The 288358-nt window shown below is 40.5% G+C and overlaps 6 protein-coding genes, 1 long non-coding RNA gene and 1 pseudogene across 22 annotated transcripts; 3 read left to right on the top strand and 5 right to left on the bottom strand.

Annotated features, from left to right (window-relative positions):
* Positions 1 to 10060: 10060 nt before the first annotated feature.
* Positions 10061 to 12031, bottom strand: Arl11 (ADP ribosylation factor like GTPase 11). Of its 2 annotated transcripts, none has more exons than XM_048340818.1 (2): positions 11958 to 12031; positions 10061 to 11245 (listed from the first exon to the last, which is right to left on the bottom strand). In XM_048340818.1, the coding sequence occupies exon 2, from the start codon at positions 11001 to 11003 to the stop codon at positions 10473 to 10475; it is 531 nt and encodes a 176-aa protein (XP_048196775.1). In that variant the 5' UTR covers positions 11004 to 11245; positions 11958 to 12031; the 3' UTR covers positions 10061 to 10472. The 2 variants fall into 2 exon arrangements, with proteins under 2 accessions (XP_048196775.1, XP_048196776.1); XM_048340819.1 differs by having other exon boundaries at positions 10061 to 11021; positions 11958 to 12023.
* A 32064-nt stretch (positions 12032 to 44095) lies between these two features.
* On the top strand, positions 44096 to 44525 carry LOC125348297 (annotated as a pseudogene).
* Positions 44526 to 47399: 2874 nt separating this feature from the next.
* Rcbtb1 (RCC1 and BTB domain containing protein 1) lies at positions 47400 to 96990 on the top strand. 6 transcript variants are annotated; one of them, XM_048341397.1, is made up of 13 exons: positions 47400 to 47673; positions 61893 to 61964; positions 62063 to 62230; positions 62559 to 62709; positions 71146 to 71312; positions 73752 to 73910; positions 77095 to 77202; positions 77587 to 77729; positions 79929 to 80119; positions 83972 to 84098; positions 84597 to 84748; positions 85881 to 86011; positions 96375 to 96990. In XM_048341397.1, the coding sequence occupies exons 3-13, from the start codon at positions 62105 to 62107 to the stop codon at positions 96513 to 96515; spliced, it is 1596 nt and encodes a 531-aa protein (XP_048197354.1). In that variant the 5' UTR covers positions 47400 to 47673; positions 61893 to 61964; positions 62063 to 62104; the 3' UTR covers positions 96516 to 96990. The 6 variants fall into 6 exon arrangements, with proteins under 6 accessions (XP_048197354.1, XP_048197355.1, XP_048197356.1 ...); XM_048341398.1 differs by lacking the exon at positions 47400 to 47673 and adding an exon at positions 47705 to 47946 and having other exon boundaries at positions 61894 to 61964; XM_048341399.1 differs by lacking the exon at positions 47400 to 47673 and having other exon boundaries at positions 61053 to 61964; positions 62066 to 62230.
* Positions 56619 to 126524, bottom strand: Phf11 (PHD finger protein 11). 7 transcript variants are annotated; one of them, XM_048341406.1, is made up of 10 exons: positions 126384 to 126524; positions 120827 to 120948; positions 116771 to 116878; positions 110201 to 110334; positions 105339 to 105388; positions 104861 to 104928; positions 104130 to 104190; positions 103210 to 103341; positions 102253 to 102324; positions 100400 to 100830 (listed from the first exon to the last, which is right to left on the bottom strand). In XM_048341406.1, exons 1-10 carry the CDS (start codon positions 126475 to 126477, stop codon positions 100676 to 100678), a joined length of 996 nt encoding a protein of 331 aa, XP_048197363.1. In that variant the 5' UTR covers positions 126478 to 126524; the 3' UTR covers positions 100400 to 100675. The 7 variants fall into 7 exon arrangements, with proteins under 7 accessions (XP_048197362.1, XP_048197361.1, XP_048197364.1 ...); XM_048341409.1 differs by having other exon boundaries at positions 120827 to 120937; positions 126384 to 126486; XM_048341408.1 differs by lacking the exon at positions 126384 to 126524 and adding an exon at positions 125175 to 125479.
* Positions 126525 to 130616: 4092 nt separating this feature from the next.
* Setdb2 (SET domain bifurcated histone lysine methyltransferase 2) lies at positions 130617 to 169567 on the bottom strand. 2 transcript variants are annotated; one of them, XM_048341394.1, is made up of 14 exons: positions 169034 to 169567; positions 166067 to 166434; positions 160090 to 160215; positions 157966 to 158031; positions 154618 to 154714; positions 149342 to 149911; positions 146440 to 146556; positions 144809 to 144978; positions 141873 to 142104; positions 141256 to 141349; positions 139062 to 139155; positions 135244 to 135578; positions 132090 to 132178; positions 130617 to 131169 (listed from the first exon to the last, which is right to left on the bottom strand). In XM_048341394.1, the coding sequence occupies exons 2-14, from the start codon at positions 166080 to 166082 to the stop codon at positions 131052 to 131054; spliced, it is 2124 nt and encodes a 707-aa protein (XP_048197351.1). In that variant the 5' UTR covers positions 166083 to 166434; positions 169034 to 169567; the 3' UTR covers positions 130617 to 131051. The 2 variants fall into 2 exon arrangements, with proteins under 2 accessions (XP_048197351.1, XP_048197352.1); XM_048341395.1 differs by having other exon boundaries at positions 154618 to 154711.
* A 110-nt stretch (positions 169568 to 169677) lies between these two features.
* Cab39l (calcium binding protein 39 like) lies at positions 169678 to 265562 on the top strand. Of its 3 annotated transcripts, none has more exons than XM_048341412.1 (12): positions 169678 to 169806; positions 185327 to 185470; positions 186137 to 186212; positions 204230 to 204415; positions 218170 to 218309; positions 220543 to 220707; positions 229686 to 229804; positions 237034 to 237202; positions 243211 to 243270; positions 246305 to 246370; positions 254198 to 254341; positions 263791 to 265562. In XM_048341412.1, exons 5-12 carry the CDS (start codon positions 218208 to 218210, stop codon positions 263968 to 263970), a joined length of 1005 nt encoding a protein of 334 aa, XP_048197369.1. In that variant the 5' UTR covers positions 169678 to 169806; positions 185327 to 185470; positions 186137 to 186212; positions 204230 to 204415; positions 218170 to 218207; the 3' UTR covers positions 263971 to 265562. The 3 variants fall into 3 exon arrangements, with proteins under 3 accessions (XP_048197369.1, XP_048197368.1, XP_048197367.1); XM_048341411.1 differs by having other exon boundaries at positions 204226 to 204415; XM_048341410.1 differs by lacking the exon at positions 204230 to 204415.
* LOC125348296 lies at positions 191323 to 202064 on the bottom strand. Its single transcript, XR_007210343.1, has 3 exons — positions 201407 to 202064; positions 192995 to 192998; positions 191323 to 191334 (listed from the first exon to the last, which is right to left on the bottom strand). It is a non-coding gene; the product is annotated as an uncharacterized LOC125348296 (long non-coding RNA).
* LOC125348295 (40S ribosomal protein S12-like) lies at positions 217385 to 217895 on the bottom strand. The gene has a single exon (XM_048341413.1). It carries the CDS (start codon positions 217817 to 217819, stop codon positions 217421 to 217423), a length of 399 nt encoding a protein of 132 aa, XP_048197370.1. The 5' UTR covers positions 217820 to 217895; the 3' UTR covers positions 217385 to 217420.
* Positions 265563 to 288358: the final 22796 nt, after the last annotated feature.

The raw sequence follows: 288358 nt of genomic DNA, 5'->3' as shown, positions 1-288358 counted from the left end.
TAAGGGGGGCAGTTAGGGTTCATTAGAAGTTAACTATTGGGGACAATCAGGGGAAGAGATTTACTGGAATCCAACAATCTTCACAACCAGAGGTAAAGGATAGGGATTTCCTGGAGTCTAAGAATCAGTGACATCTCTGCAGTTGTGGGAATGACCTATGTATGCTCCGTCTATAGTTCTCAGAATTACATGAAATGTCATAGTTACCTAGTAAGGTATGAAGATGGTGGTGGGGACAAGATGGCATTGCTTAGGCCCAGTATTCATATTTCAGTAATATTCACACTACAAGGTGAATGCCTGCCAGTCTTGGTTGTCCTTTATCTAGGGATATTTTTCTTTTAGAAACTGAAGTTCAAGAAGTGGATCTGTAGTTGTAGAATTTCAAAAAGGAGCTAAGGGATTCTATTCCCATCATCGGAAATCCTTGCTTTTTCACCCTTGGACTTTGCAAGAGGAAAGTGCCAATGTGAGCTTCCAGTTACTCAGATCAAAAGTGCTTTAATCTCGGGCCAGGGAAAGAGGTACTAGATTTAGAGGAGTAACTGGTTGTGGGAGGCTGGAGGCTGTTTCCACATGCTTCTTAGATTCTCCCCCTACCTCTTTTTTTTTTTTTTTTTTTTTTTTTTTAACCAGCATTATCCTCTTTCTTCCAAAACAAGTCAAGTTCTACAGAGTTCTAAAAGTGGGAGAAGGAATCTTTAAGAAAACCCTGAACTTCCAGAACTCTGTTTCATTTTCATTTTTTTTTTTTTTTGGCCAGTCCTGGGCCTTGGACTTAGAGCCTGAGCACTGTCCCTGGCTTCTTCCCGCTCAAGGCTAGCACTCTGCCACTTGAGCCACAGCGCCGCTTCTGGCCATTTTCTGTATATGTGGTGCTGGGGAATCGAACCTAGGGCCTCATGTATCCGAGGCAGGCACTCTTGCCACTAGGCTATATCCCCAGCCCCCATTTTCATTTTTAACATGTTTTTAATAGGACTTAATATTGTGGTCTCTGATTGAATGCTAGAAGTTCAAGGGCAAGGAATGTGTTTGCATCTCTTTCATCCCTGTGTCTCTTATATATAGCTGTGTTATTTATACATTGTAAGTGCCCAGGGCTGGGGATATGGCCTAGTGGCAAGAGTGCTTGCCCCGTATACATAAGGCCCTGGGTTCAATTCCCCAGCACCACATATACAGAAAACGGCCAGAAGTGGCACTGTGGCTCAAGTGGCAGAGTGCTAGCCTTGAGCAAAAACAAGCCAGGAACAGTGCTCAGGCCCTGAGTTCAAGGCCCAGAACTGGCCAAAAAAAAAAAAAAAAAAAAAAAAACATTGTAAGTGCCCAAGAACTACAGGTTGGAGGCAAGATATTTTAGATCCCAGCTACTTGGCAGAGAGCAAGAGGATGGCAGTTCAAGGCTAGCTTGGGAAAAAAAAAAAATATTCCTGAGAACTATCTCAAGAAATAAGCCAGACATGCGGCTCACATCTGCAATTTCAGCTACGTGGGAGGGATAAGTAAGAGATCACAGTCTAGGTTCCATTGGGCATAAAGATGAGACAATTTGAAAAATAACCCAAAGCAAAAAGGTCTGGTTCATATCTCAAGTGGTAAATGATCTTAAAAAGCACTAGGGCCTGAGTTTAAACCCCAGTATCACAAAAATAAAACCCCACAAAACCCCTACATATGTGTGTGTTTGTGTGTATATGTACGTGTGTGTGTATGCAAAATGAAAGTTAATTCAGTTCTCACAAGAACTGAACTGTCTGAACTGAACTTGTCAGTTATCTCCTATCATACCCTTCAGCTTACTAGGTATTCTGGCCTTAGATGGGTTAAATAGTTGCCCAAGGACATCCAGTTGGGTAAGAGTTGGTGTTCTAGTCAATTCTGACAGACTTCAGGCCAAACAAAACTCTGAGCTAGCACAGAGGCATTTAGACAGCACCTATGTGGGCAAGGGTCAGGTCAGGTTGTATCAGGTAGTAATGCAGGGAGGAATTTTCATAGCCAAGGACAGCTTTACACATCTTTATATCCTTTATACTTTTCCTTCAGGTTTGTCTCATGCAACTGAAGTTTGTGGGGTTCAAAAAAAGATAAAAATTGTAAAATGAGATAGTGTCATGTTAAGTAGGAAAACAAGAGACTGGGGCTGGGAATGTGGCTTAGTGGTAGAGTGCATGCATGAAGCCCTGGGTCCATTCCTCAGTACCACAAAAACAGAAAAAGCTGGAAGTGACTCTATGGCTCAAGTGGTAGATGGTTAACCTTGAGCAAAAGAAGTTCAGGAACAGTGTCCAGGCCTTGAATTCAAACCCCAGGACTGGCCAAAACAAAAGCAAAAAAAACACATAAGAAAAAAAAAGAGATCATTTATGATCATGCTACTTCCTTCCATTTGACTTGGAGTTATGTTTATGAGAATTGATCTGTCTAGGTGTGCAAGTGGCCTGCAAAAATATCTATGTGCCTTTTTTTTTTTTTTTTTTTTGCTGGTCCTGTGGTTTCAACTCAGGTCCTGGGTACTGGTTCCTGAGCTTTATCCGCTCAAGGCTAGTGATCTATAGCTTGAGCCACAGCTCTACTTCCAGCTTTTTGGATGGTTAACTGGAGATAGAGTCTCACAGATTTTCCTGCCCTGGCTGGCTTCAAACTGTGATCCTCAGATCTCAGCCTTCTGCGTAGCTAGGATTATTGGCGTAAGCCGCTGGTACCTGGCTCCATGTGCCTTTTGAGGGGAGAGCAGAGGAAGGGGACATTCGTTATCAGGATTTTGCTTGGAGCTAAGGCTGAACAATGACAGACTGAGGGAGAATTTTCAACACGCATATCTATAGATATGTCCTTAGGAGTGAGTTTATCAGAAAAGTGGCAGTCAAGACCATGAGGTGGAAATAAATATCCCCTTCCTTTTTTTCTTTTCTAAAATTATTTTGCTTTTCCTGAGCAGCTGCTTTTCTGAGGCTTGGATGAGCTGCAAAGTCTTTACATAGGTGAGGTCCAGGTCTTACCTTAGCTCCCGATCTTGTTGCTGTGCTGAGGACTGTGCCCTACAAAAGCCACCGGAGTCTTTTGTTGTAATTGTACCAAGTTCTTCTTTTTCCCCAGGCTTTCCTAATCTTGGGTGTAACTACAAACTTGTACAGCCAGGCCCTGGGCCCTGGAAGGGAAATGTAATGAAAACAAATCTCCTGTCAAGCCAGAAGATTTCTCCATGAAGGTAGTAGAGTAAAACATTTATTATTGAATTAATGTTCAACTACAATGTGGTATACACCTCAGGCTGTTCCCCTGGGAGAGTACAGTGACAGCCTTTCCACACAGGCAAGTAATAACATCAAGCCAGAGGGCCTGATGAAACCATTTGCCACCCACTTCTCCCCAGCCTCACCTGGAAAATGAGGTCACCATCTGTGCCAGCTAATTGGCTTTATCCTGTCTTTAGGACATGGTGGTTTTGCAGCTCAAATCTTTGACCTTCTCACAGAAGCTGAGAGACCCCAACCTGCCTACCCTCAGGATTACATTTTGGTCCTTGAAAAAGGTATCTTGAGTTCTTGTGCTGCCAAGAAGCTTGATTAGCTTATACATGCACCCATGAGTGCGCGCGCGTGCACACACCCCCCCCCCCCATCTGTTTTTTGCAGTGCTGGGGCTTAGCCCCAGGATTTTGTGCATGCTAAGCAAGGTCCACTGAGACACACCTTTATCTTTTAAAGTACTTTTGTCTTAATTTGTATTTGCTTTTACAGACTTCTGTGAAGGTCAGCATCTCTACCTCCTACTCAGGACTTGCCCATCTTGGTCTGTCTTGAGACCAGAGGTATGCACTGAGCAATTGTATCGTTCCTGGTAAACTTCTGGTGTGGTTATGGGTTTCACTGCCCCTATCCTGCATATAGATGAAGTCAAGTTGATCTGAGAAGGACAGGGCCTTGAAAAAGTGTATGTATGCAAAGGATGTCTGAGGTAGAGATTGGTGCTACCATTTTGGTTCTCAAGCCAATGAGTCTCTTGGTATTCTTTTTTGGCTCTCTCTCTCTCTCTCTCTCTCTCCCCCTCCCTCTCTCCCTCCCTCCCCCCTCCCTCTCTGCCAGTCCTGGGGCTTGAACTCTGTGCCTGGGCAATGTCCTTAGGCTCCTTTTGCCCAAGGCTAGCACTCTGCCACTTGAGCTATAGCACCACTTAAAAAAAATTATTTATTGTCAAGGTGATGTACAGAGGGGTTACAATTTCATATATAAGGCCATGGTGCATTTCTTGTACCCATTTCTCCTCCCTCATTCCCCTCTCCCCCCTCCCCCTTTCCCTCTCCCCCCTCCCCCTTTCCCTCTCCCCCCCCCCGCCCCCCCCCCGCCCGTGAGTTGTTCAGTTGGTTTACACCAAATGGTTTTTTGCAAGTATTGCTTTTGGAGTCCTTTGTCTTTTTATTCGTTGTCTCTCGATTTTGATATTCCTTTTCACTTCCCTAGTTCTAATACCAGTATATACAGTATCCAGGGTACTCAGATGAGATACAGTGATAGCACGGGGACAACCACAGGAAGGGGATACAAGAGGATCATCAACAAAAAAAAAGCTACAGTTTCACATGGCATGTTGAAAGTAATTACAACAATGATATAACACTCGTTTCCATAACATGGAGTTCATTTCACTTAGCATCATTTTATATGCTCATAGGGCATAGCTGTTGGGCTCTTGTGATCCTCTGCTGTGACTGCCTAAACCTGTGCTAATTATTCCCTATGAGGGAAACCATAGAGTCCATGTTTCTTTGGGTCTGGCTCACTTCACTTAGTATAATTTTTTCCAAGTCCTTCCATTTCCTTACAAATGGGGCAATGTCATTCTTTCTGATAGAGGCATAAAATTCCATTGTGTATATGTACCACATTTTCCTAATCCATTCGTCTGCTGAGGGGCATCTGGGTTGGCTCCATGTTTTAACAATGACAAGTTAGTGCCACTTTTTTCTTTCTGAGATTAATTGCAGATAAGAGTTCCTGTAGGGGCTGGCCTCACACAGCAATCCTCCGATCTCAACCTCCTGAGTAGCTAGGATTATAGGTGTGAGTCACTAGCATTGTCTATATTCTCATTTTATTAATTTTGATTTTGGACAGCTTGAAAGACCCAGGAACTTCTTACCATGACAGTTCCCTGGCTTTAATTAAATAGTCATTATTCACCTAGGTATTTAGTGAGGAGCTCTCAGGACTCATTGTGTTGCAGACCTGAAAGAGGATCAGAGGGATATAAGACTCTAATCTCTAGGAATTGACACTATCCCAGGGAGACACATGACACCATGTTAAGGCAGCGTAACACTGGGCACTGGGCTGCCTAGACAGTCAGCTCCACAGGGGTTCAGAGGGACAATGAGGTGGGCTGGCCTGTGTGGACCAAGCTTCCTGGAGAAGTAGGAGCTAAAGGTTCTGACATAGCAGGAAGAGCAGATAGGGTGCAAAGCAAGCTAAGCTTCCAGAAGAGCAGGGGGTATGAAGCTTCCTTAAAGTTATGTGCCCCATAGAGGCTGGTACCCTAATGGCCACAATGAGGACTGCCTGCCTGATATGGAAGCTCGATGAGCCAGAACACACAGAGGGCACATCCGAAATCCTAGGACTCACATGTATACACACACACACACACACACACACACACACACACACACACACACACACACCATGAATATTAGTCAGCCATAAAGAAGAAAGAAATCATATCATCTGTAGGAAAATGGATGAAAATGGAGGTCACCATGTTAAATGAAATAAGCCAAACTCAAAAAGCCAAAGATCACATGTCTAAGTAATATGGGATATCTAGACCTAAAATAATGATGTTGATGATGATGGAATCTTGGGAGCACCATCCAGCAGCAGAGTCAAAGAAGGGTACTGAGGGGTGAAGAGGCTCAACGTATGTTATATAAATGTATATTATACATATTTACATGTGTGATACACACATGTATAAAGATAACATAATGCTGGGTACCGGTGGCTCACACCTGTAATCCTAACTATTCAGGAGGCTGAGATCTGAGGATCAAGGTTCAAAACTAGCCTAGATAGAAAAGTCCCCAAGAGACTCTTCTCTCTAATTAACCACTCAAAAACCAGAAGTGGTGCTGTGGCTCAAATGGTAGAGCACTAGCCTGGAGCATAAAGAGGCTCAAGGACAGTGCCCAGACCCTGAGTTCAAGCCCACAACCAGAAAAAAAAAAAAAAAGAAAGCATAATGAAACCGTGGACTCTGAAAAAACTAGGAGATGTGGGAGGGTTTAGGAATATATTGGGAGGGGCAAGCTTGTTCTAAGTGCACTGTACACTTGGATGGAGTTATACTACCAACCCCCCTTGCACTGTTAATGCTAGTTGTAACAACCCCAATAATAACAACATTAGAAATCCTAGGAAGGTGCACAGGTGGGCACACATGCTATGAATCCCTGTGCTCTGTCTAAGCTAATGTTTGGGAAGCCATGGAGTGGAAGGCAGTCAGAGCTGTCCTTGAACTCTGAAGCTCTTAGGCTAGATAATGACATAGTTAGCTTCCTAGAACCCACCACTGGGTGCTTGTATGTGAATGATTTAGTGCTTAGGCCTCCAAGAAGTAGGCAGATTAGGCTGGGAACATGGCCTAGTGGCAAGAGTGCTTGCCTTGCATACATGAAGCCTTGGGTTCAAATCCTCAGCACCATGTATATAGAAAAAGCCAGAAGTGGTGCTGTGGCTCAAGCGGTAGAGTGCTAGCCTTGAGCAAAAAGAAGCCAGGGACAGTGCTCAGGCCCTGAGTCCAAACCCCAGACTTGGAAGAAGGAGGGGAGGGGGAGGGGGAGGGAGAGGGGGAGGGGGAGGAGGAGGAGGAGGAGGAGGAGGAAGAGGAGGAGGAGGAGGAGGAGGAGGAGGGCCGCAAATCAGCAGGGAGTTCAGGTTAAAATAACTGGACATTGTTATCAAGATAGATTGCTCTTGCCATCAACACCTACAATCCTAGCTACTCAGGAGATTGAGATCTGAGGATCAGTGTTAGAAACCAGCCTGATCAGCAAAGTGCTTGAGTGTATCTCTAATTAGCCACCAAAAATCTGGAAGTGGAGCTGTTGGCTCAAGTGGTCCAGTGTTAACCTTGAGCAAAAAGGTAAGGGACTGTGGCCAAGCTTTAAGTTCAAGCCCCAGGACTGGCACAAAAATAAATGAATAAATGAATGGATGAATGAGTGGAGATATTGCCCTTGTTGCTTTTCAGAAATCTTGTCTGAGAGAATGATAAAAGGAAACATCCTGGGCTTATGAAGACTAGCTGTATCCATCTTCAAGGACTGTGGCTTCAGGAAAGACTTGTCCACTCCATCTCATTCATTAAGAAGCACACTTTGGGAGCAAGTTGGTACACCCTGAGGTCTTAGATGAAGCAATGAGATTGTCAAGAGGACAGGGGAAAGAATGTCAGGCATAGGACAGGAAGACAACAATGATTGTCTGTACAACCCAGGGTGCAGTCTTCCATCTGACTAGAATGTTCTCCTGAGCACCTTCCCTAGTTAAACCTTCTAGAGCATGATGTCCTAGTAGAATGTGGGTATTAGGGCTAGACATTCTTGGTTCCAAATTCTGGTGATAGCATTTCATAGTGCCATACATAGATTATATAAAGTGGGAGTCATACATCTTTGCAGAGTTATGAGCATTTGGTGTGATGAACATGAAATGCCCAGCATAAAGTTCAGCCCCAGTTCTTGGCTCCTACAAGGGCCTGAGGCCCTAGTGCATCACCTTTGCATCTTTTGTGTAGAACGCTGGTAGTTTTGAAGCACAGAGATTGATGAAGGGCAGAGAGGCACAGAACTACCAACAAAGGGTGTAAAAGGCTAATTTTTTTTTTTTTTTGCCAGTCCTGGAGCTTGGACTCAGGGCCTGAGCATTGTCCCTGGTTTCTTTTGGCTCAAGGCTAGCTACTCTGCCACTTGAGCCATCGTGCCACTTCTGGCCTTTTCTATATATGTGGTGCTGAAGATTCGAACCCAGGGCTTCATGTATACAAGGTAAGCACTCTTGCCACTAGGCTATATTCCCAGCCTGTAAAAGGCTAATTTTAATGCAGGATAGGAAGGAAGGTCTGTCCAACATTTAATGCTGTTTCATAGGAGAACAGGTGCTAAACATAAACACCTTGCTGATGAAAACCTCAGATGCCGGAATGTCCTAAGTGATAGAGAATCTGCCTAGCAAGTACAAAGCCCAGAGTTCAAACTCCTGTACCAAAGAAACGACCCGCACACTCAGAATGTAGAATTTTCTTCAGATGGAATAAGGGCAAGGCCAGATTAGTGATTTTTAACATTGGGGAAGGTGACTCATTCCTAGAATCCTAGCTCCTCAGGAAGCTGAGATCTTAGGATGGAGTTGGAAGCAAGCCTGAGCACAAAAAAGTCCTGTAGATTCGCTCTCCAGTTAACCAGAAAAATGCCAGACTGGAGCATGGCTTAAATGACACAGTGCCTGCTGTGATCAAGAAAGCTGAGTGAGAATATGAATCCAAGAAGTTTAAGCCCCAGTACCAGCTCCCCAACAAAAAGGGTAATAACTGTGTGACTCATAGATGCCACTGAAAATTTGATCAAAGTTATAGATCCTCTTTCCTAGAAAAATGACCCAAAGGATTACATTTTCTTTAATCTAGTAATAGAATTTTTATTTGTATTTTGTTCTCCTTTTGTAACTTCCATTTTCTTGTATTTGATTTTTTTCACATGGTTTTGCAATAAATTTGGAATTTAAAAATCCAGTGTCTCGGGGCTGGGGATATAGCCTAGTGGCAAGAGTGCCTGCCTCGGATACACGAGGCCCTAGGTTCGATTCCCCAGCACCACATATACAGAAAACGGCCAGAAGCGGCGCTGTGGCTCAAGTGGCAGAGTGCTAGCCTTGAGCGGGAAGAAGCCAGGGACAGTGCTCAGGCCCTGAGTCCAAGCCCCAGGACTGGCCAAAAAAAAAAAAAAAAAAAAATCCAGTGTCTCATCACCAATAGTTTAAGGATAAAACTTTTGCCAACCACATAGAAAATAGGAAAAATTTAACTTTCGTTGTATTAACATTAGATTTGTTTATTTAAGACCATTTCCAGAAAGAAAAAAATAATTGCTATATTTGGGAAAACATTCAAAAAGATTTAAAGTTGTGAATATGATTAAACTGTAAAAAATAAGACTAATTGCTACGATATAAATCTATTCAAAGTATAACATTTTGCAAGTAAGTTTAGGAACTTCATGGATCCTGGGTAACAATCATCTGAAAAGCCTTCTAGAATCTTTTAACATGCTGTGTTCAGCTTTCCATTTTAGTACTGTTGGCAGTGAGGGAGCCAGCATTGCTGCCCTCTGAGCTGTAGAGTATATATCTCATCTGAATACCTGGTTACATCCAAAAGCATGATGTCTTTTTTGCCACATATTAAGTGTTCTACATAGCTTTGATTAAGTCCAAGAAATAATTAATCTGATTTTTTTTTGTTAGTCCTGGGGCTTAAACTTAAACTCAGGGCCTGGTGACTGTCTCTGAACATCTTTTGTTCAAGGCTAGTACTCTACCACTTGAGCCACAGGGCCACTTCTGGCTTTTTCTGTTTATGTGGTACTGAGGAATCAAACCCAGGGCTTCATGTATGCTAGGCAAGCACGCTACCGCTAAGCCACATTCCCAGTCCTGATGGGTTTTTTTTGTTTGTTTGTTTTGTTTTTTTTTATCCTCCCACCTCAGCCTCCTGAGTGCTAGGGTTTCAACTTTTGCCACCAGGCTCTTGATCTGGACCTTAAGGCAAAGCATATGCATGCTATAAGAAGGAGAAAGGGGCAAGGAAAAAGAAAGTAAATGAAGGTTTAAAAAATAAAGCCCAAGATAGGATGACAAAGAGTAGAGAAGGGTGAATCAAGGCTTGAGAAAAGGGTGAACTTTGGGAGCCTGCACTCGTAGCCCCTTGTCCAGGGCTAAGGGGCCTAGTGAGCTTCTAGAAAGAAGCTTGTATGGGAGCCCTCACCCCACCCGGATCCCCACCCTGGTTTCTTGGGCCAGAAGAAAAATCACTGATAATCATGGTAGTCACAGCCATGGCCAGAGGATCCTCTTATTTGACTGAAAGCTCTTTTCCTTGTGAACTTTTATCTCAGTTTCTTAGGTAACTCATTGTTCCATTTACCCTCAGTAATGAGCTATTAAATGAATTATATTAACAGCTTTTTTCCCTTAGAGTATCCAAAGAAAAGTTGATTGCCATCACAATGTCTAGAAGAAAATATCCTGACCAAGAATAGAAGGATTTCTTGGTTAGTAAACTGAGGTGACATCTCTCAAGGGTGACCTGGTCCTACCAGTTTGTAGAGCAGGAATAATTGGCTTTGATATGTTGCAGAATCCATTCTCTCCCTTACCCATCCACTTTCATCTGGCCACACGGGTGGCCCTGGGACTTCAGCGGGACTTGAGCAGGCTCTGCAGGCTCTGCAGGACCTCGGGCAGGCCCTGGCCGGTGAGGGCACTGCAGCCCCGGAGCTCCCAGCTATGATCCAAGAACCTCTCCAGGCCGAGCCTGTTTCTGATCTCAAGCAGTGGAAGGGCATCAGGTGACTCCTGTTTGTTGGCCAGCACCAAGAAAGGAACGTAGACCATATTGGGGTCCTCCAGGACTTCTGTGAGCTCAGCCATCGCCTCAGGCAAGCGGGCTTCATCAGTACTGTCCAGCACGTACACAAGGATATCTGCATTTTCCAGGTAGTCCTTCCAGGTGGCCCTAAGCTGGATCTGTCCCCCAATATCCCACAGAATCAATGGCATGTGACCAGGAGTTTCAAGAGGCTCCACATTGAAACCAATAGTGGGCAGGGTCTCTACCAGCTGATGGCCTTTCAGCTTGTACAGGATTGTGGTCTTGCCTGCTGAGTCAAGGCCCATCATCACCACCTGGGCTTCTGTCTTGTGCCCTCTGGAATTCACAGAGCCCATGGTGGCCACAGCTCAATGCTAAGGAGAGAAAGGCCAGAGCACACATCAACAGGGCTAATCGTTTCTGAAAGAACACAAAATCCTGTGCAGGCACATGGAAGAGCTTCTGTTCCAAAACAGTGCAAGTCTTTACAGTTGCAAACCCAGGCCTGACAGGTCCAGGAAGTGAAGGAGTGTGAGTCACCACCAGCTGACTGATGTTGATCTTGGGGATCTGCCTCAAAGAAGACTGCCCCGATCTCCTGAAACACACAAAATGGGGGCCTGTCCCTCAGTAGTTAAAGCAAAGAGGAAAATAAAGCTTCAGTTACAGACTTTGCTCATGGAAATGGCACAAAGGTATCTTCAACGTTTGCTCGTTTGTGGCTCTGATCTCTGCCTTCTAGAAAGCTAAACCCAGAAGTAGCAGCTACATGGAGTTCCAAGCAGAGTAATAAGTTGGGTTAGCTGGGTGCTGGTGGTTCATGCCTACAATCCTAGCTAATCAGGAGACTGAGATCTGAGGATCACAGTTTGAAGCCAACCTGGGCAGAAAAATTCATGAGACTCTTTATCTCCAATAACCTACCCTGCCCCACATAAAAGGACAGAAGTAAAGCTGTGCCTCAAATTGTAGAGTACTAGCCTTGAGCAAAAGACACTCAGAGGTAGCACCCATGCTATCAGTTCAAGCCCCAGAACCTGCAAACACACACACACACACACACACACACACACACACACACACACAAAAGCAGCCAAGAAACCAGGATGGTTCATGCTGACTTCTTGACTTCTCCTTATAACACCCTCAGGACCAGCATGCCCTGCTGTCCATAGTGTCTGATTGGGGGAAATGTGTGAGTCACAGCCAAGGACTTGCGCCCATTTCTTACTGAGGCCAGTTTTTAAAGAACTTCAAGCTTAAAACATAATACCCACCCCCAATTTAGGACAGGAAAAAGGACATCTTACCTCCTGGAGTGTGTATCAGCTGGACCTGGAGCAAAAGACCAAGCTCATGTAGGGTAGAAGAGGAAAATATTAACATTACTAGAAAGAGAGAGAAAGAGAGAGAGAGAGAGAGAGTGCAAGACAGTCCTCCAGTGGAACTCTCTGCCATCTGGCTTTCTGCTTGTTGGGCACATTCTAGAGACAGAGGTGAAGGAAGTACTGTGGCTGTTGCAATATCTGTTTTTTTCTGCTTCCTTTTTCCAGGTGGTTGTGGGGGTGGGAAATCCTCCTACTGGGGAATGCCAGAGAGATGTCCCCATCAGCTCTTGGTGAAGCCAGGCCCAGCACCCCTTCCTGTTCCTCAGAAACTCAGCCTATATGCCTGAAAAGGAGTGTGTGAGCTGTGCCAGCTCATCTGCCCTCTTTTGTTCTTCCTCATGCTATCCTGTGACATCCCTCCCTGGGCAATTCAGGAAGTCAGACCTCCTGCTAGCACATGCATCAGTACATTATTTCCGTGGAACTAAAGCAACTCACCAGAAGTACATACATACATACATACATACATACTTACATACAATAATTAATAAGGGGATGCATATAGGTCTGTAAAGAATTATTCACAAAAGATTCTACTGGAATCACACTGAACTGTCTGTTTAATATTGTTTCAAAACATCTTTATGTAATCTTCATTTTTGTCTTTAGACATTTCCTCTTGGCCTGAGGGTGTGGCTCAAATGGTACGGCTCTTGTCTAAAGTGTAAGGCCCTGAGTTAAAACTGCCAGCATCACTACACCACAAAAAAACCCAAATACACCAAACCACAAAAACTTCTTGAGCCATCCATGGTGGTCATTGACTGTTGTCTCAGCATTTAGGAGGCAGAGGCAGGAGGATTGCAAACTTGAGGCCAGCCTGGTATGCCTAGAAAGACCCTGGCCACATATGATCTCCACTGCTTATTTGCTGGGTCAAACCAAGCATGACTCTGAATGTCTTGAAACTTCACTTTATATCATAGAGCTGGTGACTGTAATAATGAAGAGTTATTAGGTGATCCCTCATTTCCTTAACTTGGAATACTCAATGTTCCTCAAAGACTGACTTTCATGATTAACATTTTATTTACCTTTTCAGGTTGTCCCTACAAAATTCAAACTAGGTAGCAAAGGCCCTACATGGGGAGCCCTCACTTTGGGCTCTAGTGTTGTGGTCATCAAGCACTGAGGCTAGATCTTAGGTGTTTTCCTACAGAGATCTGTGTACAGAGAAGCAGGCCATTCATGGTTTTCCACCTTAAGGGAAACTATCTCTGCAGAAAGTCTTTTCTCAGTCAGATGTTCTCAGCCATGGTCTATGATAAGATTGAGTGGGTGGGGGTGGGTAAGTTACAGTTAGCAACCCTAGGAACCCCCAAACTTTCCTAGCCCCTACCTAGCTCTCTGGTGAGTGAATAAGGGATGTAACATGGCAAAGTGAGTCCAAGTCATCTTTGGGTATTGTGGTGCAAATCAATACTCCAATTGGGCTAAATGTGGAAATTCTCCAGGAAATGTAACTCCAGCCAGGTGCCAGTGGGTCATGCCTGTAACCTAGCTATTCTGGAGGTTGTGATCTGAAGATCATGGTTTCCAAGCCAGGAAGGCATAGGAAAGCCATCAGCAAAAGTATCCCTGGGCCGAGCAATGTCATTAGCAGCTCCTTAACGTTAGTTAAGGAAGGGACATACTGTTGAAGTTGTTCAAACAGTTCTTTTGCTGTTTCTGCCACTTTAGAGTCCAGAGGCGGAGCTTGTTCTAGTCTGGCTATTTGTCTATGGAGTTGAAAGAGATCTAAGGACAAGTTATTATGGTGCCAAATACCATTTAGATGTGCTACAACTTTTTCCCAAGGATAGCTCGACCCATTATACTTATGGAGGGTTACACAAATAAAGTCAAACCCAGCATGACAGCGCACCCGTTGCAAAGTTTGTAAGGCACGAATTTGTTCTCCCAGTGACAACACAGATTCATACAATGCTTCTAATTTTTGTTCTACCTTATCACCAATCCTTCCTTGAAAGTGCAGGGCTTGTGTGGTATTATGAGCAAGCTGATTAACATAGTGAGTTGTCTGCACATTTTGTATTAAAGCCACAGTAGCTGAGAACAAAAGGAGTAGAGTTTACCTGTAAGTTCCTAAGAATTGACCAACAAGTAGTTGCCAGAGTTTTGCTGTAACACTTAAAGAACAGCAGACTGAAAGGGATCCATGTGCCAATAAATCAAATCATATTATTTAACCTTACCTTACTGGCACATGAAAGAGAAAACAAATGAATAACAATAAAAGTCTCAGCTTCAGTGGATCTGAAGTGGCTGTGTCTTCCATCCCAAATTAGCAGGCCAGCAGGAGAGATGGCTTGCATCTGGATAAGGCTATAGTAGAGTTTCCTGGATAGGCTGTCACATTTCCTGCTTGTTGCCTATAAATTCTACACAGACTGGTTAAGGGCATTTTTAAACAGATTTTTAGAAGGCGTGGCCTTCAACCATCGTTCTAGTCACAAAATCCACACAGATTGAAGGCCAACCAAGTCTGCTCCCTATAGCAGCCAGGACAGTTTGTGAGTCATGGAGGGAGAAGACATCAATGCTACCCCAATGCAACCCTGTGGTCGCCAAATACAACTCTGATGCTTTTAACTTTGGAGTAAGTCTCGGTTGCAACTCTGTCATGATAGGCCTGTTATAAACCCAACTCTAATCTTGGGGCAGGCAGAGCCAGGGTAGTAGCCTTTGACAGCCTGGGCCTGTCAAAATCCTCACAGGACTCCTAGGTTGCCTGAGCAAACCAGGCAGTTTGGGAGCCGGCTGTAGAGGCAGCTTTCTGTGGCCACAGACTGCCACGGTCCACTCAGCTAGCACACATGTCAACCTGTATCCTATAAAGCAAAATGTTAATTTTGGGTTAGGAAAATTTAGGTTAATAGTCATATTTGTGCAGTTATTTTAAAATGACTCTGGTCCCTTGATCTAAAAGAGTTTATGAGAGCACAGAAAAAATGGAGAAGCAAAATCTTAGTCTATACCAAAGAATTGTCAGGATTAGATGTACACTTGACTCTTAGCATAGATAGACATAAAGAATAACACACTGGTTTTACATCATTGTACTTATATCATGTGCTGTATATTAGAACCTTTTGGAGTTTTTCTTAGACACATTTGTTTGTACCCAAACATATCAGTTTGGGTTTAAAACCTGTTTTTGTTTTGTTTTTAAGTTTTACCAACACATAGACATAGACAGACAGACATACACATAGAGACAATGTGCACACGTTTTGGGGCATGCTTAGAATTGTTCTTTAATTGGCCATGTACGTTTTGCTGGAATTCCAGTGGCAAATGATATTATTTTGCCTATATTCTAGAACCACGTGGTTAGATAGTAAACAAAAAAAAAACCTTTTCAGCAAACCAAAATTTTTAGATCATCCGAGAAGCCACATTTTGAGAAACCAGTTTAGCTTCCAAGGGGAGCTTATGGGAGACAGGACATGAACACAGACAGTGAGCTCACAGTAAGATACCTTCATCTTCCAGCATTTGAATTGTAAGGCACCTTTGAAATGCAAGGCCACAGGACTCCAAGTCCCTGCCCAGCCTCCAGGAATTTGGCATGCTTGTCACCTGGGGGATGGGCAGGCTTCCACCCCAACCAATCCTATTGTCGACCATGTGCTCAATGCTAGAGAAAGCTTACGATTTTGCCAAACAAGCAGAATTTAACTGAGTTTCCAAACTTAACATCAATAACAAGAATAGAAAACCTTTCTTTGCGTCTTTTAAAGCAGATGTTAAACAAATATCGATACCCATCCTATGTCACAGGCAGGCAGGCAGAGTTTAGAGGGAGGCAGAAAAAGAGATGGAGGGAACTTCATCTGCCTGAGCGCTCATAGAAGTTAGGTAAGTCCTGCAAAATATTCCAAATATATAAGATTGGGCTCAAACTTGAGCAGCTTTCCTGAAGCAATTTAGACTTGATGAGCAACTGGCTGAGCTGAACTAGAGATCAGTTGTCTCCAAACACCCACAATTGCTGATCTCCTTGACCTAGCCCAGTGGATTTATGGAAAATGTAAGCTCCAGGCTAATGGTCACTCACCCTGGTTGGGGTTTCAAATCTGTCGTTGTCGTGGTGGAAGGAAGTAAAGCGCTCAGTCAGGAGAAGTTACCTGGGTGGTGTTAGCATTTCCCTAGCCTCAGGTCCTCCCCCCTGCGAGTAGCCTGCACCTAGGAGAGCTGTAAGTCTGCCCAGACTGTCCATGGGGGCTCACCAGTATCTCCCTATAAAGGAGTTTGTTGTTCTGGATGAAGCTGTGACAATAGAGCTATACTGATTTCAACATATTCTCAACATGGGTCAATCTATCTTTAGTAGGCTCATTGCATAATTTCTCCTCAGTGTCTGAGCCATCTGAGTCTTCCTTAATATCTAGCCCAGTGGGTTCAGGTCTTGCTAATTTTCTCAGCTCTTCCCGGGCAGCAGCGTAGGCTCCCGGGCTGGGCAACACTCATCAGGTCCCTGTTCAGTTTCTCCAATCGACTGATCGAATATAATCTGTTCGTGTCTAGGATCTAAGCAATCTCGGACCAGATACCAAAGAATAATAGCATCCACTGGGGTTCTCTCAGGGCCACTTGCATCATAATGTTCCTTTTCTTTTCTTTTTTTCTTTTTTTTTTTTTTTTTTTGCCAAGTTTCTAAGTTATTGGTTCCTTCAATAAAGTAAAATAAACATTCTAAGTGACTTTGGCCAACTTTCACTGCCCGGGCATTAAGCATGCCTTTGGGGGCCTGCACGTATAGCATGCAGCCTATACTTTATCCCATAATTTCTTACTCCCGACAATACTCTCTCTCTCTCCCGCTCTCCTTCCCAAGTGATCGGATGTCCTTACCTGAGCGGGGGTCCTCTGCCATCGTCCCAGGAGTTCAGGTCCCTGTTCTGGGCGCCACACCTGCCGAGCCAGCTGGCAGCGAAAAGGAATCCTGAATGAGGGGGGGGCGAGGATTAAAGAAAAGGAAAAATACAAGACAAGAGAAAAAAGACAAGAGGCAAAGATGGGGTACGGGAGGTCTGCTTCTCGAGATTGAAACTCAAGACTGCAGCCAAGTTTATTCTTAACTTCCAGCTTATATGCAGTTTTGGAACCAGGGAATAGCATAGGGTTGTTAAAATTCAAGAACACAAAGAGGCTTTGAAGTTTGCAATATTTGATTACAGTAAACACAGGATAAGGTTGATTAACATAGGAACCTACTCCAGCAGACATAGCAAGGTGCGGACATCGTAAAGCAATTCTGGATAGTGGCTGTGAACAAATGTCCTTGCATCTAGCATATTCTGGCAGTGACAGCACAGCCAGAGGTGAGAATGAGTTTAGCTGCTAGCTCGGCTCCTGACACCCCCATCCCTTCAAACAGTCCCACAATTACAAACACATGCACACACATATTATCCTATGTTTACATAAATATTTTTTATATTTTAGCATTCACATATGAGTGAAAACATGTGATCATTGTCTTTCTGAACCTGGTTTACTTCACTTAACAAGATGACCTCCAGTTCCATCCACTTCCTTGCAAATAACATAATTTCGTTCTTTATGGCTGAATAATACTCCATTGTGTGTGTGTGTGTGTGTGTGTGTGTGCATGCATATGTGTGTGATAACACATATTTCTTGATCTATTCGTTGCTTGCAGGGCATCTGTGCTGTTTCCATTGCTTTGCTGTTATAGTTTTGCAACCAACATGGATATGCAGTGCTTCTGTTGTATCCTGACTTAAATTCCTTTGGATGTATGCCCAAGAATGGTATTGGTGGCATATAGGGTTCTTCTATTTCTAGGAGGAATCATCATGATTTCCATAATGGTCACACTAGTTTACATTCCTTCCAACATCCTTTGCCCTGAATCCTTACCAATATTTCTTGTTCTTTGTATTATTTACCATAGCTATTCTAACTGGAATGAGATAAATATCTCAAAGTTGGTGTGTGTGTGTGTGTGTGTATGTATGTGTTTTGAGCCTGAGCCCTGTTCTCAGAGCCCTGGCACACTTTTCCCGAGCTCTTGAGATCGAGGTTAGTACTCTACCATGTGAGCAGCAGCTGCTGGCGAATTGGAGATAAGAGTCTCACAGACATTTTTACCCTGGTTGGTTTCACACCAGGATTCTCAGATCTTAGATCTTCAACTGTCTTGAGTAACTAGGATTATAGCATGAGCCACTGGCACCCAGCTTCAGTGTCATTTTGATCTGCATATCCTTTATGGCCAAGGATAACTACTTCTTCATTAGCTACTTCTTCATCTATTTATTGGCCATTGGTACTTCTTTAAAAAAATTATCTGTTCAATGCATTTGCCCATTTGTTAACTGGGTCATTTAGTTTTTGAGATCCCTGTATATTCTGCTTTTTAATAAGATCTTCTATTCTGAAGGCCATCTCTTCAGTCTAGTGAAGAAACTGTGCTGCATAGAAACTGTTTGTTTTGATACAATTTCATTTGTCAATACTTGTTTTATTTGGTGAACAATTAGGTTCTATCCAGGAAGTTACTATCAATGTCTATGTATTCCAGTGTTTTCTCTATTCTTCCTGTGTCTTGGGGGGAAGGGGGAGGGTGGTTATTGGGGATTAATCTCATTTGGGTTTTTTGCTCAAGGCTGCCACTTTACCACTTGAGCCATACTTCCACTTCTGACATTTTGCTGGTTATTTGGATATAAGGGCCTCAGAAAAGTCTCAGACTTTGCTTCACAGATTGGTTTTGAGCTACAGCCCTCAGATCTCTGCTTTGGGAAGCAGCTAGGATTACAAGCATGAGCCACAAGTGCCAAGCCCTCTTCATGTATCTTTTAAGAATCTATTTGTGATGGCTAGTACATTGTTCCACGCAACTCCTAAGGATGGAAATCTGGCTGCTCCTGTGTTTCTAGTACTCTGATCACAGATTGGCTTTCATTGAAGAGGGTGAATTCATAGGAAGCATTCTACAAGAAATATACAGAAAATGGCACGTGGAGCTGCCCTTTACTCCCTCACTCCCAAGTTTCTTGCCCTTTGTCACTTCACAGTATCTGAAGTGCTGGGCCATCTTCCAGGCACATCTATCTGGCTGCCCAGGTCTTCTGTCCCAAAGTGGGGAATCCTGCCAGAAATGCCAATTCACTGGGGACAGCTTTGGGGGTGCATCACCTGTACCTTTGCTGTACCCAGGCATTTGATGCCTGCACCACTTTGATATATAAAAGCCATAGTGGAGAGGAATCACTGTCCTATTAGCACACCCATCTTTTCTCCTTTTTTCTCTGTTTCCTGGTCATAGTGTCCTTAACAATTTGCAGTCCCCTCAATTCCTTTACTCTGTTGCATTTATTTAACAATCTGCCTGCCAGTGGCAGCTCAGCTGTGTTCCATGGAATGGTAATCAATGTAACACACTCACATGTTCTGGTTTTTCATGTAAATTTATGTAAAAAAATTACATTACAGCAGTTCTACTTATTCTCTAGTGAAAATTACTGTGTTGACTTCATAATTAGACTACATCAAGAGGAAATATTATGCTTTTCTCCTTAAGTCTGCAAAAAAAAAAATTAGTGCTGAATGAAGAATTCTGAGAATAAAGAGTTTTCCTCTTCTTTTGAATTATTTCTGTTGCTAGATTGCCAGGGTTGAGATTTCCTGAGACAATTTATAGCTTGATAGAACTTGCAATATGTTAGCATGTTGCACTACCCATGATGCTTTGATTTTACATGTTGCTTTTGTTTTTATTTTTTCCTATATAGATCAGACCTTTTAGCTCTCAGACTCAGTTCCCTCCTACTTCCTCAAGACCCAGACAGGAGATGGTGGTTAAGGGTATTGTCCTAGATCAGTGCTGTGGGGAGAAGATGTCTGGTGTCATCAGATTAACAGACTGAGGAAAACTTTCACAGTGTTGAGGATTTTGACATCATGTTTATGGTGGTTAGGATGCTAAGAGCTACCATTTATTGAGTTCCTTTTTGTTAGGTATGTGTGTGTGTGCATGTGTGCTCCTGAATTTGAATTTAGGGTCATGCACTTACTAGGCAGGCACACACCACCTCCAGCCTTATTTATTCCAACCTTATTATTTCATTTCTTCATCATAACAGAGAGGGTAAGTAATTACTTTTGGTTGGAAGTTATAGGATGCTCAGCTGCAGGTGTGGACAAAAGGTTGTCTCTCATGTGATGGTAAGTCTGGAGGGAGATTGTACAGGTTGGTCTGTAGCCCAAGGGTCATAAAAAAGCTCATCTCTCTGGGCTAGGGATGTGGCTTAAGTGGTAGAGCACTTATCTGATAAGCGGGAAGCCCTGAGTTCAAACCATGATAGCACAGAAAGAAAACCAAAGGGTTAGCCAGCTGCTGGTGGCTCACACTCATAATCCTAGCTAATCAGTAAGCTGAGATCTAAGGATCATGGTTCAAAGCCAGTGGGGGCAGGAAAGTTTGTGAGACTCTTACCTCCACTTAACCAGAAAACTGGAAGTGAGGCTCTGGCTCAAAGTGGTAGAGCACTAAAACCTCAGGGACAATGTCCAGGCCTGAGTTCAAACGCCACAACAGGCAAAAAAAAAAAAAAAAGAAAAGAAAAAGAAAACCAAAGGAGTCATGTCATCCCATGTTTTTGTCTTTGCATTGTCAACTTATTGGTGGTTCCCTTGCATGACATAGCAGCACTAAGCCTCTCATCCAAGGAGGGAAAGCTGCTGGTCATCTTAGGTGTTTGTGTGCACGTGTGTATGCTTATTGAATCAGAAAGGAAATACTTCCCAGAAACTTCCCAGCCAATTCCCCTTGATATCTCATTGGCCAAGAGAATTCAGTCCTTTGTCTTGTCCAGGCTGGGTTTGCTTTCTCTTGGGAACCATGCCTTCATTTGCCAGTGTCAGAATGAAAGAGAGCTACTTCCCTGCAAAAAAGAAGTAGGATGGTAGCAGGTGGGCAACCCTTGTCTGCTACATTTTCCCCCTGATGACAATTGGTAGAGCATTGTCTTGTACAAGGCAATGCTGTTTTCTGAAAGCATTGTCTTTCAGCATGTTTTCTCTGTGTTTATGTGTTCATTTTTGTCTGTGAGTAGGTGCATGCACATGCACTCACAGATACGTCTCAGGTGCTCACAGTCTCTTTTGTTACTGGTGTGGCATGATCAAGCCCCAAGTGAAGTCAGAGGGAATGTTTCAGTAATTCTTGCAAATGAGACAGAACAGGTGGCTTATCAGAGAAGCCTCATTAGAAAAGAGGAGCAACATGGGTTGAAGAATTAGATCTGGATTCTGGTCCCTTCTAGAATCTACTCCTGTCCTGTTATACTTGTTATACTCCTCAGCTTGTTATAATGGAGTAATTTACAAAAAAAAAAAAAAAAAAAAAAAGGTGTATTTGGGTCATAGTTCTGGAGGCTGGGAAGACCAAGGCATAATAATAATGTCTGGAGAGGGCATTTGTGTGCCTCTTCCTGTGGCAGAAACAAGGACGAGAGAATAAAAAAGGACAAACTTGTTCTTCTTGTGCTAACTAACGCACCCCTACCACAATAGCATTAATCCATTCACAGGGCTCTGCGCATTGCCTACCTCACTTCTCAATACACTGAGGATTAAGTTTCAACACTTAAGTTTTGGGGACACATGCAAATGATTGCCCCTAGGATAAGTTATTTAGTCTTTCTGAGCCTCTGTGTTCTAGTCTGTAAGGCAAGAAGGCTGGCAAAAACAATTTTTAGCAGGAAAAACAGTGCTGGAGGAATATCAATACCAAACAAACTTCAAACTCTATTATAAAGCTGTCGTTATAAAAAAACAGCTTGGTACTGTCACATGAACAGGCCTGAGGACCCATGGAATAGAACTGAAGACCCAGACATGATCCCATAGACCTATGGCCACCTAATCTTTGACAAAGCCAAAATCATCAGATGGAAGAAAGATATCCTCTTCAACAAATGGTGCTGGCAGAATTGGCTATACATGTGTGTAGAAAATTGAAGTAGATTCTTACATATTACCCTTCACCAGAATCAACTTCAAATGGATCAAAGACCTCAAGGTAAGAGCAGATACCTTGAAAATATTACTGGAAGGGATACACTAGGGCTCCTTGGAAACTTAAAGAAAGGCTGGATAAATGGGATCACATTAAACTGCAGAGCTTCTGCATGACAAAGAACACAGCTAACAAGATAAATAGAAAGCCTACAGAAATCTTCACTTGCTATACAACAGATAAGGGCCTCATATAAAAAATATACCTAGAGCTCAAAAAATTAAACATCACTCCATTTGTAAGGAAATGGAAAGACTTGGGAAAAAATCATATTAAACAAAGTGCACCAGACCCAAAGAAACATAGGCTCCATGGTTTCCTCATTTGTAATAATTAGTATATGTCTAGGATAGTCCTAGCAGAGGATCACAGTCGCTCAATAGCTATGTGCCTATGGCCATATAAAATGATGCTAATCAAAATGAATTCCAAAATACGGAAACAATAGGGTTGTTTTTTTTTTTAATGTACTGTGTGAAATTATTTCTTTTCTTTTTCTTTCATTGTTTCCCTTCTGGTTTATCCCATTGTCACTGGTTTGTTTTTCTTTTTGTGCCCTGTGTCTTGTATATATGTTTATCTGATTTGGAGAAGGGATGAGGAATAATAAAATGGTGAGACAAAGGACAAATGGTGAACCAATGCAACAGCGATACTAACAAGACACTGTTGGAAATGAACTTTACAACTTGGGTTGGGGAGGAGAGTCAGAGGGAAGGGAAAGTGGGAGAAAATGAGGGAGAGGGTAACACTGGTCGACGAGAGATGTACTCTTTACCTTAAGTAAATGTAACCCCTCCGTATATCACCTTTACAATAAAAGAAAAAAAGTTTGACTTCATCTAAAGCTCTAACGGACTATGGGTATAATGCATATGTTACCTATAATAATACATAGATTGCCTATTATGCATATATACATGTGGCATAGACATACAAACAGACACCTAAAACCCAGCCATGAGGAACACTTAGCACAGTATATCACATTATTCCTTGAAAAAGGAGCAACATGTCCAGTGCCAGTGGCTCATGCCTGTAATCCTAGCTACTCAGGAGCTGATGGAGGCTTGCAGTTTGAAGCCAGCTGGGGCAGGAAAATCTGTTAGGCATTTATCACCACTAAACTACCAAAAAAGTGTGAAGTGGTGCTGTGGCTCAAGTGGTAGAGTGCTAGCCTTGAGCAAAAAGGTCAAGGACAGCACTTAGGCCCTGAGTTCAAGCCCCAGGAGTGACAAAAAAATAAAGAGAAAGAAATGAAGGGAGGGAGGGAGGGGAGGAGAGAGAGAGAGAGAGAGAGAGAGAGAGAGAGAGAGAGAGAGAGACAATCAGCATTCATCTTCATGTTATAGGAGTGTGGAAGGGTCAGCTTTATTCTTGTGAATACTATGTCAGCATACAACCCAAGCAAATTAGGCTCTTTTTAAAGTCTCTGCTTTCATTAATGAATTGTACTTTGGAGCTAGGCAGGCACTGGTGGTTCATGTTTGTAATACTAGCTACTCAGGAGGCTGACATCTGAGGATTCCCATTTGGAGCGAGCCTACTCAGGAAAGTCCATGAGATTCTTACTTCCAATTAATCACCAAAAAGCCAGAAGTGGATCTCTGGCTCAAGTGGTAAAGTGCTAGCCTTGAGCTTTGAAAAAAGCTAAGGCACAGCACTTAGGCCCTGAGTTCAAGTTCCAGTACAAGTACACATACGCACGCACCCACAGATGAATGTACAAATTGGACTTTGGGTTATTATCAAGCTAAGAAGCTTGTTAGTGTTTTACATTTTCAGTACCCTTTCCTGCTATTTCTGTCTCCAACTTTACAGGTGATGATGTTCCTTTGTAACTGAGTGAAGAAAGTGGCAAAGTGGGGTGGGTGGGCAGAGATTTTTGGCTTGTCTCTTTGTTCTCTCTTTCCTCTGAACAGAAATATTATCTGGGCCATAGATCTTTCTCTCATAAACAAGCAAGCAAATAAAGGGGAAGGAAATGCAGCACACTGTGTCTAGTAGGAGACAGATGAGAATGATGTTAGCTTTTCACTAAAGTAGCTTTTGCAGTATTTGCAGGAAATGTCCTCACAGTAAGGGAGAAAAGAAACAGAGACCAGGCAGACAGGATAGCCTGGAGGCCCAGCGGGACAGCTTGTGTGCTAAGCTCCAGGCCTTCCTCAAAATTGGAGTCACTGGCAATGATTTGGGTATGTGTTACTTCTAAGGTTATTTCAATATGCAAGGCAGGTCCTCACAACAGCTGCTATTCAATCAGTTCCATTTGCAAGCCAGATAGTGTATTTTTAGTTGGCAGGAAAGAGAAAAACAACTCCCTAAACCCCAACTTGATTAGGTTGGAGGTCCAAAGCTTTGTAGGTTAAAAATCAAGATGAGCACTTGAGATTGACCCAGGTTTCCAAGCCAAGTTACCTTTGCCCTGTGCAACCATGAGCAAAGTGTTTTACTTCACTTCTTTTCTTTTTACATAAATAATGATGAACACTAAAGTTTGGTTTCCTAAAAACTTCCTGTCAAGAATAAAATGGCACTTGATTAAAAAAAATAATAATGATGAACGTATTTTTCTAAATGTGTCAAGCCATAGGAAAGTCTATGGGGAGACATTCCTAAGTTCTCCCTCTCCACAACTCCTCTCCTCACAGGTAACCAGAATTGATAGTTTGAGGAACATTTTCTTTCTTTTTTTTGATGGTTATAGGGCTTGAACTCAGGGACTGGGCACTGTCTCTGAGCTACTCTTGTTTACGGCTAGCAACTACTTCTTGAGCCATTTTGGCTTTTTCTGAGTAGCTTATTGGAGATAAGAGTCTCACAGACTTTCTTGCCAGCACTGGCTTCTAACTGTGAGCCTCAGATCTCAGCCACCTAAGTAGCCAGGTAGACATGAGCCACTGGTGCCTGGCTTGATGAACTTTTTTCTTTTTGGCCAGTCCTGGGGCTTGGACTCAGGGCCTCAGCACTGTCCCTGGCTTCTTTTTGATCAAGGCTAGCACTCTGCCACTTAAGCCACAGCGACACTTCTGGCCACTTTCTGTATATGTGGTGCTGGGGAATTGAACCCAGGGCCTCATGTATACGAGGCAAGCACTCTTGCCACTAGGCCATATCCCCAGCCTTGATGAACATCTTAAAAGTTATATCATTCTAGCCAGAAATAGTGGTTCACGACTGTAATCCTAGCTACTTGGGAAGCTGAGATCAGAACTACTGTGGTTCAAGACTAGATGTTACAAAAAGATTGTGGGACCACATCTCAAGTAATAAAAATGGAGGTGTGGTAGCATGTCCCTGTCACCTCTATGTGAAATCTAAATAGGAGGCTCATAATGTAGGCCAGCCCAGGCAAAAAGTGAGACCGTATTTGAAAATTAACAAAGGTATTGCTCAAGTGATAGAACATCTGTCTAGCAAGCACAAAACTGAGTTTAAACCCTAGAACTGCCACAAAAAAGTTATCTTTCTGTAATATACTTACATGTTTTAGAGAATACAGTGTTTTTAAGTATAACTGTGATGTCTGAATTTTTTTTTTTTTTTTTGGCCAGTCCTGGGCCTTGGACTCAGGGCCTGAGCACTGTCCCTGGCTTCCTTTTGCTCAAGGCTAGCACTCTGCCACTTGAGCCACAGTGCCACTTCTGGCCGTTTTCTGTATATGTGGTGCTGGGGAATCGAACCCAGGGCCTCATGTATACGAGGCAAGCTCTCTTGCCACTAGGCCATATCCCCAGCCCGTGATGTCTGAACTTTTAAATTTTCATTTAACAATGTGGCATGGGAGCTTTCCTTACTAGTATATAGGTCCATTTAGTATTATGCTGCTGCTTCTGTTGTTGTTGTTGTTATTATTATTATTATATTATTAATAATAAATAGAACTGATTAGCAAGGTGCTGGTGGCTCACCTCTGTAATCCTAGCTACTTAGGAGGCTGAGATCTGAGGATCACAGTTCAAAGCTAGCCTAGGCAAAAAAGACTCATCTCCAATTGACCACCTGAAAAAAACAAAAGTGGAGCTATGGCTTAAAGTGGTAGAGCACTAACTTTGAGCAAAGAAGCCCAAGGTCAACACCCAGGGGCCCAGAGTTCAAGCCCCACAACCAACAAAAACCACACATACAAAAAAAAAAACCAAATGGAACTCATTAAATATTGAGAAGAACATAAGAAAATATAAGTAGAAAGCTAAAATAGTTACAAATAAAATTATATGACTTAAGATAAGATTTGCTTACAAATAATCTAGTAAGAGAAAGATTTGAAATATGTCAAGGACAGCCCTTATTGAGGACTGTATTGGTTCCTTCATTTTGTGTACATTTGCAATCTTCCATAATAAAATAAAATAAACATGTGAAAGGCATAAGTGATTCTGGTTTCACTAAATCTCTGATCCTGCTGTAGCTCTCAGGATCCTGGGATTTCTTATCAGTCTGTTGCCTTCTACATTGCTTCTGCAGGAACTTACTCTGAAACCTTCCATACCTCAGGGGAAATAGGATCCTGATTTACCTCACTGTACTTCGTGTACATGCTCTGAATACACACTATATGATACACACTCTACACACACACACACACACACACACACACACACACACACACACACACACTATAAAAAATACTCTTACTCCAAAAAATTTTTTTTGTGCCAATCCTTGAGCCTGGGGACTGTTTCTGAGTTTTTGTGTGGAAGGCTAATGCTTTCCCACTTGAGCCACAGCTTCATTTTCAGCGCTTTGGTAGTTTATTGGACATAGGAATTTCATAGACTTTCCTGCCTGGGTTAGCTTTTTTTTTTTTTTTTTCAAATTTTTATTATCAAACTGATGTACAGAGAAGTAACAGTTTCATACGTTAGGCATTGGATACATTACTTGTATGCTTGGGTTAGCTTTGAAACATGATCCTCAGATCTCACTTAGCCTCCTGAGTAGTTAGGATTACAGGCCTGAGATACTGGTGCTTGGCTGAAAATTTTAACAATATAGTTACACTAGCAAAGCTGATAATCTGTATCATTAGTTTGCTTACCCTTCCAACAGCTCTGAGAAAGATTTTTCTTGTTATAGTGCTGAGATTGAACTTAGAGCCTCACATGTGGTAGTCATGTTACCATTAGCACAGAACTAGACCTCACACCAGCCCAAGAGAATAAGATTTTTTTTTGTCCCAATTGAACAAAGGAGATTAAGTAACTTGTTACAGCTTTGTTTGTTTATCAGTATTGGGAATAAACACATTTCCAGCTGTAGTTTATTCTTTTTTATTCTCAGATATGATATCATTGGATAAACAATGATTTTCATATAAATCATAAAAGTGATCCACACCAACTATGAGTAGCAAGGACAGATGTCACTAAAGAATGACTCTTGGATAAAGACTTCCAGGAAAAGCTGGAGCTGAAGAGAGTCTCTGGGGGCTCAGTCTGAGTTTGGGTTTTGGGTTTTTTTTTTTTTGCCAGTCCTGGGGCTTGAACTCAGGGCCTGAGCACTGTCCCTGGCTTCTTTTTGCTCAAGGCTAGCACTCTACCACTTGAGCCACAGTGCCACTTCTAGCTTTTTCTGTATATGTGGTGCTGGGGAATTGAACCCAGGGCTTCATGTATACAAGGCGAGCACTCTTGCTACTAGGCTATACTCCCAGCCCGAGTTTGGTTTTCTTGGGAGTGTTACTAGAACCCCTGTGGGAAGTTCCTGGACACAGCTGTGCCAGTGTCTTTGGAAGCACAGAGCTCATGGTAGTCAGGGCAACAGGCAGCCTACTAGTGCTCAGGCAGCAGGAGCAGTGCCAGTGGGAAGGTGCAGCTCTGCCTGCTCCACTTCAAAGCTTAGTAGTCAGAATTCTTGTTGGGTGAAGGAAGGATCCTCAACAGATCCTGGCTGCAGATATGCAGTGGGGATGAAGAAACCATCAGCACATCATGAAGGCAGGCAGAGCACAAGGGAGTCCGAGTCAGGCTTAGCTCATGGTAAAGAGTGTGGGAGCTGCAGGTACCTTGGTGCTTGCAGCTCTCACTATGCCTGCCTATCCTTAGTTTGAGCCATTACAGTACTCATCAAGAAGTCCTCTGGAAAGAAATTCCTCACACTCAGCCCTTTAGATTCTTGTCTCTAAACACAGAATCAGAATTTCAGGCAGAGACACATGATCAGGGACAAGCAGAGATCGATTTAGCAAGTAAAGCAAAAAGAGAGATGTTCCTCACCGCCAAGACATGAACACATAGAAGGACACAAAGGGCAAGCTTGGCAGAGATAAAATGCTAGGAACAATGGACAGAGAATTCCTATTGTACATTAATCAGGTAAGTAACCCTTATTGTTCTAGTCATTTCACATCTCAACCATACCTGCTATTATTATAGTGTTCAAGTGGGCGTTCAGGGATATTAAGTCTGAGATAATGAATTCCAGGTCCTTGTAGCATCGATGTCTGTCTTTTGTGACTTCTCCCTACCCATCCCACGGACCTAAGGATTGAACTCAGGTCTTTGTACTTGCAAGGCAAGTCCTCTGCCACTTGAGCCACATCCCTAGTCCTTTTTTGCTTTAGTTATTTTTCAGATAATGTCTTTCATTTTGCCTTGGTCAAGGATCAGACTACAGTCCTTCTATCTAAGGCCTCTAGTGTAGCAGAGATCACAGGCCTTCACTCCACTCTGTGTGTCTGCTGAGATGAGTCCCATTATCTTTTTGCCCTTGTTGGCCTTGAACTGTGATCCTCCTGCTGCTCTCTGCCTCCTGAGTAACTGGATTGCAAGAGCGAGCAACAGTACATGTGTGACTTTTTCATGACTGCCTGTTATGTCTGCTTAATCCTGAAGGTATAATAGTCATCTGAAGCCAGCTTAAAGGAGGTAAAGAGAAGTGATCATTTTATTGTTCAGCGAGGGAGAGTGAAGTTTACAGAAAAGAAAATGGTGTTTACACACTTTAGACCAGGCTATTCATTAACACAATGTTTATTGCTAAAGTGCTTTCTCCTTCTTATATCCCCTGTCCCTGGTTTATGGTATTTCATATCTTGAGATTCTCTTGGCCATTCTCCTGCCCTATGTCCTCTGCTTCTCTCATACATTTTCTCCTTTCATGGTCCATGCTGTTTTTTGGGTGGGACACATCTTCACAGCTTCTTAGATGGATGGGAATGGAGCCTTAGGACCTTGAACCTCAGAAAATGTCCATACTTTACACTCAACATAGATTAATAACTTGGCCAGTTAGGAAATTCTGGGCTGGAAATAATTTTCCTCAGAACATCAATAGTATTGCTTCACTGTTTTCTGATGTCCCTTCTTGTGGAGAATCTGAAACTAGACTGATACTTGATCCACTGATTATGATGTTTTCTCTCTGGAAGTATAAAAAATTTTCTTCCAAAGATCCCAGATTTTCACAGCCATATGTCTTGAGTGGGTCTGTTTCCATCTATTGTGTTGGACAGTTAGTGGTCTTTTACTCTGCCACTTACTGCTTCACACAAGGTCCCATCAATTCTAGTGCACACTCTTACATTCTCTCTCTATTTGATGTTCTTTCTCTGAAAGTCCTATTTTTTTTTGTTGCTGCAGTCTGATTTATTTTCAATTTTTTAAAAATATTTTCTTTCCTTTCTTACGTTTTCCTCTTCACTCTACTTTCTGGAGGCTTTATTCAACATAATCTCCCAATTTTTCCATTAAGGTATTCATTACTGTTATTATATTTTTTAATTCTCAAGGATTATTTGTTGCTCTCTGAATTAAAAAATCAACACAGCATGCTTGGGCTATGGATGTAGCCTATGATGGAATGCTTTCCCAGAATGTTCAATGCCCTGGGTTTAGTCCTGGAATTGCAACTACAATAAAATCCTCCATAGGGTCTCCTATGTAGCTCAGGATATTGTTGAACTTATGATCCACTACCTCAGCCTTCCCAGTACTGGGATTACCGGCTCTCATTCTTTATTCCATTCTACTGTTCTATTGGTAGAGTTTTCCCATTATTACACTAATTTAATGGGTATCTTTAATGTTACTATATGTGGAAGGGTGAATCTCCTGTCCTATTCATTTACTCCCCAGACACTACTATACTTTCTCTTTCATATGAATATTAGGACCATGTTTTCAAATTTCATTAGTTTGGTGAGAAAATGGTATTAGAGTTCTGATTGGAGTGGCTTTTAGTAAATTTGTAGAGCATTGATGTCATTGCAAAATTAAGACACTCATCTAGAAATAAATGAGTGTTTCCTCTTTAGGTCTTCTTTTGTATTCTGCACTGAAGTTTTAGCTATTGTACTTTTCAGCAAATAGTTTTTGGCTTTTTATTGAGATTTTGTACCTGTCCACTCAGTAATAATAAAGCTCTTTGAACATATCTTATTCCTACATGGATTTGTAATAGTTGCTTTGATATCTTTGTCTATAAAACTCAACATTTGGAGCTACTCTGATTCAGTAGCTATTGGCTGATTTCCTTTGATCCCAATGTCCTTACACTTCCTTGGTGTTTTGCATATGTAGTAAATTTGTGTTTGAAAACTGGACACTATCACAATATGTTATACCCAAGCCAGATTGTTTTGTTGTTTCTGAGGGCTGTTGCCCTTTTCATCTAATAAGCAGTCAACTTGCTTACATCTGAAAAGCACAACAGTTAGCATGAGGTGATGGATAGTTCTGTACAGTTTACTCAGATTTCAGTTGCTTTTCTTTTAGCCTAGTGCCTAAGAGTCTCTTTGAGACTCTGTGTTGTTTAGTGCCAAGTCACAAATTTGGGAAGAATTTATACTCAACTTTTCAGGCTTACCCACTGCTGGAAGAAATTGCCCAATGTCTTCCAAATGACTATTGCTAGAAGTCTGTCCTTTAGTGATCTTTAACAGTTTTCTCTGTTTAGAATTTATATGTTTCTTAACATTATTTTAGATTTTATTGCTATTGAAAATTGCATCTTTTTCTGTCTATTTTCTAATTATTCTTTTGTATGTCTCTCACATGTTTGCATTATGCTGACCTATTTTCTCCAATTTTTTTATGTAGTTCTCTTAAATTGTTAATGGGGACAATCATACTGTTTGTATTCATATTCCTAGAGTCTACCTCTGTCTGGGTGGAAAGGGAGAAATATGTATGTATCTATATGTGTATCTATAAATATTTGGATATATGGATACATGAAAATATATGATATACATGGAAATATATATGTATGGTATGCATGGATACATAATATATATTTATGATGTGTTCAGTTGTAGTGCTTCTGAAATTTTACTATTAAGTGTAACATTATCTTACCGATACCTTTTGGAAGTTTGAGAAGTATTCAGATTAAATTGTGGGTAAATAGGAAGAAGCAGCCGTCATTTGTCTTACAGACAGGAGAATAGTTGGAAAATTTTGCATTACCTTTTAAAAAAGTTGGATACATAGAAATTCACTACACTGGAGTATATAGATTATCAACCCTGACTTTCCTTCAGGGATGGTATTCCATCCATTTTTGAGCAGTCCTCAAAATACCTATTTGTGGGGCTGGGAATTCTGCCTTTACCATGGCTCTTTGATTAATTCCTGACTGGACTGAGATAAATCCTATTAATTGTTGTGTTCCTCTTGTTTGGGAAGCACTGCAGTAATAACTGTGACCTTGGTCACATTTTAAATGTTAGCTCCTCCTACTGTAGCTTTGAGAATATTGCAGTGACTTCACAGTTGGATGGGAAAAATGTATCTTACAATTTCAGTTTATTTCTGCTTATAGAAAACACCACTGGTGTATGTGTGCGCACATGTGTGTGCACATGCACATGTAACTGTACACATGAATACTAGGATCTGAACTCAGGCCTCTCACTCAGGGGAATTTTATTGGTTAGTTAGAGAGGGAATCTTACAGAACTTGTCCAGGATAACATCAAGCTATGATCCTCAGATCTCAGCCTCCTGAGTAGCTAGGTAAGCCATAGATATCAGATGAGTCTTTTTTTTTTTTGTTTTTTTGTTTTTTTAGATTTACACATTAGCTTCTTTATTGGAGAGGCAGCTTAAGGCTCATTTATATCTGCCAGACCCATTTACTTACACAAGAGTGTGGGATGACAAAATATGTCATCCCACAAGAAACACAAATTTCTTATTTAATAGACTAGAATACAGGTTGACCGGCAACAGTGTTAAAGATAACAAAGTAAATATAAGTAAGACATTTACTGTTGTTAGATTTGGGTTCTTACCACATGAGGGCAGGCTTTATTTTATTTACTTCCTCTACATGACCAAAAAAAAAAAAAAAGAAAAGAAAAGAAAGATGAAGAAACTTGGATTAAACTATGTAGATTAGGAAATTAGTTTTGGAAGGATGATAAAAGTAACCAACTTTTCAATATTATATCTTGTTTAACAAATGTTACTTTCAACTGGTACTTCAATAACAATGCTTTGATCTTCAGTAAAAAAAAATTCTATTTTCTATTTTTTGGGTTCCAATTTCTCCATCTCTATAAATGATAGGACTGGGCTACTTAAAGTTCTAAGATCACCTCTTGGGGCTGGGGATATGGCCTAGTGGCAAGAGAGCTTGCCTCATATACATGAGGCCCTGGGTTCGATTCCCCAGCACCACATATACAGAAAACAGCCAGAAGTGTCGCTGTGGCTCAAGTGGCAGAGTGCTAGCCTTGAGCAAAAGGAAGCCAGGGACAGTGTTCAGGCCCTGAGTCCAAGGCCCAGGACTGGCAAAAAAAAAAAAAATCACCTCTTTTGTATTATTGAGTTCTGTGTTATTGTTACTGTGTTATTATATACTGTGTTATTATTGTTGTATTATTTGTAGTGTGAGGGTTTTTTTTCTGTGTGTGTGATATTCCCATCCATGCACTCAGTGCATTTTGAATAAATTTACCTCATCCATCATATTCTTGTTCTCCCTACTCCCCCAACACTTTTCAAACAATATCTTATGGGTTTCATTATATATATTATACATTATTATATATTACAAATACAGTATATATAAATCACTTTATTTATAAGAAAATAGCTAAGTATTCCTTTTTCAGCTAAAGATCTGTCATATTGAATTTAGCTTTTCTTTCTCTCTCTCATTCTCGCTCTCTCGCTCTCTCCTTTCTCTTTCTCTCTTTCTTTTTTGTGCCAGTACTGGGGCTTGGATTCTTTTTTTTTGTTTTTGTTTTTTGGCCAGTCGTGGGCCTTGGACTCAGGGCTTGAGCACTGTCCCTGGCTTCTTCCCGCTCAAGGCTAGCACTCTGCCACTTGAGCCACAGCGCCGCTTCTGGCAGTTTTCTGTATATGTGGTGCTGGGGAATCGAACCTAGGGCCTCGTGTATCCGAGGCAGGCACTCTTGCCACTAGGCTATATCCCCAGCCCGGGGCTTGGATTCTTGAGCCACAGCTCTACTTCCAGCTTTTTGGTGGTTAATAGGAGTTAAGAGTCTCACAAACTTTTACTGCTTGGGCTGGCTTAAAATTATGATATTCAGATCTCAGCCTCCCAAGAAGCTAAGATAAGAGGTGTGAGCCACCAGTACCCAGCCAGTGTAACTTTTCTAAAGAATGTAGTTTCTGGGATTTAGTCTACCTAACATTGAGTCTGAGTTCTGCCATTGTTTTAATCTGTGAAATATTAGATATAGTATTCAAGTTTATCAACATTTCTTCATCCATAAAATGGTACTGATTATATCTTTCTGTGTAACTAGTATTAAATGAGGGAAACATGTTTGTGGCAAAGACTAAACATTCACCAAACCATTCCTTTTTTCTTGGGCAAACAGCCCAGCCATTATTGCATCTCTACCTGCTTATCTGTTCCTGGGCTTGTGTTCTGGCCAGTGGAACATGAAAGAATGCATGCTACTTCTAGGTTTAGCTCATAAACACCTCGTTGTGATCCTCTACAAAGACCCTGGAAACTAGTTGTTAAAGATGGTGAGACCACAAAATGGAAGGAGCGTTGGTTTGGAGGAGATCTTTGTGTATATTAGGAATGCTATAATCTAAAAATCTGAACTTAAAACAAGCAACAGAATAACAATTTGGTCTGTAGGCTGCATGGTTTAGAATTTTTGGCCAGTAGCAGTACTTGAACTCAAGTTCTTGAACTTGCTTGCTCTGCTAGAACTTTACCATTTGAACCATAATGCTTATTTTGGAAATGGAGTCTCATGGGCTTTTCTACCTGGGCTGGCTTCAAACTGCAATCCTCCTGGCCTTAGCCTCCTGATAGCTAGGATTATAGGCATGAGCAACTAGTACTATAAAGTATATGTATATAATTGTATATAGTAGTTAAACTCTGAACTATTCATAAATATAACTTGGAAGAAAGTTAATGTTTTGTATTTAAATGGCTACATTTAAAAACTAATGGATAAACAAGGGAAATCAAATAAAATTGAAGTTAGAGTCAATTTTTATTGAAATTGACTTGGATATTATATTTAAGACCACTTTTTCCTTGCAATTTACTCCATCCAAGCTGTGATTCATTCAATGGATTCTTTCAGTATTTCTCACCATGCATATCTTTTTATCCTCTTTTTTGGCTATGACAAGTACAGTGTTAGCACTTTTGCTCAAGTTAATCTTGTTTTCTCTGGTTAATGAAATTCTCTTAAAGCTCAAATTAAATTTCCTGTATTCAGTCAAAGCCTTCTAAAATGTCCCTATTGGAAGCGTTCCCACCTCCAAGGAACCCTGGCATTTATATCAGTCTCTGACATATACTATTTTCTGCCCTAGCTTTTTTAGTGTCAGGTAGGTTTACAGAGCTTACTTCTCCCTATTCAGAGTGTAATTTCCCTGGTGAACAGGTCTGTGCTATATTTTCTTTGTATTGCTCACAGAAATAGTAGAGTTCTTTTCAAATAGCTGTTGTAAGTTGACTGATTCATTCATTGGAAGGTTCCTAAGATGTTATTCCCCTAACACCCAAGTGTCTCTTGTAGCACTTTATAAGAATGAAGAAAAACAGCCCTCTCATTTTCCTTCATCAATGAGTAGTAATATATTGTTGAGGAACAGTAGTGGCAGTTGGTATTTTGTGGTTTTGGTTAGAGGAATTTTTTGTTTGTTTCTTGGTGGTACTATGGTTTGAACTCAGCATCTACATTCCTCATAAGTTCTCTCAGTAAAGGTCTGTAAGAAATTCTTAGTCTTAGTCTGAAAATGTCTTTGTATTTTCATATTTCAATTTCTTTCTTTTTTTTTTACTTTATTGTGTAAGTGAAGTACAGAGGTGTTACAGTTTCATATGTAAGGCAGTAAGTACATTTCTTGTCCAACTTGTTACCTCCTCCCTCATTTTTCCCCTGCCCCTCTCCCCCCTCCCGCCCCATGAGTTGTGTTGTTGTTCACACCAAATGGTTTTGCAAGTATTGCTTTTGGAGTCCTTTGTCTCTCAATTTGGGCATTCCTTTCCCTTCCCTAGTTCTAATACATGTATATACAGTGTCAGGGTTCTAAGGTCAGATACAGTGATAGCAGGGGTAAAAACACGGGAAGGGAATATGAGAGAGAAAAAAAGGGAAAAAGGGGGGTATTTTTTCACATGACATGTTGAAAATAATTACAACAATGATATACTACTTGTTTCTGTAACATGGAGTTCATTTTACTTAGCATCATCTTATGTGTTCATACGGGCATAGCTATTGGGCTATTGTGGTCTTCTGCTATGACTAACCTAAACATGTATTAATTATTCCCTATGAGGGAAACCATAGCATCCATGTTTCTTTGGGTCTGGCTCACTTCACTTAGTATAATTTTTTTCTAAGTCCTTCCATTTCCTTAAGAATGAGGCAGTGTTGTTATTTCTGGTAGAGGCATAGAATTCATTTGATAGAGAATTATACATTAACAGGTACTTTCTTTTTGAAGCTATTCCATTATCCCTTGGCATCTAGTAGTCTGTGGATTGTTTCTTTGTGAAATGTTCTTTCAGCCTATTTTACTGTTCATAAGACTCACACAAAAATTTCAAGTAGTGTCTCTATAATAAATGCCTAAAATTTTGTAAGTTAAAAATCAAGCTAAGGGGCTGGGAATATGGCCTAGTGGAAAAGTGTTCACCTCGTATACACGAAGCCCTGGGTTCAATTCCTCAGCAACACATACGTGGTGCCAGAAGTGGCACTGTGGCTCAAGAGGTAGAGTGCTAGCCTTGAGCAAAAAGAAGCCAGGGACAGTGCTCAGGCCCTGAGTCCACGCCCTAGGGCTCATGCCTGTAATCCTAGCTAAGCAGGAGGCTGAGATCTGAGGATCACAGTTCAATGACACCCCAGGCAGAAAAGTCCATGAGACTCTTATCCCCAATTAACTATCAGAAAACTGGAAGTGGCACTGTGGCTCAAGTGGTAGAGTGCTGGCCTTGAGCAAAAAAGCTCAGGGACATGGGGCTGGGGATATGGCCTAGTGGCAAGAGTGCTTGCCTTGTATACATGAGGCCCTGGGTTCTATTCCCTAGCACCACATATGCAGAAAATGGCCAGAAGTGGCGCTGTGGCGCAAGTGGCAGAGTGCTAGCCTTGAGCTGGAAGAAGCCAGGGACAGTGCTCAGGCCCTGAATTCAAGCCCCATGGCATAAAAAAATTAAGTTAACAACTTGTTCAATAAAATGTTTTTACTGGAAAATGTATGTTTTTAATTCTTAGAATCCCAGGTGCTCCACACTGGAACTTGGCCAGGTAGGAGTGATTGTTACTTGGTCTCTATTTCTCTGCTCTTCCTCCTTTTCAATTCTGGTCTGTAACAGGTTTCACCCATGTGCATGCAGAAACTTTACTGCTGAACTCTGTCCATATTCACAGATAAATCCTTGAGTACTTAATGGTTCTTCAGATGTTTAGTCTAGACACTGGTGTGGAGCAGAGTGAAACATAGAGAAGAGGCCCAGGCAGGTCCTGGAAGTGGCTATACCTGTCAGGGCATGGAATTGCAGGATCTTGGGTGTCTGGAACAAGACTTGGAGAAAAGGGGCTAAATTGGATGGAGGGCAGGGAATCTTTCCTGATTCTGCATAACCCTCTTAATTATTTTCTCCTACTCTGCTCTGGATCCAGAAAAGGTCTTCCAAGATCATTCCTAGCATTTTATTCTTTTTAAAATCCTTTAAAGGGCTGAGAGTATGGCCTAGTGGTAGAGTGCTTGCCTCATATACATGAAGCCTTGGGTTCGATTCCTCAGCATCACGTATGTATAGAAAAAGCCCAGAAGTGGGGCTGTGGCTCAAGTGGTAGAGTGCTAGTCTTGAGCAAAAAGAAGCCAGGGACAGTGCTCAGGCCCTGAGTCCAAGCCCCAGGACTGGCAAAAAAAATCCTTTAAAGGTGTCCTATTACATTGGAAATAAAGTCTGTCACAAGGCTAAGAGTGGTACTCAAATAGTCTGTGCTCCTAGGGGAAGAGCTTTGATTCCAGATGCTTCTCTTTCTGGAACACACACTCCTTCCTGTTCTTTACCTGGCAGACTTCAGTCTAGTCTATTATTCTTGGTTTAAAGTCACCTCCTCTCCAAGTACACCTCTCCTATTGTTATCACTGCCATCTGGTTCACTTCCTTCTGAGTATGAATCACAAATGTGCTTTTCTTGTCGGTTGCCTTCTCCTCCTGCCTGTAAATAAAGGAGAGAGACAGTCACAGACAAGATGCTGGGAAGCCATCTATGATATGGAGGATGTATATTCGAAAGTGTTCTCATACCTGTGAAATGAAAGGTTACAGGACTGGGTTTAATCAGTGGCTCCTTGCTGCCCAGAACAGGCTTGACTTTGACCAGGCAGTTCTCCTTAGCTCTCCATTGCTCCTCTTTTTGTCTCCAAGAAGCGGAATGTCTGACCTGGGTAGCTCAGTGTAGCACCCAGTACAGTTCACAGCTTGTGCTAACAGTTGGGTTTTTACTGCAGTTGGGTTTGGGCAGCAGCTAGTTTAGGACACAGCAGCTAGTTTAAGCTTCTTCTGTGGATGGAACGTTAGTAGGATGAACTATGACCCCTGCTGCAATGGATCCTCATCTTTCTTCTTACTATTGATAACACCCCCAGAGGTCTACATAACTTATCTTAGTGAAGTGCCTCAGACCATGGAAACTCCTGGGAACCAAGACTTTTGAGTCTGTTGCCCACAGTCGTGAGGATGAAGACACAAATTCTCCAAGTGGTCACTGGGAATAATGGCTAGATGATTGCTGCTTCCACATCTGGGATCCCACTCTCTGGCATTCTCCTCTTTTTATTTTATTTTATTAAATTTTATTGACAAGGTGATGCACAGAGGGGGTACAGTTACAAAATAAGGTAGTGAGTACATTTCTTATCATATTTATTACACCCTCCCTCATTTTTCTTTCCCTTCCCTAGTTCAGATTAGCATATATACAATAGCCAGTGTACCAAAATCATATACAGTAACCACCTGGGGTATGCCACAGGAAATTCACCTAGTAGGTAAAACCCAACAACAATGATAAAATTCTCCTGTTTCCCTCTCTTGGAGTTCATCTTGCTTAGCCTCATCTTATATAATCATATGTACGTAGCTGTTGAGCTCTTGTGAACCTCTGATAGGTCTATCCTAGACCTTTTTATGCTTATTCAGTAATGGTTTGGTTTTAGAGACAAAATGTAAAGTCACTGACAAAAACATGTGGAAATACCATTTGAAAAGAAGTTTGTTGTTTTACAGACTCAATCTCTACTGTTCTCCCCCTACCCTGCAACAACCACATATCAGGGAGACCATGCACCTTTGTTCTCTGTGGCATTCTCCTCTTGGGGATATACCATACTGGCTTAGGGCATTACTGCATCCTATAGTGCTTTATATGTACAGGGTATCATCTTCAAGCTGCCACTGCAGCCACACTTTCAGCAGGCTGTTCCACTGCTTATGAGGCCAATAACTTTGGATGGAGTGTCATGTGGAAGGTCAGGTCATCTGCCCTCTGCTACACCTCCTTTCCTATTGAGTGAGTCTCATGCAGTCACATGTGGAGTGCTGTGTGGGTGGATCAAATACAACAAAAAACCTTGGACAGTCACATTGACTGAGACACTTGAGGCAGGAAAGACAGACCTGTTTAAGTGAATGGCTGCCCCTTCAAATGCAGGGAAAATACAATATGGTTAAACTTGCCACTACATGGCTTAGTTAGTATTTTTACGGGAGAGTGCAGTGTTGGAGTTTGGCAATGGTTTCTGTGGGTGGCAGGATGCTTATTTGACCATGGCAGTATCAGATTAACATTGGTGTATGGGAGGTCATGTGGTTAGGCTCATGAGTAAACTCTCTCTTTGCCATACTATCTTCACGGTCCATAAATCTATTCTTAATGTGTTTGTGGCTGAGGAAAAGGCTGGCTGGTATGAAGGGGCTGGAATCATTCTGCCTACTTAATACTCTTCAAGCTTGGGTTTTGTGGAAGAATAGAAATGGAATAGAAGAATAGAAATGGAAGAAAGTTTGGGAAGGAAGAAAAAGGGACTACTTTAGGAACACCAGACCCCAGCCAATTCCAAGGGGAATTCTCAAATTGGGATGATTGCAGAGTTATTCCTTGTTGAAGCAAGGAATCAGGTTCTAACAATGTCAGGTTGACTGGTCATTTGTTGCAGGCTGTCCTGCAGGGGGCATAATTATGGGTAGAGAGCAACTTTCCTTAGCCAAGACAATCACTGGAAAAGGCTGTCAACATACAGACTTTCTAGAAACTGAGAGAACAAATCATTTAGTCTTAAAGAAGAGATTGAGGAATGCAGCATAGTACTCAAAAAGGAGATAAATACTATTTAATTCACCAATGTGTACCAAGAGTTTTATATATTGGCTCACATGTCATAGGAATTCAAACGGTCTTTTGGAATAATTGAATCACTACAATATCCTTCTTGGTGTTGAGTATAAGGTCACATCTCATCCTACTTTCATCATACTAGCATTTAAAGAAGAACATGCCATGTATATCTAACAGTTATCAACATGTAGCTATATGTGCTCTCTTTCTGGAATGGATGTATACTGTATTATATGCCACGGGCAAACCTCTTTGGATTCTGTTCTTGTATACTCTGGTATGGATTCCTTCCAACTAATGACAGTCTCAATAGTAGTAATTCCAAAATATCAGCTAATATTCAGCCTATGTTAAATTATTATGATTCTCCACAAATTATTTTTTATGGTCAATTTTATGTGTGAGTGCTTAAGACGTGAACTTGTTATGTGGCCCAAGCTGGCCTCAAACTCTAAGTACTTCTACTTTGGCCTCTTGAATTCTGAGTTCATAAGTGTACTCTACCATTACCCAGCCATGTATTACATTTGACTATCACTTTCTCCTCCTCCTTTTCCTCCTCCTCCTCCTATTCCTCCCTTTTTGCTTCTATGTATTTCATAGTGTCAACATTTACTTTTGTTTTTCAGAAATATGAAAACTTATACATAGAAATATGAGAGCCTCACACATACCATGGAACCATGGTTTTGCTTACAACAAAGTAAAACCTCAATCTTAAAATCTCTAGCACTAATAAGAGTTTAATTGGGTGTTTTAGATCCCTGACAAATTGCAGAATGTACTTTCGTGACTATATAACCATGAAGGCAACAGCCTCTGTGTTATATTTCAGTTTCATTTCTGAGAAATAAGAAAAGGAGAAACTTTCAGTCATAATCTAGTAAGACCTTACAATGATGTATACATATTGGACATGCTAAAAGGAAACTCTTGTACAAATAATTGATGTTTATAATAAAACAATAAGCAAGTAAACTAAAAAAAGTGTTTTTCAAAGGTCTCTGAGTCAGTCTAGCAAATAACCAACCTATAAAGAGGGTCAAGGGAACCCCCAATTTATAGCTGTCAGAGTTTCTGGAAGCTTCACTGTGGCATCAGTAGGTTGTGTCTCATGTGGGGGCCAGCTCTTCCTCTGTGGAAACTAACTCTTACTCCAGGTTGAGGGTGTCTGATGGGAACTGAAGTGTGTCCTTTGGAGAATTGTGTAATATGTGTGAAAAGTTCTCATATTTTGGCAAGCTAAAGTGTTTTGTGTATTAAGAGTCTAAGGAAACACTGAGTTTATTTTTCTTATTATTACACTGTAGCCTGTCAGTCCAGCAAAGACTTTGTTTCAACTACACTACAAAGTGAGGCTCTGCCATTATCATGGCTTTCCTTCTTTCCACAGGTGTGAAAACCACATCTTGACCTAAAATTCCTTACTGTTGACTATCACATTTCTTTAGTCTTGTTTGACCTCTCCTTCTTTTTCATTTTCATAAACTTAAATTTTTAAAGGAACCAAGACTATGAAGGTTCTTGATCTCCATTCTGTGTTTGTCTCATAGGGTCATCTAATCTGTCTCACATGATTTCACCTGTAAGATCCACACTGGTAAGTCACTCCCCATCAAAAATAGTCTTGCTGCCTCCATTACCTGCTCTGGGACTACACCAAGGAATCTTTAGGATACAAATTGAGGGGCTGGGGATATGGCCTAGTGGCAAGAGTGCTTGCCTCCTATCCATAAAACCCTGGGTTCAATTCCCCAGCACCACCAGAAGTGGCGCTGTGGCTCAAGTGGCAGAGTGCTAGCCTTGAGCAAAAAGAAGCCAGGGACAGTGCTCAGGCCCTGAGTTCAAGCCCCAGGACTGGCAAAAAAACAAAAAACAAAAACCATAGGGCTGGGGATATAGCCTAGTGGCAAGAGTGCCTGCCTCAGATACACGAGGCTCTAGGATCGATTCCCCAGCACCACATATACAGAAAACGGCCAGAAGCGGCGCTGTGGCTCAAGTGGCAGAGTGCTAGCCTTGAGCGGGAAGAAGCCAGGGACAGTGCTCAGGCCCTGAGTCCAAGGCCCAGGACTGGCCAAAAAAAAAAACCATAAAAAAAAGATATAAATTGACTTCCAGATGATCATCCATGATTCAAAGTCATCTTCAGTCAGAGTCCTTGCTTCTCAGAGGACTGGAGACCTCCTATCTCCTCCTGGAAGCTGGTGGCCTCCTATCAAGTTACAGTGCTGCTGTAGCTACAGGCAGGTGGAACAGAGCCTTGGAGAATGAAAAGAAAAGCATGACACTAATTTGGCACAGAGAGTTCAGGAATTCCATATGTAAGCTTTTTGACCTGACTACGGAAAGACAGGAAGTAGCTCTACACAGAGGGCATCTCTTTTAGGCATAAAGGTGTTCTAAGTAGTGATACAGTCACAAAAAAGATGTATTTTTAGGAAGGTTTTAAGCCCAGAGTAGGACACAGTGTAGGCTGATGTATTTATGCTATATCTTCCACATAGGACCTGCCTCAGTACAGGTGGTTATGAGTCAACTGATTATCTACCTTGGCCAGGGCTGAGATCTTACTTAATGTATTTGTATAGTGAGCAAAGAGAGTTCATATGCTTCTTGAGGTGAGGAAATTTTTGTTGTTGTTGTTGGTCACAAGGCTTCAACTCAGGGCCAGGTCACTGTCCCTGAGCTTTTTCTCTGAAGACTAGAGCTCTTATCACTTTGAGCCACTGCTCCACTTCCAGTTTTCTGGTGGTTAACTGGAGATAAGAGCCTCATGGACTTTCTTGCCCATGCTGACTTTGAACTGTGATCCTCAGATCTCAGCTTCCTGAGTCTCTTGGTTTATAGGTGTGAGCCACCAGCACCTGGTAAGGAAAAAATTTTAATGACAATTTCCCCCAAATTCTCTACTATGTCTTCTCTCATCATGCCCCCCCAGTTTATTTATCCCATCTATTAGAGCAGAAGTTGTCAAAGTCATTTAAAGGATGATTGAGAGAATAACTGTAAGATGTTTACTCTGGTATGCTAAGAGAAAATCAAGATGGAATCATTACAGACTATAGTTTATTACATTTGAAAAAAAATCCCCAAACAGCCATGTCAAATTTTCAAATTAATTACATTGTTTTTGAGACTGTCAGGCAGATTCCTGACTGTGCATTACATTACCAGGTAAACAATCTTATAGTGACTTGAATTTTCCCTTTTCAGCCAATACAAAATTTGGCTGGAGGTGCCCTGGCTTGTTTTTCTCTTACTCTTCTTTCTTTTTTTTCGTTGTCACACCTGGTCCTTGAACCCTGAGTTCAAGCACTGTCCCTGGCTTCCTTTTGCTCAAGGCTAGCACTCTGCCACTTGAGCCACAGCACCACTTCTGGCCATTTTCTATATATGTGGTGCTGGGGACTGAACCCAGGGCTTCATGTATATGAGGCAAGCTCTCTTGCCACTAGGCCATATTCCCAGCCCCTTTCTCTTGCTCTTAACCAATTGAACGGAGAAGAAAAGGTGGGTGTTTTCATTCTCTGAGAGGAATCATGTCCTGAAACCCATTTTAAGTTGGTTTACCCAACATCAAGAACTTATATTGGTGGCTTGTAAAACTCCAGTTCTCCTAAAGAGTTTTGCGAGAACTGCTGGAGCCAGCTGGCAAGGAAAGGAAATCCTGATTGAGGGGGAGAGGATAAAAGAAAAAGAAAGATACAAGACAAGAGAAAAAGACAAGAGACAAAAGATGGAGTTGGGGAGGTCTGCAGCTCAAGACTGTAACTCAAGACTGCAGCCATGTTTATTCTTAACTTCCAGCTTATATGCAGTTTGAAAACCAGGAAATAGCATAGGTTTACTAAAATTCAAGAACACAAAAAGGCTTGGGGTTGGCAATATCCGATGGCAGCTAAGACCGGATGAGGTTGGTTAACATAAGAATGGACTCCTGTGGACAGAGTAAAGCATTTCCGATTAGTTCTGTCTTTCCAGTAAGCCATGCCCTTGCACATCCTAGAGAACAAAGCCAGAGGTCAGGAAGAACTTTACTGCCGGCTTGGCTCCCAACAAGAATTAATTGGCAAAGATGATTCAGCTGAAAGGAATTGGGACCTAATTGTGGTTCGCAGCCGGCCGCCGCACCATCGCCGTTCCCCGACTCCAGCTCCGCCTCTCGTTCGCCGAAGGAGAAGGGGTGTAGGTGAGTAAGGCCTCTCTATACCATGGCTCCTACCAAGCCGACTGCCTGCAAATCCACCGGTGGTAAAGCACCCAGGAAACAACTGGCAACAAAAGCCGCTCGCAAGAGTGCGCCCTCCACTGGAGGGGTGAAGAAACCGCATCGTTACAGGCCAGTACTGTGGCGCTTCATGAAATTAGACGGTACCAGAAGTCCACTGAACTTCTGATTCACAAGCTCCCTTTCCAGCGTCTGGTGCGAGAAATTGCTCAGGACTTCAAAACAGATCTGCGCTTCCAGAGCAGAGCTGTTGGTGCTTTGCAGGAGGCAAGTGAGGCCTATCTGGTTGGCCTTTTTGAAGATACCAATCTGTGCGCTATCCATGCCAAACGTGTAACAATTATGCCAAAAGATATCCAGCTAGCACGCCCCATACCTGGAGAATGTGCTTAAGAATCCACTTAAGGCTGGGGATATGGCCTAGTGGCAAGAGTGCCTGCCTCATATACATGAGGCCCTGGGTTCGATTCCCCAGCACCACATATACAGAAAATGGCCAGTAGTGGCGCTGTGGCTCAAGTGGCAGAGTGCTAGCCTTGAGCAAAAAGAAGCCAGGGACAGTGCTCAGGCCCTGAGTCCAATCCAAGCCCCAGGACTGGCCAAAAAAAAAAAAGAATCCACTTAAAATGGGAAGCATTTCATTCTCAAAGTTTCCCCCCTTCCCCCTTTCTTGTTATCAGTAGTTGTGAATTAGATTTTTTTCCCCCCACGGGGTCAAAAGGTACCTAAGTATATGATTGCCAGTGGAAAAATAGGGGACAGAAATCAGGTTATTAGCAGTTTTTTCCATTTTCATTTGTGTGTGAACTTTTAATATAACTGCGGGGATATAAAGCATTAATGCAAGTCAAAATGTTCCAGTGAGGGGTTGGGAATATGACCTAGTGGCAAGAGTGCTTGACTTCTATACATGAAGCCCTGGGTTCAATTCCCCAGCACCACATATATAGAAAATGCCAGAAGTGGCGCTGTGGCTCAAGTGGCAGAGTGCTTGAGCAAAGAGAAGCCAGGGGCAGTGCTCAGGCCCTGAGTCCAAGGCCCAGGACTGGCAAAAAAAAAAAAAAAAATATATATATATATATATATATATGTGTGTGTGTGTGTGTGTGTGTGTGTGTGTGTTTCAGTGAACAAGTTTCAGCAATTCAACTTTATAACAATTATAAATAAACCTGTTAAATTTTTTTCTGGACAATGCCAGCATTTGGATTTTTTTTTTTTTTTTTTTTGCCAGTGCTGGGGCTGGAATCAGGGCCTGAACACTGTCCCTGGCTTCTTTTTGCTCAAGGCTAGCACTCTACCACTTGAGCCACAGCACCGTTTCTGGTCATTTTCTATATATGTGGTGCTGGGGAATCGAACCCAGGGCTTCATGTATATGAGGCAAGCACTCTTGCCACTAGGCCATATTCCCAGCCCGGCATTTGGGTTTTAAAAAAAATAATTTCTTATTGATGGCAAAAAAAAAAAAAGGAATTGGGACCTGATTGGCTAACCCAAATTGACACTCAAAAGGGAGAAGCACAGGGGACTAGGAGAGAGAACAAAAGAATGTTGTAATTTCCATTCTACCTGACTTTTGAAATTAAATTCTAACCTCCCTGGAGTGACTAAAGTCATTATATGTTCCACTCCATCTTAAACCTTACATTATTTCTTTAGGTTCTTGACATTAAAATAAATCAGAATTAGCATTAAAAAGCTACTCAGGAGGGATGAGATGTGAGGATAAAGGTTCAAAGCCAGCCCAGGCAAGAAAGTCCATGAGATTATTATCTTCAATTAGCCACTAAAAATCCAGAAGTGGATCGGTGGCTCAAGTGGTTGAGAGCCATCTTTGAGTGAAAAAGCCGAGGGACAGCACTCAGGAGTTCAAGCATCCAGTACTGGTGTGTGCACGTGTACATATAAACACACACACACACACACACACACACACACGAAGAGTGGCTCTGGGCTAGGGTTGTAGCTCTGTGGCAAAGTATTTGCTTAGCATACATGAAGCCCTGGGCTCCATTCCTAGAATCTGCAAACTAACAGAAATGTGGCATCTTCCTCTCCCAAGTTGCTCCAAGAATGGTGTCTAACAAATAAGCAGTGAGCACTCAGAACATATTTGATAACTCAAACTTTGAGATTCCTTTTTTACTCCCCTCAAACATGTTTCACTGAAGTTTCTGTCAACTAAAAGAAACTTATTTCAGTTGCTCAGAATTGTAGGCCTCTGTATTCACTAAACTGCTACTACTCTGGTCAAGACAATTCACACAAATGGGCACTGAACGTCTAACCATGTCTGATGAATCCAGAGACTACTGTTTCAAAGAGTTTATATTAGTGAGAAGAAAGATGGTAGACAGAAGATGGACATTTCCAGGTAATGTGCTTTCTGTGTCAGACTATGCAGTGAGCTGGAAGTCAAGGAAGAAACTGCAGCTGAAGTTCTTAACAAACTTCAAGGGCCAATGCTGCAGAATTGGGTAGGAGGATGCAGAGAAGACAAGAGTAGGTGGTATTTGACCTGGATTTTGAAAGATGAGTACTGATGTGTACTTTGGGAGTTGTTTAAGCCAGAGTCCAACAGTAATGGATTTTACTCAGGAGTAAAATAGATTTTATTTAGGAACTATTGCCAATGGGGGAAAGAGACATCAGAAACATAGAACTACACTCATTTCCCCATAGTTCAGTAGTTTCTGAATAAAACATTTTTTTCCCCTTTAAGGATAGAAGCAATTTAGGAACTTTCAGAAGCAAAAGAATGAACAAATGCAAAGTGGAGAAAGGCAAATTTAGGACAAAGTAGCTAGTCTGATGAAAGTTAAAATATTCAAGGGAAACAGGTATGCAGCCAGCTACTGGAGCAACCTGGGGAATTGGCAGAGGAAGACAACATTTCTTCTAGTAGTAACTCAGTGATGTCGTTTAGTGATCCTTAGAAAACAATGTTTTGTACAAATTTATTTGGGGAAAATAAGTATAAAATGGGAAAAGTGAGTTTGAACGAGATTGCTTGGAATCCTATGCCAAGAAATTTGGCTTTGGAGCCAACCGGGAATAGGATTTTACAGCTGATTGTGTTCTCCCTAAGCAACGGACCTGCACAGCTAAGGCCCGACAGCCGACCTTCCCGTCATTACTAGGGCCCAGGGCCTCCCGCCTCCAGGTCCAGGTGCCACCTTTCCCAGCTCCTGGCCTTCTCCAGGTGCTGTCAATCCAGGACAGGGAGGAGGCGGAAGAAACACGTGCGAAGGGAACCGAACCAATCCCCTTCACAGTCCCGAGTCGAGGCAGCACCACTCGGTGCCAGGCAGCGCCAAGACCAGACCCGCCCTGAAGTGGGCGGGGAGCAGGGCTTCCCGGTCGCTTTCCGTTCCGGTTCCCTGCGGGTGGGAAGCCGGCCCTTGCCCCGCGGAGCCCTCCCGGGAGGAGGGCAGCAGCCCGCCCCTCGCGCGTCCCGGGGTCTCCAGAAAGATGGTAGCGTAAGTCCCGGCAGCAGCCACCCGTGCGCCCGAGGCCGGCCTCGGGAGGCCAATGGGCGCCTAGAGAAGTCCCAGCTGTGCGGGCAGGGGTCCCGTAAACCGGGCCTAGGGGTCTGGCCCCGAGGGTGGCGGCGGCTGGGCGCACGCGCGTGTCGGCTACCCACGTGACGCGGCCACGACCACGTGACCGGCGGGCCCGGCGCGCCGCCTCTTGGCTTTCCGCGTCCGCTAGCGCTTCAGTGGCTGGCGAAGCGGGCCACTTGGCGCGGCGCTCCTGGGATCTGGGACTTGCCGGAAGGCGCGGCGGCAGCGGCGGCCGGCCTGCCTCCCAGGTAGCGGCGGGCGCAGGATCGAGCTCGCGCGTGGAGGGAGGAGGGTGGCCGGCCGCGCCAGGGCCCCGTTATTCCTGCACGCTCCCGCCTCCCTCCGGCTCCGGGGCCCTCGCGGCGCCGGTCCCTCCGCTCCACTCCTGAGAGGGGCAGCAGGGGCGGACGAGGCGGTCGGCCGCAGGTGTGTCACTACCGCTTTCCCCATCCTCGCGGTCCCCGCACCTAGGGCGTCTCCTCCGCAGCCTCCCGAGGGCGGTGGGTTCACTGCTCTCGTCTTCCATGGGGTCCCTTCCTTCCTGTCCCCACCCCCGGGTCATAGACCCCGTAAAGGGTGAGGCCCTTATGGGGGACCTTGAGCCCGAAGTGCGATAAGCCGAATAGATGACCTTGTTTTACCTTTGGCCAGAACGGACCTGTTTTAAGATGACCATCGAGGCAGTGTTTATTCTGCTCTCATCAGTGACTTTTTAATAATTACTTGCAGGTGAGACATTGTAAACCATCTGCTGCAGGACTTTGCAGCTGAGGATTGTAATTCTATAAAACAATCTTGTCATCACGCCTTTACAAGAGACAGGGTATTGCTTTTTGTGTGCATTCGAAGGATTAAAGCCTGTGGGAGGGCAGAAATTGATGAAATGTTAAAGGGCATGAGAAGATGGTTGAACTCTGACCCAAGACTAATGTGTTTTAAACTGTAGATAGAACATCCCTTTGAAGCAAGCACTGGGTGACTTTTGCCCCCTTTGAGTGCCTTTTTTATGGTTAATTGGAGATAAGCGACTCATGGACTTTTTCCCCTGGGCAGGTTTTGAACCATGTTCTCATATATCAGCCTCCTGAGTAGCAAGGATTATAGGTGTGAGCCACAGGTGCCACGCATGGCTAGGATACTTTTATATTTTTGAATATGAGGTACACTGTTAGAAGTGAGATTATACCTATTCATGCCTAATATCAGTTGTTAGGTGAGAGATGGCTTCTGGAATGGGTGGAACACATCTAGGGAAACCTAGTCTGACTGCTCTTGAAGAATAGATTTATTCTTCCTGTCACCTCCCAAAAGAAGATTCTTTGGCTTTTCTGAGATTAGTATCCCAAATGTTCTTTTTCTTGCTGGAATATTCTTGATGCTCTAGAAAAAGTTACAGTTTTGTAAATAGGAGTCTGCCCCTTTTCCCATGCTTCAGTCCTGAACTCAGTTGGTATGATGGAGACATCCAGTGATATTGTTTACATTCATCAGTAGCTGGGAAGTTACTTCATGCAAATATAGGCTGGCCTGGTGACATATTTTGATAAGTGGAAGGTGGCGTCTTAGATAATACTGTTTATATGTTTATAGTCCATAATAGGCAGCTCCAACTTTTCCCTCTCTTGGAAGCCAGTTACTATATATAAAAACTTGGGTGAGGCTAGACAGAGAGAATAGTTGGACCCTCTTAGGTAAGTATGAGGCTCACTTTAGTCCTGGTCAAATTTCCATTGTCTGTGATCAGCTAAGTACTCCCAGCTGAATGCACTAAAGTCACAGAATCAAGAGAAATTACAAACTGCTGGTTTTAAGCCACTGAGTTTGTAGTAGTATATTATTCAGCAATAACTGAAGAAAAAAAAAAAGACGAACAACCCAGATGTGTTGGTGCATGCCTGTAGTTCCAGCACTCAGGTGCATAAGGAAGGAGGCTGGAAAATTGGAGGTCAATTTGGGCTATGTAGTAAGAAATGTACCTAAGGCCTAACGTATAAAACTGTAACCTCTCTGTACATCACTTTGACAATAAGTATTAAAAAAAAAAAAGACCCTATCTAAAAAAGAAAAAAAAACACAAAAATATATTGTGCCATACCATTAGTATCAACCCATGTTCCAAGATATGAAGAAAATTGTGGTCAACATAAACAATAGTTTGCTTTAGTGAAACATCTCATTTTGTTTGTTTTGTTTTTTGCCAGTCCTGCGGCTTGGGACTCAGGGCCTGAGCACTGTCCCTGGCTTCTTTTTGCTCCAGGCTAGCACTCTACCACTTGAGCCACAGTGCCACTTCGGGCTTTTTCTATATATGTGGTGCTGAGGAATTGAACCCAGGGCTTCATGTATGCGAGGTGAGCACTTTGCCACTAGGCCATATTCCCAGTCCTGATATATCTCTTAATTAAAGTTTTATTTCATATCATATAACAATATACTTACTGAATTAAATGGAAGACTATGGCTATAGTTAATATTCCTTAAAAATGTAACTGTAGCATGTAAAATGCAGGAGGGAATATGAACGTGTTTGCTTAGAGAAAAAATGAGTTTGCTTCAAATTGCTTTCCCCCCTCTGGCCTTTACACTCATCCCTTTGTGTCCTTCCTCCTTTGGTGATGGGGTGGAAAACTCCCCTTTTTGCAGTTTCTCTCACATTTCTGCTGCTTTGTCAAGAACCTGCTTGGCTGATAGCTCCTCTCACTGACCTTTTTACTGGCTAGCTCCTATTTATCTTTTAAGCACATTTGAGTTTCTAATATGCTTAAAATGCCCTCCCCCCATGTCAACTCCATCTTATTCCAAACTAAAACCATATTTCTCTATTTTCTTTCACAAATTGTTAGAACAGTTGTTTATAGGAACAAGTTGTTTTTATATACTCATTGTTGCCTTGTCTTCACCTTTCACACACTCTTCATCTTGGGGCCATCTGGCAGTGTCTACTCACAGCCTGATTCATTCCCCAACAATGCCCTTTGTTAGAGCTAAGAGATGTTTTTTGGCCTTACATTGTTTGATGTCTGGGTAGAGTTTGACACTGGCACCTTTCCTACTTAAGCTCAAGACATTGTTTTATGCTAGTTTTCCTTCTGTGGGATATTCTTTGTTAGTTTCCTGTTAGCATTTCTTAGATCTCTGCCTAATATCCGCTCTTCTCACTGTATACACTCAGGTCAAATCTTTCATCTTCCATCCCAGATTTACCTTTTGTTTTCTTTTTATTCTCCCCCTCCTTTTTTCCTTTTCCTTCCCTTCCTCCTCTTTAGTACCCCTCCCTCTTTTATTTTATTTTATTTTTTGTGGAGACAGAGTCACACTGTGCACTTTAGGCTGTCTTGTCACTCATGATCCTCCTGCCTCTGCCTCTCAAGTGCTAGGATTACAGGTGTGTACCACCACCACACCTTCAACCCAGATCTCATTCTTGAGCTCAGATTATAAATTTGCATGTTAGAACGTGTCCACTTGGACATCCCACAAGTGCTTCAGTTAAATTATACAGAACGGAACTCCTTACCCTGTGGAAGCCACTGTGCTCTCTGTTCAGTGAGTGGCAGTGCTGTTTGCTCACTCAGGCTGAGGGTCTTGGGGGAAATCCTTGGCTCTGCCATTGCCTTTATCCAACATTTGCCTCCCATTTAGCCAGTCATTGAATCCCTGTAGTTCAGTGTTCTGTCCCTCCCCTTCCTGGCATACTGTAACCCCCTAAGGCTTCCTCTAATCACTCCTGCTCACTCACCCCTGTCTAATCTTCCTGTTCATCCATACAACCTGTGCCTGATCATACCACTTCCCCTTCTACACCCCTTAGGAATTAATGTGGCTCTCAGGATGAAGCCAGAGCTGCTTGGGTACAGCCTCTTTGTGTTCAGGCCTTCTACCTGGTGTGTGTGCTCACTGTTCCAGGTGCTGCCTCTTTTAAGGCAGTTGAAGCATACTTGCCAATTTTGGGACTTCAGAGTCTTCTGGATTTCACCATCAAAGTATTGACCACATTGTTAACAGAGCATCATTATGTATCTAGATTATCTGCTCCATGTAAAGCTCTGCTGAGGGGAGGGAGCTGTAGATTGGGTCTGTGTCCTGTTTACCTAACAGTATTCAGTAAATATTGAGTGAACAATGATTCTTCCTGCCCATTGTTGGAATTTTAGTTTGGTTTTAGGTTACTGCAGGGTTCAGTTGATACTTTTATATAATTGGGAGACTAGTAGAGGAAATCACTTTCAGTTCAGGTTTGAACTTGACCCTTCCACCTCACCCTTAAACTCATTAGGAAAATAAAATGAAATATTATGTTCTATCCATATCCCTCTAGCTTTTAAGCCATCTGTTATTATTGGTTTATTTCATGATAACCTGTGTGTTTGGGACAGAGAAAAATGTAGAAAAAGATTTCTAATCATTAACATTTTGAAAATATCCTGTAAAAGCAATACTTTTTTATAAGCGCGCAGCAGCTTTACAACCCTGAAATAATTACAACCTATTTTATTTTATCACTGACATTGATGGGTCTCTTTTTCAACCTGAGCACATGATTTCAGTAGTATTATTTCTTCCGTTATCATGAGCTGTTAGATACTCTGTGTCCTTATATTGCTTAGAGCTTCTGGGCAGTGAAACTAAAGCAACCTGTTGTGCTGAAAAAAGTGCTTCAGAGACCATTATTGCAAGTTGTACTCCCAGTCAAATTGGGTAATGGCTATTGGGAATTGATCTTGTTTTCCTGTAAAGAGTGATGAAGTTTAACAAAACTAGTAAGGAAAAGGGCAGTCACAGTGCTAGGAAATTCTAGGGCAATAGCAATGTTGCCTGCAAATGAAGGTAGGAGAGTATAGTCACCTGCACAAGTGGCTTTATGAAGAATGGCAAACTTGTCAGTTGTGGCCCTTGAACTTGGGGCCTGGGGACTATCCCTCAGCCTCTTTGTGCTCAAGGATAGTGCTCTACCACTTGAGCCACAGTGGTGCTTTTGGATTTTGAGTGGTTAATTGAAGATAAGAGTCTCATGGACTTACCTGCCTGGGCTAGCTTTGAACCCCTATCCTCAGATCGCAGCCTCCTGAGTAGCTAGGATTACAAGTGTGAGTCCCTGGCACTTGGCTAAGAATGGCAAACTTATGGGAGAAGGTTACATTCCCTGGCTGCTTACTCTGGTGGAGTTTGTTGAGGTCAGGACATTCTTTTTCATCTTTAAGTTCTGTGAGCTTACAGAAGACTGAAATGGATGACAGCTGTTTTAGCAGCTGGGATAGTAACAGAATTATGTTTTAGCTGATCTCTGAAATTACAATTTATTTTAATCTCTTAAATTATAACTTATTTTCAGCCCTTATACCATAGAATGGGTAAAATAGTTCTAAGGTTTTTTTTTGTTTGTTTGTTTTTATTTTTTCTGGTCCTGGGGCTTGAACTCAGAGCCTAGGTACTGTCCCTGAGCTTCTTTTGCCCACCACTTGAGCCACAGCACCATTTCTGGCTTTTTCTGTGTATGTGGTACTGAGGAATCAAACCCAGGGCTTCATGCATGCTAGGCAAGCACTCTACCACTAAGCCACATTCCCAGCCTGTATTTTTGTTTTAAAATCTTTGAGGCTGAATCAGTCTTAAAAGGCTTTTCTGGGGTTAGGCATGTGGCTTAGTGATTTATACATTAGTATAAAAGGAAGCAGGTTATGAAGAATGATTGTTGTTGCAAGAAACTAAATGGTCTTCACTGAGGAAATGCTTCACAGAGGAAATGCAGAATATTGGGTTTTATTCTAGATCCCATACAACTGTCTGGAAGGTAATTATCATAATGTTGCCATTATTTAGCACATAATTTCCCCCATTTTAGACATGAACATGTATCTCATGGACAGTATACTTTTGTGTGATAGCCAATTATTTGCTTCATCCAGTATTTTCATTTAAGGTTTCCACTCAGAAGCTGACTTTGTTAGGCTTTTATCCCATCACAGGTGAGGACCTTGTGTTGTTCTATACAATGTCCCTAGCATTCTTGGTATTAAGACAGTTACAGTATTAGTAATATATACTGTGACTAATAGATGCTGATGTTTTGTTTACAATATCATACCGTAATGGTTTTTGTGTGGAAACTTGGGCTCATTAACTAAATGAATTCTTCTTGTGAGGCAGCTTAGCAACTTAAACTTGATAGCCTATCCAGTTTGTAAAAGCAGAAACTTCCATTAGGAATCTCTGGCATATAGCAGATGCTTTAATTAAAAGCTTTTGACAGGGCTGGGGATATAGCCTAGTGGCAAGAGTGCCTGCCTCGGTATACCCGAGGCCCTAGGTTCGATTCCCCAGCACCACATATACAGAAAACGGCCAGAAGCGGCGCTGTGGCTCAAGTGGCAGAGTGCTAGCCTTGAGCGGGAAGAAGCCAGGGACAGTGCTTAGGCCCTGAGTCCAAGGCCCAGGACTGGCCAAAAAAAAATAAATAAATAAAAAAAAAAAAAAAAAAAAGCTTTTGACAATTAAAAGGGAAGTCATTTTACATATTTGACATTACTGTTTCCAGTAGTCTAAATCTAGCTATGGAATGTCGAAGAATGTTTAGTCCATTTTATTATTACTAAGTTTTTGGAGAACTTAGGGCTAGGCAAGTGCTCTACCACTTGAGTCACTCATCACTCCTGCTTTCTCTCCCCCCTTGGTCATTTTGAATGAATTTTTCCACATTTAAAGTCCTGTGGTTTCAGTGAAGATCAGTTCCATAATGAAGAACAATGGAAACTCACTCCACCCACACATGGCACTAGCAGAGTGAGAATCTTGGTACTAACCATTTCTGAAAAGTTGTATCTGTTCCAAATTGTTTTCCTGAGAAAGATTGCAGGTCAGCAGAACACAGGCCCATAGGGAGAAAGTCTTATTGTTGGCATTAGTTTTCTTGGGCTAAATACATTCTGGTTAGAATGAGAGAGGGGGCTTGGGGTCTGTCTGAAAACTGTGTGCCTGTAGGTCAGTCCTAATTTCCCAGTTTTAATATGGAGGCCATTATTTCATGAAAAGCAGTTTCCTGTACTATTTATCTTTTTATTTCCTGGTTTCCAAATTTTGTCATATTCAGATTTATTTTTGCTAGGTCAGTAAAGTAAAACCTTCTCTAAATCTTGGTTTCTAGGGGAAAGTAAAATAAATGTGCTCTTGGCAGGATCTGCTCCTTCAGCCCTCCTAAATGTATAGTTCTAAAATCGGAAAAAAAAAAAAATCGGAAGGTCTTTGTTCTGCTGAATTTGCATTTCAGAGTATAAAGTAACCTTTTTTCTTCATGCCACAAGCTTTCAGAGGTCCAGCTCAATAACTACAAAAAGACATCTCAGAGAGCAGGTTATTGATCTGTGTACTAATAGACTTAGAGCAAGTCCAGTGAGGATACAGGATGTGTTTTCAAGTGCCCAAGAAAATATGGAAATCTAAGTGTGAGTGGGTGGAGAGGAGTATTAAGCTCTTACCCTGTCTCTGTTGGCGTTCATCTTCTGTTCTGCTTTTGCTTTATTTACTTCTAGTAAGTGAATTCCCTGTTAACTATGCATGAGTGTGGAATGAACACATCAGTATTACTTATGAGAAACTGTATCCTAAATAAAGTATTACTAACAAGGTACCAAAAAATTATCACCTTAGTAAAGTATTTCAGACGTAATCCTTTAAAATGACTGACATATTAATTACACACCATAATTTTTTACGGTTATGAGTCAAGTCCTGGGACACTTAACAGTTTCATTGGATCTAGTTTGAATTGGTATGTGTATTGGAAAATTCTAAAACTATTTCTCTTAGAAATACTCCATTCACAATATCCTTAATCTAAGTTTATATTCCCATCACAAAATTAATGAAATATGATTGTATTTTTCCAAAAGTATTTTTTAGACAAATGTATTTTTGAGTTTATTAATGTAACCTTGATATAAACTCTTTGGGATTGTTAATTTGATTAAAGAATTTAATATATTTGGTTAATGATATAAAACATGAAATTTATCATTTTAAACATCTTTTTGGTGGCACTGAGATTTGAACCCAGGAACTTCTTGCTAAGCTGACACTCTATCACTTGAGCCACATCTGCAGTCCTGTTTTTGCCCTTTATTTTTGAGATAGGGTCTCCATTTTCTCCTAGGTGGCCTCTTAGCTGCCATCATCTCATCTTGCTGCTGGGATCACACACTTCTCAGCCTCCCATATAGCTTGGGATAATGTGTGCCGCTCTGCCCATCTATGAGTTGAAAAGGGGCCTCATACTTTTCTGTCACATTTACCTCAAACTGGGAACCTTCTGTTTTAGCCTTAAGCCATCAGTACCTGTCTAAAACTCCCCATTTCTAGAACTGTCTCATCTCAGAATAAAGCTCTTGTTGAACAGTAACTCCCATTTTCCACCTTCTTTCAACTATTAATCTAGTTTCTGTCTGTATTTTTCCTTTCCTTTTTTTTTTTTTGTACTGCTGGGATTTTAACTTCATCTCATACTTGTTAGGTTGGTGCTAACCTTGAGTGACTCCTCCAGCCTGGCTTTTTGCTGCTTATTTTGGAGATATTTAATAAATTCATTTTTTTCTTTTTTTGCTGGTCCTGGGGCTGGAACCCTGGGCTTGGACGCTGTCCCTGAGCTCCTTATTACTCAAGGCTAGCGCTCTACCACTTGAGCCACAGTGTTACTTCCAGCTTTTTCTGGGACTAATTGGAAATAAGAGTCTTTGTTGTTTTGTTTTTGGTTTTTTTTTTTTGCCAGTCCTGGTGCTTGAACTCAGGGCCTGAGCACTGTCCCTGGCTTCTTTTTGCTCAAGGCTTGCACTCTGCCACTTGAGCCACGGTGCTACTTCTGGCTTTTTTCTATATATGTGGTGCTGAGGAATCGAACCCAGGGCTTAAATAAGAGTCTTATGGACTTTGCTGCCCAGGCTAGCTTCAAACTATGATCTTAGATCTCAGCTTCCTGTGTAGCTTGGATTACAGGCATGAACCACTGGCGCCTGGCCTAAATTCAATATTTTTATTGGTCAAAGTATTCTAGAATTCTGAGAATATATTTTTAAAATGTATAGCCATAAAACGTTCAATTTCCACAATGCAGACCACAGTGGAAGCCATAGGTAGCATCTGTAGCCAGAGGATGTATGTCATATTGTCCACAGGCTTCCTGAGGACAGAGGTCACGTGGTTTCCTGGGCCTGCCTCCCACTGGTGATTAGAAGAGTGAAGGAATAAGTGATTTTGGGAGGTTTAACCAGGCACATCAAGTAGAAGCATTTTAGGGATTGTGCTTCCAGCACATTGGAAGCACATTTTATATTTGAAGCACTTCAAAAAAATTGCTGGTGTGTTTTTATGAGACAAGATAGTCAAACGAAAGTAGTCATTGATGGCTAGAACTTATGTTCTCTGCAAGAATCATAGCTGCAATATGAATCCTGACTATGCCACTTGTTACAGTATGACCATGGCCATTCATTTCACCTCTGGGCCATGTTCCTCATCTGCTGAGAATGGAATATTGTTTCCTTATAAGATTACTGTGAGGAGTGAATGAAACAAAGTGAGGCTGAGGCTACGTAATTCCTTGCAACAAGTCAGGTCCCTGGCACTGTTAATATCTTCTTTCCTGTTTATGAGATTGCCCGATTACATTGCTGCAAGAAATCACTTGGTGAACATTACTGGCATGATTTCCTATAGGATGAGATGATAAAGTTTTAGAACTAGAACTAATTTTGGACAAATTCAGTTTCAAAAAGGGCATGTCACTATACACAATGGAATTCTATGCCTCTATCAGAAAGAACAACACTGCCCCATTTGTAAGGAAATAGAAGGACTTGGAAAAACTCATACTAAGTAAAGTGAGCCAGGACCAAAAAAACATGGACTCTCTGGTTTCCCTCATAGGAAATAATTAATACATGTTTAGGTTAGTCATAGCAGAAGATCACAATAGCCCAATAGTTATGCCCATATGAAAACATAAGGTGATGCTAAGTGAAATGAATTTCATGTTACAGAAACAAGTGGTATATCATTGTTTTAATTATTTTCAGCATGCCATGTGAAACAGTACCCCCCTTTTTTTTCTCTCATATTCCCTTACCACGGTTTCACCCCTGTTATCACTGCATTTGATCTTGGTACCCTTAGTACATGTATTAGAACTAGGGAAGGGAAAGGGAATGCCAAAATCAAGAGACAAAGGATAAAAAGACAAACCATTCCAAAAGCAATACTTATAAAACCATTTGGTGTAAATCAACTGTACAACTCATGGGGGGAGGGGGGAGAGGGGAAGAAGGAGGGGGGAAAGGGAGGAGGTAACAAGTTGGATAAGAAATGTACTCACTGCCTTCCATATGAAACTATAACCCCTCTGTACTTCACTTTGACAATAAAGAAAAGATAGTAATTAATTAATGAAATCCAATAACCATTTAAAAAGTCACATTGACTGGTTAAAAGTAAAGCTAAAAGCTAAAAGTAAATGTGCTATAAAATACAAGTCTTAGGATGCTGGGTCCCTTCTGCCATACCAGACTGTTGGTAGTTCTTTGTTCTTTTATGATGGATGTACACATGTAAGATAGATGAGCTGGCTTTTTATTGACTATAAAATATGTGTCTTTGGAGAAACACCTTGTAAAAATGAAGCTTTAAATAATTTAGCCTTGGTTAAACAAAGCTCATGTAGTAAACCATTATGAAAATTACCCCAATCTTTTGGTAGATTGCTGAGCCCTTAGGGAAGATTTACCTGCTCCAAGGAGTGGTTTTGGAATAACTGTAATGTCAGGAATTTATAGTTTCGAATGGTAATGTACCTTTGTGTTGTACATTTGAAAGTGATGTGATTCTTCTATTTGGTTAATTATGCAGAGTTTTAAATGTTAAAGACTAATTTGATGTTTATGTTCTAGGAAAATATGCCTCTAGGTTTTCTTGAACCTTACCTACCTGCTTATAGGCAATTTTATTGTTGGTGTCTCCTTTCCTTATCTGTTCTTGAGAGGCACAAGACAAGCCATTTGAAGAGAATCTTTTTGTTTTTCTGATTTGTAAAAAGGAGTTGCCATTCATTGAAGCTGTTTTTGAATACTGTACATTTTGACCAATGTCACTCTTCTTTTTTTTATTTTTTACTGCTCCTGGATCTTGAACTCAGGGCCTGAGCACTGTCCCTGGCCTCTTTTTGCTCAAGGCTAGCACTCTGCCACTTGAGCCACAGTGCCACTTCTGGCCTTTTCTATATATGTGGTGCTGAGGAATCGAACCCAGGGCTTCATGGATATGAGGCAAGCACTCTTGCCACTAGGCCATATTCCCAGCCCCCAATGTCACCCCTTTCAACATTTTCACCCACCTCTCCCAACCCATCCTTTTCCCCTATCTTAATTTTAGGTTATGTATTTTTTTGCCACTTAACAAATCAGTTGGTATACAATGCTTCTTTATCTGTGTCACCACTTCAATATCTTCACCCCCCTTTGACCGTTCCTTCCCTTATATTTCTCAATTCTGTGGTATTTACAGTGAATTCTTGCCTGCATTTTCCCCCTTCCCTTTTCATTCTTCTACCTCACTCCCCTTAGCCCACCTTCCCTTCTTGCAAGTATCCTTTTCCTGTACTGTTGGGCTTTGATTTAGTCTTTTTAAAGACTTATACTATTTGTGCCCCTCTATAGTCTATTACACTTCAGTTAATTCATTTGTAACCCCTTGCTTACCATCCAGTGTGTTTACTTGTAAATTTATGGGCACATTTTAGGAAAACCATACGACCTGTGTTTCTCTGGGTCTGGCTTACTTCACTTTCCAAGTCTTCCCATTTCCTTGTGAAGGGTACAATACCAGCCTTTTTGATGGATGAGTAGAATTTTGTTGTGTGTATACCACATTTTGTTGATCTAGTCCTCCATTGAGGTGTATGACTTTTTTCTTTTTTGGTGCTTGTACTGGATCTTGTACTCAGGGCCTAGGCTCTGTCTTTTAGCCTTTTCCCTTATGGCTGGCCCTATTACTTGATAAACAGCTCCTCGTCTGGTTTTCTGGTGATTAATTGGAGTTTAGTCTCATGGAATTTCCTACCTGACATGGCTTTGAACTGCTGTCTTTGCCTCTTGAGTAGTTAGAATTACAGGAGTGAGCCATAGTTAGGATTACAGGTATAAGCTGTAAGCCACTAGCACCCAGCAAGAGATGGAGTCTTGAAGCTGGCCTGGGCTGGTATTGAGCTTTGATTCTTCAGTTCTCAGCCTCCTGAGTAGCTGTGATTATAAATGTGAGCCACCAGGATCTGGCTATAAAGAATACTTTAAATCAAGGATAAACAAGTGCTGTTCTACATTGATATGTATGTGTGTGTGTATATATATATATTAGCAAATAGTTTGACATAGCTACCAATGCTAAAATAGCTATTAGGTTTTAATCCAGCAATTATGTTTTTATAAATTTATAAATTTATTTATAGAATAGGAATTTATATAATATTTGAGCCTTGAGCCATAAACAGTCCAGAAGTAAAATGCCTCTTAATAGCATACAAGGAAATGGTTAAATTGATAAAGTGAAATTCTGTCGTACTGTTGGAAAGAAAGGAAGTTAGTTTTACATGTGCTAAACTGGAATGATTTCCATGATCTATTAAGCAAGGGGAAGAAATTCTACTTGCGTTTATGTGTCCACATGTGTGCACACATACAATGGTTATGTGAGTATATACTAGCTCTGAAAGGAATTACACAATTGATCACAATTACTAACAGGGTTTTTGCAATAGTAGGGATTGAACTCACGGCCTCCCACAGGCTAAGCAAGTACTCTCCCAGAGTTAGAGAGGAAATTACTTTCATATACCCTTTGAAACAATTTTTTTTTTTTTTTTTTTGGCCAGTCCTGGGCCTTGGACTCAGGGCCCGAGCACTGTCCCTGGCTTCTTCCCACTCAAGGTTAGCACTCTGCCACTTGAGCCACAGCGCCGCCTCTGGCCGCTTTCTGTATATGTGGTGCTGGGGAATCGAACCTAGGGCCTCGTGCATCTGAGGCAGGCACTCTTGCCACTAGGCTATATCCCCAGCCCCGCTTTGAAACAATTTTTAAAACACACACATTTTTGTTAGTCTTGGGGCTTGAACTCTGGGCCTGGCTGCGTCTTCAGTTCAAGGTTAGCGCTCCACTTGAGCCACAGTGCCACTTCTGGTTTTCTGGTGTTTTAATTGGAGCTAAGAATATCACGGACTTTCCTGCCTGGGCTGGCTTTGAACTGTAATCCTCAAATCTTGGCCTCCTGAGTAGATAGGATTACAGACGTGAGCTACCAGAACCTGTGTGTGTGTGTGTGTGTGTGTGTGTGTGTGTGTGTGTGTGTGTGTTCCCCCTTTCATAATCCTTTTCCTTTTTCAGTCATTGCTACACAAACACAAGACATATGGGTTGTGTGTACCCATGGACATACCAATGCATGCACAGAGCACTCAAATATTGCTTGAAATGTCTGTCTGTAGCGACAGGAAAGAGCCTTATTTGATGGTGTTTAGTCCACATTGAATATGTGGTATGATGTGTGGGGCTGGTGAGCACCAAACTTCCTTGTCCAGTAGGTGCTGATGGGGAATGTCTCTGGATGATAGGAACTGAGGTGTAGGCTCAGTATGACTTAGCCCCCAGGGCTCTTTGAACATGTGCTCAAGATTGGGGTAAATTGCATTGTCTTTGTTCTAATGATAAACTTTTCTTGATGTGAATTGAAATACAGTATACAATGTGGTCAGAGAAATTAGAACCAGAATAAATACTTTCATAATAGCCTATAAATCTTAGGTGAGTGTTTTTTAGAACTTTGCCTTCTCTAGGCTTTCTGAGGAATATCATATCTCTGTTATTTCAGTAATGGAGTGTTTCACTGACTTGGGAATGGGGATAGACAAGTGGGAGGGTACAAATAGTGCTTCTGCTTTTTATGCACACATTAACACATACATACTCCTAGATGAGAGCTGACTATCTTAGGCAATAGTTTTTTGACTATCTGGATACCCTAGGTAAATGTCCCTGAGGAGGTCCCAGCTCCATCTAGGTAACCTGTTTTCTCTTTATGAACTGCTAATATGTGTACAACAGGTAAGGCAAACTAGTAGGTGGGCAAGTCAAAGACTTGGTTCTAGTATATTGTGCTTTTGTTTCAGGAAAAGCCAGGGTCTGAAGATAGAAAGTATTAGACACATTACTGGGGAAAGAGTGGCTCATTTAACCAAAGGTAGGTAATTTAATCTAGAGTTAATTTTTGTTAGCACTTATTTATTTAGAAGCTAGCTTTGTGGACACTAATTTTTTCTTGGCATCTATTTGATATAGCAGAGATGGCTTGTTTATAAGGAATAAACTGAAGCCAGAGTCATGGTGGATGTAGGAAAGTGGCCAATCTTCAGTCTGCTTTCACCTCAGGAAATCTCATCTATTCGGAAAGCATGCGTCTTTGGCACTTCAGCCAATGAAGCACTGTATGTCACTGATGATGATGAGGTAAGAATCTGGAAATTGGAACTTAAGTTTTGTGGCTTATTTTGGAGATGGATTTCATATCATAGCATTCAAAGGAGAGAAAAGGTAGCACATAAAGAGAAGCTGAAATTTGGGAAGATTGTGCCTTTGATACACTTCTTTTCTTGGCATCTTGATTTGATACTATTTTTTCATAGTATAGATTGGTATTATGAAAGCTAAGTAATATCAGCAGTTACCCTACTATGCTATCAAATTGAACTTGAGTGTGTTATTTTCAGAGTGGACAACTCATTGGAGCTTTTAATGTAATTCGAGTCAGGATGTACCAGAATGATTTGTTTTCTAGGTGTTCGTGTTTGGACTCAACTATAGTAACTGTCTAGGAACTGGAGATAACCAGAGCACACTTGTACCCAAGAAGCTGGAAGCCTTATGTGGCAAGAAAATTAAAAGCCTTAGTTACGGGAGTGGCCCCCATGTTCTCCTTAGCACTGAAGGTAAAAGGAACAATCTATCTATCTTTCCGTTTGTGGGAAATGGAGCAATTCCAAGCTAAGGGAGAAAAAAACCCAAGGCTTTTTCAAGTAAATAATTTCTGATTACTGGTTTCTTAATTTCTGAGCGAAGTACACAAAGCAGCCAGAAGCTAACCACATAGGCAACTGTGGAATAGCCACAGGATGTTGTGCACATTAGATAAAACTTTTGGAGGTTTTTAGACTACATGTGCAAACTTGCAAAAGATTGGCTTACAGCAAAGGAAGTGATCTTTTCCAGTCTGTTGTTTCAGTGGATTTGTGATCACAAGGCAACTTTGGTATATTCTTATAAAGAAGTAATACTGGTTTTCTTTCCTCTGTGTAGTTTCTGAATCTTGAGTCAAGAAATCTTAGTTTATTCTTGGGCATTCATGTGCTACAGGAGATACAGGTGGATAGATTCTTGTCCTTTTTCTCCATCTCCTTAAGGTCTTTGAGGGAGAATAAACTTGTTTTCTTTGGTAATGTTTCTGCACTATGAACCACTGGCATTCCGAAAGTTCCTTAGGTGTTAACTTCTTTTGAGTTTTCAGCCCATTAGCTTTTGTTCTCTTTTGCAAGGTTCTAGGGATTTTGTTTGATGATCTAGGAGATCAGCCTTTTGGAGACTGACTGCACCCTAGCTCTGCCTGGACTAGGGATCAAGCTTCATTGGGTGATGCTTTGCTAATTAATATTCAGAGTACTGGTAACTGATGTATAGATCCACTCTAGGTTACCTTTCTTCAATTGTAAAAAGCAGGTCTGAGCTGGTCCTTGAGCAGGAGTCTTAACTGGTATTAATTATAATGTAGTGGTTACCTCACTTCTGCTTGAATTAATTCTTCAAATTTTGGACTTCTTTCTTTTTCGGTAATTTTTTTTCAATTTTGTGTTATATATTATACAAAGAGGTTTCATTATGATGGTCCCATATATTTATGTAATATTCTTTGACCAAATTCACCCCCTCTATTACTCTCTTTAAAATCTCCCCTCTCTACTTGTTTATTTTGATATATTTACCCACTTCACTCTCTCCATTTGCCCTTTCCCTTCCCACTGATTTCCTGAACAGTTACTACTTTCTTCAAAGTCTGATTATCCTTGGCTCTCAGTTCACAGGTAAAAAATCAAGATGCACTGATCTGAATATTGGGAGTTGTGTTTGTGGAGGAGGCTCACAAGTTCTGAGTTTCTTTGTAGGGAGACAGTACTGATTTTGTGAGGGACACTCCCACTGTCATTATGTGGTCTTCTGTATAGACTTTTCCAGTTTCCCCAGCCTGGGGATGGAAGGATCTATCTGTCTCCTAGATGCTAAACAAGGGCAAGGCAGGATACTTTAAATTCTCCTCTTGGAACAACACTACTTCATTACTGCCTCAGGGTCTCTCCCAATTGGCCCAGAAGACATGCTTTTTTTGTAGTGTAGTTTGAAATGAGGAAGAGAGAGGGGAGTTTGAACAAAGGGAAATTTAGGAATATAGTACAGTTACAGGAAGTACTATAGGTCTTTGATCAGCCAGTGTTGGGAGGGATTGTCTAGCTCCATAAGGAAATGATTAGGACTTGCTTCTGTTTTTATTTGCAGCCTGCATTTGGGTCTCCTGTAGTCTCTGGGTTTTCTTGGGATCCTGGGGTTGGAATTGGCTTCCTGGAAGCTTCTCCCTTTGCAGATGTAATGGTGCTTATTAAAGTATTAAATTATCACATCTATCTTTTTCATCCTCCAAAGTTTTGTTGATTTCACTCATGTTCTGTTTTCTCCTCTGTTCGTTGTCCTGAGTATTCATGTCTTTTTTTCCCCCCTTTTACTGTCATTTCTGTTGGATTTTAGATTTTTACACACACACACGCGCGCGCGCGTGCGTGCACACACGTTATTTTTTGAGGTACTAAGATTTTTTATTTGCTGGTTGTGGGCTAGAACTCTGGGCCTAGGTGCTGTCCCTGGGCTTCTTTTGCTCAAGGCTGCTTTTAGTTTTTTTCTGTGATTAATTGGAGATAAGTGTCTCATGGACTTTATTGTCCAGGCTGTCTTCAAACTAAGATGTGATCCTCACATCTTAGCCTCCTGAGTAGCTAGGATTGCAGGCTTGAACCATCTGTACCCGGCCGTACCCGGTTTAACTCTGGGCCTTGTGATTAGTAGGCAGGTGTTCTGGAGCCATAGCCTAAGTCCTTGTTGCTTTATTGTTCAGATAGGGCTCACATTTTTATGGAAGGCTGAGATGGTAACAAAACTACTCTTGCAAAGTAGGTGAAAAAGTGGGTATAAATGTGTACCATCATATCCAGCTTATTGACTGGCATAGAGTCTCAACTTTTTCCCTCAAACTACAATTATAATAATCTCTGTCTTCTGGGTTGCTTGTTATATAGCATTTCTAAAGGCTGTTTGGGGAATATTTTGATCAAATTGAACATCTAGTTCTACCTTGAAGTTCAATGTCGGTATGATACTATGTTTTATATACATATCTTCTGCTTCTAGATTCTTGTCTTTTGAAGCAATATTAGATTACTTATAAAATTAACAGTTTGGCCACCTTTCCTACGTAGTATCCAGTCCATGAAGACTAGACGAAAAGAATAGACCCTGGATATACTTAAAGGTCAGAAGCTGATGGATTAAAAAAAATCCCTCCACACTTCCTTAGTTTGTTGTCACATCTTTGGGTAATTTTGCACATCTCTTAAGCCTCAAATAATCCTGAGATATAGTTCCTGATCTGCTGTGAATAGTACAGACAGAAAAGGGCTGGGGAAGTGAATGCTGTATCTAGCTGGGATGTATTGAATATGAGGGCTTCTGCAGGATTTTGTGCCTGAAAGCCATCTTGTGATGGGGTTACCTTTCTGATGCTTCATCAAGAAAAAGGAGAGGGTGAATAGATTACTTTTCAAGAGTGGCTTTTGTAATTAGGTGATCCAGAATGTCATCCCTGAGGGCTCTGAGCCTTTGCCCAGGCTACACTCTGGCCATGGTATTGCTCAGTTTTAGTCACCATCATTACTGAGCAGGAATGCTTGAAAAGACTTCCCAGCCAGTTGTCACCTCTGCCTTTGTTTTATGACCACAGTCTTGCCTCTTCCTGCCAGGATTGGAACTCCCTTTTTTCTTCTAGGCTAGAGTCACACAGTATTCATGGCAGCCACAGTTCAGGTTCTTTGGATGGATCTTGTCACCTGGTCTTTTGTGATCAGAATGCTTTTTATTTTAACTGTAGAAAAGAGAGATCATATATTTGGGGGAGCCTACTTGATATGCAGTCAGGCAAAATACATGAAATGACAATACTTCAAAAAGGACATGAAACAAGGGCTGGGAATATGATGTGGTAGAATGCTTGTCTCATATACATGAAGCTCTGGTTTCGATTCCTCAGCACCATGTATATAGAAAAAGCCAGAAGTAGCGCTGTGGCTCAAGTGGTAGAGTGCTTAGCCTTGAGCAAAAAGAAGCCAGGGACAGTGCTCAGGCCCTGAGTCCAAGCCCCAAGACTGGCAAAACAAAACAAAAGGACATGAAATAAAAGATACTGCTTATAAGAGTCCCCAAAAGGGGCTGGGGATATGGCCTAGTGGCAAGAGCGCTTGCCTCGTATACTTGAAGCCCTGGGTTCGATTCCCCAGCACCACATATACAGAAAATGGCCAGAAGTGGCGCTGTGACTCAAGTGGCAGAGTGCTAGCCTTGAGCAAAAAGAAGCCAGGGACAGTGCTCAGGCCCTGAGTCTAAGCCCCAGGACTGGCAAAAAAAAAAAAAAAAAAAAATGTCCATAAGAGTCCCCAAAGACAAGGTCCATTAAAAAGAAAGATCCAGGCAGAAGAACTTCAGAGGTTGGTGAACACACAGTGGGGGTTGGCAAACACACAGTGGGGGTTGGCATGAAAGCTCTATGTGCTCCCTACCTTCTGACTTTTCCATTTAGCTGTTCCCAAGTTCATCTCTTATAAGAACTAATGATGCTTTTCAGTGTTAGTGATGATGCTTCCTGATTATGCCAGTCCCCAGCCATCGAAATATTCCCAGTCTTAGAGTCCTCCTGATATCACAGTACTATAAATCATTATTATTGCCTCCCATCCAGATTTTATTTCATGTGTGTACATGTGCTTGTGTGCATGCCAGCCAGTCCTGGGGCTTGAACTCAGGCCTGGGCACTGTCTCTGAGCTCCTTTTTTTTTTTCCCCTCAAGGCTAGTGCTCTACCACTTGGGCCACAAACTCTACTTCTAGCCTCTTGGTGGGTAATTGGAGACCAGAATCTCACAGACTTTTCTTCCTAGGCTAGCTTCAAACCTCCATTTTCAGATCTCAGCCTCCTGAGTAGCTAAGATTATAGGTATGAGCCACCGGTGCTTGGCTTTGTCCAGATTCTTTTACACACATTAAAAAGCCAGTCTCTCTCTTTTTTTTTCTATTGTCAAGATGGTGTACAGAAGGGTTACAGTTACATACTTAAGGTAGTGAATACATATATATTTCTTGTCATACTTGTTAGCCCCTTCCTGGTTTTTCTCCTACCTTCCCTCCCCCAACCCTCCCCCCTTGCTTTCATCATTAAAAAAAAAAATCTTCCCAGGGCTGGGCAGCCTTGGGTTTGATTCCCTAGCACCACAAATATAGAAAATGGCTAGAAGTGGCGCTGTGGCTCAAGTGGCAGAGTACTAGCCTTGAGCCAAAAGAAGCCAGGGAGAGTGCTCAGGCCCTGAGTCCAAGCCCCAGGACTAGCCAAAAAAAAAAAAAAAAAAAAAAAAAAAATTTCCCCTTGATGGACATTGTCATTCTAGTCTACAATGCTTATGAACTCTTATGATTATTAACAATAAAACAATTCCTTCCAGGTCTGGTGATATGTACATTTCTTTCCTTTTGCTTAGTGTAATCTGTTCCTTCTTTTTCTCTCATTTCTTCCCTCCTCCCCGCTGCCTTTGAGTTGCTTAGTTTGCTCTCATCAGTGCCCATTGCAGCTGTTGGGCCCCCTCTACTCTATTTTTTCCCCATTTTCCATTCATTCTGTGCCCTCCTCCCAGCTTCCCTCAGATGTGCACATGTATACTATACCATATGTGAGGTAAAGAGTATAGGTCCTCTAAATTCTGTAAGACTTTGCTTCCTTATCTTTGGAGTTCTTTTCAGTCTGGATATTAATTTATATACATATGAATTAGTGTTTGGGTTTTACTTTTTGGTGCCTTTCTCCCAAGACTGACCTTTTTTGATCTCACTGTGAATTGGTATCTTGGGTCCTGTTTTCTTTGTCATTTATTTCTAACATTCATGTATTAGGGAGACTATGCACTGTTTTTTTCTATGTTCTAGGCTTGTTTCGCTCAACAAGATTTGTTCTGGACCTTTCCATTTCCCTGCGAATGCCATTATCAGTTCTTTCTTTTTTTTTTTTTTGGCCAGTCCTGGGCCTTGGACTCAGGGCCTGAGCACCGTCCCTGGCTTCTTCATGCTCAAGGCTAGCACTCTGCCACCTGAGCCACAGTGCCCCTTCTGGCCGTTTTCCATATATGTGGCACTGGGGAATCGAACCGAGAGCTTCATGAGTAGGAGGCAAGCACTCTTGCCACTAGGCCATATTCCCAGCCCTTATCATTTCTAATAGCTGTGTAGAATTCCATTGTGTCCAGACACCACAGTTTTTTAATCCATTCATCTGTAGTGGGGCATCTGGGTTGTTTCCATATCTTGGTTATTGTGAACAGTGCAGCCATGAACATGGAGGTGCAGGTGTCCTTGTCATATCCTGGATCCTGTTGCTAGGTATGCCTAGGAGCGGTATGGCTGGATCATAGGGTATGTCTATACTGAGTTTTTTGAGGAACCTCCAGACTGCTTTCCAGAGTGGTTGTACTAGTTTACAATCCCACCAGCATTGCAGTAGGGTTTCTCTTTCTCCACATCCCCTCCAGCATTTGTTGTTGCCTGAATTCAGAGCGTAGGACGTTCTGACTGGGGTAAGGTAGTATCTCAGGATTGTTTTTATTTGCATTTCCTGTACTGCCAGGGATACTGAAGATTTCCTCATGTGTTTCCTTGCCATTTTTATTTCTTCTGTGAAGTGTCTCTTTAGCTCCGTTGCCCATTTAGTGATTGGCTTATTAGATTTGGAAGGGATTAGTTTCTTGAGCTCTCTGTAGATGATGGATATTAGGCCTTTGTCTGTTCCATTGCTGGTGAAGGTCTTTTCCTAATTGGTTGGCTGTCTTTCTAGTTTAGTAGCTATGTCTTTAACTGTGCAGAAACTTTTTATTTTGATGTAATCCCATTTGTCTAGTTTCCAATCTGTTGTGTCCCTGGAACTTTGTTCAGAAAGTTCCTGCAGATGCCTATAAGTTCTAGTGTCTCCTCCTACTGTGTCCTGCAGTAGTTTGAGTTTCAGGTCTGATGCTGAGGTCTTCAATCCATTTTGAGTTGATATTAGTGCATGGTGACAGGCTAGGGCCCACTTTGAGTTTTCTGTATGTGGCTGCCCTGTTTTCCCAGCACAGGATTTGAAACAAGGCTATGTTTTTTTTCCATTGTATGTTTTTGGCTCCTTTGTCAAATATCAGCTGACTGTAAGTATGTGGTTTTATTTCTGGGTCTTCTATCCTATTCCGTTTGCCTGTGGGTCTGTTTTTTGTGCCAGTATCAGGCTGTTTTTGTTACTATGGCTCTGTAATAAAGCTTGAAATCTGACATTGTGATACCTCCTGGGCTGCTTCTTTTGTCTATAATTGCTTTGGGTATTCCAGGTCTTTTGTTGTTCATATGAATTTTTGGATTGTTTTCTCTATCTCAGCAATCAATGTTGTTGGGATTTTGATGGGGATTGCGTTGAAATTGTATATTATCTTTGGTAAAATGACCATTTTCACAATATTGATTCTCCCTATCCACCAGCATGGAAGGTCTTTCCATTTCCTGGTGTCCTCTTTGATTTCTCTCTTTAGATTTTTATAGTTTTCACTAAATAGATCTTTTACATCTTTGGTTAGGTTAATTCCTACATATTTTATTCTTTTTTAAGCTATTGCAAATGGTGTTGTTTCCATGATTTCCTTTTCTGCTTGTATATTATTGGTGTACAGGAAGACTACTGATGTTTGTGGATTAATTTTGTATTCTGTTACTTTGCCAAAATGGTTTATTAGTTCTAGGAGTTTTGGAGTGGAGTTTTTTTGGGTCCTTCAGGTATAAGATCATGTCATCTGCAAATAGGGATAGTTTGAATTCTTCTTTCCCTATGTGGATCCCTTTAATGTCATTTTCTTGTCTTATTGCTCTGGCGAGGGATTCCAAAACTAAACTGAATAGGAGTGGAGAAAGTGGGGGGTGGGGTGGGGTGGGGTGGGGTGTGTGTGTGTGTGTGTGTTTGTGTTCGTGTTCGTGTTCCTTGGCTTCTTTTTGCTCAAGGCTAGCACTCTACCTCCTGAGCCACAGCAACACTTCCAGCTTTTTCTGTATATGTGGTGATATGGAGTTGAACCCAGGGCTTCATGTATGCTAGGCCACACCACTAGGCCAGATTCCCAGCCCTCTTTTCTCTTTTTGTTAGTCTTGCAAGAGGTCTGTCAATTTTATTAATTTTCTCAGAAACTTTTTTTTTTTTTTTTTTTTTTGCCAGTCCTAGAGCTTGGACTCAGGGCCTGAGCACTGTCCCTGGCTTCTTTTTGCTCAAGACTAGCACTCTGCCACTTGAGCCATAGCGCCACTTCTGGCTATTTTCTATATATGTGGTGCTTGGGAATTGAACCCAGGGCTTCATGTATACGAGGCAAGCACTCTTGCCACTAGGCCATATTCCTAGCCCAAAAACCAACTTTTTGTTTTATTTGTTGTATAGTTGTTTTTAGTTTCTATTTCATTTCTACCTTAATCTTTGTCACCTCTCTTCTAGTAGCTTTGGATTTAAATTTTTCTTGGTGTTCTAGAAATTTTAATTGCATCATGAGGTTGTTTACTTGAGCTGCTTCTGTTTTCTTGATGTGTGAGCTAAGGGCAATGAACTTGCCCCTCAGCACTGCTTTTGCTGTGTCACAGAGGTTCCTTTGTGATGTATTTTCATTTTCATTGAATTGTAGGCACTCTCTAACAGTCTCTTTTAATAGGCATTAAAAATAGTTGCTTTTGCCTTCTTGAAAAAAATTTCAGTGTAGAAAGTAAAATGTTGATACATGTATACTTTGACTTCTGACTGCAAAACTGATTCTGTATGAGTTCCAAGTTCTTTGATTAAAGATTTCATTCCTATTTGTTCTCTCTCATATTTCCTTCTGTCCCTGGAATCCTATTAGTAGTTATTTTATAGAGAAGAGAGGTCATTGTGAGAGAAAGTTGTGGAATGAGTTGCACTAAGTCTGCAGAAGACAATTTTCTCTTGGAGCTGATTTCTCTGTGTGCTCATGTCTATAGAGGGAGTGGTCTACGCCTGGGGCCACAATGGATACAGCCAGCTGGGGAATGGGACCACCAATCAAGGCATTGCTCCCATACAAGTTTGTACCAATCTCTTGATCAAGCAGGTGATTGAAGTAGCTTGTGGCTCACATCATTCAATGGCTTTGGCAGCTGATGGAGAGGTAAGTACACTGCTTTTATTTTTAATTGTAAAAAAATACCATCTTACTCTTATTAAGTAAAATTTTAGTTCATTTAGGTTGTACACAACTAGGTTATACATTTAGGTTATACCCAACTTTTACCACCATCTACTGAGAAAACTCATTTCATCTTGTAAAGTTGACTGTCAAACAGCTCCTGGTAACCACGTTCTACCTTCTGTTTATTTCTCTTAGCTAGTGTCTTCAGGCTGAATAGTCCACTGTATGTGTATGTATATATAATGCCACATTTTTTTATGCACTCATCTTCAGATGAACCCATAGTTGCTCCTGTTTTTCAGCTGTTGTGAAGTCCACTGCTTTCAAATAAGAAATTGGGCTGAGAGTATGGCTCAAATGGAAGAGAAATTGTCTAGAAAGCATGAAGCCCTAAGTTCAAACTCTAGTACCACAAAAAAAAAGATTGAAAATAAGAAAAACAGTGATCATATTTGTATTTGGCATCATTTGTAACTGAAAGCATTGTGGGAACATGCAATGAGTTTCTCAAGCATTACATGTGTTATGTAGTCAAAATTAACCATAGCCAGTGTATACCCTTGGCACACATTCCTATAATATCAGTCCCCAGGTGGTGGAGACAGGAGACAGTGAGCTATATAGTGAGTTCCAAGCAAGTTTGGCTACAGAGTGAGGTCCTGTCTGAAAAAACTAAAACCATAGTGTGTTAGTGGCTCACACCTGCACTCCTATCTCCTTAGGAGACTGAAATCTGAGGATTGCAGTTCAAAGCCAGGAAAGTCCTTGAGATTCTTTTTTTTTAATATATATATATTTTTTATTATCAAACTGAATTACAGAGAGGTTACAGTTTCATACATTAGGCATTGGATACATTTCTTGTACTGTTTGTTACCTCGTCCCTCATTCCCCTTCCCCCTCCCCCTTTCCCTTTCCCTTTCCCCCCTCCCCCATGAGTTGTTCAGTTCATTTACACCAAACAGTTTTGCAAGTATTGCTTTTGTAGTTGTTTGTCTTTTTTTACCCTGTGTCTCTCAATTTTGGTATTCCCTTCCAAGTTCCTAGTTCTAATACCAGTATACTCGGTTTCCAATATACTCAGATAAGATACAGAGATAGTATAGGTACAACCACAGGAAAGTGATACAAGAAGATCATCAATAATAGAGGTTACAGTTACATATGGTACGTTGAAAGTAATTACAACTGTGGTATAACACTCGTTTCCATAACATGGAGTTCATTTGACTTAGCATTATCTTATGTGTTCATAAGGGTATAGCTATTGGGCTCCCGTGATCCTCTGCTGTGACTTGCCTAAACCTGTGCTAATTATTATCTATAAGGGAGACCATAGTCCTTGAGATTCTTATCTCCAGTAAAACCAGTAAAAGCTGGAAGTGGAGTTTTGGTTCAAGTGGTAGAGCCCATCCTTTTGTGAAAAAGCTTACAGATAGTGCCTAGCCCCTGAGTTCAGGACCAGCACATGTACAGTGCGTGCCCCCTTCCCCCCCCAAAAAAAAAGGCTACTCTTTAGCTAACACTGGCATATGTGTAACACACACAACACACCCAGACACACACATGAGGAGTGCTTGTTGCAGGCATGTAGAGGGAAATGGGGTGTTAGAAGTTCTCTTAGTGTTGGAGGAAATTTTATTTTCTTCCAATACTCCCTTCTTAGTTCTTTTCTTTGGCCATACTAGTTTAATAGAACTTGGAGTTTTGTTTTTTTTTTTGTCTCTCTGTATTAAAAATCTGGTTTCCAGAATGTGGCACATAAGGGGAGAAAAGTAGGCTTGGGATGCACTGGAGAAAGATTGCTGTCTGAAGCTGACAGAGAGTAAATGAGAACTCAGAACAAGTATCACCAGGAAAAGTCCAATAATTAGGGTCTTTTCTGTAGGGACAGATGTCTCCTTAACACTTGCAAGCCTTACTACATTATGATGAGGAACTACTTCAGGGAAAGCTCTGTCATACCCAGTATTGTTGATTGCTAAGGCAAGAAAATGCAGTTTGGTATACAAAGATTTTCATGAAAAATGTATTTGTGCTCAAAGAATTGAGCAGATTATTTTGCATCTATACCTGTGTGGCATATACTTCTGTGCTATTAATGCTTGAAGAAAGTGTCTATATAGTTGCCCTAATTATCAAGGTACCATGTGGTCAGGTAAGTATGAGTTAAGTATATAGTGAGATGTCTGGACTCCAGTTTCACTTGTCCTACTAATTAGCTCTGAAACCACAAGTAAGATTCTAAACTGTTTCAGTTCCTAGAACTGTTTTGGTTTCATCTATCCATCTATAGAGAGGATGCCACTTTGACCTATCCCAGTGTCATTTTATAGAATATAACAAAGATTGAATAGTATAAATCATTCAGCACTAGCACATCAGAAGCACTCAATTTCTCTTTCCTTTTTCTTGTAGGTATTTGCTTGGGGCTATAACAACTGTGGCCAGGTGGGATCAGGATCTACAGCAAATCAACCAACTCCTAGAAAAGTTACAAATTGTTTACATATTAAGAGGGTGGTTGGCATTGCCTGTGGTCAGACTTCCTCCATGGCTGTTTTGGATAATGGTGAGGTGAGTTCTCTCCATTCCTGTCACTCTTCTACTCCCCTTTTTCTTGGCTGCTTTATTGACAACTAACTGATTTTTTTTTTTTTGGCCAGTCCTGGGCCTTGGACGCAGGGCCTGAGCACCGTCCCTGGCTTCTTCCCGCTCAAGGCTAGCACTCCGCCACTTGAGCCACAGCGCCGCTTCTGGCCGTTTTCCGTATATGTGGTGCTGGGGAATCGAACCTAGGGCCTCGTGTATCCGAGGCAGGCACTCTTGCCACTAGGCTATATCCCCAGCCCAACTAACTGATTTTTGATTGAGGGTTAGAGTAAAATGAAATCTAGACTTTAGATTTCTCCTTTAGAATGACTCCTTGAAATTCCAAGCTTTATCTGCAAAGAAAGATTCTGTTATGTTTAAATTTGATGTTTTTCAAGACCCATATAACCTAATGATTATGGTGATTTGTTATTTAATAGGTTGAGGAATCCTGTATCACCTTTCTGTAACAATAGAAAGGTCAACTGCACATTTTCAAGTCAACTGACATAAAGTCTTGGTGGGATTTAGCTACCACATCTCAAATGTTTGCTCCTAGGAGGAAGCACCTTGTTAGAGCAGAGTTTGTTGTCCTGATTGTTAGCAACTTTTAAAAACCACCCCCATCAGCCACCTTTGAGCTAAAGGTTATTTCTATTAAATGATTTCTAGTTGAAACTAGTACTTAAATGGGTCACTCACCACCTATGCATTACCATCTATTAATCTCTTAGTACATACACATAGATTTCTGTGGATGCTGTGTTGTGCCCACCTATGTGGACTTAGTTTTTAATACCCATTCTGCTATCATTCTGGATGATCAGAATTCCTTGGGATTGCCCGCCCCTAAGAGCCTCTATTCCAGTGTTCTTACTCCTTTATTTAAAAAAATCATATAATTTTAAGTTAGTTTAACAAAGGAAGGCAAATGAAACATAAAAATTGAATCTTTACTCCATTGTTGTCAGTTCTGAACTCCTCTTTATAAACATTAACAGAAGAGGGGCAGTAATACATTACTACTGTTTTTCTCTGCTATTGTGTACCCATCTGTCTCCCTGCTCAATTTGTACAGTATGTGCTTAGTCTTCATGTGCTGCAGTAGTAGACCAACTACCCATGTGGTATCTGGTCTGAATGCTGCCTGCTTCTGTGCATCACCCATATCTGGAGCTTCACTAACAGGCATTTCAATCACTAATAATTTTTATCATAAGAAGTACTGCATTGATTTTCCATTACTTTGTGTGTATCTATGCCTGTATTTCTTTTTTTGTTGGTGGTCATGGGGCTTGAATTCAGGGACTGGGTGCCATCTCTGAGCTCCTTTTTGCTCAAAACTAGTGCTCGTCACTACTTTGAGCCACAGCACCACTTCTGACTTTCTCGTGGTTAGTTTGAGATAAAAGTCTCATGAACTTTTCCTGCCCAGGTTGTCTTTAACCGTAATCCTTAGATCTCAGCCTACTGAGTAGCTAGGATTACAGGCATGAACCACTGTTGCTTGGTTTGCTTGCTGTATTTCTGTAGGATCAATTATCAGGTTAGAATTTCGGTGTCAAGAGAGTACCATTAAAAATGTTGGTAGTCTTCCAGGGACTGGTGGCTTATACTATAAGCCTAGCTCCTCAGGAGACTGAGATCTGAAAATTGCAATATGAAGCCAGATAGGCAGGAAAGTCTGTGAGACTACCCAAGCTGGAAGTAGAGCTGTGGCTTACGTGGTAGAGTGCCTAGCCTTGAGCAAAAAACTCAGCACCCAGACCCTGAGTTCTAGCCCCAAGACTAGTGGAAAAAAAATGTTGGTGGCTTCATCTAGAAAAGCTGATACCTATCATATACTTCAGAGTTTGGCTACAGGTCCCTTTAACTATCTCTCACCAGGACCTAAAGCCCATGCCCCGTTCCCATCACATTATCCTAAGAAGCCCCAGGGCACATCTCTCTGTGGAAGAGTGTAATGCCATTACAAGTCTTAGGTTTCTGATGGGAGCTAGACTTTTTGTGTGTGTGTCTGTTCCTAGTTTGTTCCAAAACTTTAGTCACTATTTGTTCCAAAACTTCAGCTCTTTAGCTGTTTCTTTTCTTTTCTTTGTTTTTCGGCCAGTCCTGGGGCTTAAACTTAGGGCCTGAGCACTGTCCCTGGCTTTTTTTTGCTCAAGGCTAGCACTCTACCACCTGAGGCAGAGCACCACTTCTGGCCTTTTCTATTTATGTGGTATTGAGGAATCGAACCCAGGGCTTCATGCATGCTAGGCAAACACTCTACCACTAAGCCCCATTCCCAGCTCTACTGCTGTTTGTCAGCATATGATCCCCCCTCACTCCAGCCTCTGAGGGAACCATTTAGTTCTGTGAAAACCTTTTTTGTATCTATCCCCCTCTTTTGGTTCCTTTACTTCCTGGCTCAGGGCCTCATTAGAGCTCACTGTGTGCTGATGGGAAACATATACTAAATGATCTTTCTGCTTCCAGTGTTTTGTGTCCCTGCTACCCTTCTTATGGTAGCCAGTGTGATCTTTAAAAATGCAAATTTATTCTTATTTTGAAATATTTCAGTGGAAATTCTCAGATGCATTATTCTACTTTTCCTCATGACTTTATCATCTAGCTCTTTCCTTCTAGTTTTTTTTTCTCCCTATTCTTTGCCCATGTGTTCAGCCAGCCCCTCTCTTGTCTCTCCCTTTGACAAATTCTTCCTGAAGTGCCTTCACTGTCAGTCTTCAGCCCTGTTCAGATCTTTAATCTTCCCTAAACTTTCTTCCTATAAGCTAATTCCTTCCTCCTCATTGCTCCTGTAGTGTCTTGATTATTTTTCTGTTAGTACCTCTTAGTCTGCAAAAAATGTGCATGCATCCGCCTGCTAAACTTTGACTAAATACATAGTCCTTTTCTGTGTCTGAATGTTCAGTAGCTACTTAATAGCTGTCAATAACTTTTTCATGTATAATGCATACATGAGAAACTTCCCAAGGCTAGTAAGTCATGGAGTAGGAATTGATGCCAAATCTTGTCAACCCCCACTCTAGAACATCTCTTTGGAGATAAACTGTAGGACCACATTGAGTGAAATGCAGATGTTGGAGCATGTAACTTGTTTAGAAGGACTGGATTTTCTCTTCATTAGCAGATCTCATAGCCTGTCTCTCCCTTCTCTCCCTCTCAGGTGTATGGCTGGGGCTACAATGGCAATGGTCAGCTAGGCTTGGGAAACAATGGCAACCAGCTGACTCCTGTGAGGGTGGCAGCTCTCCACAGCGTGTGTGTGAACCAGGTACATTGTGATGGTCTTACTGGCTGTACCCTGTCACTCTTCCCTGCTTTGACATGGAGACATTTTGGAGGTTACTCTTTTATCATTCTTTCTGGCAATTCCTAGTTCTTCCTCATCCATATTGAGTAGTTTGTTATTCCTTAAATTCCCACAAGAAGGAAGCTTATGATGTTGTACATCAGTCTTGACAGGGTAAAGCAACTGATGGAGAAATCCAGCAGCGTAAGTGTTGGGCTTCCCTAGTGCTTCTCAATTGCCAACAAATGCCAGGCCCAAACTGCTGCTGTGGCCTGGCATTCTCAGAGGCTGGCTATGATCTTTAAGCAGGTGTTGTTTCTGTCCTTCCTGTTTCTTAGTATGGTAACAATTTCCCTTTACTTGCAGATCGTCTGTGGCTATGCACATACACTAGCACTAACAGATGAGGGCTTGCTCTATGCCTGGGGAGCTAACACGTACGGGCAGCTGGGAACTGGCAATAAAAATAATCTGCTAAGCCCAGTACACATCATGGTGGAGAAAGAAAGGTAACTTGGCTATGTCCTGTCTCAGAACCGTGTATGCGATGTAGCCTTGGAACTGTATGTGGCAGAGCTGTGGTGGTTGGCCTTGTGACTTTTCTGTTTATTAATATTCTCATTTAGAACAAGATAGTTTTGAATACCAGCCAGAACCAACATGAAGATAAGGTTCTCATGCAGCTTTCTGAAGTAGCCATTGGTATTGATAAATGCCTGCATCTTAATGTAATTCTGTCAGACTTGGTGTTGACCACTGAATAGGGAAGTCAAGTCTGTGGCTCTTCTGAGACTCAGAGTATGGTATGATAAAATATTATAACCTGGCTTGTCTTCAGTAACTAGTATGCAGTGTAGTTGATATTTTGATAATCTAACATGTCAAAGAAATCAAAACATAATTGAGGAATCTCAAAATATATACTCATTTTATACGTGCTGCTTTACAAAACATGCTTCTCTTTTAAAAAGAAAAATTAATAAAGAATTGCATTGCTAAAAAAAGTGTAGCAGTACTTCATTTTAGCCAACTTTTGAATAATTAAAATCTGTTAAAGGACACCATCTGTTTAAATATTGATTTGATTTAATGTGTACTACTGGAATAGATGCTTAATGTTTATTGAACCACATTCTGAGTAGTTGGTGGTGGTTTTTTTGTTTCTTTTTGCTAGTTGTTGCACTTGGACTCAGGGCCTGAGCACTGTCCCTGGCTTCTTTTGGCTCAAGGCTATCACTCTGCCACTTGACCCACAGCGCCTTTTCTGGCCTTTTCTATGTGTATGGTGCTGAGGAATCATGTATACAAGGCGAGTGCTCTGCCACTAGGCTATATTCCCAGCCACCACATTGTGAGGTTTTGTCCACTTGAGTCTTTCTTTTTTCCTTTTGGTAGTACTGGAATTTTAACTCTAGGCTTTGAGCTTGCTAGGCATGGGCCCAACTTCTTGAGCTACATGCCCTTAGCCCTGTCCACTGAGTGCTGTTTATTGGATTCTTCTAAGAACCTACTGATAAAGTGGTTTGGCCTAATGTACTTTTGGACATCAGAGTCCGTTTATTTGTGTGTGTGTGTGTGTGTGTGTGCCAGTACTGAGACTTGAGTTCAGAGCTAGGGCACTCCTATTAGCTTTTCCTCTCAAGGCTGGTACTCTTGAGTTGTAGCTCAATGTCTGGCTTTTTTGTGGTTAATTGGAGATAAGAGTCTCACAGACATTCCTGTCCAGGCTGGCTTGGAATCTTGATTCTCAGATCTCAACCTCCTATCTAGGATTACAGAAATGGGCCGCCAGCATTATTACAGTCCATTACTCTTATCCAAGTGCTTATGAGCATTGTGTGGGGAAGAGAAAAATCTTTGTTTTTGGTTTTGTTTCTTTAACTAGGAAATGCTTTATTAAAGGTAGGAATAACGTTTTTTATTTGTTTATTTGTTTTGTTTTTGTTGCCAGTCCTGGGGCATGGACTCAGGGCCTGAGCACTGTCCCTGGCTTCTTTTTTGCTCAAGGCTAGCACTCTACCTTTTTAGCCACAGCGCCACTTCTGGCTTTTTTCTATATATGTGGTGCTGAGGAATTGAACTCAGGGCTTCATGTATACGAGGCGAGCACTTTACCACCAGGCCATATTCCCAGCCCAGGAATAACCTTTTTTAAACTAGTGTTTCAGCCCCCAGAATAGTCAGGATATGTTGTCAGTGTCCACTATCCTCATTGATTTTGTTTTCCAGTCTGCTTTTGGTATTCCTTACCAGTATGCATCATTCTTTTTTTTTTTTTTTTGGCCAGTCCTGGGCCTTGGACTCAGGGCCTGAGCACTGTCCCTGGCTTCTTCCCGCTCAAGGCTAGCACTCTGCCACTTGAGCCACAGCGCCGCTTCTGGCCGTTTTCTGTATATGTGGTGCTGGGGAATCGAACCTAGGGCCTCGTGTATCCGAGGCAGGCACTCTTGCCACTAGGCTATATCCCCAGCCCAGTATGCATCATTCTTAATTCAGAATGAGCCCAAGTGAGAAGTGAGGCTGTCAGGAAGAAAGACACTGCATTGTTTCCTTGCTGTTTTGCTTTTGTAGCTAGGACTTGGTCACTAATATTTCTGGGCTTGGGCTGCTTTGAGATATTCTAAGCATAAACTTTTAAATTTCAGTTGGCAAGGGGTATATATTGAGGGGCTTCTCTTATAAAAGTGTTTTCCCCCAAAATTTTTCAGGGTAGTAGAGATTGCAGCCTGTCACTCCACCCACACGTCTGCGGCCAAGACCCAGGGTGGACACGTGTACATGTGGGGCCAGTGCCGGGGCCAGTCGGTCATCCTCCCTCACCTCACCCACTTCTCCTGCACAGATGATGTGTTTGCGTGCTTTGCCACCCCTGCTGTCTCATGGCGCCTCCTGTCTGTAGGTAAGAAGCTCGGGCTGCTTCTACCCAGAGGGTGCTTCTGGCAGCTAACCAGATATTCTTGGCTCTTTTGGGTTCTAGACTGTCTCATTCTTCATTTCCTTTAATAGTTTTCCTCCAATAATAATGAGATTTATATGTATGTAATGATGTACTCTCATGGAATTCTTTTTCCCCAAGTACTTCTATTTTAATTGAGATTAAATGATTAGTTTTATATTATGTTAAAGGGACAACCCAGTGGCATTTACGTTCACATTACAAAATACTTACCCAGCCCTACAAGAAAAACCTGTATTCCCCAAGCTCTCACCTACCTCCCCTCCTACCCCCATTCATGAAGAAGAGTTCAGCTACTGTCAAACTTGAAGTGAAGCCAAATGAACATGGCCTTTTAACTCATTTGCCATCTTCTTCAGCTGTAATACCGTGTGTGTGTTTGTGTGTATATGTGTGTGTGTGTATATATATATATATAATTAGAACACTATGGTTAGTGGGACCGTTTTCCCATAATCACACATATGTAGCATGTTAAAGCACATCTGTACAACATCTTGAGATTTTTTTTTTCTTTATTGCTAGTATGGAGGCTTTTGGACTCTTTGCTCAGCTCTCTTGCTCATTCATGGTTGGCACTCTACCACTTAAGTCATGTCTCTAGTCTGGCATTTTTTTTTTTTGTTGAGATGGAGTCTTGAGGACTTTTCTGCCCAGGTTGTCTTGAATTATCTCCCAGGTCTCAGCTTCCTGAGTAGTTAGGTCTATAGGCATGAGCCACTAGTGCCCAGATAACCACCTTAGATTTCTTTACACTACTTACCTGAACTTCCAAGAACCTTGGCAAGCCTTTCATATGCATCTTAAAATGCACAGTGCTTTCCAGAACAATGTCCAGGTGGTGGTTTAGGTTTTTAACTCAGATCTTTGTACTTTCTAGTAAGGAGCTCTACTGCTTGAGCCATGCTTCCAGCCCTTTTAATTTTTTCATACTGGTGACAGGACTTGAGCTCAGGGATTTGTGCTCTGGCCTTGCTTTCTTGCTCACTGCTGGTACTTGACCACTTGAGTCATACCTCTAGTAAGGTATTTTGCTGGTCAGTTGGACATAGACTTGCAGATCTTTGTATCCAGGCTGACTTCTAACCATGATCATGCAGGCCTCAGCCTCCTGAGTAGTTTGGATTATAGCATGACCTAACCAGTGACTAGTTTGTTCTGGTTACATTTTCTGTGTATGTGTGCTAGTACTTGGGCTTGAACTCAGGGCCAGGGTTATGTTTCTTTTTTGCTCAAGCCTGGCACTCTGCCACTTGAGCCACAGCTCCACTTTGGGCTTTTTGCTGGTTAATTGGACATGAGAGTCTCACAAACTTTCTTGCCTGGGCAGGCTTTGAACTGCAATCCTCAGATCTCAGATCTCCTCCTGAGTAGTTAGGATTACAAATACATCTGAATACTTTTTTGTTTGGCTACTTTTGAGATAGAGTAGCCTGGCCTGCCTAAACTTTAATCCTGCTCTTCATACTTATTGTTATAGCTGGAATGGCTGGTGCACACCACCTCATCCAGTTTTTTATGGTTTGAAATGAGAGTTTGATGAACTTTTTTCTTTTTTATCTAGGCTGGCCGAGAATTGCTGTTTCAGATTAGGTCTTCTCAGTAGCTAGAGTTACAGATATGAAATACTGGTACCCGGCCTTTCTGGAATTTTTAATGTTAAGTTTGGAAAAACATGGTTACTAATTGTATTGTTTAGATGACTTCTTTTCCCCTCCAGGAACTAAATGTCATCATAAGTGTTTTCTTTTTCTTTTTCTTTTTTCTTGCTTGGATCTTAGCTCTAAGTGTTAGGAATAAGACTAATTGGAAAATTCACAAGTCTGAGGAGCATTTCTGTGAATAGGTCTTGCACTTGCCACCAGAAACAAGCAAAGGCAAAAGGCCATTTCCACCCTGTGACTAGATGTGGAGGTAGAGGTTCTGAGGAGCACTCATGTTTTGGATGGGTGAGGAGGTTATCTGTGCCACTCAACACACTGCCCATCTGACTCATTTCTTTCCTTTTGTCCTGAAGTGATCAGACTACAGAGCAGTGCAAGGCTGATTTTTTGAGAACTTTCTAGTTTTGCTGCACTTCCAGGAGTTTTGCATAGTGGGAGTGTGAGAGGATTATAGGGTGAGGCTTCAAGACTGGGGGGAGTGACACTTCCTGTTTGTTTGTTGAGTTCCTGCCTAGGTTGTAGTGCCAAGTCCCTCCTGTAGAGTTGCCCTGGTGACAGACCACAAGTGGCATGGGTCCTTCTGGTTTGGGACAGGTGAGCTCTTCAGTTAAATCATAGTTCTCAGGTAAATTGCATTTCCCAGCTCAGTTCAGGTACAGTAGAAATCTTTGTACTAGCTTTGTTCAGTGCTCAGGAAGGACCTCCAGAGTTTATTTTCCTGGTAGTTGCCTTCTGCTTTTTTCCTTTCCTCATATATGTAAAGAACACACAGTGTCTCATGAATTCATTCGAGCCTTTTCTTTATTTGGAATAACCAGCTCTACTTACATAAACCCATTGGTTCTCATTCAGTCATATGACTGTGTATTCTTGACACTAGGCCATATCCTCAGCCCTGACTGTGTATTCTTTTAAAGCTGTTCCCTCTAGATCTCTTACTGGGCAGATTTGCTCTGTTTTCTAGAGTAGAAGATTATTAACTTTTAGGATAAAAAGGGCTTAAAAATTAGCTTATAAACGTCCTATGTGTATGTGTAGTTTTTATTATTGATGATGTTTTGTATCACCTTCCTATGTTTGTACCTACACTATCTCTGTAATCTTATCTGAGTATATTGGAAACCGTGTTTACTGGTATTGGAAGTAGGAAATTCAAAGGGAATACCAAATTCGAGAGACACAGGGTAAAAAAAGAGAAATAACTACAAAAGCAATACTTGCAAAACTGTTTGGTGTAAGTGAACTGAACACCTGGGGGGGAGGGAAAGGGGGGAAGGGATGGGGGCATGAGGGACAAGGCAACAAACAGTACAAGAAATGTATCCAATGCCCAACGTATGATACTGTAACCTCTCTGTACGTCAGTTTGATAATAAAAATTTGAGAAAAAAAAATAAAAAAAATTAGCTTATATTAGTTATACACATGGGGTGGGGTTTCATTGTTATATTGTTTGGATTTCAGATACTTAGGAAGTTTCTCTAAGAACCTGATTGGGCTTCCTTAATTGAACATGCTACCCCTTAAAGCAGAGCAGACATGTCTGCAGCATTTCTAGGAAAACTGATAGATTCTTTTATAAAAAATTGATTTACTTATTGTCCAAGTGATGTACAGAGGGGTTACAGCTTCATACGTAAGGCAGTGGGTACATTTCTTATCAAACTTGTTACCTCCTCCCTCATTTTCCTCCTTCCTTTCCTCCTCTCCAATTCCCTCCCCCCACCCTTATGAGTTGTACAGTTTGATTATAGCATATAGTTTTGTAAGTACTGCTGTTGCATTGGTTTGCCTTTTACCCTTTGCCTCCATTTTGATAGATTTTTAGTGTTAGAAGAAAGTGCTAGAAGAAAACAACTCACATTTTGAGAGATTGTGTTCTCATGGGTTTCCTCTGATTTTTGTTTTCAAACATTCCTTGTGTCTAACTAATATATTTGGCTTTCTCAAATACTGGGTTTTATTTTGTTTGATAGTTTGTAGATATTAATTAAGATGCTGTGAAATTGGTTTGTTAAAGCATAAACTCTCAGGAACAAAGGAAATTGAGCACCATGCTGCTGCTGATTGTTCAAAAGTCTTTCACGCTTTCAGTCTGACCACTGTTAATAATGTGTCCCATTGCCTTCAGAGCAGGAAGACTTTTTAACAGTTGCAGAGTCACTGAAGAAAGAATTTGATAGCCCAGAAACTGCTGATCTGAAGTTTCGAATTGATGGGAAATATATCCATGTCCATAAAGCTGTGTTGAAAATCAGGTATTTTGCATGAGTTTAGAGATGTCAATAATTACTTTTTACCATTTCTTTTTGTTTATTCCAAGAAATAGATATTGGTTAGCAATAGTCCTTGGCAATAGAGGGAAATGTCACAACTTAATATTTTTAAAAGCATAATTCATTTAGAATCAAGAGTCTTTTGTGTAAGTGTACACAGTAAGCATACATTGCAGTTTCTAAGAAAAATATGAATTATAAGTATTTGTCTCAACTGTTCTTTGAGAATCTTGGGTTGGGGCAGTAGCTCAGTGGTAGAACACTTGCCTAGAAGATAAGGTACAAGGCCTTGGGTTCAATTCCTAGCACTGCTAAATAACTAAAGGACCTTGTGGAAGTTTTGTTTGTGGTTAAAAAAGAAACACAAAAGATTGTCAGTAAATGTGAATATGTGGTCTTGGTGTGTAGTGGTTAAAGGTGCCTCTGACATCTGTTTATCTGATCCAGCACCTTAATCAGGTAACTTTCCTTCTGTTTTAGGTGTGAGCACTTTCGATCCATGTTCCAATCCTATTGGAATGAGGACATGAAGGAGGTGATAGACGTAGACCAGTTTTCCTACCCTGTGTATCGTGCCTTTCTCCAGTACCTCTACACAGACACGGTGGATTTGCCACCTGAAGACGCCATAGGTACCTCAGCCATATAGTGACTAGCCAGGTCATATCATGAAGAATCTCCCTCCATGTGTTCTTAGATTAGTGAAATGTAAAAAGGGTTGGACGTATTGTTTTTGGCCTGTTTTTAAAGAAATATTTGAATTAATACTATGGTTGTTATGGGCACAGTTCATTTATAACTGGATTTACTGAAATTTTTAAGTATTAAACTAAGTTACTGATGGATTTAGTGTTTTGAAAACAAAATGAGGGGGGAACTTTTTTTCCCCCCGTATGCTATTGTAGAAAGTGAATATAGAAGAGACATGATTTTGGAGGTGGCAGAGGTAGTGAGTAAAAAGCTTTATTCATGTTGGGGCTGGGGATATAGCCTAGTGGCAAGAGTGCCTGCCTCGGATACACGAGGCCCTAGGTTCGATTCCCCAGCACCACATATACAGAAAACGGCCAGAAGCGGTGCTGTGGCTCAAGTGGCAGAGTGCTAGCCTTGAGCGGGAAGAAGCCAGGGACAGTGTTCAGGCCCTGAGTCCAAGGCCCAGGACTGGCCAAAAAAAAAAAAAAAAAACTTTATTCATGTTGATGTCTTCCACTTGTAATCTACTTCCACCTGTAACCTACTTGGAGCAAAGAATGGGAGCTTAGTGGTTCAAGGCCTGCTGGGGCATATTTTTCAGACTCCTTCTTTTTTTTTTTTTTTTTTTGGCCAGTCCTGGGGCTTGGACTCAGGGCCTCAGCACTGTCCCTGGCTTCTTTTTGCTCAAGGCTAGCACTCTGCCTCTTGAGCTACAGCGCCACTTCTGGCCATTTTCTGTATATGTGGTGCTGGGGAATCGAACCCAGGGTCTTACGTATATGAGGCAGGCACTCTTGCCACTAGGCCATATCCCCAGCCCCCTCAGACCCCTTCTTATCCAATAGCTAGGTGAAGCTGTGTGACAGGAACTCTAAAAGAGAACCCTAAAATAAAAGGATCATAGTCCAAGTTTTTGTAGGGACAAGAAGCATGACCACACTTTCAAAAAGAACCAGTGCAGAAAGGGAATTTCTCCTCAGTAGGTTTTTCACCAAGATAAAATGCATATGTTTATCAGTTATGTGAAGTTTCTATAAACTGGATTAAACCTTCCACACCTTTTGCTTTTAGGTCTTCTGGACTTGGCAACGTCTTACTGTGAAAACAGACTGAAAAAACTTTGTCAGCACATTATCAAGCGAGGAATTACTGTGGAAAATGCCTTTTCCTTATTCTCTGCTGCAGTCAGATATGACGCAGAGGTAACCTAACTCGGCAAACAGCAAAGCAGAGCTGCCTGTAACTCACTGTGCGCTCATTTTCCCTCTTCCTCTCGTGTAACACAAGGAATGTGATGACTAGCTTCACTTCTGCTTAGGGACTCAGTAAACTGACTGATAACTAAGAAGTGAAATCTGGCCTTTAGTTTTGTTGTTTCAGAAGTGATTGGTCCTCCATTTCCATTCTTGAAAATGAAGATAGAAGTCTGACTGACTGAGGTCCTAGCAGTGTTCTGCAGTTGGAATATAAAGTGCTGTAGTTTTCAAAGCTTTTCTGTAGCCATCAATGTTTCCCAGGCCCACTTTGCTGTCTTCCTATCTCTGTCAGAAGTCCAAGAAGCCCTGTGTTCATATCTGTGTCCTCTAGATTTCTATCATGACTCCTTAGAACTCATTGACTCTGAAGAATTTGCTGTGGACTCTTTTGATTGACTTCTCAGTCCGGGTTCTCAGATCTCTAGAGAGTCTATGAATTAATGAGCTTGGAGAGTCTGAGGTTTTGTGTTTGTTGAGGGAACTTCCTTGAAGTTAAGCAGAGCATGAGATTGTAAGCTCCTTATGAGCAGGATCTGGATCCTCTTCATCTGTATACTTTGGTGCTTGGCATGTGTTAGGCACTGTTAAGTGTTTATAAATGTTTATTGAGTTCTATGAAAACAGTACTGTCTAATGGCTGCAGTAAGGATAATTGGTGAACTAGCAGCTCACAAATACATGATTGGTTTTGCAATGTTGAGAGATTCAAAATGGCAAGCTAATGGCCATGCACACTTAGCTTATTCTTAGGATATTTTGTCATTTGATGAAGCAGAATACTTGTTGTCAGGAAATTTATCAAAGACCCTCATGGTAGCCTTTGAAGTGTAATGGAGGACAAACTTCATATCTATCACTTAGGAATTGAAGTTAATCATTATGTCTTATATTTTTAAAATGTATCCTGTTTTAGTTTGAGGTTCTGTTATGGTAATAAATATTTGATGAGGTCAAATGTGGCTGACTTTGCAGCCCAACAACTGATGGAAAGATATCAAAGTAAATTGTTTCTCATAGAAAAAAATGGACGTTTGTGTTTTTCACCTACCCTTCCTGTAGCACCATGACCCTCTATTAGAACTGCTATTTCTTTATATTCATTTCTTCTCAGAGATAGGATTTTAATTCTGGCTGATGTCTTTTGTTTCCTTAGTGCTTGATTACCGAATCTTCCTTGTGCTTTCCACAGTTCTCTGAGTTTTTTAAACTTTGTTCCTAGACTTTGCTGCCTTAACCAGTCAGAGCAAACATTTGGCCCTCATTGCTGGAAGTTTCTTCTTCACCTTTAGCTAAATTGTATCCAGAAAGTTTATTGGAAAGTTGTGACATTCCCACCCTTCTCATGGATTGTTTGCTAATTTTACACATTAAAAATTAAAGACTGCAGATACATGATTTTCTAACGCCTGTGATGGTGTGAACCTATCCAGCACTCAGAAATAGATGTTGACTTAGTGAACCAAAGAGTAAATAAAGAATATTAAATATCTCATCATGAAGGGGTGCTCTGTAAAAAAATTTTTTAGTATGTATTAGTTTTACCTGGGGTATGCATATTTCATTGTGACATTTCCATATAAACACAGTGTACAATGATCAGAAATGAAAAAGTGCCTTTCCCCCCCCCCCCCCAGTCCTAGAGCTTAAACTCAGGGCCTGGGCACTGCCCTTGAGCTTCTTTTGCTCAAGGTAGCACTCCACCATTGGAGCCACAGTGCCATTTCCAGCTTTTTCTGTTTATGTGGTACTGAGGAATGGAACCCGGGGCTTCATGTATGCAAAGGCAAGCACTCTATAAACCACATTCCCAGCCGAAAAGGTACTTTTAAAAATAATCTTAAGACAGCTGGATGCTGGTGGCTCATGTCTATAATCCTAGCTACTCAGGAGGCTGAAATCTGAGGACTCAGGTTCAAAGCCAGTCTGGGTAGGAAGGTCCACGAAATGCTTATCTCCAGTTAACCACCAGAAAACCAGAAGTGTAGTTGTGACACAAAGTGATGCCAATTGCACAAAAACTCAGACAGCACTCAGGCCCTGAGTTCAAGTACCATGACTAATGACAACAACAAAAAAAACTTAAGACAGCACACAGCTAATATTCTACAAATATTACACATCCATAAACATTAGAAAATAGAAAAGTGAGTAGAAGACAAACTTTCACTGTAATTTTACATCTCTTTCCTTAATACTGTAAAGTGTAAGTAAATACAATATTTAGAATATAAAAATCAAATCCATATTCATTTCTTGGAAATTACCAATGCATCACATTGGAAAAACTAATTTATTATTTTTTTTTGCTATTTTATTCTTTATTTCAGCGAGGTTTTTGTCCATCTTCTTTTCTTCTGCAAGTTTCTTTCTTTGTTCTGTAATCCCAAGTGTCTTGGTTTTTCTCCCTTCCTAGTCACTCCTTTCTCTTTTCCATTCTTTCCTACCTTTTTATTTTTGTGGGTCATAGGGCTTGAACTCAGGACCTGGGTGCTGTCTCTGAGCTCTTTTGCTCACTCCCTTTGAGCTACAGCTCCACTTCTGGTTTTCTAGTGGTTAATTGAAGATAAGAGTCTCACAGACTTTCTTGCCCAGGCTGGCTTTGAACTGTGATCCTCAGATCTCAGCCTCATGAGTAGCTGGAATTACAGACATGAGCCCCCACTGCCCAGCTTGGAAAAACTAATTTTGAGAGACCCAGATTGGGGATGGTCAGCAAGATGACTTGCTTTGCCTGTGGGTCACAGTGCTAAGAAGATTGGGACTATCTGCTTCTTACATTTCTTCTCTATAAAGATTGTGACTCCTCCAAGCCCCCTTTTGGCAAGGTAATTTTGAAACAAATGTATCCCAACATGTGTAGACATGAGTAATTACCAGGATGTCCAAAAGCAAGGTGGTTGCTGTGAAGCCTTGCTTTGTGAATGCATCATCAAGCTTTCTCCAAGTCTTATGAAGAAGGATCTGAAGGAAGAGCACAGGAATAGTTTTCCATTGCCCTCTGAGTAAATAGTACCTCAAGGGAGACCATGGAATTCAAATACTGTCTGAAGATTAATAGCTCAGTATCACATGGCGAGATAGTTCCATATCGTCTCTCTATCTTCCTTCTGTCCTGCTCTCCGTCTTTCCTTCCTTGCTCTTTCCTCCATCATGTTTCTACTTTTCTCTCTCTACCTCTACCACCCCACCCCTCCCTTTCCTACCCCTCTCTTCTCTCTTTCAACAAGGTCTCAATATATAGCTTAGGTTGGCCTTAAACTTGTGGTCCTCCTTCATCTACCTCCTAAATACTGATGTCACAGACACATTCCCCCATGTTTGGCTGGATATTTGTACTGATTCTCTGGGAGATTTTGTTTTCTATAGGTATTTGAGTATTTAGAGAAACAGTTGAGCATTACTGATTCACCAAAATGGAAAACTTCTCAGAAAATCTTAACTTCCTGAGCAATTTATAGCCTGTGTTTTTGTTTTTATTTTTTGTCAGTCATGGGACTTGAAATCAGGGCCTAGGTGCTGTCCCTGAACTCTTTTTGCTCCTAGCTAGCCCTCTACCACTTTGAGCCACAGTGCCGATTCCAGTTTTTCTGGTGATTAGTTGGAGATAATATTCCTATGGACTTTCCTACCCCAGCTGACTTTGAACCATGATCCTCAGATCTCAGCCTCTTGAGTAGCTAGGATTACAGTGGTGAGCCACTGATACCCAGCATAATTTTGTTTTTGGAAGAACAATAAGTATGAGCCCAAGAATCGAATTCTAAAATTGGTTTCGATCTAAGTGTCAGAAAGCTTAGAACTAAAGCCAGATGGTGAGCATTTTCTAATTTATCAGTAGGCCAAGTTAAAAGTTTTCTCCAATCAGTTGTCCATAAGCATGTTCTGTAGTGAGAGAAAATACCTTTTTTCTATATGAAAACACATATCCTGAAAAAGCCAAAATTTCATTGATATGATAGAATAAACTGTGTGCTTGTGGTTTGGGCTTTGTAATAGCAGGTTTGGACAGAGGTAGGTATATTAGGTCATCTTGTGCCATCTAGAATGTATCTCAGGGATGGCTCCAACCAAGATGAAAACCTATCAGATCTAGCCCAGTAGTCTTCCAAAGAAGCATTAACATGAGCCCATTTTTTTAGGACTGCATTAGAAATCCACTAAAGGCTGTACTAACATTTCAATATGAGAATGTTGATGCCATCAGTCTTCTGTGTTTTATCACAAAAACCTGTGGAAAGAAAATGCCACAATAAACCTGAGTGTAGGTATCTTTATTTTATGCCATCTTGCATTCTTTAAACTGTATGCCCAGGGTGTGTTGTGTATATCTATAGATAGAGATATCGATAGATTATATGGTAGTTCTATTTTTGGCTTTTTGAGGAAATTCCATACTGATTTCCAGTGATTACACTGATTTTTACATTCCCACCAACAGTCTATAAGGGTTCTTACATTCTCATCCAGTGTGTAAGGGTTCCTTTTTCTTCTGCTTCCTCACCAACTCTCTTTTTCCTCAACCAGGGTTTGAACTAAGGACCTACATGCTTGCTTGGCTGGCACTGTTCCACTTGAGTCATGACTCCAGCCTGCCTGGCTTTTTGCTGGTTATTTTGGAGATGAAGTCTTTTGGACTTTTCTGCCTAGGCTGACTTCAAACCATAATCCTCTGAACTTTAGCCTCTAGAGTAGTTAGAATTACAGGCATGACAGGTCTAACTAACATGATAGTTTGGTTCAAACAGTTGCTATGAGGCAGATTGTAACTCCATTGGCCCCCTGCGTGTGACCTGGCATGCTCTGTAAGTGTTGTAACCTCATTGGCTACTTGTGTGTGGCAGGCTTGACCATGTGGTGTTTGCCTTTATAACCTGACCCTATGTGGCCCAGGGCACTTGGTCCCAGCTCCCGAGTCTGGGCCGTGACCCTGGCCAGTCAGTATACTTTTTACTTCCCCAATAAATCCATCGTTTTACTTGGAAAAAAAAAAAAAAAGAATTACAGGCATGAGCACTGGTACCTGACTAGCATTTATTTTTGTTTGATGACTGCCATTGTGGCTGGGAAGAGATGGAATCTCAGTGTCATTTGCTCAGCATGTTGAGCATTTCTTATTGGACATTTATACTTCTTTTGAGAGGTGTCTGTTTATTTGCCACTTATTAATTGGACTTGTTCATTTGATGTTCAGTTTTTTGATCTTGTTATATATTCTGGCTACTAATCCTTTGTTCACTCCTGTAGGTAGGCTTTTTACTCTGATACTTGTTTCCTTTGATGTGTAGAATCTTTTTAATCTGATACAGTCCTATTGTCAGCTTTTGCTTTTATTTTCTGACACACTGAAATTCTCTTCAGAAAGCCATTTCCTATTTCTATATCTTCAAGTATTTCCACTATGTTTTCTTGTAATTTCAAAGTTTCAGGTCTTTGAGCCATTTGGATTGATTGTTGCACAGAGTGAGAGATAGTATATAGGTCCTTAGTTCAAACCCTGATTTCTACACAAATCCAGTTTTTCTAACATCATTTTGAAGAGTTATTTTCCAACAGTTTATGGCCCTCTTTGGCAAAAATCAGATGCTAAAACTGGTTCAGCTTATTTCTGGGTCATCTTTTCTATTGGTCTTCGTGTTTTTTGTGCCAGCATCCTGCTGCTTTTACCACCCTGCTGCTTTTACCACCCTGCTGTTTATCTGTAGTATTATTTGAAGTCAGGCATTATAATAGGTCCAGCATTGTTCTTTTTGGTCAGGATTGCTTTGCCAATTCCAAGTCTTTTGTGCTTTCAGGATCGAGTTTTCTATTTCTAAGACTGTCATTGGAATTTTGGTTGGAATTGGATTGAATAACCATTTTCACAGTATTCTGATCCATGTACATGGGAGGTCTAGCCATCTTCTAGTGTCATCTTTAATTCATTTTGTCGGTATTTCAGTTTTCATTGTAGATGTCTTTTCCTTGGTTAGATTTATTCCTAGATATTTTTTGGTGGGATATTTGGAATCGGTCAAGAATATAATTATATTATCTGTAAACAAAGATAATTCGACTCTTCCCCCCCCCCCCCGCCCCGTTTGCATCCCTTTTAGTTCTTTTTTTTTTTTTGTCTATTCTCTGGCTAAGCATTTAAGCTCTATATAGAATAAGTGAATGAGTACCTTTGTCTTATTCTTCATTTTAGAGAAAAATGCTTTAGTTTTGTCTCATTGATTGCCATGTTAGTGATAGGTTTGTCATTTATAGCCTTTATTATGTAGAGCTATGTTCTAGCTTCTGTGAAGGAATGGTAAATATGATTTTGCGTTTTTATTGTTGATTGGCCATAATCATCCTGTGTAAGCTCCTGTTGGATAACAGGCATATACCACCAATACCTAGCTTATTTGTTGAATAAGGTTTTAAATTGAATTAAGGTTTTCTGTGCCTTGTATTTATATTGCAGATTCTTCTTCTACCCCCATGGGTTCTCAGGTTTGCTCTATTGATGATGGCCAGAGTTCCTAGAAGTTGTGATTATGTTAACTTTTTGCTCAGGTTGTTCTTCAAATTGTAAGTCTCCCTGATTGCTGTGTTTTAAGTAACTGGGATTATAGGAGTAAGCCTGGTTGTCTAGTTTTGTGTGTTTTTTAAAAGCAATCAGTTTCCTTACTCAATTTTCCATTCATGTTGTCAACATGAATGGAAACTTTCTCATCTAAGACTTGAATTGGTCTTAAAGAATTTCTTTTTCTTAAATACTATTTACCTAGCAGTTCAACTATTTCTGTCATTGGGTTCAATTACTGAAGAGTTAAGAGTTTTTGAGGAGTCATATTGCTTTGTTTTTCATATTTGTGTTCCTGCCTTGTGATTTGTATGTATGTTAGAATATCTCTTGCATTGTCACTTAGAGGAGAGAAAGCAGTCAGCAGTACCAAATCAACTCAAAGTTTTCCCTGATTTGTCTACTCTTCAGTGGTGCCCTGCCCTGCCCTACCTAAGACATCTCACTTCTCCTTGTTGCCATCTACCTGAGATAGAAGTGCTGGGTGGCTCTAGTCTGCTGTCTGAACTACTTGCATTCTATTTTGTGTGAGTGTGAGTGTGTGTGTGTGTGTGTGTGCGCGTGCGTGCGCTGGTCCTGGGGCTTGAACTTTGTGTTTGGGTGCTGTCCCTGTGCTCCTTTTTGTTCAAGGTTAGCGTTCTACCACTTGAGCCACAGTGCTACTTCCAAGACTTTTTCTGTGATTAACTTGAGATGAGTCTCATGGACTTCCCAGCCTGGGCGGGCTTTGAGCCACAATCCTCAGATCTCAGCCTCATGAGTAGTTAGGATCTTTTGAACTTTCACGCCTGTAATCTAGCTACCCAAGAGGCTGAGATCTGAGAATTGTGGTTTGAGGCTAGCCTGGGCAGGAAACTCCATGAGACTCTTACCTCCAATAAAAATACTCAAAAAAGCTAGAAATGGCTCTGTGGCTCAAGTGGTAGAGCACTTGTCTTGAGCAAAAGAAGCTCAGGAACAGTGCCCAGGCCCTGAGTTCAACCCCCAGGACTGCCCCAAAAAAATCTACTGGTCAAATGATGCTGCCTTGGAATCCTTGTATAGTTGACTTATTGGTTTGACAAGCATTGCATTTTCTTGTCTAATCGGAGGTCTGAGTATTTTCTGGGTGAGAGTACAGATCCTGTAGGTTCTGGGCACATGAGGGTGGTCTCAGAATAGCTTTGGGACAAGTGAAGGTGTGTGACTGTTCCACTCGGAGGGAATGTACACTCCAAGTCAAGTCTGTCTCCAAAGCATTCACTGCTTTCTTCATGTAGGTCTGCCATAACCAAGGCTCACTTAGACCAGATTTAGATGGTTTCCTGTATTCTGCAGTTCAATTTTAGTGTTTGAAAGTGTTAAGCACTAATTGAAAATGAATCAATCTTCACTTCAGAGTATTTGGAGAGGAAAGGGCAGGTAGTTTGATAGAACTGTTTTAATAGTTGCACGAAGTGATTTGTAATTAAAAGTGCCATTTGTATGCCTGTACTGTGTAAAAAAGTTCTTAAAGGTTAATGCTCAAGGTAACTTCTGCAGTTAATAAAATGGATTTTTTCTTATGTACTAAAATGAACTTTGCAGACACAAATATGACAAAGCTTATGATATAATCTAGTAGTATATTCCTCCTGTGAATTTGAAATTATGTAACTAAAAGATAATATTTGAAGATGCTTATCTGATACATGGTTTGAATAATTTATGCTCCTAACTGGCCTCGTTTTTCCAGTTATATGCAAATACCCTACTTTCCTATTTCATGATTACACTAAGATTAAAGTGTGATTTTTATTTCCCTGTAGAAAATAATTTAGTTCTGAGAGCTGTTAATCTTGAGTTGTACTATTAAGAGCAATGCTGTTTCTTGAATAACTATCTTAAAGGTAATGTTTTATGTAGTTTTACATTTTAGTGTAACGGAGAACATTCAGCTCTACATTCAGTCGCTGAGAATTTGATTAAGAAATGTGGATCCTGAGATTATATTAACCTTTTTTTTTGAGATGGTCCTGTGGTTTAACCCACCAGGGCCTAGATACAGCCCCTTAGCTTTTTTGCTCATGGCTAGCACTTTACCATTTGAGCCACAGCTCTGCTTCTGATTTTTGGTGACAAACTAGAAATAGTCTCAAGGATGTACCTAACCTGGCTGGCTTTGAACTATGATCTTCAGATCTCAACCTCCTAAGTAGCTAGGATTACAAGCAGGAGCCACCAGTACCTAGCTGTGTTAAAATTATAAGTGCTCTTTGAATGGACAGAAAACAAAAACTCTAGCAGTATCTGGTTGATACCTATTAGTTATGGATTTTTTCTTAATGTTACATGTCTGGGTGTAGTTCCTGATTTCAATGTATCTTTCAGCCAGAGTCAGAGAGTTTGGCCATGAGGAAATGATTGCTTATAGGCTCTTCTCTGCATCTGCATGAAACCCTATTTTTTGTTTAAAATTCCCACCTTGATGGTTGGAAATGTGAAATCAAGACTACTATTGAACTATAGCATTCTTGGTTTGGTAGATCTCTGAGCTTTCATCTTTAGTGTACAATATAGCTGGTCAAGTTATTGAGAGCTTTTTATTGTGGTTTGCCCTTATACTTTAGTTTTCATGTGCAGTTCAGGTGCAAACCCATTGATTTAACCTATGTTGTTGCACTTATTTTTTTCTTTTGGTCCATTTTTGGGCTTGAGTTCAGGGTCTAGGCACTGTCCCTGAGCTTTTGTGCTCAAGGCTAAGGCTCTACCACTTTGAAGCCACAGCTCTGCTTCCAATTTTCTGGTGTTTAATTAGAGATAAGTGTTTCATAAACTTTCCTGCCCTGGCTGGCTTTGAACCACAGTTCTCAGATCTCCGCTTCCTGAGTATCTAGGATTATAGGTGTGAGCCACTGGCACCTGGCAGATGTTAGGGTTTTTAGAGGGTGAAAGGAGGCATTAGCAGAGATTGATCTCTAAATAATTCTGGTATACTACTGGAACATACTTTTTGTCTCGACGTTGGTAGTTATGACTTTGAATGAAAAACCCTTTCTGTGTGTACTCTGGGGTTGACTCTCTGAGGATTTGGTTCTTTAATGGCTTTAGAAATGAGGTCATTTTTAATTAGGAGTGCAAGAAAATAGTTTTGGGAACATAAATCTTCATGTGTGTTCTGTTTCTTTTTTTCTTTTTGTGCTAGTCCTGGGGCTTGGGCATTGTCCCCAAGCTTTTGTGCTTAAGGCTCATGCTCTACTACTTTGATCCATTTCCTGCTGCTTAGTACTAAATTGGAAATAAAAGTATCACAGAGACTTTTCCTGCTTGGGCTGGCTGTGAACTTCATTCCTCAGATCTCAGCGTCATGAGTAGCTAGGATTACAAGCATGAGCCTCCATTGCCTGGCTTGTTTTGTTTCTTAAAACAGTCTTCCTTAAACTTACGTCTTAATTTTCAATTGAAAATTATAACTAAATGCATGATATGGACTAGATCAGCATTGGACTCTGTACAACAGAAGTGGTGATTATGAACCCATCCGTGTGTGTGTGTGCGCACGTGTGTGTGTTGTGTAAAATAACTTGCATTAGGGCAACTCTTGCATTTATTGTGCTGTAAAGTAGTGTTTTTCTGATACATAACTATGGCCTCTTATGTGCCCTATTTGAATTATATGACCTGACAGACATTTTTTTTCTGGGAGGGTGAGAAAGTTGGGATGAGGGGTTTAGAGAGAAGTAATTCAATCAAAGTTAATAAACACAAGCCTCTTCTGTTTTTATTTTTGTTGCATATGTCTAGGATTTAGAAGAATTCTGCTTTAAGTTTTGCATCAATCATTTGACAGAAGTCACCCAAACCGCAGCATTTTGGCACATGGATGGCCCCCTGCTAAAGGAGTTCATTGCTAAAGCCAGTAAATGTGGAGCCTTTAAGAACTGAAGCCCGAGGCTGCGGGGCTGAGTGCTCTGGGGCCCTGTGGGTGATGTGTCCAGCTTGTGCTCTACAGATGATGAGATTCTGCAGGTAAAACCCACCAGGTGGTTTTTTCACATCTGAGACACTGTTCTCCATAGGAACATAGGAAGGATGTTTAGTTCTCCTGGGCCCATGGTAAACAAATATGTGTGTTTTAACTGTGACCTTTCTTGAATATGGGCCGGAACTTTGTGAATGGTAAAAGTTTAGCTTCTTCTGTTTTCCTTTTTGATGAGAGGAACTTGGGAAATTGGAAAAAGGTCAGGAGGCACAGGCCTTCGTCAAGAGTTAGGCTAGTTGGTGAGCGGTGAGATGAGCACTGAGGCCTCCCCTGGAGTTGAGGAAGCCAGCCTCTGCTTGCAAGTGCTGCCTTAGTCACCAGTCAGCACCTTTCTGTGAGAAGAGTCAGACTGTGATATGCTTTCACTCTTAATGACTTTAAAAAAAAGAAAACTTCAATAAATGTCAAAGGGAATATCTGTTGAATATGAGTGAGGCCAATTGAAATAATTAAAGGTAAAATTCTAGGCTAGCTAGAATTTACTAATGTGCTTAATTTTAATGTAATTAGAGTAGTGATTTAGAACTATTCATGATAAGTTGATAATGGATTTTGTATGGATAAAGGTGAATATAACTAATCCAACTTTATTTCGTTAAGGTTAAATTGGAGACTGAAATTTAAATTACTCCCCTCAACCTTTCCCCTACAAAATCAACTGGCTCCCTTCTTCCCCATATGACTGCTTAGCTATGAGATTTACATTATCATGTGGAAGTGTTTTGTTTTTTGATGCTGGTCCTGGGGCTTGAACTCAGGGCTTGGGCTCTATCCCTGAGATTTTTTGCTCAAGGCTAGTGCTCTACTACTTGAGCCACAGCACCACTTGCAGTTTTTTGGTGGTTAGTTGGGGATAAGAGTCTCATGGACTTTCCTTAGATCTTAGCCTCCTGAACAGTTAGGATTACAGGTATAAGCTACCATCACCTGGCTTAGAAGAAGTTCTTAAAGGCACTTTGTTATAGTGCTTAATGGACATAACCTATTTTTTTCTAGGCTAAAATCTGTCACAGATTTGGTTACTTATTATCTCCCACTAAGGATTTTTCCTCTTGTATTAGGCACACTATTTAGCTGTTTAACCTTTAAAAGGGGTTCCAAATTCATGGCTTTTATGAAAAGGTCCTACTTTCTTTTTTTGGTGGGAGGACAGGTGTCTGATTATGAAATGTGTTTTTAGCACCACAGTAACAAAAGAGGGAAAAAAGCTACAGCTACTGTTTTATCAGTGTTTTAAAATGTCTACTGGGGTGGGGTGGTATGTGGACCCCCAAGATAATACCTGATATTTGAGATACAAACCTCAAGGTCTCAGCCCCCTTTTCTCGATGTTATCACAAATAACTGAAGCCCAGTAATTGTTAATTTTAGAATTGGTTCTGTATTACGATAGTTTTTTTTTTACTAGGATGATGAATGCATGTTAATTTGGCTATGTATAGTTTATAATAATCACTGTAGGCTTATGGTCTTTAACAAAACGAGAACTCCAGGATGTTTACTTACTGTTCTTAATTAAAGGAACTTTTAAAAAAGCACAAATTAGATCATATCCATACAGTCCACTTGTTAAACAAATACTTAGTAAATTCCTAATACAGATGAAGAACCACTTCTTAGATTACTAATTTGTATGCGTATGTATGGTAGAAAGAGAACAGTTCCTTCAAAAATACTTGAGTATTTTTTAAATATAATGTTATTTTTCTAAATGGTTTTGTTCAATCATAGCAGGAATTGAAAACTGTTCCTTGATTTTTTTTTTTTTTCAATCTGGTGTAATAGTGGAAGCCAAAGTCCTTACATTTCTTAAGGTAGCCCTAACTGTACTCTTGAACTTCTTACTGGAACAATGTTTGATACTCTTATGTAGGCTGTATTTGTTATATTTACAATGCCATTAATAAAGTAATCTTAAGGCATATAGAGTTGTTTTTTCCCCTTCAGATGTATATAGCCTTAAAAAGGAAATTTTGATACATGGTATGACATGGATTCACTTGGACATTATACTAATGAAGTGTGAGTCATAAATCTTGTGTGTTTGTACTTATATGTGGTACTGAATTTATGGTGAAAAGGGTGTGGGGGAGAGAATAGGAATATTTGCTGGGCTCTACAAGATGAAAGATGGTTTGTGTGTAATGTCACTGAATGGTACATTTAAAAATTAAGATAAAGTTATATATATTTTTACCATAATTTACCATGATGTTAGGCTGTGAATCACTGTAGACATGTCAACTAGTTGATTCTCAGCTTCTATGCATGCATTATAGAAATCCTTTTTTATTTCTGTTAAAAGATAGTACAGTTGTATTAATACAGCAGAAAAATCCTTTAAGGGGTATTTATAACAGACAATGTAGCCCTTATCCTGAAACATGTAATTATTGCAGGGGGGGTAGGATGTCTAAAGAGGTGACACTGATTAAGAGGTATTATGCACATAAATTGATACTTTTCACAAATAAAGGTAATAAAAAAATTACCAACTGTAAGTAATAGGGATTGCATTCATGTAAAATCTGAAAAAACACAGCTGTTTTTGGCCTTTGACTTGGGTTGCCATTACACCAGAAATGTTTTTTTCCATCTTCAACAGATACTACACATCAGACCAGACACCATGCTGGGACTTGCTCTGCATGTCACAATAGTTTGAGCTAAGTGTGAACCAGAGGACTGTGGTAAAATAGAGATGGTGAATGTGAAGTTTCAGGATGTTGGTGGTGTGGGCAGAGTACTTTGAATTGTGTCTAGTTAGGTTGAGGACTTTCCCCTTTCTTGAATATTCCCATTGATGTTCTTACTAAGCTAAAAAACTGACATGGAGGCAAGTAAATCTGATGTACAAGTACTGAAGGCTAATAGTCTTGAACTCTTAATGACTTAGAAAGTTGTAGCAAAATATTGATTAAAAAAAAGATCACAGTGAGTTAAACACAGGAATAATGATATGATGAGAAAAATGTAGCCAGTTACACTGGGAAATATTTTTCTTCCTTGGTGGTAATGGAGTTTGAACTCCGGGCTTGCTAGGCAGGTGCTCTGTTACTTGAACAACCCCCCCCCCCGCCCCCCGCAAGTCCTTATGCTTTATTTTCTTAATAGGGCCTTACATTTTTGCCCAGGCTGGTTTGGACCTTGATCCCATTAACATCACATTCAGTTTGCTGTTGATTGAAATGGGATCTGGAAAACTTCTTTCCTGGCCTTGAGTGCCAATCCTCCTGATTTCTGCCTCTTAAGAAAAGTAGCCATTATGGAGCCTGCCTGCAACAAGGGCAGGCAGAGGACAAAGGAACAGTACTTAAGACCATACAAGAAGGGGGGTGGGAAGGGGAGAACAGTAGAGATCATGTCTGTAAAGCAACAAACTTTTCAAATGGTATTTCTACATATTTTGGTCAGTGACTTTACATCATCTCTCTAAAACCAAACAATTACTAAATAAACATAAAAAGGTCTCAACAGCTACATACATATGATTATATAAGATGAGGCTAAGCAAAATGAAACAGGAGGATTTTACTGTTGTCAATGTTTAATGTACTAGGTGAATTTCCTTTGACGTACCCCCTGTGGTCACTGTATATGATTCTGGTACACTGTATATTGTATATATGCTTATCTGAACTGGGGAAGGGAAAGAAAAATGAAGGAGGGTGTAACAAATATGACAAGAAATGTACTCACTACCTTATGTAACTATACCTTCTCTGCACATCATCTTATCAATAAAATTTAATCATAATAAAAAAAGAATAAAACAAAACAAAAGATCATGGAGGCAAGAGCATCAGCAGGAAGCCACACACAGTATTTTAAGTATAAAGGGTGGAAGAGAAACCTGTCATTGGAGAAGAGGTAGAAGTGACATGAAATTCAGTCAGACATGAAATGTCAATCAGCAAGAATGGATAAAGGGGGGCAGAGGGGAATCACAGTTTGAGGCTCAGAATTAGGACCCAGTCCTAGAGCTCTGTGACTTTCACAGGCTAAAGTTTCCAGTACTTGGTCTGCTGGCAGTGTCACTTCTTAGCTTGCACACTGATGATCCTTAGGGACCCAGAGATGATACTGAAGCAGAACTTGACCTGAGGTCTTTGTTTTCTTGAAAAGAGCACAAGTTTTGCTTTAAGTCTTGTAGAACTTCAATTTCTTCCTTCAGCTGCTGCCGCTTTTCTTCAGTCTCTTGGAGTTTATTTTCTATTGCTTTGATAAGAAATAGAGCCTTGGATTATTCAGCAGTTTAGTTAGAAATCATGGGCGGTACCTCACCTCTCAGTTGCAGATATAGAAGGCAAGACAAGCGCTTGTTCACATGAGACAATTAGTGTTTTATGAGCGGGAGCTGGTACTTTGTGCCTTTTTGCCCTTTCTCTGGATGGGATGCAAGCATTTATCACACAAAGCTAGTAAACCTAAGATTTAGTATGCATTCATAGCAGAACCAATCACTTTTACTTGAGGTAGTTGTAGGGAATGGGGCTAAAATATTAAGGACATGGGCAAATGTATTAAAAATGCATCTGAATTCAAGTGCCAATGGCTCATGCCTGTAATCCTAGCTACTCAGGAGGCTGAGAGAGAAGATTATGGTTCAAAGCCAGCCCAGGCTTTTTTTTTTTAATCTCCAATAAATTACTGAGGAAAGTTGGAAGTGGCACTGTGGCTCAAGTGGTAGAGCACTAGCCTTAAGCAAAAGAAACTCAGGGACAGAGCCCAGGCCCAGAATTCAAACCCCAGGACTAGAAAAAAACATGCATCTGATTTTTAATGTTAGACAAGCGCTCTTTAGTGTTTTGAAACAAAAAAGGCTTTTAGGAATCTAGCCAGAAATTACTGTAATTAGGTGTCAGATGTGTCTAATACTCAGTGGCAGTGGAATTGTGTATGCTGGTTCTGAGGCTTGAATTCAAGGCTTGCATACTGTCCCTGAGCCTTTTTTGTTCAAGGCTAGCACTCTTATGATGAGCCTCAGCACCACTTGTGGCCTTTGCTGTGTATGTGGTACTGAGGAATGGAACCCCGGGCTTTCTGTATGCTCACTCTTCCACTAAGCCACATTCTCAGCCCTGGCAGTGGAATTTTTTAAAGTCTCAAAAACAATTGCAGACATGCAGTTGAGATTAACTGTATAGTGATCTGATCCTCTACTGTTTCCACCACCAAGCCCATCTCCCACACGTGTGACATGCTCCCCCATGAGTCATTTTCATATGAATGTCCCTTACAAAATAATGCTTTTTAGAAGACTTCAAAGGCTATTTAGGAAAAAGTAATTAAACACAGGTGTAGTGATGTACATACGCAAGATGGTGTCTTGAATGACTCAGAGCCCAGCTGTATGTGGCAGCTTTGGGAGAGGTCAGAATTATCTTTTCATTTTCACTATTGAAAGGACTCAATGCATATTATTTATAGAAATTTTCATGTAAAATTTTCTACCCACTCCCCAAATGACTGCTGCTTTGCTGCTGTTTTCCCGTGTGCATGCCTATACATATTTCCCTTCTGTGTGTTTCCATTTTTATAAAGAACAATGAACATTCTAAGATGGTTTAATTTCATCATCCATGTAGCATTATACTGTTTCAATGTAATGTGTCTAAACTATGCTGTTATAACTCGTACCTGCTTGCAAATTGACAAATGTGTCTTCAAACAGTCTACAGTCAAAAAGTGAAGTCCCAATTTCTTCATAGTCTAGAGGAAGAAAAACATTTACAGTATTAATTTTCATGTAAATGTAGTAGGCAGGAATGCCACAAAACTACAAATCTGGAAGGTGTAGACAGGAGGGCAGGCACTACAGCAATGGGATGAAGAGGGGCTGTCCCATGTAGATTTAGAGGCACCTGCAGGCTTCACAAGTGCTTGTTATTCAGAAAATAAGGAAATAAAAGAATAAATGAGGTTTTGGAAATATAGTCTTTAATTCTGCTTTTTGGTTTTGCTGTATATAATACATTGTCACCTACAATGTAGGCTGGTAAGTTCATATACTGTGTGTGGGGGGGGAAGGGAGTGTTTGAACTTAGGGCCTTGCACTTTTTTTTACCCAGGGCCAGCCTTGAACTGCTATCCTCCCATTGATAACTTCTGTGTAGCTAGGATTACCACCATACTTGGCTTATTTGCTGAGATCGGGGGGAGGGTCTCACTTTTTTGGCTGAACTGAACCACAATTCTTCCTATCTCTACCTCCCACGTAGCTAGGACTACCGTATGCACTACTGTGCCTGGCTTATGCACTGTAAGTGGAACTTCAGATTGCCATAAGAGTTTAGGTTTGTATTGAAATCAAACTTTCCATAGCATTATTAAAAGATACTCAGTTAAGTAGCATTTTAGTCATCACAAAACTGTAACCTAACATGGGTCAACCGCAAGTGCACAGAGTTGGGTGAAGCAACAGATGGCTTAATCAAGTTCCAGAAACTATTCAATTGTGTGCTCTTCTGGGGCTCAGGGCACTGTGGCTAAAGTGCTGAGCCTGTGAGTTAATAACATCCTGTTTGTGCTAGACAGTAGATCTGAGCAATTATTTAAGAATGAGATTGTGTATCTTAGAAATAGGGCTTTCAGTACCTGATTCAGAAGTGGTTTCATCCATGAGCTTTTCTTGAATGACATGAAGTTTGTCCAGTATTTCTTCAAATAAGTCATTAAGGAGTCCTGCTTCCTTACATTTTTTCAGAAAAGGAACTTTGGAGAGTGCATCTATGAGGGAAACGTTTTTATAAGGACGTGGTCTGTCTGATGGCAGTTACTCACATCACTACTTGATTTTTTTTCTTTTTTGGCCAGTCCTGGGGCCTGGACTCAGGGCCTGAGCACTGTCCCTGGCTTCTTTTTGCTCAAGGCTAGCACTCTGCCACTTGAGCCACAGCGCCACTTCTGGCCATTTTCTGTATATGTGGTGCTGGGGAATTGAACCCAGGGCCTCATGTATACGAGGCAAGCACTCTTGCCACTAGGCCATATCCCCAGCCCTACTTGATTATTTTTCACTTTGTCTAGTGGTGGATGAACACAATCCGTAGACTAGCACAAAAAACACATCCTCCTTGCCTTTTCTAGTAAGTGCATTCCCATTAGAAATAAGACTTTTTATTTTTTGGCTTACAATACTATGAATTAAGGAGGATTTTTCTGGAATTAGCTTCGAGTCTTTGAGGTAACAGCCCTTGCTGGCTCCATATTATAGGGTATCTGCTTTCTTTCACTATGGGGCCACGCCTGGAGCCAGCCCCTCACTGCACTGAGCATGTGCAAAGCTCACTGCTGCTTTAGTAAGGAGATATCTCCTCATGCTGAGAAGCAATGAGTCATTCCAGCCCAGGTTCTTTGATATGATGAGGGTTCTAGTAGAGGTGATAGGTACAACAGTTATACTATTCATTACTACATAACTAGAAGATAAAGTGGGGAACCAACTTTGAAATATATGGGTGAACATTTTTATAAGCATTGGGAGCCATGTTTGTTATAGCTATCATTGAGCAAACCTGTGTGGCTGCCGGGCTCTTCGCTCATTTGTCTTTCCAATCTGTTCATTGTCTCAGGTGGCTAAAAGGGAAGAAAAATCAGGATTACATTAATTTTGCTGCTGACAGTACTATGTAATATTAGAAAAAATGTATCAGGAGTCATTTGAGCAACATCTCTTATTTTTGAGATAGGGGAGGGTCTTGCCTTGACCTCCTAGCCTCAATCCTAGCATGTGCTGCATATGGCCAAGAGATGTCTCAAACAGCACAAGGTGCAGGTTTCTGGCTTCTATGAGCTGATGTGTAAAAATGGGGATTTCAAACAATATTTACACCTTACACATCATCTAGAAAATAGATGAGCTTGGGCTGGGGATATGGCCTAGTGGCAAGAGTGCTTGCCTCGTATACATGAGGCCCTGGGTTCAATTCCCCAGCACCACATATACAGAAAATGGCCAGAAGTGGCGCTGTGGCTCAAGTGGCAGAGTGCTAGCCTTGAGCAAAAAGGAAGCCAGGGACAGTGCTCAGGCCCTGAGTCCAAGGCCCAGGACTGGCCAAAAAAGAAAATAGATGAGCTTGTGAGGAGGCTCCCCACACTCAGCCTGATTAGGACTTGAGCATCTGTAAGGTCAGGTACAGTCACCGTGCCATCTACTCCAGTGGTCTAGAAAAGTACATTCAACCTGAAGTTCTGAGATTTAAGGACTGAATAAATTCACAGCTGTAAGAAAATGAAGTCACATTACCAGTACATGAATGCCTGTTGAAAGACGTTTCTTCCTTCCTCTTTTTCTTTTTACGCTTGAATGATCAGCTAAAATAGAAATCATTTTGGGTTGGGATACCAAAAGGGAAAATTAATGTCTACATAAAATATAAAACAGGCCAAAAGCTGTTACAACCGTCTACTTCTGGCTTTGTTTTGGTGCTAGTCCTGGGGCCTGAGCTCAAGGCCTGGGCCTGGCCCTAAGCCTTTCTGCTCAAGGTTGTTGAGTTACTGCTTCCCCAACCACAGCTTGATGTCTGGATTTTTGGTGGTTAAGAGTCTCATGGACTTCCCTGCACAGGCTGGCTTTGAACCATAGTCCTTAGATCTCAGTCCCCTGAGTAGCTGGCACATAGCAAAGTATATAAGTTTCAACGAAAAAAATTGTATCTTAATTAAACAATACTAAGAAATCAAACTATTTCTTTAAACCATGATAGGAAATTTTAGAAACTTACCACCTTGGGTGATGGTGGATGGTGTGGGGGCATGTTGTTGGCAAAACAACCTGAAATCGTGCAATTTCAAAAAAATGGTTACTTTGTAGTTTTCAAGTATTACCTGTTTTTTCATTTTAAATATATTCTTTTTGAGACACGGTCTCATTATGTATCTCAGACTGACCTGGTACCTGTGATCTTCCTGCTTCAGCTTTCTGTGTTGGGATTATAGGTTTGTATCAAGGGCAGGTGAGGCTGTCAGTTACCTTCTATGCCCTCTGAGCCAGAGAGGTGATTGTGTTCTCTGAAGGTGTGAATGCTGAGTATTACTAGTTCCTATATAGTAGTGGCATCTGACTACATAAAGACAAACAGGCCAAGTGTATTTGGGACCAGGTACCTGGGAGGTGAAGATAGGAGGATCTTGGTCTAGTGGTCTAAAGCCAGCAAAATTGAGAAACCCTAGCTGAACAAACATTTTAAAAAGATAAAAACTGGGGTTATGGGGCTGGGAATATGGCCTAGTGGTAAAGTGCTCACCTCGTGTACATGAAGCCCTGCGTTCGATTCCTCAGCCTCACATATATAGAAAAAGCTGGCAGTGGTGCTGTGGCTCAAGTGGTAGAGTGCTAGCCTTGAGCAAAAAGAAGCCAGGGACAGTGCTCAGGCCCTGAGTTCAAGCCCCAGGACTGGCAAAAAACAAAACAAAAAAACTGGGGTTATTTCTCAAGCAGTAGAGCATGTGCCAAATTCAACAATCTTAAGTTCCAGCCCCAGTATGAAAACTAATGCAGTGGTCTCTGTACCTATGGGAACATAGGTAATGCCTACCCTCTATGTACCTGCTCAGCGATCTCTAATCAAAATGAATCTCCCTCTTTGGGTCTGGGACCTCCAAGTCTTGTCATTTGCCATTACCTGTAATCCCGGCTTATTGGGAGGCTGAGATTTGGAGGACTGTGCCCAGCTCAGGCAGAAAAGTTCATGAAACCCCTTCTTGTCAGAGAGCTAGACATGCTAGATGTGCCTGAGGTGTCCTAGCTATGATGGGATGTTTAACATAGGCAGATTGCACACATACAGAAATAAAGCAAAAACAAAAAAAAAAAATGGAAAAGGAGCTCCAATACACTATTGGTGGTAGTATAAACTAGTGTAAGCATTGTGAAAAAAACTAAATGTAAAATCTACCCTATGATCCAGAATTAGAACTCTCTGGAACTTATCCAAAAGATTACAGGTTAGGACACAGAAAAGGTACCTGCACCACCATGTTCACTGCTGAACTACTCACCATAGATAAGTTATAGAAACAGCCTAGATACCCTTCAATGGATCAAGAAAAGGTTATACACACCAATTCCACACTTAAGAGTTTTAGTCATGTATCAAGGATATTATGTTATTTGCAGAAAAATGGATAGACCTGGAAAAAAATTCAGTCATGCTCACACAAAGGACATACTTTTTTTCTCATATGTGGAAGTTAGATCTAAACTGTAAATATATATGTAAACATATGGGGTCTTATGCATATGTACACTAACTTAAAGAGTCTAACCAAATGAATACTAAGAAGCGGGAACTTGGGGTGTATGGGGGGGGTTGAGGCCAAAGGGAAGGGAGTAGACAAATGAAGAGAGGAAGAGTAGGAGAATGCAGGCATTAATGTTTAACGTACATCTGTGAAGATGGAACTAGGAAAACTGAAGGGACAGTGGGGTTGGGAGAGATGGAGGAGAATGAGAAAAGGGTGACACTGATTCACATGAGTTACTCTCATAAACAGACATATTGAATTTGGGGGAAAAAAACCCTACAACCAGCTTGAAGTGTGGATCACTGGTAAGAGAGCCCACTTAGCAAGCATGCAGCCTTGGTAGCCAAACAAAAGTGCTGAAAATCTTAGGATGAACAACTATAGCCCATCCATCCCCCATGCCAACAGTTCTCATCAATTCAAGGTCTAACTTCTTTTACAAACCCAGGCTCCTGTCCCGCCATGTGCTTTTATTTACAGAGGCTGTTTCTGGTCCTCAGATATCACTTGCATTTATTTCACAGGAACAACAAAGGGTCTTTATGGCAGGAAGCTTAAAAAAATACACAAATACCTAATTCCATTGAGCTAGTTCCAATATAAGATTAGTATATTTTTAGTAACTTAAAGATGCAGCAAGTTGGGCTGGGGATATGGCCTAGTGGCAAGAGTGCTTGCCTTGTATACATGAGGCCCTGGGTTCGATTCCCCAGCACCACATATACAGAAAACAGCCAGAAGTGGCGCTGTGGCTCAAGTGGCAGAGTGCTAGCCTTGAGCAAGAAGAAGCCAGGGGCCGTGCTCAGGCCCTGAGTCCAAGGCCCAGGACTGGCCAAAAAAAAAAAAAAGGAACTGGCCTAGTGGCAAGAGTGCAAAAAGAAGCCAGGGACAGTGCTCAGGCCCTGAGTCCAAGGCCCAGGACTGGCCAAAAAAAAAAAAAAAAAGATGCAGCAAGTTCACACTTTTTCTTGATGCTTTGTTAAAAGTTATTGTACAAGTTATAGTGAAATGAACTTGTGAAGGTAAAAATAATAAGTAACAGTCCATTAATTTCTTAGCAAACAATATAAAAAGTGAAAGCTAGGTATGATGGCTTATGCTTGTTATCTTAGCTGATTGAGAGCATCAGATCAGGACTGCAGTTCTTGGCCAGCCCTAGCAAAATGTTCTCCAGACTCTTATCAAATGAAGAAGCTGGGCATAGTGGTGTGTGTGTGCCATTCCTGCTATAGGAGAAGCAAGAAACAGGAGGATCTCAGTCCAGGCACTTGCCTGGGCAAGAAGCAATTCCATCTCAAAAATCACCAATGCAGCAAAAGGGCTGAGCTATAGAGCTCTTGCCTAGCAAGCAAGGGGCCCTGAGTTCAAATCTCAGTACCTTCCTGTTGGGGTTTTTTGCCCCTCCCGGCTCGGACTCTTTCTTCTATCTTTCCACCCTCCTTCTCGTCCTCTCCCCTAACCCCCGGCCTGCAGGTAAGTTAGAGTGGAACGTGGGGGTCGCTCCGACCTGACACGCACGGGACCTGCCGTAGATGTGTGACCGCCTGCAATGTACACATGCAACGGGGCTGGCTTCTTAGAGCGAACTGACTTTATTGAGATAAGGACAAGGGGAGATGATTCCGAGGGAGGGGTTTGGCCAGGATGTCGATAGGCTGATGGATATCACCTGACCCCCAAAGGCTAACGTCACTGGAGCGCGCCGGGCTGGCTAGAAGGTTGGGGGGCTGTTTGCCCAACCGGTTCCTCTGGATTCCAATCCAAAGGGGGTAGAAGGGCCGCATTACCCAGGGCTGGGGGAGGGGCATCAAGCCCCTTCCATCAAGGCGAGAAAGATGGACCCCAACACCTTCCTGCCTCTTTTTTTTTAAAGTGCAGTGCAAAGTTAGCATATTTACCCATTTTTCTAATAGCTCAAGCAGCAAAGCACAAAATCTGACTTAAAATTAACCTGCAAACTTCTAATGGAAGGCTATCCACAGTACAAACAGATCAAGTCTATAGATGATGTGGGGGTGAAAAGCAGGGTCTCAGGTTCTGATACCAGCCCTGCTGCTCACCAACCGTGAAGACCCAAGGACAAGTTACTGGTTCAGGGCTCAGTCTGTGAATTGCTATGAGGATTAACATTTGCAAAGCACTTAGAATATGCCTGGCAGACTAGTTATTAAACAAGTTAATTAAAACAAGAACACTTGAATATAGAGATATATGCCCAACGTGGAGAAGTTCAGTTTCTGAAATTAAATAATTTTAAGAATTGTACAAATACCATATTTTAAAAAATGCTCTCTTGGGGCTGGGAATGTGGCTTAGCGGTAGAGTGCTTGCCTAGCATGCATGAAGCCCTAGGTTTGATTCCTCAGCACCACATAAACAGAGAAAGCCAGAAGTGGTTGTAGAGTGCTACTCTTGAGCAAAAGAAGCTCAGGGACAGTGCTTAGGCCCTGAGTTCAAGCCCCAGGACTGGCAACAAGAACAACAACAAAACTCTCCTACTGCACTTTATTAGTTCATGGCTGTGATCTTAGCTACTCAGTGCTGAGACCTGAGGACCATGGTTCAAAGTCAGCCCAGAAACTTCCTGAGACTCCCATCTCTAGTTAACTACATACACATACATACACACACACACACACACACACACACACACACACACACACACACACACAGACGACCTAACAGCGATGCTACCACTCAGCATGTTGTAAGAGGCAATCTTTTTTGTAGCTGTTTATTGCCATTATACCTACTTCACCCACAAGATGGGAGAGGTATAGCAAGAGCTTGTGGCTGTGTAAAGAAAGTGAAGACCTTCCTGTAGCAGATAAGAAAGGCCTGACAGTCCCTGCCTCTTATTTACCCTGCAGACCATATGCCATTATGGGAGTGAGTCTTCCTACCTGGAAGGACAGGATGCAGGGAAACTTAAAAAGCAAAACAGAACCTTGCATTATTTTCTTCCTGAGGAATTGAAAGTGTTAGGAAGTTGGGTTCCTAACTGGATGTCACCCAAGCTACCTTCTCACATGCAAACCGCTTACATAATTAAGGTATAAAAAGTTTCCTGTCCTTGGGCACTGGTGGCTCACACCTGTAATCATAGCTACTCAGGAGGCTGAGATCTGAGGCAGACAAATCCAAGGGACTCATCTCCAGTTAGCCATCAAAAAGCCAGAACTGGAGGCATTCATCAAGTGGTAGAGTGCCAGCCTAAGCAGAAAAAGCTAAGTGAGAGCCCAAGGCCCTGAGTTCACAGACACAGAAAGACAGACACATGTCTTTTAACATTCCTGACCCCAATCCATCAAATGTAGTTTTAAACTGTTGTATTACATACTTGTAAGTTCCTTGAGCTCCATTAGCTTGTGGAAATGCATCATCCTTCTTGGCACAGAAAAAGTGGTAATTCTTGGCACAGGATTTTAAATCACACCCCACAGTGGCTCCTCTTTTACCACAAAACGTGCATTTCTACAGAAAAATAGATTTTTTAAATCCTTGTTAAAGTGGAAAGTTGCCACGAAATGTTACTTAAGCCAGAAGCCCTTTATTTTTTATTCTGGACATTATCAGCAAATTCTACCCTTGATACAGATGCTAGGTCTTACATTTGACCACTCATTTCAACAAAGCCTTCGCTAACTAGAATGCTTAGCATGGACCATTTTGTAATTATCTGATTAAAAACAAAATATTTTGTTTCAGGAAACAATCCCATTTTCAAAGAGATTCCTAAAAATCTCTTTGACAAACTTCTTCAGCTCTAGGCAATGGTCTTGCTGGGGACACTAAGCCACGGCAAGAGCAGCAACAGTTTGTGCATGTAACAGCTTTGTGACCTTGCGGTTATTTCCCCTCGTTGACTCGGGCTCTCCTGGCGTAACGACTGTCCTATGGAGTTGAGTATAATGTGAGATGAAGCAAAGGGAATCTACAGGAATGAGTACAAGGGCAAAAACAAAGAACACAAAACCACAGCTTAGTAAGAACAGTGTTTTCTTAGTTCAGCTTGCTGGATCCCTTGCTTTTGTCTGATATTTGGTTTACAGATGGTTAGGCAGACAGTGTATGACCACAGAATGCTGAGTTAGGGTACCCAGGTGTGGTCAAGGATGACTAGCATCACACCCTGGCTGAGTGATGTAGAGGAAGGCATGAGAACACCTTGCAAACAGACAACCTGCCTAGTACCCTAATGTGAGCATAAGCACACATAGAAAGAAGACTTAAAGGTAGGTGTAAATTAAAGACAAAGGTAGAATTCCAAATTGTAGCATGGAAGAACAGTTATTTTAATTTGTGGTATAACTGGCTAGCTATGTATTGTACATAGGAAGAAAAAGTTAGGTTGCTACCTCCCAATGCATGTATCAATATATGGATGAAAGATCTCATATAAAACAAAGCAAACAAGTAAAACTTTAAAAAATATTAGGAAGTTTTTTAAAGAAAGAAAAAGTATGATATTGAGATAAAGGAAGGTTGTTTAAGGGAGACAGGAAACTGGAAGCCATAAAGATATGGACATGTATCACTAAAAATTTTCAACTTCCATTTTCATGGTGACAACATTTGAAAAAATTTTAAACTTAAAGAAAAATGTAACATATTGAAAAGATTCAGATGGCCTAGCTGGGTATGGTGGTGCATGCCTTAATGCCAGCTACTTGGGAGACTAAGGATCAAGTTTTAAGTCTAGCCAGGGAGGAAAAAATAAAGCTTGCCTAGCATGCAGAAGGCTCTGGGTGAAGCTTGCCCAGGCAGGAAGGTCCATGAGACATATCAATTAAGCACCTCCAACCTCTCCCCCAGAATAAAAAAAAGAAAAAGCCCCAGAGGTAGAGCTGTGGCTCAGGTGGTAGAGTGCTAGCCTTGAGCTCAGGGACAGCGCCCAGGCCCTCAGGACCAGCACGATTCCGCCCCAGTCTAAACAAAGCAACTCATCCCACCCAAAACCTTCTCATGCCAGACAGGGGGTGGACCTCAGTGGTGAAGCACATGCCTAGACTGTGCAAGGCCCTGTGCTGGATCCTCAGCACTAAGAAGAGCAAAAATAAAAACCCAAGGGTCTCACAAAAGTGATTTATACAAGTATGAGTTGAGCTAAAACCAGGCACTGGTGGCTCATAACTAAAAGCTATTCAGGAGGCTGAAGTCTGAGGATGACAGTTTGAAGCCAGCCTGGATAGGAAAGTCTATGAGACTCATTTCCAGTTAGCAATTAAAAAGCTGGAAGTGGAGCTGTGGTAGCAAAGTGCCAGCTTTGAGGGAAAAAGTTCAGGGACAGTGCCCAGGATTTGAGCTCAAGCCCCAGTACTGGCACAGGAAAAGAAAAGCAACTGTGTCATTGCATTTCTATTGAAATTAAGTGGTCAGTAAAGTATCAAAACCTAAGGTGGTGAGGGAGTCATAAAAGCTTGTAGCATGCAAAAAAGCAGGGATAAAGATATTCTGAGCAGAAGCCCTTAAGTCCTTAGGACAGGAATTGAGTCCTCCCATGGATAAGAGAAGGATGCCTTCTGTCACCAGGGAGTGGGCAGTGACTTGGGTAAAGGCCATTTGGGGTAATGTTCATAAGCATGATAAATGATAAAAAATACTGAGTTTTATCTGTGTACAAGGGGCACATGATCTGTTTATTTGTGCTGGCCCTGGTACTCAAACTCAGGGCTGAGTACTGTCCCTAAGTTTGTTTGCTTGTTTGTTTTTACCTGATTAGTGCTCTATCACTTGAGTCACACCTTCACTTCTGGCTTTCTAAATGGTTTATTGGAAATAAGATTCTCACGGACTTTTCTGCCTAGTATGGCTTCAAACAATGATCCTCAGATCTCAGTCTTCTGAGTAGCTAGGATTTTAGTTAAGCCACCAGCGCCAAGCATGATCAGTATTTTTAAGAGATCATTCTGACACTGTAGAGAGTTGCTGGTAGGGGTAGTGATCTGGGAACAGATGGTGGGAGAGAAACGGTGGCTATTACAATCTTCAGCTAGTGCCGGGATCTAGATCCGTTTATTCACTAGAGTGGATTAGTGATGTTGAAGCAAGTGGATGGAAGATTCAAGATATATCTAGGAGGCACTGTTGAAGGGCTGGTTTTGGGTGGGGAGGTGGGAGAGGAAAAATGAACTTGTAGATTTCTGTAGTATTGTTTGCTGGAATAAAGAAGGTGCAAGTCTGGCTCAGCACTGGTAGCTTGCGCCTGCTAGGATTTACTCAGGAGGCTGAAATCTGAAGATCGTGGTTTGAAGCCAGCCCAGGCAGGAAAGTCTGTGAGACTCTCTTATCTTCAATTAATCAATGGAAAACCAGAAGTGGCACTGTGGCTCAAAGTGGTAGAGCACTAGCCTTGAGCAAAAGCAGCTTAGAGACATCACTCAGGCCCAGAGTTCAAGGCCCATGACCTACAAAAATAAATAAATAGGGCAGATCTGGATGGAGGGGGATGAACTGTGTTTTTCATCAGCCTCTTCAACATCAGATGCCTTATGTATCCATGGAGATCTATCAGGTTAGTAGTCTCAAATTCTAGGGAGGAGCTGGAGATACAAGTACACTGACTTCCTGGTATGTGGATGACATTTAAGCCTGAGAACTAGAAGGCACCACCCAGGAAGGATATTCCAATCTAGGAAGAAGCCCAACACAGCCTTGTATCACCCTAAATCTCAGAGGCTGATCAGAGAAGAAAGCAGCCAAGGCCATCTGGGAAGAAGTGGCCAAAAGGTAGGATACCTGGAGTGTGTTTCCGGGTAGGCTCAGACTGTAGGGTATAGACAATATGATGAATATACCTGAGAGGTTAAAAAAGTACAGGCATTAGCTTGGGGCTGGGAGTCTGGGCTGGGGAGCGGTTTCCTGGAGATGAGAGGCTGTGGAATGGTCAACGTGAAGGTACAGCAAACATTCCTGGGAGCGGTAAGGGTATTGGGGGTTATTACTGTGAGCCATAGGTCAGTCAGCTCATTGTGGGGTCCACCTGCTCAAGGGCCTGAGCCACTCAGTGTATGCTGGCAGCAGCCAGGTGGGGGTTCCCAGGGCTGTGGGTGAGGAAATGGAGCCTTTGGGTGGAGGGAGGGGAGAATGGATGTCTGAAGAGGGTCTGTGGTGGTAGACCTCCCACTGCAGAGGGATGGCAAGCAGCTGCGGAGCTGGGGCGGCCGCCCAGAAATGGGGCCCGGCCTCTTACCATCAAGGAGCTGAGCAATTAAGAAGAGCGTGATGCTCACTCCTGTCATGGGCTGGGAAAGTGCTCCTTCTGTCACTGCATAGAAGCAAAACTCAGCTCCTTTCCCTGGGGACAGTCTGTCAGCACAGTTCAACAGTTACAATGGAATTGTCTTCATCCAGAAATGCAAACTTCTAGAGGTCTGCACTACAGAAATACTCAAACAGGCCCAGAACAGATACACAGAGATGTTGGCTACAGCACTGTTATAGTGAAGAGTCACAATAAATTCATTATTTAAGAACAAGGGAATGGTTTCATCAATTACAGTATACCAATGAAAAAGTCCAGTAATTCTGTGAAAGAACTGACACAAAGCCCACATGCTTACACATGAGCCCTGTTCTTTCTTGCCTTCTGCTTTTGCACATCTAGGTCTCCTGTCTGGAATTGCTTTCCCATCTTCCTTTCGACCTTTCTCCCCCATGCAGCTACAGGAAGAGCCTTTTTGTTGAGGGTGGTGCTGAGCCCTGTCAAGGTACTTGCCCTAGGGCGGGAATGTATCTTAGTGGTAGTGTAAGGTCCACCCCCCGGAAGGGCTCCATGCAGATGCCCCCCATCCATTTAAGTCTATACCCAGCACCTGAGTTACCTAGGTAACTGGCACACCTGGAGGCAGTTACCTCCCTCCTCCTCCTCTGAAGTCACATCCAATCCACCTGGCCATATCTCCTGCCTTGGCCTATATAATCCTGCTCAAAATGGTCCTTGCTCTCTTTCTTTTTCTATTACTCTCTTGCTCTTTTTCTCTTTTTCCCTTCTTCCTTCCCCTCTGTCTCCCGTGCCTCTATCTCGTGTGGACTAGCAGTTTGCTTTCCCCCAATAAACTTCTTTCTGCCTGAACCATGTGGCAGGTTTCTTTTCTGGCCAACCTTACAGTAGAGTGCTTGCCTCGCATGCATGAAGCCCTAGGTTCGATGCCTCAGCACCACATAAACAGAAAAAGCTGGAAGTGGCACTGTGGCTCAAGTGGTAGATCACTAGCCTTGAGCAAAAGAAGGTCAGGGACCAGTGACCATAACTGGCAAAACAAAACAAAAGGCACTTTCCCTGTTCAGAAACGGTCCATGCACTGACTTGCCTTCCCCCTGGCACGGGGGTGAGTGGGGGGGGGGAAGGTGGGTGCCGGTGGCACACCACAGATCTGTCTCCCCACAGATGCCATGGGCTCAGAAATGCTTGTGAGCCATGTACGTAAACATTTTTTAGGGGACTTTACATCCTTTGCTCCATCCTCCACTTCCAATGAGTCCCCAAGCTTTATAGTGGGGAATTGCATAACTCCTGAGGCATACCCACTTCTCTTTCTGATCATTAGATAGACCTCTACTCAGCCGTTGTCATTCTGCAACCTGGGTTCTATATATGTGGACAACCTCTGGAATTAATTCTTTTAAAAATTTTACCTGCTTAACCCCACTCAAATCTAATTAATTCACAAAGAGCATAAGAATAATCTCTCAGGCTGGAAATCTGGCCTAGTGGTAGAGTGCTTGTCTCATATACATAAAGCCCTGGGATTGAATCCTCAGCACCACATATATAGAAAAAGCTAGAAGTGGTGTTGTGGCTCAAGTGGTAGAGTGCTAGCTTGAGCAAAAAGAAGCCAGGGACAGTGCTCAGGCCCTGAGTTCAAGCCCCAGGATTGGCAATAATATTCATCTCTCAGCTGGGAGCTGGTGGCTCGCATCTGTAATCCTAGCTACTCAGGAGGCTGAGATCTGAACATCACTGTTTGAAGCCAGCCCAAGCAGGAAAGTCTGTGAGACTCTTATCTCCAATTAACCACCAGAAAACAAGAAATGGTGTTGTGACTTAAGGTGGAAGAGCACAAGCCTTGAGCAAGAAAGCTCAGGGATAGTGTCCAAACCTTGAGTTCAAGCCCCATGACCAACACTAAAAAAAATCTCTCAGTTGAGATCTGTTAGAGGGAAGCTGACATAGAGTAAAGGCATCCACAGGACGCTACAGATGTTGGCACCTTGTAACACCTCTCTAAATGTTTGTCTCTGGTCACAGACCTTATTGAGGTTGTGATCAGAGCACAAGGCACTCACACTTGTCCGTTTGCTAATCTTTGACCAGCCTTTTACAGAGGAAACCTGTGGTAAACCCTCTTTCTTCCTGGACAGCCCTTATAACCTTAGCTCCAAGGGGAATCCTGACTAGTTACAACCATTTCCCACAACTGGAGCACAAAGAGGGGAGCAACCAAATTAGACTCCAGAAGGCTCTTATTCCATGTTCACAGGTGACCTGTCTCGTGCTGGCTATGAACAAGAGAACGTGAGGCTTCATTTGCTGCCCACAGCCCTGTATAACTACAAGGAGACCAGCTTATGTTAGGGAATGGAGGTGAGGGGAGTGGGACAGAACCAGGGTCACATCAAACTGAAGCTGCTGTTTCCTGGTGAAGTGAGAAAATACATCTCCTTTTCTGGTAAAGCCAATCTGACTCATCTCTCTAGCTCATCTCTCTTGTACTTGTGGATAGTGTGTGGCAGTTTGTTTTTAACACCATCAATGTTCAGTTGAATGTCATTTCTGTAAGTTTCCAATAGTCCTGCTTTTGTTCAGCTCTCCCAGATGCTTCTCTACCTCTCACTTATCAGCCTTTCTTGAATGTGGCTCCCTGGGATTCAGAAGGCCATCTGTATGAGTAATGAAATCACTACTTACCAACTTTCTTCCTCTCTGGATTTCTTTTTTTACTGATTCCACATCAAAATTTCTATCATCACTAACTGTTTCATGATCTTCACATTCCACAAGTGCTGAAGAATACAGCTGCAGATAGAAAAAAACATCTGGAGTATGTATAAAAATGATACTGAAAGCTAAAAGCCAGAAAATACTACCAAGAAGTACTTACCAGGGATGGAAGATGAACTGGGGAGAAATATTGAGCACTTCAGAGTAGGGGCAGACCACAAGCCACCCTGTGTCTTTGTGAGGGACCCTGATCCCCAGGCATGTTTTATACTCTCACCTACTACAACTAATTGGACACAGGCAGACCCTGATTGCAAGCTGGGCCACTCTGATTCCCTATTCTAGGAATGTGGAATAGGCTGTGAGCAATAGCTGAAGCCATATAGTCAGAGCAAGCCAGTCTGCAAAGAAAAAAGCAGAGTAAGGGTTGTAGAAGGGTGTGTGTATGTTGGTCCTGGGGCTTGAACTCAGGGCCTGAGTGCTATCCCTGAGCTTTCTTGCTGGGGCAAAGAAGTCTAACTTTTCCATCATGGTTTCTGCTTTTTATAAGAAATCTGTGTAAGTAAATATCACTAAAATGTTTTGTTTCATTCCCTCTGTCATTTTAGTATATGTATGTTAATAGATCTTCAGTTGAAAGGTCAAATGGATTCTTCTGGTTTCAAGTGGCACATTTAAAACTTAAGCCAGCCCACCCACAAGGAAGTTTATAATAGGTTTCATGGCACTAGAAAGCAGACCTGGGAAGCTATCAAGAATTTTCTCTTGGCTGGCTCATGCCTGTAATCCTAGCTTCACTGGAGGCTGAGATCTGAAGATTGTGGTTTGAAGCCAGTACAGGCAAGGAAATCTGGACATTTTTATCTCCAATAAGCTACCTAATAACCCGGAAGTAGAGCTGTGGCTTACATGGTAGAGTGCTAGTCTTAAGGCAAAAGAGGCACAGGGATAGCACGCATGGCCTGAGTCCAAGCCCCAACACCAGCATACATGGACACACAATTACATTCACACTGGAGTCACTAGCTCGTGCTAGTACTTCAGCCACATGAGAGATGGAGACTGAGAGGATCATGATACAAGGCCAGCTCAGGCAAAGAATTAATGAGAACACATCTCAATCAATAACAAAAATCTTGCTATGTTTTGGTGTATACCTGTTATCTTGGCTACATGTGAGGATTAAACAGGGGGGTTGTGGGGGCTGGGGATATGGCCTAGTGGCAAGAGAGCTTGCCTCGTATACATAAGGCCATGGGTTCAATTCCCCAGCACCACATATACAGAAAATGGCCAGAAATGGCGCTGTGGTTCAAGTGGCAGAGTGCTAGCCTTGAGCAAAAGGAAGCCAGGGACAGTGCTCAGGCCCTGAGTCCAAGGCCCAGGACTGGCCAAAAAAACCAGAGGGATTGTGGTCCAGGCTAGCCTGGGGGAAAAATGTGAGATCCTATTTGAGAACAAATAGCTGTATGTCAGTGGCTCATGCCTGCAATCCTAGCTGGTTAAGAGGGCTGAGACTTGGAGTACTGGGGATAAAGAGAGCCCAGACAGAAAAGTTGACAGTCCATCTCCAATTAACCAGCCAAATGCCAGCAAGAGGCATGGCTCAAGTGATAGAGCACTTACCTAGCAAGTATAAGTTCATATCTCAATACTACAAAAAAAAAAATCAAAACTAAAATTTTATGTTATACAATCCAGTTGATACAAAGTTCTCAGCCAGGCTCATGTTGCCATGTTTAAATTGTGTGTGAACTGTTTCTCTGCCTTAAAAAATAATTTTAATGGTTATTTTTTCCTTTTACTTTATTAGTTTATTTTTTATGTGGTACTGAGGAATTGAACCCAGGACCTCATGCACACTAGGCAAGTACTCTACCACTAAGCCACATTCCCTGACCTATCTGTCTCAAAAATCTGGTGCTCAAAAATTTGATGTGTTGGGCTGGGAATGTGGCCTAGTGGTGGAGTGCTTGCTTAGCATGCATGAAGCCCTGGGTTCAGTTCCTCAGCACCACATAAACAGAAAAAGCTGGAAGTGGTGCTGTGGCTCTCAAGTGGTAGAGGGCTAGCCTTCAGCAAAAACAAGCCAGAGACAGTGCTCAGGCCCTGAGTTCAAGCCCCAGGACTGGAAAAAAATTAATGTGATTAAAATAAAAATTTAGATGTGTTGAAGGACAGTGTATCTTTAGTAAAAGTGGAGTGGCACCATGAGAAAAATCAGTCAAGCAGCCACAGTACAGTACCAAACTCTGCATCCTAGCATTTGTGGCTTTTCCTCTGTGGTCGTCTCCCTGGAAGCATGGTTAATGAGGTCCTACTATACCAGAGTGGAGGCAAACAATTGCATTAAAAATGGAAAGAGTGGTGATTGTAGCTCAGTGGTAGATCATTTGCTTAACATGTACAAGGCCCTATGTTTGATACCCAGTACCACCCAAGGAGAAAGGGTTAAATCATAAAAGATTTATAAATGGTGAACAAGAACACAAAAAAAGATGTTCAAGCTAACTGGCCCTCATGTAAAGTAAAACCACAAGAGACGAGGTTCAAGCAGTTCTCTCGTCTGGGCTTTTGAAAGAGCCAGGACTGCACCTAACTTTAAAAAATGTCTTTCCCTTCCCTCCCATCCCATCCTCTCTTCTCTTCCCCCCTCCCTGCTTTGCTTTTTTGGTGGTACTAGGGTTTGAACTCAGGGCCTCACACCTGTTGCACACTCTACCACTTGGGCTATGCTCCCAGTCCCCCCAAAATAATGGTTATAGTTAAAAAGTACACTTTATGTCTCAGCACATCTACTTCTAGATGTTTCCCCAAGAGAAAAACCATATGTCCACACAAAGACTTATATACAATGTTTGTAACAGTTTCAAAACATAAGAAGATACATAAAAAAGAAGCTAAGTGGAAGATTTTGATTGTGGGGGAAAAGGATCATAGTACAGAATTTAAGATAGGAAAACTTCACAGGCTGTAGAGGAAAAAATGATTAATTTTACTATACCAAAAGATTCTAACAGAAAACCCTAAAATAAAATTAAGAGCTCACATGTATTATGAAACATTAATATTTATTTTCCATAAATACTTACAAGCAAAACACCTCAAAGTGTAGCAAAAGCTGGAATGGTGCATAACCATACAAATTGATAGCCAAACCCACTAACAAGGGAATAAAAATAAAAACAAAATACCATTGCCACACCAATCAGAGAAGAAAAAAAAATTAAATCCAAATAATACCAAGTATTGGCAAGAAAAGGATTAAGTAAAAAAAAAAATAAACAGCTGGGCTGGGAATGTGGCTTAGTGGTAGAGTGCTTGCTTAGCATGCCTGAAGCCCTGGGTTCAACTCCTCAGTACCAGATAAACGGAAAAAACTGGAAGTGGCACTGTACTGTGGCTCAAGTGGCAGCGTGTTAGCCTTGAGCAAAAAGAAGCTAGGGACACTGCTCAGGCCCTGAGTCCAAGCCCCAGAACTGGCCCAAAACAAAACAAAAACCAGCAGTAGAGGTAAATTTGGCACATTGCTTTTGAGAGTAATTTGGCCAACTTACGGAGTTCTATGCATCCCGTCTGTGCTCAGCAGTTCTGCACTAGTTACCCACCTAGAGCAGAGGACTCTCATCTGTTCAAGGAGAGCTACAGAGGTCATAACCTGGTCGAAGAAAGAAACCTGGAAAAACCTAAATGCCCACTCATAGGATAGTAGGTTAATATACCATTTTGTAATTATGATTCAAAGCTAGCTTTATCAACATAAATTCTCTGAAATTTTAAAATCAATTTGACAGAAACTATGTCTGTATGTTATATCTAATATATTTCATCAGTCTCTTTAAAGAAACTTCAAGATCATGCATTCTCTTCGTGTGCCAGACCTAACTGTAAGACCTGAGACAATTCAGTTAGCAAACTACCCACTCAGTCCTCTCAGCAAACAAAGGATGGCCAATTCCTCATTCCCTGTGCACAAAGTATTACTCATCTATTCTAGCACATCCAACCCTCGTTTCAACTTACCAAACAATTTTCATGAGCAGCTATATTCTCTGATTGTGCAAAGTACACGACACTATAATCAACATTTTTGGGGCAGAGTGCACATGTCCTTTTTTCCATCTTTTCTGCAACCTGAAAGACACCTATAAGTAATATCCCTGGTGAGAAGTGCAAAAGTATAACTTCAGGGTCTAACTTCTCCAGGTACAATGGAGGCAGGGTTCTGTTTTTATAATAATCCCAACTCCTGGAAGGACAAAAAAAATTGCTGACCCTAGTGGAAGACATACTTTGTATACTGCTAAGTAGATGAAGAAAATTCATACAAAATGAAGAAAATGAAGAGAACCTTTATTCAAGAAATACAACTAAGAATTTAAATACAAGCAAAGCTCTCAAAACACTGTCTTTCCCTTTCCCAGAGCAAGCTCTAAATACTAATTGTTGTCATTACAAACGAACAAGACAATGGTGTATTCAGGAAACAGGGCTGTAATTTACTATATGTAGAACAACAAAATTGTATCTCTATGGTGCATTATATTCAAAAGAATTCTAGGGGAATAAAGAAGTAAATGAGCAACATACTTTAAATGTGCTTTCCTTAAAATGTTTTGGAAAGTTGGACACCGGTGGCTCATGCCTGTAATCCTACTCAGGAAGATGCAATCTGAGGGTTGTATTTTGAAGCCTGCCTGGGCAGCAAAGTTCATGATACTTATCTCCAAATAACCACAGAACAAGCTGAAAGCGGAACCGTAGCTCAAGTGGTAACGTGCTAGATTTGAGCAAAATGAAGCTCTGGGAAAGTGCCCAGGCCCAGCATTCACACCCCAGGACTTGGGGGGGGGGGCAGGGAGGGAAGTTTTGGTAGTACTGGGGTTGGAACTCTCCACAGGCTTGTTAAGCAGGCTTTTGCTTCTCATGAGCCATGCCTCCGGCCTTGAATGTGCTTTAGTTCAATATTGAGGAGATAAAGATACATGAAAGTAGAGAATAATTTTCTTAGGAGATAAATGGAAGAAAGGAAACTAAGTGAAGATGAGCTAGCAAGAAAAGGGAAGGAGCTGGGGATATGGCCTAGTGGCAAGAGCGCTTGCCTCGTATACATGAGGCCCTGGGTTCGATTCCCCAGCACCACAAATACAGAAAACGGCCAGAAGTGGCGCTGTGGCTCAAGTGGCAGAGTGCTAGCTTTGAGCAAAAAGAAGCCAGGGACAGTGCTCCGGCCCTGAGTCCAAGCACCAGGACTGGACAAAAAAAAAGAAGAAGAAAAGGGAAGGAGCACAAGCCAGCAGGTGGAGGGAAGATTCCCACCTGTAGGTCAGCTTAGAGGCAGCCTTTGCCAGTCTGTTAGCCTGCTACTGGTTTCACTAGTATCTACAGGCATTAACATTTGTTTTTCCCATAATGTAATGCTCATTCCTTTGATTTTCTATAATAGAAAAACTTTAGTTTTGAAATAAAGATTTACTACTTAATGGTGAAATTTTTATACTTATCAGAGATCCTCTTCCCCCCTTTTTTTTGTGCCAGGCTTGGACGCTATCCTTGAGGGATTTCTTTTTTTTGCTCTAGGCTAGCACTCTGCCACTTGAGCCACAGCTCCACTTTGGGCTTTTTGGTGGTTCCCTGGAGACAATCTTATGGGCTTTCCTTCTCTGGCTAGCTTTGAAACAGAAATCGCAGATCTCAGCCTCCTGACTAAGATTACAGACACCACCTAAAAGTTCTTTGTGTTATTCAAGTTTTTCTCTCTCATTCTGATTAGGTCTTTTCATTTTACAAAGTCAGAAGATAAAATTTGAAACTACTATTTATTTCACTTTAAAAAATAATTTCACTTCTCTGCATTTGGGTCCTTTGTAGTGAGGATATTTATTAAGTCCTTTGTTTCCTACTAACCCACTCAGGTGGAATAGGCTACCTTAAAAAATTCACCTGTACCCGGTAACAATTTGGGATCACATCATGAATGCCAGTCTCCATGCTGGGTGTTTGGGACCAGGTCTGTTCAATAGAAGCATAAAGTGAGCCACAGGTGTCACAGAAAACTTTCTAGGAGCCTCATTAAAAAGGCAAAAGAAGCAAACAAACAGGTAAACTTAATTTTATGTTGTCTTCAACCCAAAACAAATGTTCACTTCTTAGTCAATATAAGATTAATTCATTTGTACTGAGCCTTGGAAATCTAATGTATAATTTGTGCTTAAAAACACTTCACTTCCCAACAGCACCAGCCAGTTATCCCAAGGTGAGGCCAGGCATGGGGGTAACATGTGTGTAATCTCTGTAGATCTAGAGGACCGAGTATCTAGGCCTGGAAAAGCACAGGAACAGACTTGAAGAAATGAGAAAGTTCCTTTGAGAAGCTTTGAAAATAAAGGAGGCATACAGAATTAGGATAATAAAATACATGTCATGAAGTAATGTGATGGAGGTAGCAGACTGAGTGGGGCCCCAGCAGGCACAGCTTGGAGGGAGGGAAAGGGAAACAGGAAGGGACACTGTAGAATGAAGCAATAGTATGTTCAAGGCCAGAGTATAAGCTGGACATTATAAATCAGCTGGACAGGGAGAGGAGTAAAGACTGCTGAAAAAGGACTTGAGAAACACAAAACAAAGGGCTGTTAGCAAAGATTTTATCAGGGTAAGAACATGACTGGAAAGTTATTTGAAGAAATTCCAATCTCAACAGATAGAGACACATGCTCCTGGACAGAAAAGTTGGATATTAGAATGTTAATTTATCTCATGGTAGTTTAAGTTCAGATAACGTCAACCAAAACCTCAAGGGGTCATTCTAAAGAATTTGAAACAATGATTACTTGGAAGAATGGGTGTAGACAGTGAAGAACGCAAAAATTGGGAGTGGAGAGACCAAAAGAAACCATTTGCTTACTCAACTTAAAAACATCAGGTTGTTACTGTACTTGTACTTTGGTTCACTGATGTCCCTCGACTCTTACCACTTTTTATTCCCAAATGCTGAGATCCTAGAAGAGAAAATACTGTTCTGTCCTGATAAGATGATAGGATTGTACAATTCTCAAAAAGAAATTCAAGAGTCAAGAAAGGTTGTACAAAATTAAGATTAAAAACAATCACAAGCCTAGAACCTGAGATTTATGATTAATTCCACAATACAATTTTAAATCTCTCCAATAATCTCTATGCCTGCTTTCTCCCTGGGAATGAATGGATTGCTAAGGCTTCTAAAGGCATATGGGGGACAGAGTCTGGGGTATAGCTCAGAGGGAGAGTGCTTTGCCTAGAATTTATAAGATCCTGGGTTTAATCTCCAACACTATTCACCCTTGAAAAAAATTAAAAAGTGAAATTTAGGGAATATATTCACAAATCTATAATTCCAATTTCTTTCATGTATGGTCTGGTTATAATGATGCCAAAATTCATACCAACTCAGTCCTAATTCTAGGCCCTTTGTGAAAAAGCACCCATTTTTGGGGGGTGGGTGTGGGTGGGAGTCCCTTGCTTACCAACAGCAAGCCCTCCTTTGCTTAGAGGACACTACTTTTAACACCAGGGAGGCAGAAAGGAGTGTTAAGGTGAGTCTCAATTTCATCCCAGTGGCAAAGAAAGGCAAGATATTTTGTGATAGAGATTAATGCCATAAAAATAGAGGGAAAGGAGGTAATGAGGTAATGCAGAGCCAGAGAACTGGTAGGCAAGGTTGAGGGAAGCTAGATACTGGGTATAGACTGAAAAACTGGAGTATAAAAATGAGACAACATGGAGAAGAGTTCTCCTTGCTGAAAAAATTGATTTCAAGGCAGGTTTGGTGGCTTAGAGGGCTTACAAGACAGCAAATGGCAGAGTTTGCAAGATGGATAAAGTCAAATCAGAAGGGTCTGTTCTGAGAAAAAGAACCTTTGCTGCTTCTTTTGGTTTGTTTTGGTGCTGGTATTGGGGCTTGAACTCAGTGCCTTGCACCCACAGCTAATCCACTACCACTTGAGTCCCACTTCAGTGACAGAACCTGCTGGCCTGACTTTGAAGTGTAATCCTCAGATCTCAGCCTTTTGAATAGCTAGGACAACAGGTGCTAGCCACTTGTGCTCCGGTGCTGTTTTTCTAACAATCGTTTTGGCTACTGTGCAGGCTCTGCCTATATGAAAGGCTAAAAAGGGCCAGGAGACTAAACAGCCCAAGCAGATGACGGCTTCGTGGTACTGATGGATGTGCTAAGTAGTCAGGCTTGAGTCAATTTAGAACACATAACTAACAGGGTGTGGGAAAAAAAGACATCTGGGGGTGGCACTAAGGATTCTGGCTTGAATAATGGGCGAATAGCAACAGGTGACTGGAACAGAAAAGCTGGTGGGAGTTGTCTTTGGGACATACTCACTTTGATATCATTCCAGAATGGAAGAAGTTGTTTATAAATCTATAGAGTATAGTGAAGAGATCTGAATTCTCAAAATGAAATTGGAACAAGGAGCGGGTGGCTCATCTCCCTGGCACCAGAAGAGGCTTATTGAATTAAATAGTCAACTAGCTGGTTTGCAATTGGCACGTTTCATTGTCATGGTGCTATTGTTTGTGTGCTGCGTGAACCAGCCTTTTCATCACTAGTCAGGCATTTCCTGAAACACCAAACTGAGTGAGGAATCTCTCCTTGTACCTCAATGGTTCGGAATACTTCATACTACAGTTGCTTATTAGATTCCACAAGGCTTTATAACCCTACGGATTAGTCCCGAACCCAACACACAGTAGTTTTACAGCGGAAAAGCGATAAACCTTTTAGGCTCATTTGCTCAAAATCAACCTAAAAATTACATTTTCTGGAGGTCATGGATAGGCAATGCATAATTGCCTCCCACTAGCGGCCACGTGGGTCATGATGATAATAGTTGCCTAGGTTACTTTTCAGACTGAACGCTACTTTTCTGAAAATAGAGACTCTTTGGGGGGAGGGGGAGGGGCTGCGGAGTGGAGGACGAGCGGGTGCCTGGATCCCATGAAAAAGCCTGGCATTTGTGTCCTTCTAATGGGCCTGTCTCCTTTGTTGCCTCAGGCTTTGGGTCAGATTTTTGGTTAGAAAGGCAAGGGGGAGCTGAGAACTAGATGCTGCCATCCGTGGCTCCCCCTTGTTTTATCTCTGTTTCGTTTCTCCTTCCCAGAGGGCCGGCCTTCACTTGGCATTCAGCACTTTCCTCAGCTGACACCAGAATTCAGCAGCAGAGCACACAAGCGGACCGAGCCCTCTCCGAACCTCCAGATCGTCACCACCTCCGACGAGCATCCCAACACCCGGCGCAGGGTCCCGGCAAATTCCCGCGCTCCCTGAGAGCGCCCGGGGGCCGGCCTGCCGCTCCCCCCCGCAGCAGCCCGTGGGGGCGGAGCGGCGCCGGCGGTCCACACGGCGTCCTCTTCGCGGGCTCCACGAGCCTCCGTGGACCCAGAGGGTGGGGGCGCAGGCGGATTCCTTGGCGACGCCGCCGGCTACCCCTGGCCGGCCAGGGAGGCCCCGCGGAAGGGGCCCGGCCGCGCCCCACAGGCAAGTTCGTCCAGCGTGGCCGGGACTCCGCGAGGCCGTCCGCGCGGTACTCACCGGTGGGGAGTGGCAGCGCGCCCCACGCAGGATGTGCCTCCGGGCCGCCGACGCCGAGCATGGGCGCGGACTCCGGCGGCGGCGTCAGGGCCATGGCGGCGGCGTCCGCACTCCCGGAAGTGCGGTGCGGCGCCGTTTCCTCAGCTCCGCGAGTGCGCGCGCGCTCCCCCCCCCCCCCCACATCCGCGATCTCGGCTTTCCCGTTATCCCAACTGAATTATTGGGATATGGCCTAGTGGCAAGAGCGCTTGCCTCGTATACATGAAGCCCTCGGTTCGATTCCCCAGCACCACATATACAGAAAATGGCCAAAAGTGGCGCTGCGGCTCAAGTGGCAGAGTGCTAGCCTTGAGCAAAAAGCCAGGGACAGAGTTCAGGCCCTGAGTCCAAGGCCCAGGACTGGCCAAAAGAAAAACACCCCCCCCCCCCCCCCCCCCGCAAATCCTCTGCTTGCGCAGCCCCCGCGCACTTCTCCGAGGGCGGGCCTCGATCTTGGGCTGTCAGCTGCAGGCCTCACAGCACCCAGCGAGGGGTCCCCTCCCGCGGCCCTGCCCACCCGCGGGGCTCCAGACTGTCTTCCCAAGACCAACAGGGCTCGGGCCCCACCCAAGTGAGGCTGTCCTGAAAGGCTCTGTTGGGCAAGGTTACCCTTCCCCTGGTCTTGTTTTGCAAAGAGTAACAACGAATTAAAATGTTAGTTCCAGATGAAGCACACCCTATCTGTACCTCACCCATGGCAGAAAACCATCAAATAATGTGCCATCCTCAATGGCAGCATGCAGTCATCGCAGGAAAAAAAAAAATCCTCACCGTGGCTTGAGCGTATATTTTAGGAGTCACCGCCGAATTAATCGACCCATACCCATTTGCCAGTAGCCAAGTTTTTATTTAGCACCCGTGGGGTACAGAGCACTATACAAAATTAGATTTTTCAGTGCATCTGACCATCACACATGTAGACAACAGATACACAAAACTACGTAATATATATATTTAAGATTCACATAAGCACATACTAACTCGTTGGTTGTTTGCTGAGGGAAACTTCCAGAGGCCTTGCATTTTGAGAAAAAACCCTGCAAATTTGGAAAAGCAGAAAACAGAAGCAATACTAAATAGGGGAAACTGAATAGTTGAGTGAAGTATACAAAGGATTCTAGAAGTGCTTGGGGAAAGCACGGATGGGATACTGAGAAACAGTTAAGAAGCAGACATCAGCACCCACACATTTGGTTCAGCAGGCAGTGGTATGGCCTATCTTGCTAGGTCAAAAAGCCCTGAAGACACACTGGGGGAATCATTCCTCAGAAAACTAGACAGGTCACACCTGAGGCGGAGGAAGAGCCCTTTCACATTTGTTAAAATATGAATAGACTGAGGTCTCTAACCTTAAGAAAAGCCAACAGATATGACAAAGACCCAAACACAGGGAAAACAAAGCTGGAAAGTCAGAGAATATACAGGAAAACTAGGTATGATCAAGCACATATATGGAAACTATTGCAACCATGGACCAAGACAGGATAGTAAAGAAAAAAACTGAGGAATTAAAACCTATGAGACAAGAAAAAAACAACAGGTGAATTGGAAAATTAAGCTGGGGCAGTTGCTGGAAAGCAGAACCAATGGACAGTTGCAAATCCAGAAAAAGAGAACCAGGGCTGGGGTATGGCCCAGTGGCAAGAGTACTTGCCTCGTATACATGAAGCCCTGGGTTCAATTCCCCAGCACCTCATACATAGAAAACAGCCAGAAGTGGTGCTAGCCTTGAGCAAAAAGAAGCCACAGACAGTGCTTAGGCCCTGAGTCCAAGCCCCAGGACTGGCAAAAAAGAAAAAAAAAAAAAAAAGAGAGAATTAATCTTGAATATCTAACATCTGGATAACAGCAATCCCTGGAGATAGAGATGAGTCACTTTTTGTTGATCTTAGGGTTTGAACTCGGGGTCTGGGTGCTCTCCCTGACCTCTTTTTTGCTCTAGAGCTCAACCACTTTGAGCCACAGCACCAGCCACTTCCACTTGGTTTTGTTATTTTTGTTATTGTTTGTTTGTTTTAGCCCCTGGTGGTTAATTGGAGATGAGTCTCACAGACTTTCCTGCCTGGGCTGGCAGATCTCAGCCTCCTGAGTAGCTAGGACTACTGGTGTGAGCCAATGGCACCCAGCTGAGTAATCTTTAAAGAAGTAATCTTTTAAAGAAACAGTTTAAGGTAATTCCCCATACAAAGCTTTCAGACATAAAATTTTACCAGTCACCCAGTATTAGGGATGAAAATGGATTTTTACCAGAGACTGAACATTGGGGCAAAGGAAAATCCTGTAAGCTTTAGAAGAGATAAGAACTTTATATATATATATATATATATATATATATATATATATATATATATATATATATATATATATAAAGAACTTTATATCCTGCCAAGATAGGACACAAGTATACAATGGTCACAGACATTTCAAACACGCAGTCTCAAACATTTACTCCTCATTTTTCCTTTTCAAGTTATACTTAAAGCTGGGTGCTGGAGGCTCATTTCTGTAATCCTAGCCTCCTCAGCAAGGATGCTGAGATCTGAGGATTACCTTTTGAAGCCAGGTGGGGCGGGAAAAGCCAGTAAGACTTTAGCCACTAAAAAAAGCTGCAAGTGGAGCTGTGGCTCAAATGGTAGAAAACCAACCTTGAACAACAAAGCTAAGGTCAGATCCCAGGCCCTGAGTTTGGCCACAGTACAGATGCATGTATGTACTGCGTGCATACATGTTATGCTACAAGTGAGAACAAACGAAGGTTGACATGGATAGAATACCTCAGGTTTCTGAACGTGAAGTGGACACCAAAGGCAGATTCCAAGGCTGATCGACAATAATCTCTTCACAGAAATATTTCCCATAGTCAATTTTTTTTCACCTGATTTTAGGACACTGTCTAAAATGCCAGCATCTTTGCTCTGTATAACTTGCCTTACTTGTCTGTAGGTGATATATTTTGCTTTTCCTAGTGCTTTAGTTTCCCATTCTTTAAAAGAATTTCAAATTAAGTTTTCATCTAGTTTGATATTTTTAGAAATCTGGGTCCAAATTTAAAGGTTTCTGTTTACAAGGTAAACAAATACAACCCAGAATAAAAACCTTACAAAGGAGAAAAAAAGCCCAATCTTTTGGATTAGAAATTTTAATTATTTTAAAAATTAATATTACGATTCTGATTTTGAGGGGAAGTTCCTGGCAACCAAATATAGGGATAAAATCAGTTTTGGCATTTGGAGTTTCCCAGTCCCCTCTAGATGATGAGGTGTAGGAAACCTATAATCAAGTGCCAACTCCCCTTTACCTGTAGAAAAGCATCTGAAAACTATGCTCAGGAGATACCATAAGCTCTTTCTGATTCTGCACTCAGAACTCTTTTCTTGTTCTTTAAGTGAAATTTTTTGCCTGGCATAATTCCTTTCAGCCTAGAAGATTTCCTTATTTACAAAGCTTTAGTCTGTTTAGTTAATATGTTACCAAAATATTAAGGTTCCTTCAGGTTTCTACTTTCTTTTGTCCTGTCTGGATTGAGGAAGGAAAACTGGCAAAAAGGGGCCGAGAATGTGGCTTGGTGGTAGAGTGCTCGCCTAGCATGCATGAAGCCCTGGATTCGATTCCTCAGCACTATACAAACTGAAAAAGCCAGAAGTGGCGCTGTGGCTCAAGAGGTAGAGTGCTAGCCTTGAGCCAAAAGAAGCCAGGGACAGTGCTCAGGCCCTGAGTCCCAAGCTCCCAGGACCGGCAAAACAAAACAAAACTGGAAAAAAAAAAATTAATCTCAGTGTTGTCAGAATCTCACTGAAGAGCTTGCCTCACCCACAAATGGTCATGGAGCCAGCCCCAGCTTCTCTAACAAGTGTTGAAATCTTTGGGGAGGGCTAGGGTAGAGCTCATGCTTGTTGAACATGCACAAGAACCTGGCATCAACCCCAGCTCAGCAAAACGAAAACCAAAACCAAGAGTAATACATATAAAATTCTCCCTCAGGGGCAGCTGCTCATCATGTAGCTCATGATGGTAAATGATGGGTCAGGAATTAAACATCAATTTTTGTAGGTAAAGGTGAAATTTGGCCCTTTGGAGCATAAATTAAAAAATAGGGGGCTGGGAATATGGCCTAGTGGTATAGTGTTTGTCTTACATACATGAAGCCCTGGGTTCAATTCCTCAGCACCACATATATAGAAAAAGCCAGAAGTGGCACTGTGGCTCAAGTGGCAGAGGGCTAGTGAGCAAAAAGAAGCCAGGGACAGTGCTCAGGCCCTGAGTTCAAGCCTCAGGACTGGCAAAAAAAGTAAAAAAACAGATAGTGACTTCAAAAGCAATTTAGAAACAGCTGAATTCTTTTGTGACTTATTTTTCTTAGTATATAATTTACAAATAAGTTAAAAATTGCACAGTGATAAGTTCATATAAAATACACTCCCATTTTACTCATGAAAGTTAAACAGCAGTAAAACAAGATACCCAATGCGTATGAAAATGTCCTTATTGTGTTCCTGGCATTTCTAAGTTAATCAAATAAAATATGGACTCCCTAAATCAGGGTAAATAGAGGAATTACTTTGGTGGACATGGACCTAAATTAACTGCACTGATAAATGATGGCTCTAATTTCAGGCATTATCTACATGCTTATAATATTTTTTTTCTACAATTATTAACCCCACACTGGCAGAGGATTTCCTTGTCAGGCATAGTTCCAGCTTCATAACCATAATCCCATGTTAGTTCTGTTCTTGCTTTCACATACCTAGGAAGTAGAAGTTAAAAAAAAATCATCAATCATCCTAAATAGTTGCCTGATGGACCAAACTTGAACATTGCTTTTCACATGAAAATAATTAACCATCCCCCAAATATGATCTATTATCTCTCCCAACACCTGCAAATTAGGAATGATTTTTCTAAGCGTACTCTCAGTGATAGGAGGAATATCACTAAGCAAGGGTGTTTTGTGAGCATCAAGTACCTAAGCAGATGAGGAATTGTTTGAACTGAGAAAACACAGAACTCTGTCACTGATTCCTTGAACTGAGCTGGTTGAGAGATTTGATCTCAGTTATTTCAAAATTTAATAGTAACTGAGAATAGGAATAGAAATTTCAAGTATTCAATAAAGTTGCATTTCTGTACTTCCACAGCCTGTTATCCTGATCACACACTGATTTGGATTTTGATTTTATGTTCCATGTCTTCTGTCTCTAGTATTCACAATTTCATAATTTTTCAGAAAATACAATGTATGTGTGTGCCGATCAGGACTTCAATCCCTAGTCTGGACACTGTCACTGAGCATTTTTGCTCAAGGCTGGTGCTGTACCAATTGAGCCACAGCTCCATCTCTGGCTTTTTTGTTGGGTAACAGGAGATAAGAGTCTTGCACACATTCCTGCTTGTCTGACTTCAAACTGCAATCCTCAGATCACAGCCTCTTAAGTAGGATTAAAGGCATGACACACCAGGGAGCAGTCTTAAAAAAGTATAACAAAGATTAACTTAAAAAAAAAAACAAATGCAAGAATTTAAAGTTCTGCTCATTAGGAACAGTTTAAGATAATTGAGTATTCTAAACTAACAGTTATATGGATCTATAGTATACACTTTTTAATACTGTTACTTTTTAAATCTTAATTGCAGAATGAAATTGTATAGGTAAAATCAATATCAAACCTGTTGGTGAAGAATGCCACCAATGGAAAATTCCTGTCATGTGTTTCTACAAAAACATTCTGTACAAAGAGATTTGGACAACAACTATGCTGTAAAAAAAAAACACAAAACACACACTCACGTCAGATACAACAAAGTCTGATATCTTTGCTTTACTGTATAAGAATACCATTCTGTTTCTAACACATCTCACTGATTTTATTCTTTTTTTTTTTGGCCAGTCGTGGGCCTTGGACTCAGGGCCTGAGCACTGTCCCTGGCTTCTTCCCGCTCAAGGCTAGCACTCTGCCACTTGAGCCACAGCGCCGCTTCTGGCCGTTTTCTGTATATGTGGTGCTGGGGAATCGAACCTAGGGCCTCGTGTATCCGAGGCAGGCACTCTTGCCACTAGGCTATATCCCCAGCCCCTGATTTTATTCTTTTTACATTAATATATAAAATACCAATAGCTCATGTCAGTTCTATTAATAGCAGAAACCTCAGAAAAAAGCCCTGTTTATATATTCTGATATCTTGCTGGCACAAATGCAAAATGGCACAAAAAACTTCATATGGGGATTTGTTAAGAGTTCTCATTATCCTACATCATATTTATCAATACATATTTATAGAGTGGAACACAAAATACCACTCATTTTTATTACCATTTAACATATATTAGCATATTGCTATTGTATTCATATTAATATAGCTTACTATTATTGCTATTAATAAAACCTTTTGTTAAAAAATTTACGTATTTCAAAACACATGAAGTATGTGGAAAAATGAGACCAGAGCCAAGCAGTGGTGACTCAGTCTGTAATCCTAGCCTCTTGAAAGGCTGAGACTAGGATTATGGTTTGAGGCCAGTCAGGGCATAAAAGCTCATGAGACTTTTTCTCTCAACTGGAATAGGTTGTGGTGCACCTATCCTTCTACATCTGTGGGAGGGTGAGATCAGGAGGATGGATGTTGCAGGCCAGGTGCAGAAAAGTCTTCATGAGATTCTTTGTCAATGGAAAAAATCTGTGTGTGGTGATGTGTACCTGTCATGCTAGGTACAACAGGAAGCCCCAAATGGGTGGATTGATATATATCCAGGTGCATACTTGGGTAGGAAGTAAAACTCTATCTCAAAAATAACCATGCAAAAAAACAACTGGAGGCATGGCTCAGCAAAGTGCAAAGCCCTGAATTCAATCTCCAGTAACACTAAAAAATAAAAGGCTGAGCCCAGTTAAGGAAGTCAGAACTAGTATCTGTCAACATTCTAATCATAATGCCAGTTTTTCCCCCCCTCCCCTGTGGCTATATTTATTCCCTGTAAAACAGAATTGTCACATATATATGTGTGGCACTCTTGCTCAGCTTTTTTTGTGCATGGCTGGTATAATATCACTCCAGCCACACCTCAAGGCCATCTTTTTTCCTCCTGTTAACTGGAAATAAAAGAATCTCAGATTTTTCAGGCTGGATTCAAATCTTGATCCTCAGATCTTAGCCTCCTGAGTAGCTAGGATTATAGGCATAAGCAATCAGCATCTGGCTTTAAAAAGCCAATTGTAAGACAAAGAATGCCAAATTCTATTTTTTATATTAAAATAAGGGGGTGGTGGTGGGCTAGGGCAGGGTGATAAAAGGCAGAATCCTTTTTTTGTTTGTTTTCTGGTCAGTCATGGGGCTTGAATTCAGGGCCTGGGTGCTATCCCTGAGCTCTTTTTTGCTCAAGGCTAGCAATCTACCACTTTGAGCCAGTGCCACTTCTGGTTTTTGAGTGGTTAATTGGAGATAAGTCTCAAGGAGACTTTTCTGTGTGGGCTGCCTTTGAACTGCAATCCTGATTTCAGCCTCCTGAGTAGCTAAGATTATAGGTGTAAGCCACTGGTACCCAACCTTGAGACACAGTTCTTAAGGCAGGGGCTTAAAGTCATGGTCTGGGTGCTATCTCTGAACTCTTTTGCTCAAGCTCAAGCCTAGTGCTCTATCTATCACTTTGAACCACAGCATCACGTCCAGAGGTAAGAATCTCATGTACTTTCCTGCCCAGGCTGGCTTTGAACGGGGTTACTCAAATCTCAGCCTCCTCAGTAGGATTATAGGTAGGTATGAACCACCAGCACCAGCCCTCAAAAATGTTTAACATGAAAAACATATGAGAAACTTTTTATAGCCTAGTTAAAAATAGGAGAGATATATAGTCAAGTGATTTCTCTGATGGATGTAGCCACTGTTTACCCTCCCCCCACGGTTTCTAAGAAGAGGATACCTTCTTGTACTACCTCCATTCCAGTGTATTCAGCTGGTTGCCTTCTCCATACATTTATCTATCATAAGACTCACACAGAGGTTACATCTCCATAATATCTCTTGAGTAAGTCTGTTATTGCTTAATTTCAATGATTTCCTGTCTACACCTTTTCTTTTAACTTCAACAAATGAGCTTGAAAACATTTTGTTATGTTTACCTTTATTTTCCCCAGGTACTGGGTGTTGAACTCAGGGCCTCACCTCTTTTGGCTTTATCTTAACAACAGAAGTTAGCAAGAACTGGGGATATGGCCTAGTGGCAAGAGTGCTTGCCTCATATACATGAAGCCCTGGGTTCAATTCCCTAGCACCACATACACAGAAAATGGCCAGAAGTGGTGCAGTGGCTCAAGTGGCAGAGTGCTAGCCTTGAGAAAAAAAAAAAAAAAGCCAGGGACATTGCTCAGCACTCAGGCCCTGAGTTCAAGACCCAGGACTGGCAAAAACAAAAAAGAAAAAAAGGAAAAAAAGTAGGACAGTCTCATTAACTTTACCCACAATGGCCTCAAACTCATGATCCTTCTGCCTCTGCTTTCTGAGTAACTGGAATTACAAGATGCACCACCACACTTGAGTTTTTAAATAGTCTTCTTACATACCATTTCTTAGTTTTGATTTTTTTTTAAGGCAAATGTTTACTGTTAGTTGTAAGCACTGATTTACTTCAATTTATTTGTTTGTCCCTCACAACATTCTAACCATTATTATGATCATGGAAGCAAAGTATCAAGAAGAAACCACAGGCATTCAAGTGGAGAACTCAAACTCAGACCCAAGTAGTCTGGCTTTATAACCTGTTAATACTTTTCAAAGAAGCAGAGGGAAAAACTTGTTTAGAAGTATGACTCTCAGCACCTATACTCACATTAAGGAAGCGGCCCACATTTCCTTCTTTTGAGGCATCCAATAAAAACACACTACCTTCATTGAACTTCATTAAAGAATCAGATGAAGTATTTACTTCACTTGAAAACTCTTCACAAAAGGCCTGCTGGTTTTGACATGCTGAAGAATTTTCCTCTCGGGACATTTGTATTTGAATCAGAAACTTCTTTCTAATATTCTCAATATACGATATGGCTGCTTGGTTACATCTGCCTCCTGGTGGAATTTCTTGTTTACATTTAGTTATGTCAATCACATCTGATTCAATCAGCTGTTTGTCTTCAGAATCTTCAAACTGGTTTGAATTTGAGTCCTCTGGTAGACATTATTGGAAGGAATCATCAGGAAATACACTTGGCTGAGCAACAGTGCTGAGATCAACAGTATTAATGAGGTCGTAGTGCTTCGTCATAATCTTTACAGTAAGTTAGGAGAAGTGGTATTTTGATTTTACAAACAAAAACTTTGAGTCTCTGAGATAGTCTAGCCCATAATTATAATGAGAACTGGGGTAACAAACACAAATTTGAAATTTTTTTTTGGTTGCGTCTGAAGTCTGCCTTCTTTCTACTACATAGCAGTACCTTTTAATAAAATTTTCTCACTACTTTAATAAGAAATCGCCTTCTCTTTGCCTGTATATTTCAGTATATTCTCTCTCTCTCTCTATTTTTTTTTTTGGCCAGTCCTGGGCCTTGAACTCAGGGCCTGAGCACTGTCCCCGGCTTCCTTTTGCTCAAGGCTAGCACTCTGCCACTTGAGCCACAGCGCCACTTCTGGCCGTTTTCTGTATATGTGGTGCTGGGGAATTGAACCCAGGGCCTCATGTATACGAGGCAAGCTCTTTTGCCACTAGGCCATATCCCCAGCCCCTCAGTATATTCTAAACATGTACATGTGGGCAGGAGTAGGAGGTGCCGTAGGCCTTCTGATGCTACCAGAGAGGCCAGGGAAGCAGATCAGAGTCCAGAAGCCTCAACCACTGTTTTGGGAAGAGTTTTTACATGTTAATGTATTGTGGTTTTGTCAGAGGGTCATTTCTTTCATTTTTTTTTACCTTTGTTTGTTAAAGGCTACTTGTGTTACCTAACTCAAGAAACAAAGAAATTATACTTTAGTCAAAAAGTGTATGTCTGGAAATAGAGCTGTGGCTCAAAATGGTAGAGCAGTAGCCTTGAGCGTAACAGCTCAGAGACAGTGGCTAGATCTTGATTGAGTTCAAGACCTAGGACCAGAAAAATAAAAAGTATATGCCACAGAAGCTGGTAGTAGAATAGTGGTTACTAGAGTCTGGGAAGGAGGCGGTGGAGAGGTGGATGGCATTAGGGGAGGTAGTGAGGGCTTAAAACTTCTAATGTTATATACAGTAGATAGGATAATTTAGAATCATATACATTTATTATATATAAGTATATTAGTAGTATAATTTATATATATTTTATATATGTAATTATATATTTGTTATATATAATAATTGCATTTCAAATTAGCTAATTGAGAGGGTTTTTTAAAAAACAACACACACTTAATATCAATATATATTCCATTTAACATATGTAAAATTAAAATTTCCAAGTTCATAAATATACGTAGACACATACGTATATACACACATATATACATACACATATAGAAATACTTTCAATACTTAAAGGTAATTTGAATTATTTAACATCAAAATGGTATAAGAAGAAGCAAAAGGAAGTCATATAGAGATACCATGAATAGCTGATGGAGGGTTGGCCACCTGGCTTTATTCTATCAGAGATCTAAATTCAGAATGCAGGGCACTGATTAAATAAGTTTGTAAGGGCTTTTAATGCTTCAAAAAGGAATGTCTCGAGGTGAGGACATACCAGTTACATCTACTGATTATACTGTATCACATAGATATGTAGAATTGCAGTGTGTTTTTTAAAAGTACATTTAAAAATAAATTATACTCCTTGAAAATAAATCCTCTCAGTCACTGCAGTTGTGGCTAATGTTTCTATAGTACTTTCTTTCTCTCCATATATCTATATAAAATTTTTTCAGTGCTGGTCCTGGGGCTTGAACTCAGGGCCTGGGTACTGTCATAAACTTTTTTGTTGTTGTTATTTTTGGTCAGATGTAGGGCTTGAATTCTGGGCTTGGACACTGTCCCTGAGCTCTTCAGCTCAAGGCTAGTGCTCTATCACATGAGCCACAGCACCACTTCCAAGCAATTTCCTGTTGTTTTTTTTTTGGCTGATTGTGGGGCTTGAACTCAGGGCCTGGGAGTTGTTTCTGAGCTTCTCTGTGCTCAAGACTAGCTCATTGAACTTTTTTGCTCAAGGCTAGCACTCTACCACTTGAGCCACAGCTCCGGCTTCTTTTAGTATGTTATGGTAAATAAACAGTCCCACAGACTTTTCTGGCCAGGCTGGCTTCAAACTGTGATCCTCAGATCTCAGCTTGGTGTGTAGCCAGTCAGAATTACAGGTGTGAGCCCCTAGTGCCCAGCAGTACTCATATTTTCATTAAGGGCTAAAAATTTTTAAATTTTGGTTGCTTGTTACATATGTTGCAGCAGCCAATGAAAATGGAAAAAGAGCTAAAAGCAACTAAACTGATGTGGCTCATGTCCACTAATAATGTATTAAATATAATACAAGAAGTGTCTGGTTGTGAGAGAACTTTTTTTATCAATGCCTCCCCCAACCAATCTTTATGTTTTACTAGGTGGGAAGTGGGCTGAGTTGTTGATTCAAGGATCTCAAAGGAAGAGGCAGCAGTGGTTGGTCGGTTCTTACAAAGGGACATCTCTAGCCCATTGCTGGTGGTTAATGCCTCTAATCTCAGCTACTCAGGAGGCTGAGATCTGAAGATCAAGGTATAGAGAGCCTAGGAAGAAAAATCCATGTGCCTCTTACCTCCGATTAATCACCAAAAAGCTGGGCTGGAGGTGTGACAAGTAGTAGAGGTTTAGTCATGAGCAAGAAAGCTGATTGAGAATACGAGTCTCTGTACCAGCACAAGAAAAGAAAAAAAGGAGGAATAACTGTCAGTGAAATTTTCCTGCTGAGAGAGCCATTGAGCTGCAAAGATATCTATACCTAGTGTGTTCAACTAGTAATGTTCACTGAGAAAGGGTGGTAACTATGAAATACAAGCACTCAGAGGAATGGAATTATGGCTCTTTGCTAAATCCATGCAGAGCGTCCTATAAAGTGATACTGGTTGGACTACTGCAGAAGAATGATGTATGCATCTTTTACAGTTCCAAAGAGTTAGATAAAGACATAAACAGCAGCCATGGATCATGTAGAATAAGAACTGTCCACCACACACTTCTATCTGGCATGCATCAGATAACTGGTGGCAACCAAATCAGAGGTTAATATAAACTTCTGTAAAGGGTCAAATAGCAAATGCTTGAGAATTTACCATAGTGTCTCTGGTGATTATTCAAGTATGCTGGAATAGTGTAAAATAGAAACAACATGTAAATGAATGACTGCGGTTGTGTTTCAAGAAAACCTTATTTATGGACTCTAAAATTGTAATTTACTATAAAATTTCAAGTACTCCAAATGATTAGTTACTTCAACTATGAAAAAAAGTCATGTTTTTGTTGGCCATACTTAACAAATAGGATGGTAAACCTAATTTGTTGGACTATAAAGTGCAGTTTGCCAATTTTTGGTCTAAACAAGTTACACCTTTTGTGAAAAAATGTGACATATTTGTTATGAAATCTGGAAAGATGAGCCCCAGGTGTTAGCAAGAGAGAGACTGAAGAGGTAGGCAATCACAAAGTAAACCTACAAAGCCTACCTTGTGGTCTCCTGGCTTTCAAGATTAGGTTTTCTTGAGCCACTTTAAATCCATGGTTATCTTCTGGGATGAGAGACTCCAAGGAAACAAATCCCTTATAAGAAAATAAGAACGATATCTATACTTTTTAGACTGGGGAAAAACATTTAGTAACTTGATTTTCAGAAAGTGTTGATCTTCATAGGTTGCATAGACTTGTTTTTCAAAGATATCTTGAGACTAATGGAGCCAATACTAGTCACTTTTTGACCATGCTGTACATAAGTACCTCACTCATTCTTATTATCCTCAGTTCTGAGAAATCTGGCTTTAATCAAGAAGTTATGTAAAAATAAAAAAAGTTACTGGCTGGTTTCCACTTCAAAGAAAAACCTGAAGTTGCTAGTCTTTATAAATTGTAGATAACAAAGTCACTTTAATTGGTAATGTTAAATTTAGAAGGGAATATATGCTTAGCATAATGCTTAGCACCCAACTCACTGGCTCTAGTCGAGTGCCAAGCACTGTGCTAAGCGAGGTTTCTTATAACTGTCCTTATAATTCTGAGATAAGTAAAATCACCAGCATTTTACAAATAAATGTACATGGGCGATGTCACTCAACTAATGAATGAGCAGCAGAGCTGGTGACCCACTAGTTAAATCTTTACATAAATTATGATATTGAAGAGGTATCTCACCACTACAACAAGTAGAGGGAGAAATACTTGTATTATTAACACACACAGCAGGGTTGTCATTTTTTTTTTTTTTGGCCAGTCCTAGGCCGTGAACTCAGGGCCTGAGCACTGTCCCTGGCTTCTTTATTCCTCAAGGCTAGCACTCTGCCACTTGAGCCACAGCGCCACTTCTGGCCATTTTCTGTATATGTGGTGCTGAGGAATTGAACCCAGGGCCTCATGTATATGAGGCAAGCACTTTTGCCACTAGGCCATATTCCCAGGCCAGGGTTGTCATTTTTAATCTACAAACTCTAGTGTAAGCTACTATTATGTCTGCCTCAGTTGTCTTCCCTGTTTCTGGGTTTTCAAGTTTTAGTCTCTGACCAGACTTCTCAGCTCAGTCTGACAGGTGTAACTTCAGAGACTACCATGTAAAATAATGTTTTTAGACAATTCTCTAATAAAGTTGTATCTCTTCCTTATTCTCCGATATCACAAACCTTCTTAACCTAAATTAATCTATCATTTTTCATTTTTGTTCTGCTATGAAATCTCATTTAATCCTCTTTTTTTTGTACAAAGGCTGTTTTATTGTGACATTTCACAATTATATGCAACACATCCCAATCAACCTCACCCCCATTACTTTCCCTTATCCAAATCTGCCCTTCTTTTGGAGGGGGAGTAGGGATAGGGGTTTGCTGGTCCTGGGGCTTGAACTCAAGAGACTGGGAGCTGTTCTTGAGCTTCTTATGCAAGGTTAGCCAAAGCACCACTACTGGCTTTGCCCAAGTAGTATAGTGGAGATACGAGCCTCACAGATACCCCCGCTGGTTTTGAACGGAGATCCTCAGATCTCAGCCTCCTGAGTAGCTATACTTATAGACTTGAGCCACCAGTACCTTCTTAAAACTATTCCAGCAGGTTTCACTGCTCTATTTTCATACATGCAAAAGCATGACTATTTTCATACTTCAATCATGTTTGACCATATTCACACTTATTATTAGCTCTGCCTCTTCCTGCTGGTACTCTCCCCACCAACAGGGCCTGTTTTACCTTCCTGTCATTTATTTTCTTTTTAGTGTGCATTAATTGCAACAAGACCATTTTTTTCTTATATCACCTTTCCTATTATACTATTATAAACAATTGAGCTTCCTCAACAAATTCTTAACCCAATAGTTCAGTCTCAGTGGAGCAAACTACCAGTCATAACCAACTATCTCCTCATTTATCAAAGGTGGAAATGTGCCAACTGCCACAAGATCTAAGACATGTCCCAAGACCTCAACAGACTATCCATTCCAAGGCAACAAAAGAAGCTCTACATATTATTAAGTAATGCAGGAAGAAATAACAGTTATATTCAGAAAGCCCTCATCTCCTGTTTTCTTTTTTTCAGACAGAGGTTTGCTATATAGCTAAGACTGGCCTCAAACTCAAATCCTCCTGCCTTACCCTCCTGAGTGCTGGAATTACAGGTATGTGTCACCATGCCTAACTTCCCCAGCTACATTTTGTAGTTTTTACCATCTTTTTCCCATTGCGTTGAAAAAGGGCTGTCTTGGATTTAGGACTTCTAATAACTGAGTGCGTTCTTGAAATATTGTTAAAATTCATCTTCCTGAAAAGGGAAAAAAAAGTTATTCTGTAGATCACTAAGAACTCTTTACATTAGACTTTGAACTATAGGCAATACCACTATTTCATAAATATCCATTATTGTTAGAAAGTAATCTAAGAACATTTACGTCTATTGCTTCGCAGGAGAGGAAGAAAACATAATCAATTTTTTAAGTCAGCAGTTTTGAAGTATGTTAAACAAATGAAGAGAACCTATGAAAGATATCCAAATAGAATTCTGATACAAAAGAAAAAAAAGCAAAAGCTACAACAATCATAAAAAAATCTGATTAAATTTATCTGAAGTCAAACTTTAGGAATGGAACACTCACGAAAGTATGTTGTCTAGATTTAGATTTCTCAATAGGTTAAGTTTACAACTGTGAAACAAAAGACATACAGGACTATGTATGAGGGCACAGCTGTAGGCTGGGAGGAAGAGAGAGGAGGAAAGAGAGGAAGGACAAGGAACATCCTTGATCTGCAATTATTTAGATTAATTTTGATCCTGAAATCTTACTTACGTAATAGGCTCGGGCTCTTTTGGATTATCACTAAACTGAGGTAGATGTTCCTCAGTTTTAGCATTTATAGCAGCTTTTTCCAATCCTACTGGGATAAGTTCAACCTCACAATCTGAACTTGAAGCTTCTATTTTCCTCTTTTTGGAACAGGTATTTTTTATAATATCCTCTTCATTCCCACTTTCATCAGTAGCCTTAGGTTTCCCAGGGTTATCTCGGCTTAGCAATCTTCCTAAAAGAAAAATATATTACTTTGAACAAGACAGAAGATAACATAATTATTAACAGCAAGGTTCACTTCTAGGCTCTTCTCCATGACTATATGTACCTTATTTCTAGAATAAAAGTAAACACATTAACTCATTCTAGAAAATGGCTACAAATAAAAAACTTAAATTAAGGGCCAATGAGGTTCTATTTATCTTTCATCCATAAAACATATGAGCATTTGATAATGATGAGGAAGTGAAAGGAAAAGGAATACACTGTTTGTGCGAATGTAAACTAGTATAGCCTCTATGGAAATTCCTCAAAAGACTGAAAGAGAATCTTATCTACGGCTCTGCCATACCATTATTGGATATATATCTGAAGAAGCATAAATAAAATCAGTATACCAAAAAGACACTTTCACATATGGTTATTACAAGCACTGTTCACAATAGCCAAATGAAGGAATCAGCTGAGCTGCCCAACAACAAACAAGATGTGACATATATACACACATGCATACAAACACTATGGAATATTATACAGATATAAGCTCAAAAACCAAAGTATCAGCTGGGCATCAGTGGCTCATGCCTATAATCCTAGCTACCCAGGAGATGGAGATCTGAGGATCACAGTTCAAAGCCAGTCCAAGCAGGAAAGCCCATGAAACTCTTTTTTTTCTGCCAGTCCTGGGCCCTGAACTCAGGGCCTGAGCACTGTCCCTGGCTTCCTTTTGCTCAAGGCTAGCACTCTGCCACTTGAGCCACAGCGCCACTTCTGGCCGTTTTCTATATGTGGTGCTGAGGAATCGAACCTAGAGCTTCATGTATAGGAGGCAAGCACTCTGCCACTAGGCCATATTCCCAGTCCCCATGAAACTCTTATCTCTAATAAACTACTCAGAAAAAACAAAGTGGTGCTATGGCTCAAGTGGTAGAGCACAAGCCTTGAGCACAGAGAGGCTCAGAGACAGAGCCCGAGTTCAAGCCCCAGGACTGGCAAAAAAAAAAACAACCAAAAACAACAACAACAAAAAACACCCCAAAACCAAAACCGAAAACAAAACTACTTCAAACATATATTGTTTTAGACAATAAGAACCTATTGTTCTGATCATATTAAGTACTATTCAACATTAAAATCATGTAAATGTTTTGCATTTTCTGTCAAGGGACTCAAAATAAGTTACCAAGTTAGAATTTGCAGCAGGATATTCTCACTCATCCTTATTAGATCAGAGAGATACCTTAGGTGAATTTTCTAACAGTGGAGATACAGTCAATAGTACTTTTTGAACATTATTTGATACTTTATATGTAGCTTCTACCTAGGAATTATTTTGAGAAACAAGAGACAATGTCTATGCAGACTGTAGTGTGTGTATATTAAGTGCTGCATGGAAGAGATCCGACTGAGACCAAGTCAAATTGCTATCTATGAACTTTCTGCCCCCTTGGAGGGCACCTGGAATTTCAGATGGGCAGAGGTGAGCTCAGTCCAACTTAAGTCCTTTGGAGGGCCTGCCTTTGTAACTGTGTTTCCCAACCTCTTTTACTTCAGGGTACATTCAAACAATGGGGATGTTTAGCCTGACATGCTTGGAAGGCATGGCCTGAAATAATCGGTAACTGCATAACTACTTTACACTGCTGGGAATGTTCAGCTCCACAGCATGAACAACAAGTAAATGGAATCCCGGAAACTGCCTAAAGGCTCTGTCTGCATCATTAAAGAATTCTAACAATGGAGCTAAACATTAAATAAGAACCTCTGATAATCTATCTTAGCATGTTGATTAGTTTTGGCAGTACTGAGGGGTTAAACTCAGGGCCTAGCACTTGTTTGACAAGTACAATTACTTGAACCACACCCTAATCCCTTCTTTGTTTTTCTTTTTTTGATATGGGTTTGTCATTTTTGTTTTTATGCTTTGTTTTCCTCTTTATATAAGACTTTGAAATACAGGTTGTCCAGAGCTGACCTCCAACTATGATCCTTCTACCTATGCAAGCTACTTCCTTTATAGGTGAGATTATGGACATGAACCATCACACATCGGTTATTTGTTAAGATTAGGGTCTCACTAACTTTCTGCTTTGAACTCCCATCCTTCCAATCTCTGCCTCTTTAACTGGAACAGAGGTAGCCACTGTGCCCAGTTAGTTTTCTTATTTAAGCTTTCTTCTCTTACCCTAAAACACATGCAGCCAGAGACAGATTAGCCTTGCATATAACAGGCCTTCATGTAATAACCCTAAGCCTTTCTTTAATGATACATCTGGTACCTCCTATGGCATCTCATCCCTCTAGTGCTCCTAATGCTCATGTTCCAGTCACTTCCTCCTCTCCTCCTAGATGCTCTTTCTCCTTACCTGGCCCTCAGACCTCAATGGTCTTTACCAGGAAAATGTATACTCAGAAATGCAGATTCTAAGCTGGGTGCTGGTGATTCATGCCTGTAATCCTCGCTACTCAGGAGGAGGTTGAGATATGGTTTGAAGCCAGTGGGACAGAAAAGTCCTCATGAAACTCTTATCTCCAATTAACCACTCAAAAACCCGAAGTAGTACTGTGGCTCAATTGGTAGAGCAGTATGAGCCTTGAGCACAAAGAAGCTCAGGGATAGCGCCCAGGCTCTGAGTTCAAGCCTCCACAACCACCACCACCACCAATAAAAAGCAGACTCTTCTGGAAAATATTTAGACAATAGTCCTTTGCTTTACCTGAATAAATGCAAATAAATGTCCCTCTGTCAAGGTCATCAAGACATCGTACTCCCCATCCCTTCTTTGCAGTCTTGAATACCTGCAGCCTCACTTGAGGGCCATGTTGGACAACTCGGTTTTGGCATATTTGTCGATTACATTTGCATAACAGGTTGCATTCATAAATGCTGAAATAAAATATACAAAAGAGAAAAACTATCACACACACAAAATAAAAAGGTTATATTGCTACTAAATTGCTAATTACTGAGGAATGAAAACAAAGTGTGAAAGTGCTTAGGGCTAGATTTCCCTTTTTTTTTTTTTTTGCTGGTCTTGGGGCTTGAACTCTGTCTGACTTCTTCAGCTCAAGGCTAGCGCTCTACTACTTGAGCCATAGCACCATTTCTGGTTTTCTGGTGGTTAATTGGAGATGAGTCTCATGGACTTTCCTGCCCACGATGATTTTGAACTGTGTTCCTCAGATTTTAGCTTCTTTTTTTTTTTTTTTTTGGCCAGTCCTGGGCCTTGGACTCAGGGCCTGAGCACTGTCCCTGGCTTCTTCCCGCTCAAGGCTAGCACTCTGCCTCTTGAGCCACAGCGCCGCTTCTGGCCGTTTTTTCTGTATATGTGGTACTGGGGAATCGAACCTAGGGCCTCGTGTATCCGAGGCAGGCACTCTTGCCACTAGGCTATATCCCCAGCCCGATTTTAGCTTCTTGAGTCGCTAGGATTGTGGGCGTGAGCCACCTGCACCCAGCACATTTTTCCATTTTTAAAATGGAACCTCACAGAGTTATTTTGTGAACATAAGTCAATATATGATACACAGATATTTTACTTACCTGATATATAGTAAATACCACCTCTATTAAAATATCTAAAATGATTAAAGGGAATATCTAGGAGGAAAACCTGTTTCTAAAGATGTTATTTGATGGCTCAGAATCTGGCTCAGTGGCACAGTGCTTGCAAAACTTGCGCGAAGCCCTGAGTTTGATTCTTCAGTACCACATAAACAGAAAAAGCCAGAAGTGATGCTGTGGTTCAAGTGGTAGAGTGCTAGCCTTGAACAAAAGAAGTTCAGGGACAGTGTCTAGGTCTTGAGTTCAAGCCCCAGGACTGGCAAAAAAAAAAAAAAAAAAAAAAAGACCCCATTTTGCCAAGTGCCAGAGTCTGTGTGTATGTGCATGTGTATACACACATATATACATATATGTATATCTATATAGATATGTATGTATATAGGATATATATAGGAGGTATTATAATTTCATAAAAGACTTTCAGTATTAGCTGGATGCTGGTGGTTCAAGGCTATAGTCCTAGCTACTCAGAAGGCTAAGATCTGAGGATCACAGTTCGAAACCAGCCTGGAAGGAAAGTCTCTGAGACTCTTGTCTCCAATGATGCACCAAAAATGCTATAGAAATAGAGCTTAAGTAGTAGAGAGGTAGCCATGAGCAAAAATGCTCAGGGACAGCACCCAGGTGCTGAGTGTAAGCCCCAAGACCAGCACTAAGAAAACAAAAAGATTTTCAGAATTAGAAACAGAGTTAAACATACCTAAACAGACTACAGACTACAATAAAAACATACCCATCTTCACAGATACCAATACCCTGCACCAAATCCTCAAGGTTTCTTACCCAGTAGGTATTTGCCTCTGAAGTCTTTTATATTTATATCCAGTGCTTATTCTATCATTTGAAATGAGACAAGTTTTGGCATTCCTTGAGGTCAGTTGAAGACACGCACATTTTGTTCTAAAAGGCAAGCAGTAGATAAGAAGTCAGAATAAAAAAAGCACCAAGTTAAAAGATACAGGTATAACTGTTGTAATTGTATTTAGAACAGATGTTCGGTTCACAGAACTTATGAAGCTTGCTTTCCTGACTAAATAGGTCTCTTTGAAAGGCACCATCAATAAAAGGTATATAGCTTGTTTCTGATCACAAGTGAAATAAATACTTAACTATGCATTTTCTTTAGCTTTTCAAAATGTGTATCTTTCATTTCTTACTCATCAGCTTACTGGTGAATGTTCTGCTAGTTCAATCAAAGACACAGCTTTGAAAATGTCCTAAGTTTTCTTTCAAATTCAGTAACATTACAGAGACTGATGCTAGATTCTTTTTTTTCTTCATAGTGTTGAAAGGCACTTAAATCATACAACTGAATTTATGTATTTTCCCCCCTTAACTATGTAGACGATTATTTAACTTGACAGGGACTCTACCTTAAAGAAAAGAAGGAATCTTACTACTCCGGGTATGGATTAGTTATGTGACTATCAGTAAGATGGTTAAAATCTCTGGGTCTTACTCTCCCCTTTGTTGAACTAAGTCACTTTTCAGTCTTACCCCATGTGCTATCTTCTGTACTATTTATTTATACATACACCACATGGCTGCTGTTTTCCAGTAGCATTACAAACTATTATGACAGTTTTGTCTTATTTTGGTAAGTGTTGCTGATTGTTTTTTCACTAGTGGTGCTTGAACTCAGGGCCTGGGAACTGTCACTGAGTTTTTTTTCTCAAGACTAGCATTCTACCACTTTGAGCTACAGCACTACTACCATTTTTCTGGTGGTTATTTGGATAAAGAGTCTCATGGATTTTCCTCTCCAGGCTGACTTTGAACTGTGATCTTCAGGTCTCAGTCTTCTGAGTAGGTAGGATTACAGGTATGAGCCACCACTGCCCAGCTCTATTTTCTTTTTTTGAGGTTAGTCTTTACATAATTTAAAAGCTGAACAGTAATATATTTACAGAGTAGGCCTTTTCAATTTGAGGAAATCTGGTATTCTTCAATTATGAAAAACTCTCAAGCAAGTAGGTTTGGGTAAGTTTTACCTTTAGATCTGCTAATGTTTTCAGTTACACCAGCCCTACTGTTCACTTAACCTACTTAGATTTTTATAACCAATGACCATGTTTTCTTTCCTTATTTCCAAGATTCTTTTTAATGACTAACTTCATTCTATATATGTCTCTCTCTTTTTTTTTTTTTTTTTTGGCCAGTCCTGAGCCTTGGACTCAGGGCCTGAGCACTGTCCCTGGCTTCTTCCCGCTCAAGGCTAGCACTCTGCCACTTGAGCCACAGCGCCGCTTCTGGCCGTTTTCTGTATATGTGGTGCTGGGGAATCGAACCTAGGGCCTCGTGTATCCGAGGCAGGCACTCTTGCCACTAGGCTATATCCCCAGCCCCTATATATGTCTCTTGATCACTCAGTTATGAAGTCTTCCAATTTGTTGAGGCTTTGACTGCCTTCATGGTTTTAGACAGTTTTTATTTTGTGCTGCTATCAGGCCTTGAACTCAGAACCTGGAGCTTCCATTCATCTGCCATGGCTCTCAGCTGGCACTGTACAATTTGAGCCATACCTCTAGTCTGATCCTCAACATTTTTTGTAAGCTATGTTTGATTGAAATCGTACCTTCTGTGTGTTAGGTCCACCTGGGAAAATGGCCCCTTCCTCTTGTTTTCTCCCTATATACGCTGCATGTGACACTCCCTCGAAGTCCCTGAACACCTGTGGGTCACTGGGAGGGGGCGCTAAGGTCACTCTCTCTTCTGCTACTGTCATACCTTTCTTGCCTTTCCCTATATAATCTCTCTCCTCCATTAGTTCATGCTACACTCTCCCATATGTGCTCTTTTCTGCCTAAACTGTGGGGCAGGCTCCTTTCTACAACCCTTATGCCAATGCATTTTCTCTTGTATGCAGAGCCATGTTGCCTATTTTCTCCATTGCTTTGGCTCTAATTTTTGGGCTTCTGTATGAGAGGGCCAAGTGGAATTGAGCCAAACTCAGGTAACAGCAGCTTTCTATTTCTCATTTCATACTCTGAAATGGTAGAAATTATTTCCTATACCACACATCCCTTAGTAGTGACTTTAATTTCTGATGGTAAATTTTGTATAAATATATTAAATGAGCTCTTTCTCTTCTTCCTTTCCCTCTGAATCTCTCCACCTCCATCTTGTGCGGGCCAGCAGTTGGTTCCACCCCCCAATAAACTCTCCTCTGCTTGAAAAAAAAATTAAATGAAAAATTGTAGGGAGCCATAATACATAAGTTTTGAATTATATGCTGCCCTGAGCAGTGGGGTGGAATCTCACAATGTCCACTCTGGGCCCCCTGGGATGTGGATCATTTCTTTGTCTACTCTGTACCACCCACCCCTTAGTCACTGAGGAGGCACCTGCACCGTTAGATCACACGCTGTGACACTGTAACACTTGTGTTCAATACTCTTATCTTATTTCCTAATGCCTCTCAAGCCAAGAGCAGTGAAGTAGAGGATCACAACATGGCAAAACACATTAACTCTGGTGCCATGTGGTAATGCTGCATGGAGACTGGAAAAGCATACTTTTAGATAGGGTTCCATTCTGCACAGGGTTTTAGGCTTCCACCAGGGACCTCAACTTACCCATTCTTTGTGAGTATCTTTTCGACAAATTAGTACACAGCAGAACTTTCTGACAAGTAACTGTCTCTACATTCAATTTTTTTTGAAATGTCCTATTTTTTTCTACTCACATGTCTATGCAGCCCTCAGAACAGTCACATGAATCAGTAAACATGTTGGAAAAGTTGTTTACATAACACGCTCGTGGCCACACGGTCTTTCTGTACTTAAACAACGGAAGTTTTCTACTGTCAATTTCATTACAGAAAGAAATAGGCACTGATTCCACACCATTACTAATATCTGCATCAGAAATAACAACTTCTTCCCGGGGGTGATTCCGAGTCAGTTGTACGTAAGTATTGAAAGAAAAGTTGTCTGTAAATAAAAAGTTGCACTCTGTTTCAAGCAGGTAATGAAAGACGTCCTCCATGTTTCGTAGACTCTTTCCACAAGGAGTTTTGTAACTCACGTGGAGTGCAGATGAATGTGAGTTTGTCTTAGCATGTTGTCTTTGGAAGTGACACTTAATTGGCAGCTGGAGAGGGTTTTCTCCCTTGAAGGTTGCTGGCATCTTGATCAGACAAGCACTAGAGCAGTTATGACTTTTGTAAGGTAATTTCAAAGATGATTCTTTTTCTTTTTCTCCATGGTTTACAACTGTATGTTCCACAAGGAAAACTTCTTGCTTTTCTATAGATCTGCCGAGATAATTTGCTTATTAATATCTCAAATTTAGACTTCAGTTTTTTTTTTTTTTGGCCAGTCCTGGGCCTTTGACTCAGGGCCTGAGCACTGTCCCTGGCTTCTCTTTCTAGCACTCTGCCACTTGAGCCACTGCGGCACTTCTGGCCATCTTCCATATATGTGGTGTATGGGGAATTGAACCCAGGACCTCATGTATACGAGGCAAGCACTCTTGCCACTAGGCCATATCCCCAGCCCACTTCAGTTTATATGTTCAGAAACACTGTATAATAAGGTAGGCATTAGTTACTATGATCTTTTCAAAGAAAAAGATTAGCCAAATTTTGAAATAAGTATGTTTGGATGTTCTGCAGCCATTTATAGATTAGACACACTCTTAGGATACTCTACTATAATGATAGCTATAACTTCCTAATAAGTTCCTTAGAGTACATAGCAAACTTTATATTAAGAGTTTCCACTCAATAAAGAGCTCAAGAAGGTACTTTTTGGGGGAAGGTTAGTTCAAGCTTTTGCCTGCAAAGTAGTAAAGCCAAGCTAAAAAATGAATTTCTCAAGAATCTACATTATTTGTAATTTTTTTTTTGGCCAGTCCTGGGGACTGAACTCAGGGCCTAAGCACTCTCCCTGGCTTCTTTTTGCTCAAGGCTAGCACTCTGCCACTTGAGCCACAGCGCCACTTCTGGCCTTTTTGTATATATATGGTGCTGAGGAATTGAACCCAGGGCTTCATGTAAAGAGGCAAACACTCTTGCCACTAGGCCATATTCCCAGCCCAAGAATCTACATTATTTGTATCCAACAATTATACCAACTTTTTTCCCTCATGACAAACAATCAATCTACCTGGCAATCATATTGACTGAAAATTTCAGCAGAGAAAAAAATGGAATAGGTAATGAATTAAAAAAAAATGTTCCTTGTGCTTTGAAACTAAGTTTTTTGTTTTACTTTCTGTGTCTACTACACATTAAAATACAGGTATTGCAGACTTGTTTTTTAAACATTCACTATATAATGCAGCACTAGTAGGATTTTCTGTTGGCAGAAATGACCTGTACCTGTACTGTCCAAATGAGTTACTAGCCCTATGTGGCTATGTAGTGCTTTTATAAATGTGGCTAGTGTGACCAACTAACTAAATTTTAAATTTCAGCCAAGTTCATATCTGTAATTGTACTTACGCAAGAAGCTGAGATCTAGAGATCTGAGCCCAGCCCAGGCAGAAAAGTTCACTAAATTCCATTTACAAAATAACCACCCGTACCACTCTTGGGGATCTACCCTGAACATCACAAGCCAGGATACCACAAAGACACATGCACATCCATGTTCATTACTGCACTATGCACAAAAGCCAAGTTGTGGAAAGAGCCCAGATGCCCTACAATAGATGAGTGGATAAAAAAACCCAAAGGCAGTACCTATACATAATGGGATTTTATACAGCTATTAAAAGAATATTATGTCATCTGTAGGGAAATGGATGGAAGAAATTGCATTAGTTGAGATAAGACAAGCTCAGAAAGACAAAACGGTACATGAATTCACTCATATGTGGAAGCTACATTTGAAATAACAGAACATAATAAATTACAAAGGTCTCTAGGCACTCACACACAGGGAGACCAAAGGAGGAAACTCTTAGAAGAGGAACAGAGAGGCACAATGCCTATGTCTATCTGATCATACAAAATAGTATTTACTGAAATGAATTCCAGGAAACGGAAATGAGGTTTTTTTTCCTTTTGCTATTTTTGTTTTCTTTTTGTCATGTTTATTTGCCTATGTGTCTGGGAATGTAAGGAACATCTGGGAACGGAGGGACAAAGAATAAACAAATGCACCAATGGTACTCACTGGACAGTACCTTGAAAATAACCTATACAACTTGTGGGTGGGATGAGAAGGAAAAACTGGGGTAGAGCAAGGGAAAGGGTGACAATGTCCAAAAGGAAATGTATTCTTTGCTTGAATTATGTAACTGTAACCTCTGTTTTTAGTATTTTCAAACAAAAATAATTAAAGAAAAATAACCAGCAAAAAGTGGGCTTAAGCAAGCACAAGGTCATGAGTTCAAGCCAGACTACTGCCATTTTTCAAAAATCGATTTAGATCTAAATAGATATATGCAAACTGGGTTTGGAAACTCGCCTGTTATTTTACCATGGGGAATTGAGGCAAGGGGATTGAGAGTTTGAGGACAACCTGGAGAATACAGCAAAATCTTGGCTTTAAATCTAAGAAAAGGCAAAAGCACATCACCAATCTTGGGTTCCACAACTCAACTAGACCAATAGTATTCCCAATTATTTATAATTGCAAATCATTACATAACCAATAATCTAACAAATAACAATTTCACACATGTAAAAGTAACTCCATATAATATATTTCTCTTAGTGACCCACAGGGTAAGTGGTCTAGTAATTTTGTTAATATTGCTACATTTTTCGCTGTGGATCTGTCTAATCAGTATCAAGTAGGTCTTGATGCTTCTGGAGTTCATACACTCTAATATGCACACTGTAATTTATTTATAAATCATTTAATTACTATTCCCAATTTGTCTCTATGCTACTACTTTAATGAACATCCTCATATATCTTTAATCAAATTATTGATTATTATTTTAGGACACATTCCTTTAAATTACTAAGAACCCATATTTAAAAACCTATTAATAAAACTTTCAAACATACATAGAAGAGTTTATTTTTTTTTCATAAAGATACTATACTAATACTAGGCATCATGACTGTCCAAACCTCTGGATTGCAAGATAATCAAACTCTGGCATGGTTTCTAGCCATCATAATGCCATATCCCTAGAATGACCTATGCCTTCTTTTAAATGCTTTCTTGAGGGGACGGGGTACAGCTCAGTGGTATAGCACTTGCTATACTACTGTATAAGATCCTGGATAGGATCTCCACCACTCCCCTCCCTTACAAAAGAAAAGAGAAAACTAAGAAAGTTTAACAGTGGAGAATTTCCTGATTGTTCTGGTCAGCTCCTGATAGTAAGCCAACTCATTGTTGATCTCCTTTGCCTTTTCTTACAGAGTTTACTAAAAAGGACTTAGCACTGTGAAGCTTCTCTTCCCTCTAGATACCTGTGTATTAGAACTGGAAGTGTGGCTCAAGTAGTAGGACACTAGCCTTGAGTAAGAAAATAAAAAATCTATGCAAGAGCACAAGGCTCAATACCAGCATACACAAAAAAATGTTTCCCCTGCAACTTAGGAATGCCTTTCTCAAAGACCTGAAAGTCATGCCCATGAAAAAAACCAAACGGAGCTGAGTATATTGGAAAACAGCTGTAATTCCAGCATTGAGAAGACAGAGACAAGGAGGTCTTGAGTTTGAGGTCATTCTGGGCTATATAGAGTCCCTGACTCAAAAAAAGAAAAAAAAGAAAGGAAACAATGTATTTATCCGGAATGATGAGGCCTGTCTCCCAGTCTCCCTGGAAGGACTGATACCTAACTGTGAGGTCAATGACAGTTTCTTTGGTGCAGGGGACCAAACCCATGGTCTTGCTCATTGTTGGCAACTGCTTTACCACTGAATACATCCCTAGCAAAAAAATGTACTATGCAGCAAAAAAATGGTTTTGATTTTTGCAGAGAACAGTCTTTGCCCTAGCAAAAAGTACTTTCAGGAATTCCGTTAATTAGTACTTGAATGTTTGGTACAGACATTACCTACTAAAAATAAAAAGACAAAGTATCAGATTTTGCTTTTGTACAATTCTTTATGTAGAGGAATATAATCAAAGTTAACTGAAATCAGAAGTAAAAGGAGAAAGGAAAAGATCAGAAAAATTGAGCTATTCTCACAAGCTTTTTTTGGTACTAATACTGGGGTACTTATACTCAGGGTCTCATTCTCACTTGGCCTTTTCATCCAAGCCCAATGCACTACCTTGCTTGAGCCATATCTCCACTTCGGGCTTTTTGTTGGTTATTTGGAGATAAGAGTCTCATGGACTTTTCTGTCCAGCTGGCTGCAAACCATGATCCTCAGATCTTAAGACTCCTGAGCAACTAGGATTACTGACATACAGACATGAGCCACCAGTACCTGGCTATTCTCATAAAATTTTTAATACTACTGTAGAGCTGCTATACACATTAAACATACTGAGCTGACATTGAAAGTATTTTTAGGGCTGGGAATATGGCCTAGTGGCAAGAGTGCTTGCCTTGTATACATGAAGCCCTAGGTTCAATTCCCCAGCACCACATATATAGAAAAACGGGCAGAAGTGGCGCTGTGGCTCAAGTGGTAGAGACTAGCCTTGAGAAAAAAAAAAAAAATGCCAGAGACAGTGCTCAGGCCCTGAGTCCAAGCCCAGGACTGGCAAAAAAAAAAAAAAAAAAAAAAAAAAAAGAGAAGAATTTTTAATGCTACAAATAACCTAGCAAGTTTTAAAAGAAAATTAAAAATATACTTGATAGGATTCACTGTATTAATAAAATGAACAAACATCCAAAGTTACATTGTATAGAAAGATTGGATTACTGAGAGAGTAATAAATAACCTATTAAAGGAGCCAGGCACCTGTATTCTACATAAAATCACTAGCTTTACGTGTGTGTATCTCCTAACACCACCAATGATTTGAACGACTGAATGATCTTAATAGATCTCTCTTAGGAGCAACAACATTAATATATGTCATTTATATACTTACTGAAGTATCCTGTCTTTTGTAAAGGAGTTCTCATATGTTATAGAGGGAAATACATTTGATTTCTTTTCCTTTTCATTCTGAATCATATGCTTATTATCTACATGAAAAAAAAGATGTGACAAACAAGTATGGCAAGTTGAAATCATTCATTAAAATATTCACATAACATCTTATATTAGCTGGAAATTCTGCCCAAAGTGCAAACATGTTAAGATTTCAAGATGAAAGTAAAACATTAAGGGTGAATACGTTAAAAAATAGTAATAAAAAAGAAAGAGATTCACGGAAGTACCTGAAAAAAAAGACTGCTTCTAGAGAAATTCTAGTCTGGTCTGGATTTAATCTAAATTTTAAGGTGAACATCTAGTTCTGACTATATTTTACAGAAAAAGAACATAGCTTTCCAAGAATAATATAAGATCACAAAATTGCAAAGTTTAGTTTATATATGTTTTGTTTTCTCATTATTCCATAACTCTATTTTAGGAAGGGGTTTAAGGTATTTGGCTACCTCTATTTGTCTTCTCTTGTTTCCTCTTTTTTACTCTCATTCTTTCTTCTCTTTTTTCTCACTATGTTGCTCAGGCTGGCCTCAAACTCCTTAGTTTACAGTTTAAGCAAGCAAAATTAGAAGTAATGAGTGGATTGACCAGTGTATGGAGAGTCTAGGCTGGATCCCGGAAAGGCTTGTTTTGACCTCTACATCAAGTCCTTTAGTTTCTCTCACTCGAAATATTCATTTGAAGATAATGGAAGCAGGAAACTTTACTGCTGAAACTGTCAATTACCTAACTCTCCCTTAATTATTCAAAATATTTTTCTACTGTTGGCAGAAATATACATTTTTATTTTGGTAAATTCACTCTAAGCTATTCAACTGTCAAGTGATTACTTTTGGCCACTTCAAAAAAAAAAGCCAACTAAGAAACCTCAACTTACTTTTAGTGGAAAATGAGTTGTTTTAGTGGAAACGTAGCTATTTCAGAAAGTTAAAAAAAATAATAAAGTTGCTTAAAATTAATTCCTTGTTACCACCTCCTGAATTTTAAAAACCCGACTTTGCTAAAATTAATGTAATCCTTTAAGGGGTTGTTAGATGTTTGAGCTGAAGGTATTTGCAGGAAGAAGCTTTCTCTGAATTCCTTGTAATTGTCTACAAACAGATCTTCCCAAACCAACCCAATCAAACCAATTGTTATAAACTCTTCCATGAAGTTCAACCAGGCAGGAGTGAGTCATCACTGGTGAGGAGGGAAAGCTGGTCTCATTCCCACACAGACATTATCACAAACTGTATACCTCCTGTCTGCTCCCCTCAGGGCCTTTCAAAAGTCATTTGCCCTTCCACTAGTGTTTCTTGGCCTCATCTTCTGAAGGGATCCCTACCTATCCCCTATTAAGATGGTATTTTAAACTCTCAAATCTCATTGCTACTTTGAATATTTTCTGCAATATTCCTATGAATATAAAAATTAAAAGTTAATAACCCAGTCAGGCACTGGTGGCTCATGTCTGAAATCCTACGTAGGAGAATGAGATCTGAGGATCACAGTCCGAAGGCAGCACTGGCAAAAATGTCCCCATGAGACTCTTTATCTCTAATTAACCATTCAAAAACCAGAAGTGGAGCTGTGGCTCAAAGTGGTAGAGTGCTAGCTAGTCTTCAGCAAAAGAGCTCAGGGACAGTGCCCTGGCCCTGAGTTCAAGGCCCACAACCAACATTAACAACAAAAACAACAAAAGAAGTCAATAAACCTGTATGCCTTTTCTTCTATTAATCTAACTTTATCAACGTCATTCACAATTGCAATCCCACCACTGAGATAGGGAAAACTCCCAATGTTATTGAGGGGAGGATATTTTCTTCAATTACCTATATTTTAAAAACTATTTTAAGCTATTGAAATTGAGATTACCAATGGAAAATGAAACATTTTTGTCTTCCTAAACAGACTGGTGATTTAAGACTATAAACTCAGATTTAAAAGCTTTAAGGTTTCAACTTGAGTAACACAAAAACTAGTAAAATTTGTTGACAATATCCAACAGCATTAATTAAAATCTGGTAGCATATACTTATTCAATACTTTAGCAAGCCGTTATAGGCTAAGATTCATAGTGCTACTGACTAAATATTGTCAACTTTTAGTTCTTCTAGTCTTGGTACATATAACAAGAAATATGTATTTGGTCTGCCTTGTTCCTGACAGTGTTCCCCAAATCCTTGTAATTTCCTGAGATGAGGTGAAAGGAACATTTGCTGTCATAGTATGAATTTAGTTCCTCGTCACTGACATGGGGCTTCTAAGTCTTGGAATCTCTATAGTAAGAGTGATTTTGGTATGAGAGACAACCAGTGAGTGGGATCTATAGAGGGCTTCAGGATAGTGGCCAGTTATCAGAAAAAACCAACATACAATTACTGGATTGGAACTTTCAGCCCCTTACTACCTCCGTACCATTTCCAGGGAATGTAAAGGGGCAAGAGATTGAGTTATCACCAAGACAATGATTTAATCATTCATCTCTATGAAAAAATTCTTAAATAATGGGGTTCAGAAAGTTTTCAGGTTAGTGAAAGCATCTGTTAGGAGTTTGGGTACATTCTCCAATCTCCGTAGATGTGCTCTTCTGTATCTCTTCATCTGCCTATCTGTATCCTTTCTAATACAATAGTAAGGGTAGGAAAGCATTTTCTTGAATTCTGTGAGCTGTTCTTAACCTGCAGAGAATGTTGTGGGAACCCAGGTGACTCAGAAGTACCAGAGGCCCAGGGCTTGCAATTGCCATCTAACGTAGGGACAAATCTTGTGAGACTAATCCCCTGTGTGGTCCACACACACTGAGTGGTTAGGGTCAAAGCTACAGCCCACTAGTATTCACAGATAATCGGAGAATTACTTGCTATATCGAAAAACCATTTTTTTCTTTGTCAGGTGTTGCAAAAAAGAAACAGGTTTTTCTTTTCTTGTTATTGCTAATCTTTCTAAGCTGAATTTGCTTAAATTTCAACTACCATCTATCTATACTAGAATATTCCTTTCTAATATTTTTCTTCCCAGAAAGCAGGTTAAAATGGCTTAGAATCTTGTGACTTCTAACTACAGACTTTTTGAAGAATACATACATTTGTTCAGTCTTCCCCTAGGATGCCTAGTGGGAAGTGCATTTCCTACCCTTATATAGACAGGATTTTTCATTTAAAAGAAACTGAGGCCTATAGAACTTAGTAATGTGGATTTTTCATTTCATTTCAAATTATATTTAACCGGAGTAACTAGGCTGGCCTACTCCATGGCAAGAAAATGCCATATAACACTCTAGAATTGGCATAAAAAATGTACGTACCCTTTACCAATGTTGAATTGTTACTTATAGTTGCTTCATTCACTAGAATCATTGCTTGGATATACTCTGATAAGAAAATAAAGAGAATAAAATGAAAGCAATCACTATCAGGTTTATTCAAGCTACCAATTTACAATTTACACATCTCATCTCATTTAATCTTCAACCTCCTCTGAGAAGTTTAAATGACGATCTGCATTAGGGACCAAGAAACTGAGGCTCAGAGGTTAATTTACTTCTAGCTAAAAGGACCAGAACTGGATTCAAATCTACATATATCTGACTCCTAAAGGATTTGGAAAGAACATTAAAATGAAAACAGCATTTTTCTACGCACATAATAAACATATATAATCATTACTGTAATAAAAACAGAAATGTCACGAACAATAATTTGGGGAAAATTTTTGCTTCCTCATGCATTAAAGACATATGCTCTACAACCAAAGGTTAAAGGCAAAAGAAAAAAAAAATCCAAAACCTTGGATGAAAACCTTGAATCAACTATGCACACAGAACACTAGTTTTGCTTTCACAAAACTAATATTCTGTTTAAAGCAGGCAAAACATGGTCATATGAGGGTATGTTGAGCTGGGAGGTGGGGGTGGGGTTATGGAGCTCAGCCACAGGAAGAGGGTTTTAAAAAATTTATTGTAAGGATGCTGAACAGGAGGTTATAGTTACATAACTAAGGCAGTAAGTAAATTTCTTTTAAACACTGTTATCCCCTTCCTCACATTTCTCCTGCTTCCCCCATGCCACTCCCCCCCCACCCAAGTTGCAGAGTTCATTTCCAACATAGTATCTAGTGAGTATCATTGTTATCCTTTATCCTGTTGTTTCTGAGATTCCCTGCTGCTTTCGTGGACCACATAAACTTATATACAAAACAAAGGGCACAGAAAACTAAAACAGAGAAAAAAAAAGGAAATAATTACGTACAGGACATAATATAAACCTCTTGTTTCCAATTCTTGGGAGTTCATTTTGGTATGCTTCATTACATATGGTCATTATATTTTAGGTTTGAATTCTGCAACAGAGCTAACTATGCAGCCTCTATACTTTTATATACTTAAGAATAACTGTCTGAATAGTGGGATAATGGATACTTTTCTTTGCTGTATTTTCCAATATATGCCAAATGTTATATAGTAAGAAGATACTGAGGGAATGTGTGGAGGTTGGAGAGATGGAGAATGATGAACGATATTGATCAAAGTGCATTGTACTCACAAACTGGCATGTGATGGAAGCCACTTTATACAACTGCTTAAACATAATAAAAAATGTAAAAGAAAAAAGATGAAACAAGAAAAAAAAAAACCTGATCCCAAGTATTCATTCAGAGGGTGAAATAGTCAAGAGTACTTGAACACAGGGTTCTGAGCTAATTGGGGGAGTAGCCTGAAGTAAAAAGAAGTAAATTCAGAAGCTATTATTCACAATCAGATTTATCCATGTTTACAAGATGTGCATGGTAAACTGAAATTTTAGGAAAAAAATTAAAAAAAAAAAACACAGAGTCAATGTTAGGTTCACAGAAAACAAAGAAATCATTTGCCTTTTATTTATTTATTTTTTAATTCCAGTTTATTTATTTATTTAGCCAGTCCTGGGCCTTAAACTCAGGGCCTGAGCAATGTCTCTGGCTTCTTTTTTGCTCAAGGCTAGTACTCTGCCACTTGAGCCACAGCACCACTTCTGGCTGTTTTCTATATATGTGGTGCTGAGGAACCCAGGGCTTCATGTATATGGGGCAAGCACTCTTACCACTAGGCCATATTCCCAGCCCAATTATTTGCCTTTTAAAACAAACATTAAACCAGGTACCAGTAGCTCACACCTGTAATCCTAGTTACTTAGGAGGCTGAGAGCTGAGGATCAAAGTTCGAAGTCAGCCCAGGTAGGAAAAGTCTGAGAGACTCTTATCTCCAATTAAGCACAAAAAAAGCCAGAAGTGAGGCTGTGTGGCTCAGGTCGTAGAGCATTAGGCTTGCGCAATAATGCTCAGAGACAGTGTCCAGGTCCTGAGATCGAGCACCAGGACTGGCACAAAAACATCAGAAGGAGAATTACCTATATGTCAATGGATAATATTTAGAATAAATTATCTGTTATACCTTTATTTGTAGCTGATCTATCTTTGATCTTCTGTTTTAATGAGTGTAGCACATTTTGTACTTTTTCAAATATGAAATCCACTTTTCCATCATCTTCTAGCTCCATCCAGAAGGCTTTTGCATCACCTAGAATAAAAGCAAGCAACTTAGGACTTTAATGGTGGTTTCTAAATAAAATTAAGGTTTAAGTGAGTCTGTCACTTTCTTTGAGGAAAAAAATATTTTGGTAATATTTACTTATAAAGAAAATAAAAGATAGGTGCTGGTGGCTCACACCTGTAATCCTAGCTAATTAGAAGGCTAAGATCGGAGGACGATGGTTCAAAGCCAGCCCTGGCAGGAAAGTTAGTTAGACTCTAAATTGAAAGTGGGCACTGTGGTTTAACCTTGACAGCTAAGGGACAGCACCCAGGCCTCGAGTTAAAGCCCATGACCAACCAACCAAAAAAAAAAAAAAAATCAGAACATGATCCAAGTACCTCAATTACTTTTGCTAACTTACATATGTGTGTGTATGTGTGTATATGTACATGTTGAAAACTTTAGTGATATCATTCTTGCATAGAAGGAAAAAGAAATGACTCCTTTAGAGTTATAATAATGAATTTATACATATAGGTAAAGAGCATTGTAAAAATTTCAGGAGGGGCTGAGAATGTGACTTAGTGGTAGGGTGCTTGCCTGGCATGCATGAAGCCCTGGGTTCCATTCTTCAGTACTATATAAACAGAAAAGGCTGGAAGTGGCATTGTGGCTCAAGTGGTAGAACATTAGCCTTAAGCAAAAAGAAGCTCAGGGATAGTGCCCAGACCCAGAGCACAAGCCCCAGGACTGGTAATAAGAACAACAAAAGTTTTAGGAATATAGCCAGGCATAATGGCACATATTTATAATCTCAGTACTTGGAAGGTTAAGGCAAGAGGATCTTGAAATACCAAGGCCAGCTGGGGCTATGTAGTAAAACTGTCCCCCTAAAATAAAACCAAGCTGAGTACCAATCTTAGCTACTCAGAAGGCTGAGATCTGGAGGACTGCCAATTCAAAGTCAGCCTGGGCAGAGAAGTCTACAATATTCCATTTCTAAGTACCAAAATAGCAGATTGTTTGGAGGCATGGCTCAAACAGTAGAGCAAGTATGAGCAAGAAAGCCAAGCAAGGGTCAAGGTCCTGAGCACACACATTCACACAAATAAAAAACCAGAAGCAACCAGAAAGTTTCAGGGATACAACGAGACACCTTAATGTCTGCTGAAAATAACTATATATCCATTAATACTGCTTTTTTTTGCCAGTCCTAGGCCGTGAACTCAGGGCCTGAGCACTGTCCCTGGCTTCTTTTTTGTTCAAGGCTAGCACTCTGCCACTTGAGCCACAGCGCCACTTCTGGCCATTTTCTGTATATGTGGTGCTTAGGAATCGAACCCAGGGCCTCATGTATACGAGGCAAACACTCTTACCACTAGGCCATATTCCCAGCCCCTAATACTGCTTAAAAAAAAAAAAGTCTTTTATGTTAACTGTAATCACATGAAGAAAAATAATATTTAAAGTTTTTACAGGTGAACTTATATAAAGAAGCCAATATTTCTAATGCTCTGTAAGCTAACATCTAATTCAAAATTTTCCTAGGGAAATAATCTCTTTTTTTTTTTGCCAGTCCTGGGCCTTGGACTCAGGGCCTGAGCACTGTCCCTGGCTTCTTCCCGCTCAAGGCTAGCACTCTGCCACTTAAGCCACAGCGCCGCTTCTGGCCATTTTCTGTATATGTGGTGCTGGGGAATCGAACCTAGGGCCTCGTGTATCCGAGGCAGGCACTCTTGCCACTAGGCTATATCCCCAGCCCGGGAAATAATCTCTTTAAAGTTAAAAACAAGAGAAAGGAAATGAAAATGAACAAAATACAAACCTCACACTAGTACCATGTTTAGAAGTGATAATTTTTTTAATCATATTTTAAGGACAACTTATAAAGTGTTAAGATGACCAAATAAAAGTAGACGAAATTAATTAATAGGGCCCTAAACACAGACGGGATATAATAATTACACTTTAGAAAAGTCACTGAGTAGCCATTGGAAATATTGACAGCAAGAGAGACTTTAACAAAATCTAAATCCCAAACCTCTAAGTTTGGTGATGGAGGCAAAACTTTCATAAGGAAAGAGGCTTAGTTAGAATTCTGGGTCACAATTCCTACTGGGAGAATCGCCTTTCCCAAAGTGGATCTTGGGCTAATTAGAGCTGCTGCTAAGTGGCCTCAGGAGGAGGACTGTTTCCCCGTTAACATTTTGGTCTGACGCATACTACACAAAAAAAGCATACTTTTAAATTCTCTGTAGCACAGCCCAGACAAGGTTTCAACATCTGAAACAAATTCAGTGTGAGAGGACAAAAGGCTATGACAAAGGTTGCTTCTGTGCTGCGCTAATCAAGTTTACTTTTAGATGGAAGCCTACTGAAGAGGTATAAGCCATTTATGTTGTGCTTACACATGTTTCTTTGAAAGATCACACAGAAGCCAAACTTGGTGATTTAATCTCAGAACTTGGGAGGCTGTGGCAGAGTTTGATGTCAGCTTAAGACTATATACAGTGTCACCTTGTCTCAAAATGAAATAAAAAACAAAACCCCCCCACCAAATACAGCCAGGTGCCAGTGGCTTATACTTATAACTGGCTATTTAGAAGGGCTGAGATCTGAGGATCATGGTTTAAAGCCAGTCAGGGTAGGAAAGGCCATTAGACTGTTATCTCCAATCAACCACCAAAAAGGCATAGTGGACTGTGGCTCAAGTGGTAGATTGCCAGCCTTGAGTAAAAAAATCTAAGACAACACCCAAGCCCTGGGTTAAAGCCCCAGTACTGGGGGGGCACACACACGCGTGCGCACACTCACACACACACAATTAGATCACTCAGGTGGTAGTGGGAAGAGATTAGAATGGCTTCCATCTTTCTGTCTCAGGTAACCATACTGATAGTAATGCTATTCACTGAGGTAGGAAATAAAAGGTAGAGTGACAGGTGAGCAAGTCAAGGGGGAGCAGTTCATTTTACAAACTGAGTAGTCATCCCAGCCCCCACATTCTTTTTTATAAGTTGAATCTAAAGGGTTGATTTCAGAAATTGAGAGCAGAATAGTGGTTACTCACACTAGAGACAGAAGGGGAGGGGAAAGATGGAAAGAAGGTTGGTTGGTAGATACTAAGTTAGTTAGCGAGGAGAAAGACATTCTGTTGTCACCATAGGATGACAGACAACACATAATGTATATTTTTAAAAGTTGAAGCAAAGGTTGGACTGAAAGTATGGCTCGAATAGTAAAGTGTCAGACATAATCAAGAAAGCTGCTCAGAGCCAGAGGCCCCGAGTTCAAGCCACAGTACCACAACAACAAAGAATTAACAAAAAGAATTATTTCTACACTTTTTTTTGAATGGTCATGGGTCTTGAACTCAGGGCCTAGATATTGTCCCTGAGAGTTTTGCTCAAAGTTAACAATCTACCACTGTGAGCCACAGCTCCACTTCCAGTTTACAGGTGGTTAACTGGAGGTAAGAGTCTCATGGACTTTCCTGTCCAGGCTGGTTTGGAACTACAATCCTCAGATCTCAGCCTCCTGAGTAGCTAGGATTAAAGACTCAGGAGCCACCAGGGATGGCCAAAAAGTAACTTTTTTTTTTTGGCCAGTCCTGGGCCTTGGACTCAGAGCCTGAGCACTGTCCCTGGCTTCTTTTTTTTTGCTCACTGCCACTTGAGCCACACCACCACTTCTGGCCGTTTTCTATATATGTGGGGTTAGGGAATTGAACCCAGGGCTTCAGGTATATGAGGCAAGCACTCTTGCCACTAGGCCATATTCCCAGCCCCAAAAAAGTAACTTTTGATAGCACTAAAATCTTCTGGATTCACAGATAACTGAGTTCTAGTGTAACATGCAAAAAAACAGCAATAAGGGCTTACTGATTCTACTTCTTAGTGATTATGGAGTTACAGTATCTTACAGAAATGACAGCATATAAGCAATTACTCTGATGTGGAATGGTTACATTACTTAAAAAGGCAAAGTAACCACTTAGTTGTAGAAATAACGAATAAAGACAACATTGGTAGTATAACTAAGAAACTAGCACATAGTATGCAGAGAATGTACAAGATCTTGAGTTCAATTCCCAGAATCTCACTGACAAATGAATGAATTTAAGAAAACAAAGCCAATCAAAAGAATACAAAAACTACTTCTGTAAAAAGAAATGTAAATACGCAAATCACGTATAGTATGTATTTACATGTATGTGTGCATATATAGGAGATGTTGTTAATCATAGATTAAATTGCTTATGTCAAAGGGACATAAGACCCAAATAATTTCCAATGGCTGAACTTGGGACAATTTAAGCAATTAAACTGGTAAAGCAATACTGGAATCTAACTCAAGTATAAAGTAAGTATTTATGAGTCCATACTGACATAAATAATGATTGACAGAAAAGATAAATTGGGGGTGGGGAAATGAGGGAGGTAACAAACAGTACAAGAAATGTACCCAAGGCCTAACATGAAACTGTAACCTCTCTGTACATCACTTTGACAATAAATAGAAAAATAAAATAAAATAAAATAAAAATTTGAAAAAAAATAAATGAAAAGATAAATGGGGAAACATTTGAGACAAATAGAACAAAAGTGAAAAAGAAACACTAAAGTCTGCTGTCAAGTGGTGGAGAATATCAAATCCCACTTCTCAAGCAAGAGCTGTACTTAGTGATTTACTTCCAATTGGGACAGTAGTACAGTATGGCATCAGGTGTGGTGGTACACACATGTAATCCCAGGAAGCTGAGGCTGGAGGATTTTGAGTTGAATACTATACTGGCCTACATAGAGAAATTCTCTCTCCAAAAACAAAAATAAAATTGAAGGACACACAAGGGGATAGGTGGAGTTGGAAGAGGGAAAATGAAGAAAGGGGAGATCAAAATGTATCATACAACTACTTGAAGATAATAAAAATATAATTTGAAAATTGAAGGACAGTAGATTTGGGAAGTGTAACAAAAGCATTAACTTGACAGTGGAGAAACTGGGTGACACCACACTTGCTATGTGGTCAAGCCCAGTATGAACAATAAGAGCTCATGCCATAACTTGTACTGGTACTATAATATGATAAAAATGGCTCTTTACCCTTGTGATTTTACTCCTCCAAATCTGTCACTCCATCTAATTCTAAGAAAAACTTCAGACATTAATTCCAACAGAGAGACAGTCTACAAAATATTTAACAAGCCCTTAGAGACTACCACAGCCAAGAGTAGCCTAAGTGAAATGAAACATAACGTGTTATCCTGAATGGAATCCTGGAAAGGAAAAGACATATGTACCAGAGGCAATCTGAAAAAATTATGGAATTTAGTTCATAATAAATACCAGTAAAAAGGTTCATTAATTGTAACATGTACCATCCAAATGTAGATATTAAAATGATAGGTGAAACTCAGGACTGAATACATGGGGAATGCTCTATACTATCCTCTCAATTTTTCTGCAACAACTAAGAAACATTAATTCAAGAAGTCAATTTTGGGGGCTGGGAATATGGCCTAGTGGCAAGAATGCTTGCCTTGCATACATGAAGCCTAGAAAAGGCCAGAAGTGGCGCTGTGGCTCAAACTGGCAGAGTGCTAGCCTTGAGCAAAAAGAAGCCAGGACAGTGTGCTCAGACCCTGAATTCAAGCCCTAGGACTGGCAAAAAAAAAAAAAAAAAAAGTCAATTAAAAAAAAAGTATATCACAGTACTGATTTAACATTACTGATTGGCAATACATTATAAAATCAATCAAAGCTGATAGCTGAGAAGAAAGCCTTAATTCCTTCTAGTCTAGAAGTCACATGGAAAACACTAAAAATTCACAATCTAGCTTAGGTTGCCTATAAACTTTTAAATATAAAGTTTAAAAATGTGTTCTTCAACCTACCATTTTTTTCTCCCATTCTTTGGTGCTGTTGACAAACGTAAAATTCTTCAAAATTAAGTTTGTCAAAACACTGAATATGTGCCACTTTGGTGAATGTAACTGGAATCCAACTGTGGTCTCTATGAAATTTGAAGTCTTCAAAGAAAACACACCATCATTATGCATTCTAAATCCAGTATTCCTTGATACTTGAATATTCAAATAGAAACTGTGGATGAGAAAACTTCAGAAATGACACTAGTTCAGCCACAAAACAGGCGCAAACATCTTCATCAAATAAGCATTTATAGTCATATCACATCACTGCCAATGTCTTTATAAAAATAAAAATCAACTCCATTTTTGAATCCACAAATTCATGAAATATTCTGTAAGAAAAACAAAGAGTAATGCGTATTTATAAAGCACAAAATACACAAGAAAAAGATATTGTTAAAGTAGTATGAACCATTACAAAGAGAATATAAATGAGCTGGACAAGTGTACAAAATATAAGTTATGATAAATAAGGAATTATAAATATAATTACCTCTAATTATACAAATTTAAAATATGTTAACATTAATACACCATTAAACTATATCCCATTTTAAATTATTTTTAAGTTTTAAAAATAGGGATAGTATTATTCATTGCCTTATAATTATTTAAATAGTGCCTGACATACAGGAAGGACTTAATAAGTACTAACAATTATTATGCTCTCAGTATATAACTCTAAAACAAAATTCAGATATTAGAATATATATTTATACCTTTTTATTTATAACATATCTGCACTTACTTTCATCACTCATGTTTCATACCCTCAAGTACATAAGCAATTTTTTTTTCTCAGGCAAGGCACAGTGACCTGAACTCATAACTTGAAAGGAGGAAGTAGAAGAATCCTCTTCCAGGCCAGGCAAAAGTATGAGACCCTATCTGAAAAATAAACTAAAAGCAAAAGGACTGAGAATGTGCTTTAAAGTAGAACTGTGTTTGTCTAGCAAAAACAAAGTTACAAAGAGAAGTGGGTAAGAGGGAAGAAATAAGGCTATATGCAAATGGGTATCTATGGGTAATCCTAACCACTTAGGATCTCAATCTGAATGTCACCGTTTGAAGACAGCTTGGGCAAAAAAGTCTGAAGGACCCCCCATGTCCAATTATCCAGCAAAAAGCCAGAAGTTGAGGCATAGCTCAAGCCCTAAGTGAAAAAGACAATGGAGAATATGAAGCCTTTGAATACAAGTTCTGATACTGGCACACACATATACACAAAAAGGTCAGATTCTCAGTCAATTAATCAAAAACTACGTATGAATTTTAAGTCTATCTAAATTACATCATGGATAGGCTAAAAATGAAAGGAAGTGAAAAACTATATGTCAGTATTTTTAAATTTTATTTTAATTTTATTAAATAAAAATGTAGCAGTAAGAAACAAAGAAAACTACTTTCCATTGAAAATCCACAATAAAGACCTAATACTATGAACTTTTATATACAAATATCACTGAAATATATAAAGTAAAACTTAAAGAAATAACATGGAAAATACACAATTGAAAATTGTAGTATGAAGAGACTAAATTGGCCTCAGAAACTGACAAATAAAATAGGCAAAAATCAGAATAAAAAAACTTTAAGGTCTTGAGGTGTGGCTCAGTGGTCAAAGGCTTCCTTTGCATGCTCAGGTGCCCTGGGTTCTACACTCCAGCAATCTCCCCACCTATTTAAATAACAGATGAATAAACTTAGTTTAACAAATATTTTCTGCATCAGGGGGCTAGGAATGTAGCTTAAGGGTAGACTATTTCCTAGTATGCTGATGTGGTAGTTTCAATGACCAGAAATACACGTGGCCACACAAAATGGCAGTTTATACCTGTAATCTTGGCTTTTGAGGAAGCAGAGATTGAGATAACAAAGATTTAAGGCCAGCCTACAGAAAACAATGTGAGACCCTCATTTCCAGCAGTTGATTAGGTGTGGTAGTAAACATCTGTCATCCCAGCTAAAAAAGCTATGGAGGCCACAGAAGGTAGGAGGATTACCACCAAACCACTCTTGGATTATAGATGCAACAACATTAAATAAAAGTGTCCAGCAAGAGATTAAGAGCAGGGCTTATACTAGGAATACCTTCGAAAGTTTAACATTAGAAAGTTGGCTCACTGGTGTAATCCTACCTACTCAGGAGGCTGAGATCTGAAGATTGGTTCAAAGCCAGGCGGGGCAGGACAAGTCCAAGAACTAGAAAATTGGAGGTGGCGCTATGGTTCAAAGTGGTAGAACGCTGGAGTCTTGTGTAAAAGAGCTCAGGGATAGCTCCCAGGCCAAGTTCAAGTCCCACAATCGACAGAAAACAAACTTGAAGTTTGCAAATTTGAATTCCTGTTTCAAAGAAAGAATGAAAACTAGTCTTAGATGCAGAAAACCAAAATCAAAACTACTGAATACAAGTTCATCAGTGAGGAGGAGGTGGACTTGAACACACTTGGCCACCAGTGCTCTCATTCAATATTGTCCTGGAAATCTAAGAACAAAACAAAAAAACCTACGATTTAAAAAAAAAAGTCTAAAAATTAGGCGAAGAGAAAAAAGCTATCCGCAGAATAAAAATACCACAAAACCACGAAAGTCAAATAAGGTGTTGAGAAGAAAAGTTAATTCATGAAACAGTCATGCGGGAAAATGGCTTTTCGTGATAAGGAGGGCGGGGGGGCCCAACAGACCCAGCCAGGTTTGAAGAATCCTGGTTTTGACGACCCCATTTTACCACTTTAGACACCCATTTCCGGGACCTCCTTCATTAACATTTACACAATGCACTGCAGGATATTTAGTTATTTACATACATTCTTGCACCGCACACGACTTCTTGGGTGGTGGGGTAATGACAGTCTGCTCTTAAAATCTAATCTCAACTCAGAGATCCTGGACCGGTTGATTTGATTTATTCGGGGCTGGTATTAACCTTACCTGCGAAATGAGTCGGTGGTTAAACCTTCCAAGTTCAGTTTCTGGATTTGCTACTGCAGACTTTATTTCCAGCAGCGCCTTCGGAAGGCCTCGGGTTTCCCAGATGCTCAGGAATCATCTCCTTGCGGCATACTGGGAGACAGGTTTCACATAGAGGCCGAGAACAACGCGGCTGCCGGGTCCTCCTCCAACCCGGGATTGCACGAGGGTGCACGGCTTCGGTGCAGGCCCCGCCCTGCTCGCGCGGCCAGAAGCTGGGCCAGGGTTGCCCGACCCTCCCACCACGGCGACTCGGCCTCAAAGACTCCGTCCTCTTCTCCAAGCCTCCCGCCAGACCCGAGGGCGGCGCTCCAGGCTCATTCCCGACGAGGGCAAGCCGGCAAGTCTACGCCTCCTCCCCACCTCAAGCCGCTGTCAGTCCACGCTCGTCCCTGTGGCCTGGAAGTACTTTGCCAAGTACTAGCCCTTACCACTCGGTCAGCGCGCAACCACGAATGTCCAGGCCTCCCTGAAGCGAACCACTAAATGGGAGCCGGACGCCAACCGAGCCCATCACCCCGACCCAAAGCCGAGTTGCTTTTCCCACAGGGCGGGCGCCTCACTGGGCCGGCCCGAGCTTCCACCGCGGGTAGCGCCGAGGCGTTCCGAGCGCGCCGCTTCCTGATTGGCTATCAACGTTCTCGGCTAATCTCGCGCGCCCTGGCTGGCCCAATGGGGTTGCCCGCGGTCTAGAGGCCCGCAGCGGTGGAGTGGTGGTGCAGCTGTTTCTTTGGGTAGGTGTGTGGGTGCCATCTTGTGTGTGGCTAGGGCTGGGGTTCTTGGTGTCTGGGAGCTTATTTACCGTCTGATTTTTGTAGAGGGTCCTGGGGGGAGGACAGGGGAAGTGGAAGGGTCTGAGTGATGAGACCTGGCTCATTCTCACTTGCCCGGAAGGATGAGTTTCCTGGGCCTGAATCTCATGGCGTGTTAAGGGGAACAAGGCGTGGTGTGGCGACCCAGGCTTTGGTCTATCCCTAATTGTGGGCTTTGTTAGGACTGTGATGTCTCAACGTTGACCCCTTGGTTTCCGAGAACTCGTCCAGACTTTATTCTCGTTAAGGTTCAGATGATCGATTCTCTATTGCTGGTTAATGGAGGCTGGCTTCTGAATTCAGAAAGGTGCAAAGCTGAACATGGGAGAGAGGAAAGAGATTCCTTACCAACGAACCTCAAAGAAATCTCTTTGCTTTCTCTTCTTTGCCAGCGAACCAGCTGCCAAACCGTTGGCTCTGCTCTTGGGTTGCTCAAGTGACCCAGGCCACTCTTTGGTATTAGAGAGCGTCAGGTTGGAGCAGCCGAGTTCATTAGTGTGTGACCAGTATTCCTGCAGCGACCCTAATTTTATTTTAAATTAAGCTAAAAGGGCTGTGTTTTCATAAACAGGGTGAAACAGATGAAAGGAGACCGTTGGCAATCTTGATTTCCTGGTCTTGGTGGGTTGAAAATGTTCAGATCTCGGGGTCTTGCCTTGATATGTATGCTTGGTTGCCTGGCACGAAGCTGGAAGTGGATTTAGTTAGCATCCTGAGTTTTTCTGTGGGCTGAGAGGAAAGAGATAAAAATCAACTTTGTTGAAAACACTGCATCGTATTTCATTTGAAAGAAAATGTCTTACACTGAAAACCTAGCCAATGAGAAACCAATACTTTGTGACTAGCAGTTTAAACACACCTAGGAGAACGCAGAGATTTACACAGTGTAGCTTTTGGTCATTCAGAGTTAGCTAGTGACCCAATTGAGTCATCAATACACATGTAGATAGAAATCCCACAATTGGCATTTAAAGTTAAATCTGTTTTTAACTTTTTATCCACAGGCCTTATAAAACCTCAATTGTGAACATTAAAATATCACTAAATTGGGTGCCAGTGGCTCACACCTGTAATCCTAGCCCCTCAGGAGGCTGAGAGCTAGGATCTCAGAAGCCAGCCCAGTCAGGAAAGTATGTGAGATTCACTAATGAAGCACTAAAAAATCAGGAAGTGGCTCAAGTGGTAGAGTACTAGCCTTGAGCACAAAAGCTTAGAAAATGTTAATTATTTCATTCATTAAAACGTCTACATATTAATGTTGAGTGAACAAATAAAAGAATACAGTAGTTGGGGAAATATAGATAATATGCTTTTTAGCCTGATGGAAAATAAAATTTTAATTTGATTTTTAGAAAACTTGACTTTCTACTTGGACTGAATTAATTTGTAGCTCCTAGGTTATGCATTCTGATGCCATACCTTAGATGTTGCCAGTCTCTTAAAACATCTTCACAAGAATTTGAAAAATGAGTCACAATGAAGAATGAACCAGCAGAGCGCTGGTGGTAATCCTACTCAGGAGACTGAGATTTGAGAATTGCACGTAGATGCCAGCCAGCCCAGGCAGGAAAATTCATGAGACTCATCTCCAATAACTACCAGAAAACTGGAAGTGGAGCTGTGACTCAAGTGGGAGAGCTCTAGCCTTGAGCTGAAAAGCTCAGGGACAGTGCTCAGGCCCAGAGTTCAAGCCTCAAAAAACTTCCGGACCGGAAAAAAAAAAAGCCAGAAGAATTGAGTATTACTGGAGAAAGAAAGCAGAGTTTTCTTGGGGGAAGAAGAAAGCAAAACCCCCAGGTCTAAGGGATATTTTTTTCTCAAGACTTTGTCAGGATTTTTCTTTGTAATATTGGCACAAGATGATCTATCTTTTCCTAATTGGTGGGCTAGACCCTTGCCTTTGTTAATGAACTAATTGTCTTATCTCTAACCTGTTTTATTTTTTAGGATTGGCCAGTTTTGAAATAAGAGTTTAGCATGCTTTTTATAGTTTGGGCATATAGCCCTTCTGCCTGCTCTTTCTACAGCAGTGTTTAGGCCCCAAGCAGCAACTGAAAGTTGCCTCATCCTGCTTATTGATTCTCACAGCATTTGTCCTTTTATCACATGTTCAATACACATCCTTTTCTGTTATTGTTGTTGTTATTGGTTGTGAGGCTTGTACTCAGGCCTTGGGGACAGTCTCTGAACTCTTTTGCTCAAGGCTAGTGCTTTACTACTTTAAGCTACAGCACCACTTCCAGTTTTTGAGTGGTTAATTGGAGATAAGTATCTCACGGGAACTCATTGGGACTTTCCAGCCCAGGCTGGCTTCACATTGTGATCTTCAGATCTCATTCTCCCAAGTAGCTAGGATTATGGGTGTGACCACTGGCACCCAGCTTTCCATACACATCTTATACATCCTGGACCATGCATCTTATTCTGTTTTTAATCCTTAGAGTTCTCCTGTATCTCTTCCAGGGACTCCCTTCCCTAGTCCAAGGAAGGTGTCAATTGTTATAAAATTATAGTTTAAGAATGAACTTTGTTAAACTCTGAATAGCATGGATCTTCCTTAAACACAGCTATCCTGTGACCCCTTACTTAGTCTTTTATTTATTTTGGCTGCACTGGGGATTATTTGTTTTGTTTTTGTTGCCAGTCCTGGGGCATGGACTCAGGGCCTGTGTACTCACTGTCCCTGGCTTCTTTTTGCTCAAGGCTAGCACTCTACCTCTTGAGCCACAGTGCTACTTATGGCTTTTTTTTCCCCTATACATGTGGTGCTGAGGAATCGAACCCATGGCTTCATGTATACGAGGCGAGCACTTTACTTACCACTAGGCCATATTCCCAGTCCCCCTTATTTAGTCTTGACTAATTTTTACTCCTATCCCAATCCAGTTAATAAGGAAAGGCTTATAAAACTTTGTATATGTGTAAGATTAAGAACTCTTACTATGGAAAAATATAGTTAACATGATCTCTCAAGCAAGAATATTGAAAGAATGGTTTACGGAAAGTACATAAAATCTGAATAAATGAATATCAGATTAACCTCAGTATCTTAGCTTTCTATTGCTGAAGGATAATGGTTGCTTTTCTAGCTTTTGGGGCTTTTTTTGGGATTGAGTTCTTGGGGGGGGCGGGGCGGAGGTGTGTTGCTAGGGATTGAACCTAAGGCCTTAAACATGCCAAGCAAATATCTACCACTGAACTATAAACTAGCCCTTGACTTAAGGTAAAAATATCGTGACTTTAGGTGTATTATATTACACATATAACTTGTGTAAGTTTAAATAATTTCTAAAAACTAGGTATCTTCACATCCCTTTACATTTTATAATATACTCTGAAGATCTTCACAGGTGTGATTTTATTTTGTTTTATATGCTGTTAGCAATGCTTGAACTCTGAATTGTGCTCTCATTTGAACTTTCCTTCTCACAGCCAGAGCTCTACCACTTGAGGCATTCCTCCAATCCAGCATTTTTGCTAGTTAGAGAGACTCTTGAGGACTTTTCTGCCTGGGCTGGCTTTGAACTGTGATCCTACTGGTCTCAGCATCCTGAGTACCTAAGATTATAATAATCACTTTACATGAACTATGTTAAGTGACTAAAACAAATTTGCACTTAGATTGGTATGTTACACACATCTCAGCATAATCTCATGGTGTTGTGCCAAGTCGTAAGAAGACCACCGAGACTCAGACATTCCGAAATGCAAAAGCAAGGCAAGGCTTTATTTAAGCGAGCTGCAACTCGGGCCTCATCCTACCCACCGACACAGCGGAGGCTAGGAGGGAGCCCCGAGCTGTGATTACACAGGGCTTATAAAGGCAAAGAACAAGGTTACAAGAATCAGGTGTTCAAGCAAGCAAGATTAGGACACAGGTACAAATCTGATTGGCTCAGGGTTCGATTCTAAAATGGGGTTCACGTGGTAAAATGGGGTTCACGTGGTAAAATGGGGCCTGACTTCAAAGTCTGGCACTTCAATGGAACATACAAATATAGGTTATTTTTTCCCCATTTCTGGTGACATACTGTTTAGTTAGAAAAAAATGGTAACACCGTTATAATTAATGTAGTGTATCTTGACAGCATAGATTCAAATCTGTTCATTTAATTAAGTATAATAAAGTCAGTAAAAATTTCCCACAGGACTGTTTTTAGGTACTTGGAAAAAAAATGAGAGAAGATAGCACTTCTTTATCACATTTAATATGTTATTTTTAAGCTGAAAAACTAAATTACATGTAATAATCTTTTTTTCTTTTAAAAATGACTTTAACTAGCTAGGTGCCAGTGGCTCACACCTGTAATTTTAGCTACTCAGGAGACTGGTATCTGAGGATCACAGTTTGAAGCAAGCCTGGCCAGGAAAGTCAGTGAGATTCTTATTTGTAATTAACTACCAAAACCAAAACAACTCCAGAGTGAAGCTGTAGCTCAAGTGGTAAAGCTCTAGTGTTGAGCAAAAAAACTCAGGGATAGCGCCCGGTCCTGAGTTCAAGACCCAGGACACAGACAAAAGGAAAATTACTTACTTTGGTGTTGGGGATTAAACTTAAGAGTCTCTTACATGCTAAGCAGATAGATACTCTATTAATGAGCTATACTCCCAGTCATTTAAAACTACTGGACTACTAGAAATACCTTGCTTTGTATAATAATTTTTTTTTTTTTTGGCCAGTCCTGGGCCTTGGACTCAGGGCCTGAGCACTGTCCCTGGCTTCTTCCCGCTCAAGGCTAGCACTCTGCCACTTGAGCCACAGCGCCGCTTCTGGCCGTTTTCTGTATATGTGGTGCTGGGGAATCGAACCTAGGGCCTCGTGTATCCGAGGCAGGCACTCTTGCCACTAGGCTATATCCCCAGCCCCTGTATAATAATTTTGATAATCTAAACTGCAGCATTGAGTGAACATTTTGAGATGACTACATGAACATTGCTGTGTTTCATATTACCTGAGTGAGTATATTTCTGGTCTTTAGTTCAATACATTATGGGGATAAATTAAACAATATGACTAAATAAAATGATTTGCAACTGAAATTGATATAACCTGAATTGTGTTTTTTAAGCAAGTACTTTAATCGTTGAACTGTATTTCATGTATCCCAGCCCTATTTGGCTTTTTTGGTGGGGGAGGGAGGGATAAAGAGATTCTTTTCTAGGGAAACCTGCAAGTTCTTGTAATATGATTAATGTATAATGTATAATTAATTAATGTATAATGTATAATTATGTATCTATCATCTGATGAATTGAAGGGTAAAAGATATTATGTTGCAGCACACGTAATTGCATGCAGTAGTTGTAGGCTCAAAAAGGTTCAGAGAATAGAGAGGAATCAACATCAGCACAGGTTTATGGGGGGACGCCCGCCCCTGCGCCCCCCCCCCCCAGCCCCACAGAGAAGCCTCCAGCCAAAACTAGAAACTCACGAACTGCTTATTTAGTCTGAGGTATTGTCTGGTGGGGAGGGCCGGGGGCAGGATATGAAAGTAAGAAAGTGAGAAAAGGATAATATATGAAATGGGTTGCAGCTGGAAAAAGTGAGGAAGTAAAAAAGTGTCAGTTCAAAGAAGTGGTCTGTTGTCAGCCAAATGTATTACTGTTAGTCAAGGAGAGAGGGTAAGGTGGGAGAGTTCATAAATCAAGGCATTGGTGTGGGACCTCAGGATAAAGGACACCTATCTATTTGGACCATGAAATTTATGCCCTACCTTAACTCTTAGGCTATATTTTTTACATTGTCACAGAAAAAATTCTGATCAAAGCAATCTTGTCTCTTCTGTTATGATTTATGAACCTTATGGTGGTTAGGCTCCTAATAGTTAAATTGAGGCACAAATAAGGTAGGTAAAGAAGTATGTCCCTCAAATAGTGGTTAGTTTCTTTAATTGAAATTTTATTGTAAAGGTGATATACAGAAGGGTTACAGTTACATAAGTCAGATAATGAGTCCATTCTTTTTGAACAGTGTTAACCCCTCCCTCATTTTCTCTCACCTTTTCCCCTTAGTCTTTTTTTTTTTTTTTTTTTTTGGTCAGCTTTGCGGCTTGAACTCGAGGCCTGAGTGCTATCTGCCTCTTGAGTTCTTTTTTACTCAAGGCTAGTGCTATTTTGAGCCACAGCCCCACTTTTGGTTTTTGAGTGGTTAATTGGAGATAAGGATCTCACGGGGACTTTTCTGCCCAGGCTGGCTTCAAATTGGAGTTCTTAGCTCTCAGCCTCCTCAGTAGCTAGGATTACAGGCATGAGCTACCGGTGCCCAGCCCCTTAGTCTCTTTTATTACTAGGGTCTAGTCTACCCTGTACTTTCCCATCTCTATCTGATGGTGTTTTCCACTGCCAAGAATAACATTCCTTTGACAGATGCTGTTACTAAACCCAGGTCTGGCTGTTCACTGAAATGGCCAGAGACTCAAGGACAAGTTGTTGGGGCCAGGAAAAGAGTTATTTGAAAACCCATCAAAATAAAGAAGAGGGGAGAGTTAATAACAAAGACTATCACAGAGAACTTCCAGCACAAAGTGTTTTTCTAGGGGTGAGAAAGAATGAGCTGGGAGATAATGAGTGTGAAGTCTACATATTGAAGGAGGTGTCATTAGTTATCTGAGGGCTCTGTTTTATTTTGTCCTACTGGATTAATTAGTTTTTTTTTTTCTTTTGGCTAGTACTGGGGCTTGAACTCAGGGCCTGAGCACTGTCCCTGACTACTTTTTGCCACTTGAGCCTTAGTGCCACTTCTGGCTTTTTCTATATATGTGGTGCTGAGGAATCGAAACCAGGGATCATGTATGTTAGGCAAGCACTAGGCCATATTCCCAGCTGGATTAATTAGCTTTGAGACAGAACATTTGTCTCCTACTGCCAGTCCTTAATGATTTTTAGATATGTATCATTTTGCTGCCTGATTGGCATTTTGCTTTGAAGAATGAGATTGGTCAATCCTTGGCCCATACTTGGATGCTATCAGAAGACCAGCAATTAGTCTGGGTTCTGTTAATTTAAAGAAAATTTGTAAATTTTAGAACATTAATCCCTAAATTCCTTTCACCAGGAATAGCTAAGTCTTCACTTAAGCATTAAAATACAAAAAACAAGCCAAGTGGAGTGGCACAGACCTGTTAATTCCAGCATAGGCCACACAAGACCCTTTTCCAAAAACAGAGCTACAAATAAGTAAGTAAATGCAAAAGGCATCTTTCCAGGTAGAAGAGGGGTTTAAAAAAATGGACAGTTTTAACTTGTTAGGCTTGGCCAGAATTAGTTGTTTAAAAGTTCATCTAAGAGCAAGTGAAGCTGGAGAGGTTATTTTGGTTCTTTGTCACAGTGAGCTAAGGCTTAACCTCCTCATCCTCAGAGTAACAGGCTTTATTCCATCTCAATCTCTCCTGTGAGAAACAAAGTAACTCCTTGGAAGACAACTCCCTCCTGAGTATACACTGCAGCATTTTGTTGATATCAGTTGACCTTTGACAAATGGTTGTTCATTTGAAAATTGTTTCTAGTAGAATAAAGAATTTGGTGGGGAGATCTGACTTATTAGTTCCATCAGGCTTTATGTGTAAAGCATGATACCTATGGAGAATATTCCTCAGTTACAAATGGACAAATAAAAACATCAGTACCTTGACAAAATGCAAGCAAGGACAAAAGAACAAGCACAGATGGCCTACATGAAAAAAATCTTGTAATTAAGGAAATATTAAGTATATAAATACTATTAACTAGCATATACCAAAAAAAGCTCTTAGTCCATGTATGAACTTGTCACTGTTCTAGAACACAATTTGGCAGAATAGATCAAGAAACAAAAATATTGCTGGGCGCCCATTCTCACACCTATAATCCTAGCTACTTGAGAGGCTTATATCCAGTCCAGGAAGAAAAGTCAAGACTCTGCCTCCAAAATAACCAGCAAAAAGGGGAGCATGGCTCAAGTAGTAAGAGGGCTAGTTAAGCTAGCAAGCTAAGAAACCTTGAGGTCTTAAGTTCAAATCCTAATACCAGCAAAAAAGAAAGAACAAAATGCAGTAGACCCTACATTTTCTAGGAAATATAATGTCGTAAGGAAATGTAATCAAAATTTTACGATCACAGTCTTTTTTTTTTTTTTTTTGGCCAGTCCTGGGTCTTGGACTCAGGGCTTGAGCACTGTCCCTGGCTTCTTTTTGCTCAAGGCTAGCACTCTGCCACTTGAGCCACAGCGCCACTTCTGGCCATTTTCTGTATATGTGGTGTCGAGGAATCGAACTCAGGGCTTCATGTATAGGACTCAAGCACTCTTGCCGCTAGGCCATATTCCCAGGCTCCACAGTCTAATTTTGTATTTGTGAAAAACTGGAAAATATACAGCAGTAGCCGAATGGTTTTATAAATTAGGGTACATCTATGATGATAGACTATTTTTCAGCCTTTTAAAAGGGATTCTTTCTAAGCATATTTAGAAACATAGGCTTCTTAATAACCAAAGTTTTGTGTTGCTTATGCAAACTGAAACTACCACCCGAGACACACACACACACACACACACACACACACACACAACAAAGAGATTTCATTCTTGGTGGGAACACAAATGGTGCAGTCATTAAACAAGCCTTCATCTTATAATTTAACAATCCTATTCCTACACTGAAATTTACCAGCAAGATATGAGAGCTCTAGTGGTTTATCATCATTGCTGTAGCACTTGGCATTATCACTTCTTTTTTTTTTTTTTTTTTTTTTGGCCAGTCCTGGGGCTTGGACTCCGGGCCTGAGCACTGTCCCTGGCTTCTTTTTACTCAAGGCTAGCACTCTGCCACTTGAGCCACAGCGCCACTTCTGGCCATTTTCTGTATATGTGGTGCTGGGGAATCGAACCCAGGGCCTCATGTATATGAGGCAGGCACTCTTGCCACTAGGCCATATCCCCAGCCCCGGCATTATCACTTTTTGTTTTTAAATTTTATTCATTATATGAGAAGGGTTTTTGGTAAAGTGCTCGCCTCATTATATGAGATAGAGAATAATATCTCCCAATTTGTAGGCCTCTCTGATGGAAAATGAAATTAAAACTTATATCAGCCTCTGCAAATATTTATAGCTGTTGTAGTTGTAATCATCCAAAACTAGAACAACTCTGACATCAACTGGGAAATTAATTTTTTATCTGTAAAATGTAACAGGAACAATAAAGCAAATATATCTAGAAAGTAAGTAGGACTAGCTACATACTGATTTGTAAGGCAAATATTAAACCATAAAACATCTTATTAAAAGTTTCTAGACAACTGGTCACAAAGCAAAGATAATTAAATATTTAAGAATGAGCCAAGGGAAATTACAGAAAAGATGAAATCTTTGAAAAAATTATATAAATTGGAAATGAAAGGATCAGAAATGAAATGGCAATTAGAGAAAGCTAGAATTCTCCAAATATAAAAACACACTATGACAGTGTTGACAAGCATAGAACATTGTGACTGCTAGTGACACTAGATTTCAAATTTAAAAATGGTTAAGATTATTTATTTTATATTCTTCATTTTGCCACAATAAAATAAGCAAACCAAAGGAATGAACTGGAAAATCAAAGTACAGTTACAACACTAACAGAGGTTGAAAGGGACACTGAATCTAGGTGTCCTAGAGCAGTTAACACTGAGGGGTAGTTTGTAAAATGGCCGGATTTTAAAAATAAAGAAAAAAAAACTTGTATGCAATCACTAATTTAGTCACTAGAGGCCAATGATTTAAACATTTCTGCCTTCGTAACTGAGCTTTCATTAAAACCCTATCCAACGGAGTTCCTTTGTCAGTGAGTACATGAAAGTATACTGGGAAGTGTTAGCTCAGAAGGGCACTGGAAGTCCTGGCCCGCCTCTTCATCCCTTGCCCAATGCATCTCTTCCAATGGCTGTCTTGATTCTTTTTAGTAACCTGATAGTAGTGTCACTAGAACTCCTGGCCAAAAAAGCAATGTTGGAGCTACACTTTCCCTTGCATTAAAAGAAAAGGATTTTTTATGTATATATAGATGAATTTTTTTCTGCCAGCCAAAACTGGACAGGGAAAATGTCAGTTCCCAATTTCTAGAAAAGATAAAATAAGCCAGGAGAGATGCATATGTAGACTTGGCTGTGTGCCAAACTGGGCCATGAATCTCCTGGCACCTGGGCTCTTGAGGCAGGCTGTTTTCACTCTCAGTGTGGTATCCACTGCAGGGACTAGGGAACCCTAGTTCCTAGGGTTCCTGTTTACTACATAAAATACTTTTCCTGAGTTTTGTGAGCTGTTCTGGAAAATTATTAAACCTGGGGAAACTTGCACTTGTACTTGGTTTGTCAAAAGGATAGTCCAATCAATACAGGACTTGCAATGGTGTCTGAAGTGAAAGGCAGCTGTGGATACTCTGGTGGGGGTGGGGGCAGAGGGGTTGTCTGTGCTGATTCTATGCTTCTGTTCAGTTAGTCTCCTAATTTAATTATGGGACACCCAGTTGATATCCAGTGATTGGTGTGAGAAAGAAATTCATACATTTGCTGTCCTGTGTGTGAGTGTCTAGCACGCATGGGAAACATCTGGCCCCCGAGCCAGAAGGCCTTTGAAATTGTTTGGTACATGATGCAGTTACCTTCCTAAATTGATCATTTTGCATGATCCCCAAAATGTTATGCTATCCAAATGGTCCTTGATAGAAAAAAGGTTTCCTACCCCTAAGTAAACAGTTCACTTTCTTCTTACAGGTGTATCAAAGGTAAATGGGCTCAATTTAATGAAAAGGGGGATATCAGATTGCTATATACAGCAGTTACACCTGTAAAACATGAACAATAAAGGAATTAATAGTAATTTAAAACAAGGTTCTTAGTAACAGTAAAAATAAAGGCCAAATATAAACTAGGGAAGTGCACATTTCTGGAAAGCAGGGCTCATCAGCTTAGTAATTGACAAAGTAGATTTTAGTCCAAAAAACATTAAGATGGAGGACATAAATTTTAAGTTAAATTCTACATTTCACAGTAAAGGTATTTTAAATTGTCTGGTTCCCATTGGATACAACAGCTTTGGTAAAACACAACTACAAGAGATGTAAGGAAAAAAAATAGATGGTAGTACTAAGATAACAATATACCTCTCAAAGTAAGCCAGATTAAGTGGACAAAAAGTTAGATAATAAGATTTTTTCAAATATGTAGCAAACTCACAGTCCTCTAATGGAGACTGTGTATGTAAGTCCACATGGAATATTTTAAGTCTATTTATATGCTATACCATAAATAACACCCCAATTGAAAAAAATGTCAAACCACATGTAATAAAAATAAAAAAAATGTCTAGATTTCAGTAGGATGAAGGCAACCACCTAAATCCAAATTTCTCAATATATTCTCAAAAAAAAAATCCATACAAAGTTTAACATCACTTTAGCTAAGGAGCACCATTTGAAATGATTATGTGAAGTGGACCCTCAGTCCAGCATAGCTGGCTCCGAGACCCACACAGAAGTGGTGAGTAAGGTGCAGAGTATGAAGAAAAGAGGAGAGGGGATCAGGACCTTGGGGCAGCAGAACCCGGGTGAGATAATTCCCACAGCAAGGAAGCCCCACCCCGAGTAAGCAAATAGAAGAGGTGCTAAGACCTGTTAGACAAAAGGGAGTAGAAAGCATGGAGTCTCAGAACCCTCATACTGGGGAAAGAGGCTTCTTGGAATGGGCACCCGAGCAGTGGGGGCTCAGTAGTAAAGCAGAAGAAATTACGAATGTTGGTGAAACAGAATAGAAGGTTGGATAAACACTTTCCTACCCAAAAAGGAGTCATTGGTAAAAAGAAAAATAACCCATACTTTTTCTTTTTTCTCTTTTCTGGTCATGGGGTCTGAGCACTGAGCTTTTTTGCTCAAGGCTAGCACTCTACCACTTTAAGCCAGTGCTCCACATATAGTTTTCTTCCTGGTGGTTAATTGGAAGTAAGAGTCCACAGACTTTCCTTCCTGGTTTGGCTTGGAACTGTGATCCTCAAATCTCAGCCTCCTGAGTAGCTAGGATTAGCCACTGGCACGTGGCTCCCACTTCTTTAACTAGGTATTGTTAAATTGAGAAACCTGATATGTCATATCCTGTTACATGGTTTAAGAAAAATAAAACACTGGGGCTGGGAATATGGCTTATCGGTATAGTGCTCGCCTTGCATGCATGAAGCCCTGGGTTCGATTCCTCAGCACCACATAAACAGAAAAGGCTGGAAGTGGAGCTGTGGCTCAGGTGGTAGAGTGCTAACCTTGAGCTTGAGCAAAAAGGAAGCCAAGGACAGTGCTCAGGCCCTGAGTCCAAGCCCCAGGACTGGCAAAAAAAAAAAAAGAAAGAAAGAAAGAAAGAAAGAAAGAAAGAAAACACTTCAAAATGAACAGGAGAGGGCAGACAACCTCCATATAAAGTTACTTTATTTTTTTTTGGGGGGGAGGTTTGTTTGTTTTGTTTTTTTGCCAGTCCTGGGGCTTGAACTTTGTGCCTGAGCACTGTCCCTGGCTTCTTTTTGTTCAAGGATAGCACTCTGCCACCTGAGCCACAGCGCCACTTCTGGCCTTTTCAGTTTATGTGGTACTGAGGAATCAAACCCAGGGCTTCATGTATATAAGGCAAGCACTCTTGCCACTAGGCCATATTCCCAGCCCCTGAAGTTACTTTAAATAGAAAAAATGAGAGGGGCTGGCAATGTGGCTTAGTAGTAGAGTGCTTGCCTAGCATGCATGAGGCCCTGGGTTCAGTTCCTCGGTACCACATAAACAAAACATAAATAAAATTAAGTCAATCTTTAAAACACAAAAACAAAATGAGAGTCAAAATATTTAACTACAGAGCTAAAAACCTGTAGTATGTTTCCACAATCTGAGTTAAGTCCAAGATTTGCAGATATTGAAAAGCCTCAGCTCAAAATTCAAAACCCTAGGGCTGGGAATATGGCCTAGTGGCAAGAGTGCTTGCCTCGTATACATGAAGCCCTGGGTTCGATTCCTCAGCACCACATATATAGAAAAGGCCAGAAGTGGCGCTGTGGCTCAAGGGGTAGAGTGCTAGCCTTGAGCCAAAAGAAGCCAGGGACAGTGCTCCGGTCCTGAGTTCAAGTGCCAGGACTGGCCAAAAAAAAGAGAATAAAAAAAATTAAAAACCCTAAAACAAAGGGACGAAAAGAGGAAGATGTGAAAACAAATTTACTGAACTTGAGAAATAAAACAAAAGAAGAAAATTTATCCTCCAGGGTACAGGAGGGAGAAATATTTGGCTAAATTACAGGTGCTGAGAAAAGACATTAAGACATCAAAGAGAATAAAAATCAAATGAAGAAAATAGATTTTTTTTTTTTTAGTGGTGTAAATTCTACCCTGTCTTTGCTAGGCTACATCCCCCAATATCATAAAATTTTAATTGCTAAGAAGAAAAACAATAGCAGAACTATTTAATATTGTCGTATTTAAATTTCTATCCATAAACCTTCTGGAAATAGGGAAGATTCAAAAATCTATACTGAAAAACAGGTTGTTTCTTGTTAATATAGTTCTTGTCTATCATGATCAAAGCCCAGGGTTTGATTCCCAGCTCTCTGACACACCCGTTCCCACCCTTCACCCCACCTCCAATTAAAAAGAAGAAACAAAAGGCTCATTGTGTGCTGGGAATGACTGAATTTTGTGTTAATAAAACTGTTGGACTTTTCAAGGTAATGCACTTTTTTTTTCTTGGTCATTTGTGGGGCTTAAATCCTGGGCCTGGGCTCTGTCCCTGAGCTGTTAAGCTCAAGACTAGCACTCTTTCACTTTGAGCCACAGTGCCATTTCCAGTTTTCTGATGGTTAATTGGAGATGAGAGGCTCAAGGACTTTCCTGCCTGGGCTGGCCTTGAACCATGGTCCTCAGATCTCGGCTACCTGAGTAGCTAGGATTACAGGTATGAGCCACCAGTACCTGGCAAGATGATGAAATTTTTTTCTGGGCTTTCAGGCTGAAGGATGTTAGAATTATTAGCAGTGATATACAGAGCAAAACATCCATAGAACAACATGGTATAAGCCTATGGAAATAGTAGCCTTGTATTTTATAATTGTAACTCACTTTGAGGAAAAATGAAAGTCATGATAAATTCTACTGTATTGAAGTACTTACATGATGAAAAGTGCCAGAGTGAAGTCAAATGTGGAAACATTTGATCACATATCATGAAGAACTAATTAAAAAAAAAAAACAACTTGCTGAAAATCTAGGAAATATATTTGAACCGTGTGCCAGAGATGAAAAGACAGCTCATAGGAAGAGCAATACAGACAGTAGATATATGAAAGATGTTCTAGCTTCAGTCATTGAAAGAAAAATATCAATCTAGAAATACCAAAGAATTACGATTATTCCAAAGCATTTCTCACTGAAGTCCAAAAGCTGTGCATTTGCTGCTGACTGTGGGAGAAATAGGAATTTGATTCATTGTTTGTATGGATCCATTTAGTAACTACAAATTACATGGGAAGGAATTTGGCCACCTCTAGCAAGCCACATTTTTCCTTAGACACAACATTTAGTTTTTAGAAATCTGTCCTAAAAATGCACTGACATTTAAAAAAATTATACAACATCTTGGTAACAACCACACAAGAAAAAGAATTAGTGAGGTTAGAACACATTTTAGACTGTATCTTCTTACCATTATATATCCAGAATTTGGGTATATTACTGCTTGGAAAGAATTTTATTAGACACAATTTTTGCCAGGTATCAGTAACTGTTGGATAAAAACCACAAGTTTATCACGGCCAAACATAAGAAAATTTAGTGTGAAAAGTCATTTGATGGGGGGAGGCCTGTGGGTGAGGTAAGGTGGGAGTAAAATAGGAGGGGGGTAACAGATAGGACAAGAAACGTACTCACTAACTGTAACCCCTCTGTACATCACCTTGGCAATAAAATTAAATTTTAAAAAGTCATTTGGCAGATTGAGTATGGTGAAAATGAAGTACTGAATTATACAGAAAGAGCTAATGTTGTTTCTTGAGCTGGGTGCAATGCATGTACTTGTAATGTCAGTACTTGGGAGGTGCAGGTAAAAGGACTGAGAGTTTTAAGACCACGCTGGAGTACATAGTAAGATCCTGTCTCAAAAGAACAAGAAAGATGGTGGAAGAAAGGAAGGAAAAGGAAATGAGGACAGAAAAAGTACTTTTTTACATTCCAGGCATTGTTTGGGCTCTGTGTGTGTGTGTGTGTGTGTGTGTGTGTATGTGTGTGTATGTGTATACATATATATGTGTATATATGTATATATATAGTCACAGTATGACCCATGATATTTTCCCAAGAAATTCAGGGTTTTTAAAAGTAATTTTTGTCATATCTAGTTACTAATTAGGAAACTGAGATTTAAACCCAGATCTATGTGATTCCAAAGCTTGAGCTTTTTCTTCTGTATCATTTCAGGACATCAACTTTCAGCAGAAGGAGCATCACAAGTGAAGGGGTCTGTTTTAGCCTGTAGTTGCTGCTCACAAAATGAGGATGCAGACTCTGAATTGTTGGTTTAGATGTTCTTCATGCAAGAGCAATATACTGAAGGAGAGAAGTGTAAGTACTCCTTATTTATGATCGGAAAATAGGTACACATCCTTATATTGATATCAAAGATACAAGATTGTGACTGATGGTTCTAATTAGGAAAATGTGTCAACTACAAGTGTGGTGAGGCAGAAAAGAACAAAACTTAGCAGGCATGGGTTTTCATGATGCTGGCAAAAGCCAAAAATCTCCTGAGTCCCTAACACTTCAAAGCTCTTTTATATTTTCTAATACAAAACAATATAAAGATGAAAGGTAAAATTTTACCAAACATCTAATAGAGAACATTCTTAGTTTAGGAAAGGTTTTACCCAACTTTTTTGCATAAGATGAAGTACCAGATTAAATAAGCTATCTCCTGTTGCTGATGGAATCTAGTGGAGATTTCAGAAGTGTTAGATCCCCTTTCACCCAAGCCAGCCATTCATATTTCTGTTGGTTTCTCTTGATCATGAGTATTTTTTTCATTTAGATCAGTGCTGCCCTTTGAAAGATCTACCCCCAAAGTGTTTGGGGTAGAAGTGTTTTCTTATTTTTATATATCTGTAGTTGATTTTGAGATATAATCAAATTTGTTGATTCTCTATGCCTGCTAACAATGAGACAATAATTTGGATTTGTTAAAATCTTTATTATGTGATGTTCCAAACTAATTAAGAAACTTCTATTGGTCAGATGCTATGTTGATCAATGATTTCAGTGAAAGCTGAGGACGTTGAAACAAAGTTGCAAATGATAGAAAACTTCTAAGGTAAGATAACATAACTCAAGGTCAAGATTCTTCTTTCTTTGACAGATTCATTAGACTACATTGAACATGTTAAATATTTTATCTGATATAAATATACAGATTAAATCTTACAGAATAACAGACTTTTATTTGCATACCAATGTCATACAAGAGACTTATATCCTTCCTTTTAGCAAACATGATAAAATACTATTTTTGGTATAAATATATCCACTAAAGTGATTGTCTCTTTATAAGCCAGTAAAAGATGAAGGAATGAGGAAATAAAAACAGTAGTTAATTTTACAGAAGGTATTAAATAAGTATTCTCTATATACTCACATACACGAAGCATATATGCTCTACTTTAAGCTATCTCCCAAGTCTAAGTACTTGTTTTGTTTTGTTTTTTTCTCTGCTTAATTAGTTTGAGATTCATCCATGTTGTCATGTATATAAATAGTTTATTACTTCTCATTGTCTAATGCTATTGTTTTTTATGGTTATACTATAATTTGTTTGTGTGTGTGTTTTGTTTTCTTTTTGTCATCAGTTGTGGGGCTTGAACTCAGGTCTGAGTGCTGTCCCTGAGCTTTTTCACTTAAGCCTAGCACTCTATCACTTAGTGCCACAATGATGCTTCCAGTTTTCTGGTAGTTAAAAGAGTCTCACAGACTTTCCTGCCTGGGGTGGTTTCAAACAATGATCCTCAGATCTAGTCTCCTGAATAGCTTAGGAGTACAGGTGTGAGTTAATGGCACCTGGCTACAATTTGTTTTCCTATGCATTTATGGATTGAAATAATTGTTCCCAGTTTTAAGCTAGTATAGATAATGATATTACAGGTATTCACATGTAGGTCTTCATGGGGCTGTTTCTTATCTCTTGGTTAAGTTCATTGGATTGAAATAGCTTCATCAGATGGATATGATTAAATCTTGATTATCAACTTAATAGGGTTGAAAGTAGCTTAATAAAACATACCTTTTGATGTGTTAGGAAGGTGTTTGCAGAGGACACTGATTAAGTTGGGCGGGAAGACTCATCTTGAATGTAGATGACATCATTTTATAGGCTGGGTGCTTCAATGAATTAAAAGGAGGAGAAGGAGGCCAATTGGCTCAGGCTTTCTCTTTCTGCTTCCTGAACCCTGTGAGTTGGAAGAGCTTTCCTTTACCATACCCTTGTTCCATGACATTCTGCCTTTCCTCGAGTCTAAAGCAATGGATCCAATCAATCTTGGACTGAAAACTCTAAAGTCATCATCTAAAATAAAAATGTCCTCCTTTAAACTGCTTCAGATATTTGACAGTGATTAAAAAAAAATCTAATACAGAAGACTGGTAGTTGAGAAATGTAGTCATTGCTTTGACTGTTCATGACCATGTAATGTAGCAGTGTATGGAATTGGCTTTTTTGGGGGGGTGGGGGAGAAGAATTGGGAAAAATCCAGAGATGCAGACTAGGGGAGCCCTAAAATGTTGCAAACTCAGCTTAACGTGTGAGTCTGGTGTAAGCTCAGAAGACTAGAAAGTTGATAGACAGGAATGCAGACAGCAAACACTGCTCATAAAATTTCAAATGAGAACTGGGGAATTTATTGGGAATTGAACTAGAAGCCATTTGTTTTACATTGTGGCAAAGAATTTGTCTGTATTTTGTTCATGCCCAGAGACTATACAAGGAGGTGTAAAATTGATAGGAAAACAAAATTTCAAAGCAGCCTAGCATCCAAGCAAGGTCACTGCCCTTAGGTTTACAGCGATAACCAAGAACAAAAATAAGGCAGAAAAATTCGAAAACCTAGACATTTTGCCAGAAAAGGACCATATTTAGAACTGAGACCAAGGAAAATGTGGCATCTGCAGAGATTAGGGCAATAAATAGAAGATGAGTGATCTGCACTGGGCCTCTAAGGAAAGATGCTTTGAGGGCATCTCAGGAATTGACCTGACCCAACCCACAGAAGGCTAAAAGGGGTAAAAGTAATGCTGTATAACAATTCGGGTCAAATCTTGCTATGCTAGGATCCTGTTGCTTTATTGTTTCCTTAATTTGAGTTTGTGTTGGTTATATTTTAATTTCATTCCACAACTGAAAAAGGTTTGGGAAAGATTCCTGCTTAATGGACTCTTGTAAATTTTGTCAATGGTAGCTTTATAATTCTGGTGAAATGTGCTTACTTCCTTTACTTTAAAGATATGTTGTTATTTGGCTGGCATTGATGGCTCATGCCTGTAATCCTGGCTACTCAGGAGGCTAAGATATGAGGATCACGGTTCAAAGCCTATCCGGGGAGGAAAGTCTGTAAGACACTCTTAGCTCCAATTCACTACCAGAAAACCTGAAGTGGCGCTGTGGCTCAAAGTGGTAGAGCACTAACTTTGAGCAGAAGAGTTCAGGGACAGTGTCCAAGCCCTGAATTCATTCCCCACAACAGACCCCCCACCCCCAAAAAAAAGCCAAGTTAGTGTACTCAGACATTCCCTAAATATTTTACCTGCCTTTAATTTTTAATCTCATTTTAACTGATAATTAGTACATATGAGGTACTATGTAATGTTTTAGTACATGTATATATTAATAAAGTTTTCAATATTGACTAAGCCTTATTTTTAAATTTATGGAAATTACATATAGAGTATTGATTTTCTATATATTCTACAAACAGTTAATTAACTATATGTTAGCATGTTATAATAGTGAACCTAAATCAACACATTAGTGAAAACTGAAATTTTATTGTGATTTTCTTGGTACAGGATATGATCCTGTCTTCTTGAAATGATTTTGCCAACCAAATCACATAGAATTATTTATGACAGTTATTATACACATTTGTCAGAGAGTCCAGTTTATTACTTGGGAAGACTCATGGGAGTTATTTAATTCTTCACTACATAAGTTATTTAATTTTTCACCTAACTGAACCTGTTTTGCATTTAGCTAACTGACTCTATCTTGTATTTAATAACCCATGATAAGAAGTGGCATTAACTTGTTCTTCCACTAGAGTGTACAGATTTTGTTTTGGTTTTGCCTTTATTGTGAGTATGTCAAGTGTTCCAACTTAGAAGAGGAAGAGACAATCTCTACTTGATGTGGAAAAAATGCAGTCTCTTTAAAAAAAGTTCTTATTGTTGTAAAGGTGATGTACAGAGTGGTTATAGTTACATAAGTCAGATAGACAGTACGTTTCTTTTTGAAGTGCTACCACTTCCCTCATTCTCTCCCAGTCTATCCTTCCTGTCCCCATCCACAAGTAGTATAATTTATTTTCAACATAGTGTCTAGTATCACTGCTGCATTTGTTCACCCTTTCTCCCACCATTTTTGTGCCCCCTCTTCTCCTAAAGACAGATAAATGAATAAACAAAACAAAAGGAAAAGAAACAAAACAGCAATGAAGATTTTCTTACCAGTTAGAGAACCTCTCCTTAACAGTTGACTTCCTGAATTTTCTGCAGCAGTCCGCTAGAGGGAGCATTTCTCACATATCCACCAAAAAGCCTGATAATAGACATCTGGAACCGCCAGGGCCCAGTGTGTTAATTGGTTTAAAACAATTGATTTGAGGTTAGGAAAAGATTATTTAAGATATATCTTATGGAGCCCATCTTGAAGAGAGATATTTAAGATTTCTCAAAGGAGTTGCTGTTTATTCAGCTGATCCTGGGTCACCACAGAGAGAAGTAATGTTATTGTTTGTTGGTATCCCTTTTGGCCCACATGAGGCATATCCGTGGTTAAAACCTGAAAAATATGAAGAGGTCTGAATGATTAGGAGTACATGATAAGAACTGAATCATTTTTTTGTTCACTGGACCATTGGTCTCGTTCTTTTTCATTTAGACAAACACTTATATCTGTATTTACCTGAAACAAAGATCTGGAAATACAGCACTAAACTGTTAATAGGAGGTAACATTGAAGAGTGGAATTAGTAATGAAGAAGGCAGGGAAGAATATCAAATAAAATTTTTAAAGGATCATTTGAAATTTAAAAGCAAAAGGATGTTTTTAGAATCAATAGTTTTAAAAGTTCACCAGTTTGTGTTTTGTGTGTAAAGTAAGATGCTTGTTCTGTTTGTATTTAGAAAATACATTTTCTATGAATTAAAGTATTGTGATTATCCTGTACTTGATCATATTTTACATGTGTGTAGTTATGACAAAGTGTTTTACCATAAAACACTTAATTGAATTATATAACACTTAATTGGATTACATAGAACACTTAATCATAATGTGTAAGATCCTGGATTTAATCCCTAACACTGCAAACACTAGTGTTAACATGAATAATAATAGAGTCCATTGTGATTACTGATTAATTCTTGGTTTTATTGGGGGGATTTTGCCAGTCCTGAGGCTTCGACTCAGGGCCTGAGCACTGTCCCTGGCTTTTTTGCTTAAGGCTAGCACTCTACCACTTAAGCCACAGTGCCACTTCCGGCTTTTTCTGTTTATGTGGTGCTGCGGAATCAAACCCAGGGCTTCGTGCATGGTAGGCAAGCAGTATACCGCTAAGCCACATTCCCAGCCCCCTGTATTAATTCTTTATAGATTTTTTTCCATCCAGTAAATTCCCTGAATATGATTTATTGCAAATGCTATATGCTTGATTGCCATTAATGATTTGGGTTGAGTCTGTAAACTAAATGCCACCTAAAGTAGTTCCATTACTGACAGGCTTTTTAACCTCATAGAAAGAGATATTTTAAGACTCGTTTCCCTTGACATTTATAACTCAAGGCTTTTTCTATGCTTTTAGATCCTGATTTGCTTCTTGGCTCCAGAGCACCAGCTCATAAGTCATACTTTTAAAGGTTATACTAATAATGTGATTTTCCAACATGAAATTTTTATTTAGTTCTGATTTTAATAAAATGTGGAAAAGTTAAAATTTGAAAAAAAAACACTTGGAAACTTAGAATGGCATACCTTATAAATAGTGTGTCAGTTCTAACAATATGAGAATTGAGGTATTTGTGTTCTTAACTAATTCCAGCAAGAAAACAGCACAAAGATCTGGCAAAAAAGATTAGGGAAATATGAGAACTGTCAGCATCCTTCTGTGTTTGTAGTGCTAAGCCCATTTTGGGGGTTATAATGCTGGTTCTATGTGTGTCTCAGGTTATTTCTTAAATTGGAAAGTTGATAGAAAACCATAGCTGTATTTCACTTAGTGTTATATTTTTAGACACAGAAGTAGAATTGTGAGTCTTAGCTCTTGGCTTTTATTATCATATTGGTGTTTTGTGTTCTTTGTGCTGGTACTGATGCTTGTACTTGGGGCTTTTTAATCTCAATTGGCTTTTTTGCCCAGGGCCTAGTGCTCTACCACTTGAGCCAAGTCTAAAGTTCCTACTTTTTTTTTTTTTTAATTCTTGTTAATTGGAGATTAAGAGTCCCAAAGATTTGTCTGCCCAGGTTGGCTCTGAACCAGGATTCAAAGATCTAAGTCTCCTGAGTAGCTAGGATTACAGGCTTGAGCCTTTGAAAGCACTGTGTGCTCAAGAATCTTGCTCTCTCATCTCCTTCTCATCTCAAATGTTCCTCATATCTACCCCAATCAATCTACTAAGAGTTTAACATTGAAAGGAGAAAACAAAACAGGCAAACAAAAACCCCTTTCATTACATGCTGTCTTTCCATTCTTACCTAACACTTGGAAACATTAGATACCCGTGCCTCCTTTTCTTAACCTCTGTAATAGTAAATTTGCTCTGACCTAGTTGATGTAGCAGGTGAAAGGAAAATTATCCCAGAAAACCACAGACCCTAGACGAAGTCACATAGAGCAAAAGAGTTTATTGCCAGCAAGGCCAAGTTCCCACAGAGGAGTAAAGGAAAATGGCGCCACTGGAGCTCTCTCTCAGGGGGTCTTTATACCTTCATGCAACTAAGGTGGGAGGTGCTCCGCCTGCCCCTCAGGTATCATCAGCCAAGGGCAGAGTCACATTGCCAATGGCAGATCTTATATCTGGGCATTCTTTAACAGCAGGAAGTATGTCATTCACCTGCTCATCCTGGAAATCTAGCCACACTCCTGGGACAGAGCCAAGATTACCAGTTCCCAAAAGGTCTAGCCTGGGAATCGTTTGCCTTCTTCATTCTTTTCTGTAAGGCAGTAAAACTCTGACACTTTTTATGTTTTGCGTTAGTCCTGGAGCTTAAATTCAGGACTTGAGCGCTGTCCCTGAGCTTTTTGCTCATTGCCAGCACTCCACCACTTTAGCTATAGCTCCATTTCTGGCTTTTTTTTTTTTTTTTGGTGCTTACTAGGAGGTAAGAGTCTCCCAAACTGTCCTGGCTTCAAACCAAGATCCTCAGATCACAGCCTTCTGAGTAACTAGGATTACAGGCATGAGGCATTGGTGCCCAGCTCTCATAGCTTTTTTTGCTGAATGCTAGCTGTAATGGGGTCCCCCCAAGGGAGGGAACCACAATATAATGGGATCCAAGGGGGGGATCCCCCATCCCTCCAGGAGTCCACCACTCAGAGACAGTCTCAAGCAAAAAGATGGATTTATTGGGGAATTAAAAAGTATACTGACCAGCCAGGCTCACGGCCTGGACTTGGGAATTGGGATTGTAACTGTAAAAAGCGGGCTGGCCCACCAGGGCCGCAGCCCAGACTCAGAAGCTGGGACTGTGCGTCCTGGGCTATGCTCGGAGTCTGGTTATAAAGGCAAATACGACATGGTCAAGCTTGCCACACGCAGGTGGCCAATGAGGTTACAACACTTACAGAGCATGGCCAATGGAATTACAATCTGCCTCATAGCAACTGTTTGAACCAACCTATCATTTTAGTTAGACTTGGCACACGGATTTGGTGGGGCTCACATGAATCAGGCAGATACACCTACTCATGGGAGGGCACAGGTTTGACCTTGAATGCTCCACTATTTGGGTGATCAAGCAGTTTACACATCTTATCACAGTGAAGGGGAACTTGCCTGGATAGGGCGGGGGAGATCTTAGTGAAGATGGATTCGGCTTCTGCTTTTTTTTTTTTTTTGGCCAGTCCTGGGCCTTGGACTCAGGGCCTGAGCACTGTCTCTGGCTTCTTCCCGCTCAAGGCTAGCACTCCGCCACTTGAGCCACAGCGCCGCTTCTGGCCGTTTTCTGTATATGTGGTGCTGGAGAATCGAACCTAGGGCCTCGTGTATCCGAGGCAGGCACTCTTGCCACTAGGCTATATTCCCAGCCGGCTTCTGCTTTCTTTAACTATAATCTGAGATGGAGTCAATCTGACACCTCTCAACAGCCCATGATGGCGCTGGCCAGATCTGACCTCCATATTACACTAGCAATTTACCAATTACCACACAACATCATTTCCACTTTTTTGGTAGTTAACTGGAAATAAGAGTCTCATGAACTTTTCCTGTCTGGGCTGGTTTTGAACTGAGATTCTCAGATCTCAGCTTCTGGAGTAGCTAGGTTTACAGGCATGAGCTACCAGCACCCACTATCTCTGGTACTCTTGACCTACATTTGTTCTCTTTAATTATAAGCACATGTCTTTAGGAATTTAGGGAGTATGAATTTTTAAAAGGCTCTTTGAAGGTCACCTTTTCTCTAATACCTTTGCTTTGTAAGAATTGAAAGTAGGTCTTAAATACTGAATTACGGTTCTGAACAGCAGGGCCTGGACAGTGCTCTCCAGCAAGAGGTCAGTTGTTGACCACTTCTTAGGAGTCTGGTTTTGGTCATAGTGAGAGCAATTCCCATTTCTCCTCTGCTTAGTCATCATTTTTTTCCTCTGACCACGCTGGTTATCATCTCTTCTACTCCACTGGTTGAAGGGAAGATACTCTCACTTATACACATGCACAGGCACACATGTGTGCATACACACACATTCCAGATACATCTTTTCTCCTCCAGCTCTAGTTCTGTATGTTTATTAGGCTATGGGAGCCCATGTCCACAAGTCTTGCTGGCACTTCAGACTTGCTATAACACAATTGGTCATAGTTTATAAAATTTCTATTTCCACCTGTGGCCTTTATTTCTTTTAAAAGTATTATCTTTAAATTGCTTCAGTTACTATCCACATTTATTCATTTCTGTCTTTTGCCTACATATTAACTCATTAGCTTAATGTTAAGGCTCACCGTAATCTGACGCCATCCTGCTTTACTTTTTTTTTTCAGTACTATCATTAAAATGATTGCACTGTAATATCTCCTGCCACTTCCTCCCAGTCACACCAGAATAACAGTCCATCTGATAAAGAACATTCCTCCAGGATTTAGCCTGTCTGTATTTGTTTGGGAGAAGAGTTTAGCTGGAAGCAGTCAGCCTGGGGCTTTGAGTAATTAGGCAGAACTGTGAAGCCTGTTAGAGGCAAACCACAACAGTAATTTTTAGCTTTGATTAGAAAAAAAAAGAATAAAAAATCAATCAAGAATCTAAGGCCTTTGTATTGTGAAAGAAATCCAAACTTGAGAAACAGTGTGATGTTCCTTTCTTTTGTAACCATAAAACTAGTTCATTTATTTAGCAGGAAAGATCTCAGAGAGGAACTGTAACAGGCAACTTAAAAAAAATATTTTTGGGTCCTGTGAATTAACTGAATGTCCCCCAATTTTTTATCTGTAGCCTATGATCTGAGCCATTCTCTGCTGCAGTCAACTTTGCAATCACCCAGAAAGACTAGATTCTTGCAACCATCTTGTGTGGAAGGCAAACTGCCTCTCAAACAAACAGTGTCTTATTATCTTAAAGCAAACAGCTGAAAATTCAGGAGACCACCTTGTTCCACTTCTGTTCCAGTAATAAAATGATAACTTCTCTGGAACTCCTCCAGGGACAAAGGCTGAGCTAATGGTCAACCAGGCCATAACTGCATACCTTTCTCATCCACTGCTCCCCAGCTCTCCATATGCATACCTTTCTCATCTCCTGCCCCCCAGTGCTCCCTATTTAACCTAAATACAATGTTTGTACCTTTGAAGACGGCTGAAGATGTATGGCATGGCTGCTTCCCAAGACTACCATGTAATAAATCTTTCTCTGCCCTTCACCAGGTCTCTTTATTTGGTATATGGGGGGAAATGGCTGGACCTAACTTGGGACTCCTGGACTTCAGGCCTGAAGTTTTAAAATCCTAGTTTCAAACCAGTCACAGTACCCTCTCAAATTTGATCCTGGAGGACAGTGGATAAAGGAGAGTCTCCTAGACATTCCAACAAGAGGCAACAACAACCTGTGTGGGAGCTAAGGAACTTGTTTCCCTTCCCTTGCAGGGGAAAGATACTTGACAAAATAATTCCTGCCCAGCAAACTACTGTGTATTTATGTTTTTTTTTATTCCCCCTTTTCATTTGGGAATATTTATTGCTGGTGTCCTGCTTTCCTTTACCTTGTTTATTGTAGTAGATATGTGGACTGATAAATTTATAATCTTATCCATAGAAAGCCAATGGAGATCTTGGAGCTAGATGCAATATGTAAACGAGTCTGAGCAGGAGTGAGCTCACTGTTAATCTCACTTGGAAAACTTGCCTAATATTAGACAGGACCATTTTTGAAAGCATACATTTGGGAGAAAGGCAAGTGTAGATGGGATTGTGGAGAACTATTATGTAATATACACACATAACTAAGTTACTTCAGCTGTACAGTCTCTGCAGGTAAATTATAATACAGACAATCTGGAAGGAAACTGACAGAAGACTTGAGGTTGCTCTTTCCATAGTCTCCAGGGCCACATAATGTGAACCTCCTCTAGTGCCTTTCTCTTATCTCTTTATCTCTTTATGTTACTGGAACTCTGAGCCATAATGCTTAGCTAAATCACTCGCCTGCATTAAGAAACAAAGACAGAAAAATGAATTTCTTTTCCCATTTTGGTTAAAATTGACAAGAAAGGAAAACTTAATCATTGTCTGCCTTGCCCTCTAGCAGGGTTGCAATGTATAGAAAAGATAAAACAAAAGCCAGTAAATATGTGAGCCCCAGTTACAGGAATAAATAAGTCTCCTGGCACTGGGACTCTTGTGATGACCATTTCCTTCCCACCATGGTGTCTCCTGCAGGGATCCTAGTTCCTAGGGCCCTTGTTAGGACTACCAATCACTTAGCAATCAATGCTCAGCAGCCAAGCTGCTTAATAAAAGCATCCCATTCTTATGGCTTCCATTAGCCTAGTAGGACCAGAGTCCTTTTTTCAGAAATTGATATGGTTATTAAGACATTTTGGAGGTCCTGAAGACAAAGGCCATCTACTCTACTAGGGACCATTTTTGTCATGATGTAGAGACATGCTGCAAATGGAGGCAACATAGGAAAAAGCAGTGTAAAAAGAGAAGTATCTCCAGTGACAGTTTAAGCTTTGGCTGAAGCTGGCTTTAATTCAGAGTTTGTCAACCTTGGCACTGTTGAGATTTGACTGGATAATTGTTTGTTGGGATGTAGCATCTTTGCTTGTGGATATTTAGCAGCATTACTGTTATCTTTCCACTAGAAGAAGTAGATTCTTAATGGTGATGGTCAATATCAGATATCCCCTTGGTGAACTTAGGGAATTACCTTGGCAAAAACATTGAGTTTTTATGCCTAACTTACTGTTTGTAGGAAATACAGAGGATAGACAAACAAGTTAAATGACACTGTAACTGGAGCTCCAAGTCAGAGCCCCAACTCAGGATTCCAACAGGAGAGGTTTGGCCACTCACCCCAATACACAGTTGTAGAGACAAGGAGTAGTGAAGGGCAGAAAAAATTTATTACATAGCATGGTAACACCCCTGGATGAGGCAAAGTGAGCATTTTGCCTGGCTTCAGGGTACAGATTGGAGCTTTAGTTTGAAACTCGGGAAAAATTGGAGGAAACAACTGGGCAAAGTGTGGTCTGTAGATCGTTATCTCAGTCCAGGTTCTGTAGGGCTCCAGATGAGTTTTGTAGGAGATGACTCCTCCTGCCCCAGGATGCAGTGTTATCTTTACAAGTAATTATCTTCTTTTGTGGGGAGCAGGTCTGTCCTGGGATGCTTTGCTGCTTCCTTTCCTTGGAGGGAGTTTTGTTCCTTTGTCTTAAAGATGTTATTCATCAGCCCTTGCCCTTCTAAGAACCCAAGGTGATTGCAGGAGACTCAGAGTAAGGGAGACTGATGTCATCTGGAGGCAGAAATGCCAAACTTTTCTCATGCTGTTAATTTTGTCCAAGTAAGGAGTGAGTTCTTTTTAGCAAAAGCAGTTCCAAAGTACCTACCTGTAATAGCACCACTACAAACACATTCTCATCTGGGCGTCAGTGGCTCACACCTGTAATCCTAGCTACTCAGGGGGCTGAGATTTGAGGATTGCCCTTCAAAGCCAGCAGAGCAGTGAGACTCTTATCTCTAATTAACCATTGGAAAACCAGAAGTGGGGCTATGGCTCAAGTGGTAGAGCGCTAGCCTAGAGCTGAAAGAGCTCTAGGACAGCACCCAGGTCCACGTAAGACAGTTAGTTATATGGGAGTTTTGAAAAGGCCAGACTCAGTTAAGCTTTTTCTTTTTTGTTTCAATACTGGGGCCTGTGCTCTCCCTCAGCCTTTTCATTCACAACTGGTCCTCTACCAGTCATGCCACACCTCCACTTGTTCAGTTCCAAGTTAAAAAGAACTTACAACCAAGCACGAAACATCTGTTTTTGTTTTTTATTTTTTTGTTTGCCAGTCCTGGGGCTTGAACAGAGCCTGACCACTGTCCTTGAACCTCTCTGTGCTGAAGGCTAGCATTCTACCACTTGAGCCACGATGCCTTCTGTCTTTTGCTGTTTATGTGGTTCTGAGGAATGGAACGCGGGGCTTCATGAATGCTAGGCAAGCATTCTACCACTAAGCCACAGTCCCACATCTGGTTTTAAAAATCCGTGTTATGAACTCAAAGATTAAATATGTTTGTATCTTCTCATAGCTGTTATATGGACTAATGTTTCAATCTGGATGTTGGTTATGTGTATCTTTTTCCTTTGTCACTATTGCTAGAGATTAATTTTATAGAGTTTTTTGTCTTCAAAAACAATTTTGCATTTATTGATATTTTTAATTTCTTTTCCTTTTTTTACTTTATTGATGTCTGGTCTTTATTGTTTACTTGATTTTTCTTTGTTTGCATTTATTCTAACTTATACAAGTGAAGGTTAAGGTCATTAGAAGTCTATCTCTTGTGATATAAGTATTTGATATAAAGCATGTCTCTCTTAAATAGTTTATTAACATCAGCCCAAATGCTTTTTTTTGAATATTGTGTAATTCCATTTATTAACCATGTGCAAGTTTCAACCTAAACACCATAAACAAAGAAGCTCAAAAATAAGAAAAACAAATTCATGATGATTAAATTGTAACAGTGGTTATTTTTGTGAGGGAGCTTTGGTGGGAAATGTCAGAAAGAATATTTTTGAACTAGTTTTTTTTTTTTTTTGCCAGTCCTGGGCCTTGGACTCAGGGCCTGAGCACTGTCCCTGGCTTCTTCCCGCTCAAGGCTAGCACTCTGCCACTTGAGCCACAGCGCTGCTTCTGGCCGTTTTCTGTATATGTGGTGCTGGGGAATTGAACCTAGGGCCTCGTGTATCCGAGGCAGGCACTCTTGCCACTAGGCTATATCCCCAGCCCCTTGAACTAGTTTTTGACAGTAGAGAACCAAAGATATCACTGACATCTAGCACATGACAGCTGGTCATGCTGCTTGTAAGCACTAGTCACAATGTATAGCTGGCCTGGCCTCAGTTTGCTTTTTAGAAGATGAATGGAACATTTTTAGGCAGAACCCTAGCTACAAGGTTGTTGAGTATATCTAGTTTTCACTGTGACTGGCAAAGGTCAGTGTTACTAAAATAATGGATGCTGTAGACCTTGATGTGTGAAGTGAGGATTGGATAACAACAGCCTTTATGGGGGAGGGGGAAGTGGGGGAGGGAAATCCTTCCTCTTGCTTTTTTTGCTGGTCCTGGGGCTTGAACTTGGCCTGAACACTGTGCTTGGGCCTTTTTGTGCTCAAGGCACTTGAGCCACAGAGCCCCTTCCGGCTTTTTCTGAGTTGTTTGTTGGAGACAAGAGTCTCGTGGACTTTTCTGCCCAAGGTGGCTTTGAATAGGATTATAGGTGTGCCTGGCTCCTCTTGATTTTTTTTTTTTTTTTGGCCAGCCCTGGGCCCTGGACTCAGGGCCTGAGCACTGTCCCTGGCTTCTTCCCGCTCAAGGCTAGCACTCTGCCACTTGAGCCACAGCGCCGCTTCTGGCCGTTTTCTGTATATGTGGTGCTGGGGAATCGAACCTAGGGCCCCGTGTATCCGAGGCAGGCACTCTTGCCACTAGGCTATATCCCCAGCCCTCCTCTTGATTTTTAAATGTTTGCTGATTCTTAGTTTTGTATTTTCCTCCTTCAACCTCAGAAACTGTAGCCAGCACTTGAATTTAATGCTGTTATATGTTACATTTATAAGAATTGCTATAACCATAAATATTTTAAATTTTACTCAGAGATTAAGTAAATTATTTGTGAAGAGTTTGGTCCTTTCAAAGCTTATTTTTAATCTATTAGGAGAGACCACAACAATCTTTGATAAAGACTAATTTAGTCCTGATACTGAGGTCTTTGAGTACTCAGCCTAATTTCTTGTATGACATTTCTTTAGGAAACATGACCTATTCCCAGCCCGGTATGTGAATCTTTCTGCCTGCTCCATTTCAGTGGTCCTTAACTTGGACTTAACAGAGTTTTCTCACTGATTTGTGCTGATCAGTTCTCTGATGAAGATTTGAAGGGAACCTTCTCCATTTTTCCAGGGCTGTCTCTACAGCCCTCTCCTGGGGCAATTATTAAAGCATATTTTGTCTTTTTCTGTCAGGGATCACTTAACTGTTATCAGGCCTGTGTCTAGTGCCTGAACACTGTTGTTTTCTATATTTTATCAGTTTTATAAGATGGGAGAGTAAATCCAGCCCATTGCTTAGTTACAGGTACTTCTTTGTTTAAATATATTTTTGAATTTGTTAATCATAGGTTTTTCACTCAGGGACTCATGTTTGGGAGTCAGGTGCTTACCACTTGATGCCTGGCCAAGCCCTCCCCACGTATTTCTCGCTTTATTTTTCAGGTAGGGTCGTGTATTTTCATTGAGGGTAGCCTCAGACTATGATTCTCCTACCTAGGGTCTCCCACGTACCTGGGATAGATGCCTAGCTTGTTGATTGAGATGGGGTCTTGCTAACTTTCTGTCTGTACTAGACTCAATCATTGTATTTTTTGTTTATACCTCCCATATCTGGGGTTTACAGGCATGAGCCTTGCATCCTGACTCCAAGTAAGTTTTAGAAGAATGATCTGTTGTTTTATTTTTAAGTATTAATAGAACATTTAAAAGGACATTTACTTATCTGTTGAAAAATTTAAAAATAGCTTTTTTTAATGTGTGTAAGTGTTAGAGAATGAAGATCATCTCATTTCTTCTGGAATAATAAATAGATTTTTTTGTAGCCTAATAAGGTCACATTGTGAGATTTTGTGGTATATATATTTTAAAATGTTGTTTAATATGAATTAAACATACATACAATCATCTGTAGCCAATCAGAGTATAGTATATACAGGAGTTAAACACCATGGTTTAAACCCTTTGAACAACTAACAGATTAACAAAATGACTATCTGGGAGCTGAAATATGTTTTGAATGGGGAGCCAGAGTGATGAGTGGAAATGGGAATACTTAATGTACATATGTGAGAAAGGAAGTGGAGGAAATGACACTGTAGCTTAAAGTGGTAGAGCACTAGCCTTGAGTGAAAAAGCTCAGGGACAGCAAGCACCCAGACCCTGAGTTGAAGCTGCCAATAAAGAAAGGAAGTGGAAAATGATATAACTGGTTACGGAAGGGGTTAGTGGAAAAGGAAAGGGTAACAATGGAAGGGATGACTCTGATAAAGATGTGCTTTACATATAAATGGACATGTTCCATTATAACCCCCTTTAAGACAACCATCTGTAGATAAAAATAGGTAGCTAGTCTTAATAATTATATATATACATGTACACAGATGTGTGTTGATATGATGATAATATCAAGAATCAGAACCTAAGCCATTACAATTCTAGGCTAGGCAAGCACTGTACCACTGAGCTACAACTCTAGCCTTTATATATTTTAAATTTCTTAATTTTGAACTCTGAACCTATTGTAGATTTATATAGTCTCCCAATTTTTTTTGGTACTGGGATTTGAACTTAGGGCCTAGTGCTTATTAATAGATGCTCTTCCATTTGAGCCACACTCCAGTCTCTTTTGCTTTAGTTATTGTTTAGACAGTGTCTCAGTACCTAAAGACAGCCTCAGATTTGTTCTTAGGTCAATTACTAGATATTAGTTCTAACAATACCTACCTGTGTAGCTGGAATCACAACTCTGCACCACCATGCTTGACATATTTGCTGAGATGATATCTTGATAACTTTTGCCTAACCTAGCCGTAGAACCATGATACTTCTGATCTTTGCCTGCCATTTAGCTGGGGTTACAAGTATAATCCACCAAACTGACTTAGAAAGTATTACCCTTCTGATTATTCAAAGAATCACTCTTACAAATTCTTTAATTATGGTGCAGCTCTTGAGAATATAATGCAAGATGTTAGGCACTTAATTCCCCTTACTATTTTGGGACAATTTCCATATAACATTGCTTTTAAAAATATTAAATAAAAACTAGGCATAGTAGTGTATGCCTCAAATCCCAGCACTTGGGAAGCCAGTTTGTGTTACATAGTAGTAAGACCTTGTCTAAAAAAAAGGGTGGTGGTGGTGCTGGGAATATGGCCTAGTGGTAGAGTGCTTGCCTAGCATGCATGAAGACCTGGGTTTGATTCCCCAGTACCACATAAACAGAAAAAAACAGAAGTGGTGCTGTGGCTCAAGTGGTAGAGTGTAAGCCTTGAGCAAAAAAAAAGCCAGGGACAGTGCTCAGGCCCTGAGTTCAAGCCCCAGGACTGGCAAAAAAACAAACAGCAACAACAACGAAAAAAAAAAAAAGTAAATCTTTTGCAAACTACTGCTTGAAATAATAGTTGGCAGACTAATACTTAGACTTCCTTGTTGCCTATTTCTTATCAGTTAAGAAATAACCAAACTGGGCTGGGAATATGGCGTAGTGGTAAAGTGCTCGCCCTGTGTACACGAAGCCCTGGGTTCGATTCCTCAGCACCACATATATAGAAAAAGCCAGAAGTGGCGCTGTGGCTCAAGTGGTAGAGTGCTGGCCTTGAGCAAAAAGAAGCCTGGGATAGTGCTCAGGCCCTGAGTCCAAGGCCCAGGACTGGCAAAAACAACAACAAACAAACAAGAAATAACCAAATTAACATGTTTAAATGAACCAGATTAAGAAATCTATATTATTTCATATTACTTTATTTTGTCATTCGTGGGGCTTGAACTCTGGGTCTGGGTGCTGTCCCTGAACTTCTTTTGCTCAAGGCTAGCAGCACTCTACCACTTAAGCCACAGTGCCATATCCGGTTTTCTGATGGTTAATTGGAGATAAGAGTCTCAGGGACTTTCCTGCCCTGCTGGCTTAGAACTGTGATCCTCAGATCTCAGCCTCCTGAGTAGCTAAGATTACAAGTGGTAGCCACCAGCACCTGGCTCAAGAAATGTATATTTTTAAGGCCAAACTTTATTTGCTTAACCTCTTTTTTCCTTTTTCTTTTTGCTTTGCAGTACTAGCATTTGGGCATGTTCTACAATCATTTAACTTACTTTACTTAGGTTTATAAGCAGATATTTACTTCATGTTGTTTTGTTTAGTAAAGAAAACAACTAATATGTGAACAGTAGGTGTGATCACTATTTCTGTCAGTTCTGTGATTCAATCTCTGTTAGAAGGGTCCAGGACTTTTGATCGGAAACTCCTAGTAGGAAAACTTGAGAGTCTCTGTGTCCAGAGACTGGAGTTAATTCCACAGCACCTTTGACTAGTGTTCATACAGAGCCTGCATGCCTTCCAAGCTATGTACAAAGCTGTGTACACTGTCTTTCACTCCAGACAATCCTACCAACACCATCCACCTCAGCCTGGCAGCTACTGTATCACTCAGTTTTTCACCCAATTTCTCATCCCCAAACCTTGATTCTATAACTTGAAGACATTTTACTTTAGTAAGTCTGAGATAATTTTTAAATGTTTCTCCAGTCTTTAAAGAGATGTAACACATCCTGACCAATAATGCCAAAAGGAATGAAATAATCCAAATGAAATAACCATATCTAGTTTGCACTTAAAGTAATTAAGCCACTTAGCATTTTTGGTGTTGGTAGCTTTCTCTGTTCTTCATAATTTTCCCTTTATGGCTGCCAATGTTGGTCTGACTTTCAAAACACACCATATTAAAATGCATTAAGTTATCCTGTTAAATTAAATAAGTAACCCCAAGTCTTCCTTACTTCTTTTTATCTCCAGTAAATTCATAGTACTTGTGCATTTATTTACTTGCTCTGCTTTCTTCCTATTAAAGAATTGCATCTTCCCTATGGAGTTAACACATGAGTAGACTAATCTGTTATTATTACTGTCAACATGCTTTGTTGGAAACCTTTATTTACATTTTTAAGCAAGATGGGTAAGCCAGTTTAGTTAGTTGCTAAAATCTTATGAATAAATTCAAATCTTGAGAGGGAAAAGGTGCTGGAAAAAGATTGGTTTATCCTTAAGACTTTTTTTTTTGCCCAGGACTTAATTTTACCTCAGCTTAATTGCTTTGCATGCATTCTTGTGACTTTACACAATTGAGGAGGGAGGGAAGGAGAAAAAGAAGAAGCTGTGACTATGTGGTGTGTATCTAAAGGCACATGTTAGACTAGGGAGAGGAAGACAAATAAGCAAGCTGGTTTGACCAGAAACAGAACTGCCTGTGACAGATTAAGAGACAAGCAAGGCTTGGAATCTGAGAGCAAGCAGAGTGGAAATTTACAGCTGCTTGATGTGAGTTTCAAGTGATCATTTTCTGCTAACGTTTTCCGGGGGTAACTGTTCCTCTTCAAAGAGAGAGGCAGAAAGTAAAGACAGAATTGTGCAAACTTTTTTCCTCTGTGCGGGTGATGGGAGGCTTCCTCTAATAAATGGACGATAAAGGCTTATCTCAAGTGCTGTGAGCCCTGGAAGAGCTGTCTTCAGCACTGCACCAGGAGTACTTTTTGCTGCTTTCATGAGCCTGGACATTTCCTAACCATTTGGTGAGTACCTGTTTCAGCTGTAGAAAAGTCATTAATAAGGCACAATTCTGTCTTAATTGAGGTCCTGCTGTTACTACTTACATATTCATTTGAAATTAAGCTGTTACCTTGTTTCTTTGTGGGTGATGAACTGCTTGCTGTTACTATGAGAGGTTTGAAAAAACAACTACAAAACAATACTTCTCTGTTGCCTGAGGCACTTGAATCAGAACCAACTATTCTGTATCCATGGAATATCTTATTTTGGAAATGGGTTTTTATTTACAAAAAATTTCCAAAAATAAAATAGTGGCCAAATACTATTTTTTTGTTTCTCTTTCAATTGAATGAAAATTGAAGTTATCTTTTCTGTACACTGTCAGTTAAAGTTATCATTGTGATGCTTGGTTTTATACCTTGTTATAAGTTATATAATTCCATCCTAATTTAGGTGTTGAATGCTGTGAGAGCCAATAAAACCTGATTTTCCAAATTCTGTGAGGAAAATAAAAAATTATAATTTACTTAGAAAATTTACCATTTGATATAAAATGAACGCATATAGATTTGAAGGTAAGGAATAAAGGAATTATTTTGTTGTTATAACTAATACCAAGCTCTCACAATCACACTTTAATGCTGAAGAACTACTATAATTAGATGTGCATGCATGTGTGAGTATGCAAAAAACAAAGAAAAATAACTTCCTAAAATATCATTTATATTCCAACAAAACCTTCATTTATATATCCTTATATATATTATGTGTTCTCTATAAGTTCTAGATGTATATCTATATATGTACATCTATAATCTTTTACAGGGCATAGGTAAGAAGCTCATAATCATGCTTTTGTAGAAGGAAGGGAGTGTGTATTGTTAATTACTAAATTGAATCATTTCATAAAGATGCCCATTTGAAGCAAAGTTCCTGCTGTATCCTATGCTAACTATAAGAAAAAAACATTGATTCAAGTGAGCCCTATAAGGCAACAAAAATGAACTGAAGTGAAAACTTCTGCCAGGTGTCAGTGAACACATTAAGAGGGTTGTACTTTAGACACAACATGGCTGTACTTTCTCTGAAATTTCCTCTACGTGTATAGAAGCCTGTCAAACAGGTTTTGTTAATGGAGTTTTGTGGGCTTTCCCCCCCCCCCCCCAGCCTGTTGACCTATGTATAAGAAGCAGACCAGCAGCTCTCTGGATACTTTTCCTGAACCCCTTCTTACACTTCAAGACAAACTTACCTTACGTAATTTCCCACTTCATCCTTAAATGGATAGAAAATTTACATTTCACTTTGGCAATCTTCAGAAAAAAAAAATTTAACTATGTCTTCACTAGTGTTACCTTAGCAATGGCACCATTTCTTAATCCTACAGGAAAATAAATATAGAATAAATTATGCCTGTTTACAAAATATATTTCAGGAATTCATGGGTGAGTAGGTTGTTGGGAATTTGAAGCACATTTTCTTTGAGAAACCAATTGTCAAGTGGCTGCCAGGCTTTATTGAAGCATAGGAAGATATCGTAGTCACACTGTTGAAAAACCATTTTTACCTTGAGCTATATTAGAAAATCAAATATAGTGGTGAATCTAAATATAAGTGCTCTACCATTGAGCTGTATTCCCACCCCTATAATAGTTTTTTTTTAATATTTACTTATGCTTATTCAGTAATTGTACAAAGGGGTTTTAATTCCAGAAGTCAGGTTATGATTATAATGCATCTTGATCAATGCTACCCCTTTCATTGGTCTCCCTTATCCCATCTCTACCCTCAATTTACATAGTTGAGTTTTTACATAATGTGCATTGGATGTAATAACTGCATTTTCTTACCCATCCTCCACCATTCCTGTGTTCCTCCCCTGTTGTCCTTCCCCAGAACATGTTTCAGTTTCTGCTATTCATTTTGTTAATGGTTCATTGGCTGTTCAATTGAATGAATTAAGGCACATTTGTAGCTGTAATAAATGTGTGTGTGTGTGTGTGTGTGTGTGTGTGTGTGTGTATGGCTAACATATTATTTAACTAATATATTCCCTTAACAAAGAACAATGTGTTAGCATGTCTATATTAGCATGTCTATATTAGCATGTCTGTTTATTCTTGTCATATTTAGATTCTGTTGGTAATTAAAATAATCAGCTTAAACCTAAATCTTTACTGTCTATAAATGTGATAATAGAGTTTTGTGACATACATCTTAAATTTCCCACCTAACTTTCTAACTTTGACAGAATAGGATTATATTAAACTTCCCATCCAGAAAAAGTGAATCAACCATGTATGTCTATAGGATGAGAAGTCACTTCAGCTAGATTACTTTCATTCCTACTCTCCCATGTTAATATTTTGATGGATTGACAGTTGATAGGCACAGATGTGATATAATTTTATTTTCCACTATACCTATAAACTTTGTTTTAATACTAATGACTCTCTCTAATCAATTTTAATAGGTAATATGTGTGTACTTAGTGTGTATTGTGGGGTTCTCTCTCTCTCTTTTTCTCTCTCTCTTTCTGCCAGTTGGGGGTTCAAACTAAGGTGTGCTGTCCTTTTTGTTTTTCTTTTCCACTCAAGCCTGGGACTCTATCACTTTAGTCACAACTACTTTTTGGTGGTTAAGTGGAGATAAGAGTCTGATGGACCTTTCTGCCCAGATGGGCCTGAACTGAGATCCTCAGATTTCGGCCTCCTGAGTAGCTTACAAGTGTAAGCCACCAGCTGTGGTAGGGGCTTGGACTACAAGTATTATAATAGATAATATATCTTAACATCATATATTAATTCTGCTTTAAAATTTATTTCACTATTTTGGGGCATTAGAATGATTATTAAGGGATATGGTTTCCTTTTTATAAAAAAGAGTTTTTATTCTGATGTAAAAGTCTGGCCACGATTTCCAGGTAAGTAAGGATAAATAAGAATAGAAAGGCCTCTTACAAGTTTTCCATTTTTGTGTAAATTGTACAGTTTTAGAAAATGTCTTTCCCTCAAACTCTGCTAACAAAGTAAAACTTAGAAAAGGAAAGTCATTCTTAATGATTTTGAACTGAGAAAAAGGGTTCTCAGTGAAAAACCATTATTTATCTTTACTATTGGTTGATTTTCAGTTGTGTCTTTTGGTCTCCAAATTCAAAATTCATTTGGGGCTTTTAATTATACTTACGATATATGATTAAAACTGGAAAAATGAGGCAGCCCATGGTGGCTCAATCCTATAATTCTAGCTACTTGGGAGACAAAGAGCTAGAGATAACAATTTGAGGCCAAGACCAGCATAAAAGTTCTAGATAGGACTGGAAATATGGCCTAGTGGCAAGAGTGCTTGCCTCATATACATGAAGCCCTGGGTTTGATTCCTCAGCACCACATATATGGAAAAAGCCAGAAGTGGCACTGGGGCTCAAGTGGCAAAATGCTAGCCTTGAGCAAAAAAAGAAGCCAGGGACAGTGCTCAGGTCCTGAGTTCAAGCTCCAGGACTGGCAAAAAACAAAACAAAACAAAAGTTCTAGATATTCCTGTCTCAACCAATGGCTGGACACTGTGGCACATGCCCGTTATCCTTAACAATATAGGGAAGCAGAAGGAGTAGGCTCACATCCCAAACCATCTTAGTCATAAAACAAGATCATGCCTTGAAAATAATTAGTGCAAAAAGTGCCTGGAGGTACAAGTGGTGGAGCACTAGCCTAGCAGATATGAGACCTTGAGTTCAATCCTTAGAACCACCCAAAGAACAGAAAATTTGAAAGAAGATGCTGGTTTTCCATACTTTGATATATATAATGCTTTGTAATAGATTTGGTTTCATTACATATATGATGATATACTTTGTGATTTATTATTTCTGGGAAAGCAATTATAAATTATGATTTGGGTTGAGTGATTTCTTGGATATAGCAAATGTAGTACAACTTCAAGGTAGACTTTGTGGTGTGTGTGTGTGTGTGTGTGTGTGTGTGTGTGTGTGTGTGTGTGTATCTATCTGTCTGTGTGTGTATGTCAGTCCTGGGGCTTGAACTCAGAATCTGGGGAGCTTCTTTTGCTCCATGCTAATGGTCTGCCACTTGAGCTACAAGCCCCACTTAGGGGGTCTTTAGGGCTTTTAGCCATGATTCGCTGGTCTCAGCCTCCTAAGAAGCTAGGATTATAGGTGTGAATCACCAGCACCCAGCTAAATTTTTTTTTAATGTGTAGTAATAAGTTTGTTTTAATTTGTTGGTATGAGTAAAGAGGCATGCGCTTTTAGCTTAAATTAAGCTATAAGACAGACTTTTGGAAATGTGCCTATCTCATTGTTGATTTTAAAATAAATATATGTGAAGGAGAAGAAAGTTGATTTTTGAGTTAATTTTCTTGCAGTGACTGAATAGCTTGGCTTATAGGAACTTTTTGTGACTTACCCAAGGAAATGTTGAGGTTTCTCATGACTTCATAGAGAAATTTCCCATTCCTTTAAATTTCCTAGGGAATCTTTGAAATGAGAACTATTTTTGGACAGCACAGTGGGAAGTTAAACCTAAAGGCTTGGAACTACTCAGCCACCAACAGATATTTATTCCCCTTTGAAATATTATAAGTAGGGTATTTATAATACTCTAGGTATCCCCTTTCTAAGCAGTTCTCTCCATTTCACTTGCTTTTTGACACTTTGAGTCATTTTCATTGGTGCTCACACACATTAGGAATATGAAGTATTTTACTGTATATCAGAAAAAGAAATGCTGCTAGATTCTACTACAAAATTAACAAAGTCTCAGTTCTCTTGGAGCAGAGTAAATGATCTTTCCTGGCTTTGTCTCTAAAATCTGAGCCAATTACTACTCTTCATGAAACTTCATAACCAAAGAAATCATTTTTTCCTAATGCTCTGAAGGACATGATGATTGGAATCTACAGTTTGAGCTTTAAGAAAATATAGTTACTTGTTTATTCATTTAAAATACCATATGAGAGAAAATGTTTCCATTATAAATGTTTTAATGAAGAAGAAAATTATCCATAAACAGACTACACTATCCAGAAGCAATCACTGTTAACTTAAACTTTTTTTTTCCTGTGCATAGGCTTTGTGTGTTTGTATTTTTGTTTGTTCTGCATAGTTATGCCTTATTATTTTGGAAACTACTCCTGGCATTGAATTCCATTCTGTTACACATACTTTGGACACATTTTCATAATTAGTATGAACTATTCCATCAAATGTCAGAAACTGTTGGTTGTAGGTCCTGTTTTAACTTCAGGTACCATTTATAAAGGAAAAGAAGAAGCTGGGCTCCGGTGGCTCACACCTATAATCTCATCTTCAGGAAAATGAGATCTAGAGGATATTGGTTTGAAGCCACTAATAACCAGCAAAAAAGCCAGGCTAGAGGCATAGCTCTAATAGGAGAAGGCTAGTGGAGTGAGCAGTGGAGGCCGAGCATGAGGCCCTGAGTTCAAATCCCAGCCCTGGGGTGAGGGGGAGGAAGCTGCCCTAGTGTGAAGTTCTTTTATCTGTATGTCACATTTAAGTTTCAGAGATGTATTAACTTGTAATTTTTTTTCAAAAACTAAGAAAGCTTGTGACATAAACTAATAGTATATCAAGTGAATGTATCATAGTTTTATTCATTACTCTCTTAGAGACATTTAGGCTGTTCTGTATTTTTCACTGTTACAATAAACATTGCAATAAACATAATGTAAGTTGTTATTATGTAAAAGTAGGATAACAACAAAAACCTTATTTAATTTTCCTAGGATAGATTGCCTAAAGTGTATTTACTCCTAAGTCTGAAGTTATGAACATTTTCATATCTTAGAACTGGTTAAATTTTTATATTTATATTTATATTCTTACCAGTAAGGAATGAGAGACCTGATATTTTATCATCAAATTTCAGTTTTGTCAAAACAGCAACAAAATATTTGCTATTTCATTGATTCACTTTTTTTTCCACACTTTTATTAGTATCAAGGGGGTTTCATTTTCATTTGTCTTGTAAGAATATGGTGTACCCTGTGTGAAAAATGAACTATGCAACTTGTGGACAGGGGCAGGAGAGGGAAACTAGGGGAAAGTGAAGGAAGGGTGACACTGTCCAAAAAGAAATATACTTATACCTCAGTGCTTGTGGCTCATACCTGTAGTCCTAGCTGCTCAGAAGGCTGAGATCAAAGGAGGATCACAATTTAAGGCCAGCCCAGGCAGGAACGCCTGAGAAACTCCAATTCATTATCAGAAAACTAGAAGTGGAATTGTTAATAAATGTAGTTACAAAAAAAGTCTTTTTTTTGTTATTAGTATTAGGGTTAGTTATTAGTTCAAAGGCTTCAGTTTGCTACTTAGGTCATCTGTGCTGTGAGCCATGCCTCTAACCCTTTTACTGTAGTTGTTTTTGAGATAAAATCTTGGGCAGAAAAGTCCTCAAGACTTAGCTCCAATTAAACCAGCAAAATGATGGACTGGAAGCATGGTTCAAGTAGTAAAGCACTAGCTATGAACTAAAGAGCTGAGCAAGAGTTTGAAGCTCTAAGTTTAATCTGCACTACTAATACACATGAAAAAAAATTGAACACATCATTGGAACTGTATCAAACCAGGAATTTTAGAAGTAAATGACATTTTAACAATATTCAAATGTTCTACTTAAGAACAAAAATGTTGAAACCACTGCTATGAAGAAACTCACATACAAATGTGCAAGTGGAAAAACAAAAGACTGTGTATTACAGTAGTGTTTGTATTAGTAGACATTAAAAACAACTAAGACCTGGAGAATAGATAAAATAAAATTGTGGCATACGCATTCATTAGTATGTTTTACCGCAGGCAACAATGTTGCTTTTTTCAGTTTTATGCTTCTTAAGCTGAATAATAAATGTATAGAGTGCTGGTATATTGTTCTGTAGTTCTTAAAAAAAAATTAAGTTGGGCTGGGAATATGGCCTAGTGGCAAGAAAGCTTGCCTTCTATACACGAAGCCCTGGGTTCGATTCCCCAGCACCACATATATAGAAAACGGCCAGAAGTGGCTCTGTGGCTCAAGTGGCAGAGTGCTAGCCTTGAGCAAAAGGAAGCCAGGGATAGTGCTCAGGCCCTGAGTTCAAGGCCCAGGACTGGCAAAAAAATAAAAAAGAAAAAGAAAAAAAATAAGTTATTTAACTATTTTACTTCATTCTACCTTTAATATTTTATTTGATTAAATGTTAGAATGAATGAACTGATGAGATTTTAAACTATTTAGCTTAAAATATCAGAATTCAGGGCTGGGGATATAGCCTAGTGGCAAGAGTGCCTGCCTCGGATACATGAGGCCCTAGGTTCGATTCCCCAGCACCACATATACAGAAAACGGCCAGAAGCGGCGCTGTGGCTCAAGTGGCAGAGTGCTAGCCTTGAGCGGGAAGAAGCCAGGGACAGTGCTCAGGCCCTGAGTCCAAGGCCAGGACTGGCCAAAAAAAAAAAAAAAAAAAATCAGAATTCTTCCATTGGAGAATTTAAATACTGTTTTAATTGATTTATCATAATTGTGTGCATTTATGCAACACAATATGCTGCTTTGAAGTATAATCTGCAATGATTGAATCATGCTAATTAACATATCTATCCCCTCGTCTATCATTTGCTATGGTAAGACATTTGAAATAACTCATTTTAAAATATAGAATACATTGCTATTGATTGTAGTTGCTTTGCTGGACAATACATCTCAAAACCTATTCCTCCTGTCTAACTGAAACCTGACACCCTTCTGTCAGCAGCTCCTCTTTCCCTACTCCTCTCAGCCGCCTGGTCTCTGGTAACATCATCCTGCTTTCTACTTGTATCAGCTCAACTGTTTATAGAGTACTGGTCTTTATTTACCTGGCTTATTTCACTTAGCATAATGCCCTTCAGGTTCATTCATTTTGTCACAAACAACAGTACTTTCTCCCTCTTTGTGGTTGAATAACATTCCATATGTGTATGTGCCATATTTTCTTTAGCTATTCATGCATTGATGGACATTTAGAATGAGTTAGTATATTGGCTAGTATAAGTAATTCTGCCTTGATAGTAAGAATGCAGATATTCCTGCAATGTATTGATTTTGTTCCTTTGGATGCATATCCTGCAGTGGGATTACTGGGTTGTTGGTAGTTATAATGGCTATATTAACTTATATCTCTACTAACAATATATACCAATTTCTTTTTCTCCTCATCCTTACCAGCAATTGTTACCTTTCATCTTTTAAACTTTGATTTTCTTGGGTCATAACCCATTTGGGAGACCATGGGCATAACCAAAACACTGTGAACACTGTGGCCGTGCCTGGTTCATGTTCCCCCATTTCTGTGGAGTGGGATGGGAAGTAGGGCACACAGTTGTGTCTGTCACTAGAAGAAACAGGGATCAAAGAGCCCCAGAAATGTTCTTCTTTTCCTCGTATTTCTCTGATTCCATTATTTGTACTTCTAGCACTATTATTTCTTCCTTCTTTTCTTAGAGATTTTTGGGAGGTTTTGTTCTTAACTTCTTTAGTGCAGTTCTTGTTTATTTTTATTCCCATATGAATGAATTATAATTGTAGATTTTCACCCTCCCACATGTCCTGCCAACACTATCAAGGCTTCCTTTCAAAAACTGCTTTTGATTTCTAGCATTAATTTTGTTAAGCTCTTTGTGGGCTTGATTTCATTTTTGTTAAATTTTTAGCTATATATATATATATAACCTATTCATACACAACTGATATGTTAGCTAGTAATTTAATTATGATGTTATAGTCTGTAGATTTCCCCATTATCTTAGGCATTTAGTTGTATAAAGGCCAAAGAGAATTTGGTCTTTGTTTCTCTTGTTAAGGTCATTTTTGTTGGAATGTGCTTGAAAGAGAAATATTTGTTTCTTTTAAAAGCCAGAACACATACTGAATTCTGCAATTAGTCCTTAATCTTGACTAGAAAAATCTTTTACATGATCAAGTTTCAATCTTTTTTTCTGTTTACATCTATTAACATCTTTTAACATCTTTTTATTGGTATGTACTTCTGCTATGCTGGCTCATTTTACTCTCCCTTACCCCACTGTTGTTTACTTATGTCTTCTTCATGCTGCTGTAAAATATCTATGCAGCTATCATGATGTACATTTAACAATATCCTCACGCCATCATCTTAGGGTTTGTTTTGTTTCTATTTATCTGTTTTCCTTTTCTGGTCTGGGAAGGCCAAGTGTAGTAAGATGGTGCGTTCTCTGAGGCTCATTTATTTTATACTTCCTAGTTCATTGCCTGGCACAAGTGCCCAATAATTCTTTTTTCTTTTTCATGATGAGGATCCAACTCACGGCCTCATACATGCTAGGTAAGCAGTCTGTCACTGAGCTACATCTCCAGCTGTAGTAAATATTCTTTGAATGCATAAATGTAGACTAACTCTGTACCTTCTGATGGCCCTCAATCAATTTTCTGAGGAGTTATTTCTGCTGTATAGATTTGGGGTTGCTATGACACATTTGGGGCATGTAGGTATACACGTGCATATGTGCATTTTTTGTGTATGTTGCTTTTATACTGTTCTCTTTTTGTCAGAGCCTCAGTGTCTCCCTGATGCCCTTTAGCAGGGTATGTGTCTCTTTAGAACATGTAATTTGTTGCTTATTATATTCATTTACTCTTGAAAGTGGAAAAGTGCAGAAGGGCCAGTATCAGTCTGTTAACATTTTGTGTGCTAGTCCCATGTCAGTACTAGTGCTGGAGCAGGTCGAAGTGGGTGGCCTTAGCTCTTTTCAAAGCCTAGAAGGCATTCATCATAGTCAGTCTGTTGAACTAACAGGGCATACTGCCTTGCTGAAATACAAACATGGTATATTCTTAAAACTCTGAAGTAAACTGCCATCTCTTCCCCTACAACCACCAGTTTCTGGAATCTTCCATCTTAAGCATTTTATCTTTGGCAATGATAGATGCTAGGTGTTAAAGACTTGGAGTGAATATAAGACTGATTAACCCAGAGTTCATGGTAAATGGCCTATCTCATTTCATAATCTGATGCTCTATCTTACTTTAAGAACCTTTCATTTTACAAATAGAAAAAATGACAGCCAGATACGAGTGCTAATTTCTGAATCTAGTCTCTCCACTAAGACTAGAAGGGGGTGCATAAATATCTTTTTTGTGTGTGATTCTGGGGACTTATGTATATATGACAGATACCTGCCACTGAGCCATACCCATAGCCTGAGCTTTGGTATCCAATGTTTGTGTAGCATGTGGTTCTGAGTGCATTTGGCCCATTTTTCAAATGTAATGGTGTGCATTGCATGTATGTGCAGTTGCCCCACGAGTAGTACCTTAAGCTTGCCAGTGATAGAAGTATTCTGTCTGGGGGTAGAGTGGTGCTACCCACTGTTAGGAGAGTAGGGCAGGCAGAAAAGTTCTGCCTTAATTTGCTGGGCTTTGGGGGATAGAACTGTAATGATCTGAGAGTGTGTGTTGATTTCCCTCAATGCGTGGGTTCTAAAATTGAAGAATAATCTTAGGAAACTTTAAACATTATTCAATAAATTTTATTTTACAATTATTATAATAAATGCCACATTTAAAGTATTTCCAGGAAGGATTCTATATTAAGAAGCACTACATAGTATTAGCTGTTACATATTGCCACTAAAATGTTTGTCTTTTCCACTTAAAAAGCACCAAAGAATAGGGATTTTTTAATTTTTTGTTTCTGTCCACAATTCTACTCTTAGTAGCAAGGTGATTGTGTATCGTGCTTTACTTAGGTTATTTATCCAATGAAAAAATGAATGCACGAACAAGCTACAGCTAACCACTATGTTGACATTAACGTGGAAATCCTGAAGATATTTGTAATTGCAGCAGGTTAGCAGTAGAATTAGATTGATACAATGAAAACAAAGCAGACCAACAGGTAACAGATAATATCAAATCATACATATATATACCTGTGTGTACATACATATATATATGCACATATTACATACATAGGTGTATGTATACATGTATATTCAATATCAAGGAAATATTTACTTGAAATTCCTTCAGTTAACAGTTGTTTACTTTGGTGTGGTAATAATACATGGAAAAACAGTTACACATTCTGTTAAAATTAAAATTCTGTTTCAGTACCAAATATTTGAGCATTGACTATTAGACATTCAGAATAAATTTATTTTAAAAAGTAATTATAGGGCTGGGGATATGGCCTAGTGGCAAGAGAGCTTGCCTCCTATACATGAGGCCCTGGGTTCCATTCCCCAGCACCACATATACAGAAAACGGCCAGAAGTGGCGCTGTGGCTCAAGTAGCAGAGTGCTAGCCTTGAGCAAAAAGGAAGCCAGGGACAGTGCTCAGGCTCTGAGTCCAAGGCCCAGGACTGGCCCCCCAAAAAAAGTAATTATAAAAAAGTACCAGGTGCCAGTGACTCACCTCTAACTAGCAACTAAGCAAGCTGAGATCTGGAGATGACCATTTGGAGCCAGCTGGGCAGGAAATCCTGTCCGTGAGACTCTTATCTCCAATTAACCACCAAAAAGCCAGAAGTGGAGTTGTGGCTCAAAGCAGTAGAGCACTAACCTTGAGCACAAAAGCTCAGAGACAGAGGCCAGGCCCTGAGTTCAATGACGTTCGAGGACCAGCACCAATAAATTAAATAGAGATAGATAGATAGATAGATAGATAGATAGATAGATAGATAGATAGATAGATATATACATACATACATACATACATAGATTGGTGATAGATTTCACTGTACACATATATATCCATTGGAACCCTTGATCATAAACAATAAATACTGATTTTGTTTCTTGAAGGAACATATTGGTAGTTTTCATATAAAACAGAAAGGCTTGCAAAATAGATTTCAGAGAAGCAGATTTGAATCTAGGAGATGAGAGATTTGCTATCACACTCCAGGTTTTAATGCAGGACTAGCTGGTTAGGGTGCTTCTGTGAGTTGATAGATGCATTTGGGTATAATATTTTTTCTTCATTGATTAACTGTATCATCATTTATTGATGAAATGGGCCAGGCATTTTGGCTTATGCCTGTATTCCAGCTACTCAAGAGGTGGAGACTGGAAGGATCATTGTTTGAGTCCAGTATGGGCAAAAAACTAGCAAGACCAACAAAAAGCCTGGGTATAGTAACACATACTTGTCATTGTCATTACATGTAGGCTAAAGGCATAGATAGGACAAATGCAGTCCATGCTATAGAAAAAATAACTAAAACTAAAGAGGCTTGAGGTACTAGGGCACCTGCCTAGCAAGCACAAAGTCCCTGAGTTTAAACCCCAGTACAACCAAAAAATAAAGAAGGAAGGAAAATTGGGAAAAATGTACTTTAAAATATGCAAATAATAAGATATTAGTTAAAAATATCCACTGATAAGGTATAGGTAAAAATGATGTATTTATATATTAGCATACCATATTGCTACTAACATATTGTAATATATGTAATCATACTTCTGGAATGATATGTAGGATATGAAAAGTAGAGGAAAGCTACCTAATATTATGTCTAATATTATTCTAGTTCGGTTTAAATATACATTGAAACTAGTGGCTTTCATTTCTGAATGCTTGAGATTTGTTTTTTACATCATATTTCTATAATATATGAGATATATTTTACTAATAAATTTACATCTTTTTACTAGCTAAAGCCTCCTGTTACAAGGTTTTTTTTTTTCCATCATACCTTATCAAAGCAGTCTAGAATACTTCTTTTCTATACTCTCCTCACCTTCCACTATAGCTTTGAGGATACAAGTAATTATAGACAATTGAATATTTAAAGAGTAAATAATGAACAGACTCCAATTAATTTTACATTGCAGTTTTATAATTACCGTGGAGTACTTTGTGATATACATTTAAATATTGCTTTATAACTGAATTCTGAGCTTAATCTATTTTATTATTACTCTTTTTTATTCTAAACAGTCTATTCTCTGAAATAATTCTTTTTTTTTTTTTTTCAACTTTTTAAATTTATTTGTTCATTTCTTGCATTTGAAGTATTCTTCGATGACATCCTTGGCCTGAGACTCTTTGCCATAGTCCTTAACCACGACACAACTGCAACCAACCACTTTACGGGGTTTTCCCTCGCGATCTATTTTGCAGAGGCCTACCCACTCCCCTAGTTTTTTGTTGTCATCGACCTTAATAAGGTTGATTTGGTGCTCAGCACAAAGGGCCTCCACCAACTTGACATACATGGGCTCATTGCAGTTGGATGCAAGCACACACAGATGTGCTTGGCGCTTGTCTAAGGCTTTGGCAGCTTTGCGGATTCCACGTGCTAGGCCGTCGTGGATGAGGGCGGTCTTCAGCACCTCTTGTAAAGCTGTATTAACGTCCATTACACCTCCAGCAGCAATGCCTTCCTCGGCCATGGCGGTGGATTACGGGTGAAGCCGAATCTTGAGCGCACCCGAGCCTCCGCCTCCGCGCGGCTTGGCGGCGGCAGGGAAAGAGTGAAATAATTCTTATTCTTGCATAATTCTTGTATTTCTATTGCTGTAAGTTTAAACTCTTGAGTAAAAACTTTTAGGTAAAGATTTTAAAATACCTTTCATAAAGATTTAATATGTATTTTACTTTGGCATAAGACTTGAAATTCATTATCATTTGATCTCTTGTTTTCAAATTATTGAACTAATGTTATGTTTTAAAACCCACATATTGGTAATTTAAGTACATTAAGAATTAAAGTTATTATTTTTGTTGCCTTGTCTGTTTTTAGCATTCCATATTGGAAGAAGAGATTTTTATACATGAAAAATGCCTTTGTTTAGTAAATCACACAAAAATCCAGCAGAAATTGTGAAAATTCTGAAAGACAACATGGCCATTTTGGAAAAACAAGAAAAAAAGACAGAAAAGGTATGAACTAAGACAAAAACATTGTTGAAAAACATCTATTTTAAGGCCAAAACACTATAAGAGCCTAATGGAGGATCCCAAGCAAGGCTTGAGAGACAAATAGGGTGTTTAGAAGAAAATTTACGTTGGCTTCAGGTTGTTTTATGTACCTGATAATTGTGCATTCTGCCGTGTTGACCTCTTGGTTTACTGTTGAGCATCTGGCCTATTGTTGAATCACTGTGGAGTTTAAGGATCTCAGGATTGTACTCGTGTATCATGTTATACTGACATGAAAGACAAAAATGTTTTAGTTAAAAATTGGCAGATAGATTGTACTACAGTGCAGCCTTCATTATTCTCCAAATAACTAGGCTGTGATATGATTCAACAAAGCTATGCCCATGAGTTCATAGTCATTTTCTGTCCTAGTATATGATACAATTTAAATTCTATGAGGGATGTAAAGTACTTTATTTTAGCTTTAGTGTTCTCTGTAATATTGAGCCAAATATTGGCCCAGAATAGAAACTTAAATGATCCTCACAATTTTGGGGCCTCTGGCAAGGATAGCATATCATGACAGGACCACATGGAATAGTAAAATATCATTTATCTCATGGCTCAGACTGGAAAATCTAGGGAACTCAAAGTGCCCTCCAAGGGTACACCCCCAATAACTAGAAGAGACCTCCCATTAAGGTTTCTACCACTTTGCCGAAGAACCAAGGCTGAGGAGTAAGCCTTAATTGAACATATGGACCTTGAGGAACCTTTAAGATCCAAACTTAAAGCAATGTCATGAAATACACAAAAGTATTTACATCTTAGGATGTAGTGAAAAGTTCTGAGAGATGATCACAAAGAGGTCTGCTTCATAATTCTCATCTCTATATATATTTAAAATACCTTTTGTGGATATATTGTACAATATAATAATCTTCCCAGATCAGGGGCATATCTTAAGTGGTAGAGTGTCTGCTTCCTAAGTTCTAGGTCCTAAGTTCAAATCCAAACAATGCCCGCCCCCCCCAAAGGAATATTTTATCCCTTAATAAATTAAAGATTGCTTCCATTTGGGCCATAAAAACATCTGGAATTTTTTTTTCTTTTCTGCCATTACCAAGGTTTGAATTCTGGCTTTTATTCTTGCTGGGCTTGCCTGCTTAGCTAGCACTCTACCACTTGACAGAAAATTTCTTTTTTTTTTTTTTTAAACCAGTCCTGAGGCTTGAACTCAGGGCCTGGGCACTGTCCCTGAGCTTCTTTTTGCTCAAGGCTAGCACTCTACAAGTGGTAGAGTAGCCCCCAGCCCTTCATTTTTAAAAGTAGTTATCTTGGGGCTGGGGATATGGCCTAGTGGCAAGAGTGCCTGCCTCATATACATGAGGCCCTGGGTTTGATTCCCCAGCACCACATATACAGAAAATGGCCAGAAGTGGTGCTGTGGCTCAAGTGGCATAGTGCTAGCCTTGAGCAAAAAGAAGCCAGGGACAGTGCTCAGGCCCTGAGTCCAAGCCCCAGGACGGGCCAAAAAAAAGGAGTTATCTTGCTTTACGTTATTTTAATATCACTTGCCTTTTTCTACTTATCCCTTTTGCATTTATCTTAATTCAAGAACATTTTCATTGCCCTCAAAAGAAAACATGCACCATTTACTGTCATTCTCATATTTCCTCCTCTAGGCCTTAACACCTATTAATCTTTCTGCCTCTGTGGATTTATTATTCTTTAAATGTAATTGAATTATTTTAAGTTTCATAAGTGCTAAAAGTCAGTTACATTTGAGGAATAAACTAACAAAACTTACAAGTTCTTACAACTTGTGAATTTATACCTGACCAGTAAAAGATTAGGATAATAGGAATTTGTTGAAAAACCTTAACATAATACTGTAAATAATGACTATTAAGTGTGGATGAATCTTCAAAACAGAATGTTTAATTTTTAAGAGTAAAGTTGCTATATATTGTTTATTTCTAGTTATTATTGAAATTAGACTATAAATATGTTTTAAGGAAAATTTACTTCGGTTATGTTGGCTAAGAAGAAATACAAGATCTATGATCTATTTACATAAATTTTAGTAACATTTTTCTAAACAAAAAAATAGTGCCACTAATAGTTTGTTCATAGCTATGAAATGGTCTTTGATTATGAATAAATAAAGCCTAAAAGATGTTTCTTCTGCTGATTTGTTTTTGGCCTGAAATTGATATTCTTTTTAACTGTTAGCATACTTTTTGATCACTAGGCTTCAGAAGAAGTGTCAAAAGCACTGCAAGCAATGAAGGAAATTCTGTGTGGTACAAATGACAAGGAGCCCCCAACAGAGGCAGTGGCTCAACTAGCACAAGAACTCTACAACAGTGGGCTGTTGGTGACACTGATAGCTGACCTGCAGTTTATAGACTTTGAGGTGAAAACTGTTCTGTTTTTACATATATACTATCAACATTTAACTTTAAAAAATGATTGCTAATCATATATTATATTTAAAAGACATTTGCAATCTCATCTATGTTACTTTTAAAGGTATACTATAATTAAGTTTGTACCGGTAGGTAGCAGCTAGGTTAATGGATTAATGGCTAATACTACTAACATTGGCTGAGTACTTATTATAATGCTAGGTACAGTTTTGAGTGCAACTTATTTAGTTCTTAAAGCTACATAAGGTTTTAAATAATCTCCTTGTACCCATTTTATAGATGAAGAACCTAAAGTTCCAAAATGTTAAGTAATTATCTGTTATAATTCAAACACTGTATCTACTAAGTTATTTTTATTAAAATAGTATACCTATGATTTGGGAAGTTTGTTAAATGTGTTACAGAATGTTTTTCTAATTTTGGCAGCAATTCAACCAAGTTCACCTAAACAGTTGACTAAATTAAAAAAAGCATAGAAATATAAAGTGTGAATATATATAGGCATTTTATTATTTAACAGTGAGTGATACTACAGTGAAAAATATATCTATATGTAAGTCGAGGCACTCACTGTGTAGGTGATAGATGCCTTAGTTTCTCTTTGTGTATTGCTTTATTTCTACCATCATACTTTTTGTTTTTTCAGACTCTCCACAGTCTCAGAGACAGATGAGATATGCAGATTCTCAAGTTAATTGCTTTTAGTTTTATTCACTGAGCAAGTGGAAGGAAAACTAATTACTGTGATTATAGTGATTAGGTTGAGATAAGGTTAGGGCTCTGGGGATCTGTGGAAATACTAGTCTGGGGCTTCCTGGCAGATTAGATAGGGGAAGAGATTTGGCTGTGGTGATGGTGGAGTAATTCAGAGGAAGCCATCAGGGGATGATGCACAGCCTGGTATTCTGGCTGGAAGCAAGATCAGGGAGAACCTGAAGGGCTCAGGTTTCAACTCATAGTTCGTTTCATGTATACCCAGTTGTCTTTTCCTCCCTTATTCTGGCTATTTCTGTATCTATGACATTTTCTACCCTATAGTCTTTTTCCTCTTGCTTCGTTTTTTTAATGCTTTGTTTCCACACCACTTTGTGGGTCCCTCACATCTTTTATTTTTTTCCTGATTCTGTCTTCATACCACTGCATCCTACCATCTTTTTTTTTTTTTTTACAAATTGGCTATATATAGAATTAAGACATATTCTTATAAGCATTAATATGCCTTATGCTTCATTTATTTAGTTTAAAATTAGATATTATGAACATTTGTCGGAGTTGTGTCATAGTGGAGAAACACTTGTGTTGATGGGAATCTGGCTTCTCCTATGTGATAGTCATAACTATCCAAGCCCAAGTTTTCTCATCTACAGAAGGATAGTATGAACTAACAGCTTCTCTTTACTTTTACTAAATAAAAGCAGTACAAATAAACATTGTATTATATAAGAAGATATATATTTCTATTTTCTTCTCTTTCCTTAGCTAAATAATATAAGTGGGATTGTTTGGTTACAACACTAGGTTTTGTATAGGTGTGTATGTCAGTATTAGAGCTTGAACTTGGGCCTGGGTGCTATCCCTTAGCTCTTTTGCTCATGGCTGGCACTCTACTACTTGAGCCATACTTCACATTCAGGTTTTTGCTGGTTAATCGGAGATAGGAGTCTTCTGGACTTCCCTGCCCATGCTGGCTTTGATCTGAGATCCTCAGTTCTCAGCCTCCTGAGTACAGGCATGAACTAATGGCACCCAGCTTACAACCCTGTATTTTTATGTTTGCTTTAGGTTTAGCTGGACAGTAACCATAAATATGAAAAATGGCCCCTACTCTTGGATTATGATCCTATTCCTATTGGTTTTCTATTGTTTTTTCACATTCTCCTAAGAATAAGTACAAATTAGACTACTGCCAACATTGATTCCTTTGTTCACTTGAGTTAGTTTATGAGATTAACCAAGTTTGCAGTTGGATACTGGAAGGAATATGACCAAGGAAGCAATATTAGTTTACTTCTAAAATGTATTGTGTATCTGTGTGAGTTGGAGACAAAAGTGTTCAGCTAACTTTCCTTCTTACGACCGAAGTATCCAGAAGTGGCTCAAGTGGTAGAACACCATCCTTGAGCAAAAAAGCCAAGGATGAGCATGAGGTCCTGAGTTCAAGCCCCAGTATCTGCATGCGTACACACACACACACAACTGTAAGACCACAGCACCCATATAACCTGATGATAGCATGATAAAAATATTCTTACCTTCAACATTTATTCTAGACACATAGACCATCACCATCCCATTTCTTAGAGAGTACTGGTAAGCCCATCTGCCTGAGTACCTTGACCGTATTTCCCAATACCTTGCATGCAAGTTGATTGGTAGGTTGGTTGGCTGAATGTAGGAATGAGAATGAGAGATCAAAGCATAGGATAAGAAACTGGATCAAAAGAAAGACACACCAATGAGCCATTTTTTCTTAAGAAATTTGTATAGCGTTTAGAAGTCCATCTAGACTACTCTGAATGATAACTGTATCACTTTAATTAAGCGCTCATCCCAGATAACTTAGGAGGATAGAGCAAACATTCCTTATCGAGGGGGAAAAAGCTTTTATTTAGATGACACCTTGCTGGAGTTTTTTTTCTTTTAGACTCTGCAGACAGTGTCTGGAAGGAAAAGACTGAAAGAAAAGGGCTTAGATTCCCTTTGCAGAGTACAGTAATGGAAATGTCTTCTCTGAGGACTGATGGAGTAGGAAGTAAAAGAGAGATTAGAGAAAGGTTTAGAGCAGGGAAAGGATACTAGGAAGGAGATTCAGGAGAAAAATAATCAAGTAGACTATAACCTTTAATAACAGTGACATAACATCCATCTTGAAGTTGTTTCTTTATGAGCTATGTTTACCTTTTATCCTTCAGCCTTTTTTAGGAGCACTGTATGTTAATAGTACTAATAGTATATGTTGAATGAAGGAGGCTAGCAACTTTCTATGCTTAGGGAAAAACAGCATGTTGAGAAAAGAAAGACCGACAAGATTAGTAGAGGTTGAAAGTCTCTGGGAGCTGGAATTTGGAGCCTAGAACTGGTGAATGGGCAGTAGGGACTAACTTAGGAATCTCTGTGACAAATCCATTTATCAAGAATCCACAGGAGGGGCTGGGAATATGGCCTAGTGGCAAGAGTGCTTGCCTCCTTCACATGAAGCTCTCGGTTTGATTCCCCAGCACCACATATATGGAAAACGGCCAGAAGGGGCGCTGTGGTTTAGGTGGCAGAGTGCTAGCCTAGAGTGGGAAGAAGCCAGGGACAGTGCCCAGGCCCTAAGTCCAAGGCCCAGGACTGGCACCCCCCCCCCCAAAAAAAAAAAAAAAAAAAAAAAAAGAATCCACAGGAGCTAGGAGCCAGTGGTGCAGGCCTGTAATGAGGCTCAGACCTGAGGATCACAGTTCATAGCCAGCCTTGGAAAGAAAGTACTTAGGTCTCTTATCTCCAATTAAACATGGAAGTGGAGCAGTGGCTTAAGTGGTAGAGCACAGGATCTGAGTGAAAAAGCTAAGGGACAGTGCCTAACCCCTGAGTTCAAGTTCCAAGACCAGCACACAAAAAAAGGAGAGTAGTTTACTGGGGTGGGGACAATGCTGGAGGATCCTACTTTTGTATGAATAATGGTTAGTTAAAGCAGATCTTTGAGTCTAAAATAAATCTCATTACATAGCCATTAATTTGTTTCTAATTCTTTAAATCTTAAGTTTGCTGACAAAGAAGAATCATATCAGCATATTATAAGATGGGGAAAAAATAAAAAATAAAAAAGACTATGGCAGAGACTGCATAGCTTCTGATTTTTGTGGGCTCGGGATCAAACCAAGAGCTCTGTCTTTTGTAGTTTGGCCACTATTCAAGACAGGTCTTTAGATTCCTTGATGTTTCTAAACACAAAGTGGTGTGACATCAAGGGATTAAAAAATACATGTAAGAAGCAATGCTTGCACTTCAAAGGTAAGTGTGCCTTGCAAAACTAGTCCACTGTTGCAACTGAGTAAGAAAACAGCTCAAAGAAGCAGTGATAATAGATAGCTTTAAATGACTTCTTGCTGTTGTCAGTTTAGAACAGATTCTCACACAAGAATGTATAACAAAAGTTTATTCTAGCCAAGAATGAAAATGATCACTCAGAAAACAAAAGTGCTCTGAAATGGCATTCCAGAAGGCTTAGTTTTTGTTTTTGTTTTTTTTTAGCTTATATTAGTTACATATTTCATTGTTTCATTTCCATGCATATTTATAGTATATTCCAATCAATTTCACCCTCTATTACTGTATGTTTCCCCCTTCCCAAAACAACTGAAACTATGAAAACTGAACAAAGAGACCTGTTATAGCACTCTGTTTCTATAGATATAAAGAACAAAAAGATTAGATCAAACCAGTGGTCACAGTTGCACTTGTTGACAAGAACAGTTGATGCTCATATAGTGATAAGCAGTACGGCATTAGGGACTAATTAACATGGCATTCTCCAAGTTATTTATTACTCTAATAGCTCTCTACAAGAAATAAGATGGAACCATTACAAGTTAAAATTAACCAGATTTTCAGACCTGAGAATCTTAGAGGACATGACTGCTTTCCCTGGTATATCTCCCAGGCCTGACAGTTTGTAGACCCTAGGAATTGTCTTTAATTTATGTCTTCAGTATGTTGAAAAGAAATTGGCCAAACAACCACTGCCAGATTATCTTCTCATTAAGATATTTAATAGCTCTCTTGAGGTTTTAAGTGTTTTTGTCCTCTAAAACCTTTTGCTATTTCATCTCTTAATTAAAGTAGTCTTTCACTTTGGGTTTTATTACTGCAAAAATGAGACCAAAATTGTAAAATCTTAAGATATAAACTTTCACTATATTATTTATTTAGTAATTTGAAATGTCATATTCATAGTTCATTGACTATGTTAGGTTGTTTAGACAAACAGTGTACAATCTCAAGTGGGGAAATACCATATCATAGTAAATGGATTTTGTTAGTTATCCTATTACTTTCTAAAAACTAATGAAATCAAGCTTCAAGATTTTATCTGTAATGACTACATAATTTATGTGTTATTAAAATGATACTTGGCATTGGGTTTTTGTTTTTTTGTTTTTCTTTTTGGTTGTTCGTGGGGCTTGAACTTGGGGCCTGGGCATTCTCCCTGAGCTCTTCAGTTCAAGGCTAGCGCTCTACCACTTGAGTCACAACACGACTTCTGGCATTAGGTTTTTAATCAGAAGCAAAGCAAAGCCTATTAGTTGTAATATATTTAAGACAAGACCATTTTAGTTTGCCCCTCCCGTTGTTGTTAAGGAATGTGATCTGCCATAGGATAAAAACTATTCAGACCACCTCTAATGCAACTGTTTGTTTACACAGTCTTTCCACTTTGAGAGATACTTACTCTCCCTCATCAGCATGGTTAGGGTGAGAACAGCCAGCTAAACATACAGCTGACTGGCCTATGCATAGACATATGACCAAAGCAAGAGTAGAGTCTTTCTGCAAGGATGCTGGACCTAGAACTGAAACAGAACTTCCAGTGTCTAACCCCAAGATAAAGATATTTGATGCAGAAGAAGCCAGCTGCAGAAAAGACAGAAGAATGAAAATTATAGGGGGAGCAGGAGTGACTCCTCCCATCTATACTGGTAGAATTTAATATGGAAATTTAATTTATGTAAGAATTTTTAAGAGCAGCTAATTCTGAGATATGTTGTGCTTGGGTTCTCAAAATCTTTCCTAATATTGATCAATTCATTTACTTTGAAATTTAGTCCTTGGCACAAGTCTTTGCTAATTCATACAGTGACCACCCATCACCTTTGCAGACTTCTGTGCCTATCTAGCTCCTGCTGTTAAAATTCAGTACATTTGCAACAAAGTGTCAAGGGAGTATCATTGTTGTTCATCCTTTGTCCTTCTGTTTCTGTGATTCCCTTTCCCTTCCCTTGATCAGCTAAGCTTATATATATAAGACAAAGAGTACATAAAATTAAAACAGAAATAAATAGAAGTAACTGCATACAGTACATAAAATAAACTCTTGTTTCCAATCCTTGGAGTTCATTTTGATATGCTGCATTACATATGGTCCTATGCACTTAGGAACTGGGAAAATGAAGGAAACCATGCAACCTTTGGGCCTGGCTTGAGTAAGGAGGGATAAGTGGGAGAAAAGGAGGGAGGGGATAACAGTGTTTAAAAAGAAATGTATTCATTACCTAACTTTCACCACCTTTGGAATAAAAAGTAAAAATTATTAATGAATAAACTTAGTCCATAAAGCCAAAAAAAAATTCAGTACAAATGTTTCTTCTGAGTCTTCTCTCCACACAGAACTCTCAACAAGACTGCTTTTTTGTTGTGGTGGTTGAAGTATTGTCTTAGTTTTCTGTTGCATAACAGAATAATTCAGACTGGATAATGAATTAATAAAAGGTCTTTATTTGACTCATGGATCTAGAGGCTGGAAAGTTCAGGAACATGACACCAGCCTTTGCTTGGTATCTGGTGAGACACTAGACTAATATCAGATCATGGCTGAAAGCAGAAAGTAAATAGCTACATTTGGAAGAGAGTAAAGGGAGCCTAACTCTTGAGTTAGCATCTGTGAGAAACATCAATCCATACTTAAGGGCTATCCCCTCATGGCCCATTCATTTTTTCTCAGGCCTGCCTTCCAAGACCATCAACTTGGGAACAAGTTCTTACGTGTTTTGGTAGGAATAAACGATGCCTAAGCCATTAGCAGAACTAGTTTACAAACCCTGTATAAAAGTGTAATGTACTAAACAGTTCCCATTCCCCCAAATTCTTCTATATCCTTTTCTTCACAGACACATAGATACATACAAACAGACAGACAGACAGACATGCATATGTATGCATTGGTAGTGTGGTTTGAACTCAGGGCTTCCCACTTGCTAGGCTTAGCACTCATTAAACATCATTCCCAGCCCCAGCATTTATTTCTGATTATTTCCCTCATTTTCTTTTTCTCATTTGATTCTTAGTAATCTCTTATATGCCATTCACTCATTCATTTGATCAGAGATTGTTTAGAGCTGATCTTTTTTTTTAATGTGCCAGCTAATAAGTACTGCTAGAGGCATGAGATCTGACTTGTTACATTGTATGTAATCTAAAACTTTTTTGTCATTTTTGGATATTGCCTTTTTATGTTCAAAGTATTTTGAGGATTTTTTTTTTGTTTAGTTTCTTCCTCCTCCCCCCTTTTTTTCTGGATACTTCTGGGATATAAGGGTTGCAGAAGACTGGTTTTGAAATAGACTTTGTATGAGGAATGAATAATTACTTAGATTACATGTCATTAAGAGATTATTATTCATCTTGCATCTGTTTCACTTTTTTTCTAATCTTGTCCTTTGTTTGGAGAAGTGGTCCTTGGTAGCAGAACTTGTTTTTCTTAGCCATAGGGGGCTTTCTTTGCCTCAGCACACATTTACAGATGGATGAGAAGAATGTTCTCCTCTGTGTAAAAGTTGGATCAGGTTCTGTTCACTGGAATGCTGTATGGAAATGTTCTGTGGCATTTTACTGGGAGGTATGAAAAACACGCTCTTAGAACATTTCAAAGAGGGTTGCTATTTGTTCCACAGTATTATATGGTGGAGTCTAGAAAGACTTGAATACACCAGATGATTGCTTTAAATTAAAACTTCACTTATATTTATAGCTATGCTTGTTTTATACAACAAATCTAACATAGTATAAATAAAATCATGTAGTATGAACACTTTTTTCTTTAGGATTTTAAAATTCTGAGAAAAAATGATTCTGAATTTGGTGGGGGTTTGTTTTGTTTTAGTTAGGTTTGATTTTCTTGTGGTCCTGGAGATAGAACCCCAGAGCCTTACCTTTGCCCAGCAAGCATTCCTGCACTAAGCTACATCCCTAAAGTATCTTTAAAAAAAATTTTTTTGCCAGTCCTGGAGCTTGCACTCAGGGCTTGAGCACTGTCTTTGGCTTCCTTTCACTTAAGGCTAGCTCTCTGCCTTTTGAGCCACAGCACCACTTCCAGCCTCTTCTGTGTATATGGTACTGAGGAATTGAACCCAGGGCTTCATGCATGCTAGGCAAGCACTCTACCACTAAGCCACATTCCCAGCCCCCTAAGATATCTTTAGAAAAATCTGTGAGACTCTTATCTCCATCTAAGAAAAAGAAAAAGTCAGTAGTTCAATTAGTAGAGTACTCGCCTTGAGCTAAAATAAAAAGCCCAGGGACAGAGCCCAGGCCCTGAATTTAAGACCTACTGTCAGGAGAGAGGAGAGAGGGGGAGGGAGGAGGAGGTATGTTGAAGAGCTTAAGGGAAGAGAATAGTGTGGCTGCATTTTAATTTCTTGCTAGCTGTCTCTGCAAAGTGAAAATGCCTTGAAGTAGAGAAACTGTAAGAAGTGTGTGGGGTGGGGAGGGACTTGTAATCATGGGGCTTGAACTCAGGGTCTGGGCACTGACTTTTTTTTTTTTTTTCTCAAGGCTCCACTTCTAGCTTTTGGCTAGTTGATAGGAGATAGGGGTCTCATTGATTTTCCTGCCTGGGCAGGATCTCCACCCTCATGTGTGGCTAGAGTTACAGTGTAAGCTACCAGGGCCCAGCTTAGGAAGCTCTTTTCTAGTTCAGTTGAAAGATGATGGTCAGAACTAGGACCATACTGACTGAGCAGGCAATGGAGTTTTCCCCCTCATTTACCATATACTAAACCCAAGTTCAGTGCAGAGTTTCAGGGAAGCTGGGAAGGAGCAGCATCCGTTCTTGTGGACTTTGTGTTTAAAGCACAGCTTATGGAAAATAACAAACTAATGAGTTTGTGTTTTACAAAGGACGGCACTATCTCTCTGTGTGTGTTTTACATTCCATCACAGTGCATCCATTTATAGTATACAATTTAATGGTAGTTTGTTTCTTTAACAGGGGAAAAAAGATGTGACCCAGATATTTAACAACATCCTGAGAAGACAAATAGGCACTCGCTGTCCTACTGTGGAGTACATTAGTGCTCATCCTCACATCCTGTTTATGCTCCTCAAAGGGTAGGTGCCTGGTTCCTTCCAAGTAGGATTTGCATTTAAAATAGTTGTTCAAAGGTAGATATGGGAGATATGGTCAGTTTTCCTTTGGAATTACAGGACAGGTGTTTACCATGTTTGAGACCAGCCCCTTCCAATTCCATATCTCTAAGATTACTTAGGCTGCAAGGCAATCCTTCCTTTGCATTTCTAAGTGTTATATTTTTCACTTACTATCTCTCTTTCCTCCACTTTTTGCTCTCTTTCTATTCTATACTGCTTTTGATTTCCAGTCTATACTTATTACACACATACTCTCTCTCTTACTTGCTCTGTCTCTCTCTCTCTACTTCTGAGAACTCAAATAATATGGCATCTGCTAAGGTGTCCTGCTTCTGCATGGAGGTAGAATACATATAAATGGAAAAACTGGGATCAGACTAAGAAGTGCTTTCCATGCCCCACTGAGTTTTTCAGATATCATTCTGCAGGTACCAGGGAGCCACCCAGGAAGCATTTTAGAAATGTTCAATAAGAAGAGAATGCATCTCATAATCTTTCCCAGTGAAACCATTAGTAACAATTTGGGGATCATGCTTCTGGTTTTTCTTCTCTATTACAATGATTCTTCATCTATTTTTTTTATCCAAACTTTTAACTTATTCTTTCATACCATTTTGTATATGCCACTTATTTAGGGCTTCCTTTGTGCCATGTATTACATTCAGTGTCTTTGTTTATATTATTCAAGTCTTTCTAATAATACTCTGAGAACTAGATATTATTTTTACCCTTTTACAGATGAGAAATTGAAACTCAAGAGACCTGAATAGGATATATAGCTAACAAGTGACAAAGCCACGTTTCTAATCCAGATCTAAGTCTCATGGTTTTTGTTGTTAGGGTATCTTTTTTTTTCTTTTCCATTTCTCTCTCTCTCTCTCTCTCTCTCTCTCTCTCTCTCTCTCTCTCTCTCTCCCCCCCCTCTCTCTTTTTGCCAGTCCTGAGGCTTGAACTCTGGGCCTGGGTGCTATCACTGAGCTTCTTTTTGCTCAATACTAGTGCTCTACCACTTAAGCCACAGTGCCACTTTTGGCTTTTTCTGAGTAGTTTATTGGAGATAACAGTCTCATTGACTTCCCTGCCTTGGCTGGCTTAGAATTGTGATCCTCGGATCTCAGCCTCCTGAGTAGCAAGAATTACAAGTCTCAGTGCCCTGTGCCTAGTTCCTGTTAGTGTATCTTTAAGAAGATTTGAAAGACCTATAGATGATAAGGAAGATGGAACTGTTGGTGTTCCTGAGGACAGGGAAGACCACAAGCAGCTCTAATGAGAACAGCTACATGGAATGCTGATTAACCTTTACTGATTACACCTTGTGAAATTCCTTGAAAACTTTGGACATGATTGGCTTGATACATTTACACATTAAGCAATAGTGTTATTTAGGAGTATAAAGTAAGAGTTCAGGTCTAAACATAAAGAACATGAGGCCAAATGAAATTGATAAATGTCTGTTTAATGGGAACATGTGATATAAAACAAGGAATAAAAAATTTAGAGCCCAAGCTCCAAATGAAAAGGGCTTTCTTATCCTAAATGAATTTGTCTCCTGGCTTAGGTAAGTGGTACTCCAGGGTACTGCAAGAACTTGAGGATGAGGTCATTAAACTTCTCTCAGTGACCCATGAAGAACCATGGCCATTGGCAGATGTTCCATGAGTGTTATGTCAGAATCATAAATATCTCCTAACCTTGTTTTCTTGAAGTTCATTACAAAAATTTTCAGTTGTAGACAAAGGTAGGAAATACAAGAAACATCATGAAATCCCTATCACTCAACCTTAGCAACTATCAGTATTTTTCTGTTTGTTTCATCCATCTCCCCAATGCACCCATGTGCTGCCCATTTTTCTTCTGTCTGCAGTACTTTAAAGCATATCTATGACCACTTTAATAAGCACCTCAAATTAAAGGCATTTTTACATAACTACAATATTATTATATTTATCATTTAATAATGCTATAATCACCAATACATAGCTCACACTCAAACTACTTTGGTTGTTTAAAAAATAAAAACAGCTGGTGGCTCATGCCTATAATCCTACTACTCAAGAGGTGAGAACTAGAGAACTGGATTTTAAGCCAGCCACAGCAGAAAGGTCCATGAGATTTCATCTCCAATTAACCAGCAAAATACTGGACTTGAGGCCTATCTCAAATGGTATAGTACTAGCTGAACAAACAAGCCAAGCAAGTGCTAGGCCCTGAGTTCAAACCATGGTACCTACAAATAGAAGGAAGAAAGGAAGGGAGGGAGGGAGGAAGGGAAATAAATCGTTACCTTAGAAACTTCCATTGGTGTTCAATAAGTTTTATTTCTCTTTCTTTCACACATATATTCTGACATTTTATTAACTAACAGATTTCATGTTCTCCATGTCTCATTTAATTGTATACATTTTCTTTTTAATGCATATTTGACTTTCTGGGATCCCTTGGATACTGTCTTTTCACATGACACTGTTTTCTGGTGCAGTAAGATATACTTGGCCATACTTGAATAGACCTGGTTCTTTTTGGTGAGAAATGATTCTTAGACTATAATCTGGATTCTAGGAGTACTTATTGACACTTAATTGTTATTGCTTGTAGGCCTTTTCAGTGGAAAAAGTTAACTCATTTTTAAAAATAAAATGTTTCTAGATTAGAAGCAGACCTTCTCAACTCTTGAATAGGCCAAGAATTAGTAAATGGCATTTTAAGAAAGTTTTCTAAGTATCGTCTTTCATTGTTTGCTCCCAACAATAGTAAGAAAAGTCATTTCCCCTTTCATAATACAGTCTTTGTTCTTAAGTGGAAATGTTCTTGCATAAGCTTTTTCTGCCATTTTCTGTGTAGTGATTACTGAAGCTTGCTGCTAGTTGAAACATTTTGGCTTTCATTAAGTTTATAAAGGATTTTCCAACATGCCATCATGATTTGAGTGAGCATGCATATAAGTCATATACTTTCTCTATATTTACACAATTAATTATAGTCCAGATGATATTAGCCAAATTATAAATCAGGAAGGAGGATGTGATTCAATTCTATGAAAGCGACTCAATTTCTCATCAGATTAGCCATAACTGGCTATCTGCCATAGGTAGTCATTGTGGGGAACAGTGATTAGTCATAGTTTTCTTTCTCTGGGAAACTAATCTGTCAGTAGGATAGATCGGTAAAATAAATACTGATTCTTTACCAGAACTAAGCATGGTAATGTGACTGGGACTTAAAACTTAAGACGGATTAACTTATGGAGCACTTATTTGTTATGCAATAACCTTCTAGAAGTCAGTATCCTAGAGGGCTGTCAAGTTGAAAAGATAAATTTCCTTAAAGTGTATTTGAGGAAAATCAGTAATTTCCCTATATATCCCAGTATGTTCCTAACTTTAAGAAGTTGTCATGTTAGAGAATGACATTTCCAACTGTTGAGGACAAATCCCTGAGATGAACTGCTAAGTATTTTGTCCCGGAGGAATACTTTTTTAAATGTTCTTTTGGTCCTCAAGAATAAATCATCACTGCATCACAGATGGTTCTAATAAACTTCACCAAATAGAAGGAAAAAAGAGAAAGAATTATATTAAAACTTGGAGTGGAACATTTTTATTGATAGTCTCAGCTTGAAAACTGAATTCAGAAAGAAAGATGTTGGCTAGGGATTATGCAGCTTTTGTTTAAGCCAAAGTTGACTCTCATTAGAGTCTACTAGGGCCAGGAAATTCAATCAGAGTTTGAATTTAAACTGAATTCATCAAAATGCTACTTTGTGAGAAAACACATTAAAGCTATCCACTCTGGGGTTGGAGTAATGATGGAGAAAGGAACAGTAAATAAGACATAGGCACCAAATGGGAATGGGAGAAAAGGTAAAGGAAAAAGTTACAGGATAGGTAAAATAGATCTCCAGCAACTAATTTGTTTAGAATGAAGCGAAGGAAACAGACTTATAACAACTTCTTGCAACATGCCATCTTAGAGAATGAGAAAAGTGCTCAAATAAAATTACAGAATAGCTGCTGTGGGAATGTGAACGAATAAGAGTATTCCTGAATGATGAGTGATTACAAAAGATGTCAAGAAGATGTTTGAACTTAAGCCTTGAAAATGAGAGGTTTTAATGGTGGATGCAGATAAAGGCATACCATCAAAGGGAATGGCATACCCCAGAGAAATGGGGAATGATGGGAAATGAAATAGAGAAGTTAGCTTTAGGGCTAAATTAGGAAAGTCCACAAATATCTTACTAATAAGCCTGGATTTAAATTGTATCTTGGTCTTTCTCTTGGTCAACACCCTTTATTTTATAGTATCTTAAATATGCTATCAATGATTGACAGTGTTTTTATCAGCATTTCAGAAAATATATCCCTTTTACATCTTTAATAATAATATTCTTTATAACTATTCATGTGTATGAGTAGACTGGTTTTCAAATTCTATTGATAAGAAAAATTGCTAGCACTATAAATTGCTATTCCTTGCTATTGTAGAAAGAATTGTGTCTATCTGAATATATTAGCACTTAATGGTACTGTTATTCCACAGTATTTAAATAAAACTTAGTTTCATTCAGTAAAAGCAAGACAAAAGTAAATAAGTATTATCATGGTGCCCTTGTTTGCTACTGCCTCTCCTGATTTTGTAAAGCAGGAGACGAAATACTGTAAAGTAGCCTGTTTCTTAAATTGTGGGAAAGGGATTTTATTCTTGAATCTGAATTTCATGCAAATACTATGATCTTATAAGGAATGGTACATTTTTTTTAAGTTGAAAAGGCTAAAAAGAGGGGCTGCAGTTATATAAGTCAGTCAAAGTATATTATTCATTATTATTCAGCAAAACATTATTACTGAGTAACAAACCATCTCCAAGTTTTATGTTAGGGTGGTTTGCTTTTTGTTTTCAAATATTTTATTTTTCCCTATTAAAATATAATCTTGATTCTTTTTGTTGGTATTTTCCCATTTTGAATAATTCATACTAAATTTGAAAGATCCTTATGAGTGTTATTTTTGTCCTATCCCCCCCTCAAAGTAGGAAAAGACCTCTTCAAGGATTTTTGAGACAAAGTTACACTTTCCAATGAGCCTTATACTAATACCATAAAAATGAGAATTGTAATTCAACTGTAGTGTAAATGATTTCATCTGTCTAAAAATGTGATGAGACTTGTCAGGTTTTTTTTTTTTTACAACTGTAACTTCTTTTGTTCTATTCTTCCTTAATTTGCCACACAATTGTCAAATGTGTCATTTCCCCACAGGACTTGTCTTTTTTTTTTTTTGGCCATTCCTGGAGCTTGGACTTAGGGCCTGAGCACTGTCCCTGGCTTCTTTTTGCTCAAGGCTAGCACTCTGCCACTTGAGCCACAGCGCCACTTCTGGCCATTTTCTGTATATGTGGTGCTGGGGAATTGAACCCAGGGCCTCATGTATATGAGCCAAGCACTCTTGCCACTAGGCCATATCCCCAGCCCAGGACTTGTCTTTATTTGGGCTAAGAACTGTTCATTTCCTTGAAATCTTATCACACATGTGACTCAGACCTAAATTGATTTTGATATTGAATTTGACATTTGAGAGACTGTCATTAATTAGAAATGGAACAGATTTAGTGTGCCAGTCCCAAACTTTTTCCTGTAACAAATATTGGGTCTTTTTTTTTTTTTTTTTTTTTTTTTTTGGCCAATCCTGGGCCTTGGACTCAGGGCCTGAGCACTGTCCCTGGCTTCCTTTTTGCTCAAGGCTAGCACTCTGCCACTTGAGCCACAGCGCCACTTCTGGCTGTTGTCTGTATATATGGTGCTGGGGAATCGCCACTAGGCCATATCCCCAGCCCCAATATTGGGTCATATACAGTCATTTTGCAATGATTTCAATGAACCAATCAGTGGAAAACTTCTTGTCTGTTGGTCATAGCTATTTATAAATCTTCCTTGTCTTTTCCTGAACTCCAGATGGAGATACTCTCTTGTCTCCTGAAGACATTATTTCTTAGATATGAGCTATCTCAAAGTTAACATAGTCAACAGTAATTTTTCATTTCTTCTCTAACCCATTCCTCTGCTGGTCTATTCATTCTGCTAAATGCCACCACAATTTCCTCATTTATTCAAGCTAAAAGCAAGGAATCATTCTTGAACTGAGTTTCCAAATTTATTTTGTACCCAACCCTACCTCCAACATCAGCCCATGTTGGCTCTTCCTCAAGACAGTATCCAGCATGGGCCCACAGCCCTGTGTCTGCTGCCACCCTCCTGTGAGCTGCCTTTGCTCAGCTTCTGTTACCAACCTACCTTATCTCCACATTCTACTCAGCTCCCCAGCCCACTTTGTGTTCAGTACAGTTCATTTTCCACATGTAGTTCTGCCCTGCCCTTCCTTTGTTTTAGTGCAGGGAATGGAACCCAGACTCCCATTCATGCTAGACACATGCTACAGCTTTGAGCAATAGCTCAGCCCCAGAGCCATTAGGCTGGGGTAATTTCTTCCTTTAAACTCTCTAAAGGCTTCCTATCCCCCTTAAGATAAAACAAAATTGCTTCTCTTGGCTTGTAAGCCTAAGCATGATCTCACCCTGCCCTGCCCTGCCCTGCCCTGCCCTGTCCTGCCCTGCCCTGCCCTGCCCTGCCCTGCCCTGCCCTGCCCTGTCCTCCTCTATGGCCTGCTGTGACACCACTCACTACTGTAACCTATATTTCACCACCTGAACTGTATTTCATTTTTTCCAACTCAAGCTTGTTTTTGTCTTAGAGCCATTGCACCTTTGCCTAGAATACTTGGCCCCTTCCCTTCAATCTAAAATAAAAATTAAAGGATCGCACACACAACTTACATACTTGCATTCTGTAATATTAACCACTTCATCTACAGTTTTCACAACACTTGAGTACATAAAACAAATTTACATTGTTTATATGCTGCCTCTTCCTCCCACAAAATGCTGTGTCCTCACTAAAATAAGCAGGCAGTGATGGCAATGACGTTGGCTTGCTTGCTGTTGTCTCCCCAGCATCTGGAGTGGTTCCAGGCACGTTACTGAGAATGGGTGTTGAATGAGTAGTGTCTGAATAAGCTGTAACAAATAGTATCTGTTTCCATTAGCAGCAGTATTGAAATGGTCCTTTAGAAATCATTGATGTTATTTTGTTAATGGGATAACAAGAGTTCTCTGTTCCTACCTTGTTTTTGCTTTAGATATGAAGCCCCACAGATTGCCTTACGTTGTGGGATTATGCTGAGAGAATGTATTCGACATGAACCACTTGCCAAAATCATCCTCTTTTCCGATCAATTCAGAGATTTCTTCAAGTATGTGGAGTTGTCAACATTTGATATTGCATCAGATGCCTTTGCTACCTTTAAGGTAATTTTTTTTCTGAATCAGATCATTTAGTCAAAGTCATTTAACTTCTAAAGAGGCATCTTAATTTTAAAAGGAAAAATTTTTCTTCCTAAGGCCCAGTTGTGGCCAACCATATATGTGACCTGGATCATAAGAGGCATCAGTAAATGAATTACAGCCTGTGAAGCTAATCTATAATGTTGTGGAAAAAGATAAGCTCAGATGGAAAACAGTGTAACATATACATTATTCTGCCATGCTATCTATGTGAAAAGCAGATGAAAGAGTGTAGCTTCTATGTGAGATACATATGCACAGAATACTTCTGGAAAGATATAGGAAGCAGCAATAGAAGTTACTCCCAGGGAGAGGAAGAAAGGAACTGGGTAGGGAGAGAAGAGAGAGAACTCCAGCTTAGAAGATGAAGGCCATTGCATTGTTTTGTCACTGTAGTTGTTAAATTTTCACAGGGTTAAACACAATACTAATGAATTACATTGGCATTTTGGTGGTATGATTGGTCATCTCGGTATATTTGTACTTGATGGTACAGATAATTATAATCACCCATACTTTTATCATCTATGATCTACTTTGTCATGTAGCAAACACACATATTGTTTATTTTTTAACTTAAAAATGTTTAATTACGGCACAACAAACCATGTTAATTCTTTTTGTTTTACAATCTTATTCATTTTCAGTATAGTTTAGTACTGTATTCACTGCTGAGTATCCAATCTCCAGAACTTTTTCATCTTCCAATTAAAGCTCTATGCCCTCTAAACAACAATCCATTTACTCCTCCCTATAGTCCCTGTCTACCGTTACTATTTCTGTTTTTATGTATTTTCCCATCAAAAAGATATTCAGAGCTCATATCAGAAAAGTACATAGAACTAATTTATAAGACTTACCAGACTTACACATCCAGTGTTCATTATCTTCAAGGTCCACATTTTAGAATAACATTTACTTATATTTGTGCCTCTGCCATTATTTAATGTATTTTGAAATTATTATAAATAAAGTTTTAGAAAGAGAAAACTGTTTGCATTGAGGTTAGTGTGTGAGGGGATGATCAACATAGCTAAAGCTGGTTTGGATTTGGTAAATAGCAGTCATTGCAATGATAAAATAAAGATGATTAGAATACAGTCTGATTTTCTTTAGTGTATCAAATTGGTTCAGAAGGCCACTTCATCAGAAGAATTGTAAAAATATTGTAAGCTGATAATATAAAAGCATCATTGAAAACAATTGAGGCTGAATATAGATAAGATTCATTTATGTTTTGTATTGTTTTGTTGCCAGTCCTGGGGTGTGGACTCAGGGCCTGAGCACTGTCCCTGGCTTCTTTTTGTTCAAGGCTAGTACTCTACATCTTGAGCCACAGCTCTACTTCCGGCTTTTTTCTATATATGTGGTGCTGAGGAATTGAACCCAGGGCTTCATGTATATGAGGCGAGCACTTTTACCACGAGGCCATATCCTCAGCCCGATAAGATTCATTTAAATGTATATATTCAGATTCACTTCTTTAAATGTACCCTAGAAATTTAATAATTCTATCTATGTCATACTCAATACATTTGTGATTTTTCTCAGGATATAAATATCTTGAAACTATATACTTAATTTTTTTACTTTCTTATAACAAAAATTTTCATATGACAAATTTTTTATCATAAATGTATAGTTTAATATTGAGTAGTGCATGTTGGATTTTTTTGAATTGTTATGTTTTTATTTCTTTTTTTTCTCAAATTTTTATTATCAAACTGATGTACAGAGAGGTTACAGTATCATACATTGGGCATTGGATACATTTCTTGTACTGTTTGTTGCCTTGTCCCTCATGCCCCCCTCCCTCCCCCCCTTTCCCTCCCCCCCCAGGTGTTCAGTTGCATGTTGGATTTTTATATTGTCTGTACATATGGACAGTGTTTGAATGTTGCCTATGACTTAAATGATAGACAGTTCTTTTATAGTGTGTGCCAGTACTGGGGCTTTAAACTCAAGACTTTGTGCTTTTGCTTAGCTACCACTTGAGCCACATTTTAAGTTCCAGATTTTTGTTGGCTAACTGGAGATAAGAGACTTGAGGACTTGTCTTCCTTGGGCTGGCTTCCCACTTTGATTCTCAGATCCCAGCCTCTTGAGTGGCCAGGGTGAGATGTGTGAGCCACCACTGCCTGTCTTAACACTTTTTAATAGCTTTCCAGAGAAAGGAGAAAGTGATTTGCAGTGCTTAAAAGTGTATTATATGCAGGCTGGGATTTACTCAGCCTGTTTAGCGAAGGTGCTTTAAATCTGTTTGTTTGCTTGTTTTTTAAGTGTGTTAGCTCATGTGGTCATAAGTGGGAAAAAGAGTGTGAGAGAGTAGAAAGTGAATAATAGGCCAGAGATTGGAGTGAGGCAGAGGAGAGAGCCTAAGGAAAAGGAAGGAGCTGATGGAGGGAAAGGAATTGAGCATGATCTGTGTGGTGAGGGCTCTGTGGGCTGAGCAGGGAGGATCTTTTAAGTGTAATAAGAATGGAGCAGTGGTAAGTGAACCTTGAGCTTGTTCAGATTGGGAAGGCAGGTCTGAGCAGCTGCCTGCATTGCAATCTAGGGAAAACAAAGGCATCTCTAGAAATATAATGAAAATGATGGAATTAAATGGCAAGAACTCCTGTCAAGAGAATACAGTTTGAGAATGATGGGAATATTGGAAGGCCATCTGGGTGGGGTGGGGGATCCTAGAGGCATGCTTAAACAACTTGTGCTGTTTGTTACAGTGGCCTATAAGGGGTATTAGTTAACTATGGCATTTCTGTTGTGACAAATGGGTGTCCATTTTGGTAGCAGCACTGAATGACCTGCATCAAGTGGTAGAAGACCATCTGTGAGCAAAAAAGCCAAGCAAGAGTGATAGGCCCCTGGTTGAAGCCCCAGTACTGGCACAACAAAACAAAAAGTTATTTCGTATAAGTGGCCAGTTTCTTTGAGCTTTGAGAGATTAGGGGTGAGGATGGGCACAGCCTGTTCCAACATTCCACACGTTTCCATCCCGCCTGCCTGCCTCCTAGCTTCTCCCTGAGCTGGGGAGAGAGGACTTCCCATGCCAGGAAGTCTTGGCAAGACAGGAAAGGACACAGTAAGAAGCAAAGAAATAGAGTTTCAGAAAAATTCAGTGCCAGTGGATGGGAACTGGCCATCAAAAGTGGAAGGTGCCAGATGACTGAGGCAAGGCAGACAGATCCACAGTTGTACACGGGGTAATTTGTTAAGGCCTTACAGACTCAAGAAAGTGTGTCTTGGGCAGCAGCAAGAAAAAAATTCCTGCAACCTAACACGGGATGAAGGGGTTTATATGTGAGCTACAGCCAGGTAGGCTGCAGCCAACTGGAATGTACCTGGCCTTTCTCAAAAACTATTAACATGTCCAACACCAGTTAAACAGTCTAGGGGTCTGGCTGTCTATCTTAATGACTTTATTTACTCTATTGGGTTTGGGCTATAAGCCAAGGTCACCTGGCAGGCAGGATGGAGGTTATGACCAAGATGTCTGTAGTGATATTAAGGTGGAATCCAACAAAGGGTATTTATTAAAGAGAAGGGAGTACATGGAAGGCCAGAGCTGAGCAGAATGAGGGGAGAGAGGTAAAGACAGGAAGGAAAATCTGGGAACAAACTCCAAGGATTGTGGGCGCGAGACCATGAGACATCAGGAGCCTCATCCATTTTACAGACAGCTCAGGCTCACTGGCAATCACACATTGCACTGTGGCTACCCATCAGCCTCCAGAAAAGGCGAAGCCAGAAGAAAAAGAAAAATGGAAGTAAGATTTGGTATAATTATAAATTGGGGGGGGGTTGTTGTTGTTTTATATGTGGGCTGGTACTGGCACACAAAATCAGGGCCTTGTGTTCTTGCTTGGCTTTTTCCCACAAGGTTGAGGTTCTACCACATAAGCTATATCTCCGCTTCCAATGTAGACCCCTCTCTCAATAATATTCTTTACAATCTTCTAATTTATTGCTCCTTCCAAGAATCTATGTAATTGAGTGGCTTGAATTTCTTCTCTTTACCACCGGATTGGCTATATGTCCTTGAGCTAAGTTACTCTGGGTTTCATTTTCTTCATCTGTGAAATGCAGAAAATAATCCCTGCCTTGCATAGTTGTTACAAAGATCAGAAATAATGCGTCAAATGCTTGGTACACTCCTCAGCACCTCACAAGCCCTCAGTAAGTGGCAACTGTCATTGGCTTGACAGCCTCATCCATCCGTGTGAATATCTGTCACTTTGCCCCAAGTGTCTCCTAAGCAGATTTGCTACAAATGTCAATGTCAGATTTTTACTGTAATTTTGGTATAATTATTATAGTATGCATAACTTAACCATATCCAGCCAGAATTATTAGGTAGTAGGATGAAAGAGCACATTACTTCAAATTGTGTGTGTGTGTGTGTGTGTGTGTGTGTGTGTGTGTGTGTGTATGCTGGTACTAGGGCTTGTACCCAAGGCCTGGGCACAATCCCCAGCACCAAGGGAAAAATAGTAGGTCAAAATGCTTTAAATGTTTTGCTTTGCCTTTTCTATGAGGTTGGTGATATGCTTTTGGAATGTTTTAATTAAATATGTATTAAAGTGTAAGTCTTTATTTTGGGAAACTTTTTAAAGTTATTTTCTTAATTAAATTCTACACAGCACCTCAACAGGGTATTTAGCCTCTAAGCATATAAAAGGAATTGGGTAAGACTCATTTTCTTTCACATGAAGGTAAAATAAGGATATCACTTAGGTGAGATAAACATCCAAAAGTTTCTTCATGCTTTTGCATGGTTTTCTGATAGTTTGTGTCTGTAATAAGATAGAAACAATGTTCTCCCTCTGTGAAAGGATGCTCTGTGACAGTAACTGGCACTACACACTCATCAGAGAATAAGGCATTTCTGAGATGCCCCTGTTAAATGTCATTCCTGTGTCTCCCAGGTCCAGAGCACCTCCATTTAAGAGTTGTGAGGAAAGTAATGAGAGGTTAAATCCTCAAAATATGTAAAATTTGTGAGATAAAAGTTTTATACCATTTAATTTTTTTTAAATGAGTGGAATGCTATGCACAGTGGCTCACACTTGTAATCCTATAGCTACTTGGGAAGCAGAGAGCAGAAGGACTGAAGTTTGAGACCAGCCCAAGCAAAAAGTTAGTGTCCTATCTCAGTAAAAAGGCTAAGTATAGTGGCACCAGTCTGTGATCCCAGCTATGTGAGAGGTCTAAGTAGTAAGAACATGGCCTATGGCTAGCCCCAGACAATGAATGTGAGACCTTACTTCAAAAATAAACTAAAACAAAAAGGGCTTCAAGGTGTGACTCCATTGGTAGAGCACCCATCGAGCAAATATGAGAACCAAGTTCAAACCCTAGTGGAAAAAAACAAAAGTTAAGCCAGGCCCTGTATTCCTGTATGTATGTGTGTGTGTATATACACACACACATACATATATATACATACATACATATATATATATATTCACACCTGTATTCCCCAGCACACAGGAGGCTGAAGTGGGAGAATTGTTTGTGCTCAGGAGTTTGAAACTAGCTTGAGAAACAGCAATATCTTGTCTCAAAAAACAAAAAATGGTTACTAGTAACATCTTAAATTTCATTTTAATTTTATGATAACTGCAATGTAGAGTTAATAACTGAAGAATTACACTATAAACTCAGCTCTTTTGTATAATACTTTTACCAGTTACATATTTCTTTCATAATCTAACAGTAATGTAAATTTACAACTCTATCTTAATAATGTATTGTTTTTTTAACCTGAAATAAAGTTGTGTTTCTCATCATAAACTACAATAAGAATGGAATTAATTTGGTTGTATAAACAAAATAGTCTTTGCAGCTTTTACAGGTTTCAAATGAATGGATTTTTCAAAACATAGAAATAAAGATTTATTTTAAATTTTAGTTAACTATACAAAATTTACTAGCCATAATAATTTTGTTTTATTTGCTTGTTCTCTTTCTAGGATTTACTAACCAGACATAAAGTGCTGGTCGCAGATTTCTTAGAACAAAATTATGACACTGTAAGTATAAATCATTTTTAAGACTATACATCTTTCTTCATCTTGTTACTAAGGAGCTGGCTGGGGTCCTTTTGTTGTACTTGATAGAAATTGCAAGTATGTGACGTAGAGTTCTTTTAGTGTCGCTTATTCTGAGTCTTTGTGTGCCAAAGGCTTATGGGCTGTGCAGACAGACACAGAGGCTTACAACTCCAAGCCCAGAGAACTAGAGACTTAGGAATCCAGTCCTTAGAAGTAGGGACCTACAGACCTTTGTGCTCAAAAGCTTACTGCTTTTGGTTCTAATTGCCAGAGACCCAGCACTCAGTAGCTAGCAAAATCCTCAGCACTGAGCAGCAACTAACATAGCAGCATTTGGCAAAACTTGGGGCCAGCTAGTGCTGCAGTTCTCGAGCCTTGGGTGTTGCAGTTTCCTAGCATTCAAGACATGGAAAATCTTAGAACTCTTTCAATGACCAGGACCTTCTCTGTACTCCCACTGTCCTTCAACACCTGCCACATTCTCTACTACTGCCATTTTCACTGCCACTCTTTGTATTATCAGTCCAGCCAATTCCACTTATGATTGAAGTCACCAACAGGCAAGAAAAGGCCATTTGGGCCCAATATCACAATACCATGAGGCAATTGGGTGTTTCCATTTTGATTCGACTTGAACATCCAGCTTATACAGCCAGGTTTGGGAAAGTGGGGGTAGCATGCAAATTAAGCACAGCTTCAAGTTCTACCAACCATAGGCTTCTTGCTTTGGTACTAAGGAGGAACATATTCTCCCATCATGAGTAAGAATAGTTGTAGCATCACTGTAGTTTCACTGAGGCTTGTCTTGCCTGGGATTCTGCCTTTCAATGCCAGTGAAAGTTATCTGATGTGGTTGTGACTAAAGCAAGGACTCCTGGAGCAGTCCTAGCATCAATTGTAGTGGTCCTTACTGGTAAAGTGTTCTCAGAGTATTAAGTGTCCAAATCAGCCATGCTGCCATGATGTTGCCTGAGACATAAAACTGCTCAGCTCAGTTCCTCACTCCAGGCTGCCAGGCCCACTTCCATTCAGAGTCAGTTTTACTTAGCTACAGGTGTAGGGGGTAGTGGGGAACTGCAGGATGCTTACCATGAAGACTTATTTTAAAGAGCTCAACATAAAAAACATTCTCAACAGCATTTAACAATGCCTCACAGCATTTGACAATCATTAAACGTGGTCAGTCAGCTCCTGCTCTAGTCTCCTAGGGAAAACTGGATCCTTGTTTGTCTCACTTTCCCATCTTAAATATTTAGGCAAGGATTCTTATTTATCATCCATAAGTGAAATAAACCATACTCAATCATATACCTGATAATTTAGGAAAACAGGTTGGTAGGAGGTCAGGGTTCTCATCTTTCATATCTCTGTTGTGCTGTAGAACTTCAAGGGATGACACCACTTGCTTACTTTGATGTTAAATAGAAAAACTCAGGGGTCTAAGTCAATCATAGTGTTTATTGACCATAAAAAAAGATCTTGGGTTCTGCCCTAGTACCTCTGAAAGGTATTAAGAGGCTGGGTACTGGTGGCCCATGCCTGTAATCCTAGCTACTCAGAGCCTGTAATCCTAGCTACACTGGAGGCTGAGATGTGAGGATTGTGGTTTGAAGCCAGCCTGAGCAGGAAAGTCCGTGAAACTCTTATCTCCAATTAATCACAGAAAAAGCCAGAAGTAGTGCTGTAGTTCAGGTAGTATAGTACTAGCCTTCAGCCGTGTGCACAGCTTGCCCTACTACACAGGTATCCCCAGTTTTTGCTCTGCTCTCAAGAGGCTGGCAGTACTCTTCTTATCCTGAACTCTCTTGCCTTCATCCAGACTGCTTGCTCCTCCCAGGCAGTGTCTCTGAGCAGAATGCCCCAGCTTGCCTGGGGATGCCAAGCTTCCCCAGCTGCTGTGCTCTGTGTTAAAGTGAAGGATTTAGAGCATAATTGGTGACCACATAAGGACACAGGAAAACATACTGGCAGCTCATGTGCCAGTGTCCATCACTTCTGATTAGAAGTGCTCCAGAAAGGCCTGATGGGGTTAGCATGGTCAACTTCACACCTCAGCTGTTCACACTGTGGACTTGACAGTCTGACCCTTCATAAGTTGCTGAGTAAACCCCAATGTGTGTTTACTATTTCCCCAAATTGTTTGTATACTCTCACTGCCAGGCTTAATAAACAAAATTTTTAAGTATCATAAAGTGAGTTATCTTGTAATTTTTAATGTTTTACCCAAAGGATATAATGAGAGAACTCAAAATTATATTTTTTGAGTTAATTTCTAATTCACAGAAATAAACTATGTCTCCTGTATCCCTTGGCCTTCTCATCCTATAGAAGCTTCTCCTGTAGAGAAGGAGGCTAAGAAAGTGAGCCTTGAGAGGAGGTAACAAATTGTATAAGACATGTACCCACTGCCTTATGTATGAAACTGTAACCCCTCTGTAGATCACTTTGACAATAAATATGAAATTATTCAGACAAAAAAGAAAAGGAAGATTATTTAAAACTGAGTTCATTAAGAGCAAAAAAGAAAGAAGGAAAGAAAGAAAGAAGGAAGGAAGGAAAGAAAGAAAGAAAGAAAGAAAGAAAGAAAGAAAGAAAGAAAGAAAGAAAGAAAGAAAGAAAGAAAGAAAAGAAAAGAAAAGAAAAGAAAAGAAAGAAAGAAAGCGAGCCTCCATGAGACTGGGAATGTGACTTAGTGGTAGAATGCTTACTTAGTATGCATGAGACCCTAAGTTCAATTCCTCATATACTACATAAACAAAAGCCGGAAGTGGTGCTGTGGCTCAAGTGGTAGAGTGCTAGCCTTGAGCAAAAGTAGCTCAGTGACAGTGCCCTAATTCAAGCCCCAGAGCTGGCAAACAACAACAACAACAAAAACTCCAATACATTAGCCTCCAACAGACAGCAGTAACCAGCTGGGGGCTCAGAACAATGAACACAGCCTCCTGAAGATTGGACCAAGTGAGCTAATGAGAACTCACTGCTGTTTTACTTGCTTCTGTTTTCTTCCCATTAGATTTTTGAAGACTATGAAAAACTGCTGCAGTCTGAAAATTATGTGACTAAGAGACAGTCTTTAAAGGTAATACCAAATTTCTGTATGTCCCTGTAAATTGATATCTTCTTAGCAAATTATATCTATTACTGGTAAGTAGATACAGAAAACTTAATGAATAATTTTTTTGTGTAACTTGAAAAGTAAAGTTTATGCTATGATTGTACTTTGTGGCAAAATAATATTAAGTGTCCTGACTCAGATACTTTTTTTGTGTTTGGGCCAGTCTTGGGGTTGGAACTCAAGACCTGGATGCTGTCCCTGAGCTTTTTCACTCAAGGCTAATACTCTATTACTTGAGCCACAGCTCCACTGCTGACTTTTTCAGTGTTAACTGGGAATAAGAGTCTCACAGAGGGCTGGGGATATGGCCTAGTGGCAAGAGTGCTTGCCTCATATACATGAGGCCCTAGGTTCGATTCCCCAGCACCACATATACAGAAAATGGCCAGAAGTGGCACTGTGGCTCAAGTGGCAGAGTGTTAGCCTTGAGCAAAAAGAAGCCAGGGACAGTGCTCAGGCCCTTAGTCCAAGCCCCAGGACTGGCAACCAGCCAAACAAACAAGCAATAGTATCACAGATGTTTCTCCCCCAGCTGGATTTGAACCATGATCTCAGATTTCACTACCTGAGTAGCTTAACAGGCCCTACCTCAGATACTATTTTTTAAATTGTTATTATAAAAGTGATGTACAGAGAAGTTGCAGTTACATAAATAGATTTTTTAAGTAACTATAAATAGCAAGTAAAATTTAATGTTAAAGTAGAATCTACAGCTTTTCTGCTAAGGAATAAAAGAAAGCCCAAGTTATTTTGTGCAGAACTATAGTTCACACCTAGGGAGTTTTTTTTTTTTTTTTTTTGGCCACTGCTGGCACTTGCACTCAGGGCTTGAACACTGTCCTTGGCTTCCTTTTGCTCATGGCTAATACTCTCCCACTTGAGCCACAGTGCCACTTCTGGCTTTTGCTGTTTATGTGGTGCTGAGGAATCGAATCCAGGGCTTCGTGCATGCTAGGCAAGTACTCTACCGCCAAACTACATTCCCAGCCTTAGGGAGTATTTTTTTAGATGAAAAGAACTACCTGGATGAATATAGGAATGGATTTCAGAATGAAAATTCGGTGAGGCTCCTATATAAATGTCTTATAGAGGGCCAGGAGTTTGGCCTAGTGGTAGAGGGAGCATGCACGAAGCCCTGGGTTTAATAACTTGGTATCACATACACAGAAAAAGCTGGAAGAAGTGCTATGGTTCAAGTGGTAGAGTACTAGCACAACAGGCAGAAAGAACAGACCTTGTCTCTCCCAAGTCTTTCTATAGACTTAGAGATATCTTGGAGAATAAAAAAAAAAGACAAAATATGATACATAAAAGTGAAAAACTGAGATTTCTCTTCAAAATGTACGCTCAGTAACAGATTAAGTTCTTAATCCTTTATTTTTGAATGAGTCAATAACTATTTTATGATGAAGTGGTATTTATCTTACAGAATAGAGTCTCATATTTATGCCTGGGTTGGCCTAGACTGTTAGCCTCCTAGTTACACTTCCCATGTAGCTAGGATAACAGGCATGTAGTTGAGATGCGAACTCCCTAACTTCTTGGCCAGGTGGGTGTCAAACTACCATCCTCTTAATCTCAGTCTGAATCTCCTACGAATCCAGGCATGAGAGACACTGGGACCAGTCCCAAGAATATTTTCTTCATCATATTGTATTGCCAGATCTAATTCTCTGAGCTCTCTAGTCAGCCAGTGTTTACTGTAGATTGCTTTAAATACGTCTACTATTGAACAAATAACATGCTCAAATTACAGTTACAACAAAGGCTCTGGAATATGAAACAGCATTCCCTAAGAATTAACAGAATAATGTTTTCACAAGTCAGCTGGACTGAAGATACCTCAGTGGTAGAACACTTGCCTATTTTGCACAAGGTCCTGGGTTCAATCCTTAGCACCATGAAAGAAACCTAAGAAACACATATGTGAGGCTACATAATCAAATGCACAAAGCTTTATTTTTTTTTAAAAGGCCAGATTACACCGAAAAAGAATCTGAGAAGAGGGTAAAAGATGAGCTAAGCTGGGTGCTAGTGACCCACACCTGTAATCCTAACATACACACACACACACACACACACACACACACACACAGATGACAGTTTGTCAAGTGTGGTAGCTCAGACCTCACATCCTATCTACTTAGAATCCTGAGATCTAGAGGATTAGGATTCAAAGCCAGTCCATGACTCCTGTCCTAGATGAATGATGAAGTCGCTATTTGGCCAAGGGGAGGTGGGGAGCATCGGCTAGAGCTCTAACTCTGCCCACAGACCACATCCCGATAGTTACAAGAAATTGTAGTCAAGCAATTTGATCTAGCTTGTTAAAAGTACAGGTATATTATTTACAAGTCAGGATGATGACATTCATGACAATCCACTTATTTCTAAAAGTTGAATACAGTCTTAAGCTGGCAATTCTTTGTTTATGTTCCAGTATTAGGGATTGAACAAAGGGGCTCATCTTCTCAGGTTTTTCACTCATGTGACTCCAGTTCTAGCTTTTGGCTAGTCAATTGAGGATAAAAGCCTTGTAGGATTGTGTGCCTGGGCTGGCTTCAAACCTAGATCCTGAGATCTCAGCCTCCTCAGTAGCTAGGATTATAGGTAAGAGCCACCAGCTCCCAGCTGTGCCACACTTTTTTTTTTTTTGGCCAGTCCTGGGCCTTGGACTTAAGGCCTGAACACTGTCCCTGGCTTCTTTTTGCTCAAGGCTAGCACTCTGCCACTTGAGCCACAGCGCCACTTATGGCCGTTTTCTGTATATGTGGTGCTGGGGAATTGAACCCAGGGCCTCATGTATACGAGGCAAGCACTCTTGCCACTAGGCCATATCCCCAGCCCTGTGCCACACTTTTTAAACATTTACTTTATCTGTGATTTCACATTGGCTATGCCAACTTTCCCATGTGTTTATGTCCTTGCTGGTCTAGCTTCTCTTGTAACCAACAGATGACTTTTTAGCCAGTCAATCAGCACAGTTTATTGAGCCAGTCAGTCAACACAGTTTATTGTCCTTCTGTATGTGCACAAGGTGACCCACCTAGGGAAGCCTTGTGAGTGCTGCTGTCTGTGCCACACTTGTAGTGAGGAGGCCAAACTGCCATGGAACTCACCTCCAGGCAGAGGCAGTGACTCAGCACCATACCCTCCCACATCCACAGGACATGCTAAGAGCATGCAGACATAATGGTGCAGCCTAGTTCCACATCCACCTACCTATAGAATGGAATTCATAAGGATATCCTGTCCCTAAATAATGGGGACTCTAGGGGGAAGATGGTAACTGGTCTAGTAAACAAAGGTCTACTGTGTAAAAGAGCTCATAAATTTCTCAAATCCCTCTCCTTTTTAGTCCAAGTCTGTCAAATATTGGACCAGATCTCCTTCCTGCCTTTTCTTATCTTATCATCACCAAGTAAACACTTCTTATTTGTAAACTAGTTGAGATAGAATCCCACTCATGGTAAGAACTGTGGAACTTTTATTTATTTGTGTGTGTGTGTGTGTGTGTGTGTGTGTGTGTGTGTGTGTGTGTATGAAAGAGAAATAGATGGTTGGGGATCAAACCCAGGACCTAATAATACATGCTAGCAAGTCCTCTACCACTGGGCTACACCCCTAGCCCAGAACTATATGTATTTATTAAGTAAATCAAACTAAATTCAACAAATACTCCTAGTCATTATTCCTATGATGCATTATCTCTGGAAGGGATTGAATCGTCTGAATAAACATGGGCTTGGGGTTTGGAATGCCACTGGGTTCCTACCAACATGTACATGTGTTTAAAAATGAAAGCCTGTCAATCTAAAGCATATGGTATATGTCATGATTAAAGTGGTAGAGTACTTGCCTAGCAAGCTCAAGGCTCAGAATTCAAGCCCTAGTGGTGCACAATAAAATAAAACAGGAGAAAAGCCAGGATCCAGGGGTTTAACTCTGTAATCCTAAGTACTCAGGAAACTGAGATGTGAAGATTGAGGTTCAAAGTCAGTCTAGGCAGACACTTATCTCCAATTAACCAACAAAAGGCAGAAGTAGAGGTGTGGTTACAGTGGCAGAGTGCCCTCCCCCCTTGAATGAGAAAGCTAAACAAGAGCAGAAGACCCTATATTCAAGGTCCAGTAGCAGCACACACATGTTAACTGCCCCCCCCCAAAAAAAACACCTCATACAAGCTTGAGAAGTACCTAAACAGAGCAAGAAGCACTCACTGCTACATGCTACCTAATGCTCAATTCTAGCACCCAGTCTCTTCCTCTTTCCTATGATTCCCCAGCTCTAAACTGGAACACATACACCTCCCTTTCCAAACTTATTGTTTCCTTATTTACAAATGCCTCTCGACTCTTGAGGGATTTTTCCTGTTCTTAAGCCATTCAGAACTGTGACACTGGTTACTTTTCCTACCCTTAATCCTTAACATTTAGATGTCTCACACCACATATATTTGATTTAAAACGTTGTAAAACAAAAAACTAGCTAAATAGTAAAAACAACAGATAAAGCAAAGGTAAAACATGTAGAAACTGATAAAGACGGTTACTTCAGAAAGAGCTTACTTTTTTTTATATGCTGGATTGATTATAGACAGTGGTGTTGTTCAAATGAACTGGTGCCACCCTGTTCAAAAGAATCAAAAGGTAAGACCACTGTAAAAAATGTGTTTGTACAGGAGTATCAGGTTCTTTACTCTGATAGACAAATGTTCTGGGGAGTTCTGCTGGTGCCATTTTGACTTTTCCTTTTGGTAATTAGATCTGTGTAACAGTAGATTCTGATCAGATGGAATCATATTTGCCTGTGTAGATTCTATAAGACCTTGTATACAGATGTTTCATAATTGTAGAAAATGGGAGAGGTTAGGTTATTATTATAGCTATCAACGTTGTAAGTGATAAACTGGCTAGAGTTCTAGTCTATTTTCTGATCCTAAAGTATTTGGCACTTGCTACTCCCATTAATCCTATTCTAAGTTTTCCTAGACTGTCTTGGTCTTGGAGTGCTTTGCTTCCAGGTATCAACAAAAAGTAACAGAACATTTTTACCTCATGTGACCGAGTTTAGTAAATTCTTATCTTCTCTGAAGTCTACCATTTAATTAATAGCAAGAAAGATTATAATTTGAAAGAAGCTCAGTAGAATATTTGGATCTGGTCAATTTCATTAAAACACTTACAAAAAACTTCTCAGTGCCATTTGCTGCTCAGTTTTACTACTGCCATGAGGAATAGACACTAGGAAATTTAAATAGACAAAGTATTATCTTTTTTCCCTAGCTCTTAGAGTAGAATTGCTTTATAATGTTTTGTATTAGAATGAATGAAATGCTGTGTTTTCTTCAATGTTGTTATAACTAGAAGTTCCACATGTTGGGTCCAGCCACTCATCCCAATATGCCAAGTAAGCCAAGTGCCAATGGCTCCTGCCAGTAATGCCAGTAACTCCTCAGGAGGAGATCTGAGGATTGCAGTTTGAAGTCAGCTCAGATGTAAATAGCCCAGGAGACTCCTATCCCTAATTAATTACCAAAAAAGCCAAATGTGGAGCTGTGACTCAAGGCAGAACCTTAGTGGAGTATATCTACTATGTATCATCTATGTTTCCACCATCTGATTGCTATAGGTTTAGGACTTAGTACACTCCAGTAAAAGCAAGTTTCTTATAGCAGCAGTGCGTTCAGCCATATTGTTAGAGGGTCTCCAAACATTAAACCTTGTGGCGTGTTTCTGTGGGCTCTTTTTGTTGGTTTGTTTCCTGTCTTTCCTGGGTCTTGACCTTGGGGCACTCACTGTCCCTACCCAGGCTGGTTTCCAATCTTGATCCTCAGATCTCAGCCTCTTGAGTAGCTAGCATTATGGATGTGAGCACTGGCACTGGTTTTAGAATACTCTTACATTTTGGGAACTATTCATCCATTAGTATAATATGTTTTTCTTTACTTTTTTATCTTGGCAGTACCTAGCTTGTTGTTTTATTTTATGTGTTTGTGTGTGGCGGGCTGTGTGCATGCCAGTAATGGAGGTTGAACTCAGGGCCTAGGCCTAGGTGCTATTCCTTAGCTTTGGTTTGGTCAAGGCCAGTGCAGTACCACTTACCACAACTCTACTTGGAAGGGTTTTTGGTAGTTGGTTGGAGATAAGTCTTACAGACTTTTCTTCTCTGGCTGGCTTTTACGGCAATCCTCAGATCTCAGACTTCTGAGTAAGTAGGGTTAAAGGCATGAGGTACCCACTCAGCCTCAGTACTGATGTCTGAAGGTAAGGTTTCACAGTTGATAGTCACCACTGCCCCTTGAACCACTCCCCTTATCCCTTGGCTTTTTTTTTTTTTTTTTTTTTTTTACAAAAACTTCCTTAGCTACTTGATGGGCAAAGATTGGAGAATATTGGTTCAAGGCCAGATGGGGCATGAAAGTTCATAAGAGTACATAGATATCAACCAATGGCTGAGCATGGTAGTACATGCCTGTTACCACAGTTACTAGGGAAGCATAAGAAGATCGATCACAGACCAGGCTGGTCCAGGTATAATCAAGGTTCTACCTCAAAAATAATTGATGCAGAAAGGGGCTGGAGGTATAGCTCAAGTGATAGAGCATCTGCCTGACAAATATGAGGCCCTAGTTAACACACAAAAAAAAAAGAAGTAAAAGAGAAGAAAGACTTACAGCACTTAAATATGGATATGGTCAGGCACAGTAGTACACGACCATATTCCCAACACTTAGGAGGCAAAGGCAGGTGGAGTTTAGTTCAAGGTCAGTCTGAACGAAATCAAAAGATCCTGTCTCAAAAAAACTAATCAACATGGGGCTGGGGATTTGGCCTAGTGGCAAGAGTGCTTGCCTCCTATACATGAGGCCCTGGGTTCAATTCCCCAGCACCACGTATACAGAAAACGGCCAAAAAACCCCCCAAAAACCTAATCAACAAACAAACAAAAATCTTAACATGGATTCAGGTCAGCGGTTGTCCCCCCTCACAATCCCTTTGGATCAGCTTTTATAATAAAAGTTATATGATCTTAGCCAAAGGAAGTGATGGGTATTTGTAGCGTCAATGTTGTTATCCCCATCTTTCCTGAATGCCTGAGGAGTAACACATTGTTGTGAAGATAATTCCAGTAAGAGATGAAAAGATGTTTTTTTTCCTGGCTGTCTCTTCAGCAGCAATGACTGGCTAAACACCTGCATTAAGTACTGACAATAGCAAAAGCTTAAAGTAATAGCAACCACAGTTTTTATACCTGTTTTTTTTTTTGTTTTGTTTCTGGTGTTTGGATTTTTTTCTTGCTGTGTTGCCCAGGCTGGCCTGAAATTCATGGGCTCTAGTGATCCTCCTGCCTTAGTCTGCCCAGTAACTGGGGCCATAGGTACATACTGCAACCCTGGCTTATACCTGTTCTTTTTTTCTTTTTTTGTATTTTTTATCCAGTCCTCGGGCTTAGACTCAGGGCTTGAGCACTGTCCCTGGCTGCTTTTTGCTCAAGGTTAGCACTCTGCCACTTGAACCACAGCGCCACTTCTGGCCATTTTCCGTATATGTGGTGCTGGGGAATTGAACCCAGGGATTCATGTATAGGAGGCAAGCGCTCTTGCTACTAGGCCATATTCCCAGCCTGCCAGTTCTTTAAATAGGTACCTAAGCACTCTCCCTCAGCTTTTTTATTTTTATGATACGGTTGTTACATTTGTTTGTTATAGCTGAGTGAGAAAAAAAGGGAGGTATATTTGAGTAATAAAATTGACTATGATCATAGCTCTGACCTTGAGTTTTCTTGTAGCTGCTAGGTGAACTGATCCTGGATCGTCACAACTTTGCCATTATGACCAAATACATCAGCAAGCCAGAGAACCTGAAACTCATGATGAACCTCCTTCGGGACAAAAGCCCCAATATCCAGTTTGAAGCTTTTCACGTCTTTAAGGTAAAGTACAAGCTATAGAAGGAATGTTGGGGGCATTTCCTTCCTTCAGTTTCAAATGACAAGCTCCCTGCTTTGTCCTTTCCCTTAGGCAGGAGTGGGAAATAAATAGGTGATCTTTGTGATATAGATGACTTCAATGAAATTTTAGAAGTACTGCAATGAATGCTTTATTTATGATTTTACAAATGTTTGATAACTAATTCAGATCTCTAAATATTTTCTCTTTTTAAATATTTATTTTCTGACTAGGTTCTTGCACTAGTTTAATTACATAAATTCACTACTTAAGTGCTGCCATTAGGTTAGTCTGCTTCTTACCATTACATATGAATTATAAATTCAGAGAAATTTCATAGGCACAGTGACCTGACCTCAAGGAGCCTGTCCCCTAATACCTAATTCCAAAATTAAATGATGGTTTTCAAATTAAAAATCACTGAATAAAGGAGGCTTGTGTCCGTGGGTAAAGGTCTCCAGAGGTCACCAGAGCAGCCAGATGGAGACATCAATAAAGCTGATCTGTGTCCTATACTGAGCTCAGAGCTTCTTTTGCTTCTAAGAGAAAACCCCTGTATTTCCCACTGAGACAATATGTGTCACCATCTCCTCAAAGTTGCTGGAACCACCAAAGATTGAGGTAGAGTCTGGGTCCTGAGTGCAGGCTTGGGACATTACTAAAGACTGGTACTCTACCACTTGAGCCACACCTTCATTTCTCGCTCTTGGTTGGTTAATTGGAGATGAGTCTCACACTCTTCTGCCCAAGCTGGATTTGAACTGTGTCTCTCAGAATTAGCCTCCTGAGTAGCTAGAATTACAGGTTTGAGCCTTCAGCAACTAGCCCTTAACACCTTTTTTGTTTGTTCAGTTGTGGGGCTTGAACTCAGGGCCTAGCTGCTATATATGAGCTCTTTTGCTCAATCAAGGCTAGTATTCTACCACTTTCAGCCACAGCACCACTTCTGGTTTTCTGGTGGTTATCTCAAGATAAGAGTCTCATAGACTTTCTTGCTCGGGTTGGCTTTGAACTGCAATCCTCAGATCTCAGCCTCCTGAGTAGCTAGGATGACAGGCATGAGCCACCAGTGCTCAGCCTCAACACCTTTCTAATGAAGGGACTGTAGAAGGAAGGCTGTGGGCCATGTCATTCAATCCCCATAGAAGTGGCCACTGTTGTCGGAGTTGAGACCAAGCTTTATATAATACTGTGCAAAACTGCAGTGTTATGGAAAGATTCAGTGGGTGGTAAGATAGAAATAACCTACTTCCATTTTCAGATCCGAATTTGGATCCCTTAATCACTGGACAGAGCAGGAGCATTTAAAAATAGTGGATCCCTGATTTCCTTGAATGTGTGTGTAAACTGGTCCTACCCTGTACCCCAACAATGTTCCTTCCACTGAAGTAGGAACTCAGTTGTCTACATTCCAAAAATAATATTTTGCAATTAAAAAAATGTAACAGCTGAGCCCTAAAATTTTCACAGTTCTTTATTAATAGTTTTTCTCCCAAAGTACCTTCTATAAAGGTGCTGAAAATGTGGGACACAGTACAAAGACAGTACTGTGTTGGCTGGGTTATTTGTTAATGGCTCGTTTTCATTAACTTGCCAATAAAGTAAGGAATTCCAGTAAGATGCCATGTCTTATGTGCTCTGTAGCACTAGCAGCAGGGTAGGGTGTAATGCAAAAGCCTTCCACAGAAATAGAGACCCAGGCTGGGAATATGGCCTACTGGTAGAGTTCTTGCCTTGTACACATGAGGCCCTGGGTTCGATTTGTCAGCACCACAAATATAGAAAAAGCCAGAAGTGGTGCTGTGGCTCAAGTTAGATAGAATGCTAGCCTTCAGCAAAAAGAAGCCAGGGACAGTGCTCAGGCCCTGAGTTCAAGCCCCAGAACTGGCAAAAAAAAAAAAAAAAAAAGAATAAAATTCAGGAGACCCATGTTATTCTTCCTCAGTTGCTAATAGCAGCTCTGAACATAGCCATCTAAAGCCATTTCCTCACTTGTAAAAACAGCAGTAAAAATCTAAAATCTAGTTCTAAATACTGGTCATGAGACCTGTGTCTGATGTGTCCCCACTCTTTGCCCTAATACCCTCTCTAAGTTGCCAAGAATCATGTTGTCTCTTTCTATCAAACCCTGTAGGGGGTCGCCTGTGGAATGGGTCTCACACTCAGAGCTGCTAGAACTCAGGCATGGCCAATGCTAGGAATGGTCCTGAGTACACGGCTGTTTCTCAGATCCCAGCCATTGCCACAAAAGCCTTTAGCATGAAAGTTCCATTTCTTCAAAATACAAAAGCCAGCCTAACAATTCAGCTAAAAAAATATGTGGTGCAGGATCAGTCCTAAACCACTGCGATGGTGTATGCTTATAATCCCAGCTACTTGCAAGGGTCATCTTTAATTCTCTCAAAACTCAATGAAGTTTTGGCAATGAAAAAGATGAAATACTAGTACATGTTGCAGCATGGCTGAGCTTAAAGACATCATGCTAAGAAGCCAGAGACCACATGTAAGATTTCAATCAGCATGAAATCTCTAGACTAGGCAGAATTCTAGGGGTAGAAAATAGATTAAGAGTTGCCAGAGGGCTGGGGATATGGCCTAGTGGCAAGAGCACTTGCCTCGTATACTTGAAGCCCTGGGTTTGATTCCCCAGCACCACATATACAGAAAATGGCCAGAAGTGGCGCTGTGACTCAAGTGGCAGAGTGCTAGCCTTGAGCAAAAAGAAGCCAGGGACAGTGGTCAGGCCCTGAGTCCAAGGCCCAAGACTGTCAAAAAAAAAAAAAAAGAGAGAGAGAGAGTTGCCAGAGTTGGGGAATGAGTTGGAGCCTTTCTCTCATGCTTGAGAGCTCCATAAATCACATTTCTGAGGCATGTTATATAAATGGAGGGATACAGGCAATAAGGCCACAATTTAGAAAGGACTCACAGGCAGTTCTATTAGTTTACCTTGTTTGGGGCTTTGCAAACAGACTTTTCTGAATAACTGAGGACAGCATAGCATAAAGAATCTGTTCTGGACCTAATAGTCAAGAGATCCAGTTCCCACAGCTAAGCAAAAGTGTGTTCCCGTGGGCCCCTAGCAGCCCACTACCCACAGGCAAGCACCCTGCACCTGGGCACAGCTGGCTCCAGTGAGCAGTCACCTTCACCTTCAGAGGACCAGAGTTCAAGAGCCATAGAAACAGAAGAATAGAATATTCTTGAGAACAAACAGCAATTTTCTGAGGTTGATATTCCAGGGTATAGGCTTAAGTAGAGTTAATCTAATGAGGCTAGTCTAAAACTCCACATTTTGGAAACAGAGACCTAGTTTGTCCAATAAAGTTCATCTTTTTTTTTCTTTTTTAGAAATGCTGTTGTGAATTATTTATGTAGTAACCACAAAATGCCAGGCAATTTTTAGCCAGAACTTCACAGCAACTCTCTTGTAAACAAATGCTAACCAGAGAGGCTGCTTGGCCCTGTGTGTGATTTCCTAACATACTAATAGGTGTTATGTAAACACCAGGCATTTGGGGTAGCACTATAAACAAGTCTGAATGCTCTTTTCTTAGCAAGTAATAATTTTAGTTTACTGCAGTAAAGGTTACATAAGAAAATTTACTATATTATTAATTGTACATCTTAAATTGCAAAATTTGGTGACATTTAGCATATTTACAACACCATGTAACCATCTCTACTGTATAGTGCCAGAATATCACCCCAAAAGGAAAGCCTGTACTCACAAGGCAATCCCTCCCCATTTTCCCTTAGCCCCAGCCTCTGGCAGCCACAGTCTACTTCCTGTCTCTTTGGATCTGCCTATTTTGGATAACTTTGTATATCATCCCTTTTAGTTATATTCCCTAACATAGAACTCCAGTCATCAGTTGATGAGTACTTAGGGTGATAACACTTTGTGTTGGTATAAATAGTCCTACTTTTAACATTAGAGCACAGGGTTGTTATTAGAACAAATATTTTCATTTTTTTAGGAATAGAATTATTCAAACATATTATAATTAAGGGAATGCTAGACTTTTGTACCGGGGTACACTATTGTACATTCATACCTATAAAGTAGAGGGTTCAGATTTTTCTCATCCTCATCCTTGTTATCAAGTTTGTTGTTTTTTTTTTTAAGTGTAACTATCCTAATATAGTTTTGATTTGCATTTCCCTAATGACTAATGATCTGGAGCCTTAGTCCATGCTCACTGGCCATTGTGTATCCTCTTTGGAGAATGTTTATCAAGTCCTCTGCCCTTTGGGTAGGTGGTTAGTCTTTCTGTTGTTGAGCTGACATATTTCTTTGTATGTTCTAAATAAAAGACACTGATCACATGTGTAATGGGGAAATATTTTCTCTCATACTGTGGGTTTTCTTATTCTAGTATCCTCTGATTCACAAAAGTTTTAAATGGTGATGTTCAATCTGTTAGCTTTTGTTGCTTGTGCCTTTGGTGTTTTATCTAAGGTGTCATTAAAAGGTCCAAGTTTATAAACATATACTCTAATATTTTTCTCTAAAAGTATACTAGCTGTTATATTTATTTTTTGATCTTTAATACTTAATAAGGTAAAGTCACAGCTTCATTTATTTCTCCTTTTCCCACTTTTTTTCAAGTTTTTTTTTTTTTTTTTTTTTGTGTGTGTGTGTGTGTGTGTGTGTGTGTCTTGTTTTTTGGTCCTGGGGACCAAACCCAGGATATTGCACTTGCTAGGCAAGCACTTTGCCACTGAGCTACATCCCAACCCTCCTACATTTTTTATTAGCATCAAATACTTATACAGGGGGGTTTCATTTTGACATGTCCATATATATATACACACACACACACGTGTATATAAACACACACGCATGCGCACACAGACATACATACATACACATGGTATACCTTGATCAGACTCACATCCTCCATCATTCTCCCTTAAGTTCCCTTCTCCCAACTTTCTTTTTTGCATCTGGATTTCCAAGTGTCCAGGGTTTATGCTTTTATCATGAAAGGATGTTGAATTTTGCCAAGTAAACACTGAATTCATTGAGATGAATTTTTTGCTGTATTCAATTAATTGACTTTATTAGTTTCCTAGGTAGCCATAAAGGAGCACCACAGACTCAGTCGCTTACCTCAATGGAAATTTAATCTCTCACACTTCTGAGGCCAGAATGCCAAGGCTAAGGTGTAGCAGGGTTGGTTTGTGTAAGAGGCTAAGGGAGAATCTCCTTGCTCTTTCTTAGCTTCTGAACGTTGCCAGCATTCCTTGGCTTGTAGATACATCACTCAGCTCTCCACCTCCCTCTTCTTGTGATATTCTCCTCTTTACAGCCCTGTGCACAAAGTTCCTGATCATGTGTATATACCAGTGGTTGGATTGGGGCTCCCTAAGTCAGTTTGACCTCAACTTGGCTACATCTGTAAACTTCCTATTTCCATAAGGGGTACTGAAAAGGTTAGAATTTGAACATATATTTTGATGAACATAACACCAGTACTTATGATGTTACACTGATTTTTTTATGTCGCTACCCTTATGTTTCTGAAGTAAACCCCACCTGGTCACAGAATATAATCTTCTCATATGCAACTGACTTGGTTAACTAAAATTTTACTAATAATTTTGCATTTGAAGTTCTAGCAAGGATTCATTTTAGCATGGCAGGATTAAAGTATGGAAAAATGAGAGAGAGAGAGAAACATTTCCTGCTTCCCATGTGCAGGAAGAGGGAGTTAAAGACACTGGGCTTTGCACTTCTACTCATAAAGGATATGATACTGTAGTTTTCTCTTGTCTGACTTAATTATCAGGGTACAGCTGCCCTTCCCATAGAATAAGCTAGCACATGTTCCTTCTTTGAGAATAAATTCAAGAAATATTAGTGTTAATTTTTCTTTAAATGTTCAATAGAAATTTACTGATGAAAGTCATCTTGGCCCTGGGTTTTCTGAGTTAGGAGTTTCTGATTACTGATTTGGTCACTTCTTATAGGTCTCTTCAGATTTTCTATTTCTTCTTGAGAAGTTTGGCCATTCCATCAGGTTATCTAATATGATGGCATACAGTTGTTCATTGTATTCTCTCATAATCCTTTTTTGTTTCTATGAGATTCTTCAGTTCTGCTTTTATTTATTTATATATATTTTTTATTATCAAACTGAATTACAGAGAGGTTATAGTTTCATACATTAGGCATTGGATACATTTCTTGTACTGTTTGGTACCTCGTCCCTCATTCTCTGCTTTTAGTAATAGGAATCTTCTTTCATTTTTATCAATCTAGCTAGAGGCTTGTTGAACTGATGATGGTGTGTCTCGAATGGTAGAGCACCCAGCTTAGCAAAGAGAAGATCTGAGTTCAAGCCCCAGTACTCCAAAAAAGAAAATAAAAGAAAAAGGATTTGTCAATTTTGTTAATCTTTTTTTTTTAAATCAACTTGTGGTTTCATTTCACTGATTCTGTAGTTTTTTTCTCCTCTAGTTTGTTTATCTCTGCTCTAATCTTTCTATTCCCTTCTCTTTCTCTCACACACACAGTTTTCCTTCTTCCTTTTTCCCATTCCATTGAGATGTAAAGCTACCTTTTAGATCTGTGCACTTACAGCTTTAAGCTTTCCCTGCTAGCTCTGTTTTTGGTGCACCTCTTCAGTTCCATGTTGTGTTTTTGTTTTCATTTGTCTCAAAGTGCTTTCTAATTTCCCTTGTGACTTACTTGTCCCAAAGGTTGTTTAAGAGGAATCAGGTGTTTTATAGTTCAGAAGGTGAAAAGTCAGATCCTTTTTATCATTTCATAGTTCTAGACCTACTAGTCAGAAATCTTTGAGTTTCCTTTCCTTCCCTGCCATAGGTCACTTGGCCAGGCTTTGGGCTGGGTTTAGCATAAATAAGCATGGAGGGCTTCCAGAGATTGTTCTATTGTGAGCCACTAATAACCACAGAGACACACAGCCTTCCTAGGGAGTACTCAGTACTCCTCAGCATTTACTGAGTGAAAGTCCCAAGGCCTTTGAGGGGAAAAACAGAAACATCAAGAATTAATAGACAGTATTCATGTCAGAAAAAAAACTGGTTAGAAATACATTAATTTAAAAAAATCAGCCTGAGAGGTTTGGATTCAGTAGTTCATTTGGCAGGTGTCCTATTTTTTTTGTTGTCTTGGTTTTTATTTTTTTTATGTCAATACCGGGGCATGAGCTCAGAGTCCTAATCTCTCACTTGGCTTTTTCTGCTCAAAGCTGCTAGTCTACCACTTGAGCCATACCTCCACATCAGGCTTTTTGCTGATTACTTGGAGATAAGAGTCTAATAGACTTTTCTGTCCCAGCAGGCAATCCTGAGATCTCAACCTCCTAGGTAGCTAAGATGAAAGGTGTGAGCCACAGAGCCTATACTCGGCAAATGACATGTTTTCTCAGAGTTCACAAATGCAAACAAGCATCCTGGGTATGGTCCCAGTTTCAGGCCTCATTAGCTCTGGGAGCCCAGCAAGGACACCAGCTCCTACGGCAGGTGTCCACAAGCTGCCAGCTCCGTGTCTGGCACTATAATAATGCAAATATGAGAATGCATGTAGTGCTCTCATGAAGCCTCATAGTTAGCTGGTGGTATCTTAATCCCATATTCCAGATGAAGAAACTGAGGTACAGAGAGGGAAAGAGATTTTAGAGGGTTGTACAGCTAATGGGCAGTCATGCTGGGGTTTGGACCCATGAAGTATGCCCCAGATTGCATACTTCAACCATAATGCTATTCAGTCAAGTTTCTTGACTTCACTATGCTATGGTTTCCTGAGGAGTGGGGGTAGGGGGTGAGAGGGGTCGTGAATTCGGCCAGGGTGCCATCCCTTAGCTTTATTTACTCAAGGATAGTGCTCTATCACTTGAACCACTGCTCCACTTCTGGCTTTCTGATGGGCCAGAATCTCACAGACTTTACTGGTTGGACTGGCTTCAGATATTGATCCTCAGGTCTCAGCCTCCTGAGTAAGATGACAGGCATAAACCTCTGGTTGTGGCTGGGAATATGGCCTAGTGGCAAGAGTGCTTGTCTCATATACATGAAGCCCTGGGTTTGAATCCCCAGCACCACATATATAGAAAATGGCCAGAAGTGGTGTTGTGCCTTAAGTGGCAGAGTGCTAGCCTTGAGCATAAAGAAGCAAGGCACAGTGTTCAGGCCCTGAGTCTAAGCCCCAGGACTGGCAAAATAAAAAATAAAAATAAACCTCTGGTTCCCCAGGATTTCCCTATTAACAAGGGTGACAGTTACTATAACTCAGGGCGGATGTGCATGAAAGTGATTTCCTAAGGTCAGTGAGTGAGGCCTCTAAACAGGCAGCACAAGGCCCTGGTACACAGTTGACTGTCACCTATGCTGGGGTTGTAAAAGGCCCTAAATCAAGGTCAGTTGCTTCACCTTAGTGCTACATGTCTGCATACTTCAGGCCTTAGGAGACTGTGGAATGTGACACTAAGACATGGCATCCTACAGCACATCCTCAGCCAGTGAAATAGACTTCCTCTTATTTCTGAATAGTGAAACTTGAGCTCAGAAGGTGAAAGGATTTACCACTAGTAAGTTGGAGAGGTGGAGCCTGGAAGCAGGTAAGCCCCATGTGCTTTAAACTAAAGCTTGAGAATCTGGGGTGCATTTTCTGAGTACCCCACACTCCCTGCAGCTGTGTTCCCACAGCCCTGTCTATGCTCATAGTGGGACTACCATTGGTGCAATTTCATGATCCTGGAATATTTTCTATTCTGCCACATATGTGGCCCAGTGCCAGTGGCTCACACCTGTAATCCTAGCTATTCAGAAGGCTGAGATCTGAGGATCACGGTTCGAAGCCAGGCTGGGTAGGAATGTCCATGAGACTCTTATCTCCAATTAACCACCAGAAAACCGGAAGTGGCACTGTGGCTCAAAGTGGTAGAGCATTAGACTTGCACACACGCACACACACACACACTCAAGCATAGCATCCAGGCCATGAGTTCAAGGCAACAACTAAATATTCTCCATGACTCATGGACTCTCTCACACACTATCTACCCTATGACTCACTGTTCCAAACCTGCATGGAGATGATAGCTGGCAACTGGGAGTAGGGCCAGAGAGGGAGAGAGCAAGGGTTTCAAAGAAGAGAGGCAAAACAGCAAAATCCATTCATCTGTGAGGTGAGTATATTGGTATCTGTTATTTTCTGTCTAAACAATTTTATAGTTAAAAACAATTATTTAAAACAAAAACAAAGTAAAAGCCAAAGATGCTCACAGATTACTCTGCTGTGCTCCTGGCATGCTATCAAGGAGGTGTGTAGGTGAGGTGGTGATCTTTAGGGAGGAATCTGTCAGGGCTTTCTGAGCATTTGTAACTCAAGTATGCATGGATCGGTAGGAGACCCGAGGTCCCTGTGTGTGGTCTTATGCTAGGAGTTTCTTTCCTCTTGTTGCAGGTATTTGTGGCTAGTCCTCACAAAACACAGCCAATTGTGGAGATTCTGCTGAAAAATCAACCCAAACTCATTGAGTTTCTGAGCAGCTTCCAAAAAGAAAGGACGGACGATGAGCAGTTCACAGACGAGAAGAACTACTTGATTAAACAGATTCGTGACTTGAAGAAAGCAGCCCCATGAAGCCCCTGCTATTGCCTTGCCACGCCATTTGTCTCCCTCACCCTGTTTGTATAATATCATTTCAGAAAGTCATTGTTCTTGGGAAGGCTTGGGAGGTGCCTGGTTTTTCTCAATTAATTGTTTGGGATAGATGGGATAAACATTTGAATGAAAAAATAATAATCTAGAATAATATATTCATTTTAATCAAGTGATTATTTATGTGAAATCAGAGCTATTATATTAGGCATTTGACAAAAGCAACTTTAGCATCATGGAGCTGAAGCCTGGGCTACTAGGAGCCACCAAAGGGTAGTGGTGGTGGCTCCTCTGCATCCTGAGGCCTGGATTGTGGAGCCAGGAGGTGGGGAAGTTATGCCCATCTGCATTTCCACAGACAGGTTTCTTAAGGCATTGACTATCCTGAGTATCCTTTTGCTCCCTACTTGATACCCTCTGACTGTAATTAGTCATTCCTAATTTCCTGAGTCCACCTCCTAGCTCACTGTCTGCTCACCAGCCCACATTCCATCCCACCCAGGCAGGACAAGAATGGGTTGACATGGCCACAGGGCCCTAGAGGAACATGGAGAATAACCTGCTCATAAGAGAACTAAGCAGGTGGTTTGAGAATTCGCTGTGTTCTACATCAACTTCTAGATAATTGTCATAATCTCTCATGATTGCGTAGTGATGATCATGTGTTTTAGGAGTAGGAATCATTGCATTGGATGGCAGCAGGTCCAGATGGGCCCAGGCAGCTGCACTAGGGGATTTCTACCAATATGGTGACATGGCCCTTGAAGGGGCAATGATTTGTACATGAAAAAGTTCTCAATTAGCTTTCATTCTATAGCTGTTCATCAAAATAGTCAGTAAAAGGTTTTTAAAAATTAAAAATTGGTCCATTCCAAATACACTCTTGCATACTTGATAATTAAGGAATTAATTTGTGTAGCTTTAATCTACATGGGAACCAAAATCAATTTGTGAAAGGCCATGGCTTATTTTCAGGCAAAAAAAAAAATATTTACAAGACCTTAAAGGTATGATTGCAAATCTGTTTTTTTGTTTCGTTTTTAATAATTATTTCTAAATCATGAGTTGTCACCTATGTTGCCTCAGTTTTTACTATACTTTGGTACTGTGTTCCTTTTCCTCAGTCATTCTCTACCCAGAGAGAAACATGTTCCCCAGGATCCCTGCCCTTTGTAGATTCTGTGCCTGAAGAATTCCCTGGTAGGGTGTCTCTCTCGGCTGGGGCACAGGTATGTGACATCTGGGTCCAGCATGGAGCCTACAGCAGAAGGTTAGGGGGATGTGACTCACCTCCTCATCATAGCTTTGGCTGGAGCCAGCAAGGGAGGATCAGCTTCAGCCCCTGCTGACCTGCATTCTTCAGTGCTAAAGTCAGATTATCTTCATGACATTTCCTATAGTCTACCTACTTGATAAAAAGAGATGAATGTAAACACTAAAAACCAAAGTGAAATGCCCACTGGAAATGGATTCAGTGACTTCACAGGATTCCATAAGATGAAATACATGTTTTCAATTGGAAATGAAGGCCTTATTCTAATTTTTTTGTAATAAAGAAAACACTTTACTTCCTCTCAGCATGAATTAACTCTTCCTAGCATCCCCTTATCCTAGCTCCTATATCTGTCAATCAGAAAATCAGAGTCTCAGACACAGTAAAATGAAGTGAAGTAGCTGGGGGTTTTGTTGTGATGTTTGTACACTATTAACTTGAAAAAGGGAGCAGGAAATTCTCAGTCTAAATTTATTTGCACAAAGGTCACTGTAAATATTGTGAGAATTGAATTCTAAAAATATTTAATAGGTCATTTCAAAGCACACATTTAAATAAAGACTGACTAAATAAAGCAGACATCATACACTCCAGTTGATTTCATTCCTCTGCCTGGGTTGTGGGGCTGCGTGCCTGTCATTGCTTCAAGCAGGGAAGGCCCCAGGTTGGAGGGTGGGGTGCTGAGGCCATACTGAGGCCTCAGGAACATCTTCCAGAGCATTCCAGCCAAAATGGATGTCACATCTGAGCTGTAACTGCTCAGAACCTCCATGTCACAGATGAGGACATGGAGCTTCTGAGTAGTTTACTCCAGATCTAGGGTGGGACATACTGCACAGAAACCATGCTGGCCTAAGGCCCAGTTCCTGCTCTTTTTCCTCCTCCATCACAGGCCTGTGAACTGGAAAAGGTCAGGGTGTTGGGAGGTACATGGTGCTCTCCAGTGCTCTGCCTGGGAGGCTCCAAGCTGTCAGGGAACTGGAATAAAGCCAGTAAGGACTGAGATCATAATGTTCTTGGATGAAGCTCTCCACCAAAGTCCGGCATCTGCCCAAAAGTTAGGACTGCACTTGGAGAAGAGGCTCTGAACACACACCCCTTGAAAATGCCAGTCTCCTAGCCTCAAGCCTTCTCATCCTTTGTTGGCCTCCATAACTAGCCATGCTGGTTATCCCACGCCTTTTCCATGAGATTCAACTGCTGTGAGCCACAGTACCCTCGGGAAATTACACAGAGCCTGGAAGTGATTAGATTAATGCAAAGGGAATGAAACTTAAAACTACGAGATTTGTTGGTAATGTGAAAAGACAATTGTTTCATTTATGGGTCTTGCTATGATATGATAGATATATGAATATGATACTTGTATTAAAGGAAATTAAGGTTTGTGGATTTTGTATCTTTCTGTTTTATCCAAAAGAATACTATATGTGTAGCATGAATAATCATCTTATGTGTGTTCTTTCAGAAGGTTTTGGATATTTTAGAGAGAACTGACAGTTGGATGAAGGACTGAAACATACACCATAACAAGGAGACCTGGAAAAGCTAGAGTTGATGTGCCTATGAAAATTGAAAAGGTTGAAGATGAATGTGATTTGGTTTGTTATTTTTTGGTAGTGTTGGTATGAGCTTAAATACCATACTTCCAGACCTCTGTTTTTGTAATTTTTTTTATACTTTGAGGCTGGCCTTAGACTGCAGTTCTCTTACCCATTCCTCCTACATAGCTGGAATGACAGGCTGGCCTTGAACCTTGATCCTGTCCTTGCCTCTCAAGTAGCTGGGATGATAGGCATGAGCCAACCATACCCATTTATAATTTAGTTTTGCAATATAGAAAATGCTAATATGTGGTTCCTTGATTAGAGCAAAGCAGGTGGAATAATAAGCCTGGCCTGTGCTGGACTTGGGCAGACATCTCAGTCAAGTCTCCCGTGGTGGAGAATGTGAAGTCTCTGAAGGGCTAATTAGGTAGCTTGCTCTGACCAAACAGCCTGCAGCAGAGGCAAGACTTAGGGTCAAAGTCCAAGTTCTGGGAACCAGGCTGCAAGTCCAGGCTGCTGTTCTGCAGCTCTGTCCTCTACTCTCCCCCTGAGAGAAGCCACTTCCTCACAGCCTGAGAAAAAGAGAGAATTCTGAATGCCAGCTGTAGGGGAAAACTGCAAATGGAAGTATTTCAGAATGTTGGCTAAGCTGACTTTCCTGTTGTCTGATGGTTAGAGATTAAATTCAACTTCTGTGTTGGGTGGATCATTTGAGCCTGAACTTCTCCATCATCTCTACGGAGGTAGGAATTTCAGGCTGCAATTCTGCACCTGCTGTATTTCCTTGGCCTGCTTTGTCAGTCAGCAAGCATATCAATGGCTTCAATTTCCTGATAGGAACAGTTGAAACACAGCCAGCTTCTCGTTTCATGTTCAGCAGCCCAATGTGGCTGAAAGCACGCGCAAGCAGTCCTGTTGGCCAGAATGAAGTCTCAGTCACAACCCTCCACCATCAGTAATACAATGTAATGTAACCAGCACAAGGTGAATCACCTTTAAAATGCAGTGACAGGGTCACATGGGCCCTTTGGGAAATGTGTATAAATGACATAATTTGTCTTTCTGGAAAGAAAATAAGATTGCCTAGTTTTAGTTCTTTTGAAGTTTAAAGCTAAAAATAGCCATAATGAATGAGTAACACTCACTTATTCACTTATCCAACATCTGTTGAACTCTGCATTCTGCTTAGGGATAGGTATGAGGGAGAACATCAGAGTAATTCTTGTGGCCCATGGGGTTACTGTCAGAGGTAGGCTTCTTGTAGATGTGAGAGATGAAGGGTCCCACACACTGGCGCTGGGCTGGTGTCAGCCAGAACTTGAGCAAAATGCCACAGGGCACACACACACCACCACCCCCCCCCCCGCCCCCAAACTGGGAGAAGATAAAAGAGACAGTTCAAGGGCACCCTGCGGGTCTGTGACAACACTGGCCAGCTGTGACCATATCAACCCTTCCTCTCCTGCTCCCCTTGCAGCTGGCACTCTAAGATGGGTGTCAATGGCACAGTCAGAATTCCAGGTCTTGGGAGACTAAAGCAGAAAGACCACAAGTTCGAGGTCATCTCAGGCTATCTAATGACACAAAACAAAATAAATCTCTCTCTCTCTCTCTCTCTCTCTCTATCTCTACACACACACACACACACACACACCAACCCTAACTCATTGTAGATCATAAGGAGTTGTAGAAGTGTTCTACCACTCAGTACCATGCCACCCTCCTCTGCACAGAGGAAGGGGTGTTGACATGTCCTCCAACTGTCCATACCTTTTTACCTTCCATAGGACATCTGCTCATAAGAAATTTATGCCAACAGAAGGAAGAGCATGGATTTGGGCAGCAGTCACACCTGCACTTAAGTCGCAGCTCCTCTTGGGAACCTTCTTGCTTTGGTCTTTCTTTCTTTTTCTTCCTTTCTTTCTTTCTTTCTTTCTTTCTTTCTTTCTTTCTTTCTTTCTTTCTTTCTTTCTTTCTTTCTTTCTTTCTCTCTCTCTTTCTCCCTCCCTCCCTTCCTTCCTTCCTTCCTTCCTTCCTTCCTTCCTTCCTTCCTTTCTTTCTTTCTTTCTTTCTCTTTCTTCAGTCACACCTGCACTTAAGTCGCAGCTCCTCTTGACAACCATCAAGCTTTGATTTGATTTTTTTTTTTTTTTTTTTGCCAGTCCTGGGGCTTGAACTCAGGGCCTGAGTACTGTCCCTGGCTTCTTTTTGCTCAAGGTTAGCACTCTGTCACTTGAGCCACAGCGCCACTTCTGGCTTTTTCTATATATGTGGTGCTGAGGAATCGAACCCAGGGCTTCATGTATACGAGACGAGCACTCTACCACTAGGCCATATTCCCAGCCCTATCCATCAAGTTTTGGTCTGTCTTTCTTCTTTCTTTCTTTCTTTCTTTCTTTCTTTCTTTCTTTCTTTCTTTCTTTCTTTCTTTCTTTCTTTCTTTCTTTCTTTCTTTCTCTCTCTCTCTTCCTTCCTTCCTTCCTTCCTTCCTTCTTTCCTTCCTTCCCTCCTTTCTTTTTTTTTTTTTTTTGCCAGTAGTCCTGGGGCTTGAACACAGGGCCTGGGCACTGTCCTTGAGCTTCTTTTGTGCAAGGATAGCACCCTACCACTTAAGCCACAGCACCACTTGTGGCTTTTTCTGTTTATGTGGTACTGAGGAATCAAATCTAGGGCTTCGTGCATGCTAGGCAAGCACTCTACCACTAAGCCACATTCTCAGCCCAAGCTTGGGTTTGTTACCTGAAAAGCAGGCAACAGGAGGCAAACCTCACTGTAAAAGCCTAGCCTCACCAGGGCATGAGAATAAGCAAGCTAGGCCTAAATCAACACTGATGGACAAGAGAGAGAATTCAGTGTACAAAGGGGACATGGGCAGGAAGCATGGCCTGGGAATAAAATGTGAGGCATGGACTCCCTGTAGGGGTATATAGGTGAAGGAGGGCGGAAAGAAGAGCCTGAAACCCCACCTAAGAGTTTAACTGCTTCAGCTGGCCTTTAATTAGCAAGTGACATTAATACTGCATGTCTGAACAGAAGGCTCTAGAGCTGGTCCTGGGTCCTGAAATCAAAAGAAGAGAAATCTGTGGCAATGAGGACCATATGAGAACCTCTAAGGCCCACTTGGCAACTACTCCGTCAGGCCTGCTAGATGCTTTACTAGCCCTTAGGAACGTATCAATGATTACCCCAATTTTAGGGATGCAAAAAATGGGCAGAAAGGGCCATTTACACAAGACTGTACAGTGAGAAGACTGTACAATGGACTGTACAAACTCCACAGCCTGGAGTTTAGCAGCTGGAGAAGATTGTGTTATGCCTAGATTTCCGGTCCCCAAAGACCACCAAGGAGCCGATACCAATGCAAACGCACCAGAGTCTTTATTGCAAGCTCAAGCTTGGACTCCCAACTGTCACCAACGCAGCAGATCTGGATTGAGAGTCCTGACCCTCAAATAGGCAGGATTTTTATTGTGATTACAACAGGGGCAGGGTATTTCCAACTTGGCAGATACTTGATTGGATGGCATTTAGCAAGCAAGTCTTGTCCTATTTCTATTGGCTATCTACCCTATCAGTTAATAGATTTTGGCTTTGATATCGGGAACTGGCCTTGATAGCAGGAATTGACAACAGGTGGTCACGTAGCACTGATGCAGGGGGTTAGTGCAGGGGGTAGAGTAAGTCACAAATGGGTTAAGCAAGAAATTTACAGAAGCAGAATTCTGCAGTCAGGATGACCTAGTACCAACTTTAACAATTATGAGCATGTTTTCACATTACCACTAAGCAAGCTTGCACGGGCTAAAACAATCCAGTACTCAGTCATAAGTCATACCAACCCGAGAGTTACCATGGCATTTCTACTACTATTATGGTTATTTCTATAGTCTATGACTATGATCTTTTTTTTTTTTTTTTTTTTTTACTCTCTGTTACCATGGTTGTTACCCAGGTACAGAGGGGAACAAGTGCTCCCTACATTTTTAAATGTCAAACTATAAGAAACTAGTCTCACGGGTGGGGTGCAGCCCTCTAGCATGGAGTCATCACCAGGGTTTAGAAGCTGTTATAATTTTAACACTAAAACTTATATTTAGTTACTCTGGTTTTCAGGTCAGCCCTAACAATTGCAAAGCTAAGGCCTTGTTGATCGGCCCCTTCTAGAGGAAACAGGCCAGTGGGCTGGTGACCTACTTGATTGAGACATGGAGCTGGAGGCATACAAGTACCCAGCTCCTAAGAAACTATGGTGAGATGTCCAATCAAGCTGTTCAACAAATGAACGTGGAGCTTAAGAAAGCCAAATCAAGCCAGAAGCAAGAGTTCATGCCTACAATACAAACTATTCAGGGAGCAAAGATGAACAGGATCAGTTTGAGATCAGCCCAGGTGAAAAGTTAGCAAGATTCCCTTTCTTAGCAGATAAACTGGGCTTGGTGGTATACCTCTGTAATCCTTGTTACGTGAGAGGTAGTTATGGATAGGATCATGGTCCAGGCTAGCCCCAGGCAAAGTTGTGAGAAACTATCTGAAAAATAAAGTTCAAGGCATAGCTCAAGTGGTAGAATACCTGTGTCACAAATCCTAGTACTGTCAAAAATAAAGTCAAACCAGGTACCAGTGGCTCATGCCTGTAATCTTAGCTATTCAGAAGGCCGAGATCTGAATATTGCCCTTTGAAGCTAGCCCAGGCAAGAAAGCCCATGAAATTCTTATTTCCAATAAACTACTCAAAAAAACCCAGGAGTGGTGCTGTGGCTCAAGCAGTAGAACACTAGCCTTGAGCAAAAGAACTTCAAGGACAATGTCCAGGCCCAGAGCCCAAGCCCCACAACTGGCAAACAAACAAAAAAAGTGTCATCAAACCAGGCACCAGTGGCTCAAACCTGCCTATAATCCCAGCTTCTCAGGAGGCTGAAATCTGAAGATCAAAGTTGGAAGCCAGCCCAGACAGGAAAAAAAAAAAAGCAACAAAAAACTATGAGTCTCTAATCTCCAATTGACCAAAAAGAAATGGAAATGTGGCTCAAGTGGTAAAGCACCAGCCTTGAGCAAAGAAGTGTGTAAAGACTTTGAATTCAAGCTCTAGCATGAGCAGCAAAACCACAAACAAAACCGTCATTAAAGCTGGCACAGTGGTGCACTTCTAATCCCAGCTTCTCAGGAGGCAGAGAGAGAGGATCACTGAAACTGAAGAGCCTGAGACCACCTGGGATAACACAGAGATGCTCTTCTCAAAACAACAACAAAAAGTTCCCTGGGCACAAAGTGGATGGCCTCAGGGCAGAGCTCCTCACTAGCAGAACAGGGGTATGAGGGCCATGTGAGCTTCTATAATTCCAGGACTCAGGGTAGGGGCAAGGTCCCAGGTGCTGACTGGAGTCCCTGTGGAGGAAGAAAGCCTCTCTTTTCTCCAGGTGCAGAGTGTGACTTTCACATGGCCATGACCTAGGGGATGAATGAGAGTCTGTGCTGCCTGGGTGTGGAAGAAGGAGAAGGGTGTGCCCACAGCCAGCCAGTGATATCTGCCAGCATGAGCTGTGCCCTTCACCTTGACCAGGGACTGTTCCCAAGTCCAGCAGCTTTACTCAGCTGTCAGCTTGCTGGGCTCATCTGAATCTGGATGTAGTATGTGACTAGGAGCCAGGAAGCTGGCACAAAGAGGAGCAAGACAGCACTAGGAGGGGGAGTCTGGCAGGACCCCTCGCACCTCCATTAAAGGAGAGGCTGGTAGCAGGCCCAGCTTGGCTGGGTGCTGTCCCACAGATCCAGCTCCTCCTGCTTTGGTGCTGTCCATTTCCTCTTGGCAAGGTCCTGAGAAAGGGGTTCTTCCCTGGGGAAGAACTAGCCCCAGGAAGCAAGTCCACCAATTTTTCACAAAAGGAAGCAGTCACAGGAGACCTGCTAGAGGTCAGACACCAGCAGCTGCCTGTAAGAGTCTAAATGCTGCACCAACCAGGCTGAAACACCAGGATGAGGCCTGTGCCTTGCAGCCAGTGTCTTGTCTCATCTTAGATTTCCAAGCCTGGCTCAGGTCTCCATGGGGCCAACGGGAACAGTGTCTCAGCACTCAGGGACATTCACTGCCTGACTTGAAGTGCACAGATGAGCAGCTGCATCTCTGCTGCCTCCTGCTGGGTACAGGTGAGGACACCATTTGCTCTGAGGGGTCGAGTGCCCTGAGGACCAGTGGACTGACTCCTTGTTTGATACCTCCTGCTTAAGGTGCTCAAAACCTAGCTCAGAGAACTGGCCCACACCAAGAAAAAAGGCTGGTGGTTCTCAGGAATGACTAAAGAAGCCAGAAGAAGGGACCGTAAGAGAGCTGTAACAGGGTCAGTATTGAGGCATGATCTTGGGCTGAGTGCTGTCCCTTTTTTGTTCAAGGCTAGCACTCTACCACTTGAGCTACCACTCCACTTCTTGGCTTTTGGTTGGTTAATTGGAGGTAAGGGTCTTATGTTGGGGATTCAGCTTTGGCCTTGAGGGGGAAAGGGCAAGGAGAGCTACCCGGAGATGCTGCCCTTCCCCCAGCCCTGGGGCAGTGTGGAAGCAAGCCACACTTCTCTGGGTCGGGAACCAGAAGGGGTAGCTTTGTGACCAGCCCCCCACCCAAGAGGGCGGTACTATGGGAGTGATGTTAGCCCATGGGGGGGGGGGTCCTGGGGAGCCACCCTTGGACTGACAAGATCGCTGGCCTATTGCCAGCTCCTGGTCTATCACCCCTTTCCTTGTCATCTCTCCTGGTATAAGTTGTTAGCCCCTCCCCTTATTAAACCAGATTGCTCTTGAAGCTTTCTCTGAGACTCCGCATGCGCCTGGCTTCCTTCGTGAGTTAGGAGGGAGGGAGGGAAGGGGATCTCGTTTTGCTGTGTGCACCTGAGGCCTACCCTAACTCCCCTACTCCACCCTGGCCTGCCTGCAGGTCGGGCAGCCAGGAGAGAGGGTGAGAAAGGGAGCACAGATAAGAGAGTAAGCTTAGCATCTCCACACCAGGGGAGATAAATCTAGCCTGGCAGTCTTAGACTTTCCTACCTAGGCTAGCTTTGAACTCTGTTCCTCAGATCTCACTAGCTGGGATTACCGGCATGAGCCACCAGGTCATGGTTGTCTTATTTGTCTGCCTATTTTCCTGGCCACACTCATCCATAACCCTCAGCTACTTCCTTAAGAGACAGTATCTCTGGGTTCCACAAACTACTGTGGAGGTCAAGGCCATGCACATGGCTATCTTCCTCTTCCCTATCTAACACACACACCACGTGTCTGTCTCTCTCCTCCTCCAGGCAGGGTGAAGAGAATGCCAGCCTTCCAAGATTAGCTCATCTATTTACCTTGAACACTTCTCCTTCATCTCTGTTCTGAAAAATTTACTGTTCAGCTTCTTGGTGCTCCCTGTCTGGAGCTAGCCTTCCTCCACCACCTGTCGTGCTCTACACATCCTACTGCAGTAACCTTTCCTAGCCACCGTCTTTCTTTCCCTTCCATCTTTTGCAACTTATGCATGTACTCTAACACATTTTAAAGCAATTGCTGCACTCAGCTCAGAATGACCAAATCATAGGTGTGGAAGGTAAATCAAGACCTTTTCAAACTGCAAGTGGTAGAACTACATTCCAAGTTAACCTCATATATACACTTATGTACACATCTGGGAAGATTCCAGATGCACATACCAAGGGAAGATCAGATTCAGGCATAGCCAGATCCAGACTCAAGCCTAATATGGCAGAAAGAAAGAAGGTGAGAGATGGAAGCAAGGGACCAAACTCTTTGTAATAGTACCAACCTGCCAGGTACTGGTGGCTCAGGCCTGTAATCCTCGCTACTCGGGAGGCTGAGATATGAGGATCCTGGTTCAAAACTAACCTGGGCAGGAAAGTGCATAAGACTCTTATCTCTAATTAACCACCAAAAAACTAGAAGTGGCGCCATGGCTCAAGAGGTAGAGCTGTAGAGCTCAGGGACAGCACCTAGACCCAGAGTTCAAGGTCCACATCTGACTTGATAGATAGATAGATAGATAGAGAGAGAGAGAGAGGGAGGGAGGGAGGAAGGGAGAGAGAGAGCGAGCGAGCGAGCGAGAGAGAGAGAGAGAGAGAGAGAACTAACCTCTCCCTAGAGGGTACAGCCCCCTTAACTAATCATTAAATCTCTTAAAGTACCATCTCTTAAAAAGATTACATTGGTAATGACATTAAACAAAACCCTGTGAGTCTATTCAAAAGAAAAACATAGTACAGAGAAATCTAAGACTAGTGGGCCCTAGGACTTGAGGATGGGGCATAGGACAGGGTCACAGAAGGTGATCACTGAAGAGAATTTTCTCTTTGAGGTAAAATTGACTGGTGATGGTCACACATATCTATGAATTAACATGCCAAAATCATTGAATTATATATTTTAAATGAACAAGCTACACAATATGTGAATGATATCAGCATAGATGTTTACAATTTTCAACCAAAATTATAATACTGTTGTGGCTTTTTTTCCAGTCCTCTACCACTGAGCTACATCCCCAGCTTTCTGACGTGTTCTCATGACTTATCTCATGAGCATTTTCCATATTATTTAATTTATGTTTCATGGTTGTATAGTATTCTACTGTATAATTGTACCATATCAATCCCCACTGGCTCCTAATGTATCGTTTTTACAAAATAAATACACTCTAAGTAGCATAACAAAAATGTTTGTGTCCATCCGTGATTATTTCCCTCTATGCAAGCCTTTCCCTTCACCCATCTTTCTCAAGTTTGCTATTACCCTCATGCCATCCTCACAGCACTCGGGAGAGTGCCTTCCTCCAGGCTACGTTATTTCATTGCCTCTTCATCCCCTTATTTCCAACTAGTGAATCCCCAGTGCTCTTCTTGTGTCTTGGCTTCTCTTTCTAAGTTTTCAAGTAGTTCTTCATGCACATCATGTGTGTTTCAACCACACTCTCAATTTCCAACAGCCTCTGGACTCCTCTTCATTTTTATTTGTTTTGTTTTTGCCAGTCCTGGGGCCTGGGACTCAGGGCCTGAGTACTGTCGGTGGCTTCTTTTTGCTCATGGCTAGCACTCTACCTCTTGAGCCACAGCACCACTTCCGGCCTTTTCTGTTTCTGTGGCAATGAGGAATTGAACTCAGGGCTTCATGCATGCTAGGCCAGCACTCTACCACTAAACCACATTCTCAGCCCCTCCTCTACATTTTTATATGCACCATAATCCTAAACTCATCACAATTCCTACTAAATGCGCTCACCCTAAACAGATTCCCCTTGATCTCCATGTTTCTCAGAATACCTGAGTAAAACAACTTAAAAGAGGATAAAAGTTATTTGGGCTTACAGTTTCAGAAGTTTCAGTCCAAGGTCAGCTGGCGCTACTGCTCTTAGGCCCGTGGCAAGACAGAAACATTATGGGAAAAGGACTAGGAAGAGGAAAGCTGGCCCCCTCCTGGTAACCAGGAGGGAGAGGAAGAGAAGATAGGGGAAGGGCAAGAATATACCTGTACCCACTGGCTTTCGTTCCTCCCTCCCTCCCTTTTTATTCCATCTAGGCCCCTATGGGATGGTAAGGCTTACATTAGCCTATTGTCACAGTCCACTCTTGCCATGGCTCCTCATCCTCCTGGGCTGTTCCAAGGAGTCTCAGAACCGCCTCATTTCACACTTTGTGCGACCCACTAGTCACCCAATTCCCCTTAGCTTCCCCCACTCCCTATTCTGAAGGGCTGTCCACGCTGATGCTGGAGGCTAGGTCCACCAAGGCCCTCGTGAGTGTCATCCTTCCACCCAAGCTGCTTCTCCCTCTCTCTGCCTGTCGATGTGCCAACTACCCACCTCCAGCTCCCAAATGAACCCCATTTCCTTTCCTCTCCTATCCTTCCCTCCCAACTTTTGCAACCCAATCCCAGTGGAACCCAAAGCCGATTTAGTTCACATTTAAACCACCCTTGCACCAGTTCTTGCATCAATGCCGCCCTCTGGTGGCTTACATAAAGAATGCTCCTTAGTGCTGGCCTTCAAGGGATTCCTTAGGTAGGTGGTAGGGAAGAAAGCTCTGAGCTGCTGATTCAGACGGATGTCACCAGTGGGCAAAATAAAGTCCTGAGGCCACAGTCTGGGCTAAATCTAACTAGGGTTAATGTGAACTCAAGCCAGACTCCAAGCACTTCAAGCGGGGAGTGTGGCCCACAGGTAGAACGCTAGTCTGGCATATTCTAGGCCCCGGCTCCAACAACATTCTAGGCTCCAACAACAGAAAGAACGTAAAAAGCGCCCCTACCCCCAACCCCACCCCACCCCCTGCCAGTGGATACTCGGGTTCAGCCACTCCATTTTCACGCAGGCCTTTACCTACAGTAAAGTGCATGCTCAATGTGCGCATGCGCACACGCCTTTTAAGTGGGCCTTGAGGTCACTGGAAGAGATGTGCCCCCCCCTCCCCGAAGCAAAGCACGAGTCAGAGGGTACAAAGGACACCCCCAGAGGGGCAGGGAGAGACTAAGGACGCGGGGCTGGGGAGACCGAGAGGACAAAGCAATCCACAGAGGAACGGGAGAGGCCAGGAGCACAGGGCCCAGGCTGAGACAGACGAACCCCACCAGGGAACCATTGCTTGAGAGATGAAGAGGAAGGAAGGAGGAATCTCATAGCCCCGGATGTCCTCGCGCGGAGACTGCCGGGATTGAGAAGAACGTGGAAACCAGGAGTGGAGTGTCTTCCCACAGGATGTTGGTTGGGAAGATGGCTTCCTTTGATCTGTGAATAGGAGGTCTGCTTTTACCAGAGCTGGAGAAATCCATAGCTTAGCAAATGTCACCTAAGGGGTTCCCCCAAACTCAATAATTTAAAACAACTAATTTCCCCATACAAGTCTAAAGGTCACCTCGCCTAGGTTGAGGGTCAGAGGGGAAACATGCAGGTTTCTTGAGGCCTGAGGTCAGAGATGGACCAAGTACATTTTCACCTTATTCTACTGAATCCAACATCAAGAGTGGAGCAGCACATGCCACCTGTTGAACAGAGAGACTTGCAAAGCCGTTTGACGATGGATGAAAGATGAAAAATTATGAGCATTGATGCTCCACCACAGAAAACAAACAGAGGTAGATGGAAAGACATCAGAGTGGGAAAGACAGGACAAAAGTTAGGGAATGTTGGTGGGGGGAAAAAAACCCTGAATTTGGAGTAGGAAGTAAGTCATGTGGTAGTGCCACCCTGGGTAATCATTTGAATGCAACATTCCATCTCCTTATCTATAAAGTGGACAAACCTTTACTTTGTAGCATGCCAAGTGCTTTCCTATGATATGCAAACCTGTGCACATAGCACAGCCAGCTTTCAAGAGAGGCGAGAGGGCTGGGGATATAGCCTAGTGGCAAGAGTGCCTGCCTCGGATACACGAGGCCCTAGGTTCGATTCCCCAGCACCACATATACAGAAAAAATGGCCAGAAGCGGCGCTGTGGCTCACGTGGCAGAGTGCTAGCCTTGAGCGAGAAGAAGCCAGGGACAATGCTCAGGCCCTGAGTCCAAGGCCCAGGACTGGCCAAAAAAAAAAGAGAGGCGAGAGAAGGGCACCAGTGCCTCATGCTAGTAATTCTAGCTACTCAGGAGGCTGAGATCTGAGGATCCCAGTTCAAAGCCAGCCCAGGGAGGAAAGGTTGTGAGACTTTTTATGTCCAGTTAAGCAACAGAAAACCACAAGAGGTAGAGCGGTAGAGTGCCAGCCTTGAGCTGCAGAACTTAGGGACAGCACCCAGGCCCAGAGTTCAAGCCACAGGACTGTCCAAAAAAAAAAAAAAAAAAAAAAGAGGGGAGGGTTGTCACGGGATAGTAGAAACAGTAGTCACTTTCAAATACTGAAGGACATTTATGTGGTAGAGGATGCTGCACAAAGAACTCTGTGTTCCAACTGAAAGGCCAAGGATGGAAGGAGGTTAGAGGAAGGGGGGTTCTATGAAAGTAAAGATTCAATAGACAATTCTGATGTGGCTTTAGGAGGTGGTGATTTCTTCCTTGCTGGGACATTAGAGACCAGCCTGATTGACCTGTTGCAATTGAGAGGAAATGAAAGATACCCCCACCATCAGGGGTGAGTGGATTGATCAGCTGTGCTACCAAGTGATAGCCGCTCCTCCGAGTGAGATTTCTGTTGCTCTTGTAATTTCTAGGTGGTTCAAATGGCATTCAGTGAGCATGGGATGTGGATAATAAACCTCTGGTAATGCTCTGGCATCTTTAATAATGGAACATGATTGTGCTTGAAATGCCTATAGTGACCCTGCAGACAAACACCTAGACAGGGTGATCTGTGAGTTGCAATCCTTAGACTCAAATGTCTGGGTTTTGTTTTGTTTTGCCAGGCTTGAGGCTTGAATTTAGGGCCTGGGTGAGGTCCCTGAGTCTCTTTGTGCTCAAGGCTAGTGCTCTACCACTTGGGCCACAGCCCCACTTCCAGCATTTTTTGACATGTTTATTGGAGATATGAGTCTCAGACTTACCTGCCATGGCTGGCTTCAAACCAGGTTCTTAGATCTCAGCCTCCTCAGTTAGCTAGGACTCTAGGCGTGAGCCACTGGTGCCTGGCCTACCTCTTCCATTTTTAATCAAACCATTCTCCTTATCTGCCTAACTGAAAAAGTATTTGATTTCTAACTAAGCCAGCAGTCATAGCACTCAAGATTATGATGTAAATTGTAAAATTATATTCAACGTTATGAAAGTCTTACAAGCTCATGATGATCCTGTAAAGGTTGTCAGGTGCATTAATCATCAGTGATTCTCCTATCAAAAGTGAGCCAACTACCCTCCATGGAGACACCACATTAGCTCTGTGGTTAACATGCCTAATGCTGCCGAAGTGCAGGTCAGTGGCATAGACCTTGCCTAGCATGTAGAAGCCCTGGGACACCTATGGGTAACAAGTTTCTTAAGAGAAAACCAGGCAATTGTGTTTTCTCTCCTTCCTGTCCCCCCTTCCCCCACAGCACTCATGTTTTCTTGATTCATACAAGTCATGGTGTCTTTTCTCCTAGCATGTGAAAAATAAATCTTAACATTTTCGGAAACTCACACTCGCGCAGCAAACACATTGCCCAGGATCCCTCTGATTTATCAACTAAAATTTGGACAACTAGAACTTCTTAGAAGACGTCACCAAGCATCAGGCCCTGAGTTGCCATTTCAGCAATAAGTATGAGGAAGATGAAAAGTTCCATGAGAAGTGATGGCCTCAGAAACATCCCAACACCATGTATCCTTTCTCAGGAATCTTCCAAATGAAAAATCCAGAGAAAAGTGAGAAGATATGGATCCTGGGAAACAGAGAATGAGAAGAGATGTACAATAAGAGAGAAGGACCTCCCTAGAGGTTTATGAGAGCCCCAGAAGACAAGATAAGACATAGTGTCTGAAGTAATCGTGTAACCAGTCCAGCCTAGGGGTGATGGGAGACTAAACAAGGAGACTCAAGGGGAATCATTTCCTCACTCAAGGGGAATCATTTCCTCACTCAAGGCCACACTTGTGTCTTTTAGTGGCCTGTGAGCATCTTGAGACAAGAAGCATGCTTTATACAGCGTATCCTCAGGATCTAGCCAGTGTCCAGCAGCCACCCGTGCCTCAGCAAATGTTTATCCAGTGCCTATTCTGTGACAGGTGCTAAGATCAGATCAGGAAGTTAAATGAATGCATGTAAAATCTCCATACATTCAGAGTTCATCATCTGAGGCCACACAGTGAACTCAGAAATTGCTTCTTGAAATCCAACATATAGTATAGAAGGAAAGAATGGATCACATGACCATTTTCACATTGCCACAGAAATACTAATTTTCCACTTTCTCATCATAGTTTTCCTCAAGTTTGTATTTTTTCTAATATTCCTCTCAATACCCACCCACAAATCCATAAACGTGGACATACACACACACACACACACACACACACACACACACAGAGCAGGCTTTAGAGTCTTAGAAAATATTTGCTGATTTGTATTTGTTGGCATAAACAAAATATTACTAAAACATCAACAGATTGAAACATAAGTAGGAATGATTACAAAAATAAAGCAATCTCAGAGCTGGAGGTTATGGATTAAGTGGTACATTGCCTGCCTAACAAGCAATCTCAGAGTTATTTTTTAGTTTTGTTTGTTTTGTTTGGGGCAGTACTGGGGTTTGAACTCAAGACAAACTTGCTAGGCAGGAACTCTCTTCCATGAGTTATGCCCTAGCCTTTTTTGTTGTAGTTATTTTTCAGGTAGAAGTCTCTCATTTTTACAAGGGACCAGCATCAGACCTTGATCCTCCTAACTATAGCGTCCAGCACCCCACATAGCTGAGATCACAAACATGTATGATTCGACTTGGTTTATTGGTTGAGATGGGGATCTTGCTTTTTTACAAAGGCATCCTTGAACTGTATTTCTCCTGATCTCTGAGTCCTGAATAGTTGGGATTCCTGAGTAGTTGCACCTGATAATCTCAGTTTATATATTGAGAAATATTAAAGAATTGCTTAACTAATGTCTAACAAATTATCTGTCAAGTTATCCGAAAAGGTGCATATGCATATCCCTAGTTCATTCCCTCCACCAGTGTGTTTAAAGTTTTGCTCAACTATGTAGTTTGAAACTCTGTGCCTTCAATGAACCATTTTGATTGTCTTCAGTGTAAGTCTAAAAACTGGTACGAGGCCCAGGGAGGCCAAGGGTGGCTGTGAAAAGATGGGGAACAGAAATGAGGGCAAACCTACCTATCTTGGGGGTGCTTCTCATGATAGGACATTCCTCAGGTCTGCATGCCTCCCTCTCTCCCTAGCAAAGTTCAAAACATAATGCCTTTGGATGTGAACTAATTGTCTGAATATTTCTCAGCAAATAAACCACAAAGGATGATTTGAGATGGATCTGTTCACTTTCAAAACAGAGTATTCTTGAAGTTTGCATATGTTCTTATTAAAGGCCTTCCTTTTGAAAGTCAGAAGTCAAAAGACACCCAGTATTAGCCAAATGGAAGGCAAAGTTACAGAGAGTACCATAAGAGTTTATTAGTGGGATTATAAAGAAGGTTGGTTTCAATATTCTGCACTAATATATTTCTTTTCTGGTTGTAGCATGACCAAATTTGAGGCTTGTGAGCAGAGGATTGAGGTTTGAAGCCAGCTTGGGTAGAAAAGTGTTTTGAGACTCCATCTAAGAAATAATCACCAAGAATACTGGGATGGAAGTACGGTTCAGATTGTAGGGCACCAGCTTAGGTATTGAGAGGCCCTAGATTCAAACCCCAGTACCAAAAGTAATATCAAACATTAATATGGCCTATGGCTGTGCCTATTGCTCCTCCTGTGGTCCAGTAAGTTGCTTAGAGTACATATCAAAATATATCAGAGAAGATGTGTTCCACACCACAGTATTTGAAAGGCCGAGCAATCCCTATATTCTGAAGGCTGAGAAATGAAATTTTATACATGAATAATCCATATCTTTGTAACAGTAAAAATATAACACTTTTAGAAAAAGTAGTAGAGGGCATTTATTAGAAACTGAATTTCAAGTATTTGGACAATTCACAGGCTATATTTGACACTGCATCGAAATCTGAAGAGAGTTCTATCTTCTTAATATTAAGTCAAGTAAGAGAGGAACAGGTCATGAATATAGTGCTTGGTTTTAGCAATACATTTTAGAAAAGTTAGTTTTCTCTTTGAGTCTATGATGGATTAGAGCAATAATAGATAGCAGAGTCCTGAGCATCAATGATCCGAGATCATGAATGTGTCCTTCATTATCCTGAATGCTACCCAAATTCTCAATATGCAGAGGTCTACCAGCATGAAAGGGTGGCTCTCAACCCAGAATTGCCACACATTTTTCAGGGTTCTTGCCTCAAGTCTGGAGTCTGTTCACTTGTATCAGAGCAGGAAGAGATTTATGATGGTTGACATAGGGAGTGGGTTCTGGAACTTAACTATCCAGAACTAGATAGTATAGAAGAGCTAAGGTGCCAAACAACTGACGAGTAATTATACAAAGGCACGCCCACCAAAAAGACAAGTAAAATATGCCATTTCTCCAAATGGAACTAAAGATCATCAAATTGAATGAGATAAGCCAATTACACACACACACACACACACACACACACACACACACACACACACACACACCCCACACACTTTTTTTTCTTATTTATTGTCAAAGTGTTGTACAGAGAGGTTACAGTTTCATACATTAGGCATTGGATACATTTCTTGTACTGTTTGTTACCTCCTCCCTCATTCCCCCCTCCCCCTTTCCCTCTTCCACTATGAAGTGTTCAGTTGGTTTACTCCAAACAGTTTTGTAAGTTTTGCTTTTGTAGTCATTTGTCTTTTTATTCCTTGTCTCCCTATTTTGGTATTCCTTTTCAGTTTCCTAGTTCTAATACCAGTATATACAATTTCCATGTACTCAGATAAGATACAGTGATAGTTCAGGTACAACCACAAGAAGGGGATACAAGAGGATCATCAAAAATAGAAGCTATGGTTTCTTTCACATGTCATGTTGAAAGTAATTACAACAGTGATATAACACTCATTTCCATAACATGGAGTTCATTTCACTTGCATTATCTTATACATTCATGGAGGCATAACTATTAGGCTCTTGTGATCCTCTGCTGTGACTAGCCTAAACCTCCCTCATAGGGAGATCATAGAGTCCATGTTTCTTTGGGTCTGGCTCACTTAGTATTTTTTCCAAGTCCTTCCATTTCCTTACGAATGGGGCAATGTCATTCTTTCTGATAGAGGCATAATATTCCATTGTGTACATGTACCACATTTTCCTGTTTGATTCGTCTACCACACACAAGTTCTTACTTTTTGTAAAGCCCAGACCTGAAATAATGATCATCATAATGGATCATGAATATAAAAGGGATTGTTGGGGAGGGGAAGAGACAGAGGGTGAAGAGGACAGAAATACTGTTTGATCATGAAGAGAGCATAATGAATCACATCAACACTGCTTGAGAAAGGAAGTGATGAACTTGCTCAAAGAACATTGTGCACACACATGAAATTTCCACAATGAAACCCTCTCATATTATTAACATTCTTGCTCAAAAGAACACTCTGGAATCTACCCCAAACTAGGATCCACATAAGGGGTTAGGTAAGAGCTGATGGTGGGCAGCCCCATAGGTCTTCCTCAAAGCACAGCAGCACAGCCCATCCATGCCCTGTGTCTCTTCCTCAATTGACAGCCCATGGTCAGAAAGCTCTTTGGTTAAGGGAGCTGGTGAGGCTACACTGCTTTCCACAAGCCAGCTTAATCACAACACTCTTCAATCCAATCTAGACTGCAGACTACATTTAGAATCCTTCTAAAAGATGAAAAATATTATTTTAAAATCATTTCTGGCCTTGAATTCTGGGCCTGGATGCTATTCCTGAGCTTCTTTTGCTCAAGGCCAGTGCTCTACCACTTGAGCCATAGTGCCACACTGGCTTTGTCTGAGTAGTTTATTGGAGATAAGAGTCTCATGTACTTTCTTGACTGGGCTGGCTTTGAACCTCGATCCTCAGATCTCAGCCTCCTGAATAGCTTGGTTTACAGCCATGAGCCACAAGTGCCTAGTTAAATGACAGTATTTTAAGAGTACAGCAACTGGGGGAAAATCCAGGATGCTTACCCTAAAACTTAATCAACAATCTAGAAGACATACTGAATGTGCAGATGTATTCTGCTATAAATATAGATGGATATTTTATTTTTCAAGTTCCATTAGAAAAACTTTAACCTCTTCAGTGCATAGGTTCAGGAGACTTTACAAAAAAGATTCCTACATCTAGAATGTATGAACCAAGCATTTATAACCACCTTCTTGAAAAATAGGTTTTCTGCTAGTAATCTATTTCCAATGAAACATTGAACAACTGGTGTTTCTCTTCGTACAAAATCATCCAAACTACATTTGTATATTATGTAGATCTATGATGAAATCAGACCCTAATAGATGTGTTTTGCCTTTGAAGTTAGGTGTATAAGGCCATCATCCAGGTATTTATTCCATCAAGGGCAACAAAACCAGCAAGTTTTTTTTTTTTGTATTAGTACAATAATGGGCACAAACTATGTGAAACAGAGGTTCTTCATAATGCAATTTATTTATTTGTTTGTTTGGTCAGTCCTGGGCATTGAACTCAGGGCCTGAGTACTGTCCCTGGCTTCTTTTTGCTCAAGGATAGCACTCTACCACTTGAGACACAGCACCACTTCTGGCCGTTTTCTATATATGGGGTGCTGAGGAATCGAACCCAGGGCTTCATGTATACAAGGCAAGAACTCTTGCCACTAGGCCATATTCCCAGTCCCTTTCATAAAGTTTTAAGATTTACAGTATAAGAAGGGAGGCATAGACAAATTCACAAGAAAACCAATTAATTCTATGTTTTTACTGAACTCTGTGAAACTCTGAGATGAACTTGTTCTTTAATTTTTTTTTAATTTTATTTTACTGTAAAGGTAACATACAGGTACAGGATTATAGGTACATAAGTTAGATAATGAATAATTTCCTTTTGAACAGTGTCACCCTCTCCTTTATTTTCTACTAGTTTTTCCCCTCCTAGCCCCTCTCCCCCCAAACTGTGAGTCTCACTGATTAATTAATTCACCCTTTGTCCTACCATTTCAGTGCTTCCCCTTCCCCTCCATAAATCAGATAAATTTATATAGTACACAAAGGGTACAGATATAAAAAAAAGTGGCAAAAGGAAATAAAACAAAGGAGAACAAAAAAGAACTGAAAACAGTACAATAAAAAACTTCTAAGGAAAGCCATTAAATTATTTGTGGGACTGAAAACTTGTTCAGCCACTCTGGAAAGCAGTATAGAGGTTCCTCAGAAGACTAAACAGACAGCTTCCCTGTGACCCAGCAATCCCACTGCTGGGCATTTATCCAAATGACTACAAACCAGGCTGCACTAAAGCCACCAGCACTACCATGTTCAATGCAGTGTTGTTTATCATAGCTAAGATACAGAATCAACCCAGATGTTCCTCAGTAGATGAATGGATCAAGAAAATGTGGTATATATACACAATGGAAATATATGCTTCCATCAGAAAGGATGGCATGGGCCCATTTGTAAGGAAGTAGAAAGAGTTGGAAAACGTTATATTAAGTGAAGTAAGCCAAATGCAAAGAAACACAGGTTGTGTGGCTTTCCTCATTTGTAATAATTAGAATGTGCCTATAAATCTACAAGTAAACAAAAGGCATAACAAAAGACCCATAATTATACTCAGACATGATTAATTACACAGCATTCCAAACATTGACACAGTGAGACCAAATGAAGATATTCCTAGGAGAGGATCACAAAGGCTCAATAACTCTGTGCATACAATCATATAAAATGATGCTTATCAAAATGAACAGAGTTCTTAAACACCTGTGTTTGGATCCAGGCCCACAAGGATACTTAAGTGTGCTCCCAAATGGCTCATCATCAACTTCCTGCTCTATTCATAGGGCAAAAATAGTGAGCCATTGGAGGGGAATGCTTAAGTTATAGTAATAAGTTGCAATTCAGCATATAAGGCTGTATTGTAGAAGATAAAAGTGTGACTGAAGACTGTGACAATCACTTTCTTAGGGATAGCAACATAGCTACACAGAGTAGAAATGTGTATACATAGAAATCCAGATGAGAATACTACAAAAACACAAGCGAAGAAATAATTTATTTCAAGGTATCGCTAACTAAAGTAGACAAAAAGTATCAGGCCTCTGGCAAAAGATGATGCACAGGCTTGGAATATGGCTTAGTGGTAGAATGCTTGCTTTGTATGTGTAAAGCCCTGAGTTCGATTCCTAAGCACCACATAAATAGAAAAAGCCAGAAGTGGCACTGTGGCTCAAGTGGTGGAGTGTTAGCCTTGAGCAAAAGGAAGCCAGGGACAGTGCTCAGCCCCTGAGTCCAAGCCCCGCGACTGGTAAAAAACAAAAACAAAAAGAAAAACTGATTCGTGCTGGGGCAACACAGATTGTTTCCATGCCTGGCTAACTCCTAGGAAATGGATGGGGCAGTGCCACAGGCTACCATGGCCAGAAAGAAGTAACTTTGGAGCCAGAAATGACAGCAAGAGCTTCAACAGGGAAGGTAGAACTGCTTCGAGTGTTAGTGTTGCCCAACAGGGTTATAAGGATGACTTAGACAAGGGAAGCACCTATACTTTGTAAAATGATAGAGCAGCGTGCATATTTATGGAAGTCACGGTTACTAGTAATATACAGATGTTTGTGTTCTAGTGGGGACATGAATCGTCTCTGTTCTTGTGCTCTCTCTTTTTAAAACCAAAACAAATATCCCACCCCCATGAGGTGGGTGTTGTTATTTTTCCACTACTGAGGCTTAAATTCAGGGCCTGGTTGCTCTTCCTGAGCTTTAGTATTCAAGTTTAGCACTCTACCTCCTTGAGCCACAGTACCATCTTTTTGCTGGTAAGGTGGAGATAAGGAATCTCAGGAATTTTCCTGCTCAGGCTGGCTTTGAATTAAACTCCTGAGATCTCAGCCTTCTAGGTAGCTAGGATTACAGGTGTGAGCCACCAGTGCCTAAAAATTTAAAATGTATAATGGCTGCAAGAAGAACGGGTTTTCACTGATTCCATAAGGTTGGCAACTATGCAAACATCATTTGAAAGCCATTGTCCTCTGCCTGCCTAAATCTAAAAGTTGCAAGTTAGTTACCTACAGAAGCTACTTGCTCATTTCTGACTCAGAAAGGTCATCAGTAAGGATTCTATATATTCTTTAAAGCTGTCATCTTCTGACTGTATCAGTAATTTCTATTTTTTTTTTTTTTTTTGGCCAGTCCTGGGCCTTGGACTCAGGGCCTGAGCACTGTCCCTGGCTTCTTCCCGCTCAAGGCTAGCACTCTGCCACTTGAGCCACAGCGCCGCTTCTGGCCGTTTTCTGTATATGTGGTGCTGGGGAATCGAACCTAGGGCCTCGTGTATCCGAGGCAGGCATTCTTGCCACTAGGCTATATCCCCAGCCCTGTATCAGTAATTTCTAAGAGCAAGTGATAACTTCAAACCATATGAAGTACACTTCTTCAAAAATCCTTTTGGGCTGTTTAGAATAGACCATCCTGCCAAGTACCTTGTGCAAGTGTTAAGGCTCAGTTGACAGGACCAACAACAAAATAAGCACTCAATTGAGGATACCTAATCTGCTTTTGCACTTAGCACATTCACCATCAGTTTTCAAAAGAAATTCTCCCTGAAAGCATTTGAATTCTCTATTTGACATAGTCCACTGGCTGGACAGCCAGCCATAGGCAATTCCACCAATTCTGCCACTTAGCATCAAAGGAAGTGGACTAAAGGAAAAAATAGCAATTGATGTTTTATCTTCAGTGGTATTTGCAGAGGTCAGTGGAGAAATAACACAGACAATGAAACAGCAAGGCTGGAGAATAGAATTCTCTGAGGAATGTGTTGAAGGACACAAAGACAAAGTTCCATGTGTTATTTGGAGATCTTTCCT

This window comes from Perognathus longimembris, chromosome 3 (genome assembly GCF_023159225.1).
Source record: "Perognathus longimembris pacificus isolate PPM17 chromosome 3, ASM2315922v1, whole genome shotgun sequence".
NCBI classification, from domain to species: domain Eukaryota; kingdom Metazoa; phylum Chordata; class Mammalia; order Rodentia; family Heteromyidae; genus Perognathus; species Perognathus longimembris.
This window is presented reverse-complemented; position numbering and strand designations above follow the sequence as displayed.

What these genes read in the sequence shown, in the direction of transcription:
- Cab39l (XM_048341410.1), top strand. Translation starts at nt 218,208, where the DNA reads ATGCCTTTGTTTAGTAAATCACACAAAAATCCAGCAGAAATTGTGAAA. An exon ending in AAGAAAAAAAGACAGAAAAG is followed by an intron (nt 218,310 to 220,542) that starts GTATGAACTAAG and finishes TTTGATCACTAG; the next exon opens with GCTTCAGAAGAAGTGTCAAA. An exon ending in TAGAACAAAATTATGACACT is followed by an intron (nt 243,271 to 246,304) that starts GTAAGTATAAAT and finishes TCTTCCCATTAG; the next exon opens with ATTTTTGAAGACTATGAAAA.
- Arl11 (XM_048340818.1), bottom strand. Translation starts at nt 11,003, where the DNA reads ATGGGCTCTGTGAATTCCAGAGGGCACAAGACAGAAGCCCAGGTGGTG.
- Rcbtb1 (XM_048341397.1), top strand. Translation starts at nt 62,105, where the DNA reads ATGGTGGATGTAGGAAAGTGGCCAATCTTCAGTCTGCTTTCACCTCAG. An exon ending in ATCATGGTGGAGAAAGAAAG is followed by an intron (nt 77,730 to 79,928) that starts GTAACTTGGCTA and finishes AAAATTTTTCAG; the next exon opens with GGTAGTAGAGATTGCAGCCT. An exon ending in ATGGCGCCTCCTGTCTGTAG is followed by an intron (nt 80,120 to 83,971) that starts GTAAGAAGCTCG and finishes CATTGCCTTCAG; the next exon opens with AGCAGGAAGACTTTTTAACA.
- Phf11 (XM_048341403.1), bottom strand. Translation starts at nt 121,129, where the DNA reads ATGAATTTTCTTCATCTACTTAGCAGTATACAAAGTATGTCTTCCACT. An exon ending in CAACAGGCATTCATGTACTG is followed by an intron (nt 104,191 to 104,860) that starts GTAATGTGACTT and finishes CTTCCCTTTTAG; the next exon opens with CCACCTGAGACAATGAACAG. An exon ending in AGAGCCCGGCAGCCACACAG is followed by an intron (nt 103,342 to 104,129) that starts GTTTGCTCAATG and finishes TTTCCCTCATAG; the next exon opens with ATGCACTCTCCAAAGTTCCT.
- Setdb2 (XM_048341394.1), bottom strand. An exon ending in TAGATCAGCTACAAATAAAG is followed by an intron (nt 158,032 to 160,089) that starts GTATAACAGATA and finishes TTTTCTTATCAG; the next exon opens with AGTATATCCAAGCAATGATT. An exon ending in CAGAGGCAAATACCTACTGG is followed by an intron (nt 144,979 to 146,439) that starts GTAAGAAACCTT and finishes ATTTTATTTCAG; the next exon opens with CATTTATGAATGCAACCTGT.
- LOC125348295 (XM_048341413.1), bottom strand. Translation starts at nt 217,819, where the DNA reads ATGGCCGAGGAAGGCATTGCTGCTGGAGGTGTAATGGACGTTAATACA.